Source organism: Muscardinus avellanarius (assembly GCF_963383645.1).
Source record: "Muscardinus avellanarius genome assembly, chromosome: 9".
Classification (NCBI taxonomy): domain Eukaryota; kingdom Metazoa; phylum Chordata; class Mammalia; order Rodentia; family Gliridae; genus Muscardinus; species Muscardinus avellanarius.
The window spans coordinates 89,273,835-89,554,101 of record NC_137795.1 but is presented as its reverse complement, the minus strand read 5'-3'; the positions used below and the strand labels follow the sequence as shown (position 1 = coordinate 89,554,101).

At 46.8% G+C, this 280,267-nt stretch overlaps 1 protein-coding gene across 1 annotated transcript; it reads right to left on the bottom strand.

Annotated features, from left to right (window-relative positions):
- Nucleotides 1-78,837: 78,837 nt before the first annotated feature.
- NRF1 (nuclear respiratory factor 1) lies at nt 78,838-182,272 on the bottom strand (the record flags this gene model as incomplete). The annotated part of the gene is given in 12 exon segments (XM_080702021.1): nt 78,838-79,001; nt 102,594-102,605; nt 102,608-102,649; nt 116,400-116,524; nt 130,091-130,248; nt 133,934-134,035; nt 135,452-135,649; nt 137,375-137,533; nt 152,204-152,344; nt 163,969-164,095; nt 170,047-170,161; nt 182,050-182,272. Coding segments are annotated over 12 exon segments (1,566 nt in total).
- Between the last annotated feature and the right edge of the window lie 97,995 nt (nt 182,273-280,267).

Here is a 280,267-nt window from a genome sequence, read left to right as displayed (position 1 = left end):
GTGGTTTCTGAACCTGAATTCTTTTTCGTGGGGTACAGCTTGTAATTCAGACCTTTTTGAGTGGACAGGACAGGAGGAGAAGAGAGACTGGAAGATGCTTCCTCTCATCCCACACAGCCCGAAGCCGCAACTTGGTGTGGGGCCAGCTGAGACCGCTGCCCTGGACTGAGCTTTAAACTGGAGGGGCTTTTTGTTTGGTTGGTTTTTTTGTTTTGTTTTGTTTTTTACATTTGTGTGGCTTTTGCTTAGACAGGTTACAAACTTAATCTTCACCTACCAAGAGACGGTCTTCTCCCTGGACAAGCCGCTCAGTGGACCCTTAGACGCGGGAAGAAGATGGGCCAGGGCCCGGGGCGCCCTTTTTGGGGTTTGGGTTGTTTTTTCTCCTGTGCTGCTCCGGGCAGCCTGGCATCCTCTGCTGTGGGAGTGGGAAATGGGTATTTCAGACCCAGCGCACATTCTAAACTTAAGATGAATAATAATTGGAACAAATAAAGTTTCTTGAACCCAGAGTGGCTCAACATGGGGAAAACAGCTTTCTTAGAGTGGCTGACTAGGAAGAAGGCCTCGGCAGCGTGACCTGGTAGGCGGGTGTGAAGGAAGGACTCTGGGCGCCTTAAGAGCAAGTGGCTGAGATGCCCGCTCGTCCAGGGTTTGCTCAGCAGCCTGGTGTCCAGTTGCCGTGGAGTTCTCAGATCTGAATGCTGCCTGCTGGATCTGGAGGGGAACTGGGAGGCGATTTAGACAGCAGCTCTGTATTCTTTTTTCTTTTTATTTTTTCTTTCACCAAATAGGACAATAGCAGAATTAGCCAATCTTAAAAGATTCTAAAGACAACTTCTGAATGTCCCCTGGGATAATTTTTCTTTTCGTGTGTCTTTAGTTTAGAAGTGCTGTACTCCACAAAGCTTAAGTCAATGAGGTTGGAAAGTACCCTATCTTTTTTTTTAATTCAAAAAGCACAATCAATCTTTTCTTTCGAAAAGCTATATAAAGTACAACTTGCTCTTAGCATGATTATTTTCCTAAATGAAAAGACAAAGAAATTACTTATTTTATGTTAATTACGGGCATGAAGCAAAAGGTTTTCTTTAAGAAGTGCAGTTCTGTGGGGCTGTGGTTAGTTAACTGTGCTATCTCTAGCATTTGTGGCTTGTCGGAAGGGTGGTATTAACTCTGAACACGTAATGGTGTACTTTACCTAGCACACCTGTCTCTGCTTGGGAGGAGGTCTCTGCGGGCGCTGGCCCCGGCTTCCCTGCCCATCAGCAGCCCGTGCTGTAACTTACTGTAGGTGCTACTTAGGGTAGGCTTGAAGTGCTGGCTGGTGATAAGAGTTCAAACAATAAAAAAATGTATTTTTTCAATATTGTATAAACAATAGTGTTCTAATTACCTTTCCAAAACAATGTCTAGATGATTGCTTTTGGTCTTGGTGGGGGGAGCTAGTGGAGCCGGCGGGGGCAGGCTTGTGAGCTGCTGCACGGCTCTGCCCCTCGCCGTAGTCGTCTGGGGGAAACACTGGCCTTCCTGTCTGAGCCGTGGCCACCGGGTGGAGCAGGTCCGAGTGTGGCTGCAGCGTGTGTGTGGCAAGGGTGTGACTGGAAGCACCTGGGATTGCTGCCCAGATCACACTCCCCAAGCCTCCCCTTTCTGGGTGCCAACCCTGACCCAGGGCATGCTTTGGCTTTCTGGGCTTTTTCTTCTCCACTGGGAAGTTGGCTTTCAGTACGTGGGACAGAATCTCTTGTGTTAATTTCTGTCCCTCCCCTGCTCCTGGGTAAGGTGGGAATAGAGACCACACGGGCAGAGAGGCAGTGGAAGAAGGCTTGGCTAGGACTTTGGGAACTCTAGGCCCCGTAATACGTGGGCGCAGCAGGGAGTTTTGCGACTCCAAGAGCCTGGGCTGCCCAAGGGTGTCTAGATCTCAGAACACCTGCAGGGGCCTGGGGAGGCTGAACATTTGGCTCGCGAGGTGCGGGCGATAGATCAGAGCTGCTGCTGGCAGTTGCCCTGCCCTCTGCTGATTTTTGAAATCCCACCTTGTGGTTTACGAGCACAAGCCTTTCTTTGCCCCTGTTCATACGACAGCTCAAACCCCCGCCAAGCAGGAAACAAGGTGGCTGCGGCCCAGAGCCCGGTGCCCTCCGGAACCCAGCACGCAGTGTAGCCAGCCTGCACGCTGTTTTTTGGATATTTAGTCTTCAGTCTCGTAACCTTCCTTGAGATCACCATGCAGTTTCAACCAGCATTTTATACGAGTGAGATAATTATCAGAAGTTGCCATATAATCTCTCCAGTACTAACATTTTTCATGCATTTCAAAAAATGTTCTGATTGCCAACCGGCTAATCTAGGCTGCTGAGAAGCATCTCCCCTCAAAGGAATTTTGCCCTCAAAAAGGCTCCCTGAAGCCCTGGCCGTCCTGGCCCTGACTGGCTCTCTCCTAGGCCCCGTGTTGGGTGGCTGGGGACCACCACAGCTCCTCTGTTAGGCTGGCCGCCATCAGGCAAGTTTATAGACCCCACTTCTGGGAACTAGTGTTGGATTTAAAGTGGCATGTGGCCCTTCTCAGAAAAGTGAGAACCATGCACAAACATTAGCAAGAGCCCTCACGTCCTCAGCTCCCTGGTCCGGTTCAGAGCCTTGAATGAAATCATTTCTGACTGGACACCAAGAACTGCTTCCCTTTGGACTTCTGAACCCACGTCCGTACTTCCTCCGGCCACTGAGCGCAGGTGCGGGCCTGCAGAGGAGGGGCCAGGGCAGTGGCTGTGGGCTTGGGAAGAAATGGCCATTATTTACTGATTGTATTTGGTACCTATTGTGTGATACTTGAAGAGATAAAAGGGACTTACCAGCCCTTAACTGAAATCTGAGCTTTTTATTGCTTTTTTTTCCTCGCCCTGTCTCCTCCCACCTCCCCCCTTGCATTGTGATGATCTAGTGGCTCTTCTGTCACCAAGACAAATGCCTCCTCTGACTATAACCTCTAATAGTTGTGTATAATGAAAACTGTAAACTTTTTTAAATAAAATGTGTATATACCTTGGCAACCGGCTGGACCTTGGTCAATAAGGTAATAGCTCTCATGATGACTCAGCCCGTTTTTAACACTCCCCGTTCCTCTGAACAGCTCTTAGAAAGCCGATGACCAGATAGGTTAGGGGTGTGTGGCCCGCAGGCTGTAATAACCAAGAAGCCCTGGCCACAGCCCTGCCCCTGGCAGCTGCTTCTCTGCAACCAAGAAAAGCCATCTCTCCCATGAAGTCCTATAATCTGAGGGTCGCTCCGCCCCATCCTGTACCTAAGTCTTTTGACCTGCTTGGCCTAGAGTCCAGAGACAGTGCAACCTCCTTCCGGGACTGATCTGCCCGTCTGTGCCAAGTGCCAACCTCCACCCTGCTTGGGGTGTGGCCGCCGGCTTGCCTCGGTCACCGTGAGCCTTAGGCCAGGCCGCAGTTCCTTCCTAGCGCACGTGCCCCCAGTGGCCACCAGATGGCGACACTGCCCGGGCAGTCTTTTAGCAGGATCTAAAACAAAGGGAAGTTTTCCTTTGGTCTGCTCTTTCCCCCAATGTTCTGCTGCTGTTTGTTTATACCTTCCCCCAAAACCTCTCCTCCTCCCTGCCTCCGTGTATTCTCCGGGAGGTCCAGCTTTATGTCTACCTTCCGAGGGAACAGAGGAGACCACCTGGGCACTGCCCCCTCCCAGGAGCAAGGACAGCCTCAAGCCACGCGGTTCAGAAGCAGAAGGCTCAGCAGGTTCAGGCGGGTGGTCCTTGCTGACCCTTCACCCGAGGGGACGATGCCAGGGCCTTGGGTTCCAGTCCCCTCCATTACCCTCCTGGGGCTTCTGTGGGCCTTGGGCACTGCCATCTAGTGAAGCCCTGGTCTAGTGGCTCCTGACTGACACCTGGGACTCAGAGCTCTGTGTCTCGGTCTCCGGAGAGGAGACTGTGCGACATCAAGCCTTCCAGACCGAGGCTGAGTTCCGCCCTGGAGCCTTGGGAGCTTGGAGCCGGCACTGTCCAGCCTAAGAGGAAGAGCAGCCGGTCCATGGGACCTGTAGATCTGTTTACCCCACACAAGGCGGCGGCTCTGAAAGTGCCCCTTCTAGAAGAGGTCTCCACCTTCAGTGGGACTCCAGCGCCCCTCGTCCCCCGCCTAGGGGGTCACTGTCAACCTCGGCTGCTCCTCAGGGGGCAGGTGACTTTCTTGGGAAGGAGGATTAAGAGTTTCTGAGGCAGTGGGCCCAGAGCCCCAGAAGTCACTCGAAGGCGCCTGTCCCCCTCCCCCCCCAAGGAGTTGCTGTGACCCTGGGATGACCTGCTTCTCAGCTAGAACCAGAGCAGGTGGGATTTTTAGGACTCCCAGAATCCCGGGACCTGCAGCTGCCTGAGAGCCACCAATCCCAGCTGCCTTATTTGCAAGAGGCCCAGGACAGCCCCCGGCCGGGGCCAAGTCCTTCTCTCCTGTGTCACAACCTCTTAGAAGGAAAAAGTAGCCCCCCCGGCACTGCCCCGGGATTTAATGTTTGAAGGTGAAAAACGGAAGCATTTCCCAGCTGGTGGTGTGTGGTGTGTGCACGTGTCCATCTATAATGAAGGATGTTAAGGGGGTTTTGTTTTCAGTGGTACTGGGAATCAAACTCCGGGGCATTCTACCCCCAAGCTACAGCCCTAACCCTGTTTAACTTTTTATTTGAAACAAGAGCTCATTAAGTTGCTGAGGCTGGTTGTGAACCTGCGGTCCTGTCTCAGCCTCCCGAGCACTGGGATTACAAACAAGCGTGCACCACAGTGCCGGGCGAGGATGTTAGTTTTTAAATGAGGCCAGGCCCTTCTGCAGCCCCGGCCTCTGCAAGCTGTCAGGACTCGGCTCCCCAGACCTAGTGTCCAGAGGTGGCAGGAATAGATTTGGACCTGACCCTCGGGGTGCCCTGTCACTGACAATAAACCAGAAGAGGGAATGTTGGCCTGCAGATGTGCTTCAGCCTCCCTGGGCCTTGTCACTCCAGCCAGACAGCAAATCGGGGGCCTGCTACAGGCCACTTGTGTAAAAGTACAGAATAAAGCTGGGCATGGCGGCACGTGCCTGTGTGGCCTCCTGGCTGCTCAGGATGCTGAGGCAGGAAGGTTGCAAGTTTAAGGCCAGCCTGGGTAACACAGCAAAACCCTATCTCAAAATAAAAACTAGAAAGTAGGGATGGAGCTCAGTGGTAGAACACCCCTGGGTTCAACTCCTAGTACCCCTGTCAAAAAAAGTAAAATTAGCCGGGCACAGTGGCACACCTGTAGTCCCAGTACTTGGGAGGCTGAGACAATAGGATCACAGATTTGAGGACAGCCTCAAATAGTGAGACTCATTAGCCCAGTGAGACCCTGCTTCAAAAAAACAGGGTTGGGGGTGTAGCTCAGAGGTAGACTATCCCTGGGATCAATTCCCAGTATCTCTCTCTCATACACACACACACACATACACTAAAATTAATGCCTTACTTAATATACCCAAAATACTATTTAAAAATTAATGAACTGTTTTGCATGCTTATTTTTGTACTAAGTCTGAAATCCAGTGTGTGTTTTACACAGTCCATCTCAATTTGGATACTGAATTCTCAATTTTTTTTTTGGGGGGGGGGCGGGTCTGGGGATAGAACTCAGAGGCATTTGACCTTTAAGCTACACCCCCTGCCCAATTTTTTATTCTTTATTTTGAACAGGGTCTTACTGGGTTGAAGAGGGCCTCACTAAGTAGCTGAGGCTGAGGCTGACCGAGAACCACGATCCTCCAGTCTCAGCCTCCCAAATGCTGGGATTACAAGCACGTGCCACCACGCTCAGCTAAATTCTCAGTGTTTGAAGTGACATAAACCTACCAAAACAAAGGTGTTTTTGTTTTTGTTTTTTGTGGTGCTGGGGATGGAACCCAGAGGCTTTCTACCTTTGGGGTACACTCCCAGACCTATTTTGTATTTTATTTGGAAACAGGGTCTCACTAAGTTGCTGAGAGCCTCACCAAATAGCTGAGGCTGGCTTCGAACCTGTGCGATCCTCCCGTCTCAGCCTCCCAAGCGCGGGGATTATAAATTTACGCCACCACACCCAGCTGCAAAGCAAAGTTGCTTTGCAGAAAAACTTGAGAGCTTTTTTTTTTTTTTTTTTTTTTTTTTTCGGGTCTGGGGATGGAACCTGGAACCCAGGGGCATTTGGCCTCTGAGCCACATCCCCTGCCCTATTTTTATTCTTTATTTTGAAACAGTCTCACTAAGTTGCCTCACTAAGTAGCTGAGGCTGTCTGCGCGCCCCGATCCTCTGGTTTCAGCCTCCCGGAATGCTAGGACTAAAAGGGTGTGCCTGCCGGGCGTGGTTCAGAGCCAGCCCTGCTGGTTTGAGAGACCCTGTTTACAAAAAAATATATAAAAAAAGTATAAAATTAAAAAAGTATAAAAGTATAAAATAAAAAGTATTTTTAAAAAGTATAAAATAGGTCTGGGAGTGTAGCCTAGAGGTAGAAGGGTGCGCCACCAGGCACCCTTAAGAGTGCTTTTCTTAAGATTTAAAAGGCCAGGTTTAGTGACGCATGTCTGTAATCCTAGTACTTGCGAGGCTGAGACAGAAGGACCACAAGTTCAACAGAAGCCCAGCAGCTTGAGGCTTATGAAAACTTGTTGTAAGGTTGGGGCAGGGCTGGGAGCTAGGAGGTGGAGCCCTGCGATTCCGGGGACCAGGCCTCCCGCCCCAGAAGAAGAGGAGCAGAGTTCAGAGAGGACCCGGAGAGGGAGGGAGGCATTCTCTCCCGCCCGCCACCGGCCCCCGCGGCCACGCGGGGGCTGGAGGCTGATCCCCCACGAATAAAGCCTCTCATAACTTATTATGGATCTCGGCGTGTCTCTATGCGACTGGGGACACACACGCTCATACAATCTTACACTTGTCTCAATATTTAAAAAAATAAAGCCAGGTGTGATGGTACATACCTGCAGTCCCAGTACTTGGGAAGCTGAGACAGGATCATAGATTCTAGGACAGTCTCAGCAAGTAGTGAGACTCTCATCAACCTAGAGAGACCTTGTTTCCAAATAAGATAGGCAGGTGGTCTAGCTTAGAGGTAGAAGGCCCCTGGGTTCAATCCCCAGCCTGAAAAAAAAATAATTAAAATAGGGCTGGGAGTGTGCTTCAGAAACAGAACGCCTTTGGGTTCAACCTTCAGTACAAAAAAAAAAAAAAAATTAGCCAGACATAATGGTACTCACCTGTAATCCCAGTACTTGGGAGACTGGGACAGGAGGATGGAGGCCAGCCTCAGCAATTTAGAGACCCTGTTTCAAAATAAAAAGGGCCGGGGGTAAAGGACAGAGACAGAACACCTCTCGGTTAAATCCCCAGTGCCAAATAATAAGAAAAAGACTTAATGTTACAGACCATGAAAAATTGGTTGCGCTGTGGCCACGCATGTCACGGCTGCCTGTTGGACAGCCCAGCCCCAGAAGAACCTAGCCACAGGGGGAATTTTAAGGGAAAACGTAACAGCAAACGTAGGAACAGCTTTTCTTGGGTGTTTGGAGCCCAATCCTGGACCTAACACTCTGCAGTGCTACTGGGGTCTGGAAGAGCGAGCGGGCGGTGCGTTGTCCTGCCCTGTGGACAGGCCCGAGGCGGGGACCCGGTGCCCCTGCCGCCTCCGCCCAGGCCCTGCTCCAGGTGGGAGGCTCCCCGCGGCGCCGGGCAGCGCCTCCGGCCCCTGCGGGGGAGGCGTCCAGGATCAGAAGGCCCCGCTGGCGAGCGCGTGGACGGTCCCAGCTGCAGGACTCTCCCCGACCCCGCACGCAGCTCGGGTGCTGGACCGCCCAGCCCTGCCTCCTGCGCCGCGGAGCTCGCGCGGCCACCAGGGGGCGCCCGAGCCTCGCGCTGCGCCCGCTCCAGGTGGGGAGGGTGCGGGCTCCACTTGATCGCGAGCCCTCCCCCCCCAGCCGAAAGGGAGCAGGCCTTCGCTACACTGCCCCCACGCCCCTCCTCGGGCCACCGCCCCATCTGATCTTTCCAGACAGAGGAAGCAGAGGTGGTGAAAGCGCCACACCGAGGGGCTCCCTGGAGGAGGGGGATCTTTGAGAGATGGGCTCCCTGGAGGAGGGGCTCCCTGAAGGGGGTCCCTGGAAGAGGGGTTCTTTGGGGCAGTTGGCTCCCTGCAGGTGGGGCTCCCTGGAAGGAGAATCCCGTGGGGAAGGGGCTCTTTGGGGAGGAGACTTCCCGGGGTAGGGGATCTTTGAAAGATGGGGCTCCCTGGAGGAGAGGCAAGGCGGTCAGGAGGCGGCCTGGGATCGCAGGGAGGTAGGAGTGGCCCCGGGTGAGGGCTGGTCAGGGTTCAGGTGGGCAGGGAGGTTAGGATGGTCAGGTGTCTGTCGCAGGAGGCCGGGGGGCTGAGGGACCTGAGTGGGAAAGGGCCCTGGGCTCGTGGGCCAAAGGGCAAGGCCTGAGGGAGGAAGCCCCAGGGCCAAAGCGGAAAGGGCTTGGGGAGACTGAGCGCAGGACGGCAGGGTCGCATCCCAGGCTCCCCTTTCTGTCTGTCTGACTCTGGGGCGGCAGCTGATCTCTTCTGAGCTGCCAGATCCATGGAGACACCCCACACGGCCAGGAGTTGAAGTCTTAAAGCTACAGCTGGCAGAGCCAGAGCAGGGCCAGCCACCTGGGGAGAGGGCTGGGAGTGGGACCCCAGGCCCAGTCAGGCCTCCTGAGGCCCTCCCCTGACTCCTGCCTGGCCCCGGGAAGCTGGGAGTTGGAGGGGAAAATATGTTTGTTGTTTAAAGCCTGGAGATTTGCGTGTCATTCATGTGGCAATAGGTACCTGCTACTCCATCTATGACTTTTGTGGAAGCATCGTTTTCCCCTAGCCTGCATATCTCCAGTTTTATTTTATTTTGGGTACTTTTTTTGTTCTTTATGGTACTGGGGAGAGAGCACAGGGACATTCTACTTCTGAGCTACTCTCCCAGCCTGATTTTATTTTTTACTTTGAAACAGGATCTAGACTTCTGAGGTAGTCTCCGAACCTGCAATCTTCCTGTTTCAGTCTCCCAAATACTGGGATTACAGCCGGGCGTGGTGGCGCACGCTTGTAATCCCCACGCTTGGGAGGCGGAGACAGGAGGATCGCGCAGGTTCGAAGCCAGCGGCGCTGGCGTAAGAGACCCTGTTTCAAAAATATAAAATAGGTCTGGGAGTGTAGCCCGGAGGAAGAAGGGCTTCCAGGAACCCCAGTACCACCAAAAAAAAAAAAAAAAAAAAAAAAAAATACTGGGATTACAGGCTTACACCACTATATCTGCCTTGGTACTAAGTAGGGTTTGAACCAGGGATGTTCTACCTCCAAGCTACACCCCCAACCCTTTTTATTTTTTGTTTTGAAACAGGGTTGTGCTAGTTTGCTGAGGCTGGCTTCAACCCTGTGAGCCTCCAATTACAGGGATTATAGGCATGTACTACTACTCCGGCTTACTTACTTACTTACTTAATTTATTTATTTATTTATTTATTTATTTATTTATATTTATGGGTCTGGGGATGGAACCCAGGGGCATTTGACCTCCGAGCTACACCCCCAGCCCTAATTTTTATTCTTTATTTTGAAACAGGGTCTCACTAAGTTGCAGAGGGCCTCACTAAATAGCTGAGGCTGTCCGTGAACCGTGATCCTCCGGTCTCAGCCTCCCAAATGCTGGGATTACAAGCGTGTGCCACCACGCCCAGCTCTACAGTTACTTTATAAGAGATACAACAATAATTTATATCATATTTAAGCACTACTTCATCTTTTTTATTTTTGGCGGTACTGGGGGTGGAGCCCAGGGGCTCTCTACCTCCAGGTTATACTTCCAGCCCTGTTTTTTATACTTTATTTGGAAACAGGGTCTCACTATGTTCCAAGAGCCTCACTAAGTAGCTGAGGCTGGCTTCGAACCTGTGCGATCCTCCTGTCTCAGCCTCCCAAGCACGGGGATTACAAGCGTGCGCCACCATGCCCGGCTTTCATCTTTTATTTTTTTATTTTTTTGTGGTACTGAGGGTGGAACCAGGGGCTTTTCTACCTCCGGGCTATATAAGCATGCACCTGTGCTCTAAGTGCTACTTTAAAATGTTTGTTTCCGCTGGGCGTGGTGGCGCACGTTTGTAATCCCAGCATTTGGGAGGCTGAGACCAGAGGATCACGGTTCGCGGACAGCCTCAGCTACTTAGTGAGGCCCTCTGCAACTCAGTGAGACTCTGTTTCAAAATAAAGGATAAAAATTTGGGCAGGGGTTGTAGCTCGGAGGTCAAATGCCTCCGGGTTTCATCCCAGACCCACACACACACACACACACAAAAAAAAATCATATGACCCCATGGAGACCACAGATCTAAGCTACTAAAAATAAATTTTAAATTTTAAATAAATAATCAAATGTTTCCATCAGGCGTGGTGGCGCACACTTGTAATCCCAGCATTTGCGAGGCTGAGACAGGAGGATAGCGGTTCACAGACAGCCACACCTGCTTAGTGAGGCCCTTTGCAACTCAGTGAGACCCTGTTTCAAAATAAAGAGTAAAAACTAGGACTGGGAGTGTACTCAGAGGTGGACTGCCCCTGGGTTTCATCCCCAATACCGAAAAAAAAAAAAAAAAATAGGAATGAGGATGCAGCTCGGAGGTAGAATGCCCCTGGGTTTCATCCCTAGTACCACAAAAAATAAAATAAAATAAAATGTTTGTTTCCTATTTCTTACAACTGAACCCAACCTTCAGTGATTCGATATGAGACTGGAAAGGAGCCGGGCGTGGTGGCGCACATCTGTAATCTCAGTGCTTGGGAGCCTGAGACAGGAGGATTGCAGGTTTGAGGCCAGCCTCAGCAGTTTAGCAAGGCTCTCAGCAACTTAGCGAGACCCTGTTACCAAAATACAAAATAAAATAAAATAGGGCTGGGGGTATAATTTAGAGGTAGAATGCCCTAGGTCCAATCCCCAGCAACACACACACACACACACACACACACACACACACACACACATGTGCTAAGGATGTAGCTCAGTGGTAGTGCTTACCTAGCATGCCTGAGTCCCTGGATTGGAACCCCAGTGTGGCAAAATACATGCATACATACATACATGCATATATACATACATATATACGTACATAAGGAAGCCGGATTGCAAGTAATCAGGAACGGGCCGTTCGGCTCCTCCTGTCTTTCTGTTCCCCACCCTGGCTCTTCTTCCACTGGCAAGGCTACTTCATTGTCCAGGATTGCCATTGGGGCTCCAGATATCGTGTCTCAAGTCCCAGGTGGCAGGAGAAGGGGAGGAACAGGAAGGTGCTCATCTCCCAGGTGACAGGCCGAGGCGCCTTCTTGGAAGCCTCCTCTGTACCACGCATACCTCTCCTGGGCCAAACCAAGCCACATGGTCACACCCTGCTCTGAGGAAGCCGGGGAATTTACCTCTTCAGCAGGGCATCTTGGTCCCTTAATAAAATTGGGGTCGCCCAATGCTATGTGTGGAACTTTTGTTTGAAACCTACTAGAACAAGTCAACTTTAAAAATATTACATATCACGCCGGGCGTGGTGGCGCACGCTTGTAATCCCAGTGCTTGGGAGGCTGAGACAGGAGGATCGCACAGGTTCACAGCCAGCCTCAGCTACTGAGTGAGGCTCTCAGCAGCTTAGACCCTGTTTCCAAATAAAGTATAAAATATGTCTGGGAGTATAGCCTGGAGGTAGAAAAGCCCCTGGGTTCCACCCCCAGTACCACCAAAAAAAATAATAATAATAAAAAAAATAAAATAAGGCAGGAGGTGTAGATCAGATGTCAAATGCCCCTGAGTTCCATCCCCAGACCCGCCAAAAAAAAAATTACATATCATATATATGTTTTGCATATATATTCAAAACTTACCTGTAAGCAAAACACTACACACTGCATTTATGGATGAAATGATATGATGTCTGGCTTTGTTTCAAAATAATCCAGGGAGCCGGGCATGGTGCAGGACACTCGTAATCCCAGTACTTGGGAGGCTGAGACAGGAGGATCAAAGGTTCATGGCCAGCCTCAGCAATTTAGTGAGGCCCTCTGCAACTTAGTGAGACTCTGTTTTTAAAAAAAAAAAAAGAGTAAAATCAGGTTATCTTGGTGTGTTGGCGCATTCTTATAATCCCAGCACTTGGGAGGCTGAGACAGGAGGATCACAGATTCGAGGACAGCCTCAGCAAGTAGTGAGACTTTCATCAACCTAGTGAGACCCTGTTTCAAAATAAAAAAAAATAAAATAGGGCTGGGGTGTAGCTCGGAGGTAGAATGCCCCTGGGTTCAATCTCTAGTGTTGCAGCACATACCTGTAATCCCAGTACTTGGAGGCTGAGACAGGAGGATTGCAGGTTCCACAACTCAGTGAGGCTCACATCAACTTAGCTAGACACTGTTTCCAAATAAAAAATAATAGGACTAGAGTGTTGCTCAGAGGTGAAATGCCCCTGGGTTCAATCCCTAGCACAAGAAAGAAAGGAAGGAAGGAAGGAAGGAAGGAAGGAAGAAAGAAAGAAAGAAAGAAAGAAAGAAAGAAAGAAAGAAAGGGGAAGGAGAAAGGGAGGGAGAGAAAGAAAGAAAAAGAAAGAAAGAAGAAAGGGAAGGAGAGAGAGAGAAAGAAAGAAAGAAAGAAAGAAAGAAAGAAGAGGGAAGGAGAAAGGGAGGGAGAGAAAGAAAGAAAAAGAAAGAAAGAAGAAAGGGAAGGAGAGAGAGAGAAAGAAAGAAAGAAAGAAAGAAAGAAAGACAGACAGACAGACAGACAGACATTGGGATTCTATTACTAAGAAAAAGGAAACTAAGGCCTTGGGGACACAGAGTCTCTGTCAGTTACTGGAAGCAGATAGGATCTCAATCCCTTCTATCCTCACTATCCTCATCTCAATCCCTTCGATCCTCGTCCTGGGGACTGAGCCTAAGGGCATTCATTCTACCTCGGAGCCACACCTTCAGCAGCTCTTTTTCTATTTTTATTTGTGAAACAGGGTCTTACTAACTCGCTGGGGCTGGCCTTGAACCCGTGATCCTCTTGTCAGGAACCTATGTACTAGGATCACAGGCGTGCTCCACTGCACCCAACTGATCGCAGCTTCCTTCTCTCTCTCTCTCTCTCTCTCTCTCTCTCTCTCTCTCTCTCTGTCTGTCTGTCTTGTGGTACTGGGGATTGAACCCAGGGGCATTTTACCTCCAAACTACATCCCAGCCCTATTTTATTTTTTTAATTTTGAAATAGGGCCTCACTAAATTGCTGAGGCTGGCTGCAAATCTGCAATCCTCCTATCTCAGCCTCCCAGGTACGGGGATTTCAGGTGTGCACACGCACGCCCGGCTCTGATCTCAGTTTCTAACCTGCAGCGATGGGCTGGATGTGTTAGGATCTGATCCCCCACGGTTTTTGTTTTGTGCAGTGCTGGGGAGTGAACCCAGGGCCTTGCATGTGCTAGGCAGGTGCTGTAGCACCAACTTACAGCCCCAGCCACAATGCCCCATCATCCACCGCGCCACCAGCTAGACGCCTGAACTCACTGCCTGTGCCCAGATTTGCAATGTGGGCCTGGGAGGAAGGGAGACAGTGGGTAGATCTGAAGGCGTAGGACACCCCAGCCTGGGCGCGAGCAGCTTAATATGAGCTATATTCAGCACGTTCCTCACTGGAGCAACACCTCCCAGATCCAGTAATCACTCTTAGGTAGGAGTTCAGTATGGCTGACTATACTGAGTGTGTGTGTGTGTGTGTGTGTGTGTGTGTGTGTGTGTGTGTGTGTGTTACTGGGGATTGAACCCAGAGATACACCCCCAGCCCTAATTTATTATCATTTATTTATTTATTTATTTATTCGTGGTACTGGGGTTCCTGGAAACCCTTCTACCTCCAGGCTACACTCCCAGACCTATATTATATTTTTATTTGGAAAAAGGGTCTCTAAAGCCAGCGCAGTTGGCTTCGAACCTGTACGATCCTCTTGTCTTTGCCTCCCAAGCGCGGGGATTACAAGCGTGCGCCACCGCGCCCGGCTTTATTTTTTTATTTTCAAACAAGGTCTTACTAAGTTGCGGGGGGGCCTCACTAAGTTACTGAGGCTGGCTTTGAACCTGCGATCCTCCTGTTTCAGTTTGGCCTGCTCTTGCTCTCTGAGCACAGGGGGAGGCCGAGGTGTGCTGTACTGTGGAGAGGTGAGGGTGCACCAGGTGCTGAGCTGACAAAGGACGCCCAGCAAGCGAAAGGCGCTTGAGACTGGAGGCTTTGCCCTGCCTCGCTGCCACCTGCGGCTCGGGGGCCCGCAGGGAACCGTGGCTCTCTGCCTGTCTCTAGCCCGGCACAGATGAGTATAAAAAGCTGGACCGCGAAGCCTCCACGCCAATGCTGACAATAACGACAGCAGCTCCCACGGTGCTGTTCCAGGAGCTGAGCTAAGGGCTTAACTTTGATCAGGCTTCGAGGCCGGGCGATCGGCCTGCAGAGGACACCTGTCATCCCGCCTGCCCAGCACCTGTTCCCTCCTCTGCTGGTATCGATCCAGCCATGCCGATACGCGCCACACTCATTCTCCACCATATGGTTCTGGAAGGTCCCTCTCCCTCCCTCGCAGGTAGGTGCCCCACTCGGAGTTCACAAAGGAGCTGGGGCTTTTGCTGGCACCATCTGGAGGGAGAAGAGCCTTTCCTCCAGGTGGCAGCGCTGATGAGGGATGAGCCTGCAGCCAGCCAGCCTGGGCTCTGGATGCTAAGACTCCTGCGTGCCTGTGTTACTGGGGACTGAACCCAAGCACTCTACCACCTAGCAACATACCAGCCCCCACCATTTATATATTTATTTATTTATTTTTGGTGGCACTGGGGGTGGAACCCAGAGGCTTTCTACCTCCGAGCTATACTCCCAGACCTATATTATATTTTATTTGGAAACAGGGTCTCACTAAGTTGCTGAGAGCCTCACTCAGTAGCTAGGGCTGGCTTCGAACCTGTGCGATCCTCCTGTCTCAGCCTCCCAAGCGCGGGGATTACAAGCGTGCGCCACCACGCCTGGCTCCCCCTTTATTTTTAAGCCAGGTTACATTGGCTTTCTGTCTTTGTGTGTGTGTGTGTGTGTGTGTGTGTGTGTGTGTGTGTGTGGTACTGGGGATGGAACCTAGGGTCCTTCTACCTCCGGGCTACACTCCCAGCCCTATTTTATACTTTATTTGGAAACAGGGTCTCACTAAGTTGCTGAGAGCCTCACTAAGCTGCTGAGGCTGGCTTCGAACCTGTGCGATCCTCCTGTCTCAGCCTCCCAAGTGCAGGTATTACAAGCGTGCGCCACCACGCCCAGCTCTGTAATTTGTTTTTATTTTTGTGTTACTGGGGATTGAACCCAGGGACATTCTACCTCTGAGCTACACCCCAAATCTATTTTATTTATTTATTTATTTATTTATTTATTTATTTATTTATTTGCAGGTCTGGAGATGGAACCCAGAGGCATTTGACCTCCAAGCTATACCCCTTGCCCTATTTTTAATTCTTTATTTTGAAACAGGGTCTCACTAAGTTGCGGAGGGCCTCACTAAGCAGCTGAGCCTGTCCGCGAAGCGCGATCCTCTGGTCTCAGGCTCCCGAGTGCTGGGATGACAAGCGTGCGCCACCGCGCCCGGCTTCTATTTTATTTTTAATTTTTGAAACAGGATTTTGCTAGGTTGCTGAGTCTCACTACTTGCGGAGGCTGTCCTCAAACCTGTGACCCTCCTGTCTCAACCCCCGAGCACTGAGATTACAAGCATGCGCCACCATGCCTACCTTTCTTTCATTTAATTTTATTTGTTTGTTTTTGAAACAGGACTTCACTAAGCTGCTGAAGCCCTCACTGAATTTCTGAGGCTGACCTTACACATGTAGTCCTCCTGTCTTAGCCTCCTACTCAAGCACTGGGCTCACTGGTGCACCGCGGCGCGCGGCTGAGAGACCATTTTGCACTGTGATTTGCACACAATTTCCTGGAGAGGCAAACGGCTTCCCGGAGATGATCAGCGTCGCATCACACGGTGCTGTCAGCAGATATTGAAACCCTGAGCTCTCTGCAGGAGCAACAGGAGGTGGCTACAAAAGCTCCGTAGCACACAATGTAGTAGAGCCAGCCAATTTCATTTGTTGATTTATTCATTCATTTATTTATTTATTTTGGTGGTACTGAGGGTGGAACCCAGGGGCTTTCTGCCTCCAGGCTACACTCCCAGACCTATTTTATATTTTATTTGGAAACAGGGTCTCACTAAGTTGCTGAGAGCCTCACTAAGTAGCCGAGGCTGGCTGCGAACCTGTGAACTTGTGCGATCCTCCTGTCTCAACCTCCGAAGTCCTGGGATTACAAGCGTGCGCCACCACCCCCGGCCAGTACTGCGTCTTTACATTGGTTTACACTTCTCTTTACAGCCAACAGTGTCAGGCATAGTCTGTGAGGTAAGATAGGAGAATAAAATGTTAGGTAGATGGGAGATAAGCTGGGAAGAAAAAAGAAAATATATTCTTTTTTTTTTTTTTTTTTTGGCGGGTCTAGGGATGGAACCCAGGGGCATTCAACCTCCAAGCTACACCCCCTGCCCTATTTTTTATTCTTTATTTTTTTATTTTTTTATTTTTTGGTGGTACTAGGGGTGGAACCCAGAGGCTTTCTACCTCCAGGCTATACTCCCAGACCTATTTTATATTTTATTTGGAAACAGGGTCTTGCTAAGTTGCTGAGAGCCTCACTAAGTAGCTGAGGCTGGCTTCGAACCTGCGCAATCCTCCTGTCTCAGCCTCCCAAACGCGGGGATTACAAGCGTGCGCCACCATGTCCGGCTTATTCTTTATTTTGAAACAGGGTCTCACTAAGTTGTGGAGGGCCTCACTAAGTAGCTGAGGCTGTCCACGAACCACAATCTTCCCGTCTCAGCCTCCCGAATGCTGGGATTACAAGCGTGCGCCACCACGCCCAGCTGAAAATATATTCTGAAAATCTAGAAACCTAGCCGGGCGTGATGATGCACCCCTGTAATCCCAGTACTTGGGAGGCTGAGTCAGGAGGACAGGAGGATCACAAGTTTGAGGATAGCCTCATCAAGTAATGAGGTTCTCATCAACCTAGGAAGACCCTGTCTCAAAATAAAAATGAAAAAGCATTTGGGAGGCTGAGATAGGAGGATCACAGGTTTGCAGCCAGCCTCAGCTACTTAGTGAGGCCCTTTGCAATTTAGCGAAATCCTGTTTCAAAATAAAGAATTAAAAGCCCGGTGTGGTGGCTCACGCTTGTAATTCCCGCATTTGGGAGGCTGAGACAGGAGGATCGCAGTTCGTGGACAGCCTCAGCTACTTACTGGGGCCCTTTGCAACTCAGTGAGACCCTGTTGCAAAATAAAGAAAAAAAATAGGGCTGTGGAGGTGTAGCTCAGAGGTAGAATGCCCCTGGGTTCCATCCCCAGTACCACAAAAAATATAAAATAAATAAATGAAAGCTGGTGTGGTGGCTCATGCTTATAATCCCAGTACTTGGGAGGCTGTGATAAGAGAATCCCAGGTTCAGCAAGGCGTGGCGGCACACGCTTGTAATCCCCGTGCTTAGGAGGCTGAGACAGGAGGATCTCACAGGTTTGAAGCCAGCCTCGGCTACTGAGTGAGGCTCTCAGCAGCTTAGTGAGACCCTGTTTCCAAATAAAATATAAAATAGGTCTGGGACTATAGCCCGGAGGTAGAAAAGCCCCTGAATTCCACCTTCAGTACCACACACAAAAAAAAAAGTGTATTGTCTACTTGTGAATCTACACCAAGATTCACAGAACTATTATTCACAACAGTCAAAGGGTGGAAACAAGCCGGACAGCCTCAGCTACTTGGCAAGGCCTTTTGCAACTCAGTGAGACCCTGTTTCAAAAATAAAAAAAGACTAAATCATAGGGCTGGGTTGTAGCTCAGAGGTACAGTGCCCCTGGGTTCCATCCTCAGTACAGAAAAAAAAAAAAAAAAAAAAAAAAGGTGGAAACTGTGTGTGGTGGCGCAGGCTGGTAATCCCAGTACTTGGGAGGCTGAAACCGGAGGATCGCAGATTCAACGCCGCTCACCTCTGAAACTTAGTGAGACAGTTTCAAAATAAAATAGTAAAGTAGGGCTGGGAGTGCACCTTGAAGGTAGAATACCTCTGGGTTCAATCCCCAGTGCCCCCCCCCAAAAAAAAAGGAAGGAAAGAAATTCTGATAACACTACAACACAGATGAACCCTGAAATCATTATTATTTTGATACCGGGAATTGAAGCCAGCGGCATTCTACTTCCAAGCTACACTACCCTAGCCTGAGATTCACTGGGTTGCCGCGTCTCACTAAGTTACCGAAGTTGGCTTTGAACCTGCGATCCTCCGGTCTCAGCCTCTAAATACTGGGATTACAAGCGTGCTCCACCACGGCTGGCTGAGGCTGGATAACTTGTAAGTAATAGAGGCTGTCTCGACTCACTGTCCTGGAACTTGGCAGTCCAAGCTTGGGCAGCGGAGGCTGGCCAGGGACTCTCGCTGAGATAACAAAGAAGAAAGTGGGAAAGAAAGCTCAAGCAGAAGCAAGATTCACTCTGCGCAAGCTGGGCTGCAGGCTGGGAATTCAGCGTCCGCCCTTCATCACCATCTTATCACTCTCAAAGCTGCACCTCCCAACACCAGCACAGTAACAATCAAATTTCAACTAGTAGAACTGGACTTGGTGGCGCACACTTGTAATCCCAGTACTCGGGAGGCTGAGACAGGAGGATCGCAGGTTCAAAGCCAGCCTCAGCTACTTAGTGAGGCCCTCCTTAACTCAGTGAGACCCTGTTTCAAAACAAAGAATAGAGCCAGGTGTGGTGGCGCACGCTTGTAATCCCAGTTTTGGGGAGGCTGAGACAGGAGGATTGTGGTGCGCGGACAGCTTCAGCTACGTAGTGAGGCCCTCTGCAACTCAGTGAGACCCTGTTTCAAAATAAAGAATAAAAGCCAGGCATGGTGGCGCATGTTTGTAATCCCAGCATTTGGGAGACTGAGACAGGAGGATCCAGGTTCGCAGCCAGCCTCAGCTACTTAGTGAGGCCCTTTGCAACTCAGTGAAACCCTATTTCAAAAATAAAGACTAAAAAATAGGGCTAGGGTATGTAGCTCAGAGGTAGAATGCCCCTAAGTTCCATCCCCACTACCACACACACAAAAAAAAAGAATAAAATATAGGGCTGGGGCCAGATGTGATGGCGCACACCTGTAATATCTCTGTACTTGAGAGGCTGAGACAGGAGTATCCCAGGTTCAAGGATAGCCTCAGCAAATACTGAGACATCAACCTAGCGAGAACCTGTTTTCAAATATGAAATAAAATTGGGTCAAGGATGTAGCTCAGAGGTAGAATCCCCCTGGGTTCCATCCCCAGTACTGTTAAAAAAAAAAAAAAAAAGTCTAAATAAATAAATAGGCTGGAGGTATAGGTTCAATGTTCAATTCCCAGTCTCCCCCCCACTCACGCGCGCACAGACACACACACACACACACTCACACACACACATTTTCAGCCGTGAGGTTCAGAGGCCACAAACCCCAGGGCTAGAACCCTCCACAGAGGGTGCACCCAGGGCCCACGGGTGGGCAGGCGGGCGGGAAGCAGGCTGAGCCCTGCTGGGTCCTGGGTTCTCTGAGGCCTCACACACACACACACAGCCGGTCATCTGCAGAGCTGTGGCTGGTCACCCTCCAGAGGAGCTGGCTCTTCCCCACCTCCCCGTTAGGCCCCCTCCCTCAGTGCCCTGAGGCTGCCCCAGCCCCTCGCTCCCCTGGGATGAGCCCCTCCCCAAGCTGCCCGCCCTCCTGGACGTCGCCAGCCCCTCCAGGTGTCAGCAACAGCCTGGTCCCTGGAGATGCTTTTCTCCAGGGTGACATGTGGTCCTGTAACCGTGCCTCATCTCTCTGGGGAGAATTGCGGGCTCCTGGGAGAAACAGACAGGGATCTTCTCAGCCGAGGGAGCTGCTGGAGACAGGCCCGCGCTGGGTTCGCAGCCTGGGCCGAGGAGGGCCGCTCTGCAGCCCAGGCTGTGGAGGAGGGAGGGAGAGAGCCCGGTGGGCACTGCTTTCCCGAGCCTCCCACCCTGCAGGAGCCCCACCCCTACAGCCCATTGGGCAAGATGAGGCCTCAGCGCTGTACTTTGGAGAGGGCCCGGATCAGGTGGGACCCCAAGAGTAAACTGAGACCTGGCTCAGCGAGGCCTTGCACCCAACAAGGTGTCCTCAGGCCTCCCGGATGTTTCCTTGAAACTTCCGATCCGGGAAATGTGTGAAGTGACCCTGACCACGGTGCACACGCCTGGGATCCCAGAGCTTGGGAGGCTGAGACGGGAGGACCACAGGCTGGAGGCCCGCCTAGGCAACTTAGTGAGACCTTGTTCTCAAATAAAGAAGTAAATAGTCTAGGGGTGTAGCGTGGAGGTTCAGGTTCCTGGGCTTAGTCCCCAGCATCGCGGGGGGGGGGGGGGGGGGGCGCGCACGCGCGCACATACACACACACGTGACCATGTCCCTCACGTTGGGGAGACGTGTTGTGTTTTTCAGCATTTTAGTGCTGAGGCCAAGGGCAAGGAGAGGTGTCCAGTGGGCCTCCCAATGTAGGGTGGAGTCGGGGCAGGGGCGCCTGGGCTCGGGTTACTACCCCACTCTGGAAACAGGGCTCTGGGCCAGCGGATCAGTGGCCATTACTAATGCATGTGCTGGTGTGGCTGACCAGCCCTCGCAGTCCCTGGGGGCCTGGAGGGACTTGGCGCTGAGGCCCACACCACCTCTGGCCCCAGCGACAGCACTGGGGAATACCAACACTGACCTGGGGCCACCATTAGCCAAGCTCAGCAGACAGGCTCCAGGCAGCATCCCAGCCCCGCATTCTTGTGTGACACGATCCCTGCCCCCAGCCTCCCAGCGCACATCTGTCCCCAGCTGCCCCAGATTTGAATTTCATTTTTGCAAGGGAAATGGCCTGGCCGGGCCTCCACCCTGGAGCCTCCTTGCTCATCCCAAGGCGCCCAGCCTCTAGAACTGCTCCCCTCTGGGTGGCCCCGGGCTGGCGGCCCGCTGCTCCCTTGAGAGGATCGAGGTGCTCAGTACCTCGCTGGGCACAGGACGTGCCTGAGCTGAGCCCAGGTTTCCCTGAAGCCTTTGGGATTATGGGTCGATTGGACTCTCGGTTGGTCGGCCTGTCTGTCTATCCCACCTGTGGCCAAGGGAACTGAGATCTGCCCGGTGATCTTGTCGTCCTGTGAGGTGCAGAGGTGCAGTCACTGCTCTGTGTCCCTCCTGCAGTCACCTGTACTCAGGGAGAGTTCTAGGGACTCGCTCAAGGCCAAAGAGAACTCACCCAAGGTCGCGCGCCATCTCATCACCAGCCCGGAGTTCTTGGGTTCTTTCCGTGGGCTCGGATGCCACCCCATGAATAATTTGCGCCCAGCTGGCAGGGCGATCATCGACCACATCCCTCTTCTCACCTTTCTGGAACATCGATAGCAGCCTCTCTGCTCTCCGGCCTGCCGTGGCCCTCGCTCTGCGAGCGGGAGGACCGTGGTGCAGAGTGCCTAGCCAAGGCTCCCCTCCTGCAGGAGCCCAGCAAATAAAGGTTCTTGGGTTTTTTTTGTTTTGTTTTTTGTTTTTTGTTTTTGGTGGTACTGGGGTTCCTGGAAGCCCTTCTACCTCCGGCTACACTCCCAAACCTATTTTATATTTTTTTAATTTGGAAACAGGGTCTCTTAAGCCAGCGAGGCTGGCTCCGAACCAGCGCGATCCTCCTGTCTCAGCCTCCCAAGCGCGGGGATTACAAGCGGGCGCCACCACGCCCGGCCAAATAAAGGTTCTGTCCTCAGAAGGAGGGCCTCCTCCCCTCGTGCTGCCTGGCACCCTGAGCAGTCTCATTCTCAAAGTCGTTAGTTGGGTCTGGCCCAAATGCAAATATAAGGCTTTTACAGCACCATGCACACACACACCCACACACATTCCTTACAGAATTGTGTATGTGTGTGTGTGTGCGCACGTGCGCATGTGTGTGGTACTGGGGATCGAATCAAGGGGCATTCTACTCTGAGCTACACCCCTGGCCCTAATTTATTCTTTTTTATTCTTTCTTTCTTTCTTTATCATTTATTTATTTATTTAGCAGTACTGGGATAGAACCCAGGGACATTCTACCTTTGAGTTACATCCCCAGCCCTAATTTTTATTCTTTTTTATTTTGAAACAACTATTTTATCCCAACTACTGGGCTTAAAGGCAGGTGCCACCATGCCCAGCTACTTCAACTATTTTTTTTTTTTTTTTTTGCGGGTCTGGCAATGGAACCCAGGGGCATTTGACCTCCTACCTAACCCGCTGTCCTATTTTTTTATTCTTTATTTTGAAACAGAATCTCACTGAGTTGCAGAGGGCCTCACTAGTAGCTGAGGCTGTCTGCGAACTGCGATCCTCTGGTCTCAGCCTCCCAAATGCTGGGATTGCGAGTGTGTGCCACCACGCCTGGCATTACTTCAACTATTTTGGAAAAAAAAATTTTTGTGTGTGTGTGGTACCTGGGATGGAATCCAGGGTCATTGTACCTCCAAGCTACACCCACAGTCCTATTTATTATTCTTTATTTGGAAACAGGGTCTCACTGAATTGCAGAGGGCCTCACTAAGTAGCTGAGGCTGGCCTTGAACCGAGATTCTCCTGTCTCAGCCTCCCAAATGCTGGGATTACAAGTGTGCACCACCATGCCCAGTTCTTAAGACATCTTTAATTCATAACCGGACATTTCCAATGACAAGAGAAGAAGAAAGAAGAAAGTGTATCTTTGTTTTCTTTGTTTTTTTTTTTTTTTTTTTTTTTGGTGGTACTGGGGTTCCTGGAAGCCCTTCTATCTCTGGGCTACACTCCCAGACCTATTTTTACATTTTTATTTGGAAACAGGGTCTCCTAAGCCAGCGCGCGCGGCTGGCTTCGAACCTGCGCCATCCTCCTGTCTCTGCCTCCCAAGCGCCGGGATTACAAGCGTGCGCCACCACGCCCGGCCACCTTTGTTTTCTATATGAAAAAAAAAAAAAAAAAAAAGCAGCCAGTTAGGATGGAGTTCTCCTATAATCCTATAATCCCAGTATTTGGGTGGCTAAACCTGGGAGATTGCAGGTTCAAGGCCAGCCTTACAATGCAAAATACAAATCAGGTGTGGTGGCGCAGGTTTGTAATCCCAGCATTTGGGATGATGACACAGGAGGATCGCGGTTCGCGGACAGCCTCAGCTACTTAGTGAGGCCCTCTGCAACTCAGTGACACTCTGTTTCAAAGTAAAGAATAAAAAATAGGGCAGGGGGTGTAGCTCCGAGGTCGAATGCCCCTAGGTTCCATCCTAGACCCTCAAAAAAAATAAAAAAATACGGCTGGAGGGGTAGCTCCAAGATAGAATGCCCCTGGGTTCAATCTCCAGCACCACAAAAATAAATAAATAAAATAAAATAGGGCTGGTAGTATAGCTCAGAGATAGAGTGTCCATGGGTTCAGTCCGCAGTATCACAAAAAAAACCAAAAAAACAAATTACTGCACTGTATAATTCAAAATAGCCAGGCGTGGTGGTCCACACTTGTTATCCCAGCATTTGGGAGGCTGAGACAGAAGGATCAGGGTTCATAGCCAGCCTCAGCTACTACTTAGTGAGGTCCTTTGCAACTCAGTGAGACCCTGTTTCCAAATAATGAATAATAAATAGGACTGGGGCTGTGGCTTGGAGGTAGAATGCCCCTGGGTTCCATCCCCAGTACTTCAAAAAAAAAAATTTTTTTTTTCAAAATAGTTAAAGTAGCCAGACATGGTGACACCTGCCTTTAATCCCAGTACTTGGGAGGCCAAGACAGGAAGATTGTAGGTTTGCAGCCAGCCTCAACAACTTAGTGAGTCCCTGTTTCAAAATAAAATATGGCAGCCGGGCGTGGTGGCGCACACTTGTGATCCCCGCGATTGGGAGGCTGAGACAGGAGGATCGCACAGGTTCGAAGCCAGCCTCAGCTACTTAGTGAGGCTCTCAGCAACTTAGTGAGACCCTGTTTCCAAATAAAATATAAAATAGGTCTGAGAGTATAGCCCAGAGGTAGAAACCCTCTGGGTTCCACCAAAAATTAAATAAATAAATAAATAAATAAATAAATAAATAAAATATGGCTAGGGGTGTAGCTCAGAACTAGAACACCCCTGGGTTCAATCCTCAGCACCATAAATAAATAAAAAAGGCTTTTGGCTGCCATGGGAGCTCTGCACACGTGCATGCCCTCTGGCCGGCCGCCTTCTGCAGCAAGGCCCTCAGCATGTGTGGGTCCCTCTGGGCCGTGGGCTTCTGGGCCTCCAGAACTGGAAGCAATAGCCCCCGTTCTTGATCAATTATCCACTCTCAAGTGTTCTATTACCACAGCACAGAACAAAGTCATCTCCCAAGAGCCAACCCGGGGTCCTGGGGAGCCACGTCTTACTACCAGGTATCTTCTGCTGGAACCCTTGCAGAAATGTAAACACACGCGGGAAACACTTGCACACACAGGAAGTGTGCGCTGGTTCTCACCGGTCCTTTACTGCGGGCAAATTCAAGGGGGAGTGTAAAGGGAGAGGTCAGTCCAGGTCGCCGCCCCCTACCCAGGGTGCAGTGCTGGGGGTGCAGAGGAAGGACTGGGGTTCAGGCCCCTGGATGGGGGCAGGAGCTGGGTGGGGGCTTCTTTCCACGCGTGGCATTGAGGTTCCTCTGGGAGAGAGTGAGTTACTCTTACCCCACCCTAACCACTGCCTACCTCATCTTATCTTTGAGAACTGGATGCCTGTCGGCCAGAAGCTCCTCTTCAGGTGGGCTAGCCAAAACCAGCTGGATGTAAGATGCTGGCCAGAGTGACCACCACCCAGCTCTCCCTCCACGATAATGCTGCTGCACGCTGCAAGAGCCACCAAGGAGCAGAAAAGAGGTGCCCAAACTCCCTAGGAAATCTCTGGCCATCCCCAGGGAAGACTCCTCTTTACTAGGCCATCCTTCCCCTTTTTTTTTTTTTTTTTTTTTTGTGGTACTGGGGTGATTGAACCCACGGGTGTTCTACTTCTGAACTACCCCTCCGGTCCTATTTTATTTTATTATTTATTTATTTATTTTGTTGTTGTTTTGTTTTGCAGCACTGGAGATGGAACCCAGGGGGCATTCTACCTCAGAGCTACACTCCAGCCCTATTTTAATTTTTTAAATTAATCTATTATTATTATTATTATTATTATTATTATTATTACAGTACTAGGGATGGAACCCGGTAGCATTCTACCTCAGAGCTACACTCCAAGACCTATTTTTATTCTTTTTGTTATTTTATTATTTATTAATTCATTTATTTATTAATTTATTTATTTTTTGGTGGTACTGGGGATGGAACCCAGGGGCATTCTACCTCTGAGATACACCACCAGCCCTATTTTTTTTTTCTTTTATTCCTTATTTTGAAACAGAGTTTCACTGAGTTGTAAAGGGCCTCACTAAGTAGCTGAGTCTGCCTTTGAACAATGATCCTCCTGTCTCAGCCTCCCAAATGCTGGGATTATAAGTGTGGGTCACCATGCCTGTCTGCCTGTCCTTTCTTTCTTTCTTTCTTTCTTTCTTTCTTTCTTTCTTTCTTTCTTTCTTTCTTTCGTTCGTTTGTTCGTTCTCCTTTTGTGGTACTGGGGGTGGAACCCAGGGGCTTTTCTACCTCAGGCTACACTCCCAGACCTAGTTTATACTTTATTTGGAAACAGGGTCTCACTAAGTTGCTGAGACCACTCACTCAGTAGCTGAGGCTGGCTGTGAACCTGTGCAATGCTCTGTCTCAGCCTCCCAGGCTCTGGTATTAGAAGCATGTGCCACCACAACCTGCTCTTATTCTTTATTTTAAAACATGGTTTTACTAAATTGCAGAGGTCCTCACTAAGTAGCTGAGGCTGTCCGCCAGCTGCGATCCTCCTGTGTCAGCCTTGTGAACGCTGGGATCACAAGTGTGCGCCACCACATACGGCTTCCCCTTCACTTCTTCTCCCTCTCTTTGGGACCTCCCTGCTCCCACGGGTGAAGTAATGTGTGAGTCGGCCTCCTGCTTCTTGTACACGTACTCCTGCCCAAGGATGATGGTCTCCTTTGCTGCTCAAGCAGTGCTTGGTCTTACTCTGAGTTACGTGACTTCAAAAGGGAAAAAAGGACCCAGTCTGAGCTAAAAAAATTGGTGCCAGTAGCCAGGCATGGTGGCGCACGCCTGCAATCCTAGTATTTGGGAGGCTGACACAGGAAGATCACAAGTTTGAAGCCAGAGTAGTAATTTTGTGAAACCCTGTTTTTATTATTTATTTATTTATTTATTTATTTAGCAGTACTGTGGATAGAACTTGGGGGCATTCTACCTCCAAGCTACATCCCCAGCCCCATTTTTAACTATTTTGAAACAGGGTCTCACAGGTCCTCACCAAGTAGTTGAGACTGTCCGCCAACTGCGATCCTCCTGTCTCAGCCTCCCGAATGCTGGGATTACAAGTGTGCACCACCATGCCAGCCTTGAACCCAGAGGCATTCTACCTTTGAACTACACCCTCAGCCCTATTTTATTTTTTATTTTGAAACAGGGCCTCTCTAAATTGCAAAGACTGGCCTCAAACCTTTTGTGTGTGTGTGTGTGGAGGGGGGTCAGGGGCATTTGACCTCCAAACTACACCCCCTGCCCTATTTTTTTTTTATTCTTATTTTGAAACTGGGTCTCACTGAGTTGCAAAGGGCCTCACTAAGTAGGTGAGGCTGTCCTTGAACTAGGATCCTCCAGTTTCAGCCTCCTGAATGCTGGGATTACAAGCATGCGCCACCACGCCTGGCTGAGGCTAAGAGTTTTTATATAGTTTCATTGCATTTAATCTTTAGCACCTCTTCTGGTCCTGCCAGTGTGGGCTGCACCCTCTAATCACTGGGTCTTTCTGGTGACCAGCCTAATCCTCAGGCTACCTCGGGGTCCCAACCGGTCATTAGCAGAAACTCAGGTGCCAGGAAAAGGGGCTTATGAATGACAAAAGTCACTTCAGTCACTCTGGTAGGGACACAGACCAAATATGGCAAAGACCAAGATATCCCTGCAGCCTGGGGATAGAAATCAGACATTTAGCAGGGACCACTGCCTAGAGAGAGCCTTGGCCATGGATGGCCAGCGGTAGTTGGCAGCTGGGGGTAGGGGTGACACCCCAGACCACCAGCTGTTCCCGGAAGCTGCGGTAAGAAATGACCAGAATTGGGGGACTTAGAGCGGGGTGTGGTGGTGCACGTTTGTAATTCCGGTACCAGGGAGGCTGAGACAGGAGGATCACCCCAACCTAGGCTACTTAGTGAGGCCCTCCACAATTTAGTGAGAACTTGTTTCAAAATAAAGAATAAGCCAGGCGTGGTGGTACACGCTTGTAATAGGCCCTCTGCAACTTAGTGAGACCCTGTTTCAAAATAAAGAATAAAAGCCGGGCTTGGTGGCCCACGCTTGTAATCCCCGCGCTTGGGAGGCGGAGACAGGAGGATCGCGCAGGTTCGAAGCCAGCAGCGCTGGCTTAAGAGACCCTGTTTCCAAATAAAAAGTATAAAATAGGTCTGGGAGTGTAGCCTGGAGGTAGAAAGGCTTCCAGGAACCCCAGTACCACAAAAAAAAAAAAAAAAGAAAGAAAGAAAGTGATAAGTAAAATAAAAAATTAAATGCGAGTAAAATAAAAATAATGTGCATACGGCGGAGTGTGAAAAACACGAGAGAGGTCCGGTACACATGGCATGTAAAGTTTTAATGGCACGGCTCTCCCGGGGATCAGGGCGAGGCACTGTGGGGCCCGCGCGCCTGTCCGAAGCTAGAGGACGCGGGCTCTCCTTTTAAAGGCATGCATCTCGCGAGATGGGGGTTTACTCGCGGGAACGCCCAATTCTCGCGGGGGTTTCAGCCCCTCCCTTGCCCTGCAGAGGTCATGTGACACAAAGTCACATGAGTGCAGGACCCAACTTAACATTCCGGCCTTTTGATGGTAGGGATAATGGATGACGATTGGACCCTCTAGCTTCTTCCTGCTGTCAAGGGGCGTCGTCAGGGGCCCCAGGCCGGGAGGAGTCGGGAGTCCAGTCCCCCAGAAGGGGGTGCAGGTGGGTGCATAGCTGCAGTGCGAATTGGAGGTTACCCTGGACAGCTTAGTGATGTGCGCTTGAGGAGGCTTGAACAGGCAAGGGAAAGAGCACGTCCTGAGACGGGTGTCCAGCAAGAATGGCAACGCGGACTCCGCACGGGCAGACAGAATGTCGCCCCAGCCCCGGCCTGTCGTTTCCCGCAGCACCTAGGGCGCGCCCGAGCGGGTCACCCAGCAAAATTGCAGTCTGGCGCAGGCCAAGATGGTGACTGTGACATCATCAGGCAGTGACTATGCGCCATCACAAAATGGCAGCTGGCGGGAAAATAAATGGAAGCTGATGGGGGAGAGCATTTGGAAGGATACCAGACCGCTTATAAAAGTTCCTAACTATTCCTGGGCCACCGCAACCTATTTCCCAACTCGTATCAAGGCAGACAGGCTCTCAGGGCATCTGCTAGTATAAAGGTTCGACTCCCCATAATTGGTTCGCGGGCGGAAACGAAGAACAGGAAATGGGCGTCCCCGATTTCCCTGCTCAATCGTTCGGAAACAGAGGTTAAGAGATAGGGAAGAACGTCTTCATTCCTTCTCAAAACCGGAGGATGACCTGGTCATCCGCAGCGTGGTCCCAGTGGACCGGGGGACAATGGGTCACCAAGCGCTTGGATTTTTAGGTCCCAGTGGACCGGAAGACCCAAGTCCGGAACCCGCTAACCAAGGGAAGGAGGCAGTTTACCGGAGTGAAGTGTTGCCAGCCAGCGCTGGCTGCGACAGAAGCGCTGAGAAGCTGCTGGGAGCGTGGTGGAGCTGGGGCGCGTGGATGCCGGTGGCTGGTGTGGACGGCACTGGCGGCTGGCGCAGGTGGGATCAGTGGGGGTGCGCAGGCAGCATGGCTTGCCGGGCCCGCGGCGTGGAGACAAAATGGCTTCCAGGCACACGCCAGACGTTGAGGCTGGGCCCCGAGGAGCACCGCCAGTGAGCCTGGCTCGGGGCGGGTGGGGCAAACCGGCCAGAGGTCCCGGCGGTGACCGGAGAACCAAGCTGGAACGGTGCTTTAGGAGGTACAAGCAGCAGGCAGAGGTCCTGGCCCGCGCAGGCAGTTGGCAGGCAGAGCAAGTGCCAAGCTGCCTGGCTCGGGCCAGAAAGATGGCCGCCGACTCCTAGGATTGGTTAGGAGTGGAAAGTGGGAGGGATTAAAGATTGTGAGGCCTCCAGTGAGGCCATGAGGTGGGAGGGGTTAAAGATGGCGAGGCCTCCAGTGAGGCCATGAGGTGGGAGGGGTTAAAGATGGCGAGGCCTCCAGTGAGGCCATGAGGTGGGAGGGGTTAAAGATGGCGAGGCCTCCAGTGAGGCCATGAGGTGGGAGGGGTTAAGGATGGCGAGGCCTCCAGTGAGGCCATGAGGTGGGAGGGGTTAAGGATGGCGAGGCCTCCAGTGAGGCCATGAGGTGGGAGGGGTTAAGGATGGGGGCCTCCAGTGAGGCCATGAGGTGGGAGGGGTTAAGGATGGCGAGGCCTCCAGTGAGGCCATGAGGTGGGAGGGGTTAAGGATGGGGGCCTCCAGTGAGGCCATGAGGTGGGAGGGGTTAAGGATGGCGAGGCCTCCAGTGAGGCCATGAGGTGGGAGGGGTTAAAGATGGTGGGGCCAAGATGGCGGCCCCCCAGTGATTCCACGTGTCCAAGATGGCGGGCCAAAGCTGGCGACCCCCCCCCCCAGTAATTCCATGTGGCTGCTTACCGGAATGGCCAGGCCCAGGCAGCAGGGGTGGGCAGGCACAGGGTGAAGGGCGCCAGGGCGCGAGTCCGAGTGGAGGAACCAGCTGGAGTGCGGGCTGGACTTGGCGGGCTGGGGGCTGTTTAGCAGAGTGGCGGCCGCCTAGATGGAGGAGGCAGGCGGCCCCGGCAGGCGGGTCTAAGCAACGCCAGGCGTGGAGAAGACATAGGTGCACGGCGTGGCGCAGTCCGCGGGCGGCGCGTTCCCATTCCAGCGGCGGCGGCGTGGGCAGGCGGGAACGGCGGTTTTAGGAGGTCCAAGCGGCAGGCAGAGGTCCTGGCCCGTGCAGGAGGTAGTCCACGCAGGCACGGGGCGGCAGCGGCGGCAGTGGTGGGAGCAACGCCTGCAAGCGGAGCGCTGGTGTGGGACCTCGCAGTCAGCTGCTGGCGGGTCGGAGAGTCCGGGGCTCAAAAAGAGAGTAAAAATAAAAAGAGAAAACAGAAAAAAAAAAAAAAAAAAAAAAAAGGAAAAAAAAATGCGGAGGGACCCAAGAGTTCTCCCGGTTCGGCACCAAATGATAAGTAAAATAAAAAATTAAATGCGAGTAAAATAAAAATAAGTGAGTACGGCGGAGTGTGAAAAACACGAGAGAGGTCCGGTACACGTGGCATGTAAAGTTTTAATGGCACGGCTCTCCCGGGGATCAGGGCGAGGCACCGTGGGGCCCGCGCGCCTGTCCGAAGCTAGAGGACGCGGGCTCTCCTTTTAAAGGCATGCATCTCGCGAGATGGGGGTTTACTCGCGGGAATGCCCAATTCTCGCGGGGGTTTCAGCCCCTCCCTTGCCCTGCAGAGGTCATGTGACACAAAGTCACATGAGTGCAGGACCCAACTTAACAGAAAGAAAGAAAGAAAAAATAAAGAATAAAAAATTGGGCAGGGGTTGTTGCTCGGAGATAGAATGCCCCTGGGTTCCATCCCCAGACCCGCAAAAAAGAAGGAAGGAAGGGAGGGAGAGAGGGAGGGAGGGAGGAAGGAAGAAGGGAAGAGAAAGGAAGGGAGGAAGGAAGGGAGGGAGGGAGGAAGGAAGGAAGGGAGGGAGGAAGGAAGAATAATGGTGGCGCAGGCTTGTAATCTCAGTACCCTGTTTCCAAATAAAATATAAAATAGGTCTTTGAGTGTAGCCAGGAGGTAAAAAGTCCCTGGGTTCCATCCTGAGTACCACACACACACACAAATAAATGTAAAGAATTGAATGCTTAGAGTGAGAAAACATTTTCCAAAAACGAAACAAACAAACAAACAAACAAAAAAACCAGGGCTGGGGTTGTAGCTCGGAGGTAGAATGCCCCTGGGTTCAATCCCCAGTATTGAAAAAAAAAGAAAGAAAAAAAAAAAGAATTGGGGGATTAAAACATCAGCAAAGTAAACTCTCACAGTTCTGAGGGCCGGAAGTGCACAGGAGCTGGCAGGTCTCTGACTCTGGAGACTCTGGGGGAAATTTGCTGTCGGTAACTCTCTCCCTTTGGTCCCTGGGGCAATCCTCAGCCTCCCTGGGCTTGTGGGTGCGGCCCCTCAGCCTCTGCCTCCCTCCTTGCACGGGCCCCTCCTCTGCTGCATCTGTCCCCTCTATATGACGCTCAAGAGGACACTTGTCCCTGGACTTAGGGCTCACCTAAAAAATCCAGGAAGATCTCATTGTCTCAAGAGCCTCTTTTTCGGGGCTTGGTGGCACACACCTGTAATTCCAGTACTTGGGAGGCTGAGCTAGGAGGATGGCAGGTTTGAGGACAGCCTCAGCAAGCAGTGAGCCTCTCATCAACCTGGAAAAAACCCTGTTTCAAAATAGAAATAAAGCCGGGCGTGGTGGCGCACGCTTGTAATCCCCGCGCTTGGGAGGCAGAGACAGGAGGATCGCGCAGGTTCGAAGCCAGCCTCAGCTATTTAGTGAGGCTCTCAGCAACTTAGTGAGACCTTGTTTCCAAATAAAGTATAAAAAAATAGATCTGGAAGTATAGCCTGGCCGTAGAAAAGACCCTGGGTTCCACCCCCAGTGCCACAAAATAAGTAAATAAATAAAAATAAAAAATAAGGGCTAGGGTTGTAGCTGGGAAGTAGAATGCCCCTAGGTTCAATCCTCAGTACCAAATAAATAAATAAAAACAGCTGGGGAGCCAGGTGTGATGGCACATGCTTGTAATCCCAGCATTTGGGAGGCTGAAACAGGAGGATCGCGGTTCGCAGACAGCCTCAGCTACTTAGTGAGGCCCTCTGCAACTCAGTGAGACCCTGTTTCCAAATAAAGAATAAAAAATAGGGCTGGGGTTGTCGCTTGGAGATAGAATGTTCCTGGGTTTCATCCCTACTCTCCCCCACCCCAAAGAAAAAAACGGGTGGGGGGTAGCTCAGAGGAATGTCTTCGGGTTCAATCCCCAGGAAAACACACACACACACACACACACACACACACACACACACACACGATCCCACATCTTGCCTGGTGTACATGAACCTGTCACCCGGGAGCCCTGACCACATCACTCCTTGCCCTGCCTTGGTCCAGGAGACCCAGGCCAAGGGCCTTGGGGGGAAGCGCACGCCCAGAGGCCCGGGCGCCCATTGGCCCGGGCGGAAGCCGCTCCCCGCACAGGTGGCTGGGGAGGGACCCGGCCACCACCTGGAGAACCCGGCAGGTCTCGGAGCTGCGCTTCCAGCCTGGGTAGCTTCAAGAGCGGCGGCCTCTCTGGCTGGCACCCCCGGCGGCGAGTCTGATGAGCGCGGGGGCAGGTGGCCGGGACTGCGGTCTCTGCCCTCGGGTGAACAGACAGCCTGCGGCCGCCCAGCCCTCCCCCGGTGACGGTGACTGGGGGGGCTCCCGGCCGCCCCGGCGCCCTCCCCGCCGCCCCAGGGCCGTGAGGACCCGAGCCGGCTCGCGGGCTGCGGAGGGAGACCCGGGTCCACTCCCGCCCGCGCTCCCTGGGGCCGCGGGGCAGAGGTCCCTGCCGTCTGTCTTTTAGGGCTCCTGTCCAATGGATGTCTAGCGAAGGGTATAGAAATATGAAATTAAGTCAGGGAAGCCAGGCGTGGTGGCGCACGCTTGTAATGCCCGCGCTTGGGAGGCTGACACAGGAGGATCGCGCAGGTTCGAAGCCAGCCTCAGCTACTTAGTGAGGCTCTCAGCAACTTAGTGAGACCCTGTTTCCAAATAAAATATAAAATAAGTCTAGGAGTGTAGCCCGGAGGTAGAAGGTCCCTGGGTTCCATCCCCAGTACCACCAAAATAAATAAGTCAGGGAAAGAGAGAAGAGGAATCAGCTCCCCACACACAAGGGAGGGTGGGTCCGGGAAAAGTGACCCAGAAGTTCTTGGGAAGTGGGCTTTTAAACCTTATTCCTGCCAGGCATAATTGGGAGGCTGAGACAGGAGGATCGCGGTTTATGGCCAGCCTCAGCTACTTAGGGAGGCTCTCAGCAACTTAGTGAGACTGATTCAAAATAAAGAATAAAAGATAGGGCTGGGGATGTAGTTCAGAGGTAGAATGTTCTGGGCTCAATGCCTAGTACCAAAAATAAAATAAAGCCCCTCCCTCAGCCATACTAAAATAAATGAAGCTGGGCATGGTGGCACAGGCTTGTAATACCAGTACTTGGGAGGCTGAGACAGGAGGATGGCTCAAGTTCGAAGCAAGCACCTTAGTGAGACCCTGTTTCCAAGTAAAAATATAAAATTGGTGTGGGAGTGTAGCCCGGAGGTAGAAGGCCCCTGGGTTCTATCCCCAGTACCACCAATAAATAAATTAATTAAATAAAGCCCCTCCCTCACTTGTGGCTCCAAGGGCAGGACCCCATCATAACCCGGCAACCCCAAGGCCCTACTGCATCCCAGAGAGCCCAGGCTGACCACATGGGGTCCCAGGGCAGCTTCTACTTGTGTTGGGAGTAAAAGTATTAGTTACTTGTTACTACTACTAGTTATGGCTTTTGGAGGTTGAGGACACTGGGGATTGAACCCAGGGGCATTTTACCTCTGAGCTACACCCCCAGCCTTTTTAAATTTAATTTAATTTAATTTTTATTTATTTTTTCTTTTTGTTGGTCTGGGGATGGAACCCAGAGGTATTTGACCTCCGAGCTACACCCCCTGCCCTATTTTTTTATTCTTTATTTTGAAACCGGGTCTCACTAAGTTGCAGAGGGCCTCACTAAGCAGCGGCCTCACTAAGCAGCTGAGGCTGTCCATGAACCGCGATCCTACTCCAGTCTCAGCCTCCGGAATGCTGGGATTACAAGCATGCGCCACCATGTCTGGCTTTTTTTTTGTGTGTGTGTGTGTGTGTGTGTGTGTGTGTGTGTGTGTGGTACTGGGGTTGGAACCCAGAGGCTTTCTACCTCCGGGCTACACTCCCAGACCTATTTTATACTTTATTTGAAAACAGGGTCTCACTAAGTTGCTGAGAGCCTCACTAAGTAGCTGAGGCTGGCTTCGAACCTGCGCAATCCTCCTGTCTCAGCCTCCTAAGCGCGGGGATTACAAGCATGTGCTACCACGCCCGGTTTTATTTTTTATTTTATTACTACTATTATTATTATTATTATTGGTACTGGGGTTCCTGGAAGCCCTTCTATCTCCGGGCTACACTCCCAGACCTTTTTTTTTTTTTTTTTTTTTTTTGAAACAGGGTCTCTTAAGCCAGAGAGGCTGGCTTTGAACCTGCGCGATCCTCCTGTCTCTGCCTCCCAAGCTCGGGGATTACAAGCGTGCGCCACCACACCCGGCTTATTTTTTGTTTTGAAACAGACTGTTCCTAGATTGCTGAGTCTGGATGCACCGCTCAGACTGCCCTGCCATTCTCCTGTCTCACTAGGTTGCTGAGAATTTCCCTAAGTTGCTGAAGCTGTCCTCGAACCTCTGATCCTCTTATCTAAGCCTCCCGGGTACTGGGGTTAAGGGTGTGCACCACCAAGGCTTTTGAACACTGACTACAAACGTGCTAGACAGTGCACATACCCGGGCTCGTTGTACCTTCTCGACGGCAGCCCTGGAAGGCGACCACTTCCTTTATTGGGATAAGGAAAGGAGCCTCGGGGTCCGGTGGTGTGAGTTAACGCCGTTCACCCACGGCCATTGTGGACCCTCAAGGCCTCCAGGTGAGGCAGGCCCCCATATGCAGGCGTGCAAAGGTTGGGAATGGGGTGCCTTGCAGAGGTCACCATCCAGGCCTGTGCAGGTCCTCTTGTCTGGTCAGTCTTGCCACCATGTGAGCTAACTCTCAGACACAAAAAAGGCCCCATCAAGCTTTTTTTTTTTTTTTTTTTTTTTTTTGCAGTGCTGGGGATGGAACCCAGGGTATTATGGGTGTCCCCACCCAGGAGGCAGCCTCTTTGGCTGAGGGATGGGGAAGAGTAGGCGTGGGCGAAGCGGGACACAGACACAGGAGCAGGCACTCTCATCACTGAGACCGAGCGAGTCAGCCATAGCTCAAGCCCAGTGTCCTTGTCTGTAAATGGGGGCTGGGGGAGAAGGTAAAACAGTCTTTTTTTTTTTTTTTTTTTTTTTTTGCAGTACTAGGGATGGAACCCAGGAGCATTCTACCTCCAAGCTACACTCCCAGCCCTATTTTTATTCTTTATTTTAAAACAGGGTCTCACTGAGTTGCAAAGGGCCTCACTAAGTAGCTGAGGCTGTCCGCGAACCGGGATCCTCCTGTCTCAGCCTCCCAAATGCTGGGATTACAAGCGTGCGCCACCACGCCCGGCTCATCTAACAATCATTTTCCAAAATGATTTTAGCCTTAGTATCTGACAGCTTTTCTTTTTTTCTTCTCTTTCTGTTTTAGTGTGCTGGGGATTGAAGCCAGGACCTTAACCAGGCTAAGTAGGCGCTGTTCATGGAGCGGCACCCTGGGCTCCGGGGGCTTTCTCTCAAAGCAGGTCTTTTCCGTAAGAACGGTGGCCAACAATGGAGCAACACAAAACATGACGGAGGCTCCCCGGGGCCTCAGCGTCCCTCCTCCTGTGTCTGCCTGGGGAGCAGCACTCAACAATCACCAGGCGTGGGGATCCCTAGTCCTCCCTCCACCCCAAGATGGAGCCTGGACTTCCCCACTCCATCCCCAGCTCGGGCCAGGCCTGTGTCCCCCTTTCCCACTGGCCCCTCAGGGGCTGTGCTGGCCTGGCAGGGTTACAAAGAGCCCCCCGCCCTGGAGGAGGAGAGGCCCTGTGTCCCCAAGTCTCCCAGCTATCAATACCGAACTTGGGATTTCTGTGGGTGCTGGGTCCCCGCAGCCTGAGAGGGGGGACTGCCTACCAGGAACTCGGGAGCAGTTAGCTGAACCGTCTCTCGGCCCCTTAGTCAGCCCCAGGTCCAGGTCAGCCCGGCCATGTTGGGGACCGCAGGAATTTGGAACCCAGCACCAGCCCTCCCAGAAGCAGGGAGACTACTGTGCACATGCCCCGCGGGCAGGAATTTAAGAGGGCGAGTGGTGCGCAGCTCTGTACCGTGAACCGACAGCGCCTTGGTTTGCACCCTCTGACAGATAGTGCTCGCTGGAATGCATCCTGAAGACATCTGCTCTTTCTGATAGCAGGAAACTGGAAACTGCCCGCCTGTCCTTCCGATGGGCTGGCTAGATAAGCAGCAGCCACACCCTGCCCCTGTTCACTGTCATGGGATTGAATCTTCCCAAATGGGAAAAGGTTGATGAGTGAGAAAGGACACTGTATAAAAGAGTATATACAAAATGGCCTGGTTTTTAAAATTAAAAATCATAGTTGGAAGCCGGGCGTGGTGGCGCACGCTTGTAATACCAGCATTCAGGAGGCTGAGACCTGGAGGATCGCGGTTCGCGGGCAGCCACAGCTACTTAGTGAGGCCCTCTGCAACTCAGTGAGACCCGGTTTCAAAATAAATAAATAAATAAATAGGGCAGGGGGTGTAGCTCAGAGGTCAAATGCCCCTGAGTTCCATCCCCAGACCTGCAAAAAAAAAAAAAAAAAAAAAAAAAAAACCATAGTTGGGCATGGTGGCGCGCACTTGTAATCCCGGGATTTGGAAGGCTGAGACAGGAGGTTTGTAGGTTCAAGGACAGACTCCGCAAGTAGTGAGACTCTCATCAATGTAGTGAGATCCTGTTTCAAAATAAAAATAAAATAGGGCTGGTAGTGTGGCTCAAAAGTAAAAGCTCAGAGGTTCAACCCCTGGTGTCACAAATAAAAAAAAGAACTCCATGAACTCCCAAGGGCAGAGGCTCCCGCTCTCTGGAGACGGCCTGCATTCTCCCTTGAATGTATATTTCTTCCTTTTTTTTTTTTTTTTTTTTTTGCGGTACTAGGGATGGAACCCAGGGGCATTCTGCCTCCAAGCTACACCCCAGCCCTATTTTTTATTGCTTATTTTGAAACAGGGTCTCCTTGAGCTGCAAAGGGCCTCACTAAGTAGCTGAGGCTGTTTGCAAACTGCGATCCTCCTGTCTCCTCCTGCCTCCTGAATGCTGGGATTACATGATCACCACGCCCGGCTTCTTACTTTCCTTAATTACTTTTTTTTTTTTTTTCCAGTACTGGGGATTGAACCCAGAGGCATTCTACCTCAGAGTTACACTCCCAGCCCCATTTTTTATTTATTTTGAAACAGGATCTCACTAAGTAGAGAAGGGCCTCATTAGGTAGCTGAGGCTGTCTGCAAACCTGGGATCTTCCTGTCTCATCCTCCCAAGTATTGGGATTACAAGCATGTGCCACCATACCTGGTTTTCCTTAATAATAAATCTCTATAGCTGTACTCTTTATCTTAAAGATTCCTTCCTTCCTTCCTTCCTTCCTTCCTTCCTTCCTTCCTTCCTTCCTGCGGTACTGGGAATTGAACCTAGGGGTATTCTACCTACGAGCTACACCCCTCGCCTTATTTTTTATTTTTTTATTTTTTGGTGGTGGTACTGGGGGTGGAACCCAGGGGCTTTTCTGCCTCTGGGCTATACTCCCAGACCTATTTTATACCTTATTTGGAAACAGAGTATCACTGAGTTGCTGAGAGCCTCCTAAGTAGCTAAGTAAGTAGCTAAGGCTGGCTTCAAAACTGTGCCATCCTCCTGTCTAAGCCTCTCAAGCACTGGGATTACAAACCTGCACCACCATGCCTGGCTTTATTCTTTATTTATTTTTTATTTTTTCATTTTTTGGTGGTACTGGAGTTTTTGGAAACCCTTCTACTTTCGGGCTACACTCCCAGACCTAATTTTATACTTTTTTATTTGGAAACAGGGTCTCAAATCAGCCCTGCAGGCTTCGAACCTGCGTGATCCTCTTGTCTCCGCCTCCCAAGCGCAGGGATTACAAATGTGCGCCACAACGCCCGGTGTTATTCTTTATATTTTGAAAGAGGGTCACACTGAGTTGCAAAGGTCCTCACTAAGTAGCTGAGGCTGTCTGCGCACGGCGATCCTCCTGTCTCAGCCTCCTAAATGCTGGGATTACAAGCGTGCACCACCACGCCCGACTAGTACAGTGCCTCTTTAGGTCCAGCGTCCATCTTCCCTCTGAACAGGCCCCAACCTATCCCGGTGAAGCGGGTTCCTGAGGGGCTGAGGGTGGAGCAGGCATGGAGCCCTGGGGTTTTGCTCACTTTGAGGGGAGCCAGACCGAATCCCGCATTGCCCCTCACTCTCTCCTTCCTGGCTGCAGGCTGGCCCCTCAGGGAATCTGCATCCTCGGCAGGTGTTCTTGGTGGCACTGACCTGGCCACCTCGGAGGGAAGCAGGGTGTGTCGGGGGAGGGGGGTGCAGGAGAGTGAAGAGGGGCCGCCTAAGGCAGGAGGGCAGGGGCCGGGCAGAAATGAGGGAGAAGGGCTGAGACTGGAGGATCGAGGTTCGGGGATGGCCTCAGGTACTTAGTGAGGCCCTCTGCAACTCAGTGAGACCCTGTTTCAAAATAATAAAATTTGAAAAATAGGGCTAGAAGTGTAGCTCGGAGGTAGAATGCCCCTGGTTTCCATCCCCAGTACTGCAAAAAAAGAAAAAAGAAAGAAAGAAGAAAGAAAGAAGAAAGAAAGAAAGAAAGAAAGAAAGAGAAAGAAAAGAAAGGAAAGGGGAAAAAAGCAGGGTCTTGCTAGATTGCTTAGGCTAGTTACCTGCAGTCCTGTCTCAGCCTTCAGCTTGCTGGGAGCACAGGTGTGTGCCACTGTGCCGGGCGGGAGTGCATGGCTCCTGACCCTCTGGCTCACCTCAGCTTCCCTGCCTGTGCAGTGGGTGAACTGCTCGGTCATCTCAGGCTTGGCAGGGCCCCAGCGATGCCCTGCTTGATTGCAGAGTGGATTAAAAGCTCCATGTCCTCGATACAAGTAACTCTATCACGTACAGAGATAGTTTCGTGAAAAGCAGCCTTAGGTGGCCTCTTACCAGCCTCCCTGCCCCCCAAGCCCCACAGAATGGACTGTGAAGGAGACAGCAGAGAAATAGGCTCCTCCTGTCCTCCTGGCACCCCAGGAGGAGTCTCTTCTACCCACGGAGGGCTCTTTTTTATTTTGGGGTCTCTCATCAGACATCTTTATTTTATTTATTTATTTATTTATTTATTTATTTTTGTGGTACTGGGGGTGGAACCCAGGGGCTTTTCTACCTCTAGGCTACCCTCCCAGACCTATTTTATATTTTATTTGGAAACAGGGTCTCATTAAGTTGCTGAGAGCCTCACTAAGTAGCTGAGGCTGGCTTAGAACTGCGATCCTCCTGTCTCAGCCTCCCAAGCGGTGGGATTACAAGCATGCGCCACCATGCCCAGCTATTTTCTATTTTTCAAACAGGGTCTCACTAAGTTGCAGAGGGCCTCACTAATTAGCTGAGGCTGGCCACGAACCTGCTATCCTCCGGTCTCAGCCTCCCAAGTACTAGGATTACAAACCTGCACCACCATACCCACCCAGCTTTGAGATATAATTTGTATACATTAAAACCAGCTAATTTTACTACTCAGGAGGCTGAGGCAGGGTGGGTTCTTAATTTTGAAAGAGGGTCTCACTGAGTTGCAGGGGTCCTCACTAAGTAGCTGAAGCTTTCTGTAAACCGCCATCTCCTGTCTCAGCCTCCCAAATGCTGGGATTACAAGCGTGCGCCACCACACCTGGCTCCTGAAACCTCTTCTTTAGATTAAAGGCTCCAGGAAATGACAGTGGGGCAGTGGCTCCAAGATGGATCACTCACACCCTGTTCCCCCTAGGCTGCGAGCTCCTGGCGGAAGAGGGCACCATGGCTCAGCTCCGGGGCTGCAGCCAGAGGGGCAGCGCACACACAGGGCACACGGAGAAGCTCGGTGGCAGAACACCCGGCCACGGCATCCTGGCTGAGCCCGCCACATGGCGCCCTGCTGGGGCCTGTGTCTCCATCGCAAGAGAATCTCCTTTGACACCAACTTGGATCTGGTCCCCTCCCCTCCCTGGACTGTAGGGGAAGTGTGAGCCGACTCAGGGAGCAGCTGCCGAGGTGTAGGTCTGTTCAGCACCACCTGTGTTGTGGGGGGCAGTGGGACTCCTGAGGCCAGCACATAGAAGAGGCTTCCGTCCCCAGGCGTGGTGGCGCACGCCTGTAACCCCAGGACCTGAGGGCTCAAAGTAAGCCTCAGCCACTCAGAGGCTCTCAGCAACTTAGCAAGATCCCGTTTTGAAATAAAACATAAAAAATAAGGCTGGGGGTATAGATTAGAGGTAGAACGCCCCTGGGTTCCACCCCTAGTAACACACACACACACACACACACACACACACACACACACACACACCAAAAGCTGGCAAACCTAACGCTGGTGAGGCTGTAGAAAGACTGGACTCTCGTTTCTGTACTTAGCCAAGGGAAAGGAGGACCAGTGGCAGGACACTGATGCTTTGAAATTGGCAGGATGGGAGGATGGATGCTGCAGATTAGAGCATCCCGCACTGCAGAGAACTAGTTGCTAACATATAGAGCATAATCTCTAACAGAGCCAAGCATGGAGAAGTCTGCCTGTAATCCTAGTACTTGGGAGGCTGAGAAAGAAGAATTGCAGGTTCGTGGCCAGCCTCAGCGACTTAGTGAGGCTCTGAGCAATTTAGTGAGACCCTGTTTCCAAATAAAATATAAAGTAGGTCTGGGGAGCCAGGCGTGGTGGCCCACGCTTGTAATCCCGGCATCTGGAAGGCTTAGACCGGATTATCGCAGTTCAAGGACAGCCTCAGCTACTACTTAGTGAGGCCCTTTGAAACTGAGTGAGATCCTGTTTCACAATAAAGAATAAGAAATAGGGCTGGGGGTGTAACTCACTCAAAGGTAGAATGCTCCTGGGTTTCATCCCCCGTACCATAAAAAAAAAAAAAGCATTATTCTAAGTAAAAGGAGCTGGACTCAGCTGGGGAAGAGGCGCACACCTGAAATCCCAGTGTTTGGGAGGCTGAGGCAGAAGGGTCACAGGTTCAGGATAGACCTCAATAACTTGGCAACACTCTCAGCAATCTAGCAAAACCCTATTTCAATACAAAAATAAATAAATAGGACTGGGGATATAGCTTGGAGATAGAATACCTTAGGTTCAACCCTCAGTGCCACAAAAAGGGGTTGTGGGGTATAGTTCAAAGACAGAATGCCCCTGGGTTCAACTCCCATTACCACACACACAAAATTGATATTTATTTATTTATTTATTTATTTATTACTTATTTATTTTGCAGTACTGGGGAATGCAACCCAGGAGCATTCTACCTCCAAGCTATACCCTCAGCCCTATCTTTTATTTTTATTTATTTATTTATTTGGTGGTACTGGGGTTCCTGGTGTGTGTGTGTGTGTGTGTGTGTGTGTGTGTGTGTGTGTGTTACTAGGGGTTGAACCCAGGGTTGTTCTACCTCTGAGCTACAACCCAAGCCTTTTTTATTTTTTTTATTTTGAAACAGGGTCTCAAGAGATTGCTGGGACTCTCCAGTATGCTGCTGAGACTAACCTGGAACCTGCGACCTTCCTTTCTCAGTCTCCCAAACCCTGGGGTAACAGGTGTGTGTACCCAGTCGTTTTTATTTTTTTCCTTCTGAACAAGGTCTTGCTAAGTTGCTAAGAGTCTCGCTACATTGCTGAGACTGGCTTCAAGCCTGTGATCCCTCTGTACCAGCCTCCCCACTGCTGGGATTGCAGGTGCATGCCACCACGCCTGGCTACTTTCCCTGAGCCAGGCGTCTCCCGGGCTACTTCCACCTGCTCCCAGGTAGGCGGGGCCTGTGGGGTCAGGGCAAGGAGCAGCGGTTGCACTCCTCGGCCCGGCCACCCCCTCTGCTTTCCCCTCCCATGGAGGGTTGGCCACCTTTCCATGCGACTGGCAAATCCTTGTCGTTTCTCCCAAAGAGGTGAGATTGAGACAACTGCGGTCACTGCGGCTGAGAGGGAGGATGATGGGTGGGGGAGGCTGCAAGGGCCAGGAGGGACCAAGATCACCCGTCACCGCCATGTATGCATGCTTGGAGGGCTAGCATATGGCCGGGAACCACCAGCTGTTCTCTGTCAGTTCCAGATGGATTCTGAGAAAAAATGGACCTCCTGGGCAGCAGGAAAGATTTAGGTGGGGCATACTGATGAACTTTCAGAGAAGGTTCTTGACAAAAGGGAACAGAGCTGGGCGTGGTGGCGCACGCTTGTAATTCCAGCATTCTAGAGGCTAAAATGGGAAGATTTTAGATGGCAGACAGCCTCAGCTACCTAGTGAGGCCCTTTGCAACTCAGTGAGACCCTGTTCAAAATAAAGAAAAAAAAAATAGGACCGGGATGTAGCTTGGAGGTAGAATGCCCCTGGGTTCCATCCCCAGTACTGCAAAGGGCGGGGGCGGGCGTGGCCGCGCTTGTCATCCCAGCATTTGGGAGGCTGAGACCAGAGGATCGCAGTTCATAAACAGCCTCAGCTACTTAGTGAGGCCCTCTGCAACTCAGAGAGACCCGGTTTCAAAATAAAGAATAAAAAATAGGGCTAGAGGTGCAGCTTGGAGTTAGACTGCCTCTGGGTTCCATCTCCAGTACTGAAAAAAAAAAAAAGGTGGGGGGACGTGTGTACGCACATCCATGAGGTGTGTGTGTGTGTGTGTGTGTGTGTGTGTGTGTGTGTGTGTTGTAACCCCTGAACAAGGGAAGAGGGCACTTGGAATAGTTCCTTTCTCTGAAGCACTTGAGGAATTGGAAAGCCGAGCCTTGCTGTGAGATGAGCCTGGTCCCTCTGGGCTGGGGACAGGGAGATGGACTCGGGCCTCTTTCTAGGTATCTCTGAGGGCAATTAGCTGGCTGGCCCATCAGCGAGACCCTCCACCCAGAGCCGGCCAGATGGGGACTCGCGTCCAGGGCCCTCCCAGACGCCGTGCACACTCTTCTCCCCATTAGAGCAGAAGAGCCCATCCATCACGATGGCGGGCGCTGCCGATGCCACAGCCTTGGGCGGCCAGCGCGGGAAGATGGCTCCGACCCCTCCCAGGTGCTAAATCATTCATGGGGTGAGTGCTGGGCGGCAGGAGGTTTACTGCCGAGGAAACACTTCAGGGACTTGTGGAAATCAATTCCTTCAAGAGACCCCATCCGCTGGCAGGTGGCCCAGGGCTGAAGCTCGGCTGGGTGATGGGGCCACAGTGAATCGGGCACTGGGGGTGGGCAGCTCCCCAACTCCAAAACAGTGTGGGAGGGAGCCCAAGAGCCAGCCAGGGGGAAGCAGGAAAGGGTGCGCACCCCTCCTGATATCTGTATGGGGCTCCTGTGTCTGCAGGTGATCAAGACATGACAGCCCAGGCGAGCAGGCCTTGGTGGCGCACGCTTGTCATCCCAGCGTTTGGGAGGCTGAGACAGAAGGATCGTGGTTCGCGGACAGCCTCAGCCACTTAGTGAGGCCCTCTGCAACTCAGTGAGACTCTGTTTCAAAATAAAGAATAAAGCCAGGCGTGGTGGCACACGCTTGTAATCCCTGAGCTTGGGAGGCTGAGACAGGAGGATTGCGCAGGTTCGAAGCCAGCCTCAGCTATTTAGTGAGGTTCTCAGCAACCTCGTGAGACCCTGTTTCCAAATAAAATATAAAAAATAGGTCTGGGTGTATAGCCCAGCGGTAGAAAGCCTCTGGGTTCCACCCCCAGTACCACCAAAAACAAACAAACAAACAAAAAAAAAACAAAATAAAGAATAAAAAAAATAGGGCTGAGGGTGTAGCTCGGAGGTAGAATGCCCGTGGGTTCCATCCCCAGTACTGAAAAAAAAAAAAAAAAAAGACATGAGACAGGCCAGGCATGGCCGTGCCCAGGTGTGCACAGAGCCTGTGATCTGGCTTCTCTGGAGGCTGAAGATGACAAGTTTGAGGCCAGCCCAGGTTACTTAGCAAGACCCCAAAAATGAAGAAGGCTGGGATGCAGCTCAGTGGTAGAGCACCGTAGATTCTGTCCCTAGCAACACACACACACACACACACACACACACACACACACACACACACCCCAATGAGGAAAACTATTACACGTGTTAGTTGGATCTGGTGGCCTTTCAGTCGCACACCACCACATCTAGTCTCTGCAGGAAGGAGCCTGCCTGCCTTTCTTTCTTTCTTTCTTTCTTTCTTTCTTTTCTCTCTCTCTCTCTCTCTCTCTCTCTCTCTCTCTCTCTCTCTCTCTCTTCTTTCTTCTCCCAGCCCTATTTTTTATTCTTTATTTTAAAACAAGGCCTCACTAAGTAGCTGAGGCTGGCTTTGAACCTGCAATTCTCCTGTCTCAGCCTCCCAAGTACTGGGATGACAGGTGTGTGCCACCATGAGGATTGAACTCCAGGACATTGTGCCCCTGAGCTATACTTCCAGCCCTTTGTATTTTCTATTTTATTTATTTATTCATTAATAGTGGTACTAGGGGTAAAACCCAGGGGCATTCTACTTCTTTGCTATATCCCCAACCCTATTTTATTTTTATTTATTTGTTTGTTTACTTATTTGTTTTTGGTAGTGAGTATTGAACCCAGAAACATTCTACCTCCAAATTATACCCCTAGGCCAATTTTTATTTTCCTTTTTTTTTAGTTTTGCTGGTCTAGGGATGGAACCCAGGGGCATTTGACCTCCGAGCTTTACACCCTGCCCTATTTTTTCTCCTTTATTTTGAAACAGGGTCTCACTGAGTTATGGAGGGCCTCACTAAGTAGCTGAGGCTGTCCGTGAACCATGATCTTCTAGTCTTAACCTCTGGAATGCTGGGATTACAAACATGCATCACCACACCTGGCTTAATTTCTTATTTAGAAACAGGATCTCAATAAGTTGTAGAGGGCTTCACTAAGTTGCTGAGGCTGGCTTTGAATCTGAAACCCTCTTGTTTCAGCCTCCTAAGTACTGGGATTACAAGTGTGTGTCACCACCCCCAGCTTATTTTTTATTTTTTTATAGTACTGAAAATGGAACCCAGGGCCTTCTACCTTTGGGCCACCCCCCCCAGACCTATTATTTTTAATATTTTATTTGGAAACAGGGTCTCACTAAGTTGCTGAGAGCCTTATTGAGCTGCTGAGGCTGGCTTTGAACCTGCAATCCTCCTGTCTCAGCCTCCCAAGCGCGGGGATTACAAGTGTGCACCACCATGCCTGATAATATTTTTTATTTTTGAAACAGGGTCTCACTAAATTGCTGAGGATAGTCTCAAACCTGTGATTGGCCTGTCTCAGCCTCCTAAATACTGGGATTACAGGCCTGGGGCAGGCACCACTTCCAGCTAAGGAAAGGGAGTTTCTGGTCAGCTGAGCCACACTCCCAGACCTTTTCGGTTTTTTTTGTTTTGTTTTGTTTTGTTTTTTGGGGGGACAGGGTCTTGCTAAATTGCCCAAACTGGCCTTAAAATTGTAATCCTCCTGCCTCAGCCTCCTGGGTCACTGGGAGTACAGGTGTGCACCACCACGCCCGGCCCAGCTTTGGTTTCTCTTAAGTACGGCTGCAGCATTCCTGGGCTTGTGTTCTCTTGTCTCAAGGAGAATGTGAGCTCCTTGAAGGTCCACAGTCTGTCTCGTGATCCAGATTTCTAGGACTGGATGACTGGGACCCTGCAGCACCATGTGTGTGCTAATTTTTCTTTCCTTTTTTTTTTTTCTTTCTTTCTTTTTCGGTATTGAGAAATAAAACCAGGGTATTCTACCTCTTGAGCTATATCCCCAACCCTTACCCTTTTTATTATTTATTTATTTATTTATTTATTGGCAGCACTGGGGATGGAACCCAGAGGCATTCTGCCTCTGAGCTGCACCCCCCAGCCTTTTTTTTTTAATTCTTTATTTTGAAACGTTCTCACTAAGTTGCTGAGGCTGGCCTCATAAAATTGCCATCCTCTGGTTTCAGCTTCCCAAATACTGGGATTACAGGCTCTGCCTCCATTTCTGTGGCTATACATACGTCCTCAATGTGCTTTGAAAAGGTGAAATTAAGGGATGAAAGAAGACAGGAAAGGTTTTGTTTTGTTTTTCTTCTGGTACTGAGGATTGACCCCAGGAGCATTCAACTTTAGAGATATACCCCCCCAGCCCTTTTAATTAATTAATTAATTAATTTATTTATTTTGCAGTACTGGGGATGGAACCCAGGGGCATTCTACTTCCAAGCTATACCCCAGCCCTATTTTTTATTCTTTATTTTGAAACAGGGTCTCACTGAGTTGCAAAGGGATTCATTAAGTAGTAGCTGAGGCTGTCCTCGAACCACAATCCTCCAGTCTCAGCCTCCCGAATGCTGGGATTACAAGTGTGTGCCGCCACACCCGGCTGGCCCTTTCAATTTTTATTTTATGTATTTATTTGTGGTAGTGGGGATTGAACTCAGAGGTGTTCTACCTCTGAGCTACACCACCAGCCCTTTTTATTTTGTTTATTCATTATTTATTTATTTTGTGGTACTGGGGATGGAACCCAGGGGTATTCTACCTCCAAGCTAAACCCCCAGCCCTATTTTTTATTCCTTATTTTAAAACAGGTCCTCACTGAGTTGCAAAGGGCCTCACTAAGTAGCTGAGGCTGTCTGCGAACCCCGATCCTCCTGTCTCAGCCTCCTGAATGCTGGGATTACAAACCTGAGTCAGCATGCCTGGCTTCATTATTTATTTATTTTGTGGCACTGGAGATTAAAACTAGAGGCATTCTACCGCCAAGCTATACCCCCAGCTCTTTTTTATTTTTATTTTGAAATTGGATCTTGCTAGGTTGATGAGAATTTTACTATTTGCAGAGGTTGTCTTCAAACCTTTGATCTTCCTGTCTCAGCCTCCCATGTACTGGGATTACAGGCGTGCCTGGTTTATTTTTACTTTGAAACAGTGTCTTGCTGGGTTGCTGAGGCTGGTTTTCAACCTGTGATCCTTCTGTTTCAGCCTCCTGAGTACTGGGACTACAGGTGAGTGCCACCACACCTGGCTTACTTTTTATTTTGAAACAGGATCTCACTAAACTGCTGAGGTTGGCCTCAAATCTGCATTCCTCTTGTCTCAGCCTTTCAAGTACTAGGATTACAGGCACGCACCACTGTGCCTAGTGGGAAAGACTTTCTTTTGTTATGGTACTGAGATTGAGTTCCAGCGTCAGCCCTAATTTTTATTTTTGTTTTTATTTAGAAACAGAGTCTCACGAGCTGGATGAGATTCTCACTACTTGCTAGGGCTGTTCTTGGATCTGCCACCATCCAGTCTCAGCCTCCCAAGTGCTGGGATCACAGGAGTACACACCACCCCCAGCTCCTGGATTAGTCTAGATCACCGCCCCAACCTTCCTAAAGACTCGCCCGCCTCAGGGCCACCCCTGCTTCTCTCCTGCCACTCTCTTCTCCTCCGCCATATTCTATTTCCACCTCCTTCTCCAGCATCATCCCAGCTTAGAGGAGCTGTCAGCCTGCACACACAAGAACCGTGTGTGTGTGTGTGTGTGTGTGTGTGTGTGTGTGTGTGTGTGACTGAGGATTAAACCCAAGTGCGTTTTACCTCCAAGCTACCTCCCCCAACTCCCTCTTTTTTTTGGTACTGGGCATGGAACCCAGGGACACCCCACCTCCGAGCTACACTCTCAGCCCCATTTTTTATTCTTTATTTTGAAACTAGGTCTCACTGATTTGCAAAGGACCTGACTAAGTAGCTGAGACTGTCGGAGAACCGTGATCCTCCAGTCTCGGCCTCCCGAATGCTATGCCACCATGCCCAGCTTTAAAAAAAAAATATTTTTTTAAACAGGGTCTCTTTGGGTTGCTGAGAGGCTCACTGTGTTGCTAAGGCTGGTCATGAACCTACAATCCTCCGGTCTCAGCCTCCCCAATTGCTGGGTTTACAAGCGTGTGCCACAACGCCCCGGCTTCAGTGTTTCTTAATCTCTGGCTCTCTGGACCTGCCCACCCTGGAAATAGCCCGGGGTTGGCGTCCAGAGAACCGGGCTCTGTTGCCCGTTCTGTCCGGAATCTGGGGCCTAGCTGGGCTTCAGATCTCTCACCTGAAAAAATGAGGGGTTAGACTGCTTGACCCCCGGCCAGCGCCCAACAGGAACGCGGGGCTCTGCCTCTCCACCCTCAGGCTCTTGTGGGGTCTGCGGGGCTCGGGCAACCCAGAAGGATGCCAAGGGGGCGGCCAGAACCCACACCCGGAGGCGCCAGGACTGAAAACAAAGACAGAGGAAGCACCGAGGGGCGCGCACCCCAAAGTCCCAGCGGTTACGAGCCGGGGACGGGGCACCCAGGGCCCTGGACAGGACACTTCAGCTTGTCCGCAGAACCTCACGCAGGAGCGCGGTCTCATTCAAGCAAGGCGGGCGACTGTAGGACTAAAGAGAGCCGTCCTCTGAAGAAGCCAAGCGCCTCGCTGTTGCCAGGTGCTTACAAAAATCGTTTCCTTAATCCGTTCCCCACAGATCTAGCTTCTCGAGCTCCCAATTGACAGGAGAAGAAACTGAGGTTCGGGAAGGTCAGGCAGGCGCCGAACAAATACTTGCTAAATGATTAATAAAGCAGGATCATTCTAATTTGAGACATCTAATACCCAAGTCTCCAACACATCCCCAAACGGAAAAAGAGCGCTCGCCCACTTCGAAGGCAGAGTTATTCAGCTCAATTCTGCTTGTAGACAGAGGGAGTGGAAACCGGCCCGTGGCCAAAACCATATCTGGGTCACCGACCTTTGGATAATCTGCTCAAGGCTGCAAGGGCCAATCCCCCAATAACTGCAGACACAATCTGGTGGGAACGTCAGGGATTCTGAGCCCTAGAGCCATTGCTGGCTTTGGGGCTGGAAGGCCGGCTGGCGGGAGGCTGGGCACGCCTCGTCCATCCCTGCTGGGTGGGGTGGGGAGCTCGGTCTTCAGCCCTGGAGGGGCCCCAGCCCAGGGGAGCAGGCGGTGGGTCCCCTGGGCTTCCTGGCAGGGGACACGTGCACCTCCTTTCAAGCACCCCCCAGCCTTCTCCAGCAAAAGGCGCAGCGGAGTGTTGTTTTGGGCATATTTTACAGAAGAGGCAACCCAAGTTGGACGCAGTCCTGGGTGGCCGAGAGCAGCTGCCTGACCCAGGACCCCTCGGGGCGGACGCTCAAGCCCAGGCTCAAACTCAGCCCGGGTGCAGCCAGATAGGGCAAGGCAGAAGAGCGAACGCAGCGATCCTCACCTTTTTTGTGGGCTCCGGGTCCCTAATGGCTCCTGTCTGGAGCGGGAGGGCCGGGGAGCCCTCCTCCTGCCCCCGGGGCCCAGACTCAGCCACTCGCGCTCCCACTCCGTTCTTTAAAGATTCAGTGTCCACGAACAGGTTGGTTTTTAAAATATTTTTAAAAATTCCTGCAGTTTCGTATTAAATTTGAAATTCAGTACAAGCATAGGATGAACACTCGTTAGCTTCCAACGGTAGGAAGGACATAAAATCGTCTCCAGCCCTCTAAGGCGGGGCCCTTTTGTGCAGAACAAACCCGAGGCCCCACCCCGGCCCCATTTATATTTTTGCACTAACAGAAGCCCGATGTGTCCTGTGCGTTCTTCACTGAACACCCAGCATCCTTCCCACGGTGTATAACGATCACATCTATTTTTCTCATTCAAGAGCCGGGTCTGTTCCCAGGTCAGGGCGCCTTTCATTTGCCGTCCCTGCGGCTCCTCTCCTTCCCCAACTCGCACTGCAGGCGTTCGCAGCCAGAGCGGCACCTCCCGAGCTCGGGAGAACAGACTGGACAGGGTCGTTGGCCCCCAGGAGAAACCGGCCTGGCGCCCAAACACCCCATCTTTCGGGAAAAAGTGTCAGGGAGTGTTGGGTTTGGGGCATCCTTTTGAGTGCTGCCTTTAAGCGCATCTAGGTCCTAGCACAAAACCCCGAGGGCTAGAGCTGGGCCGCGGCAGTAAAAGGCCAGCGTCCTCAGCAGGACTGGTGCCCGGGGGCCTGGACTGCGCCGTCGTGAGGGCTACAGCTAGGGCGGCGGGGATCTGGGATCTTCAGGTTCCGCGTGTGCACACGCGACCCACACCGAGGTCCCAGTCCTTCTACATGTCGCACATGGGGAAACCGAGGCTCAGAGAGGTCAAATGAATCGCTCAAAATCCTGGGTAAGCCCGGCTTGTAATTCCAGCATTTGGGAGGCTGAGACAGAAGGACCACAGGTTGGTTCACTGCAAGCCTCAGCAATTTAGTGAGGTTCTCTGCAACTTAGACTCTTTTCAAAATAAAGAATAAAAAAATAAGGCTGGGGATGTAGCTCGGAGGTAGACTGTTCCTGGGTTCCATCCCCAGCACCGCAAATTAATAATAATAATAATAATAATAATAATAATAATAATATAATGTTGGGTGTGTAACTTGGAGGTAGAATGCTCCTGGGCTCAATGCCAGCACCACAAAGTATATATAGTAAACAACATATTTACTTCGACTAGTCCAGAAAGACATAAAAATGTGACGAGCAGGGGAACGTGGGCCAGGCTAGCACGAGGACCTCAGCGTCACCTCAGCCCCCAGCCCTGGTGCACACTTAGGGTAGAGGGCGAGCACTGGGGGTGAGAAAGCTGTGTGGGGCAGGGCCAGAGGGACCGGTCAAGACGCCGGAGCAAGAGGAGGACCGCGTCCGAGCGGCCGAGGTCCGAGGGAAGGCGCTGAGTATCCTGGGTGGGGGCGGGAAATATAGATATCTGGTCGTTCTTAAAATTGGCCCGAGGGTCAGGGAACCCCAAAGGACGAGTGTCGGGGCTCTGGACCCAGGCAGTGTGGGGAGGGGAAGGGATCTCTCCAGGGGGAGGGGCTGACCAGGCTGCAGCCGGCAGGCGTGGGGCCTGCAGGAGGCGGCAGGCTGCGCGCGGCGTGCGGTGCACTCGACCGGCCAGGAAAGTGCGGGCCGGGTGGGCCGAGCCGCCTCTTCCCCCGCGGGAGCCTGGGCCGTAAGGGATCCGGAGGATCGGGTCCCCGGGGGCCGCCCCTTCTTGTCCGGCCCGGCTCTGGTTACCCGCGGAGCCTGCTCCCTAAAATATGTATGAGACCCTTGCGGGTGCAGTTTCCCGGCCCCTCCCAGAGTGAGGCTGGGGGACTCGGGGTGCCCGGGGGTAAAGACGCTGGCTCCCGGGCCGGCTCGACTTTCAGCGGCGCATTTAAGAAAAGGTGGAAATCGGATCCGCGTCGCTGCGCCCCCGCCCGCAGCTCGGACGGCGGGACCCAGCCACCCAGTGGCTAGCTTTCCGCCGTGCGGTATCTGGTTCTCGACAGCAGGTGAATGGGCCGGGAGGGGCGCGGGGGCGGGGCGCACGCTATAAAGGGGCGCAGCAGGCCCCCGAGGCCACTCGCAGCCGGCGCGGCCCGCGCTCCCCACACGCTGCGCCCAAGCCGCCCGGCGACCGCGGCCCGGGGGCCAGGATGGCGGGGGCCGGGGCCAGGTAGGAGCGGGGCAGAGGACCAGGTAAGGCGGGGGTAGGGGCCAGGTATGGCGGGGGCAGGGGCCAAGTAGGGAGCGGGGCAGGGGACCAGGATGGCTGGGGCAGGGGCCTGTTAGGGAGCGGGGCAGGGGACCAGGATGGCGGGGGCAGAGGACCAGGTATGGCGGGGGCAGGGGCCAAGTAGGGAGCGGGGCAAGGGACCAGGATGGCGGGGGCAGGGGCCTGGTAGGGAGCGGGGCAGGGGACCAGGATGGCGGGGGCAGGGGACCAGGATGGCGGGGGCAGGGGCCAAGTAGGGAGCGGGGCAAGGGACCAGGATGGCGGGGGCAGGGGCCTGGTGGGGAGCGGGGCAGGGGACCAAGTAGGGAGCGGGGCAGGGGCCAGGGAGGGCGCGGGGCAGGGGACCAGGTATGGCGGGGGCGATGGACAGGTAGGGCGCGGGCGATGGACACGTAGGGCGCGGGGCAGGACGCGGCTGGGAGGCGCTGGGCTCCCGGGCTGGGAGGCGGGGTGCCAGTGGGCAGGAGGGGGCCCTCTCCCTCTGGCCTGCGGGCCGCGCCCGGCTCACCGCCTCTGCCCCCTCCCGCGCAGTGCGTCCCTCCGGGCGGTGCGGGGAGGGACTCCGAGGCCCTGGACTCGCCGGCCTCGCGACTCGGGCGTGTCTCGCTTCTGCAGCCCTCCGTCCGCAGCATCCCCGGCTGGGCAGGCCTGGCCCCGGAGTCGGGCGCAGAGAAGGGTCAGTATCTGCACGGTCACCCTCGGCGCCCGAGCTCGGCGGGGGCGGGGGAAACTAGACTCCCCTCCTTTTAACCCCTTCAAGGCTGTGTGCGGTCTCAGAGCAAGGGGCAACAGATTTGGTGGGGGCATCGGTCAGCCCCCCCCCCCTCCTTTAAAGGTTTCTAGGCCGCCAGACCTGCTGGGGTCCATTGGCAGAACCAGAAGCTAAAAGGGAGAAAGGCGGATTAACGTTTTATTTTAATCTGGTTTTGAACTGTCGTCGGGGGCGGTCGGGAGCGGCGCGGACAGGGAAGGGCGCCCAAAGCGGCGGCGTGGGGGGGGGCGCCGGATACCGGGGAAGAAGGAGGAGGCCCCCTCCCCACGCTGACAGTCTGGGGGTACCCTAGCCCCTGTCCCTCCCCAATTGCTCCGGGTGCTGTCCGAGCCGAGGACGTCAAGACCTAATCCGCGGCCGCGCCCCGTCCGGGTCGCCCCGCCCCCTCCCGGGGGAGCCGCGGCGCGCCGGGGGGAGGAAGGGCGCGGGCGGCGGGTCTGGGGGCGGCGCCCCTTCTCCTCCCCCTTCCGGGACAGGCAGCCTTTGTTCCCGGCGACCGCGGTGGCCAGACACCTGCGCGGCCTCGGGGCTGGGCGGAGGTGGGTGAGGACGCAGTGGGGGGCTCCCGGTCCCTCCCCGGCCCGGCGCCCCCGATCGACAGCGCCGCGGGCGGGAGCCGGAGCCCCGCGCGGGCGGCGGGCTGGGGGCGTCGGGGCGGCGGGCCCCCGGCCTCCCCTCCCCCAGCCGGGTCGGGTTTCTAGCCCGCCCGGCCGCCCGCACCTGGCTCGGCGCGCGGGGCGTCGGGGCGCACGTCGGCCGGCGGAGGCGGGGTGCGGGCGGGCGGGCGGGGACCCCGGCCGCGGGGTGGGCGCAGGCGGGGCCGCGCGTCTGCACCGGCCGGGCGTGCCCGCGCGCAGCGCCACCCCGGCGCTCAAGGTGAATCACGCCGGCCCGCCCCCCGCACCTGAGCCAATGGGCGGCGCGGCGGGCGGGGCGCGCTAAAACCCGCCGGGCCGCCGCGGCCCCGCACTCCGCCGGGCCCCGCGGCGCAGCCTGTGTCCTCCCGGCGCGCCCGGCCCTCGGGCCCCGAGCGGGGTGCGGCCCGGCCCCGGGGGCTCCTCCGCGGGCGCGGCCCGGCCTCCCGCCGCCGCGGCCGACCTGTCACCCGACACCCAGGAAGCGCGGCCCCGGCCCGGCTCTTTGTTCCCTCCCGGGCCCGGGCTGGGCGCCGCCTCCGCCCGCCGGCCCGGGGCTGGGCGCGGGTTCAGGCCCCGCTCCGCCCGCGGCCCGAGGCGGCGGCGCAGGTGAGTGCGGGCGGGCGGGGGCCGGGGCCGGCTGCTCCCGGGCGGGGGGCGCCGCCGCCCCGCACCGATCGCGTCCGGCTACGGGGCAGGGCGCGGGCCGGGCCCCCAGGACTCCGGCGGGGGTCGCGCCGGCCTCGGGCCGCGGGGCGGCCGGGCGGGGGGGGGGCGCCCGGGCCCGACGGCCGGCTCCTCGCGGCCCTGCTGGGGCTCGGCGGCCGGTCCCCGCGCTTCCGCGGCCCCGCCCAGCCCCTGGGGAGAGCTGGCCTCCTGCGCGCCTGGCTCGCGGCCACCTGCCCCCGGCCCCGGCCCCGGCCCGGCCACCCCGCCGCCCCCGCCGGCCCGGCCCGTCCGCTCGGCCGGCGCGCACCTGGCGCCCGGGGGTCCGAGCATCCAGGGAGGCCCGGGCTGCCCGACCCCGCGAGCCGCCCCGTCGAGCCGGCCGCGGCCCTCTCCGTGGTGACCTGCACTGCCCAGGCCGAAGGCGAGAGCGGGTCAGACTAGGGCCGAGGGCGGGAGGAGCCCCTCGGCCTCCCCACGCCCACCCGCCGGGCTGGTGCCGGCCGCCTCCCGGCCTCCCCTCCCCCAAACGCCGGCGAACTGAGCACCTCGGCTCCCCCTGCGGGCCCGGGGCCTCGGCCTCGCCCGCCCCGCAGTAAGCCCGAGGCTCGGATCCCAGGCCGAGCTTTCCAGCAAGTGGCCCGGTGGCCCCCCCGCCCCCGGCCGCCGCCCAGCCTCCACCCGCGGCGGGGCCCGCGAGGCTCGGTTTGCACGGGGTGTGGGGTTGCAGCCCCTGCTACTTCTCCTTTCTCATGGCCGCCCCTTCCAGCTCCCCGGGGTGGCGGAGAGAAACTTCTGGAGCCTGCCTTATGCAAAGAAGAAAAAATTCCCGTGTGCCAGTCTCATTCGTGAGAATTTCGTTTACTTCTCTTTCCACAAGATGTATGATAACGGGGCCCAGGACAAACCCGGGTTTATCGGTCGGTGCGCTGGCAGCCTGGGCTGCTCGGAAGCACCGCGGAGCCCCGCCCCTGCGGCCCCGCGGAGACAGGTTGGCGGGACCGGCCCCGGGCAGGTCTAAGGGCCCGACGGCCTGCCGTGCTTTCGGCCGGGGCATTCGATGGAGACTCGAGAGACCAGGCCCAGGCCGGTTGTGGATGGCGAGGCCCCTAGGCAGGACTCTAGATTCGTTGTGTAGAGAGGTTCAGAGATCTGCATGATGGCGGAGACTTCCCGAGTCCCGACGGCCCTGAGACTTTTGCCTCTGGAGAGCGGCTAGAACAGAGAGAGCTATTCCTTTGCACATGGGTGTCGGCGCCTCAGGAGAGAAACCCCGAGGGAAAGGGCGACCCTGAGAAGTGTTTTAAGAAGTTCCAAGTAAGCCAGACGACATGGTGCATGCTTGTTATCTCAATACTTAGAAGGCTGAGACCAGAGATCGCATGTTTGAGGCTAGCTTCAGTAATTTAGTGATGCCCTTCACAACTTAGTGAGACTCTGCTTCAGAGTAAAAATAACATAAAATAGGGGTTGATCGGAAGTAGAACGCCCTGGTTTCAATCCTCAGTACCACAAAAAAAAAAAAAAAAAAAGAAAAAGAAAAAAGAAAAGAAAGAGGACCAAGCCATCTGAGTTTGTGTGTGGTGCTGGAGATTGCACCCAGGGGCATTCTACCTCAGAGTTATACCCCCAGCCCTTTTTGAAACACAGGATCTTGCTAAATTGTTGAGAGCCTTGTTTCTGGGGCAGTCTTTGGACCTGTGATCCTCCTGTCTCAGCCTCCCAAGTAAAGGAATTACAGACATGTTCTGCCACACCTGGCTGAGAAGTGTTTTTTTTTTTTTATGGAACCCAGGGCATTCTACCTCTGAGCTACACCCCTTGCCCTATTTTTATTTTAATTATTTATTTTGAAACAGGGTCTCATTGAGTTGCAAAGAGCCTAAGCTGAGGCTGTCTGCGAACTGCGATCCTTCTGTCTCAGCCTCCCGAATGCGTGCGCCACCGCCACCATGTCTGGCTTTTGAGAAGTGTTTTAAGAAGGCCCAAGGAAGCCAAGTACTTGGGATAAACTCAAATATTGAAGGCCAGCTTCAGCAATTGAGTGAGACCCTGTTTCTTTTTTTTTTTTTTTTTTAGGGTCTGGGAATGGAACCCGGGGGCATTCAAACCTCCGAGCTTACAGCCCCTGCCCTATTTTTTTATTCTTTATTTTGAAACAGGGTCTCATTGAGTTGCAGAGGGCCTCACTAAGTAGCTGAGGCTGTCTGCGAGCTGTGATCCTCTGGTCTCAGCCTCCCAAATGCTGGGATTACAAGCGTGCACCGCCACGCCCGGCATCCTGTTTCAATTTTTTTTTTTAAAAAAGGTCTGGGATAGTAGTTCCGAGGTAAAATGCTCCAGGGCTCCAATCCCAGGTAACAACAACAAAAACAGCAACTAAAGAAGGTCCAAGTAGAGTTCAGGGGCCTGGGGTGGAGCTCGAGCCGAGCGTGGTGGTGTGCGGGAGTGGAATACACCACCTTCAGCACCTAGGCTGCAGATCAGTCTGCACCGCAGTCTGGAAGCTCTTCACAGCCTGCAGCCCCGCCCTGCCGGGCTGGGGGCCTGCCTTCTTCCCACCAGCAAAGGTGGATTTCTGTGTCTTTGAGTTCAAGGTCAGGGTTGTGGCGAGCAGGAAGGGTGAAGGAGGCTGCCCAGTGGGCTCGCCCCAAACCAGAGGCCTGTTTTGCTTTGGAGATCTCCAGTAAGGCTTCTGCTGGTTGTGGCCCCGGGCTCCCTATTCCTGCAGAGCTAGGAGACCCTGCTGGCCCAGGTCCACCGCAAACGGGGCCCTCTGGGGTCCCCCGGCCTGTGGAGGCGGAGGTGGCGCTGCCCGGGCACTGCGGTACTAAGTTCTGCGGCATTTGCCTCTAGGGGGGTGAGGCTGCATGGGGAGGAGCTTCGCCAGCAGATTGGCCAGGGGCGGACGGGGATCTGCTTTCCCCTGCTCTTTAATGGACGAAGAGGAAGAGACCCCCCACCGACTTGCCGCGGTCCTCCGCTTTCTGTTACTGGGCCCTTCTCTTCCCAGGGGCCTTCTTTTCTTCCCCAGATCCAGTCATCTGTACTTTGAGGGTCGATTGCAAAGCGCCTCAGTTCTCCCTTCTCCACCCCACCCCCCACAACCTTGACTTCCCCCCAGAACGAAAAGAAAGGAAAAGAAAGGAATTTGAGATTCGGTTTCTTTAGGTGGGGTGGGGGTGGGTCTTCCTGGGAAGAGTTCCCAGACATTTCTCTAAGAGGACCCCACCTTGGCTGCGGCTTTGTCTGGGCTGCTATTGAAATGTAGATTTCCGGGTGGGCCCAGGGATCTACCTTGGCCAGGGCTTCCTGGAGTGATTCTGCCGGTTACTGTAAGCGTGGTTAACTATCCATCTCCACTTGACCCACACCACTCCTCCTCCCCAGGCTGGGAGGTCCTTTCTCTTCTGCAAAATTTAGAGAATTGTAGTGGGTGAAACCAGGGCAGGAGACCTAGAAGTGACTCTCTGGGACACCACCTCGTCAGGCTAGGTCTGCGGGGGGCGGGTGGATGGACTGGCGGATCAGCCCAGTGGTGGGCTTGTGTTGGAAGTTCTTAGGTGCCTAAGGTCACCGGGAGAGTGTCCCTGGGGAGAACATCACCGAGAAGTTTATGTAATGTGTGGACCAGGGAACTTGCTCTCTGACTCTTCCAGGGTGTTTTTTCTACGCCATCCTGCGTCCTCGGGCAGGCTAAGGCTGTAGCGGCTGCTCTGCCAGAGTCCCCAGCTCTCCTGCCCTGGGCTCCGGCTCCCCGGAGACCCACCCTCCCTCTCTCCCCCTTCCCCAGGGCGCTCTGCACCAGAGGCAGCAACCTCCGCAGCGACTCCTCAAGGCAGCTGCTCTGGTAACCACTGATGCAATCCTTCCTGCCCCTCCCCTGGCTCTGGCCTCTGTCTCCCTGCGGTGCCCCCTGAGCCAGCCAGAGCACAGCGGGCCGCCAGCGCCCTTCCAGCTAGTTGCCTTTTGGCCAAAGGGACCTTCCGCCGCCTTCCTGCCCTGGCCATCTACTGTCTTGCTCCTGGCAGAGATGTCTATCCATCCACGCAGTTCGCAGGGTGCTGCAGGATGGGGGTGGGAGTGAGCAGCCGGTTTGGTTTACCTTGGGGATCTGTGCTACAGGAAGGCCGGGGAAGGGGACTAGCGAAGACCAAGGGGGTTTGGTGCTGGGGCTGCGGGTGTCTGGCCTCAGGCCGGGAGAGGCCATCTTAGATGTCCCTTCTGGCCACTGCTCCTGGGGCCTCGCTGCATGAGTAGAGATCAGCATCGGCTGCTTCGTACTCAAGGCCGGACTGATGGCCAAAAGATGGCTGTCCTGTTCCACCTCTGTCCCCAGCCTGGGTGGGGCAGAGGGATGCTGGCCTTTGGGTTGACAGAAATACCTTGATACAGCTCTATCTCTCGCCCTCAGCAAAGCCAGATCAGCTCTTCTCCCACACTCCCTGTGTCCTTGAAGGTCACCTTGGGCTGTTGGCGCGGCAAGCTGGTGAGAAAAGGGATGCTGAGCCTGCGTGGCAGCGGGTGGGTGCTGGGAGGTGCAGCTGCACCTTCTGCCTTGGGCTACCCGGAGACAGGCCTGGAGCTGGGGCAGCCCAGGGCCTCCCGCAGGCTCTCGGGCCGGAGAGTGACTCCTGTTCTGTGTATGGCACTGGTAGAATTCACTGTGAACAGTCTGGGTCAGTGAATTACCGAAGGGCCATAAACAGAGCAGAGACAGATCCACGAGCACCTCGGAGCCTCACCGCTTCTGCCCCCGACAGGGCCTGGATGTCGCCGTTTGTTTTCCAGGGCCGCAGAGACACCAAGACCCCTCCATGTGTCCCCGGAGGCCCCTGCCGGTCCGTCTGCTTGGCCGATTTTGGCACTAGCACATTTTTGCTTGTGTCTCTCCGCTCTGAGCAATCATGTGCAGTGCCAATATGGGACAAGCGGGAAGCTGCCCGGCATCCGCCTCCCGGGCCCGCCCGGCCACGCCTCACTGGTCCATCTGGCCCAGCTGTTAGGTGAGGGCAGCCCCAGCCCGGTGGGCAGCCAGATCGCCTTACACGGCCTGGGGCCACAGCCTGGTGGGAGCCAGGCAATCTGAGCTGGGCCAGCAGATGGAGCCACCCTGGCCGGTGGGGGTGGGGTCGCCATCTGTAGGGTTGGTGCAGGAGGCGCTCCCAGCACACTCTTGGGGTGAGACCTTGGCCGGTGGCCTGGTGCCTGGCCTTCTGCTGCGAGTGCTGAGGGGCTGAGGGGCGCAGCTCGGGGCAGTGGGGTCAGCCTGGGTGTTTTGTGACGTCTCTAAGCAGCTGAGAGAAGGGGGGCTCTTGGCGGGGCTGGAGGTAGAGGATTCTGGGGCAGGGCCAGTATTTCTTCACATCCAAACACTAGTAGTGGTTTCCAGAGTCCTTGCTATGACGTAATGACTTTGTATGGTCCATCCAGGTAAGTAATCTCACAGATCCCTACTACAATCCCATGGTATGCATTTTTTTGCATCTAAATATCTTTTAGATGGAGAGACAGGGCTCCAAGAGGATGGCCTGGCCAAAAGTCAGTGAGTAGAGGGAGCCCGTGTGGCCCTCTGGTCAATACAACACAGCCTGGGGGTTGGCCCTGTGGGTGCACCCCATGCCTGGCCTGGCATCTCACTTCTGGTCCTCCAGTCCTGGGCTGTGAAGGATGGCCCAGATGGCAGAGGTTGAGGCTCAGGAGCCTGGTGGTCCATCGAGAGAGAACCTGCCAGCCAGGCTGTCCCCAAGAGGCCCTAGTGACTGGTGGTCAGCAAGAGGTCAGTGGGCTGACCTGGAACACCAGAGTCACTGGGCCAATGACATCAGACAGGGGCTGATGATTTAGTCTCATCACTCAGGCCATAGAGTGCTGAGCTAGAGAGCTGGAGGTGGGGACAGTGTGGTTGAGGTGGCCAGTCAGAGCATGGCAGGGCCTGATTGGCTGCTCAGAAGGAACATGGCTGAGCCACCGCTGCTGTCTGCCCTGGTGCTCTGGTGCTGGCCTTGGATGGCTCAGGGTGTTTATTTCTGCTGCTGCTGCCAAGCAGGAAGGAGCCCCTCACTTTCTGGGGTTTGTGATGGTTACTTGGTGCAGAGCCCTTCTGGGCCCCCAGAGGACAGGATAGAGATAGACTTGTCCTAGAGCCATGCCTCTGCAGCTGTGCCTCCCACTAGCCCAGGACTGCAGCCCCCTCAGCCCCCAGGGGTCTTCACAGCCCCCAGTTCTTCCTGGGCCTTGTGTCTGCTTCTCACACCTGCTCAGGTGGGCGCCTTTGCTGAGTGAGCACTGGCTGGCAGATGAGGGCTCCGCGGTCAGTTCTGCACCCTACTGCCCCAGGCCTGCTCCTGCGCTCCCAGGTGGCACTCAGGCCCTGAAGACTTTTTTTTTTTTTTTTTTTTTTTTGTAGTAGTACTGGGGATGGAACCCAGGGGTATTCTACCTCCAAATGACACTCCTCACCCCTATTTTTTAGTCTTTATTTTGAAATGGCCTCAGTGAGTTGCAGGCAGGAGGGCCTCATTAAGTAGTAGCTGAGGCTGTCCCGGAACCACAATCCTCCTGTCTTAGCCTCCCAAATGCTGGCATTCCAAGCCTGCGCCATCATGCCCGGCTTCCCTGTGAAGTCATTCTGGTTCTTTTCACTAAGCTGATTCGGGCCGGTGCTGGGTGAAAGTTCACCCATAGCGGCGACTGCCCGGGGGTGAGTGGGGCCACAGCAGCTGCTTTCTCCCCCGAGGCAACTTCCTGTCCACGGGGTGGGGTGGGGGTGGCCTCTCCCAGGCAGTCTGTGATAATGCACCGGGTGACAGGCCTTGTGCTGGTTGGAGAGGTTTAATCTATCTGGGAAATACTTTGCCTGGTTCCTCCATGTTTTTCAAGAGCTGCCGCTCCCAGGCGCCTGAGTTAGGGCCTCCCCCAGGGCCCCCGGCTTTGCTGTTGGGTGTTGGAGCTGCCGGGGCTGGCTGCTCCCCAGGGCCCCTGCAGAGTGGATTTTCCAGACTCCCGCCCCTCCCCCACCACCCATTTGCTTATTCAATCCAGGTCATTATCCCAGTCCCTGCCCCAGCTCTGCCCGCCTCAGGCTCAGGGAAATGCGATCCGGCTCCATTGATCGCCAGCGGGCGGGGCTGCCTGCCTGCCAGAGGCCCGCGGATGCAGCCCAAGATGGTGTGGCCTTGTAGGGGCCTGGGTGGGGGCGAGGAGCGGGACCAACTACCCACACTCTTGGGTGGGGGGAGCAGCTTCCGGATCCAGGTTCCAGGCTTTGCATATCATGGGACCAAGAAGGCCCTTCTCTGCTGCTGTCCCTAAGCAGGCCTGCCCGCCCTAGGGAGCAGCCTCAGGGGCTTGCCCTTGCTCAGACAAGTGATCTTCTCCACTGAGCAGACATCCTGGGCAGAAGAGTCACCCCAGCACCCAAGCTTAGGCTGGTGCTGTCCAGCCCAAAGACAGCCAGGATCTGTTTACACTCCACCCAGCCTGCTATCTTCCAGGATGGAGGACAAAGGGTTGGGGGCATGGCGGACTCCAGGCCTCCCTCCCAGGCCGGCTGCTCCCCCAGCTTGGGCTTCAGTATTGGAAATGAGTCCACCTACACACAAGTCGAGACTCTGGGGTAGGTTTCTGGAGGCTTGGGGAGGTCCCTTCCTGGAATCGGATTCCAGCCGACCCTCCAGGGGCGCAGGGCTAGGTGAATGGGCTGCGTGCTAGCTTGGCCCGGCCCTGCTGTGAGGCTGTGGGCTGAGGTATGGGGGCTGTCCCTGCCCCTGCCCCCGGGGTTCAGGTCTTCCTCCAGGGAGGAGATCACAAAGGCCTAGGAGACACAGAAGAGGGGTGTGATGTGCAGACACTCGCCTCCCTCTTCATGGGGTGCAGCCGCAGGGAAGCTTGGGGATTGACCTGGGAGGATCTCCCTGGATTAAATGCGAGCCAGCCATGGAGTGCCAGCCATGGAGTGCGGTCGATGGCAAAGCCCAGCCCACCATGCCTGTCTTCCCTAGTGCCCAGACAAAGGGCTGTGGGCTGGATCCTGGTAGCAGCTGCCTGGGTGTGTCCTCTATCCTTGCAGGTGAAGGCTCTGGGCCCTTTGCAGGCGTGAGTGGGAGGAGGGAAGAGAGGCGCTGGGGATGGGCCTCCATACGGGTGGCTGAGCAGGAAGACCATAGCTGTCTTCGTCCTGTGTAGGCCTGCATCTCTCCTTCCTGCACTGCCCTGACTCCATTTTTGGGGTGCGGGGTACTGGGGATTGAATCTAGGGGCATTCTACCCCTGAGCTACACCTTAGTCTTGCTAAGCTTCTGAGGCTGGTCTCTAACCTGAGATCCTCCTGGCCGGGTCTCCTCCCAAGTACTGGGTTTACATGCCTGCACCACCCAGCAAGGACTAACTCCATCTCTCTTCAGCGTAGGCTGCGGCTGCGCCAGCTGCAGGTTGCCACGCACCATTTTTGGCAATGGTAGAACTCACACTGGTGAGGTAATGGGATCCGGTGGTTCTAGACTTGCCAACTATGATGTGAGGGCTCAGCCACCGAGGGACAGATGCTCATGCCGCGCTGGGACCTGCTGCTCACAGGAGGGATGCTGCGATGTGGGTCCCCACAGCACTGGGCAGTGGCAGAGGGCGGGTGCAGCCGGAAGTGGCACTCGGTGTTTCCCTGCACCTCCCTGAGGTCACAGGTCTGCAAGTCTGCTGGGAAGCCATCCTCCTGCTCTGCAGGGGACTCTACCAAGAGGGGCTGGGGTCCGGCCCTGCTCCTGGCCAGCCTCCAGATCTAAAGGAATTGAAACCCGGGGGCTGGGGTAGCTGGAGTAGCCGAGGAGGCCTGGGCTGGAGGCCATGTGGGGGTCACCGGAATCCATTCTCCTCGCTGAGGGTCCCTCCTTTGCTCTGCTGGTTGGGAGGATGAGGGCGAACCTCCCCCGGGTAACCTTACAGAACTGGAGAGACAGGGACCAAGAAGGCTCCAGGGATGAGATAGGGAGGGGTGTGTCACTTGGTAAAGGCAGGGCCGGCCCCCCCAGGGGACCTCTGCCATCCACTCCAGCTCTCTGCTGCAGGGAGAGGCTGCTGATGCCTCCTCCACCTTCACAGTGCTCTGTCTGGGGGAGGGGGAACCTCTGTCAGGTCAGAGGCCCCTGGGATCCAGCCTGGGGTGGAGGTGAGCGACAGTTCCCAACAGTCAAGTTGGGCAGACCTGTTGTGGAAGCCTGGGCCCCGTCTCTTTCCTGTGCCTGTGAAGAGCCCTGTGGCAGCTAGGCTGAAGGTGTATGTGTGTATACACCACAGTGAACAGTACAGACACAAGTGTAAAGGTCTTTTCCTGCTCCTCAGGCCTGACCAGCCTTTCTCTGGGGAGACCCGTCCGCCCAAGTCCAGCTACCGGCACCCCTCTTCCTCTGCCTTCAGAGTGGTGAGGGGTTCCATGGCTGGGGCTGGGGGTGGGCGGGTCAGGCAGACCTCCCTCCCCGCTCAGGCCTGCTCAGCTGCTACCTCTCAGGAAGAGATGGACAGAGTAAGGAGGAGGGGGGCAGAGGAGCACCACCAGGAGAGAAGGGCTGCATTGTGTGCAGGAGGATGCAGCCAGGGCGTGCAGGACTCTGCAGGAAGAGCTGTGTGTCCGGCATGATGGGCACCTGCTGGGACTCCGGGAGGACTGGGGATGAGGGAGGCTGAGGAAGAGGAGAGGAGCCTGCTGGGCACAGGTGTCCCCAGGCCCACACCAGCTGAAATGCAGGCCAATTTCTAGGCCTATTTGCTCTTGAACCCAAAGGCGCAGCGTGGGGGATATGTCCAGATGGGTGCTTTGGCGAGAATGCGCTTGTGGTCGGGTGGAAAATGAAAAGGGGTCACAGGGTGATGTGTTCCGTGGGTGCGCAGTGGAGGTGCTGTGTGTTAGTCCAGGAGGGGAGGGTGTATGGGTGGGGCAAAGGTGGTAGGGACGGTAGTTGGGGTGGATTGGAGAAAACCCTTGGAAATACTCCCAGCAAGGTTAGGTTGAGTTGGGGCCCAGAGACTAGAGCCTTAGAAGTCTCTCTCCTTACACTTGGAAGGGACAGATCCAGGAGGCCTGGGCAGCGCAGTGTAGTAGTGATGGGCCGCAGCAGGCTCGATGGGGAGCGGTTAATGAGGTGGTGGTCACAGTGCCCCGTACTTGAGCCACGTGGTCAGCATTCAGGTGAGGGATGGGGATTAGATGCATTTTATAGTCAAAGCACTCAGACCGCCGGCCCCTCCTCCACCCTCCTGGCTCGCCTCTTGCTAGTATAGCTGCTGGGGCTCCAGGCTGGCTGGTCTGGGCCTCGGAGGAGCAGGCCCAGCAGGATGAGATGATTCTGGAGCCTTGCCAGGCTGCACTGAAGAGGAAATCAGGGGACTGAGTTGGGTAAAAGCTATCGATCTCTGGGCACTGCCTATGTGCTGTGTTTTCATGATCTCAATTAATCCTGGTAACTATGGGTGAGGCACAGAGGAGCAGACAGGACCAGTACGGAGGCCAGGGGGGGTGGTGGGGCAGCTGCCCCTGAGGCCGCAGCTCCTGTCACACATTCGGGAGGGCTGGGTGGGGCGCTAGGCCAATGGATACTGGCCTTGGTGGTCCCTTGAGCCCCTGAAGGAAGCCTGCCCTTCCATGGGAGCTATGGTTTCCGGAGGGTGGCGGGTGCATAACCAGAACGTGGTGGTGGGAAGGCAGGTGTGATAATGGGTGGCCCACAGGGCCGGGGGTGCCCCATGCTCATCTCCGCTGCTGACTCCCTGTCCTGCCCCTCTGGCCGCCTGCAGGCTAATCCAGTCCTGGCTGCCCCCGCTTCCCTGGATAAACCCAAGCTCCTTACTGGGGTCATGAAAGTGACCTGCCATGCAGCCTACCACCCCCACCCCAAAGAAAACTCCATGGGGGTAATCCCCCTGCAGCCCTACCTCAGTCCTCCTAGGTCTCCCTCACCCTGACTGCCCTGGGAGGGGTCTGCCACACCCCCACCAAAGCCTCTTGGGCGTCTCCCCCAACCCCCCAGTGAGGCCCTCAGTCCCACAGACCTGGCTGCTCCTTCTGGCTTCTCATATTCTGTGATCTCAGCCCAAAGGCACCTCCAGGGTCCTGGCCATACCCAGAGTCCTGGTTGCCGCAAATGCAAGGGACCCTCTGGCACAGGGAGTCCATGGGCCCCTAAGGTAGTAAGGCTTGTCAGGCTTTGGTCTTAAAAAGAAAGGTGCTAGCCAGACGCGGTGGTGCATGCTTGTAATCCCAGCATTCTGGAGGCTGAGATTGGAGGATCACAGTTCATGGACAGCCTCAGCTACTTAGGCCCTCTGCAACTCAGTGAGACCCTGTTTCAAAATAAAGAATAAAAAATAGGACAGGGGGTGTAGCTCGGAGGTAGAATGCCCCTGAATTCCATCCCCAATACAACAAAAAAAAACCCAAACAAACAAAAAATTAAAAAAAGAAAGAAAGAAAAAGTTGCTGAGCCGGGTGTGGTAGCACAGGGTACTGTAATCCCAGCTTTCGGGAAACTGAGACATGAGGATTGCGGTTCTCTGACAACCTCAGCTACTTAGTGAGGCCCTGTTTCAAAATAAAGAATAAAAAATAGGTCTGGGGGTGTAGCTTGGAGGTAAAATGCCCCTGGCTTCCATCCCTAGTACTGCAAAAAAAAAAAAAAAAAAAGGTGCTGTCCTGGGTGGGGGAACAGGGGAGGTAGCTGGCTGTAGCCTGAGAGCTGAGGACACCGGACTCTACACAGCAGCCTCTGGGGCGGGCAGCCGGGGCCAGGGCACCTTTTGGAGCACAAAGCAAGCCCTTGGGCACAGCCCTCCTGCAGCTGCAGTGGGTCCCCTCTAACCGCGGTCAGGTCTGCCAGCACAGGTGGGCCTTGCTGCATCCCATCGGGCTGCGGAGGTGGGGGATGCGGGTGGGCAGTGAGGCAATACTCCTGGCCGGGCGGCTCCCGCGGGCCTTGAGCACAGGTAGCAACCTAAATCGAGCCTCAGCAGAGAAGAGTGAGAGGCAGGCTGCAGTTAGGAAAGAGTGGCTGTATGCAGGCAGAAACCCGGGGCTGGAGGGGTGAGAGATGGAGTATAGGATGCCCGGATGTTCCGTGGTCGGTCCGCAGGCTCGGTCTGGTGCTGCAGTGCATCCACCAGGCTAGCAGAGCATGCGGTCGATACAGCCAGGACAGCACAGAACAGTGGGTCTCAATGGGAGGCCATTTTGCCTCTTTTAGCGACATGTGGCTGTCTGGAGATATTTTTTTTTTCGGGTCTGGGGATGGAACCCAGGGGCATTCTACCTCCGAGCTACGCCCCCAGCCCTATTTTTTATTCTTTATTTTGAAGCAGGGTCTCACTGAGTTGCAAAGGGCCTCCCCAAGTAGCTGAGGCTGTCCGCAAACCATCATCCTCCAGACTCACACTCCCAAATGCCGGGATTACAAGCGTTCGCCACCACGCCTGGCTGGAGACAATTTTGATTGTCAAGCAGGAGGGGTTGTGCCAATGGCATCTGTGGGTGGAGGAGGGCACACCGCGTCCTGCAGTGCATAGGATGGCCCTTCGCAAAGAATGAGCTGCTCAGAGTGTCAGCAGAGAGGGAGAGAACCCGGGCACAGAAGGGTGGGTTAGAACCAGCAAGGCGACATCTGAGAGCAGGCGAAACAGCCTCTGTTTAGAAGGAAATCAATTCTACAAGGGCAAGAACAGGATGAACTGAATGAAGGTGGCTGGGAGACGCACAGAGTCGCCTGCACCGCCTGGACAGAGTCGGTGGTCAGAGTGTCCGCGGGCTCCTCAGAGGGTCTGCCTCCCGGTGGACCAGGCCAGAGGCAGCACAGGCCCTGGGCCCTTGAGGGGTGACTGAATTTCTGCAAACTTTTTTTCCCCCCCGACACTGGGAATAAAACCCAGGGGCATTCTACCTCTCAGTTATACCTCCATCCTGTTTTTCTTTATTTTGAAACAGGGTCTCACTGAGTTACAAAGGGCTGCACTACCTAGCTGAGGCTGTCTGTGTTCTCCTGTCTCAGCCTCCCAAATGCTGAGATCACAAGCGTGCACCACCACACCCAGCTCCACACTTGTATGTATGTATGTATGTATGTATGTATGTGGTACTGGTACTGGTACTGGGAGTGGAACCCAGTGGCATTCTACTTCTGAGCTACACCTGAAGCCCTTTTTATATAATTTTTAAAATTTTTTTCTGTGGTGCTAGGGATCGAATGAACCTAGGGTCATTCTACCTCGGAGCGACACCCCCAGTCTTTTTTTTTTTTTTTTTTGTGGTACTGGGGTTCCTGGAAGCCCTTCTACCTCCGGGCTACACTCCCAGACCTATTTTATATTTTTGAAACAGGGTCTCTTAAACCAGCACGATCCTCCTGTCTCCGCCTCCCAAGCGTGGGGACCTATTTTTTATTCTTTATTTTGAAACAGGGTCTCACTGAGTTGCAAAGGGCCTCACTACCTAGCTGAGGCTGAGCAGGAGTGGTGGTACAGGCTTCTGTTCCCAGCATTTGGGAGGCTGAGATAGGAGGATGCAGTTCAGACAGCCCAACTACTTAGTGAGGTCCTTTGCAACTTAGTGAAACTCTTGTTTCAAAATAAAGAATAAAAAATAGGGCTGGGGGTGCAGCTCAGAGGTAGAATGCCCCTGGATTCCATCCCCAGTACTGCAAAAAAAAAAAAAAAAAAAAAAAGGAGCTGAGGCTGTCTGCAAACCAAGATCCTCCTGATTTAGCCTCCCAAGTACGTGTGCTTTCATATGCCTGCCTCTTATGAATTGGGATTACACGTGTGTTCCACCATGCCTGGTTTATCTTTTTTTTTTTTTTTTTTTTGCAGGTTTGGGGATGGAACCCAGGGGCATTCGACCTCTGAGCTACACCCCCTGCCCTATTTTTTATTCCTTATTTTGAAACCGGGTCTCACTGAGTTGCAGAGGGCCTCACTAAGTAGCTGAGGCTGTCCATGAACCACGATCCTCCGGTCTCAGCCTCCTGAATGCTGGGATTATAAGCGTGTGCCACCACGCCCAGCTCCTGGCTTATCTTAAATATTTTTAAAAAATACATTTTTTTGGTACTGGAGTCTAAGCCCAGGGGCATTCTCATTCTCTCTCTCTCTCTCTCTCTTTTTTGCAGGTCTGGGGATGGAACCCAGAGGCATTTGACCTCTGAGCTATACCCCCTGCCCTATTTTTTATTCTTTATTTTGAAACCGGGTCCTACTGAGTTGCAGAGGGCCTCACTAAGTAGCTGAGGCTGTCCATGAACTGCGATCCTCAGGTCTCAGCCTCCCGAATGCTGGGATTACAAGCCTGCGCCACCACGCCCGGCTTCTATCTCTTAATGACACTCCCAGTCCTATATCCTACCTCCAAGCTATACCCCTGGGCCCCATTTTCCGTCTTTGGAATACAAAGTCTCACTAGGTTGCTCAGGGCCTAAGTTGCCCAGGCTGGCTTTGAAACTGAGATCCTCCTGTCTCAGCCTCCCAAGTACAGGGATTACAAGTGTGTGTCCATATGCCTGGCCATTATTTTTTTAAATTTGAGACAGGGTCTTGTTAAATTGCAGAGGGTTTTGCTAAGTTGCTGAGGCTGGCCTTGAACCTGAGCTCCTCCTGTCTTGACGTCCTAGTACTAGGATTACAGTTGTGTGCCACCATGTTGGGCCAGGAGTTGAGCCTTCACAGTCCTCTGTACTCAACATAGTAAGAACAAATGCAAAAGGCAGGGGGTGCGGAGGGTTCTAGGCTGGTTTCTTACCTAAGGATCTTGAGACTTTAACTACTTCGGTTGTTACTGGACATGGTGATACATGCTTGCAATCCAGTATTTGAGATGCTGAGACAGGAGAACTGCAGGTTTGGAGTCAGCCTGCTCAACATAGAGAGGTCTCCGTACTTAGCGAGACCTTGTTTCCAAATAAGGAATAAAATAGGAAGCCGGGCAAGGTGGCACACATTTGTAATCCCAGTACTTGGGAGGCCGAGACAGGCTCATAGCCAGCCTCAGCTACTTAGTGAGGCCCTCTACAGCTTAGTGAGACCCTGCTTCCAAATAAAGAATGAAGCCGGGCGTGGTGGCGCACACTTGTAATTCCAGAATTTGGGAGGCTGAGACCTGAGGATCGCGGTTCACGGACAGCCTCAGCTACTTAGTGAGGCCCTCTGCAAATCAATTGAGACCCTGTTTCAAAATAAAGAATAAAAAATTGGGCAGGGGGTGTAGCTTGGAGGTCAAATGCCTCTGGGTTCCATCCCCAGACAAGAAAGCAAGCAAGCAAGCAAGCAAGCACACACTTGTAATCATCCCAGCATTTGGGAGGCTGAGACGGGAGGAATGAGGTTCATGGACAGCTTTGGCTACGTTTTAGTGAGGCCCTTTGCAACTCAGTGAGACCCTGTTTCAAAATAAAGAATAAAAAATAGGGCTGGGGGTGTGTGGCTTGGAGGTAGGATGCCCCTGGGTTCCATCCTCAGTACCAAAAAAAAAAAAAAGAATGAAAAAAACGGCTGGAGGTGCAGCTTGGAGGTAGAAGGCCCCCCGGGTTCAATCATTAGTTCCGCAAAAAAAAAAGAAAAAAAGAAAAAATCTGGCGTGCGGGGGGGGGGGGAGGTGTAGCATGGAGGTAGAATGCTTCTGGGTTCAATCCCCAGTACCAAAAATGGACAGTGGCAAGAGACAGTTTTGTGTGCGCACGAATCTGTTCTCAGATAGACAAATGCTTCAATTGCAAAGTTATTCTGGGAGGGGCTATATTAACATGGCACGTGTTTGTGTACAGGTGATTCAACCCAGTTCCCGCCTGCGACACAGTTCTTCAATTGCGTGTGATCAAGCTGCACAGAGCCTGCATTCAGGAAGGTTCTGTCTTTTCTCAGACTGTAGCTGCTGCTGGTCCAGGCCTATAGCAGGAGGTGGGCGAGTCCCAGATGCAGGTTCCAGAAGCTCAGCCGCAGGCAGGGGTGGGCCCAGAAGGCTCCCCCTGCGTCCTCGGCTCCACTGTGGCTCACCGGGGTGAGCGAGGGGCTGGGAGAGCGGGCACAGGCCTCGGCAGTGAGGTGGCAGAAGGGCCTCCTCTTCCCAGCCAGGTCGCTGCCCAGCTGCACTAACTGCTGCTGCTGGAAGGCCGCCTGTGTCCCCCTCGGCCCCAGCGTGGTCCTCCTGGGTCTTTCCTGGAGGAACCTGCCATCCGGAAACCTGCTTTCAGCCTCTGCAGCTCCTGTGGGAAGGTGCCATGGGGCAGGACACCCTGAGGACCAGAAGGGAAAGGACAGCTTGGGCTGACTGAGGCCATGAGACAGAGCCGCTGTGACCACTTTGCCACGTCCCGCTGACTCTCCACTCTGGACCCTTGCGAGCCTTTAGGATGAATTTCATAATTCTAAATACATCCCATCATTAAGTCTGTTTGTTTGGAGACTTCAAGCAAAGTTAAGTTCAACTACATTTGTTTTCCTGCTCCAGGGAAGGCAAGTCCCAGGGCACTGGGGGCGGGCTCCTGGACACTCCCCTCTTCCTGGTCCAAATCCTCCAGGTCTGAGGATGGAGTGGTGAACAGTGGGGAGGATGGAGGGAAGACCGAAAGGGCTTTCCTCTAAGCCCTTGCCCAAAGCCAAGGGCCCTAACAGCCCTCCTGCTTCCCACAGACTTCTTCGACGCTGGGAAAGTTCCCCAGCCGCGAGCCTGCTTTGCAGCTCAGCTCCCAGGCCTGATGGCTCTCTTGAGAATGAAGGGCTCCAGTGTTGAGGACTTTTTGTCATCAGCTGGGGCTCTGGTCACCAAACCTAGGGAACAGGAAAGTCTGTGCAGTTTCTTTCCTTTTTTTTTTTTGTTTGTTTGGTGGTATTGGGGGTGGAACCCAGAGGTTTTCTACCTCTGGACTATACTCCCAGACCTATTTTATATTTTATTTGGAAACAGGGTCTCACTAAGTTGCTGAGACCTCACTAAGTAGCTGAGGCTGGCTGTGAACCTGCACGATCCTCCTGTCTCAGCCTCCCAAGTCCTGGGATGGATTACAAGCGTGCGCCGCCACGCCCGGCTTCATGCAGTTTCTTTCTACACCAGGTGACTTGCTCACCGCCTGTCTCTCCACCCTTAGGTGAATGATTTGTATGCAAACACTTAATGCCATATTAACTTAGCCTCTCCCAGAATAATTTTGCAATTAAAGTATGTAATGTTCAAGGCTTTCAAAGCTGAAATAATCAAAACTTTATCTTTAGCTATAAAATGTGGAAGATGAATATAAAATCACTGAAGTTCTCTTAAATACTAAGAAAGGACTTAGTGCTTTGTTGAGTAACTGGTGTCTTCTTGTCCCTTCCTAGTGCGCAGCCATCCTGCCTAGCCCGAGCTCAGGGGGAGCCCTCATCTTTCCACCAGGGTTGGCCTCCGCGGTGGATGTGTGGTTTCCTTTATCACTGACTTCTCATTCCTGTTGTTTTCTTTGAACATCACTGTACACCTCTTTCATGTAACCAGCTTCAAGTTACTTTTGGAAAATATAAAAAAGAATAACTTTTTGGGATAATAAAATTTTTTAAAAAGATTATAGTGATGGTTGTACAATTTTGTAAATGTACTAAAACCCACTGAATGGTACACTTTAAATGGATGAACGTAATAATATGTAAATTATTCCAGTAAGACTTAAAAAAATATCCTCCACGTTACTGAAGATGGTGGGCCCCCCGGGTGGGCACTGTTATCTCATTCACGGGTTCAGGCAGGCTGCTGGCCACTATCCATAGGCAAGGCGAGCCGTGTGGAAGCCCTGGGGATCCCTGCCCCATGGCTGAGGGTGGGCGCTCACGTCCCAACCACTCCAACAGCTTCTGGGGCCTGGGGTTTGTTAGCGCCTACCCCGGCCACCACTGATTGGACTGCGGGCAGACACATGACCTGGGTTGGCCAATCAGCTCCGGCCGCTGTGCCCCTCATTTGCCCAGGCCACCTGCGGGGTTCTGCTTTCCCCCCCAACTTTGAGACTTAGCAGGTCCTGACAGTTTAGTCTCAGCAGGTGGGCGTTAGGACTGGGGTGGACAAGGGGAAACCGAGGCCAGGAACTCACTGCAGATGCCCTAACCTAGGCCACCACACTGATAGCGTCCCACGCCCGTCCGCGTAGCTTACCTGCGGCTCTGTACAGGTAAGCACCTGAGGCCCAGGGCAGAGAACCCTATAATGGGATAGGTTTCCTTAACTTTGGTGAATTTAGAAACTATTTTGTATGCCGGGCGTGGTGGCGCACGCTTGTAATCCCCATGCTTGGGAGGCTGAGACAGGAGGCTTAAGAGACCCGGTTTAAAAAAAAAAAAAAAATGTGTGTGTGTGTGTGTGTGTGTGTGTGTGTGTATGTGTATGTATGTATATGTATATATGTATATATGTAATAGGTATAGCCCGGAGGTAGAAGGATTCCATCCCCAGTACTACCAAAAATATAAATAAATAAATAAATAAATAAAGCTATTTTGTAGCCGGGCGTGGTGGTGCACGCTTGTAATCCCTGAGTTTGGGAGGTTGAGACAGGAGGATCGCGCCCTGTTTCCAAATAAAGTTTAAAAAAATAGGTCCATAACTCAGAAGTCAAATGCCCCTGGGTTCCATCCCCAGACCTGCAAAAAATAATAAAATTAAAAAATATATATAGCCGGGCGTGGTGGCGCACGCTTGTAATCCCCGGGCTTGGGAGGCAGAGACAGGAGAATCGCGCTGGTTCGAAGCCAGCCGCGCGCGCTGGCTTAGGAGACCCTGTTTCCAAATAAAAATGTAAAAATAGGTCTGGGAGTGTAGCCCGGAGGTAGAAGGGCTTCCAGGAACCCCAGTACCACCAAAAAAAAAAAAAAAAAAAAATATATATATATATATATATATATATATATATATATATATATATATATATGTAGTCTGTCTGGGAGTATAGCCCAGAGGTAGAAAAGCTCCTGGGTTCCACCCTCAGTACCACACACTAAATAAAATAAATAAATAAATAATTTTGTAAAAAGGGAGCTCAGTGTGTAGTCAGTCCTAGAGCACTTGCCTAGCATGTGCGAGGTCCTGTGTTCCATCCCCGGCACAGTCAAAAAAGAAAGAAAAGACATATTTATTGGTACTGATGATTGAACCCAGGGGCATTCAACTCTGAGCTACACCTCCCCCCCACCTTTTTTTCTAAGTACTGAGGATTGAACTCTGAGGCATTCTTCCTTCAAACTACACCCCATGCACACAAACACACACAGGGTGTAGCTCAGAGGTAGAACTCTGGATTCAATCCCCAGTACCAGAGCATACACACACACTGTATATCTCTATCCATATTTCTGAATGCTCTCATACCATGCTTTTATCTATTTCAGGTTACAAGTAAAGCATACCAGCCAAGCAAGGTGATGCACGCCTGTAATCCCAGTACTTGAGAGGCTGAGCTAGGAGGATCACAGGTTCAAGGACAGCCTCAGCAAGTAGTGAGACTCTCACCAACCTAGCAAAACCCTGTTTCAAAATAAAAATAAAATAGGGCTGGGGGTATAGTTCAGAGGTACAATGCCTCTGGGCTCAATTCCCAGTACCACACACAAATAAATAAATAAATAAATAAGTAAATAAATAATATAGGGTTGAGGATATAGCTCAGAGGTAGACTGCCCCTAGGAGCTGGAGGCGGACCCCTCCCACTCCCACCACCAAAATAAAAAGAAAAGCTTACCAAGCGCCAGTGCTGGGACCAGCCTGCCCAAGCTTGTCTCCTGCCTCTGCCCTTTACTAGCAGAGTGAACTTGGCCAAGTGATGTAACTTACCAACTCTTTGTACCTCACTGCCCGTCTGTAAAGGGGGATATATTAATTTGTAAAGATGGAATTAGTTAATACTGTGCATAAGGAAATTTCTCAGTGCAGCAGGCGTAAGGCCTACCATAAATTCAGGCTGTTAACCATTACTGCCACCAGCACCCTCTCGTCACCTCCCGGTGCTCCTCTAATTGTGGACAAGCCGCCTTTCTCCTAAGCAAGTGGTGGGAGCGCTGTGGACGGGCTGGGGCCAGGCCTGACCGCCTCCCAGGCAGCTCCACGTCAGCCCAGGTTCCCGGGGCCTCTGGCTCCCCTCCGCCAATGGCTGTTACCGTACTCCAGGCCACCAGGCTCACCTAGCACCTAGCAACAGCCAGGCAGCCTTTGGGAAGGAGATGCTCGCACTCAGCGCGCCGGCTGGTGGCGAGAAGCCCCTGCTCCGCAGCTACAGATTCAGTCCAGCTGCTCCCAAAGCCCTGTCTCCCTCCAACCTCCTCCACCCCAGCGGCCTTCTCCACAAGCTTCCTCCTGTAGTAGCCAGCAGAGGCCAGGTGAGGATACACGGACAGTGACCTTGAACTTTGGCATCTGAGCACTGGCGTCCTGAGCTGGTGACCTGGTGAAGGGTACAAGGAACCAGGCGTGGTGACGCACGCTTGTAATCCCAGCATTCAGGAGGCTGAGATTGCGGTTCGTGGCCAGCCTCAGCTACTTAGTAAGCCCTTTTGCAACTCAGTGAGACCCTGTTTCAAAATCAAGAATTAAGCCGGGCTTGGTGGTGCACGCTTGTAATCCCCGCGCTTGGGAGGCTGAGACAGGAGGATCCCGCAGGTTCGAAGCCAGCCTCAGCTACTTAGTGAGGCTCTCAGCAACTTAGTGAGACCCTGTTTCCAAAAAAAAAAAAAAAAATAGAAAATGGGTCTAGGAGTATAGCCCAGAGGTAGAAAGCCTCTGGGTTTCACCCCCGGTACCACCAAAATAAATAAATAAATAAATAAATAAATAAACAAACAAACAAAATCAAGAATTAAAAAATAGGGCTGGGGGTATAGCTCGGAGGTAGAATGCCCCTGGGTTCCATCCCCAATATTTCAAAAAAAAAAAGTGACATGGATTTATGGATTCTGCTCCAAATAAGTTTTTGTTCTTGTTTTGTGACACTGGGGATTGAACTCAGGGCCTCATGAATGCTAGGTTAGTGCCCTGCCACTGAGCTCCACCCCCAGCCCCTTTGATTTTGAGACAGGGTCTTACTAAGTTGCCCAGGCTGGCCTCGAACTTGTCATCCTTCTGCCTCAGCCTCCCCAGTAGCGGGAGCCACTGCATGTGGCTCAAGGAAGTTTGGAGGAGTGTTGGTGCTGACACCACCGGGCCCACCACAGACGTGGTCCTCGCCATGGCCACGGCGAGGCTCCAGGCTGCAGCGGTTCTTCCCCCGGCGCCTGCGCCTCCTCAGCTCAGCCCTTCTTTGGCTGACTCCGGTGGTCACAAGCATGGCCGGTGGGTCCTCTCAGTTGTACAGTCAGGCATTCTTAGACTGGCCTCATGGTTTCTGTGAGCAGCAGATGAGTCTGCAGCCTGGATGACGAGCTGCTTAACCAGGAGGACCCTTTGGGAGATCTGGTGAGAGCTTTCTGCCCTCGCCTCTGCCCGGTGGCCCCTCAGCACAGGAGGCTGCAGCGACCTGTTCATGTGAAATTCTTCTCCTGCTTCCCCCGGGCAACTGCCACGCTTCACTTGCCTGGCACATGCTAGGCCTTCATGACCTCAAGCAAATGGACCTTCGGGCCAGATCTGATTTATGGATGGGTTCTATTTTGCCTGCACAGCATATAAAGAATTTCTAATTTTTTGGTGAAATCAGGAGATTTCACATAAAAGTCCGGGTTCCCCAGGTTCTCTGGAAAATTGTGAAGACGTCAGGGTGTACCTGTGCAGTAACAATCGATTCGCTGTGCCGCTAGGCGGTGTAGGCAGTAGGGGAAGGCAAGGTCTCCAGCATACTGCCAAGACAGTGTCCCCAGCGCTCACGGCGAAGGCAGCGCCGGCGGGGGTCCACGGCGACTGGGAGAACTCAACCTGCCTTGCCCGGGCGGTCTCCAGATCCCCTCGCTGTCCTCTGGGGGTGAAAATGGGAGGCCCCAAGCCACTTGCATGGCTGTGGGGAGGCCAGCACTTGGCTCAGTGAACTGCTATCGGGCGTGGAGGAGGACACTTCTTGGCTTCCCATCAATTAGCTAATCCCGGTCACCAGGAGGCCTAGGTCCCCGACACCCAACACACGAGGACAGGGCGGTGCAGCGCACGGGGACGGGGGCCAGGAGGCACAGCTGGGAAGGTTGCTGCACTGACCGGGAACCGCGTGAGAATCCAGGAGTGAGCAGGCAGGCCGCCCACGGGGCTCGGGGAAGAAGCCACGCAAGTATTACGTGGCACTTGTGGTAAGATGGAGGGCGCCATCATTCACTTTTGTTTTCCTTCTTGTGGTTCTGGGGCTTGAATCCAGGGGCCTTCTACCTCCGAGCTACGCCCCTGGCCCTATTTTATTTCTTAGTTGGAAACTGGCTCTTGCTAAGTTGCTGAGGGTGGGTTTTAACCAACAACCCTGTCTCAGCCTCCCAGCCTTGGTACTGAGATTACAGGTGTGTGCCATCTTGCTTACCTTTTTTTTTTTTTTCAGTATGGGTGATGGAACCCAGGGGCGTTCTACTTCCAAGCTAAGCTACACCCCCAGCTCGATTTTTTATTCCCTTTCTTTCTTCCTTTCTTATTTTGCGGGTCTGGGGATGCCCCTGCCCTATTTTTTATTCTTTGTTTTTTTGAAACTGGGTCTCACTAAGTTGCAGAGGGCCTCACTAATAGCTGAGGCTGTCCTCGAACCGTGATCCTCCGATCTCAGCCTCCCAAATGCTGGGATTACAATCGTGTGCCACCATGCCTGGCTTTTTATTCTTTATTTTTGAAACAGTGTCTCACTAAGTTGTAGAGAGCCTCACCAAGTAGCTGAGGCTGTCTTCAAACCGCGATCCTCCTGTCTCAGCCTCCAAAATGCTGGGATTATAAGCGTGCGCAACCACGCCCAGCCCTTGCCTACCTTTTTAATGTGGATGTAAAATTAATCCCTAAAAAAGGAACTCCAGAGTGGAGCTTTTAAACTAACTTTGGAATTTTTTAAACTAGACCCCCCCCCCCTTCATTCTATAGAAAAACAGACTAAAGGAAACGGGCTGGTCTTGGTCCGCATCCTCCTGAGTCAGTGCTCCCGGCCATGAGGACCGCTGACCTGCAGCGCGAGTGCCTTTGGAAAAGCAGGAACCACCCTCAAGAGAGTCCTTTTGCCCCAGAGGCCAAGGCTCCTCCAGAGATGAACAGGCCCACTCCCTTTGCCACATTTTTAACTATTTATTGAATGAGGCAGTATAGACAGAATGGAAAACAGCACAGATCCATGCTCTCCTACTGGGGTTCTGCTTTTTTTCTTCTTCTTGGCAATTTCTCAAACTATTAGGAGGTTATTTCACCAAAAGGAACATGGGCTTTAAAGCCCCTGGACAGCTTCACAATGATAAAAAATAATAATTAAAAAAATAACATTGTAGAACTAGGACTGTTCGTATTAAATTTCCCTTCCCTCCCCCCCATTACGTACAGAAAAGAACATACAAAGAACATTGGATAGTTTTATATAAAACAAGCAAATACAAGAATCTGAAACTTTTCTCAAAGGCTGGGCAAGACATGAAGAATCTTTTAATGTCACATTAAAAAAACACATTAAATACACTATCACACACGTGGGGGCACCTGGGAGGAGGAGGAAGCGTCCCTGTACTCAAGGAGCGGGGATTTGGCCTGTGGAAAAGTCAGGTGAGTTTGGCCACTGGGGACCCAGGGCCTCAGCTGGGCAAGCACAGAAGTTAACAGTTACCATCAGCACCCAGAGCAGTCCGCACGTGTGAGCAGGCCCGGGCCTGGGCCACCAGGGCGCTCCCAGGAGAATGGGCCTCGCAGTCTCTCCCGAGGGAGGCCAGATGCGGGAACGAGGCTCCTTCCTCTTCAGACACATCCCGCGGCGGCGGCCAGCCTTCCGGTGTCCCTCCACGGCAGCGTCTCCCGCTAAGCTACACTACCGACAGCTGGAGAAGGCTCCCGCCGGTGCGCCTGGTCCCTCGGCTTCCCCTTCGGGCTCCCCGGCCCTCCACTCTCCCCGCACACACCCGCAGGCACGCACAGCACTCACTCCCCAGACCCTTAATACTTCTGTTCCCTTCAGTTCACACGCGTGACCAATGCCGGACTGACCTTAAAACAAAAGCAACTCTTTACTAGCCATGAGGTGGAGGAGGCTCCTGGGAAGGGAGGAGGCTGGAGGCGAGGAGGAGACCCCCCTCCCTGCTCGGCGGCTTCAGGACATTCACCTGGATGGCGTGTCTCGCGCCGGCAGAGCACGCGGGCCCTGGACCTCACGAGCACTTTCTGGGCCCCGCGGCGTCCCGGAGCCTCCTTCCTCAGGCGAGCCCAGCAGGGAGAGTTCTGGGGGCCGCTGGAGGCAGCTTTGGCGAAGGGCTTGGTCACCTCTGCCTGAGTTTGTCAGTAGCTCAACGCATGACCCTGGTATGGACAAAATCCGGGTGACTGTGTCTGGCCACGTACCCTACCACCCACTAACCTGGGTGGATATTTGTTTCCACAGCTCACCTTGATTTCATACAGATAATTCCATGCGGTTCCATACATACACATATGTATGTATGTATGTATATATATACTTTATATATATATGTAAATGTGTATGTCCCTATGTACACATATACATATATTCACACTCACACAGACACACACGTAAGTATACACACGTTTCTGCGGAAAGAAGTCCTGCCACAATTTGGCATTTTTTTGGGGACAGTGAAATTGACAATGCAGTTTCTTCTCCACCAATCCCAGAAAATCAAGAGTGGTGCTTTAAAAAATGCAATTCCAAAATCCGCTGCCTTTTCTTCCTTTTAAAAAAAAAGGTTAACAAAACTTTTCTTCCAAAGTCGAGAGGCTTCACTCCTTTTGATTGCACCTCTGCAAACGTGTAAGAAATTTTGAAGTAGACTAGAAAACGATGCCATGATACGGCTGCGTGTCACTGTTCCAACGTCACCACCTCCACGGCCTGGCCGTCCATGGTGACTGCGCTGTCCGATATCCTGGTGGTCACAGGGGCCATGGCCACCTGCACCGGCCCGTTGCCTTGGGCGAGGCTGGTTACCACAGTCTGGTACATGCTCACCGGGATCTGGACCAGGCCTGGAGAGACAAAGGCAAGACCGTTGGTGGGGCTGTGCTCAGGCCTGGTGCTGGCTGGACCGTGGCACCCCGCTCTGGTCCTTCCCGGCATCACTGTCTGCCAGCTCCAGGTAACTCCATGCCCACCCCCGGCACAAAGAATCTCTTTTCTCACTTCATTTAATTTTTTTTTTTTCAGTACTGGGGATTGAACCCAGGGCAGTGGAACCGAGGGGGTCTTTTCTACCTCCAGGCCATACTCCCAGACCTTTATTTTATTTTATTTTTTTGTGGGTCTGGAACCCAGAGGCATTCTACCTCCGAGCTACACCCCTGCCCTATGTTTTTATTCTTTATTTTGAAACCAGGTCTCACTGAGTTGCAGAGGGCCTCACTAAGTAGCTGAGGCTGTCCACGAACCACGATCCTCCAGTCTCAGCCTCCCGAATGCTGGGATTACAAGTGTGCGCCACCACGCCTGGCTACTCCCAGACCTTTTTTATACTTTATTTGGAAACAGGGTCTCATTAAGTTGCTGAGAGCCTCACTAAGTAGCTGAGGCTGACTTCGAATCTGTACGATCCTCCTGTCTCAGCCTCCCAAGCACTGGGATTACAAGGGTGCACCACCACGCCCGGATCCCAGCCCTATTTTTAACTTTTTTTTGGGGGGGTCTGGAGATGGAACCCAGGGGCATTTGACTTCCAAGCTATACCTTCTGCACTATTTTGTATTTTTATTTTGAAACAGCCTCACTAAGTTGCAGAGGGCCTCACTAAGTAGCTGAGGTTGTCCGAGAACCGCGATCCTCTAGGCTCAGCCTCCGGAATGCTGGGATTACATACGTGCGCCACCACGCCTGGCTTTTTCTTTTCTTTTTTTGCGGTACTAGAGATGGAACCCAGAGGCATTCTGTCTCGGAGCTACACCTCTAGCCCCAATTTTTATTCTTTATTTTGAAATAGGGTCTCATTGAATTGCAAAGGGCCTCACTAAGTAGCTGAGGCTGACCGCAAACTGCGATCCTCTGGTCTCAAGCCTCCCAAGTACTGGGATTACAAGCATGCGCCACTACACTTGGCTACTCCATTTAATTTTTAAAAACAGATTCTGAGGAAAGAAGTCTGGAGAAACTTTGAAAACATGCCTCAGGACAGGGCCTCCACAACTTCCCACCAGAAGGCCCCAGCCTGCCTCCATTTTTGGACGCACAGGTCCATAGGGCTGAATCGCTGCACCTGGCCAGCCCTCCCCTCTGCTGGTCTTCCTCTGCGACAGGCCACACCGCCTGTCCTTTGCTGTGCTGCTATGTTGCCGGTCTACTTCAACCTTCTTTCTGCCTGTGCTCAAGTTTCTCTCAGCTTGAAAAGTAAAAACATCTCCCTCTCCTACCCTGTCCTCTGCTCCATCTAGTGGCCCTCCCTGCAGTAGTTAACTAAAATGAGAGAGAGAGAGAGAGACAGACAGACAGACTTCTACCATCCCCCGACATGCCTATTCCTTACAGTGGAAAGGACGGAAGCAGCAGGCGGTCTCAGAGAAGGGCGGTCCATGTGCAGTTAACCAGGCTGAGCAAACATACACACACACACCTGATCTCCTGTGCAACAGAATTATAGTGAGCAGAGGAAAGGATTTAAAAGGGGGAGGTGAAGCCGGGCGTGTGGAGCACATTTGTAATCCCAGCACTTGGGAAGCAGAGACACGAGTATCTCAGGTTCGAAGCCAGCCTCACCAAGTCCTGAGACTCATCAACCTAGTGAGACCCTGTTTCAAGATAAGGAGAGTGGACGAGTTTAAAAGTTGGAAAGTAAGCCTGGCGTGGTGGCACACGCTTGTAATCCCAGCATTTGGGAGGCTGAGACAGGAGGATCTGGGTTCACGGACAGCCTCAGCTACGTAGTGAGGCCCTCTGGAACTCAGTGAGACCCTGTTTCAAAATTAAGAATAAGCAGGGCGTGGTGGCGCACGCTTGTAATCCCCGCGCTTGGGAGGCTGAGACAGGAGGATCGCACGGGTTCAAAGCCAGCCTCAGCTATTTAGTGAGGCTCTCAGCAACTTGGTGAGACCCTGTTTCCAAATAAAATATACAAAAAGGTCTGGGAGTATAGCTCGGAGGTAGAAAGCCTCTGGGTTCCACCCCCAGTACCACCCCCAAAAAGCCAAAATAAACAAACAAAAAAACCCCAAAACAAAATTAAGAATAAAAAATAGGTCCAGGGGTGTAGCTTGGAGGTAGAATGCCCCTGGGTTCAATCCCCAATACTGCGGCGGTGGGGGGGGGGGGATAAAAGATGGAAGGTAGGAGAGAAAATATGAGATTTAAGAGGTCTAACTGCTGGAGCATGCTTGTAATCCTAGTACTGGGAGGCGGAGACAGGAGGATTGAAGGTTTAAGGTCAGCCTCAGCATTTTAGTGAGATTCTCAGCAACTGTTTCAAAGAAAAAATAAAACAGGGTTGGGGTGTGGCTTGGAGGTAGACCCTGGGTTCAATTCCCAGGTCCCCCAGCCAACACACAGTCTACCCTCTCATAAAAGAGAACAGAGAACTAGAAGACAGGGGTATAGGAAGACGCAAAGTGATATACAGCACCTGAAATGGGAAGTGTCGGACTTCTCAACAAAGCTAAAGGATGGCAGGGCGCTGTCTTTGTGTTTGAGGAAAAATGCTTCCAGCCTGGACTTCCAGACCAGCAGGCCAAGCGATTGCCACGTAGGCTTGGGGGCAGGCCCTCGTTAGCTGCCAGGCCTCTCAGGAAGGTGTGAAGGCGGCACCGCGGAAGCAAGAGGAAACTCAGAAGGCAGCCACTGCGCTGTCGGGTGCAGTGCGGGCAGCGAGCAGGCCCAGGGGCCAGGGCTCGCGGTCCAGGCGCACAGGGCTGGGGTGGGTTGTGCGCATGCGTGCCTGTGACCCGGCCATTCTGGGGGCACCAAGGGGCTTTCCAGAGCTGGACACAACTGGTGATTACTAGTTAAAAATGGAAACCCCTCCTCTACCTCCCTCACAAGCAAGTATTAACTAGAAGAGCAAATAAGCTATTCAAAAGGGAAAATGTAATCACAATAATTATAGTACACTTATCTTCACAGTGAATACTTTTTGCATGGTTATGATATAAATATAAATATCAAGTTATCCAAAAATTGTCATAATGTCTCAACTAAATGAGTTGGAGCTGGGCATGGTGGCGCACAATTGTAATCTCAGTACGTGGGAGGCTGAGGAGGAGGACCGCAGGTTCGCGGAGGTCTCTCTTAGTGAGACCCTCTGCAACGGAGACCCAGTTACAGAATAAAGAATAAAAAATAGGAGTGGAAGTGCAGCTCGGAGGTAGAATGCTCCTGTTCAATCCCTAGTGCCTGGGTGTCGGGTGAGTTGGGCATGTGGCTCACACCTATAATCCCAGTACTTGGGAGGGTGAGACAGGTGAGTCACAGGTTCACAGCCAGCCCTCAGAAATTTAGGCCCTAGACCTGCCACAACTTTTTTTTGTGTGTGTGGTGCTGGGGATCGAACCCATAGGCATTCTACCTCTGGGATATATTCCTAGACTTATTTTATTTTTATTTGGAAGCAGGGTCTTGCTAGATTACTGAGAGCCTCACTAGTTGCTGAGGCTGTCCTTGAACCTTTGGTCCTCCTGTCTCAGCCTCCCAAATACTGGGATTACTAGCATGAGCTACCACACCTGTATTGACCTTAGTTGAAACCTTGCTTTTTAAATTTTTTTTAAATTTAAATTTTTTTGGCAGTACTGGGGATGTAATCCAGGGACATTCTACCTCCGAGCTACACCCCCAGACCTATTTTTTAATTCCTTATTTTGAAACAGGGTCTCACTGAGTTGCAGAGGGCCTTACTTAGTAGCTGAGGCTGTCTGCGAATCTGGATCCTCCTGTCTCAGCCTCCCAAATGCTGGGATTACAAGCATGTGCCACCATGCTGGGCTTTTATTCTTTATTTTAAAACAAGGTCTCAAGCCGGGCGTGGTGGCACATGCTTGTAATCCCAGCATTTGGGAAGCTGAGACAGGAGGATTGCAGTTCGAGAACAGCCTCAGCTACTTAGTGAGGCCCTATTTCAAACAAATAAAGAATAAAAAATAGGCTTGGGGGTGTAGCTTGGAGGTAGAATGCCCCTGGGTTCCATCCCCAGTACAGAAAACAAAACAAAACAAAACAAAAATATAAAAGAAAATGGAGCAGGGGTGTGGCTCATAGGTAGACCACCCCTGGGTTCCATCCCTAGTACCACAAAAATAAACAGACAAACAAAAAACCCTCACCATTATTTAGAGTAGTAAGAATACGTATGGGAAAAAAGAGCATACATTGCTACCTCCAGGCTGCAGACATTTCTGCGTATTGGCGACTGAACGCAGGGGCATTCTACCTCTGAGCCCCAGCCACAGCCCCGTTTAATTTTTCCTGAAACAAGGTCTTGCTCAGTTGCTGAACGTCTTGCCATGTTTCAAACTTGTGATCTCCTGTTTCAGCCTCCCAAGTATTGGAATTACAGGCCTGCACCACTATGCCAGGCTTCTTTTATGGGGCGTGCGCCAATTTCAGGCACAGCTTGGTGACACGCCTCTTCCCCTCCCTGTCCGGTGATGTGAGGCGGCAGCACCCACGCGGGCCATCCAGGATGGCCTGCGGCCCCCTGGCTCCACACTGCCCCGGATCTGCTCCTCCAGCGCGGAACCCATCACACCCTGCTCGGCTCCATCGGCTTTTCAGTGGTGGCCCAGAGTGGCGAGCAGTATCACCAGGGAAGCCCGTTTCCAGGCCTTTTGGACATTTAAAAAAAATTTTTTTTTTTTTTTTTTTGGTGGTACTGGGGTTCCTGGAAGCCCTTCTACCTCCGGGCTACACTCCCAGACCTATTTTTACATTTTTTTTATTTGGAAACAGGGTTTCCTAAGCCAGTGCGCACGGCTGGCTTCGAACCTGCGCGATCCTCCTGTCTCTGCCTCCCAAGTGCGGGGATTACAAGCGTGCGCCACCACGCCCGGCCTTTTTTTTTTTTTTTTTTTTTTTGCGGGTCTGGGGATGGAAGCCAGGGGCATTCTACCTCCAAGCTACACCCCATACCCTATTTTCTATTCTTTCTTTTGAAACAGGATCTCACTGAATTGCAGAGGGCCTCACTAAGTAGACAAGGCTGTCCTCAAACCCCATCCTCCTGTCTCAGCCTCCCGAATGCTGGGATTTACAAGAGTGCACCACCACGCCTGGCTTATTTTGTGTTTTGAAACAGGGTCTTGTTGTTCTCAACAACAGAGTCTTGCTAAGTTGCACCTGTGACCATCCTGTCTTAGCCACCCAAATACTGGGATTACAGGATTGCACAACCATGCCTGGCTGTATGCTACTTTGACGAAAACAAAAATGAGTTTTATTTTACTTATTTATTTTCATTTTTCTTTTTCTTTTTTTTTTTTTGGTGGTACTGGGAGTGGAAGTCAGGGCCTTTTCTACCTCTAGGCTACACTCCCAGACCTATTTTATACTTTATTTGTAAACAGGGTCTCACTAAGTTACTGAGAGCCTCACTCAGTAGCTGAGGCTGGCTTCGAACCTGTGTGATCCTCCTGTCTCAGTCCCAAAGGCTGGGATTACAACTGTGAGCCATCATGCCTGGCCTAAAAATGAGTTTTAAACAGCTGGGCATGGTAGTGCATACCTGTAATCCTAATATTTGGGAGGCTGAGACAGGAAGAGTCTAGGTTCCAGGCCACCTTCATTCTACCTCCGAGCTACACCCCTAGCCCTACTTTTAATTCTTTGAAACAGGGTCTCTAAGTTGTGTAGGGCTGGTCGAGAACCTGCAATCCTCCTGTCTCAGCCTCCCAAGTACAGGGATTACAAGTGTGCACCACCATGCCCGGCTAACACACACAGCTTTAAAAAGGCATGTCAGAATATTTTCTTTAAACCGGGCGTGGTGGCGCATGCTTGTAATCCCCGCGCTTGGGAGGCTGAGACAGGAGGATCGCGCAGGCTCGAAGCCAGCCTCAGCTACTTAGTGAGGCTCTCAGCAACTTAGTGAGACCCTGTTTCCAAATAAAATATAAAAAAAGGTCTGTGAGTATAGCCTCGAGGTAGAAAGCCTCTGGGTTCTACCCCCAGTACCACATACACACACAAAAAGAATATTTTCTTTAAAAAAAAAAAGCATTAATTTACAATGTTAAACTGTGTGACTGCTGCCAGCTCGGGATGAGGATTTGAAAATGCACTAGGAGACAGGACTCGCTGCTTCATTTTGGCAAGTCATCTTTAGGAACCCTGCTCTTGCTGGCGTGTGGCCGGTGGCCTCCCCTGAAGGCCAGTAGAGGAGAGGGCAGCGCAACAGACAGTGCAGAGGCTGATGGCTTCAACTTTTTTTTTTTTTTTTTTTTCTGGTGGTACTGGGGGTGGAACCCAGGGGCTTTTCTACCTCTTGGGTATACTTCCAGACCTATTTTCATACTTTATTTGGAAACAGGGTCTCACTAAGTTGCTGAGAGCCTCACTAAGTAGCTGAGGCTGGCTTCGAACCTGTGCGATCCTCCTGTCTCAGCCTCCCAAGCGCAGGGATTACAGGCATGCGCCACCACGCCCGGCTCTTCAACTTCTTTTATGGAAACCTTTGCATGGGCTCTCAAATGTCTACTCACTATTCCTTTCCAGTCTACCCTCCTGGCCAGATTCTTTCCCGTAACATGTCCACCCCCCAGTCTCAAGCTTTCATGGTCTATGACATCAAAGATTCCCGTACAATATAAAGTTCATACGCTTCAGCTGGTGTCTGAGGCCGCTCCTGATTTGCTTTGGTCTCTTTTCATTGTTTGGGGCTGGGGCTCCCAGTGTCGCTCAGGTTGGCTTTGGACGTCTAAGCTCGGCTGATGCTCGGCACGGCCTCCCACGTTTTAGCAGGGCCACGCGAGAGGGCTTGCTTGGTCTATCTTTCCTGTCTCACTTCCATCCTGTCTCACAGGCTCAGGGCACCCACTGCTTCATTCTCAGTTCCAATACATTTAGCCCAGTATTTACTGTTTCTGTGGTGCTGGGATGGAACCAGGGTCTTGCACATGCTAGACAAACACTCTCCAACTGGGCTACCTCCCCAGCCCTCTCCCCTTTGAAATTTAGTCCGTGCTTGGCACGCTAGTGCACGTCTGCAATCCCTGTACTTGGGAGGCTGAGACAGGAGGATCACAGTTTGCGGCCAGGCTTAGCTACTTAGTGAGGTCCTCCTCAACTTAGTGAGACCCTGTTTCAAAATAAAGAATCCAAAAATAGGGCTATCCCTAAGACCACACAAACACACAAAAAGAATAAAGTAGGTTTTGGCATGTAGCTCAGAGGTAGAATCCCTGGGCTCACCCAATCCTCACCCCCCCACACCTCCTTCACCCTTCCTCCTGGAAGCCTGCCCACCTCAGCCTGTCAGCACTCAGAGCGGCCTCCTGGTCAGTGCAGTGTACAGTCTGGCAGGGGCGTGTACAAGGCCTTCCCACTCGTTGAGGGTCCCATCAAGCTCAGGCCTGGCTCTGGCTCATTTCATATTGCCACAGTATGAAGAACAAGGTGTGCCACCCATAGCATCAAGATAGCCTTGAGGGCAACTACCAAGGAGTCAACTGCTCGCTTCAACCAAACTGCAGCCAGGCCCTCGTGCCCAGCCTCCAGATAGGCATGGGCCTGAGGTGCCCCCACCCACCCCAGTGTATCATGACCTTCATCACTTGAAACTCTCCTCTGGTCCCTGCAGGCCCGGTTGGTGAGGTAGCCCCAAAGGCCACTGGCAAAGCTAGGCCACCTGTGTCCTCCTCCAAAGAACCCGAAAACTGGCAGACAGCAGTGGACACGAGATCAGTCTTATTTCATTTTCTTGCCTGTGGGCTTGATTCCGTTCCAAAGGCTCTAAGCGCGGGGAACAGTCCACACTTTACAAACTCGGTGAATCCTGTGAGCAGGGAGACCCTTTCTGGGAGCGCTACTTGGAGTTAGGGCCATGTGCCCAGAAACATAAAGAACTCAATGATAAATCTCTCACCGTGGCTTCTGATGTGCCTGTCTTTCCTATAACAGGGTTCATGCCCAATGCTGTTGTTAAAAGTATTTTTATTTTTGTGTTTGGTGGTACTGGGGATGAAACCCAGGGGCATTCTACCTCTGAGTTACACCCTCAGCCCTATTTTTTTATTCTTTACTTTGAAATAGGGTCTTACTGAGTTGCAAAGGGCCTCACGAAGTACCAAAGCCTGCCCACGAACCTGTGATCCTCCTGTCTCAGCCTTCCACGTACTGGGATTACAAGTATGTGTTACTATGCTCGTGGCTGCTAAAAGTTTTTAGTATCATGAAAAATTTGCCCCAGGAAAAGATGCTTCAAAAGAATCAAATCTAAACACATATAGGCCGGCACTGCTGTAACAGAATGATCTCTCAAGCGTGGCGTGCCGATTTCGTTGCTGTCCTTTGCAGTTGTTCAGTGGTTTCCAATGGCTCACTGGCTGTACGTCTGGGGTATTCAGTCTTTATACCAGCCCCCTGCTCAGTGAAGCCTGCTAATCTATTAATCACTTTCTGCGCGTGCCAGCCTGGCGTGCCGTTCAAAGTTTCCAAATGCGTCTCCACGCTTGCGCACACCGTGACGCCTGCTGTTCCCGGCGTGGTCCTTGATGTTGCCCTGGTTCTTCCTCCAGCAGTCAGCTCCAGTCTCTGCCCTCCTCTGGCTTGGGTCCTCTTCTCCTGTGATCCCATGGCACTTTGTACAGGATCTTTTTTATTTTTGTCCTGGGGGTCGAATCCAGGAACATCCTACCTCTGAGCTACACCCCCAGTCCTATTATTTTGTTCTTTTATTTTGAAATAGGGTCTCACTCAGTTTCAGAGGGCCTCACTAAGTAGCTGAGGTTGGTGGGAATCGAGATCCTCCAGTCTCAGCCTCCCAAGTACTGGGATTCCAAGCATGTGCCACTACACCCGGCTAGACTGTAAAGTCTTTAAGGAAGAGATTGCATCTCTACCTTGGAATTCCTAGCAGTTAGTAGGTGTTCAATAAATGTCTTCTACACTCACAGAGAAAATCTGCCTTCCAGGATTTAACATGTTCCCTTCTAGGGACTGGCTGATTAAGGTAGGAAAGGTTGATAAGGCTGCGATACATGGCAACCCCCAGCTCAGCGAAAAATGTGATATGTAAGTGTAAAAAATAATCCACGTAGGACTCATCCAAGTACAGTGTGTGCGCGTGCGCGTTACCAGTCAGGGAAGGAGCCAATCATGCCTTTGCAAGTGGTGACAAAACGATTCCCACACAAAGCTGCCTCTGGGTAAATAACTGGGGACAGCAACTACACATCTTAGCGCTTTAGAGGGAGGAATTCCATACACGGTCATTTCGTAGCCTTGGATGCCTTAAAACCCTCTTCCACTCTGTGTTCTACACGCAGTTTCAGGCTACTTCCACCTTAAGTAAACACACTACCCTACCATCCCACTGTGGGGATTTTAATATTATTTTCCCTTTCATGCACACACATACACACACACACACACACACACACACACACACACACACACACACTGACATGGATTAGATTAAATCGCCTCAGGGTCTCTGACCTAGCAGCCTTTATGGCGATGGCCAGGGAAAGGGGGCGGGACTGGAAGCTTTGCAACCCAGTGCACACTAAGTAGGGCGGCTGCCCTTGGAAGAGAGATGATTAAATGCTGAGGTAGAGTAATCAGGCTAGGATTGTCTCTGCATCTGCTCAGCCTGCCCCTGATTAGCCCTAATCTAGAGGCACATGTTAATCCATGCTGGGATTCTGGGTCATTTCAACTGATTAAGCAACAGGAAGCCCTTCATGTTCGACTTTAAGGGCTGGTAGTTCTCCTTTTCCCCTTTCAGAAAGAGCTTGTATAATGCGAGTTACAAGACTCCCCTGGCACTCCTCAGAGCCCCTGCCATGGCTACATACCCTCTGACTTCTGCTAGCACCCTAGTGCAGGACACAGGGTGGGTATCCTTCCCCCTTGCAGAACCCTGGGCTCATCATGAAGCATACACTTACAATGTCCTAAAGACGTTAGCATCCCATTACTTCAAAGCTACATAAAACCTTAGAGTTCATTTAGTTTAGTAAATTCAATCTTTTCCTTTAAACTCAAAAAGTAAGAGTAAACATAAAATGTTTATTTGAAAAATATGGCTGGAAGCCAGGCATGGTGGTGCATATTTGTAATCCCAGTACTTGGGAGGCTGAGACAGGAGGATTGCAGGTCTGCAGCCAGCCTCAGCTACTCGGACCCTTCACAACTTAGTGAGACCATGTTTCAAAATAAAAAATAAAGATTTAAGGCTAAAATAGGGTTGAAGAAGTATAGCTCAGAGGTAGTATGCCCTTGGGGTCCAATCACTAATACGCAATTAAAAAAGTGTGTGTGTGTGTGTGTGTGTGTGTGTGTGTGTGTGTGTGTCTGGATGCAGTGTTGTGCACCTGTAGTCCCAGCTACTTGGGATGCTGGAGCAGGAGGACCACCTGAGCCAGGAGTTTGAGACCAGCCTGGGAGACACAGGAAGACCCTACCTCAAAAAAAAAAAAGTAACACACACACACACACACACACACACACACTCACACAAAGTGAACACTGACTGAAAGAGACTCAATGACATTTCTTCCCCAAATGACTAAGTTTATGGTGAAGCCAAGTGTCTGGACTTTAGATCTGGGAGCTCTTCCACACCCCAGGGCACCAGAGCGCGAGGCCTCTCCTCTCTGGCTCCTGGTGAGGCATGCAGAATTGGCTAGAATGAAAAAAGAGGTAAAAGGCGACTTAAGAGACCACCTCAGGTCCCAGCACAAGGATTTTATCAATTAGCAGCCATTCCAAATTCCCTGGGCTCCAGGACCATATTTCCCAACAAATGGAAATGGTATCTGACTTAGATTTTTTATTTTATTTTTTATTTTTGCATTACTGGGGATAGAACCCAGGGGCATTCTACCTCTGAGCTATACCCCCAGTCTTATTTTTATTTGGAAACAGGTTCTCACTAAGTTGCTGAGGCTATCTTCAAATCTGTGATCCTCCTGTCTCAGCCTCCCAAGCACTGAAATCACAAGCACGCACCCCCATGCCCAGCTTGTTGGGCCTCATTCTTGAGCTCAGATGGCGAAACACCCTTCCAGTCCTCTTTCCTCAGCAAATGGCAATTATATCCTTCCCATTGCTTGGGCAACTCTAGGTTATCTTTGGCTTCACATTCTATACACTAGCAATTCCCTAAACTCTCTGAATGTAGATCCAGAATCCAACACTCTGCTGCAGCCTCTTGGACTCCATTCTCCTTCCTTTGAGGTTCCCCGACTCAGACCCCGCAGGGGGATCTTCAATAATGTCCACAAGAAGTGACAGATACGAGGATATGCTCTGAGAATTCAGATTCCCCTGGAGGGGCCAGCTCTGGACACACAGTGTGTGTGTGTGCCTGTGCACATGTGTGTATGTATAATTTTTTTTGTGTGTGTCGTACTGGGGGTGGAACCCAGAGGCTTTTCTACCTCCGGGCTATACTCCCAGACCTATTTTTATACTTTATTTGGAAACAGGGTCTCACTAAGTTGCTGAGAGCCTCACTAAGTAGCTGAGGCTGGCTTCGAACTTGTGCGATCCTCCTGTCTCAGCCTCCCAAGTGCTGGGATTACAGTGTGTACCACCACGCCCGGCTTGTGTGTGTGTATAATGCCTTTCCTCCTTCAAGTCCAGTGCCCTTCCAGGGAGGTCTACAGGGACACTGACAGTCAGGCACACAGGCTCCGGCTTCGCAGCTTGCTCCTCTCACTAAGGCAACCATTCCTTATAAGGCACTAATTAGTTTCTTTGAAGTTTAAATCCTTCTCCTACTTTTTTTTTTTTTTTTGGTGGTACTGGAGATCGAACCCAGGGGCATTCTACCTCTGAGCCACACCCCCAGTCCTTTTAAAATTTATTTTGAAACAGGGTCTTACTAATTTATTGAGGCTGGCCTTGAACCTATGATCCTCCTGGCTCAGCCTCCCAAGTACTAGTATTATAGGTGTGTGCCACCATGCCCTGCTCTTTTCTCCCTTTTTGGCAGTGCTGGGGACTGAACCCAGGCCTTGCACCTGCTAGGCAAGTGCTCCATCACTAAGCTGTGTCCCCAGCCTGGCACTGTGGAGATCTTAGGTGCACAAAGATGTCCTTATTTTATTATTAGCTTTGTGGATGCATACTTTTTTTCTTTATCTGGCACCAGGGACATTCTACCTCCAATCCACACCCCCCAGCCCTTTTTAAATTTTGAAACAGGGTCTTACTTTGTTGCTGAGGCTGGCCTTAAGCCTGTGATCCTCCTGTTTCAGCCTCCCAAGTACTGGAATTATAGGCCTAGTCCACCATGCCCGGCTTGTTTAGAATTTCACCGTGGGGAAGTTAAGCCTGATTACTCAGTGCTCTGATGACCTACACTTTGGGTTTCCACTCTTTTGCTATTATACCAAATGTACACAGAATGTCTTGCACATGCAAACACACTGTACATCTACATAAGTACTAGCTTGGTCAGAGAATACGTATATTTTAATATTTGATAGGTATAGTAATGGGGACCCTTAACTGCTCTCCTTCTCCGAATTCCTTTCTCTAGTAGAGGGACTTAAGACTTAAAGTGTTATAAGTAAAAGGAATATGCTTTTGGGCAAGGGGTCATCTTTCAGTCCCACACGTCACATCTCACGGTAGTGGATGAGCCTGGCTTGTCTCCTAATGTAAATGGTCATTTGTTTACCTTAACAGGTTTGAGCCTGTGTTCTGCAGAGCAGGGGACTAGGTTTTCCAGTGGTCTGTCTCTGGCAGTGGCACCAGGGGAGCGCTGTGGTAGACCATAGGCGCCGATGAGAGTAACTCCGAAGGTTGGGGTCACAGCCTTGCACACTGTGGATTTATCATTCGTGAGCTGGTCTACTCCATTCCTGACCTCCCCTGGGGTACTGCGTTTCATCACTTGCCTGGTAATGGAATTTACCTGTGTGTTGTGTATGTGTCTGTGTATGCATATGGAATTTGATTTAGTTTGGGGATACTGGGGATTGAACCCAGGGGCACTCTACCAGTGAGCCACACCCCTAGCAATATGTGTGTGTGTGTGTGTGTGTGTGTGTGTGTGTGTGTGTGTGTGTGTGCACGCGTGTATGTGTGTTACTGGGGAACGGAACCCAGGAGCCTTCTACCTCTGGTTACACCCCAGAGCTATTTTATTTCTTATTTGGAAACACGGTCTCACTAGAGCCTCACTAAGTTGCTGAGGCTGGCTTCACACCTGCTATCCTTCTGTCTCAGCCTCTCAAGTACTGGGATTATAGGCATGTGCCACTAAGACTGGCTGGAATTTATTTGTTGGAAATTATTTTTCCCAAGTCTAACTTCTTTTAGCATTCCAAGATAAAGAAGTCTACCTATCACAGCTGAATCTTTTTTTTTTTTTTTTTGGTGGTACTGGGGTTCCTGGAAGCCCTTCTACCTCCGGGCTACACTCCCAGACCTATTTTATATTTTTGAAACAAGGTCTCTTACGCCAGCGCGGCTGGCTATGAACCTGCGCGATCCTCCTGTCTCCGCCTCCCAAGCGCGGGGATTACAAGCGTGCGCCACCACGCCCGGCACAGCTGAATCTTGAAATGGTGTTTAGTTGAGAAAGTTTACATAAGCCTTTCCCACAAATACCCTATTCTGCTCCTTCACTAGACCCCTATTTGCCCCTCAACGTGCCTTGAACATCGCATGTATTTGGTCAGGTGAGTCCTTCTGCCTACAATTATTCCCTGGTCAAACTAAGTCCTACTCTTGCAACCGTTTCTACAAGTTAATGCAAACAGATGAGCCCACGGGCCAGTCTCCCTCCTGTGATTTTCCTGCTTCCACTGTTCACGTGGCCTCAGCTCTGTACTGACCTGCTTCCACGTAGTTACTGCTTTTCTAAAAATCTGCTTAAACTGTCGGCAGGACTATGTCCCTGATTACTGAACAATTTGAGAAAAGTAGGTGCTCTATAACTGCATGACAGAACTTACCTATTATTATGCTTATTTTGGTGGTACTGGAAATGAATCTAGGGTGTTCTACTTCTAAGCTACAGCCCCAGTCTTTTTTATTTTGAAACAGGGTCTCGCTAAGTTACCACACACTGGCACATGCTTGTAATCCCAGTACTTGGGAGTCTGAGACGGGAAGATCATAGATTTGAAGCCAGCCTCAACAATTTGTTGAGACTCTCAACAGCTTAGTGAGACCCTGTTTCCAAATAAAAAATACAAAAATAGAGCTGGGGGTGTGGCTTGTAAGTAGAATGCTCTTGGCACCAGAAAAAGAAAAAGAAAAAAGAAACTGTGGTCCTTCCGAGTGCTGGGATTACAGGAGCATACCACCATCCTCGGCATGATATAAAACCAGATTACACTCCCCATAGCTTCGCCTCTGTAAACTCAAGAGCCTCAAAGCCCACTGTCCAGGGCAGAGTCAGATTACTCCACAACTTTTTCAGTACTGGGGTTTGAACCCAGGTCCTTGCACATACGAGGCAAGTGCTCTACGACTTAGCTACATTCTCAATTTTTTTTTTCTTGCAGTACTGAAGATTGAACCCAGGGGAGTTCTACCTCTAAGCCACACTCCCAGCCCTATTTTATTAGTTTGAAACAGTTTGCTGAGTATTGCTATGTTGTTGAGGTTGTGCTCAAACTTGAGATCCTCCTGTCTTAGCCTCCCAAGTACTGGGATTATAAGTGTGTGCCACCACTTCCAGCTAGGGTTTGTTTGTTTGTTTATTTATTTATTTATTTATTTATTGTGGTACTTGGGGTGGAACTCAGGGCCATTCTACCTCTGAGCTACACCCCAACCTGATTTTTTATTCTTTATTTTGAAACAGGGTCTCACTGATTGCAAAGAGCCTCTTAAGTAGCTGTGGCTGTCCGCAAATTGCGATCCTACTGCTTCAGCCTCCCAAATACTGGGATTACAAGCATGTGCTTGTAACCAAGCCCGGGTTAGGGTTTATTTTTGCTTGTTTGTTTGTTTGTTTGTTTATTTGTTGTAGTACGGAGATGGAACCCAGAGGCATTCTACCTCTGAGCTATACCCCCAGACCTATCTTTTATTCTTTATTTTACTTTTTTTTGTGGTACTGGGATGGAACTCAGGGGCTTTATACCTCCAGGCTATACCCCAGAACTATTTTATATTTTATTTGGAAACAGAGTCTAAGTTGCTGAGAGCCTCACTAAGTAGCTGAGGCTGGCTTTGAACCTGCGCAATCCTCCTGTGTCAGCCTTCCAAGTGCTGTGATTATAATCACGTGCCACCACGCCTGGCCTTATTTTTTATTATTTATTTTGAAAAAGGGTCTGAGTTGCAAAGGGCCTAAGTAGCTGAGGCTATTCGCAAACCGTGATCCTCTGGTCTCAGCCTCCCAAATGCTGGGATTACAAGCGTGCGCCACTACGCTGGGTTTAGGGTTTATTTTGAAACAGAGTCTTGCTAAATTGTTGATAGTCTAGATAAATTGCTGAGGCTGGCCTCAAACCTGCAATCCTTCTGTCAAGTACTAGGATTACAGGCATGTTCCACCATGCCTGGCCCCAGCACTTTTTATTTTATTCATTTGTTTATTTACTTTGTGGTACTGGGGATTGAACCCAGGGACATTCTACCTCTGAGCTACACCCCCAGCCCTATTTTTTTATTGTTTATTTTGAAACTGGGTCTAAGTTGTGGAGGCCTAAGTAGCTGAGCAGCTGGCTGCAAACCTGCTGGCCTCTCAAGTACTGGGATTACAATCATGTACTACCATGCCTGGCAAACTCTATTTTATTTTTTATTTTTTAAATAGGGTCTTACTATGTTGCTGACAGCCTTGCTAAACTGTTGAGGCTGGCTTCAAACGTGAAATCCTTACAGGCATGCACCATCACACCTGGCTTTATTGATTTATTCGTGGTGCTGGGGATTGAACCCAGGGGTCATTCTACCTCTAAGCTATACACCAGACCTGTTATTTCTTCTTTCTTTCTTTCCTTCTTTCTTTCTTTTTTTGCGGTACTGGGGATGGAACCCAGGGGCATTCAACCTCTGAGCCACACCCCCAGCCCTATTTTTTATTCTTTATTTTGAAATAGGGTCTCACTGAGTTGCAGAGTGTCTCACTAAGTAGCTGAGGCTGTCCTTGAACCCTGATCCTTCTGTCTCAGCCTCTCGAATGCTGGGATTACAAGGGTGTGCCACCATGCCTGGCTCAGACCTGTTTTTTTTTTTTTTTTTTGGTACTGGGGTTCCTGGAAGCCCTTCTACCTCGGGGCTACACTCCCAGACCTATTTTTACATTTCATTTTGGAAACAGGGTCACCTAAGCCAGCGCACGGCTGGCTTCGAACCTGCGCGATCCTCCTGTCTCCGCCTCCCAAGTGCGGGGATTACAAGCGTGCGCCACCACGCCCGGCCTCAGACCTGTTTTTTAAATTTTCTATTTTTTGTGACACTAGGGATTGAACCCAGGAGCATTCTAACTCTGAGCTATACCCCCAGTCCTAATTTTATTTTTTAGTTTGAAACAGAGTCCCACTAAGTTGTGGAGAGCCTAGGCTGCTGATGCTGGCTGTGAACCTGCGGTCATCCTGTCTCAGCCTCCCAAGTACTGGGGTGAGGATGATGATCGTGTGGTATGGGGGACTGAACCCAGTACAATAAGCCCAGTACTCCAGGGCATTCTACCTCTGAGCTCCACCCCCAGCCCTATTTTTATTTTTTACTTTCACACAGGGTCTTGCTGACTTGCGGAGGGGTTCACTAAATTGCCGAGGCTGGCTGAGAACCTATGATCCTCCTCCTGTCTCAGCCTCTATCAGTACAAGCATGCGCCACTACACTCAGCTCCAAGTACTGGGATTATAAGTGTGTGCCACCAAGCCTGCCTTTTATTTATTTATTTATTTAATTTGGAAAGTTGCTGAGGCTGGCTTTGAACCAGCAACCCTCCTGTCTCAGCCTCCCAAGTACCGGGATTACAGGCATGCACTACCATGCCTGTCTTCCAGCTCTATTATATATATTGGTACTGGAGGTGGAACCCAGGGGCTTTTCTACCTCCGGGCTATACTCCCAGACCTATTTTTTACACTTTATTTGGAAACAGGGTCTCACTAAGTTGCTGAGAGCCTCACTAAGTAGCTGAGGCTGGCTTCGAACCTGTGTGATCCTCCTGTCTCAGCCTCCCAAGCGCTGGGATTACACGCGTGTGCAGCCATACCTGGCTTTTATTTTTTATTTTGAGACAAGGTCTTGCTAATTTGCCCAACTGGCCTCAAATTTGTGATCCTGCTGTCTCAGACTCAAACGAGTCTCTGGGATTATAGGCATGTGCCACCATGCCTACCTGTTCCTCACTCATCCTTGAGAACTTTAGTTTTCTTCACGTTTAAAATGATAACTACAAACGTCACAGGGACTTGGAACCAGATGTGCCAACACAGATAAAGCCTGGTATATTGCTGTGCACAGAGCAGTTCTTTACGGTCAGCTGTTTTTCAAAGATGACTTCTTTTTTTTTTTTGCCATACTGGCGATTGAACCCAGGAGGGCTCTAGCACTGCCACCCTTGTGTGTGTGTGTGTGTGTGTGTGTGTGTGTGTGTGTGTGTGTGTGTGACTAGGATTGACCCCAAGGACATTATACTCTTGATTTAAATCCCCAGCCTGATTTAATTTTTATTTTGAAACAGGGCCCAAGTTGTTGAGGCTGGCCTTGAACTTGTGATCCTCCTGTCTCAGTCTACCAAGTTCTAGGATTACAGGTATGTGTCACTGTGCCCAGCTTCCTTTCTTCCTTTTTTCGTGTGTGTGTGTGTGTGTGTGTGTGTGTGTGTGTGTGTGTGTGTGTGTGGTGCTGAGGATTAAACCCAAGGCCATTCTACCTCTGAACTATACCACCCCAGCCCTTTTTTATTTTTCCAAATAAAAAGTTGCTGAGGCTGGCTTTAAACCTGTGATCACCCTGTCTAGTCTCCCAAATTCTGTGATTATGAACTACACCACCAGCTTTTTTTTTTTTTTTTAATTTTATTTGGAAATAGGGTCCTCCTAGGTTGATGAAAGTCTCACTTCTTGCTGACACTGTCCTCAAATCTGTGATCCTTCAGTCTTAGCCTCCCGTGCACTGGGATTACAGGTACGCACCACCACATCCAGTTTATTTTTCATTTTGAGAGTCTTGCGTTACACTGCTATGGCTGGCCTCAAACCTGCAGTCCTCCCGTCTCAGCCTCCCGTGCACTGGGATTACAGGCGTGCGCCACACCATTCTGCCTGGCACTTTCTATTTTTTGAAACAGGGTCTCATTAAATTGCTGAGGGCTCTGCTAAATTGCTGAGGCTGGCCTCCAATCTGTAATCCTTCTGTCTCAGCCTCTCAAGTACTGGGATTATAGGCAAGTGCCACCACTCTTGGCTTTATTTATTTATTTATTTAAATAGCATCTGGCTAAATTGCCTAGATTGGCCTTCAGGTTCAGCCCCTGGGGTAGCTGGGATTACAAGAATGCCTCAAGCACCCAGCTCAAAGATGACCTTGAGTGAGAAGCATGAGCAAGTCTAGCTGAGGCCGCAGACATCTGGCTAACGGAGAAGCAGAGGCAGCAAGCGTCTCCTAGCAGCAGCGATTTGCTCCTGCAGGAAACACATCATTAAGGCCTTCAGAGCCGTACATTAGGGTGAAAACCAAGGACACAGGCAGATGAACAGCAAGCAGCTTCCCCTCTGAAACACCACGGTGGCCACCACTGGTGCTAGAATTGTACCATGGTGGAGACGTGGCATTTGCTAACCGGATGTATCAGTAAACAAACAATCCAGGCTACACCGTTCACCAATATGAAGAATGTTAAAAATACAACCGCGGGCTGGGTGTATGTAGCGCAGTGAAACTCCGGAAATGAACAGGACAGCAAAGCAAAGGGCCGCAGGTCTGGCTGGCTACCAGCACCACAGCCCCCCCCACGATAGGGCAGGACAGACGCCCGTCCAAGAGGGCCTCACCCACACCCCCAGCCGGCAGCCTTTGGGGACTGTTTGCTGTAACTGAGTCTTTCAGTCAGAAGGTCTTCCAAGTTGCCCATGGAAATATCTTTAGTTGGGAGAAAAACACTGATGGTGTTGAGAGAAAAAGACGAGAGTTAGACATATCATAAACACAACAGTGAGTAGAAATGACTCTTAAAGGCCGGGCGTGGTGGCACACGCTTGTGATCCCCCCGCTTGGGAGGAGGAGACGGGAGGATCGCACGGGTTCGAGGCCAGCTACTGAGTGAGGCTCTCAGCAACTTGGTGAGACCCTGTTTCCAAATAAAAGTATAAAACAGGTCTGGGAGTATAGCCCGGAGGTAGGAGGCCTCTGGGTTCCACCCCAGTACCACCACCAAAAAAAAAAAAAGCATAGCCTCTGAAGATCTCAGAGGCCATCAACAGGTGTCTCTAAGGGCGACAGGCAGGAGAGAAATCCTTTAAGAATCTTTCATTTGCAGACCTGGGAAATAGATCAATGCTGATGTCCAAGAAATGCCACATTATATAAAGACAAACAGGCATAATGATGTTGGGACAGAAGTGGACTCACTTAGTGAGAACTTCAGCAACTTAATCTGTCTCAAAATAAAGAACAAAATAGAGATGGATGTGGTGGCGCACACCTGTAACCCCAGTACTTGGGAGGCTGAGGCAGGAGGATCGCAGGTTGGAGGACAGCTTCAGCAAATAGTGAGACTCTTAGCAACCTAGCGAGACCCTGTTTCCAAATAAGAACTAAAAAATCAGGCTGGGGCTGTAGCTCAAAAGAAGAATGCCTCTGAGTTCAACTCCTAGCACCCCCCCCCTCCAAGGCATAATATAGGGTTGGAGGTATATCTTAGAGGTGAAATGCTCCTGGGTTTAATTTCAAGGAAAGAAAGAAAGAAAGAAAGAAAGAAAGAAAGAAAGAAAGAAAGAAAGAAAGGAAGGAAGGAAGGAAGGGAGAAGAGCAAAGGGAATCAGGTAGAGAGCTAGTCAGGAGCAGGTGGCAGGCAGGCTAGAGTGACAACATGGCCCAGCTGGAAGAGGACAGCTGCAGGGAAGAGAAGGAAGGTCAAGAAAAGAGGGGCAACAGCAAACCCAAAGGAGAGCCAGGTGACCCTGCGAGAGTCAGAGAGGGGAGAGGAAGCCTCTGCACCCCGTGCTTCTGCTTCTGTAAGACCAGCCACTTCCGGGACATTGAAGCGTCCCTTCCCATGCCAAGTCCAAGGCTTTTAGGTGCATGTGGGAATTTCAGATTAAAACTGCCTTACATCTGGCAAAAACTGAGTATTCCCATGAAGCCAAGCGCAGCCTCACAGGTGCGCTGGTATCAGGGCGCTCCTCAGCACCCCGTTTTATCCTGAGGCGCGTCTAGAACTACCTCTGGGGAAAGCTGCTCACGGCAGTACCTCTCTTTGGCTGGGACAGTGTTATTTGCTCTTTGTTGGATTTTGTAGACCACCAGGCAACTCCTCATTCTCCACATTTTGAAGATACAATTTTATGACTTCCTCTTGAAATTACTAGAGATGTCCAGGAACATGACAATCAGGGCTTTAAAAAAGTTTGTTTTATGGTACTGGGGATTAAACTCAGAGGCATTCTAGCTCTGAGATATACCTCCAGCCTATTTATTTATTTATTTATTTATTTACTTACTTACTTACTTAGTGGTACTGAGGTTGGAACCCAGCGGCTTTTCTACCTCTGGGCTATACTCCCAGACCTATTTTATACTTTATTTGGAAACAGGGTCTCATTAAGTTGCTGAGAACCTCATTCAGTAGCTGAGGCTGGCTGTGAACCTGTGTGATCCTCCTGTCTCAGTCTCCCAAGTACTGGGGTTACAAGCGTGCACCACACCCAGCTCAGCCCTTTGTTTTTTTTTTTTTTTGTTTTGTTTTGTTTTTTTGGTGGTACTAGGGGTGGAACCCAGAGGCTTTCTACCTCCAGGCTATATTCCTAGACCTATTTTATATTTTGTTTGGAAACAGGGTCTCACTAAGTTACTGAGAGCCTCACTCAGTAGCTGAGGCTGGCTTCAAACCCGTGCGATCCTCCTGTCTCAGTCTCCCAAGCGCTGGGGTTACAAGCGTGCGCAACCACGCCCGGCTCAGTCCTTTGTTTTAAAACAAGGTCTTGCTAAGTTGATGAGAGTCTCACGACTTGCTGAGGCTGTCCCTGACCTGTGATCCTCTTGTCTCAGCCTACCAAATACTGGTGCTACAGGTGTGTGATACTCTGCCCGCCTGCCACAATGATCAGAGTTTTGTGCTTTAGGATTCAGAGCCACTTCAGTTTATTACCCTTAGACTGAGCTCCCACTGTGGAGTTGAACTAATAATGTCTAGGCCTGGTGATCTGACCAGGAAGACGTTCAAGTGAACAGGCAGGAGAGAAAAACCTCCCGCTAAGGCTTCTGGAACATGCAGGTGTTCGGGTCATCTGGTCCGACTGCACAGAGAAGGGCAAGGGATGTCCAGCAAATCCCAAGAAGCAACCACTGGGAAGAGAAGCAGGAACAGCTCTCCAGGTCTCCAAAGCCCACGTACCAGTGATCATATATGGGTGATTTGTAAAGCGAACCAATACTCTTTAATTAATTTACATATATTTTTGGTACTAGGGATTGAACTCAGGGGCATTCTATTTCTGAGCTATAGCCCCAGCTTTTACTTTTTGTTTTGCTGAAGCTTGTCTTGAACCTACAATCCTCTTGTCTCAGTCCCCCAAGTACTGGGATTATAGACATGTACCACCATGCCTGGTGAACTAATGCTCTGTGTGTCGCTGGGGACTGAATTCGAGGGCATTCTATCTCTGAGCTCTAGTGTCAGCCCTTTATTTGGAAAGAGTCTCACTAAGTTGCAGAGAGCCTCTCTAACTTGCTGAGGCCTTGCTAAGTTGCCATGGCCAGCTGTGAACCTGCTATCCTCCTGTCTCAGCCTCCCAAGTACTGAGATGACAAACGTGCGCCACCACGCCCGGCCCAAGATTTATTTTTATGTTATTGTTATTTCAAACTTTTTTTTTTTGGTACTGGGGGTGGAACCCAGGGGCTTTTCTACCTCCGGGCTATACGCCCAGACCTATTTTATACTTTATTTGGAAACAGGGTCTCACTAAGTTGCTGAGAGCCTCACTAAGTAGCTGAGGCTGGCTTTGAACCTGTGTGATCCTCCTGTCTCATCCTCCCAAGGGCTGGGATTACAAGCGCGTGCCACCACGCCCGGCTTTATTTTTCAAACTTTTTTGTGTGTGTGTGGTACTGGGGTTCCTGGAAACCCTTCTACCTCTGGGCTATACTCCCAGACCCATTTTATACTTTTTATTTGGAAATAGGATCTCTTAAGCCAGCGCGGCTGGCTTCGAACCTGCGCGATCCTCCTGTCTCCGCCTCCCAAGCGTGGGGATTACAAGCGTGCGCCACCACGCCCAGCCTTATTTTTCAAACTTTTTATTATGGAAAATTTTAAAGAGGCACGAACAAGAACAGTACAAAGAACTTGCCTATGACTCTCATAACAGCCCGTCTCCTCTGATCAAGGAAGCTTCTAGAAATGTGCTCTTGACTTTTCAACTGTTCATGCACAATACTCTGTAGGGCACTGTTTATGAAAAAACTCAAACCCCTAAACCTAAAGTTTTCTAAGCACATATCAAGGGCAGAATACCAGGGCGGTAAGACACTTAAAGACAGCAGATTGTGAAGTGGGCGTAAGTTGACTGTTATGGACTTTGATAGTCAAACAAAAAGCAATCTTTCCAGTAAACTTTATCTTTTTTTAAACAGTCACCTTTTATTGGGTGTTAATTCTCAGGGTATGAAAGGACTCTGCCATGAGCTCCCTGAAGCAGGGAGCTAGAGCAGGGTGATTGGGATAGGAGCGCAGAGTGCGTGCGCATGCCCTCTCCAGAGTACCTGAGTCTCCGCTCAAGGCTGAGCTTCTTGGAGGGAAGGCAGAGGCTGAGGCACAGATAAGCTGCTGCACCACACTGACTCCAGCGCTCCGTCTTCATGTTGACGCACTTGCTGTGATACTGGGAGTATCCTTTCTGAGCTTCAGTCATGCCTTTAGGGGTGGAGTCCCACATCAATGTCCAGTCTGGCCGCTCCCCTAGTTTGACATCCATGAGTTTCTTCCCCTTCATTATTATGTCTGATGCTGTCTTGGAGTCTTGGTGTTCGCTGAGCATGGTAAGTTTCATCTTGATGAAGTATTTATTCTCCCTTTCCTGGCTGAAATATACTTGGCATAGCCAAATTGTTACTGGGAGCAAGTTCTTTAGAAAAGAATCCCAGCTAATCAACGAAAACGGAATGATAACACTAGAAATACTCAGTATCAGTGGTGACTACAGTTATTATTAGGTGATGGGATGATGGGAACTGTATCGTGGGGGAGTCACATTGTTCATGCAGGAAGCAGAGCCTGGAATGACAGCCTCCAAGTTACTCCACCCTCAGCTGCTTCCTCCTTATCCCAAAGACGAACCCACCTGCGGCCTTCTTGTCAGGATCCACTTGCAACCTCCACAGTCTGCCATAAAGAGGCCTGACAAGAACACAGAACTGTTACAATGTACCAGACAAGCTGGGCTACCAGAACTTGCCACAGCTCCCCACACACCCCAGCAGCCAGGGCGCTGGGCACATGTGATGCCCACCCTGGAGTGCTGAACAAATCCTGCGGTAAAGGGGAAAGAGGTCAGCTCACTGAGGGCTGATGGTGCACGTTTATAAAAACACAGTTCACGGCGCTTAGCTGAGCGGATGAGGGAGGGGAGGTCAGCTCACCCTCCCCTCCCCTCTAAACTGGGATTTATGATGTGGTTTTCTTGTAGCAGACTTACCTTCCTAATTATGTCTTCCTTAAGCTAATATGAAAACTAATTTGTATTCCCTAAGTACCCAGCAGCTGGGCGGGATGGAAGAGACAGTCCTGGCTTATACTGGCTTGTTCAGAGAAACTGTCCAAGGATTTAAGTGTGTCATGAGTAATCTGCATGACAGATAACCTGAATGTGACAACAAATATTTGGCTATATCTACATTTATAAAGCCCACAGGCTATTAGGAGCTACTAAGAGACTCTTAAGGCTACTATGAATCAAAGTAATGTTATGTTCACATGATTTAAATTATTTAAGTTACTGAGAAAAAAAATCCAGTCTAAATCTGAGGCAGTATTGTTGTTTCCTATGGGCTTTCAGAAGTCACAGCAGCCGTGTGGCTACTGGAGGCAGACTGATGGAAAAGGAAGAATAAAGGCACACCAAGGCCACAGGGGTGTGGGGAAGGGAAGGTGCGGGCGGCCCTATGCTCCACTCCCAGGAGCACCGCGCAACGAACAATTCATGTACACACACGCTTACTCCGCACTGCTCATACTCCCTCTTGGCTGATGCTGTTGAATGAGAACAGAGACCAAAAGCATGGTCACGAAAACTTAAGGAAGAGATGAAGAGGAGGGTTAGCTGAGAGTTCACCTTCCTTAGTAAATCCCTGCCTTACCTGCTATAATTCACTATTAGTGTGTGTGTGAGACCCAGGACCTGGCACATGATAGGTGAGCACTCTACCTCTGAGCTCCATCCCCAGCTCCTATCACCAGCTTTTTATAATTTTATTTTGAGACAGAGTCTTACTAAGTTGCTGAAGATGGCCTGGAGCTTGATCCTCCTACCTCAGCCTCTTGAGTAGACAGGATTAAAGGAATGAGCCACCATCCCTGGCTAAAAAAATAAGATTCTTAGAGAAAAAAAATTTTTTGGTAGTACTAGGGATTGAGTCCAGAGGCATTCTACCTCCAAGCTACACCCTTGCCTTTATTTATTTATTTATTTATTTATTTATTTATTTAGCAGTACTGGGGGTGGAACCCAGGGGCATTCTACCTCTGAGGGATATCCCAGCCCTATTTTTTATTTTTTAGAGAAAGCATGTACCACCACGCCTGGCTTGTTTGATTTTTAATTAAATTCAAGTAGATAAAATGCAGTTCTAAAACCTTCCTAGAGCTGTCGGAGTGCCAACTCCACATCATACACGTGTACCAGCCATACACACTGTGTAAGAATTGCCTTTGTTTAGAGGGAAACTCAATCTGAAACTGAGTGCTTTGTATTAGCCTAAAATATATTTCTCTTTTTCTTTTTTACTTTTTTTTTTGTGGGTCTGGAGGTGGAACCCAGGGGCATTTGACCTCTGAGCTACAACCCCTGCCCTATTTTTTATTCTTTATTTTGAAACCGGGTCTCACTGAGTTGCAGAGGGCTTCACCTCTTAGCTGAGGCTGTCCGTGAACTGCGATCCTCCGGTCTCAGCCTCCCGAATGCTGGGATTACAAGCGTGCGCCACCACGCCCGGCTTTTCCTAAAATATATTTCATGGGTATTTCCCCTGTTTATATTGCAGGGTTCTTTCCTTTCCTGCCCTACTCTATTAACTTATTTTAACACTCTCCAGCCATTTAGGCTCCTGCATGAGAAACTCCATGAGCATTTCAGAACAGCGCAGTATAGATGTCCATTACAGAGCTGTGCGCATTAAGGAGAGGGTGGGCCGGGCAGTCAGAGGAATTGCTGGATGCCTCTTTAGGGAGCCAATCTGATAGCATGGTATTTGTAGCCCTGCTCAGAGGAGTGTCTCGGTTTCCATATTTATACCCCTTAAATGATTCTTAGATCTAATGCTGGCCTTATTAAAGCAAAGTTTTTTTTTCTTTCAATTTTACTTTGAAAACCCCATTTAGGCTCTGAAATCTCTAAATTGAGGCCTTTCTAATAATGAGAATTTGGTGTAATTATATGTCACGGGCAATTGTGCTGACAAGCAAAACCGACAGGTCTCCTGGTAGGGCCTTTGCTCAGTCTGACCGGCAGGAGAAGAGAGGCTTTGTCAGGAGCAGATGTGCAGTGGGAGCCCGAGAGAGCAGGTCTGTTGAACAGGCAGGTGCCACTTAGACATTCACTCTACTGACTCCAACCACAGACTTCCCTTCATTTGATACCCCGCTCTTGGCAGGACGATGAAGAGAAAGCATGACACAGAAAGAAGCATGTTTATCCTGCTCGGATCACCGCCTAGGCAAGGCTGCGGCTCCTGGGTTCTGCACACTTGCTCTTTATTAAGCAAATGGCAGAGCTGAGTGCTGGGAAGTGAATCCCTGTATTTACACAGGTAACTGGAGAGCCAGAGGGCCCCAAACCATTCTGGCTGCAATATGCAAACTAGCTGAGTTAATAACAGCGCACTGACATTCCTTCAAAATCCTAATGGAAATGAAAATAAAGAGGAAAGTCCCTTATATCCAAGAACCTTAAAAACTTTGTGTACGAATGTGTCCTGTTAGAACACTCTGCTTCCAGTCTGAACAGTAACTAATGCCCTTTTTACATGCACAGTTTAAACCTACTTTTTCATCATGTATCATATAGAAATTACTTCAATTAAACTAGTCCAATTATGGCTTTGGATTTGGCACACACACAAAAAATCCCTTTGCAAAATATTGCCTTAATAATATGCACTATGGATTCTGTCTTGGTTACAATAAGCCTGAATCATCTAAGACCAGATCTATCTGTCTGTAGGTCTGTCTGTCTATCTATCTTTTTTTTCCTTTGTGGTATTAGGGATTGAACCCAGAGCATTCTAATTCCAAGCTACATCCTTAGCTCTCTTTGTATTTTGAAATAGGGTCTTGCTAGTTTGATGAAAGTCTTACTACTTGCTAAGGCTGTCCTCAGACCTACAATCATCCTGTCTCAGTCTCCTAAGTACTAGATTACATGTGTGTGACATCACACCTGGTTCAGAATCTGCCTTTCAAATAAAGTCTGAGAAAGATTTGGAGACCTAGGGGAAACTGGGTGAGATACAGAAGCATGCTGCCTGGTCTTGAAGACACTGGGGTGGAGAGGAAATCATGGTCAGTGGTGTCCAGGTGCCACATGGTAGGGACTTTCTGGGAATCTCTGCTCAGCAGCCCTGAACCAAGTCCTCTGCTTAGAATGTCCCTGGCTTAGATTGTCCTATTCACAGAAAGTTTCCCCAAGATGAGAATCCCTGACAGACTAAAGAGCAGATGAAGGCATCCCAAGCTGCCTTGACCACATGCACAAATCCCCTTTCGGGCCCCGAGAAGCTAATTTAGAGGCACCTAGCTTCTATTTAACACAAATAGTATGTAAAAGCTACATCCAGAAGCCATGGCCAGGCTCAGATGAGTACTCAGAATAAAGACCAAGACCCACCGGGCGTGATGGCGCACACTTATAATCCCCGCACTTGGGAGGCGGAGACAGAAGGATCGCGCAGGTTCGAAGCCATCCGCGCTGGCTTAAAAGACCCTGTTTCCAAATTTAAAAAAAGTATAAAATAGGTCTGGGAGTGTAGCCCGGAGGTAGAAGGGCTTCCAGGAACCCCAGTAACACACACACACACACACACACAAAAAAAAAAAAAAATCTGGTGTACAAATGAAAAATGCTAGAGGCCAATGGTTTATTGAAACAAACGAAGAGCCTGGCATGGTGGCACCTGCTTGTAATCCCAGTACTTGGGAGGCTGAGATGGGAGGATCACAGGTTTATGGCCAGCCTCAGCTACTTAGTGAGGTCCTCTACAACTTAGAGAGAGCCTGCTTTAAAATAAAGGATAAAAAATAGGGCTAGGGTATAGCTCTGAGGTAGAATGCATCTGGGTTTAATCCCTTGTACTGCAGAGAAAGAAAAAGAATCCAGAGGGAAGGTGACATTTCCTTGGGGCTTGCAGACTCTGAAAGGAGAAAGATGGACTAAGCTCACACTGAAGGACAGGATACCTCTCACAAAGCAGTGCTGCTCCTTCTGAAGGTGTCTACGGTGCATCACTTTACAGGAAGCAAAGCAAAGAACCAAAGAACCTCCAATAGGAAACCCTTTCAAGTGCAATGCTATGTGTAAAGAGTACCAGAAAGGCCCCGGCATTCCAAATAGCAAAATCTTAGTTGCCTGAGGGGTATGTTACACTGTCAGCAGAGGTTTTCTGAAGCACTCTCAGTGAGATTCACTACCTCTTCCTCACAAATAAAGGCTTACTGGCCCAGGTCCCAAGAATGTCTCCCAGAATGCTAAGAGTGATCACCGTGCAGACTGATTCTTTTCTGATTCTTATCCCATTTGGTGTGAGGTTTTGTGTGTGTGTGTGTGTGTGTGTGTGTGGTAATCTGGGTGGAACCTAGGGGCTTTTTTACCTCCAGGCTATAATCCCAGACCTATTTTTATACTTTATTTGGAAACAGGGTTTCACTAAATTGCTGAGAGCCTCACTAAGTAGCTGAGGCTGGCTTTGAACCTGTGCGATCCTCCTGTCTCAGCCTCCCAAGTGCTGGGATTACAAGTGTGCGCCACCACGCCTGGCTTTTTTTTTTTTTTTTTTTTTTTTTTTTTTTGCGGTACTGGGATGGAACCCAGGGGTATCCCCAGCCCTATATTTTAGTCTTTATTTTGCAAAGGGCCTAAGTAGCTGAGGCTGTCTGCGAACTGCGACCCTCCTGTCTCAGCCTCCCAAATGCTGGGATTACAAGTGTGCACCACCACACCCGGCTTTGGTGTGAGTTTTTACAGTAGAAACAATAACAACACAACAGTAAGAATAGTAGAAATAGCAGCCAACAGTTAGTGCATCTCAGGATGCCCCAGGCACTCAAGAGAGGAGGACCAGAGAGTCTCTGCTGATGCCAAATTAGTGTCTCCCTGGATGAGACAGAGTGGGAAGTCAGGAAAACTGCCACTTCCTCTCAAGAACTGTTCTAGAAGGCGTTGCAGGTATGATGAAGGGAGGACAAGCTTAGGGAGTAGGACTCGCCACCGAACCGCCCTTTCCCTCCCTCAGTGCTGTGAAAGCCCTTCGGTAAAGCCCTTCGGTTGTTCTAGAACCAGGAGCCTTACTATGTATCTCTGCTCCTATTTGTCAGCAGTGGCTGTGTTCCCTGTGAAATCTGGGATTTATCCAATAATAATAGTTCTTTCAGCCTAGTGACCCATCAGGCTTTGGGTATTTCTTTTGGGGGCCTCTAGAAGTCCATTAGAGCATCTGACCAAAGGCACTGATAACCATGGAGAGACACCTGCCTTTGTGAGAAAGCTAACTGGAAACACGCAAGTGGACTGTGTCTCAAATAAACAGCCTGGGAGTCAGTCCAGGTGTTGCTGCTGCCTCCTGTCTCAGGTTTTCCTGCTCAGGATTTTGCAGGGCATAAAAATAGGCCAGTTCTCGCAACCCTCCTTCCCTGCTGTTTACTGGCTGGGGATTACTGAAGTCACGTGGTTAGCTTTTTTTTTTTTTTTTTAAGTAAAGCCATGCTGTCTATGAGCTAAGAAGGTCACCAAGAGACAAGGCTTGGGCAGGATGTGTGGTCCTGCCCTGTGCTGAGGGGGCACACTTACCACAAGAAGACTATAGTATTTGGGCTTGAAGTCACTAGATCAGAACTAGCCAGGAAAGCTATGATGGAATTGTTCTGTGTCTGCATAGCTGCCCGGTACACGAGTCCATTTCAATTTATTTATTTATTTTGGTACTGGGGATTGAACACAGGGGGATTCTACCTCCAAGCTACACCACAGGGTCGCGCTAAGTTGTGGAGGGCCTCATTACGTTGCAGAGTCTGACCGAGAACCTGTGATCCTCCTGTCTCAGCCTCTCGAGTACTGGGATTACAAATTGCACCACCATGCCAGGCTTATTTAAATTTAAATGTAAATAACTTATAATTACGTAGAAAATCAGTACTTTTGGCTATATGTGGCTGTTTACCACTTAAAATGATTAATATGACTGAATAACTACCTTTTAAATTTAATTTTATTTTACTTGCATTTAAATTCAAATAGCCACATGTAGCCAATAGCTACTATATTTGACAGTGCAATTTTGTTTTGTTGCATTTTCTTTTATTTTTCCTTCTTCCCTGCCTGTGTGCCTTCTTTTAGGGTGCTAGGGATTAAACCCAGGGGCATTCTACCTCTGAGCTACACCTCTAGTCTTTGAAAAAAAATTATTTGTTTTGAAACAGAGTCTTGCTAGGTTGCTGAGAGTCTAACTACATTGCTGAAGCTGCCCTTGAACTTGTGATTTTCCGTCTCAGCTTCTCACATACTGAGATTACATGCATCTGCCACCATGCCTGGCTTATTTATTTTTTGTAGTACTGAGGATTGAACCCAGGGGCCTCCTAACTCTGAGATATACCCTAGCCCTTTTTATTTTTTATTAATTTACTGAGAATTTCTCCATATTGCTGAGGCTGTTCTTAAACAGCTGAAGCTGTTCCTAATCCTCTTGTTTCAGCCTCCCAAGAACTGAGACTACAGGTGCGTACTTTCATACCTGGCTTCTTTATTTTATTTATCTATTTTTGGTGGTGCTGAGGATTAAACCCAGAGGCATTTTACCTCCGAGTTATACCCCCAACCTTATTTTTAAATTTTTATTTAGAAACAGGGTCTTGCTAGGTTGATGAGAGCCTCACTACAAGCTGAGGTGTCCTCAAACCTGTGATCCTCCTAAATAGTGGGATTACAAGAGTGTACCACCACACCTGGTTTGGTTTCTTTTTTTAATTTTTGAATTTTTTAATTTTTTTGGTGGTACTGGGGTTCCTGGAAGCCCTTCTACCTCCGGGCTACATTCCCAGACCTATTTTTACATTTTTATTTGGAAACAGGGTCTCCTAAGCCAGTGCACGCGGCTGGCTTCGAACCTGCGCGATCCTCCTGTCTCTGCCTCCCAAGTGCGGGGATTACAAGCATGCGCCACTACGCCCGGCCTTTTTTTTTAATTTTTAACTTTAATTTTCCCTTGCCCTCATAGACTTACTTCCTTCCTTCCTTCCTTCCTTCCTTCCTTCCTTCCTTCCTTCCTTCCTTCCTTTTTTTTTCTTCTTGGTACTGAGGATTGAACCCAGGGCACATTCTACCCTTGAGCTACACACCCAGCCCTATTCTCCCCTCCTCCCCCCGGCCCCTGTACTGGAGATTGAACCCAGAGGCATTCTACCTCCGAACTATACCCCCAGCCCTATTATTTTTTATTGGGAAACAGGGTCTCAGTCAGTTGTGGAAGGAGGGCCTTTATATCTACCCTAAAATAGACAAAAATATTACAATTATTATAGTACAAAAAATAGACCAAATAGATAAAACACATATGTGGGAGGGTGCCTTGGCATATGCCTGTAATCCCAATACCTGGAGGCTGAGACAAGAAGATTGCAGGTTCAAGGCCACCCTCAACACACCATGAGACTCTGTTTTAATTAAAAAAAAAAAAAAAAAAAAAAGCCAGGTGTGGTAGCACACACCTGTAATCCCAGTACTTGGGAGGCTGAGACAGGAGGATTGTAAGTTTGAGTCCAACTTCAGCAACTTAGCAACTTAGTGAGAACTGTTTCAAAATAAAAGAATAAAATGGAGTTGGTTGGTATATCTTGGAGATAGGATGTCTCTAGTTTCACCCCCAGTACCTCAAAAAATAAAATAAAAAATAAATAGGGCTAGGGGTATAGTTAGTGACTCGGAGAGAAAAGGTTCAATCCCCAGTACCAAAAACAAACAAACAAACAAACAAACAAACAAACAACTCCCCGCAAATAAAACAAAGTATGGGAGTAGTAGAGATCAAATAATCAAAGGTAGCAAGACTTTGTATAAAAATAAATAGTATTGCTTTTATTGCAAAAAATTGTTAATAACTTCGATTATTTGCAATAGGCTTAGCTAATTATGGACAATATAATGAAATGCTACCAAGCATTTTTTTTTTTTTGGGTGGTACTGGGGTGGAACCCAGAGGCTTTCTACCTCCAGGCTATACTCCCAGACCTATTTTATATTTTATTTGGAAACAGGGTCTCACTAAGTTGCTGAGAGCCTCACTCAGTAGCTGAGGCTGGCTTCGAACCTGTGTGATCCTCCTGTCTCAGCCTCCCAAGTGCGGGGATTACAAGCGTGTGTCACCACGCCCGGCTTTTACCAAGCATTATAATGATCTTTAAAAATATTTAATGAGCCGGGCGCGTGGTGGCGCACGCTTGTAATCCCTGCGCTTGGAGGTGGAGATAGGAGGATTCCACAGGTTCGAAGCCTGATGTGCTGGCTTAAGAGACCCTGTTTCCAAATAAAAATATTTAAAAAACAATAGGTCTGGGAGTGTAGTCCGGAGGTAGAATGGTTTCCAGGAACCCCAGTACCACCAAAAAACAAAACAAAACAAAAAAACCCTTAATTACATAAAAATGGTGAAGATACTTCAAAACAAATTATAAAGTAGTATGAATGACACAATCCCATTAAAGTTAAAAAATTATATATAGGAGAAAAAAGGACATATTAAAAAAAAAAAACCCTCAGAGCTGGGCATGGTGGTGCATACTTGTAATCCTATTACCTGGGAGGCTAAGACAGGAGGATTGAAGGTTCAAAGCCAGCCTCAGCAACTTAGGCCCTCTGCAACTCAGTGAGACCCTGTTTCCAAATAAGAAATAAAATAGGGCTGGGGGTGTAGCTCAGAGTTGTAGAATGCCTCTGGGTTCAATTCCCAGTGCCATAAAAAATCCTCAAAAATTAATATTCCATTAGGTAGAATTATGAAAGATTTATATAATTGGGACCCCCCAAAAGCCTTCAAAGCAAATGCTATGTATACGCCCCCTCTTTTCTTATGCACCATCAGAAGAATATCAGTTTCATCAGAAAATGCTAAGGCTTTCTTCGCAGCTCTGGTAAGAGGCTTGATTACTTAGGAACTTCAGGCATCTGTTTTGTTTGACCCCATCTAATTTTTAGAAAGCAAAGATAGCCAGATGAATCTGCAGTAAGATCTCAGACACACAGCAGAGGCTTTTCTGAGAAGGCTAATTGCAAATATAATTCTTATCTTCATTTTTGCTGCAGTAGAAAGAGGAGAAAGGCCTGTAGGCCTGTTCTCTGCGGCTTCCTCCTACAGGGGTGGTACAGCCTGGGTGAGAAGTGAAAGGCCCCCTGTGTGAGCACGTGTTTGTTGGTTCTGGAGGCCATTAGTCCTGGGAGCACGTAAGACCAGGGCCCAGCAGTGAATGGTAGAGTGAAGGGAAATGAACAGAGAATTTAAAAAAAAATTTTTTTTGTTGTGTGTGGTACCGGGGGTGGAACCCAGAGGCTTTCTACCTCCGGGCTATACTCCCAGACCCATTTTATATTTTATTTGGAAACAGGGTCTCACTAAGTTGCTGAGAGCCTCACTAAGTAGCTGAGGCTGGCTTCGAACCTGCGTGATCCTCCTGTCTCAGCCTCCCAAGCACTGGGATTACAAGCATGCACAACCACGCCCGGCTTGATAATTAAATATTATATGTTATATTTATATGTTAATATTATAATTAAGTATTAAATGAACATAAAATTAAATATGAATAATTAAAGACAATTTTTTTGTGGTACTGGGGATTGAACCTAGGGACATTCTACCTCCAAACTATACCCCCAGCTCTATTTCTTTTGCTTTATTTATTTATGTTCGTTGTCATTGTCTTTTTCTTTCCTTTTTAAAAAATTTTTTAAATTGAACCCAGGGGCATTCTACCTTGAAGCTACAACACCCAGCCCATTTTTTATTTTGAAACAGGATCTCACTAAGTTGTGGAGGGCCTCACCAAGTAGCTGAGGCTGGCTGCAAACCTGTGATCCTCTTGTCTCAGTCTCTCAAGTTCTGAGATTACACCGGGCTTAGATAATTATATTTTCATGAATTAGCTGGACATGGCGGTGCTTGGGAGGCCGGGCAGGAGGATTACAGGTTCAAGGCCAGCTTCAGCATCTTAGTGAGACTCTGTTTCAAAATAAAAAATGGGCTGGGTGTTGTAGCTTCGAGGTAGAATGCCCCTGGGTTCAATTTAAAAAATAAAAAAAGGAAAGAAAAAGACAATGACAAAGAACATAAACCAGTGTGCATTAGTAGATCCTTTAGGACTTTGGGGGTGAGATTGGTATCCAGAAAAAAGAAGCGTGTCATCAGGGATAGAATGCAATGCTTTTGTCAAGTCTACCTCGATGACTAGGAATTTGAACCTCTGTCATCCATGAGTCACTGTCTTTTTTTTCCTTCTTGGTACTAGGGATTGAACCCAGGGGCATTCTACCTCTGAGTTTCACCCCAGCCCTATTTTATTTTTTATTTTGAAACAGAAGCTGGGTGTGGTAGCATATAGCTGTAATCCCAGTACTTAGGAGTCTGAGACAGGAGGATCACAGGTTTGAGGACAGCCTCAGCAATGCAGCAAGACCTTCTTTTCTTTTCTTTTTTTTGGGTGGTACTGGGGTTCCTGGAAGCCCTTCTACCTCCGGAAAACACTCCCAGGCCTATTTTACACTTTTTTATTTGGAAACAGGGTCTCTTAAGCCAGCACAGCTGGCTTCGAACCTGTGCGATCCTCCTGTTTCCACCTCCCAAGCGCGGGGATTACAAGTGTGCGCCACCACACCCGGCAAGACCTTATTTTCAAATAAGAGATAAAATCAGGCTGGAGGTATAGCTTGGAGCTGGAATGCCTCGGGGTTCAATCTTCAGTACAAAAAAAAAAAAAAAAGGACTAAAAATCTGGATTGTTAATTGGATTGTTATTTAGCCATACTCTGGAATATGTGATGAATTTTTTCTAGGAATGCCCATTTCTAAGTTAGATAGAGGTCTACATTAGGACCTTCTGCCATCATCTGATTCTTCCCAGTAATAAACCTTTACTTTCAAGAAAAATCTCATCTACCTACAGATACCATAAGCTTATCAATCACAGAAATGACAGAGGGACAATAGGACACAGTCTGAAACAAGGATGAATAGGGAACCCTAGCTGTCTAGCCAGACACCAGATTAGCTGGCTAGGTGGGAAAACCTGGTTTTAGTCCTGAGCAAATCCCATAGCCGTCTGGGTTAAAATGTTAAAAGACAGACAGGAAAAAAAGAAGAAGAAGAAAAAGAAAAAGACCGAGTATCAGAATTAGCTGGCTCATATCTGATATTACATTCACTCTGTGTATTCCCACAGGTGTATAAAATTCCCACAGGCCTCTGCCTCTGCTTAAGACTGCTGGCATAAGGCACAAGGCAACAGGCAACAATGACTTGATACAGAGAATCTGCACTGAGAAAGGGGTGGGTCTGACTCCAAAGGCCTGAGCACAGCAACTGCTGGCAGTCATCAACAGGATGGCCTGCTTTGGGCGGGGAACTACCAGAGAAGGGTCTCACTATGTTTACCGGGCTGGTCTCAAAGGTGTAGGCTTGACTGAACCTCTAGCATCAGTCTCCTGACTAGCTGGAACTACAGGTATGCACCATCTGGCTGGCTAGAACTACTTCTGGCTTTTAGGATGCAGCCTGTATGTACCCAACAACATGAAATCAAAACTAACAGGTTTTTTTTGGTGGTACTGGGGGTGGAACCCAGAGGCTTTCTACCTCCAGGCTATACTCCCAGACCTATTTTATATTTTATTTGGAAACAGGGTCTCACTAAGTTGCTGAGAGCCTCGCTAAGTAGCTGAGGCTGGCTTTGAACCTGTGCGATCCTCCTGTCTCAGCCTCCCAAGCGCGGGGATTATAAGCGTGCGCCACCACGCCCGGCCTAAAACTAACAGGTTCTTGCAACTCAAGGCTACTAAAAAGAGGTAGCTTCTAGCAATCCAAAGAAATGGGTATAGTTTAACTATTGTGTGGCTGAGCAGGTCTACTTGGCCAGTGACCCAGAGGGTCCTTAAACTTACCTACCATTTCATCCATCAGAAAAGGTGAGGCTGAGGAGGAGTCAGAACTGTAAAGAAGTCTATTCTCTCCCAGACAGGTCAAGTCGAATGGAACAGTTAACCAAGTCCCCCACCAAACCCGCACAGATAAGTAAGTATTCTTAGCAGTTCCATCTTGAATAGCATCAATTGTATTTCGGAAGAGTCGCACATAACCAGATATCCTTCCTTTGTTCAGGGCAGATTAGAACTCAGATGAAGAACAGAAAAGATAAGGAAATAAGAGTAGGGTGCTAGCTGCAGAAGGAGATATTCTTGATTCACTCTATTTCATCCTGAACACGCATGCCTGTAAGATGTCCTTAATCCTTTAGCAGACTGGCTATCCCATCTTCATTTAGATTAGTTTAAGAAAGCCCCCCAGCCCTAAAGAAACAGCACGATGCAGTTGCTACATTGGTCTTTTTTTGGGGTGGGGGGCTTTTCTTGGAAAACAGTTTTCAGAAGCCACAATGGCTCTGCATTTCTTGTTATTCTTCTCTAGGGGGACAAAAGTACTTTCTTCCTACTTCCGAAGGAGAACACAGCTGTGTCTTTAAAAAAAATTTCCAACTAGCAGAGCACTCAGTTAAGTGCTAAGAACTTCTCTTTCAACTACCAATGGCATTAAGAAAAATCTGCTCTTTATAGGACTTTAAAGCAATGATTTCCCCAAACCACACAGTACTTAATTTGTCCTGCTAGATCATCTGTTTTTAAAGTTTAAGAAATGAGCGCAGAGTCTCACAGATCAGGTTTGGTCCTCCTCTTTGACCCAGACTTCTGGAGGTGCTTCCCCGGGCAGCCCCAGGCTTGGCCACTGACTCCCAGAGCCTGCTCAAGTGGATCCAAAGAGCCTTGTTGGAGTTACAAGTTTTTGCCACCATATTTCTATGAACTTTATCCCTTTTGTTTATTCGAGATATTCACCAATGTCTAGGAAGCCAAAGAGCTGGGAAAGAAGGGCAGGGTGGTGGCATGCTACTGGCTGAATCCAGGTGTCTGTGATGAGGCCCATGACAGGAAGTAGAACCCAGAGCACCCACTGGAAAAGTGCCTTCGCCACAGCGTGCTGCCTGACCCCTGGGGCATGAAACGGTAGAGCCTTTCTGGAGGGAGTCAGAACAGTCCATCTGCCCCCGGAGTCTTTGTGATAGTAAAGGACACCACCCCACCCCACAGGACAGGAAAGGAGAAAATGTGTCCACAGCAAATTCTAAACTACCTCCCAGCAAGTCTTGTCATGGAAAAATTGTTGCTTTTGAAATAAGTAGTATAAAGAGATAGCCATTATCATGGCATTTTCCTTCAGGAAACTGCCAGTCTCCTACTAGTGAAAGGAATCAGAGGTTCCTAGAATTGTCTTAGGCACCAATGCCTACCCAGGAAGAAGAAATCAAACCACGCTCAACCTCTTCCTGAGGGTTTGTTGCCAGCCATGTCAGGAAGGTTTAAGTGGAAAGAGGGAAGAAATTCAATAAAATATTTATGCTCTCTTACCATTAGCATCTTGGACTCCAGTAAGTGCTCCAACGGCTGCTGCGGTTTCCCCAGACAGGACGATCTGCCCCCCGCCTTGTAAGGTGGCTTCGGCCAGGGTGGCGACAGCATGGGCGGCAGCTTCGCTGCAGGTACAGGGACAGGAGAGGGGAGACGCACGATGAGTAAAGGCACAGCGCAGCAGCAAGGCAGGCCATCTTCCCTGGGCTCTGCTGACTCCACGGTTGCAAGCCTACCAGCAAACGCGCAGCAGCGCTAGCGACAGAGCCAGGAACAATTTCAAAATGGTAATAATAAGCAGCAAGAGAAACCTCAAGTCTCACATGTTTATAAAGCTAATGTGATATTTTCTTTAAACCTAGGCAATTAGTGCTTGAGGACTGAAGGCATTTGTTGTCAGCCTCGCTCTATCAATATCCACTGAGTGCCTGCATCTGTTGTGGAAACTCTGCCCGCACTGACAATGCAAAAGCTATTTTGGCTGTCAATCACAAGGTCTTCGCTTTCTCTTTTTTCTTTATAGTAACATGCAGCGGCCCATCTGAGACCATCCTTTAAACCAAGGATGTATGATAATGAGGAGTCAGCAAATTGGACTTGCTCTTCAATTAAATAACAACAATTTAGTTCATTTCTGTGCTTTGTGTGTGTGTATGGTACTGGGGATGGGACTCAGGGGCATTCTACCTCTGAGCTACACCCCAGACCTATTTTATTTCTTATTTGGAAACAGGGTCTTGCTAAGTTACTGAAACTATCCTCAAACCTATGATCCTCCTGTCTCAGCATTCCAAGTGCTGGGATTACAAGTGTGTACCACCAAGCCAAGCTAGTCTTTTTTTGCGGTACTGGGGATGGAACCCAGGGGCATTCTACCTCTGAGCTGCACCCCCAGCCTGGCTCCAGCTCGTCTTTTTATTATTTATTTTTGTGTGTGTGGTACTGCGGATTGAACACAGGGGTGTTCTACCTCTGAGCTACATTCCCAGTCCTATTTAATTTTTTGTTTTGAAACAGGGTCTTGCTAAATTGCTGAGATTCTCCCTTAAACTGCTGAAACTATCCTCAGATTTGCAATCCTTCTGTCTCAGCCTCCCAAGTAATGACGTTACAAGCATATATCACCATGCTTGGCTAGTTCTTTATTTTTTATTTATTTTTTGTGGTACTGGGGGTGGAACCCAGGGTCTTTTCTACCTCCGGGCTATATTCCCAGACCTATTTTATATTTTATTTGGAAACAGGGTCTCACTAAGTTGCTGAGAGAGTCAACTCAGTAGCTGAGGCTGGCTTTGAACCTGTGTGATCCTCCTGTCTCAGCTTCCCAAGTGCTGAGATTACCAGTGTGTGCCACCACGCCTGGCTAGTTCTTTATGTTTAAGTGTGTGTGTGTGTGTGTGTGTGTGTGTGTGTGTGTGTGTGTGTGTGTGTACTGAGGATTGAATTCAGGAGCATTCTACCTCTGAGATATATGCCCATCCCTATTTTTATGTTTTATTTTGAAACAGGGTCTCACTAAATTGTGAGGGCCTCACGAGGTTGCTAAGACTGGTCACGAACCTGCAATCCTCCTGTCACCCTCCCAAGTACTGGGATTACAAGTCTGTGCCACCACACTTGGCTTTTGAGTTCTGAGACAGGTTCTTGCTAAGTTGACCAGGTTGACTTCGAACTTGTCATCCTGCTACTTCAAGCCTCCTGGATAGCTGAATTATAGTTGGCTATACCCATGATTTTTAAATACAAAGTAATGGTTGACTAGTATCCTAAAAAGCTCTTCTTTTTGCCTCATTGAGGCTATAAACAAAGATTTAATACTTACAAAACTATCACTATATGCCTAAACTACTTAATACAAAGAAACAATTGATTCCCACCCCCCACTGTGTAGAATAAAGTCATGAACCATCTGTTTATAGGGACCCCAGCATTGGGGTCCCCCCTTTTTTTGTGGTACTGGGGTTCCTGAAAACCCTTCTACCTCCGGGCTACACTCCCAGACACCTATTTTTTAAAATATATTTATTTGGAAACAGGGTCTCCTAAACCAATGAGGCTGGCTTCGAACCTGCGTAATCCTCCTGTCTCTGCCTCCCAGCACGGGGATTACAAGCATGTGCCACCACACCTGGCCTGTGTCCCATTTTTGACACTTAAAAATGGAAATATTAGCCGGGCATGATGGCGCACGCTTGTAATCCCCATGCTTGGGAGGCTGAAACAGGAGGATCGCACGGGTTCGAAGCCAGCCTCAGCCACTTAGTAAGGCTTTCAGCAACTTAGTGAGACCCTGTTTCCAAATAAATTTTAAAAAATGGAAATATTGCCAGGTGTGGTGGTGCACGCTTGTAATCCCAGAACTTGGAGGCTGAAACAGGAGGATTGCAGGTTTGCATCCAGCCTCAACTACTTAGTGAGATCCTCTGCAGCTTAGTGAGAACTTGTTTCAAAATAAAAAATAAAATATAGGCCTGGGGGTGTAACTCAGGGGTAGAACACCTATTGATTAATGGCTTATAGAAAAAACACACTATTACAGAATAGAATTAAGACAATCCACAGACAACAAAATGCAGATCTGCTGCAGAAAGGTTACTATCCTTCACCTCATTTCCTCCCTCAGTGCTGTATCCTTAAAGAGTCCATGGAGGCAGCCAGGTCCTCCATCTCCTCACCCACATACCAGTGAACAAAGGCACGTTTGGCATACCTCAGGCCAAACTTGTGGTCCAGGTGAGCCCAGGCCTCAGCAATAGCTGTGGTGGTGCTCAGCATGCACACAGCTTGCTGCACCTTGGCCAAGTCTCTACCGGGTACCACAGTGGGAGGCTGGCAGTTAATGCCAACCCTGAAACCAGTGGGGCACCAATCCACAAACTGGAAGCTGCACTTGGCTTTGATGGTGCTAAAGGCAGCAATGGCATCTTTGGGATTCACATCACCATGGTACAACAGGCAGCAAGCCATGTATTCACCATGGTGAGGGTCACGTTTCACCATCTGGTTGGTTGGTTCAAAGCATGCACTGCTGATCTCTGCTGTGTGTGAACGGTGAGGACAGAGTTGTAGGGCTCCACTCCAGCCGGGGAAACTAGGGGTCTGGATAAGTGGAGAAGTCCAGCTTGGACACTCCATCAGCAGGGAGGGGAACCAGAACCGGTCCCCCACCAAAGCTGTGGAGAGCCAGGAGGCCCTGAAGACCTGTGCACTGATCAGCCAGCTTGCGAAGTCAATCCAAGATGAGGTCAAGAATCTATCTCCTTGCCAACGGTACGGTGGCCCAGGCACAGTTACTGGCAGCATCTTCCTGGCCTGTGATGAGCTGCTCAGGGTGGAAGTGCGGGTAGGAGGCACCAGTGCGAACTCCATCAATGATGGTGGATTCCAGGCATGTGCTTGCAGCACTGTCTCACTGAGGAAGACGTTGAGGGAGCCATCTCCCCCCAGGAGGGGTCTCGTCACTTGGCATCTGGCCATTACGCCGGTTGCCATGTTCCAGCAGGCATTACCAACCTGGACACCAACCTGGCCAACGTGGATGGAGACACACTCATACGTGACAGGCTGTGCACTGGTGCTGAAGGGGGACGGTGTTACTATTTGCATGACTCATTCTTCTTGATTCTATGATGCTACAAACTATAACGAAGACTCTTTCCTCGTGTCAGTAAAGAAGACAAACCACTGATAATAATAAGATTAAACCTGTCATCCAGAGGTGTTCAAACGCGAAACAAAACAAAAACAGATAACTTCAGGCTCCTTCCTAAGAAAGCACCAGTACTAATTTGCAAGTCCAGAGAGAATGTTAAAAGTGGGTATGCTGTAGTGAAGAAAGTGTCGTGTGTGTGTGTGTGTGTGTGTGTAGTACTGGGGATGGAACCCAGGGGCATTTTACCTCCAAGTTATACCACCAGCCCTATTTCTTTTTTTTCTTTTGAAACAGTGTCTCACTGAGTTACAAAGGGCCTCACTAAATAGCTAAGGCTGTCCAGGAATTGTGATCCTCCTGTCTCAGCCTCCCCAATGCTGTAATTACAAGTATGCACCACCACGCCTAACAGCTCCACACCCAGCAGCTCTTTTTATTTTGAAAGAGTCTCATTAGGTTGCTGAGCGTCTGCTAAATGGCTGAAGCTGTTCTTGAACCTGTGGTCCTCTTGTCTCAGCTTTTCGGGTGCCAGGATTATAGGCATGCACTACTGCGCCCAGCTATGAAGTCCCATTCAGTTTAGCAGAGGGGGATTACAAGCATGGGCCACCACACCCAGTTCTTTTTAAAATTTTAAATGATCTCTCTAAATTGCTGAGGCTGGCCTCAAACCAGTCATTCTCCTGTCTCAGCCTCGCAAGTCAGGATTACAGGCATGCACGAACGCACCCAGCTATGAAGTACCATTCACAGATTAGTAGAGGGGCAAAGGCTTAGGTCTGATCCCAATATGCTGGTAAATTCAGCTTTTCTCTGAAGCTGTGGACTTTGCCGCTACAAAGGCGGTTGGTTATCTTGCAATCACAGACTCTAAGCAGGGATGGGAAGGTGACAGGGACTCGTTAGGGTGAACATGTCATGACTGTGGGCAAAGCAATGTGTTCTAAATTCAATAGGACTCTTTCACCTGAAGAACTCAGCAGGCAAGTAAGGCGACATAGTAATTCTCCCAGGAAAGATTTCTTAGTCTCTACAAGGATTCTAGGAAGCAGTAAAAGTTTCATTAAATAGAAATTTCTCTCCTTCTTACTAACTTGCCTTGCTTTTTAATCTTTATGTCTCTCTTTTTTTTTTTTTTGGTGGTGCTGGGGGTGGAACCCAGAGGCTTTCTACCTTGGGCTACACCCCCTGACCTATTTTGTATTTTATTTGGAAACAGGGTCTCACTAAGTAGCTGAGGCTGGCTTTGAACCTGCGTGATCCTCCTTTCTCAGCCTCCCAAGTGCTGGGATTACAAGTGTGCGTCACCATGCCCGACAAGCTTTTTCTCTATTTAAGAGGTTTTCTGATAACACTAACTGCAAAAAAAAAAAAAAAAAAAAAAAAAAAATTAAAGTGTGGTGGTGCATTCCTATAGTCTCAGTGCTTGGGAGGCTGAGACAGAGGACTGTACATTCAAAGCCAGCCTCAGCAGCTGAGTGAGACCCTGTTTCCAAATTAAAAAAAAAAAAAAAAAGGGCTTGGGGGGTGTAGCTCCGAGGTAGAAGGCTCCTGGGTTCAATCCTCAGGACCACAAATACACACAAAAAAATAGGTAAATAAATAAATAAAAAGCAAAGTCTCAATAGAGGTAATTTATTTTCTTCTAATCTTAATCAAACAATCAGGATCGTATTGTACATAGTGTTTTTGTTTTGTTTTTCTGCAGAAGTAGGGACAAAACCCAGAGCCTTATACATGCTAGACAAATACAATACCACTGAGTTACACCCTTAAGCCCCATAGAGTTAAAAAAAACAAATTTTCTTCGAGGTGTTAGGAATTGAACCCAGAACTCACATATGCTAAGCAAGTGTCCTACCACTAAGGCTACATCCCCAGTCCTTTAAAAACTATTATTTTGGACCAGGCGTGGTGGCGCACGCTTGTAATTCCGGCATTCGGGAGGCTGAGGCTGGAGGATCGTGGTTTGCGGACAGCCTCAACTATCTTAGTGAGGCCCTCTGCAACTTAGTGAGACCCAGTTTCAAATTAAAGAATAAAAAAACTAGGGCAGGGGGTGTAGCTTGGAGGTCAAATGCTCCTGGGTTCCATCCCCAGACCTGCAAAAACAAACAAACAAACAAACAGTATTATTTGGGACAGGCTGGCCTTCAACTTTGGATCCTTCTGCCTCAGCCTCCCAAGAAGCTGGGATTACAAATGTACACACCCACCTCCAGCTAAATTACTATTATTCTGATCAGGTGGGAGAGCGGGACAAAATTTAGTTTACAGGTTTCCTCTTAGTTCAAAGTTATAATTATATATTTTAAAAACATTCACTTCCTTAATAAAAAATTTGAGTTATAGCTAGGCGTGGTGGTGCACGCTTGTAATCCCAATATATGGGAGGCTGAGACAGGAGGATCACATTTTGAAGCCAGCCTCAGTTACTCGGTGAGACCTTGTTTCAAACTAAAGAATAAAAAATAGGGCTGGAGGTGTAGCTCCGAGGTACTCTTGATCTGGAATTACTACTGAGGCTTCTCCCTTATTTTCAGTTTAATTTTTTTTTTTTTTTTTTTTTTTTTTGGCGAGTCTGGGGATGGAACCCAGGGGCATTCGGCCTCTGAGCTACAGCCCCTACCCTATTTTTTATTCTTTATTTTGAAACCGGGTCTCTCTGTGTTGCAGAGGGCCTCACTATGTAGCTGAGGCTGTCCGTGAACCGCGATCCTCCGGTCTCAGCCTCCCGAATGCCGGGATGACAAGCGTGCGCCACCAGGCCCGGCTGACAGGGTTAAATTTTAAAGTGCTTCCTAAGTATTTACTAGAGACAGTATTAACAAATGATTATTTAGTGCCTCAGCCCCCTGTCCCTTTGTAGTGCTGGGGATCGAACCCAGGGGCATTCTATCTCTAAGCTATACCCCCAGCCCTATTTTATTTTTAATTTGAAACAGGGTCTCACTAGGTTGACGAGAGTAGTCTCCTGTCCTCGAACCTGTGATTCTCCTGTCTCAGCCTTCCGAGTACTAGGATTACAAGTGTGCACCACCACACCTGGCTCTCAGTCCTTAATTTTAAGTATTTCTCTGAGACACTTATGCCAATAAATAATATAACAGTCAATTTTTAAATTTTTATAGTATTCAGCTATCATAGATTTTTTTTTTTTTTTTTTTTGCAGAACTGGAACTGGAGATGAAACCCAGGGCATTCTACCTCCAAGCTACATCCCCAGCCAGAGTTTTTAATTTTTATTTTGAAACAGGGTCTCATGAAGTTGCAGAGGCTTCACTAAGTAGCGGAGGCTGGCTGCAAACCTGTGATCCTCCTGTCTCAGCCCCCCAAGTACAGGAATTACAAGCTTGCCCTACCACACCTGGCTGCTATCGTGATAAAAATATTTACACTCTGGGCCAGGCATTATTATGTCACAGGCCTGTAATCCCAACTACTACCAAGGAGGCTGAGCAGGAGGATTCCAAATCCGAGCCATCTTTCTTGGGCAACTTAGCGTTCGCCTAACTTGTAGCAGGCTTTGGGTTCACTTTCCAGTACTCAAGGAAAAGAATTGATACTCTGACGTAGACTTTATGGAAAGCAGAGTATGCACGAGCTGCAGGTGAGCCCGCTGGGCAGCCAGGGGGCAGCTCTCAGGCCTGACGCGGTGTGCTAAACAGAGCACGATCCTGCTCTCTGAAACTAAGTATTTGAAATTAATTTCTTTAAATCTTTTCTAAACCAAGATGTAGGAGAAGAAAAGATATGAGCCAGTAACAACCTAAAATAATCTGGAATGCCCAGGGATGAGGGTCCAATGGGGGCGACAGGCTGACAGGTGGGCGGGGTTGTTCCACCCTGTCAGAGCCATCCGCAAAGCAAGATGCATAGGCCTTCTACAGGGGCACAGAGACGACGACTCTCGGGGGTCGGCAGGCCTATCATTTCCAAAGAATTCTGATCATTTACACTAGGGTTCATGGTAAATGATCATATGTAACTGCTGGAACATGAACGATTTACTACCGATTAGTTAATCCCTAGTCACTAATTGATCCCTTAGAGGAGTCTAGCCAGGACCTCTCATACGCCAATGTGAACATTCTACAGAGTTATGTTCCCAGTCCTTTTTATTTTTTATTTTCTTTTTGGTATTACTAGGGCATTCAATCTCCAAGCTACAACACCAGTCCTTTAAAAAAACTTTATTGTGAAACAGGGTCTTGCTAGATTTCTGAGAGTCTCACTATGTTGCCGAGTCTGTCCTTGAACCTGTGATCATCCTGTCTCAGCCTCCCAAGTACTCAGATTACAGGTATGCCATGACACCCAGCTCTCCCGGTCCCTTTAAAATTTTCACCTATATGTTTTTGGTATTGGGAATTGAGCCAGGGGTGGGGGGCTATACCACTGAGCTACATCCCTAGCTGTTTTTATTTTTTCATTTATTTATTTCTTCTTGTTGTTGTTTTTGGTACTGGTGATAGAATCCAGGGCATTCTACCTCCAAGCTATAACCCCACCCTTATTTTATTTATTTAAAATTTTTTTTGTGTGGCACTGGGGATAGAACCCAGGGACATTCTACCTTCAAACTATGTTCCTAGCCCTATTTTATTTTTATTTTGAACAGAATCTCGCTGGTCGATGAGCGTCTCACTAGTTGCTGAGGCTGTCCTCGAACCTGTGATCCTCCTGTCAGTCTCCCAAGTACTGGTATTATAGTGTGTACCACCACTGCCGGCTGTGATTCATTTTTTATGCCAAGTCTTCATCGCTAAAGGGCAACTCTAAATTCCTTGAGAAGTGATGAAAGCGTTTGTGTCCTGACAGCACTGCCCGCAGTAGACACACACGTACTATTAGAATCAGAAACAGTATGACGTTTCTCGCTGGGTAAATGTAAGCTCGGTCTATATATTCATATCGTGTATCTCTATATGTAAAGGATGTGCTGGACATAATCAAAAACTGATTTTGCAGAAGGCTCTGTTTAAGAGGGATTATCTTTTTTTTGTGGTGCTGGGGATTGAATCTGTGACATTCTACTTCTAAGCTACACTTCCAACTCTATTTAAATAATTTTTATTCTGAAACAAGGTTTTGCTATGTTGATGAGAGTCTCACTACTTGCTGAGGCTGTCCTCAAATCCACAATCCTCCTGTCTCAGTCTCCCAAGTACTGGGATTATGGGCCTGTGCCACCATGTCCAGCTTAACTGCACACATGTATAATCCTAGCACTTAGGTTGGCAACTTCAAGGCCAGCCTGGGCAACTTAACGAGACCCTGTTGCAAAAATAAAAGAACAAGCTGGGTGTGGTAGCGAATGCTTGTAATGCCAGCATTCCGGAGGCTGAGACTGTAGGATCGCGGTTCGCAGACAGCCTTAGCTACTTAGTGAAGCCCTCCACAACTTAGTAAGATCCTGTTTCAAAATAAAGAATAAAATATAGGGCAGGGGGTATAGCTTGGAGGTTGAATGCCCAGACCTGCAAATAAAAAAATAATAATAATTAAAAAAAAAGAATGAAGCCAGGTTCAGTGGCACACTGGAATACCAGCACTTGAAAGGCTGAGACAGGAGAATCCTAGGTTCTAGGCCAGCCTCAGCAATTTGTCAAGACTCGTAGCAGCGTAGTAAGACCTTGTTTCAAAATAAAAAAGAAGGGCTGGGTGTGTACCTCAGAGGTAATGCCCCTGGGTTCACTCCTTAGTACTACAAAAGAATAAAACAAACAAACAAATAAATAAAAAGGCTGGGTTTGTAGCTCAAAGGTAGAATGCTTCTGAGTTCAATTTCCAGTACAGTGGTGGTCAAGATTATACACCTAGAACGTCTTAACCAAAAAACTGAAACTTTGCCAGGTGTGATGGCATATGTTTGCAATCCCAGCATTTGGAGGCTGAAATTAGAGGACCTCAGGATTGAGGACAGCCTCAGCAACTTGGTAAGGCCCTGTTTCTTTTTTTTTTTTTTTTTTTTTTTGCGGGTCTGGGGATGGAACCCAGGGGCATTTGACCTCTGAGCTACACCCCCTGCCCTATTTTTTATTCTGTATTTTGAAACCGGGTCTCACTGAGTTGCAGAGGGCCTCACTAAGTAGCTGAGGCTGTCCACGAACCGCGGTCCTCCAGGTCTCAGCCTCCCGAATGCTGGGATTACAAGCGTGCGCCACCACGCCCGGCCGGCCCTGTTTCAATATAAAAAATAAGATAGCATTTGGGAGGCTGAGACAGGAGAATCGCAGGTTCACAGACAGCCTCAGTTACTCAGCTGCTTAGTGAGGCCCTCTGCAACTCAGTGAGACCCTGTTTCAAAATACAGAATAAAAAAATAGGGCTGGAGCTGGAGCTCGGAGGTAGAATGCCCCTGGGTTCCATCGCCAGCACTACAAAAATAAAATAAAATAGGGCTGGAGGTGTAGCTCAGAGACAGAACACCTTTGGATCAATTTCCAGTACAAAAACAAACAAACATAAAACCTCAATTCATCTCCTTATGGCAACAATAAGTAATACCGCTCCCTTCCTTTTGGTTATTCATGGACACTCTGCTTTTCATCTGTTCACCAAGATTCACCCTCAGTCAGCATTTTTAGTGCTGATTAACTCTTTGTTTTAAATATTAAAATTGACATAGATTTGACATAGATTTTAGTTTTTTGTTGTTGTTGTTCTTTTTTTGGTGGTACTGGGGTTCCTGGAAACCCTTCTACCTCCGGACTACACTCCCAGACCTATTTTTATACTTTATTTGGAAACAGGGTCTCTTATGCCAGCATGGCTGGCTTCGAACCTGCGCAGTCCTCCTGTCTCTGCCTCCCAAGCGTGGGGATTACAAGCGTGCACTACTATGCCCGGCTTAGATTTTAGTTTTTATAATGACAATTTTCCCACAGTGCCTTTGGGTTGTTATGAAGCCAGGGTGGGCTACGATTGTGGGGCCTGGCACCCTATTCTAACTTGTTACACAAAACTCTTTCAACAGCATGGCGAGAAGACAGCCCTGCCCTGCATCTGTCTGGGTCCCCATACCCTCTGGCGGGTGAAGGAGCCCTCTGCCTCTGAGTCTGCCACCTGCCCTCCAGCACGCCAGGCTCTCCCGCCTCTTGCTGAGCCCACAGCTGCTGTTTATAGTGCGGCAGAGGTGCAGGTGGTTATTAGAGAACCATGCTTGTTCCATCTGCATCCGAAACTGAGACAGGCTGGAAGGGGGCAGATTATGAGATCACTTTGTAACCATAGGAACAGAGACCAGATTTCTCTGTGTATTTTTCACTAAGGTGACTTCCAACAGCAAACTATGGAGAGGCTGCAAGTGCAGGGATAAAGAACTCCATTGTGTCTCCTCCACAGAGAAGCAATCACCAGGGGCTTGTCTTACATCAAACCCTCCTAAGACATTAGACGTGGGCCATAGCTTGCTGTAGTCTAGTCTGCACTGCCGACTCGGTTTCTTCATCCCTGGCAGAAGCTGCCGTACCCCACCCACCCCCGCCTGCCGAGACTCACTGGGGCATTGGACTGATTGCAAACATATTTCAACATCTTTTTACTCCTCCTTCATGCCACAGTGAACCACATTCTCTTTCCTTTGGAGTAAACACGGTTGCCACCTCAGCTGCACCCGTTTGTTAACAAGCCCTCAGGGGATACCATTACCCTCGCTGCCTTTAGCAATGAGTCCTGGACCTCACAGCAAAGGGAGTCGGAATGTGCCTCAGATTTTCCACTCTGTATAGGGTCCCACTCACTCACACTTCACTGGAATATCCAGGTGGGCAGAAAGGCTCAAGGTTTGCTGGTCTTTACTAGTAAGGTAGCCTGTTAGACCTGAAGTCACAATGAAGGGTTACTGGACCAAAGGAAGAAAGGCTCTCGTTCCAACATGCTTTTCAGGAAGTTTATTTGGGTGACGTCTCGCAAAGGAAGGAGAGAAACTGAGCCAATGTGTAAGGAACCTGCTCGTGTTACTGAAAAGTGACATGCTTCAATGGACTGAGTAAAGTTTCACTTTGAGGTCACGCAGACACTCACTGGGCAACTGAGAGAACAGCGTGTTTGTTTCAGTCTTCTACTCCTGATTAACTACCAAGTCCTCGCCGTCACTCCCTTCAAAATCAGTCCCCTAATCTCCATTCATACTACTGTAGTTTTCAGGCCTTCAACAAGGCACACTTATTAATTTATTTATTTTGTGGTACTAGGGATTAAACCCAGGGGCATTTTGTAGTTTACTTTGAAACAGAGCCTCCTTAGGTTGATGAATCTTACTGCTTGCTGAGACTGTCCTTGAACTTGTGATCCTCTGGTCTTAACCTCCCAAGTACTGGGATTATAGGCATGCGCCACCAATTCTGAACCAGGAAATCTTGAAATAAAATTAAAGAACAGGTATAATTCCTGAAGCGTTAACTATGAGTTGGACATCTGAATGAGAGTTTCATAATATGTCATCTGATTGGATCCTTGAGTAAGAGGAGTAGAAAATGGTTAGCAAGCAGTGGAGTTGGGATTCAAGTTGTAATCTATGTGACCTTGGAACCTTCTCAACCACCACAGTGTGTATAGCCTCAGACACCACACTACTTATATACAAACCCATCCAAACTCTCCATCTGTCCCAATCTAAACTAGCTGATTTTTACATCTGGGGGAGGTGATCCTCACCTCTGTAAACTGCAGAAGGTATGGTAGCATATGGCTGTGATCCTAGTACTTGGGAAGCTGAGACAAGAGGATCCCAGGTTCAAGAGTCTCAGCAACTTACGACTCTTTCAAAATGAAAAATAAATAGGGCTGGGGGTCTAGCTCAATGGTAGAACGGCTTTGGGCTCAATCACCATTAACACACACACACACTACTCTATTATTGTTTGCTAGTGTTTTACTGAAATTAGTTTCCCCAATAAGAGCACAGTTCCTTCAAGCATATATCACGTGTTGCAGCACTCTGCTCTGTTCCCAAAGCTACCTGTCAGAGTGCTGGCACATCAGAGATTTCTTTTCTTTTTGTTGTAGTGGTGGGGATTGAATTCAGAGGCATTCCACCTTTGAGCTATGCCCCCAACCCGATTTTCTTTCTTATTTGGAAACAAGGTCTTGTTAGGTTGCTGAAAGCCTCACTACTTGCCGAGGCTGTACTTGAACTTCCATTCTCCTGTCTCAGCCTCCCAAGTACTGGGATTACAATTGTGCACCATCACGCCTGCCACATCGGAGATTTCAACTACGTGGGACCAAGAGCCGAGGCGCATGATACCAGCAGTCCTTGGTCTATGCCCGGCAGTGACCTGAGACTCACACGTGCAGTACTTTCTTGGGTTCTCGTAACACCCTTCCCAAGGCAAGTTCCCCCACTTCATAGAAGAGAAATGCCAGGGCACTAAGAGTTCAAATACACTGCCCAAGGTCAACTATCTGGTAAGTGATTGAGCTGGGTTTCAAACCCAGGTAGTTTGGTTCTAAGACCATGTGCTTAACTATTAATTAAAATGCCAGGGTCTATTGAAAATAAAAATGTGTCAGGAATGAATGATCTTTCCTGTCAACAAGCAGTAGAACGAACCAATCAGGGAACAATAAAATTCAGCTTTGGAAAGTACCTCTTGCTGAAGAATTTCATTCCACAGCACCCTTCCTAAACATTTCTTTTCTTGCTTTCTGGTGGTATTGGGGATGAAACCCAGGGGCGTTCTACCTCCAAGCTACACCCCACCCCTACTTTCTATTCTTTACTTTGAAACAGGGTCTCACTGAGTTGCAAAGGGCCTCACTAAGTAGCTGAGGCTGTCCGTGAACTGCGATCCTCCTGTCTCAGCCTCCCAAATGCTGGGATTACAAGCGTGCGCCACCATACCCAGCCTTCCTAAATATTTTTGAAGAGAAAAAGTTCAAATTTTCTCAGTCAGAGCTTGTTAGAAACCAATCTACAACATTTTATGGGCTGAGAGTGTGGGTTCCAACTGCCTAGCAAGACAAACTGAGGTAAGGCACTTCTCGTTAAGGACAGCCCGGGACCCTCATTTGTCCCCACCCCTGCCTCCACCTGTTGAGTGCCATGGTGACAGTAGCTCCCTGCTGCATCTCCTGGGAAGCTGCCACGGCGGCCTCGGCCAACGAGGCCACTGCCTGGGTGGCCTCTGACGCTTGCGTCGTCTGGATGGTCATCTCACCTCCCTGCAACGTGGCCCAATTTTGTTCCACCTGAGGCAGAAAGAACAAGACAGTAAAAAATCAAAGCCACAAAAGGGTTGTAATTTTTAAAAGTTATTTTTTATAACAAATTGCTATGATTTTGGCCAAAAAATATATACTTTATTTCTTATTTCTTTTTTGGTACTGGGGATTGAACCCAAGGTCATTCCACCCAAGAGCTATCCCCAGCCTTATTTTTTAAAGTGTACTTATATTGGTGCATCGTAATTATGTGTCATGATAAGGCTCAGTGACAGGAATGTACATGCACACAGCACTCGGGGCTTCTTTCTAGATCCCAAGCCACTCCCTCCCCTTCCCTGTACCTGCAATTGAGATTGATATTGGTAATTTCATATGTACGTGGCATTATTTGAACTATTACCTTAATCAAGTTCCCCCTCCTTTATTCCTCCATTGGAGTCTCTCCTTTATCTGGAGATCCCCCTTTAACTGTGTGTGTGTGTGTGTGTGTGTGTGTGTGTGTGTGTGTGTGTGAATGAGGATTGAATTGAACCTAGGGGCGTTCTATCTCTGAACTACACCCCTAGCCTTATTTTATTTTTATTTTGAAACAGGGTCTCACTAGATGGAGGAGAGTCTCACTATTTACTGAGGCTGTGCTCAAACCTGTGATCCTTCTGTCTTAGCCTCCCAAGTACTAGGATTACAAGCACGTACCACCACATCCAGCTCCCTCCCTGCCTCACCCCACACTTTTATTGAGAACTGGAGATTGAACCCAGGGGCATTTTACCTCCAAGGTATACCCCCAGCTCTTTTAACTAATTAGCCAATTAATTAATTTTTGATACTGGAGATGGATCCCAGGGGCATTCTACCTGTGAGCTACACTCGAAACCCTATTTTTTATTCTTTATTTTGAAACAGGGTCTCACTAAGTTGAGGAAGGCCTCACTAAGTAGCCGAGGCTGGCTGTGAACCTGTGATCCTTCTGTCTCAGCCTCCCAAGTATTGGGATTACAAGCACGAGCCACCACATCCAGCTTTATATTTATTCTGCTTATCTAAGGGCATGGGAGGTCCTTCCATCTTCTAAGATCTTCTTCAATTTCTTTCTTTAGTGTGTGTGTGTTATCAGGGATCGAACCCAGAGGCATTCTACCTCTGAGCTATACTCTCAGATCTATTTTTCACTAGGTTGTGAAAGGCCTAAGTTGCTGAGGCTGGCTGGGAACCTGAGATTTTCCTGTCTCAGCCTTCCAAATACTGGGATTATGAGTGCACCCCTGCATGTGGCATCTTTATTGTTTTATAATTGCCATTGTAGCGGTCTTTTACCTCCTTGATTATATTTATTCCTAAGTATGTTTTTAGGGTATTGTAAATGGAACTGTTTTTTGGATTTCTTTTTCAGTGGATTGGTGTATATAGACATGTTAATGATTTTTGTAAGTTGATTTTGTAGCCCCCTACTCTGATAAATCGGTTTTCAGCTCTAGAAGTCTTCTGGTTGATTTTTCTTTGGATTTTCTAAGTATATGATTATGTCATCCATGAACAGATAATTTCATTCTTCTTTCCTATTTGTATTCCTTTAATTTCCTTCTTCTGCCTTATTGTTCTGTCTCGAATTTCAAGTACTCTATTGAAAAAGAGTGGTGAGAGTGAGCTTTCTTGTCTTTTTATTTTGATATAGAGTCTTGCCAAGTTGCTGATTACCTCCTGTCTCAGCCTCCTAAATACTGGGATTACAGGTATGTGCCACTATACCTCGTTAATTAATTAACTAGTTAATTAATTTTAGTACTGCGGATTGAGCCCAGGGGCACTCAACCTCTGAATTATACCCCTAGCCCTTTTTAAATTTATTTTAAAACAGGGTCTTGCTAAGTTGCCAAGGCTGGTCTTAAACCTACAATCTTCCTGTCTTAGCCTCCCAAGTACTGTAATTACAGGCATGTACTATCACACCCACTAATAATATACTTTTAAAGCAGCATGGCCTAAGTCTGTTTATATTTGCATAAATTATAAAAAATGCAACAAAACCATTGAAAATGCTTCCTCGGGGTTGTATGGGAGACAGAAAGCAAGACTTTCTACAGCATCCATCCATACAAACAAATAACACACACATGTATATATCTGTACATATATATATATGTAGTATATGTATGTACTGGGAATTGTACCCAGGGACATTCTACCTCTGAGCTACACCCTCAGCCCTATTTTACTTTGTTTTTGTTTGTTTGTTGTTGTTGTTGTTATACCAGGGATTGAATCCAGAGGCATTCTATCTTTAAGCTATACCCCTAGCTCAGAAACAGAATTTCTCTGGATTTGACCCCTAGCAGCACACACACACACAAAACCCCAAATCAAAAAGCTGGGTGTGGTGGCACATGCCTATAATCCCAGTACTTGAGAGGCTGAGACAGGAGGATTGCAGGTTCTAGGACAGCCTCAGCCATGTAGCTAGACTGTCAGCAATATAGTAAGACCCTGTTTCAAAACAAAACAAAAAATTTAAAAAGGGCCAGGGTATAGTTCAGAGGTACAATGCCCCTGCATTCAATTCCAAGTACCACAAACATTCAAAAATAAAAATAACGAAGCCAGCATGGCGGCGCATACTTGTAACCCAGCATTTGGGAGGCTGAGACAAGAAAATCACAGTTTGTGGACAGCCTCAGCTACTTAATGAGGCCCTGTGCAATTCAGTGAGACCCTGTTTCAAAATAAAGAATAAAAAATAGGCTGGGGGTGTAGCCTGGAGGTAAAATGTCCCTGAGTTCCACATCCCCAGTATTGAAAATAAAAATAAAAAAATAATAAAAAATAAAACTATGTTGCCCAGGCTGGTCTTGATCTTATAAACTCAACTAACCTTCCCCCCTCAGCTTCCTATGTAGTTCAGAATATAGGCATATGCCACCATACCACTAGTGTATATTTTCAAATCAACATACATAGTTTATTCCATTTTTAAAAATTTCTTTCTTTATTCAACTCTAAATGTCTATGTAATTTGTATCTGTCCCTAATTAATTTTAAACTACTTCAAGTGAGATAGTTTCTTTGTAAGTACTTATTTTATTACACACTCTCAGCATACTAGGTGTCCAATTGGTCTTTCTCATAAAAGTATTTATTTATTTATTTTATTTTATTTTATTTTATTTTATTTTATTTTTTGGCGGTACCGGAGATGGAACCCAAGAGTATTTTACCTCTGAGCTACGCCCCCAGAAGGCCTCACTAAGTAGCTGAGGCTGGCCACAAACCTGTGATCCTCCTGTCTCACTTTCCCAAGTTCTGATATTATAAGTGTGCACTACTATGCCCAGCTCATAAAAGTATTAAAGAGATAATCTCTTTTGTTGTATATTCTACAAACTGCTATATTGCAAGTGCTAAATTATAAGTTTCTTATACTTGGGTGTGGGTATGGTGAGCCATGAACTTTCCTTTCTCTTTGTGGTGGTACTGGAGATTAAACCCAGGGCTTTGTACTTTACCACTGAGCCATATCCTCAGCCCCAAGAATTTTAATTGTTACAATGAACATATATAGTATAAGATACCTCTCCAAAGTGTCAGTGCATGACGTTAAAAATGTTTAAATAATACAATGCTACAAATGTGGAGGTTTTTCTTTTGAATCCTCAGTTCTCCCTAATCCATTCAACTTTGTCTAAGTAGATGCAGACAGAACCCTCTTTCTTACCTCTCCATCAGCCACGGCAGAATAATTCACTTGGGCAACAGTGACCGTGGTTGGCAATTCTGAAGCATCAGCCAATGTGGCCACCGTGGCACCTGTACCGACCTAAAGGAAAGCACAGGCAGCGGTGTCAGTGGATGGAACCTTTGGGCTTGCTATTACTTAAGAGTTGAGATGTGCTGGGCCCCAGATTTAGCAAATACCAATTAATATGCCTTATGGTGTGAAATGGGTCACTACACTCATTTATTTATTTATTTATTTATTTATTTATTTATTTATTTATTTATTTATTTTGGTCCTGGGGGTGGAACCCAGAGGGTTTCTACCTCCAGGTTACATTCCCAGACCTACTTTATATTTTATTTGGAAACAGGGTCTCACTAAGTTGCTGAGAGCCTCACTAAGTAGCTGAGGCTGGCTTCGAACCTGTGCGATTCTCCTGTCTCAGCCTTCCAAGCGCTGGAATTACAAGCGTGAGCCACCATGCCCAGCAGAGCCACTACACTCATTTCTCAGGGACTATTATGAGTTTCAGAATTTTCTTTTTCTTTTTTTCTCTTTTGTGGTACTGGGGATTGACCTCAGGGGCATTCTATTTCCAAGCTGCATCCTCCATCTCTATTTTATTTTTATATTAAAACAAGGTCTTGGGAGGCTAAGACAGGAGGATCACAGGTTTGCAGCTAGCCTCAGCAACTTCATGAGGCCCTCTGCAATTTAGCAAGACCCTGTTTCAAAATAAAAAATAAAGCCGGTCTGGGGTGTAGCTCAGAGGTAGAATGTCCCTGAGTTCATGCTAGGTTGATGAGTCTCACTACTTGCTGAGGCTGTCTTTGAACCTGCGATCTAGGCTACCCAAGTACTGAGACTGCAGATGTGCATCACCATGCCTGATTGAGAATTTTATTTCACTCAAATAAAACAGTATTAGAAGAGATATTGTGTTTCACTATCAGCGTTCAGTGCCACTAAACTGATTTCCTACTCTCACCCCTGAACTGTAGAAACTGGCTCCCTGTCAATAACGTGTAATTTTTTTTTTTTTTTTTTTTTTGGTGGTACTGGGGTTCCTGGAAGCCCTTCTACCTCTGGGCTACACTCCCAGACCTATTTTATATTTTTGAAACAGGGTCTCTTACGCCAGCGTGGCTGGCTTTGAACCTGCGCGATCCTCCTGTCTCCGCCTCCCAAGCGCGGGGATTACAAGCGTGCGCCACCACGCCTGGCTAATAACGTGTAATTTTTGACGGTAATTCAGAAGGAATATTCTAGCCACTGACAATGAAAGAAATCACTTCCAAGTGCTTTGTTTTGGAAATGTCCAGGAAAGCTACTCACAGCTCTGAATTAGGTAAGATGCAGTTTAAAATACTGTTCAGGGGTCCACTTCAGGGAGGGAGATCTAGGGGAGCCCAGGAAGCGGTGTGAAGCTCATCAAGATTTGCACAGAACAACCCTCTCCAGCGGGAGGAAGGCCGCCCACTGAGCCGCCCACTGACGGCCCTCAGGTTCACTCACCTGGATGAGGGAGACAGTGCCATCGGGGTTGCTAAAGGTCTGCACTACGGTCTGTGACGGTACGAGATGGGCTATACTGTGCGTGGTGGTGGCCTGTGTTTGTGTTTGCTGGTCTTCAAAGGCATACAAGAGATCCTCCCGCCCATGCTGCTTGTAACAGTTTTTCACTATGGTCCTTAGTGCTTGGGTCCATGAAACCTGTCACCAAAAGACCAGGAAAGCACATTAAGCCACAAAGAACCACTATAGAAAAACCAGCTGTTTATTTATCAGACAAAATCAAACCTCATACAGAATAAACTCTTAGGATTATTTCACAGACTGATTCTGGCACAAAGAATTGAGTACCAAGTGCCGAAGGTTTCCCATTGACCTCCTTCCTGAAGAACGCCCACCTTAGCTTTGGGATTCCAATCCAAGGCCAATGTCATAATGTCTTACAAAACAAAACAAAGCCGGGCGTGGTGGCAGAGACAGGAGGACTGCGCAGGTTTGAAGCCAGCCTCAGCTACTTAGTGAGGCTCTCAGTAACTTAGTGAGACCCTGTTTCCAAATAAAATACAAAATACGTCTAGGAGTGTAGCCCAAAGGTAGAAAGCCTCTGGGTTTCATCCCCGGCACCACAAAAAACAAAACAAAATATTACAATGGTCAAGAAATCAGTAAGTAGCTGAGGCTGTCAGCGAACCATAATCCTCCGGTCTCAGTCTCCTGAATGCTGGGATTACAAGCATGCGCCACCACGCCTGGTTTATTTAAGATTTTTGTAGACTTCTAGGCTAAATAAAAACTGACATGCAGAAAAGGCTAAAGGATGTTATCTGGTTTAATTTTTCTTCTCAAAAGTTTGTTATCAATTGGCAAACTTCCTATCGCTCTAATTCCATATTTATATTTTTCAACAGTGATTCTTGCTAATCAGAAATAAGTACATTTCTAAGTCTTCAAGTGATTAATTCTTTCATTTCAAGTTTGTTTTTCCTACGTACATCAGAATTAAAGTTGCTCCAAAAGATAAATATGGAGACAAAGCATAAATTCACAACCCGTCTTGGTCATTCCTTTAGTGATGGGGTAAGAAATAGGGAGGGCTGTAAGTCAAACAGCATCAAGCTTTTTGTGCAGGAATAAGTCTGAGCAATGCAAATGTTTTTAGATTTTGTGTGTGTGTGTGTTTGGTTCTGGGGATTAAATCTGTGGTATTCTACCTCTGAACTGTATCTCCAGCCCTCTTTTATTTTTGTAGTACTGGGGATAGAACCCAAGGGCATTCTACTTCTGAGCTACACCCTCAGCCCTATTTATTTATTTATTTATTTATTTATTTATTTATTTATTTATTTATTTATGTGGTACTGGGGTTTGAACCCAGGGGCTTTCTACCTCTAAGCTATACCTCCAGCCCTATTTTTTATTCTTTATTTTGAAACAGAGTCTCACAAAGTTGTGGAGTGCCTCATTAAGTAGCTGAAGTTGCCTTCAAACCTGTGATCCTCCTGTCTCAGCCTCCCAAGTACTGGATTACAAGCATACGCCACTATGGAGCATGTTTATGTTTTATTGTGAAACAGTGTCTGACTAAGTTTCTGAGGGCCTTGCTAAGTTGATGGGACTGGCCTCAAACCTGCTCCTGTCTCAGCCTCCCCAAGTCCTGGGATTACAGGCATGAACCACAACACCTAGCTTAGTTTTTTGTTATGAAACAGGGTCTCACCAAGTTGCTAAGGCCTTTGCTAAGCTGTTGAGGCTGGCCTTGAACCTATTATCTTCCAGGCTCAGTCTCCCAAATCCTGGGATTACAGGTGTATGCCACCATGCTAGCCGGGTTTCAGATTTCTTAGCATAAGAAGCAGAAATGACAAAGGTTGAGGTGATTGACCCAGAGTGAAAAAGTGGCAGCAGCTCAGGCCAGACGGTCCTCACCCTTTGCTTCTGCTCTTCTGTGCGGACGTCACTCCTGACGTTTGCCCAGGGGATGTCTTCAGGCCACCAGATTGGTTTGCAGCTTTCTTTCCCCCAGCCTGGCTTTCCCCGACCTGTGGAGTACTTGAGCATCTCTGGGATAAATGCTCGAAGCTGAGCCTGGAAGAGAAGAGCGAAGTCGTCAGGACTCATGAAAGACACCCAGGATGTGCTTATGTCCCTACCATATTTCAAGGTTATAAACACACACCTTCCTGCAGGGCCTCAGAGAACTCCCAGAGTGACTACTGAGCACCCATTGTTTTCTACAAGTTACGATTGCTCCAAGGCACCATAAGCTATAGTTTGTAGACTAGTTCCTAAAAGACAAGAGTATCTGCCTTCAAGTTTGATTTCTGCCTCTTATGAAGTCAATGGCACTTAAGTTCTTTCCCTTGTATAGTTTTCCTGCACTTAAGGTCCAAGTCAAGGTGTTTTCAATGTTGTTCTGGAGGCAGTGATCCTGCAATTAGCTAAGAGAGGAATAAGAGGTGAGGAGCAAGTCAAATCATTATTGTGGATTCTCATCTGTATCTGCAAAACCCCAGAGAATCAAATAAAAAAAAAAACCACTACAACAATAAGAGAATTCAGTAAGGTGGATGATTATAAAAACATAAAAATAAAGTCTTTCCACTTAATAAAAGGGAAAAAGAGCCCTAAAGCTTTTCTAGAAACTTCCTAGTAAATGAGGCTACTGTCTGTGAGTCTCATCTATAGATTTAGTGAAACTTCTGTGGTTTGGAATTGTAGAATTCATTCAGATTTTTTTCTGCTGCTGCGGATTGAACCCAGGACCTTGTACATTATAGGCAAGGGTTCTACCACTGAGCCACACTCCAGCCACACTTAGATTTATTTTATAAATCAAATCCACCAAACAAGTTTTGTTATCTTTTTGTAGTGATGATTGAACTCAAAGGCATTCTACCTCTGAGTTACACCTCCAGCCTATTTTAAAAACAGGTCCCCCTAGGTTGATGAGAGTCTCACTACTTGCTGAGACTGCCCTCAAAGCTGTGATCCTACTATCTCAGCCTTCTAAGTTCTGGGATTACAGGTATGGGCCACCACACTCTTGGTAAATTGTTGAGGCTGGCCTCAAACTTGTGATTCTCCCATCTCATCCTCCCAAGAACCAGTTTTACAGGCATGTGTCACTATGAATGGCTCCAAATAGGTTTTAAACTATTTGTCAATCGGGTGGGTATCATGGCACACACTTGTAATCCCAGTACTTGGGAGGCTGAGACAGGAAGATCATATGTTCCCGGCTAGCCTCAGCAATTTAGTGAGACTCTCAACAATTTAGTGAGACCCTGTTTCCAAATAAAAAATAAAATAGGTCTGGGGAGGGTTAGCCCAGAGGTAAAAGGTCCCTGAGTTCCACCCCCAGTACCACATACACACACAAACACAAAACATCCAAGAGTTAACTGCCATTCTTTATTTCTTGGCGGAGTAACTATACTTTGTATATGAATTGGGGAGGAAGGGATCTACTTTATGACTGTTGTTCATTGCTAATAATAATTTTTGGCAATAAAAGCAGTTCATCCAGTTACAATCTTAGAACTTCTCCCAACCCCGCCCCCTTTATTTTGCAGTATTAGGGATGGGACCTAGGGGCATTCTACCTCCGAGCTACACCCCCAGCCCTATTTTTTACTCTATATTTTGAAACAGGGTCTCACTGAGTTGCTAAGGGCCTCACTAAATAGCTGAGGCTGTCTGAGAACCCGGATCCTCCTGGCTCAGCCTCCCGAATGCTGGGATCACAACCGTGCGCCACCACGCCCAGCTCCAGACCTCCCTTCCTATGAGGTGGTCAGCAATGCAGAGACACAACTCCTGCATATGCCAAGATGCCTGCACCGCCTTTCAGAGCAAAACCAGAGAGGACATTCTGAAGGAGTCAGACTCAAGAACCTGACCACAGCCACATGGCAGAAAGACAAAAAAGGGAACACTTAAGTAGCAGTGAGAGAGGAGTAGGGCAACATTGTAGTTTTGAAGATCTTATACAATTATCAGGTATGTTTTTAAAATTCTTTTTATAATGAACAGGATGTATTATTTTGCCAAAAGATAATAGAAATTGTTACATAACAGGGAGCGGGCTACAAACCCAAGTCAGCGGTTACCTAATAAAGGCAGGTCTGGTGGCAGAACCCGCACTGTCAGTCCCTCTGCCCAGCCTGACACTTCCCCGCAGTCCCTTCCGGACAGTCTCCTGCCTCCAGGATATGATATAATACACTCCATATATATTTGGCCCTGCGGGATCAAGCATCAGGCTAATAGCCACATATCCATTTGCAAGCCCATGCTATCAGCTGCTCATGAGATCATTCCTCCAGTTATTTTAAGAAAGTACATCTCAAAGTCATTTTTCACTTTATCCTGATTTCTTGGAAGTATCTTTTTTAGCCTCAGATATACAGTACATAAAAAGGTTTAATCCTCACACACAATAATTTACATTTTTCCATGTAAAAGACAGGAGCTTCCTCAAATGTATAAATTAAATAAACTGATACCACAGATTTTTAATGTTCCTCTATATCTTAATCCCATTAATAGTCTTGATAAAGGTTGAGTTCTTTATATCCATACATAGCAGAGTCTGGAGAAAATGAACCGAGAAGGCTCTCTTTAAATTAACAAAATAGCTGGGCGTGGTGGCGCATGCTTGTAATCCCTGTGCTTGGGAGACAGAGACAGGAGGATCGCGCAGGTTTGAAGCCAGCCTTGCTGGCTTAAGAGACCCTGTTTCCAAATTAAAAAAAAAAAAAAAATATATATATATATATATATAATAATGATAAATAAAAATAAAAATAAAATAAAATAAATTAACAAAATACAGCTGGGCGTGGTGGCGCACACTTGTAATTCCAGCATTTGGGAGGCTGAGACCAGAGGATCGCAGTTCGCGGATAGTCTCAGCTACTTAGTGAGGCCCTCTGCAACTCAGTGAGACCCGGTTTCAAAAAATAAAGAATAAAAATAGGGCAGCGGGTGTAGCTCGAGGTCGAATGCCCCAGGGTTCCATCCCCAGACCCTCCCCCCCCCAAAAAAAAGCTGTAATGTATGCAAAAACATTCATCCTTACTTTTTCCAAGATGGGTAAAATAGAAAACTGCAGAAGCAGAAGAATGATTTATATAGATCTGTGTGAACAAGATTGCTAATGAAAAATAAAGAATGCTAGAACCAAGGGCTTGGGATGTGGCTCAGTGGCTGAGCACTTTCTCAGCATGTGGAGGCCCTTGGTTCAATCTCACTACCAGAAAGGAAGAGAAGGGAGGGGAGGGGAGGGGAAGGGAAGGAAGGGAGGGAAGGAAAGGAAGGGGAGTAGAGGGAAGGGAAAAAGAAGGGGAAGGAAGGGAAAAGAAGGAAGTAAGGGAAGGAAGAGAAGGAAGGGAGGAACTGGGGGGGAGGAAAAGGAAAAAGGGAAGGGAGGGGAAGGGTAAAGAAAGGGAAGGGAAGGGAAGGGAAGGGAGGGGAGGGAAGAGAAAAGGAAGGGAGTTAGGCGTGGTGGCGCATGCTTGTAATCCCCCGCGCTTGGGAGGCGGAGACAGGAGGATCGCGCAGGTTCGAAATAAAAAGTATAAAAATAGGTCTGGGAGTGTAGCCCAGAGGTAGAAGGGTTTCCAGGAACCCCAGTACCACAAAAAGAAGGAAGGAAGGGAAGGAAGGGAGGGAAGAGAGCATCCTCAGACAGAAACCTCAGCAACACAATGAACCTACAGTGAACTCAGCTGATGACACAGCTCAAATTCAGAGCTAGAGCCTCACTTTTAAAAGGTAACCTCCCAGTGTGAAAACCTTGTCTCCATATTTAGAGGTAAAAACATTTTTTAGTATAGAATCTCATTTTCAAGTCTACACATTTTGAGGATGAAGAGTTCTTTCTCTGGTAGTACTAGGGATTAAACTCAGGGGCATCTACTGCTGGCCACACTTCAGCTCCTTTGAGACTCAGCATCCCTAGTCATTAGGGTGACAGGCATGTGTCACCACACCTGGAGGATTCTTCTACCTCCCACCCATACTGGGGATCGAACCTGGGCACATTCTATCTCTGAGCTACACCCCCAGCCCCGTTTTTTATTCTGTATTTTGAAACAGGGTCTCACTGAGTTGCAGAGGGCCTCAATAAGTAGCTGAGGCTGGCCACGAACCTGTAATTTTCCTGTCTCAACCTCCCAGGTACTGGGATTACAAGTTTGGGCCACCACGCCTAGCTGGATTCTTTTACTTTTAAATGTATAGAGATAGCCAAGTTTGGTGGCCCATGCTGGTAACCCCAGTACTTGGGAGGCTGAGATAAAAGGATTGTAGGTTTGAGGACAGCCTCAGCAAATAGTGAGAGTCTCATTAACTTATAGAATATATTTTTATACAGCTTGTTTTTATTCATTCAACATGATGTCTATAAAATCCACACAATTTTACATTTAAGCAATTTATTTTAGTGCTATGTAGTTACATTAGTCCAGTTTCTGTTAGCAAGACTCTGTTTCAAAATTAAAATAAGGCTGGAGGTGTAAGCTCGGAGGTAGAAAGCCCTTAGGTCAATCTCCAGTGCCATAGATAAATGAATGAATGAATGAATAAATAAATGCAGAGATAATCTGACTTTATTGAAAAAGATAATTTTCTACCAGACTTGTGTGTGTGTGTGTGGTACTGGGGATGAAAAACAGGGGCATTCTACCTCTGAGCTACACCCCCAGCCCTATTTTATTCTTTTATTTTGAAGCAGGGTGTCACTAAGTAGCTGAGGCAGCCGAGAACCTGCTATTCTCCTGTCTCAGCCTTCCAAGTACTGGGATCACAGTGTGCGCCACCATGACTGGCTTAACAGACTTTTTTTTTCTTTTTTGCTATACTGGGATGGAACCCAGGGGTATTCTATCTCTAGGCTACACTCCCAGACCTATTTTATACTTTATTTGGAAACAGGGTATCGCTAAGTTGCTGAGAGCCTCACTAAGTAGCTGAGGCTGGCTTTGAACCTGTGCAACCCTCCTGTCTCAGCCTCCCAAGTGCTGGGATGACAAGTGTGCGTCACCACGCCCAGTTTACCAGGCTATTTTTATGGTGTCCCAAGTAAATACTGCTAAAGCTAAATAAACTTTTTTTTTTTTTTTTTTTGCGGTACTAGGGGTGGAACCCAGGAGCATTCTACCTCTGAGCAATACCCCCAGCCCTATATTTTATTCTTTTTTTTTTTTTTTTTTTTTGCAGGTCTGGGGATAGAACCCAGGGGCATTTGACCTCTGAGCTACACCCCCTGCCCTATTTTTTATTCTTTATTTTGAAACCAGGTCTCACTGAGTTGCAAAGGGCCTCACTAAGTAGCTGAGGCTGTCCATAAACTGTGATCCTCCAGTCTTAGCCTCCAAAATGCTGGGATTACAAGCCTGCGCCACCACGCCTGGCTTATTTTTTATTCTTTATTTTGAAACAGTTTCACTGAGTTGCAAAGGGCCTCACTATGTAGGAGCTGAGGCTGTCCTGGAACTGTGATCCTCCAGTCTCAGCCTCCCAAATGCAGGAATTACAAGTATGCACCACCACACCCAGTTTAAAGAAACCATTATAAGGTAAAAATTAACTGTCCAGTAGAGAAAGAGTTAAAATGACTCCTTTCTAGAATTCATCAGTGTGTCCTCATTGCTAGTTGGATTAATTACTGGTGTTACAGTTTTGGAAACCAAAGCTCCCAATGTGCTTGTTAAGGAAGGTTTGTCTCGAATCCACAGGGAGTCAATCAGCAAGACCAGTGTGAGCTGCCCTTTAATTGGGCGGGAATAAGCTTTCTTGGGTTCTGTGTAGGCCTAGGCCTACAGTACTCCCCCCCCACCCCCGTATGGTCTGTAAACCCAGCCTAAACCAGGAAGACTAGAAAATATTACTCCTATGAGAGAACAATCATAAAAGAAAAAATATTAAATCCATGTCTCTGGCAATCAAAAGTAAAGATTATGCAAAAACACATAGCTGGTTTTATTTTTGTTTACTTATTTTGGGTACTGGGAATTGTACCCAGGAACACTTTACCTCTGAGCTATACCCTCAGCCCTATTTATTTTTGTGGCACTGGGGATTGAACCCAGAGGCATTCTACCTCTGAGCTACAACCCTAGCCCTATCTTATTTTGAAATGAGGTCTGGCTAAGTTGTGAAGGGCCTTGCTAAATTGTTGAGGCTGGTCTTGATCCTGCCATCCTCCTGTCTCAGCCTCCCAAGTGTTAAGATTATAGGAATATGCCCCCACACCAGCTTATGTTTTATTTTAAAACAGGGTCTTTTAAGTTGTTGAGGGGCTGGTTCCTGAGGTTGTCCTTGAACCTGTGATCATTCTGTCTCAGCATCCCAAGTACTGGCATTAAAGGCATATACCACCATGCCTGGCTCAACTGGTTTTAAAAAAAATGATTTTTAGCCGTGCGTAGTGGCGCACGCTTGTAATCCCACATTCGGGAGGCTGAGACAGGAGGATCACGCAGGTTCGAAGCCAGCCCCAGCTGGTTTGAGAGACCCTGTTTCCAAATAAATTATAAAATACGTCTGGGAGTGTAGCCCGGAGGTAGAAGGGTTCCATCCCCAGTACCACCAAAAAATAAAAAATAAAAATAAATAAATAAATAATAAATGATTTTCTATCTCGGCATGGTTCCATACTCTTGTAATCCCAGGATTTGAGAGGCTGAGACAGGAGGATCACAGGTTCATAGCCAGCCTCAGCTACTGAGTGAGGCCCTCTGCAACTTAGTAAAACCATGTTTCACAATGAAGTATAAAAAATGGAGTTGTAGTTCAAAGGTAGAATGCCTCTGGGTTTAATCCCTAGTTCTGCAAAATCTATAAAATAAAATAATAAATAAATATTTTCTAAAGCTTGAAAAAGCCCAGTCAAGGGGCTGGAGGCACTGCTCAGTACTCACCCAGCATGTCCAAGGCCCTGGTTTCCACCCTTGGCACATACCCCAAAACCTTAATCCAATCAAAATGAAATGATAATCCTTGCTATGCTAGATTTTGGGGGGGGGAACATTCTACCTCTGAGCTACACCCCTAGCCCTATTTTTGATTCTTTGATTCTTTATTTTGAAACAGGGTCTCACTGAGCTGCAAAGCCCTTACTAAGTAGCTGAAGCTGGCTATGAACCGTGACCCTCCTGTCTCAGCCTCCCGAATGCGGGATGACAAGCCTGCGCCACCTCGCCTGGCATAACTGAATTTCTAAGTGAAAGATTTCAAGGCCGGGCGTGGTGGCGCACGCTTGTCACCCCAGCACTCGGGAGGCTGAGACAGGAGGGTCTCCGTTTGCGGACAGCCTCAGCTACTCAGTGAGGCCCTCTGCAACTCAGTGAGACCCTGTTTCCAAATAAAGAATAAAAAATAAGATTGGGGTATAGAATGCCCCTGGGTTCTATCCCCAGTATGTACGTACGTACATACATACAATTATATGGCTGATAGACCCTTAAAATGAACGATTAAAGGCATTAGGGAGCTAAAGCAAATGATTTCTTTGCTCACTCTCTGAACTTACTTGTATTACTGAGCTATACCCCCAGCCCTATTTTTTATTCTTTACTTTGAAACAGGGTCTCACTAAATTGTGGGGGGCCTGAATAAGTAGCTAGGCTGGCTGTGAACCTGTGATCCTCTGGTCTCAGCCTTCCAAGTATTGGGACTACAAGCATGCGCATGACACGCAGCTAAATCTCATTTCTTAAAAAAAAAAATTCCCATAGAAAACATGGGAAGAGCCAGTTTGGAAAGAAAGAGAGGTAAAACTTCAAATGAATGAATTCAGAGGTCAACTAATGGAAGCACTCATTTAAGACTTCTGATTCATTCCACGACAAAATGTGTCTAATCTTACACCCCATCTACCTTCAAACACTCTCGTAATCAAATGCTCTTTTGTCGTTGGTGGTGGTGCTGAGAATTGAACCCAGGGGGATTCTACCTCCAAGCTACACACTCAGCCCTATTTCCTTTTGTATTTTGAAACGGGGTCTAAGGTGAGGAGGGCCTTGCTAAGTTGCTGGGGCTGGTTTCAAACTTGGAATCTTTCTGTCTCAGCCCCTCGAGTACTGGAATTATAGGTGTGTACCACTCAAAATGCTCTTAAAGTCCTACGTTCTCTTTAAAGAATTTTCAGATGGGTTAGTTTCTGTTAGTATGCTGGCTGTACTATTTTATACAACAACACAAAATGGCAGTGATGAAGGCACAGGCCTTCTTCCATGCCATCATCCTCCCCCAGGCCAGCCTACTGTCCAGAGGCATCAGACTGATGAACATCCTTCCTGATAGGCCAGATTCTATGCATTTACATTAATATATTCTGGAAAAGGTAGTTTTATGTGATTAAAGTAAAACACGAATACCATATTGTACACATTTTATAACTTGTTTTTTTCCACTCAAAATTTTGTCATAGAGCCGGGCGTGGTGGCGCACACTTGTAATCCCCCCGCTTGGGAGGAAGAGACAGGAGGATCATGCAGGTTCGAAGCCAGTCTCAGCTGGCTTAAGAGACCGTTTCCAAATAAAAAATATAAAATACGTCTGGCAGTGTAGCCCGGAGGTAGAAGGCCCCTGGGTTCCATCCCCAGCACCAAAAAAAAAAAAAAAAAAAAAAGTCATAGAGCTCTTCTTCTTCTTTTTTTTTTGGGGGGGGGATGAAACCCAGGGGCATTCGACCTCCAAGCTATACGCCCTACCCTATTTTTTATACTTTATTTTGAAACAGGGTCTCATTAAGTTGCAGAGGGCCTCACTAAGTACCTGAGGCTGTCCACAAACTGCCATCCTCCCGTCTCAGCCTCCCGAGCACTGGGATTATAAGTGTGCGCCACCATTCCCGGCATAGAGCTCTTCTTCTAGAAGCATAACTATAATATTTTTTTTCCTAACAGTTACCTAGTGTCCATGGTATAGGCTTTCCATTTTATTTAACCGTTCCCCTCTTAATAAGCCTTTAGGCTGTTTATGGTTTTACTCTTACAGTGTGTGTACTGTTCTGTTGCATCATTACTCCAAGGGACAGTAAAGCGACACACTGCCCCAGAGAGAGCAGGAGGAGGGCAGCAAGTTCAGGAGGGCAGAGGGAAGGGAGAAGGGAAAGGGGAGTGGACTTTAGCCAGTGATACCCGACAGGCAGGTCTTTTCAGAGATGATGATTCTTCTTTTTTTTTGTGGTACTGGGGTTCCTGGAAACCCTTCTACCTCCGGGCTACACTCGCAGACCCATTTTTATATTTTTATTTGGAAACAGGGTCTCTAAAGCAGCAGCAAGGCTGGCTTCGAACCTGTGCAATCCTCCTGTCTCCGCCTCCCAAGCGCGGGGATTACAAACGTGCACCACAATGCCTGGCCAGAGATGATTCTTCTATAATACAATCTTTGCCTGAATCATTCATATATAGATATGAATATTCACACACACACACACACACACACACACACACACGCCATAGAAGCGATTCCTTCATTGATCCTTACTCTTCCTCTAGACTACTTCCCTGATGCCACTAAAGTTTCTCTCCCATTATCTAAAGTCCCTCTGGTATCCCGATTACTCCCTACCTTCTTCATATTAAAGAAAACATATGACCCTTCACTTCTGTGACTGGCTCATCTCACTTAATATATTGTTCTCCAGGTCCATCCATTTTCCTGCAATTTTGTCCTTTTTTATTGCTGAGTAGAATTCCATTTGTATATAACCCACAATTTGATAATCCATTTATCTGCTGATGGTCTTCTAGGCTGGTTCCATAATTTGGCCATTCTGAACTGTGCCACGAACATGAGTATGCATATATTGCTGTAGTTATCTGATTTCAGTCCCTTGGAAAGATACTCAGGAGTGGTACAGCTGGTCTGAATTTAGAACCGAATACAATTCCCAACAAGATTTGTGATCACCAAAGAACAAAAGATCCTTAGGACTCAAGTGTGGTAAAGAGCAGAACTGATTTCCATTAGCATTACCATACTATTGTCTCTTCAGGAAGCCATGCAATTCTCTAAACTGGAGGCACAGTCTAGGAATCAGCACTCCTGACGTCACCTGGGAGCTCACTGGAAATGCAGAATCCTAGGCCCACTGCACACCCACTGACCCACAGTCTGCACCTGACAAGACTCTTGGGCAATTTCTACACTGACATCGAGAAGCACTAATTCAGTCTATTCTCTAGTTCTAGAAAATCCTAGAAAAATTTGTTGACCTAACTTTCAAAATCTCTAAAAAAGGTGACTTTATTATTTCATTGTAGGTGAATTCTGGGGTTGCAGAACCTACCCCAAACTATTGGTTTCTTCTGCTCAGCTTTATCTCAACCTCATTCTCATCATGCAGAGTGACTAGAAAGATAGGGTATATGGGCTGAGTTCCAGCCACTATTCTTTTTTTTCTTCCCCCTTTCAGTACTAGGGACTAAACTCAGGGGCATTCTACCTCCAAGATATACCCCCAGCCCTATTTTTTATTCATTATTTTGAAACAGGGTCTTACATAAATTGCAGAGGGCTCCACTAAATAGCTGAGGCTGGCTCTGACCCTGTGATCCTCCTGTCTCAGCCTCCCAAGTCCTGAGATTACAAGAGTGCACCATCACGCCCGGCTTTATGTTTGTTATTTTGAAACAGGTCTTGCTTTGTTGCTAGGGCTTATCTTGAACCTGTGGTCTTCCTGTCTCAGCTTCCGAAGTACTTCGATTACAGGCAAATATTACCACACCTGGTTCCAGCCATGATTCTCTCTCTTTTTTTTTTTTTGGTGTGTGTGTGTGGTGGTACTGGGGTTCCTGGAAGCCTTTCTACCTCTGGGCTACGCTCCCAGACCTATTTTATACTTTTTTATTTGGAAACAGGGTCTCTTAAGCCAGCGTGCTGGCTTCGAACCTGCGTGATCCTCCTGTCTCCGCCTCCCAAGAGCGGGGATTACAAGCGTGCGCCACCATGCCGGCTCCATGATTCTTAAAGATGCCTGAAGTTTTCATTTTATCACAAAAATACTACAGCTGTGTGTGTGTGTGTGTGTGTGAGAGAGAGAGAGAGAGAGAGAGAGAGACAGACAGACAGACAGACAGACAGACAGACAGAGGAGAACATAAAAAAAAACTATCAGGATCAAGATATATTTATAACATAAAATAGTAAAAACAAAACAAAGCCAGGCACAGTGGTGCATGCCTGTAAACACAGTGCTGGAGAGGCTAAGACAGGAGGATAACAGGTTCACAGCCAGCCTTGGAAACTCAACACAAGTGCTCAGCAACAAAGCAATACCATTTCAAAAAACTAAAAAATAAAATAGAATACCCCTGGGCTCAATCGCCAGCACCACATATATCCACACACAACAATAAAATTAAAGGCTGGGACAAAAGGATTATATGTTCAGCAACAACCTCAGCAAGTAGTGAGACTCTCATGAGCCTAGACAGACCCTATTTCAAAATAAAAATAAAATTGGACAGGATGTGTAGTTCAGAGGTAGAATGTTTCCCAGTGCCAAAGGAAAAAAATAATTGCTGGGAGTGATTGCACACGCTTGTAATCGGAATACTTGAGAGGCTGAGACAGGAGGATCGCAGGTTCACAGCCAGCCTCAGCTACTTAGTGAGGCACTCCATAACTTAGTGAGACTCTGTTTCAAAGTTAAAAATAAAAAATAGGGCTGGAGGTATAGCTCAGAAGTAGAATGCCCCGGGTTCAACCCCTAGTTCCGCAAAAAAAAAAAAAAAAAGAATGAAAATAAGAAAATTGGGCTGAGGGTATAACTTGGATGTAGATGCCTCTGGGTATAATCCCCAGTTCCAAAACAAAACAAAACCCACAAAAAATAACCCCTCAAAAGATATAAAAAATAATGACCTAATCCCCTGAAATTGCAGTGCATAAATGCTATTTCTAGGGTTTTTTTGGTGTGTGTGCGTGTGTGTGTGTGTGTGTGTGTGTGTGTGTGTGTGTGTGTGTGATACCGGGATGGTACCCAGGGGCATTCTACCTCCGGGCGACACCCCCAGCTCTATTTTTTTTTTATTCTTTCTAATTTTGAAACAGGGTCTCACTCAGTTGCGAAGGGCCTTGCTTAGTAGCTGAGGCTGTCTGTGAACTGCGATCCTTAGTACTCAGCCTCCCAAATGCTGTGATTACAAGCGTGTACCAACACACCCAGCCCTATTTCTAGTTCTGTAACTTTATGTACCACAAGTATTATTCTACTGCAATAGAGAGTAAATCATTTGTGGTATCTGACAGTTCAGTGAGTATTAAACTCCTAGTCTTTTGTGGGGTCCTTCCATGTAATTACTAAATGCCACTCTTATAATTTAGCCAATTACATTGCTTCCTATTGTACACAATGCTGTGATAAACAGAGAACGTGCATATTTGCTTAATCAAAGGGCACTATGCTAGAAAGTGTACCAGATTACATTTCTATTGGCAGTGTACTGAAGTTCTTGTTCCCCTATATACTTGTCTATCTAGGGTTGGTTTGAAATAAAACGCTTGAGCCAGGCCTGGTGGCACACACTTGTAATCCCAGTACTTGGGAGGTTGAAATAGGTGGATCACGGGTTCAAAGCCAGACTCAGGAATATAGTGAGATCGTGTTTCCAAAGAAAAAACATAGGGCTGGGGGTGTAGCTCAGAGGTAGAATGTAAAGAACAAAAACAGAGTCATTGCTTTCAAATTCTAGCTGGAGAGACAGACCATAAACATGTATAAAGTTAGTAAATGAGTTCAGGTAGGGATAGTGCTTCCAGTGAGGATAGGAAGAGGGACCAGCAGGAGGCTGCTAAGTGGCAGCCAGTGAGGGAAGAACATGGCATCATGGAGACTGAGAGCAGCTTGGGCTGCCACCCAGGAAGAGCGAGCACTTTCCTTGCATGCACAGGCCCCGGGTCCAATCTCCAGCACTAAAAAGGAAGAAGTAGGCAGAGCGTGTAGCTCAGTGGTAGACACTTGCCTAACATGCACTGAGTTTAATTCCTGGTACTAAAAAAAATAAAACAAAATAAGTTTTTTGAAAAAAAAAAAACATTTTTAAAAAGGACAGTATTTGGGAGGCTGAGCCAGGAGGATTGCAGGTTTGTGGACAGCCTCAGAACTTAGTGAGGCTCTCAGCAACTTAGTAAGACCCTGTCTCCAAATAAAAAATAAGGGTACAGCCCAGAGTAGAAGGCCCCTAGATTCCATTCCCAGTACCACAGAAGGAAGGAAGGAAGGAAGGAAGGAAGGAAGGAAGGATGGATGGAAGGAAAAACCAGGCATGGTGGGGCATGCTTTTAATACTAGTACTTGGGAGGCTGAGACAGGAGGATCGCAGGTTCAAAGCCAACCTTGACAACTTAGCAAGGCTCTCAGCAACTGAATAAGACCTTATTTCCAAATAAGAAATAAAATCAGGATAGGGGTTTAGCCCAGAGGTAGAATGCCTGTGGATTCCATCTCCAGTCCCCCACATACAAAAAATAAAAAAGTACTCAACTGAGTTAAATACTGCTGAAAAGCCGGGCGTGGTGGCACACACTTGTAATCCCCGTGCTTGGGAGGCTGAGACAGGAGGATCGCACAGGTTCAAAGCCAACCTCAGCTACTTAGTGAGACCCTGTTTCCAAATAAAGTATAAAATAGGTCTGGGAGTGTAGCCCAGAGGTAGAAAAAGGCCCCGGGTTCTACCTCCGGTACGACCAAAAAAAAAAAAAAAAAATTACTGCTGAAGAATGAGTTAGATGAGAAAACCAACACCTACATCTATCACGATAAGAATACATTAATAAAGAAATAAGGAGAGGAAATGTTATAAAATGGTGATCTTAACTAAAAAAAAAAGAGAATTTCAGAAAAATTAATGAAATATGGTGATCTTCCACGCAAAGCCCGTTTTGACTTTCCTTCTCAGAGGAAGAAGGAATGAGTGGCTCAAGGGAGTCCTAAGTTTTTGGTTTGTTTGTCTGTTTGCAGTAGTGGAGACTGAATTCAGGGTTTCATGCTTCTGGGCTGGCCTGGAACTTGGGATCCTGCCTCAGTCTCCAGAGTGACTGGGATCATAGGCATGTGCCACTGTGTCAGGTAGTATGTATGTATGTATGTATGTATGTATGTATGTATGTACTGATACCAGGGATTAAACCCAGGGGCATTCTATCTCCAAGCTAAACCCCCAGCCCTATTTTTTATTCTTTATTTTGAAACAAGGTCTCACTACGTTATGTATGTCCCACTAAGTAGCTGAGGCCAGCCTCAAACCTGTGATCCTCCTGTCTCAGCCTGTCAAGTACTGGGATGCCAAGCATGAGCCATCGTGCCTGGCTTTGCGGGGGAGTTTTATGTTCTTATTCTTTGGAGAGGAGAACTTCACTTGCCATAACTTGGTGATATTCAGAGTTTACATGGAAAGAAGAGTAGCTCAGCCCAAGAGCCTAAACTTATCCTACTTGACTGTGACTCGGCAGTCCTAACATTCTCACATTCTCCTGTTCAAATCAGAAGCCAAAGGTTTCTTGATCCCCCTCCAGGCCCCAGTGAGAGGGAAGACGCCAACAGAAGGAGGCGACCGCGTGCTGCCCTCGGCTGGGCTCCCTCTGCGCTGTCAGCTCTTCCCCATGGCTGTGTCGCCAGCACACTCCAGGCTGCCTCGCTCCGGGTAGAGTACCGAGGGCAAATCTTGGAAAGCGATCAGGGCCGGCCCACACCTGTGCCTCTTGTCTCTGCATCTGCTCCTCACTCCCCGCCCTTACCTGGGTCATTTTGTCCACAGAGACTGGAATCCCGTCGATGGTAAGAGGTGGCAGTTCTGAGTTAACCTCCTGTGGCGCAGGGGCGTGTTCTGCCAGAGCAGACTCCAAGTCTTCCAGGATCATACTCTTGTACTTTCGCACCTGCGGGGAATTAAGGGCAGAAATAAACAAGATGCCCAACAACCAGGGAGGACTGGCGCCAAGCAACAAGAGCGGGGTGGGGCAGGCCTCCCTGAGCCGCTGCAGCAGCCTCAGAACAAACACTCCTGCAACCAGCAGGTAAAAATACCCGCTGGCCCCGAACACATCACACCGAATGGAATTAAGTGAAAAGATGATGCAATTACAGGCAACAACAGTAGAAAGGAGCCAGTGGGAAGAGTTTTATGGGAATACTGCTTCTCAGTTAAAGTCATGTTTTCTCAGACCATTAAGCCCATCACCTGCTCCAAATCCAACAGGAATGACATTCGCTCTGGGCATTTCCCAGGCTGCTTGACAAACGCATAGTCATTTTCAAGATCTTCCAGGACTTCTGTCTCTAAAACTCTAAGCAAGCTACTTGAAACTGCTGCTGTTTCCCTGCAAAGCCAGACTACCACACAGATAGGAAAATGGACTACACAAAAGATGAACTGGAGTCAGAGGACAAGAAGCTGGTGTGTATTACAGGAGAATGCCCCAAGTGCCACCACCAGAGAGGCTGAGGCCAGGGAGCCACTGCCGGCTGACAGAGGAACTTCACAGCCCCAGCCGACGCCTATGTAGCTTTAGCCCAGGTCTGATCCAGTGCTGACTCGACTCCATTCCTGTCGCCACCAGAGAAACCGCTCTCCAAGGACAGAGCCTGCAGCAACACGGTGCATGTGCCGATTCTCCTTGTGAGCAGGAAGGGGAGGCTCACACTGGGCTCTAGAGCCACCAATAACGGCTCATTCACCTAGGAGAGCACAGGGAGATGAAGTCGCCTCTGGGGATGACAAGGAGAAGCTGTGGAATTATGGAAATGTGACAAGATGGGACAGGAAATTAACTTGCTTTCAGGGCTCAAGGTATTATCTTAGGAAAAAAAGAGGAGAAAATGCAGGTCACCCAGAGTTTGCTTGTTTTGTGGTCCTGAAGACTGAAATTAGGGACATCCTCAGCTCTATTTTTAACTTTGAAACAGGGTCTCACTAAGTTGCTCAGGTTGTCCTCGAACTTGCAGTTCTTTCTTAGCCTCCAAAGTACTGGGATTACAGGCATGCACCAACACGTCTGGCTTGGGTTTGCGCAGAAATTCTGACAATGTTTTGAGTACTGGGCTTTTTGTTAGGTGGACTGGATTCCCAATCAGAACATACTTCGCTGGGCATGGTAACACATGCCTATAATCTCAATATTTGGAAGGCTGAGACTGGAGGATCATAGGTTTGAGGACAGCCTCAGCAAGTAGTGAGACTAACTTGGCAAGACTCTTTTTTTTTCCTTAAATGGGGCTAGAGGTGTAGCTTGAAGGTTAAAATGCCCCAGTACCACAAAAAATAAATAAAAGAACATACCTTCCTTATTTCATATCATTATGAAAATTAAGAAAAAAAGATTCCCATATTCTACCCCATCTATCTAGGAAAGTAAATACTGTTGGCTATATGGTCTAACTTCTGTAGTTAAAGAATCCTCTAAACAGGTGAATAACTAAGAGGATAAAACAAAAATAGCCCAAACTCAACTCATTATGGTTTTGCCTACTCAGTTTCTCTTTCTTTCTTTCTTTCTTTCTTTCTTTCTTTCTTTCTTTCTTTCTTTCTTTCTTTCCTTCTTTCTTTCTTTCTTTCTTTCTTTCTTTCTTTCTTTCTTTCTTTCTTTCTTTCTTTTTTTATGGTACTGGGGGTGGAACCCAGAGGCTTTCTACCTCCGGGCTATACTCCCAGCCCTATTTTATATTTTTATTTTGAAACAGGGTCTCACTAAGTTGCTGAGAGCCTCACTAAGTAGCTGAGGCTGGCTTCGAACCTTCACGATCCTCCTGTCTCAGCCTCCCAAGTGCGGGGATTACAAGCGTGCGCCACCACGCCTGGCTTTAACCCGGTTTCTAATATAAAAAAAAGTTTCAAAAATTATTACCATCATGTTTATTTTAACATAGTAGCTGGTATTGCCATAGCAACTACCTTTTTGCCTTTTCAGTCAGACTTTTTTTTTTTTTTTTTGTGGTACTGGGGTTCCTGGAAGCCCTTCTACCTCTGGGCTACACTCTCAGACCTATTTTTACATTTTTATATTTGGAAACAGGGTCTCCTAAGCCAGCGTGCACGGCTGGCTTCGAACCTGCGCGATCCTCCTGTCTCTGCCTCCCAAGCGCGGGGATTACAAGCGTGCGCCACCACGCCCGGCTTCAGTCAGACTTTATTTTCTGCTTTCTATGTTTCTGTATTTTATGTTGAGTTTTTATGCTATCAACCTACAGGAAAATAAACTGAATCTTACAAGCCTGTGCTCTGGTCTTTAAACTTTTAAGATCAGGTTAAATCCAAATACTAGGTATGCGCCTATAGTAAGAATGAATGGAAGTAGTATGAAAACACGTTTCATTGTGCTGGTAACACAGGACATTCAATAATGGTAAATCACTAGGCTATTACTAGTACCTTGGTCAGTTTCAAACAACTTCAGCTATTTTTATGGATCAGTAAAATCCTCAGAGTTCATATCCAAGTGATTTGCTAAAGTTATCAGTGTTATATAATTCTTTTAAGAATCTTATTCTTAAAAAATAATGCTAAGCTTTAGAGTGTGGTGGTGCACGCTTGCAATCCCAGTACTTGGGAGGCTGAGACAGGAGGATCCCAGGTTCAAAGTAAGCCTCAGCAACTTAGTGAGGCCCTCTACAACTTGGTGAGAACTTGTTTCCCAATAAGAAATAAAATCAGCCTCGGGGTATAACTTGGAGGTAGAATGCCTTTAGATTCAATCCCCAGTACCCAAAAAAAAAAAAAAAAAAAAGAAAGAAAGAAAGAAAGAAAGAAAGAAAGAAGAAGAAAAATGCTGACAGAGCATGTCTCAGAGTAATTTTTTTTTTTTTGGTGGTACTGGAGGTGGAACACAGAGGCTTTCTACCCCCAGGCTATACTCCCAGACCTTTTTTATATTTTATTTGGAAACAGGGTCTCACTAAGTAGCTGAGGCTGGCTTCGAACCCATGCGATCCTCCTGTCTCAGCCTCCCAAGCACGGGGATTACAAGCGTGTGCCACCACGCCCGGTTTTTTTTTGTTTTTTTTTTTTCGGGTCTGGAGATAGAACCCAGAGGCATTTGACCTCTGAGCTATGCCCCCTGCCCTATTTTTTATTCTTTATTTTGAAACAGGGTCTCGCTAAGTTGCGGAGGGCCTCTCTAAGTAGCTGAGGCTGTCCACGAACCGCGATCCTCTGGTCTCAGCCTCCCGAATGCTGGGATTACAAGTGTGCGCCACCACGCCTGGCCCACGCCCGGCTTTTATTGTTAAATTTTAAGTTCTTATTTTTTGTGTGTGGCCCTGGGGATTGAACCCAGGGGCATTCTACCTCTGAGCTACACCCCCAGTCCTATTCTTTATTCCTTTTTTTTTTTTCCCAGTACTGGGGTTGGAACCCAGGGGCATTTTAATTCTGAGCTACATCCCCAGCCCTATTTTTTATTCTTTATTTTGAAACAGGGTCTCATTGAGTTGCAGAGGTCCTCACTAACTAGCTGAGGCTGTTCGCAAATGGCGATCCTCCCGTCTCAGCCTCCCAAATGCTGGGATTACAAGTGTGCGCCACCACACCTGGCTCCTGAAGCCTCTTCTTTAGATTAAAAGTTCCAGGAAGATGCAGTGGGGCAGTGGTTTCAAGATGGGTCACTCACACCTTGTTCCTTCTAGGCTATAAGCTGCTCCCGGTAGAAAAGGGCCATGATGGCTATGACTCTAGGGCTGTGGCCCAGAGGGGCAGGGTGCACACAAGACACACAGAGAAGCTCAGCGTCAGAACACCTGGCCACAAACTGTGATCCTCCTGTCTCAGCCTCCCAGATGCTGGGATGACAAGTGTGCACCACCACACCTGGCTTTATTCTTTATTTTGAAACAGGGTCTCACTAAGTTAGTTGCAGGGGGCCTCACTAAGTAGCTGAGGCCTGTGATCCTCCTGTCTCAACCTCCTAAGTTCTAGGATTGTAAGCATATGCCACCACACTCAACTATTATTTCTTTTTTATTTTGAAACTGTCTAAGTTAAGGAGGGGCCTAGCAAGTTGCTGAGGCTGGCCAGGAATCTGCAATCCTCCTGTCTTATTCCCACCTTCCAAACACTGGGATTATAGGAAGCACCATTATGTCAAGCAGACTTTTAAATTCTTTATGGTGTGTGTGTGTGTGTGTGTGTGTGTGTGTGTGTGTGTGTGTGTGTGTGTGTGTGTGTGGAGATTAAACCTAGAGGCATTCTACTTCTGTCTGGGTCATATCCCCAGTTTTTTTTTTTGTTGTTTTTTGTTTTTGTTTTGAAATAGGGTCTCACTAGGTTGTTGAGACTCTAAATTGCTGAGGCTATCCTGGAACCTGAGATCCTCCCAAGTACTGAAATTACAGGTGTGTACCCCATGCCCAGCTATATATTCCTAATATAAGTTTTTTTGTGTGTGTGGTACTGAGGATTGAACCCAGGAATACTCTACCTCTGAGCTACATCCCCAGCCCTATTTTTTCCCTCCCTCCCTCTGTCCATCTATCTATCTTTCTTTCTTTTGTTTTTTTCTTCAGGGTCAGCTGGGTGTGGTAGCACACACTTTGTATTCCCAGTACTTGGGAGGCTGAGACAGGAGGACTGTAGATTCACAGCCAGCCTTAGCTACTTAGTGAGGCTCTCTAACTTTGTGAGATCTTGTTTCAAAAATAAAGAATAAAAAATAGGGTTGGGGGTGTAGCTTAGAGGTAGACTGCCCCTGGGTTAAATCTCCAGTACTAGAAAGAAAGAAAGCAAGAAAGCAAACAAGCAAGCAGGGAGGGAGGGAGGGAGGGAGGGAGAGAGAGAGAAGGAAGGAAGGAAGGAAGGAAGGAAGGAAGGAAGGAAGGAAGGAAGGAGTTGAGTGAGTCTCACTACTCAAACCTGCGATCCTCTTGCCTCAACTTCCCAAGTACTGGGATTACAGGCATGTGCCACCACGCCTGGCTTGAGAAAAGATTTCTGGCATATGTTTTGCAAGTATGTTCTCTCACTTTATGGGTAGTCTTTCATTTTCTTGATGAAGCTATTTTAACATTTTTGAGCAGCTGTAATTATGTCGTATGAATTGAATAGAGTTAAGTTTTTGTTTGGATTGTTATTCCAGTATGCAAGAAAGTCTTTAACAAAACAATTTAAACCATTCATATTATGGCTCAAAACAGAATTAATTAGCCTCATGGTTATTACCTTGTTCTATATTTTCTTTTTAAATTCCTTCCCTGTTTTCTCAGTATACTGACTTGCTTTTTTGGTTAGCTTGCTTTCTTGAGTGCTCTGAAAGACTAGATTTATAGATATACCACATTTTATTTATTCATGCATTCATTTTACTGAATTTGTATTATTAACATATTTATCCATTGTCAGCCAATGGTAAAATACATACTGCTTTTTCTTTCTGTCTATATCTTTTGTATCTATGGAGGAAATCAACAATTTCCCCAAATTTCTTTTGGATTTTTTGGTGAGTAATTTTCAGAGGTGTTTACCTGGGTCTTCCAATGAGTTTTCCCCTTATCAATCATATTACCACTCTTACTAGTAGTAGCACTGTTTTAGATTTTCCAAACTGAAGAAGAGCCGGGTGTGGCGGCACAGGCCTGTAATCCTAGTATTTGGGAGGCTGAGACAGGAGCATCGCAGGTTCCCAGTCAACCTCAGCTACTTAGTGAAGCTTTCCGCAACTCAGTGAGTGAACTAGAAGCCTTCTACCATATTCTTCTAAAGAAATATCTTAATATGTATCTTAATTCTAGGGACTCAGAAATTTTGGGGAAGATCCAAAGCAAGACTCAAAACCCTTTTTTTGTTTTTCTGTTGGTACTGGGTTCCTGGAAGCCCTTCTACCTCCGGGCTACACTCCCAGACACCTATTTTTTATATTTTTATTTGGAAACAGGGTCTCTTAAGCCAGAGAGGCTGGCTTTGAACCTGTGCGATCCTCCTGTCTCCGCCTCCCAAGAGCGGGGATTACAAATGTGCGCCACCACGGCCGGCCTCAAAAACCTTAAGAAATAAAAACAACATTTTAGGAACAAGACAGTGTGAAAAATATAACATAGTAAACAAAATTTCTTTCCTTTCTTTTCTTTCTTAGCAGTACTAGAGATTAAACCCAAGAGCATTCTGTTTCCAAGCTACACCCTAGCCCTATTTTTATTTTTATTTTTTGTGGTACTTGGGATGAAACCCAAAGGTCTTCTGCCTCCAGGCTATATTTCCAAACCTATTTTATATTTTATTTGGAAATAGGGTCTCACTAAGTTGCTGAGAGCCTCATTAAGTAGCTGAGGCTGGCTTCGAACCTGTGTAATCTTCTTGTCTCTGCCTCCCAAGTATTGGTGTTTACTCTTTACTTTGAAACAAGGTCTCACTAAGTTGGAGAGGGCTTAAGTTGCTGAGGCTGACCACAAACCTGCATTCCTCCTGTTTTAGCCTCCCACGTACTAGGATTACAATATGTACCATCATGCCTGGAGCAAGCAAAATTTCTAACAACTCGTTATTAATTCTGAGTTCTAGAAATGTCTACATTTCAAAACTGGAGAAATCTACTAAATGTCATTTTAAGCCAATAATTGTTATTCTAATAAAAACAAAATACACAGGGCATAGTGGAGCACACTTGTAATCCCAGCATTTGGAAGGCTAAGACAGGAGGAGGATCATGGGTTCGAGGCCAGCCTCAGCGACTTAGTAAGGCCCTTTGCAATTTAGTGAGACCGTGTTTCAAATACAGAATAAAAAATAGGGCCGGAGGTGTAGCTTGGGGGTAGAATGCCCCTGGGTTCCATCCCCAGCACTGCAAAAAAAAGTAATAATAAATAAAATATAAAAGCAAAAGATAATTAAAAACCTGACAGATCATTTTTCTACTTATGATTTAAAGTTATTTTGGCCAGGAAAAGAGTAGTTCATATTGTGTAAACATACATGGACAAAATACTATTTTTAAAAAGTTAACTATGAATAGTTATACAATCAAAACACTCAAGGATGGCTGAGGCAGGAGGATCACTTGAGCCCACAAGTTTGATATCAGTATGTATATTAATTCAATATATTTCTAAGTTGAAGCAGAGTATTAAATCAATTCTTTGAAGAAACAAAAAAGAGATTTTATTTTACTTATTCATTTATTTGCATTACTGGGGATGGAACCCAGGGGCATTCTATGTCCGAGCTACACCCCCAGCCCTATTTTTTATTCTTTATTTTTAAACAGGGTCTCACTAAATTGCAGAGGGCCTCACTAAGTAGCTGAGGCTAGCCATGAACCTGTGATCCTCCTGTCTCAGCCTCCTGAATGCTGGGATTAAAAGCGTGTGCCACCATGCCTGGCTCACAAAAGAGATTTTAAATAAATGCAACTCAAATCTGATCAATAAAATACTCTCAGTTCTGCCTCAAAAAGTTGACATAAATTAGTAATTTTCTTACAAAAACTTGCATTGGCTTCTTTTTGTGTGTGTGGTACTGGGATTACAAGCATGCACCACCATGCCTGGCTACACTGGCTTCTTAACAAACAAAACATTGTCTCTTTCCCACTGTATCTAGCAACTTTGTGTGTGTGTGTGTGTGTGTGTGTGTGTGTGTGTGTGGTACTGAGGATGAAATCCAGGGGCTTTCTACCTCCAGGCTACACTCCCAGACCTATTTTATATTTTATTTGGAAACAGGGTCTCATTAAGTTACTGATAACCTCACTAAGCTGCTGAGGCTGGCTTCGAATCTGCATGATGCTTCTGTCTCAGCCTCCCAAGTACTGGGATTACAAACGTGCACCACCATGCCCGGCAAACCAGTAAAATTTTTTAGAAATATTTTTAAAAAGTATAAATGTGGATTTCCGGGAAGATGGCGACGGAGGAAAGCGGGGCTTACGAGCCCCGCTAACAACCAATCTCTATTACCACAAAATCAGCGCCTTTCATAGCCAGAAAACACCATCAGCAGAGAAACAAAAAATGTAATTACAAGGGACAGAGAAAAAGAGGGCTGGAAAAATGAGACACCAGAAACCAGACCGCAGTGCTGCAGCCAGAGCCGTGGCGTGGAGCAGCGGGCGCCATCTTCTTTTGCACCACCAGGCTCCAGAGAGGAAGGAAACTTAGAACGGAGCTCAGAGCCACAGAGGAGATACGCCGGCCTCACGCCCGAGGACGCGGCAGCAGCGCCTTACTGCCGGTGGCAGCGGGACCTCACCGGACAGCTCTAGACCAACGGACTCAACAGCCCACCAGGCTCCAGAGAGGAGTGGCGAACAGCAAGCCGAGGTGAGCCGCTGTGGAACAGCCGGGTGGGGTTCGGCAGATATCTCGGCGCAGGGAGCATCTAAAGCTCCCAGGGGCTGGGCTCAGCACACCTTGCAGGGACTCAGAGCGGAGCTCAAAACCAGAGAAGAAATACGCCAGCCTCACGGCCAAGGGCGTGGCAGCAGCACCATATTGCCACCGGCGGCAGCAGCAGTGAATTCACCGAGTCCACTACAGTTACATCTGTGCACTCAACAACAGTGAGTCAAATTGCGGGCCCTGGAGGAGAAATCCCAGTACTGACTCCCAGGGACTTGACCCAGTGGGGGAGTGGCGGTGGCAGAGATATCACACCATAGGAGAACGCCCAACCTGGCACCCTCCATGGTCTAAAGCAGCCTCGATTGACTCCCTGGGTCTGAGACTCTGCCATACAACCCAGTAAAGGAGTAGTGGGGACCGAGATACCACAGACTCGAGATCCAGAGCACCTTAAGTGAAGTCGTAGTGACCCAAGGGAAGAACCCAGAGAAGGCACAAACTTCCGAAATCATGGGAAAGAGGAACAACAATGGAGCAATGAATGCCCACAACCCCACAACATTAGAACCTGATAAAACAGAAATTCAGAGATTTCTAGAAGATCAAATCAGAAAAATAACTGTAAAAATAATAGAGGTGTTTCGAAAAGAATTCAGAGAGAGTCAAAAAGAGATAAAGGATGCAATTAATGAAGTAAAGGCCTCAATTCAAAGTACAAACAACCAACTAGACCACGTGGAGAATAGAATCTTGATCTTAGAAGAAGATCATTCAAAAAATGAACGCATAGTTTCTAATTTAGAAAAAAAATCCGACAGCAGGAATCTGGCATTGAAGAAATATGGGCCCATTTTAAGAGAGTTAACCTAAGAATAATTGGAATAGAGGAGGGAAAAGAAGGTGAAACCAAAGGGATAAGTAATATCTTCAAAGAAATAATAGCAGAAAATTTTCCAAACATAGAGCAAGAGGTCGATACACAGGTCCAGGAAACTTATAGAACTCCCTTTAGACAGGATCGGAGAAGAGGATCCCCGCGCCACATAATTATCAAAATGACCAATGTGGAAGCCAAGCAGAGAATCTTAATGGCAACAAAAACAAAGGGCCAAGTGACATTCAGAGGCAAACCAATTAGAATCACTCCAGACTTCCCAAACCAAGTCATGAGAGCCAGAAGGGCTTGCAGTAACATATTCCAAACTCTGAAAGAAAACAACTTCCAGCCAAAAATTTCCTACCCAGCAAAACTTTCTATCAAATTAGATGGGGAAATAAGAAACTTCCATGACAAACAGAAACTGAAGGAATTCATGTCTTCAAAACCAGCGCTAGAGAAAATACTCAAAGAGATTAACTACAAAGAAGAAATAGGTAACACACACCAGAACCAGAGAAACAAGATTTTCCATCCAACAGACAACTAAGATTGGTTATCTGTGGAGATTCATTATTTATGTTAGTCTTTTACCTATCTCTAAATTGTATTGTTTGCTTTTATTGTTGCTAATTTTTAGGATTTCTAGTTGGAATACTAATATACCTTCAGATATAGCATTTGGAAATATTTTATCCCATTCTATCAGTAACTTTTAACTCGATTTACACTGTCTTTGGATATACAATATGCTTTTATTTTTTAGGGAGTTTGTTTACCCTTTTGTTGCCCGTGCCATTGAAATCATATCCAAGAAATCACTGCCAATTTCAATGTTGTGAGGTTTTATGACCCAGATTTTCTTCTAAAAGTTTATAGTCTTAAGATTTATATTTAGGTCTTCTATATATTTTGAGTTAATATTTGTATATGGTGTTAGGTAAGGGTCCGATTTTAATCGTTTCCATGTAATTATTATTTTTCAACAATATTTAGTTAAAAGATAATTATTTCTACCACCAAATGTCCGTGGAAACCTTGTCAAAAATAACTCGACAATATATGGAAGAATTTATCTCTAGGCTTTTATTTAACTCCAATGGTTTATATATCTGCCTTTAGAACAGTACTACACTGTTTCAATTATTGTAGCTTTATATGGTTTGAAATCAGAAAATATACATCTTCTAGCTTTGTTCTTTTTCAAGATCATTTTGGGTATCTAGAGTCCATATTCCATATTAGGATAGATTTTTTGTGAAAAATAAATAAATATATGATAGTTTCACCTTAAAAAAGAAAAAGATAGAAATATTATCTGGTAAGAAAGAAAGCAAAAAGAAATATTGAAATGTTATCCTTAAGTCATCAAAAGCTTGGTATCAGCCGGGTGTGGTGGCGCACGCTTGTAATCCCCGCGCTTGGGAGGAAGAGACAGGAGGATCGCGCAGGTTCGAAGCCAGCCACGCGCGCGCTGGCTTAGGAGACCCTGTTTCCAAATAAAAATGTAAAAATAGGTCTGGGAGTGGAGCCCAGAGGTAGAAGGGCTTCCAGGAACCCCAGTACCACCAAAAAAAAAAAAAAAAAACTTGGTATCAGACAAATGAAACAGTTATGTGAGATTATCAACGTTAATATTGGATAAATTGCTATAATACTAGATGTCAACCACTAAGCCAAGCATGGGAAGGAGGGATGGTGAGGGAACGGGGTGGGGATCGGGTAGGGGCTAACTGGGCGATGTGTGCATGTATGTCTACAAAAGTATTATTTTTATCCCATTATGATGTATGAATACAGTGCACCAATAAAATAAATAATAAAAAAAGTATAAATGCACCATGTTTAATCTGGACACTTATTGTTGGGAGGGGGAAGGGGGCTGGAAGAGGGCACCAAGCACAGTCTGAATGTATGCCATTTTTAAGTATGATCCACATAAAAATAAAAAAGGAAAAAAAATTTTTTTTTTTGTTTTGGTGGTACTGGGGTTCCTGGAAGCCCTTCTACCTCAGGGCTACACTCCCAGACCTATTTTATATTTTTTTATTTGGAAACAGGGTCTCTTAAGCCAGCGAGGCTGGCTCCGAACCAGCACGATCCTCCTGTCTCAGCCTCCCAAGCGCGGGGAGTACAAGCGTGCGCCACCACGCCCGGCAAAAAAAAGGAAATATTTTTAAAATATTTTATTATTGGAAGTTGGAACAGTAATGATCCTTTTTGTTTTGACCTGCATGATGTGGTTTGGAAATCAGTCCCTATCTTGTACTCCTAGATGAGCAGAGAATGGAAGTGCTAAGGACTGTACTGGCAGAGGATCAAAAGACAAGAACCCACACAAAGCAGGCGGTGGTTCTGACTTACCACATTCTCCAAAGGTGCTGCGCCAAACACTTTAAAAACGGGGTTGGGTTTGGAGGGCGAGATGCAGAGGACGATAGCTTGCTGCCCCACTCGAGTAGTATATTCATCTAAGGTGGCTCGGAGTTTCCTGAATCCGAATGAAGAGTAAAACAGTTAAGAAGACAGAAGCTGGAATGGCAGGAGCAGATCAGAAGCAGACTGTGTGCTGACTGAGACAAGAGACTCTAGTCAGAGGTGTGTGCAAAAACGGGAGAGCGAGGTGGCTGTACACACCCTTCCAGACGTACAACTAGCCCACCAACATGAGCGGCTCTTGAGGGTTCTGCTTTGGGACACAACTATGATGATTTTGAATACACAAGTATCCTTCCTGATATTATTATTATTGTTATTTTTTTCTTGGTGGTACTGGGGATGGAAACCTTCTACCTCCGGTTACACTCCCAGACCTATTTATATTTTTATTTGGAAAAAGGGTCCCTTAAGCCAGCGAGGCTGGCTTCGAACCTGCGCAATCTGCCTGTCTCTGCCTCCCAAGCGCGGGGATTACAAGCATGCACCACCACGCCCAGCCTCCTTCCTGATCTTACTGACACCAACTGCTGCTACTGAAAAGGATATTGCTGAGACATCCTCTCAAACTTTATCATATCATCTCCATGTTTAATGAACTTCAAAGACTTATTTCTAATTTCTTTTATTTGTATAGTTGTTTTTTATTTCTCACTGACATAGTTTTATTCAAAAATATTACTTTAAAAATGTAGTTTCGAAGCCAAGCATGGTGGCACATGCTTGTAATCCCAGCATTTGGGAGGCTGAGATGGGAGGATTGTGGTTCGAGGACAGCCTCAGCTACTACTTAGTGAGGCCCTTTGCAACTCAATGAGACACTGTTTCAAAATACAGAATAAAAAATAGGGCTAGGGGTGTAGCTTGGAGATAGAATGCTCCTGGGTTCCATTTCCAGTACCACACACACACAAAAAAAATTTAAATATGTAGTTTCGATTTTATAAATCAGGGGGATAAGAACTTTTACAAACATAGTAGTCCCTCCTTATTTATGGAGATATGTTTCAGGTGCCTAAAACATTCAGTATTACCAAACCCTATATATATTACCAAAACTCTTTTTTTCCTATACATACATGCCTATGATAGTTTAATTTATAAATTAGGCACAGTAAGAGCTTAGCAGCAATAACTAAATCATAAAATAGAACAAACATAACCATATAACAATAATATAACAATAAAAAGTTATTTAAAAATTATGAATTATTGAGGAATGTCCCGTTTATTATTTTTGGACTGTAATTGACCATAAGTAAAGGAAAGACTACTGTATAGTAACAATAGATAAAATAAAAACATTGTCTTTTTCTCTAAAGTCTTAGGGAGATTATCCTAAAGTTCTACTTTTTAGGATTCTTCTAGAAATACAGTCTATCTTTTAAAGGAAGTGGTGCACCTTCAAGGACCACATACCAAACAAGAAACATTCCTTGAGGAAGTGGCTTATTATATTCACTGTCTCTAGTAACCTCTCTCTTCTTTCTTGAAGACACTCCATTCCTCTCGCCCTTGTCACTCCTTTGAAAACATTCTCGTCAAGTTTAATCATGACATCCAGGTTGCTAAATCTAATGATCAACTTGCATCTCACTCAACCTATAAGCAGCATTTGATGGGGTGATCATATGCCCCCCTCTGAACCAATCCTCAGGTTTTCCTCCTGACTTGCATGTTGCTTCTTAGACTCCTACGCTGGCTCTTTCATCTCTCCAGTCTTGAAAGGGTGGACTCCTTCAGGCCTCAATACACACTACCCCTAAAACCTCACCCAGCTGCAGTTTTAAGTACTACCTATATGCTTAAAATGTCCTCATCTAAGAGCTCTCTTGAATTCCAGACTCGTATATCCATCTGCTTATTCTGTTTCACCACTTAATGGTTAGGAAGCATTACATGTCTCAAACCAAAGTACCCAATCTGCCTTGCTCTCACTCTCATGCCTGCTCCTCCTCCCGCAAATGACATCTCTATTAATCAGTAATCAGCCCCAAATCCTGAGGTCACTCCCACTCTCCACATCCAGCCCACCAAGGAGTCATGTTGAGTTACTTCTGAAATAACGTGTAGAATCTGACCGCTTCTTACTACCTTTGCTGCTGCTCCATGGTTTCTGGCCTGTGTTACAATAATAACCTCTTCACTGTACTCCCAGAGTCTGTTCTCAGCCTATGGAATGTAGTTGGGGTAATCTTTTTTTTTCTTTTTGTGAAACTGGGGATTGAATTCAGGGGCAATTCTATCTCCAAGCCATACCCCAGCCATATATATATATATATATTTTTTTTTTTGGCAGTACTGGGGATGGAACTCAGAGACATTCAACCTCTGAGCTACACCCCCAGCCCTATTTTTTTTAATTCTTTCTTTAGAAACAGGGTCTTAACTGAGTTGCAAAGAGCCCCAGGAGCTGAGGTTGGCCGCGAGTTGCCAACCTCCTGTCTCAGTCTCCCAAATGCTGAGATTACAAACATGCACCACCACACTCAGCTTCCAGCCCTATTTTTTTTTACTTTTTATTTATTTATTTTTTTGGTGCATTGTAATCATATATCACATTGGAATACAAGACTTGAGAGGCTATACAAGCACACATCCATCCCATTCCCTCCCCCTCCCTCGATCCCATGCTTGTTTGGTGATTAACTTTGATACATTTATGTACCTCCTGTGGTTTAAAGAGGCTCCATCCTCCTCTATTCCATACCCTCTGATTGGTCACCTTAGCTGCTTCACTATATAGGGCCCTTTCTATAGCTCGACCTCTTCCTGTTGCCCCTTTCCTCCTGGTTTTTGCTGATTAGGGGAAGCATCTAATTTTTATTTTCTGCGATATTTCTCTGTGCATGCCGCGTTGCAAGTACCGATCCCGCTCTTGATGGCCCCAGTAGTGGCCTGGCTACCCGGTGGGCTCAAGCAGCAGCCTTGCCTCATGGGAGGCCCCGATTCTGGTCTCGCTAGCTCCGACACCAGCCTAACCCCTCAGCTGGCTCCGATCCCGGCCTCGGAGGCCCCAGTAGCAGCCTTGCCTCACGGCAGGCTCCGATGCCAGCCATTGGCCCCGGCACCGCCTAACCCCTCGGTAGGCTCCGATCCCAGCCTTGGAGGCTCCAGCACCGGCCTAGCCTCATGGCAGGCTCCGGATCCTGGCCTTACTGGCCCCAACACAGGCCTAACCCCTCGGCAGGCTCCAATGATGGCCTCGCTGGCCCCAGCACCGGTCTAACCCCTCGGCAGGCTCCGATCTGGCCTCAGAGGCCTCAGTAGTGGCCTTGCTCACGGAAGGCTCCGATGCCGGCTGCTGGCCCCAGCACCGGCCTTGCCTCATGGTAGGCTCCGATGCTGGCCGCTGGCCCCGGCATTGGCCTAACCCCTCGGCAGGCTCCAATCCCAGCCTCAGAGGCCCCAGTAGCGGCCTTGCCTCATGGCAGGCTCCGATGCCAGCCATTGGCCCCGGCACCGGCCTAACCCCTCGGCAGGCTCTTATCCTGGCCTCAGAGGCCCCAGCACCAGCCTTGCCTCACGGCAGGCTCCAATGTCAACCTCGCTGTCTCCAGCACCGGCCTAACCCCTCGGCAGGCTCTGATCCCGGCCTCGGAGGCTCCAGTACCGGCCTTGCCTCACAGCAGGCTCTAATCTCAGCTTTGCTGTGTCCGTCACCGGCCTCACCCCTCGGCAGGCTCCAATCCGAGCACCCTCTTTGCCCAACCAATTGTCCCACGTTCTCGAGGGTGTGTGGTGGTAGCATTCTGCCTCTGGGGTTATTATTCCAAAGGTTCCAGGTGTAATGTATCAGATCTCTGCCTCCCCTGAGTACTGGCCACTGCCATTGCCACTGCCTCCACCATTTCAAATCTTTCCCAAGCTCTTTTTCCACTCTGAATGTTGTCCAGTGTTCCTTAGCATGCGTGATGGTAGCATTAGACATTTGGTATAATTTCTCCAAAAAAAATAAAGTTGGTAGGATCCGATTTCTGCTTCTTCTGAATACAAGTCTCCACCGCCACTGCGGAGACCGCTTTCAACACGGCCTTTCTCTTTGGTTTCCGCTAAACTCTCTCCTTACAGGTGATGTCCAAGATTCTTAACAATATAGAGAAACAGCAGTCCTCCTTCACAGGGAATTTTTCCATAAGTTCCAGTGCATTCGGATAAGTTTTGTCTGCATCTCCAGTATCCTGGCATCCGCCACGGCCTTCTTAACCCCTCTCCAATATTTTTCTTTTTTCTTTTTCCTTTCCTTTTTTTATTTTCAATAAGAGAAGACAGTATGTGTGGTTTGAGGAGGTAGTGGGATCAGGCACTCAGTAGTACTGTGACCCGGCCCGGTTTCCCCATGGGTCCAGCGTGCTCCATACTACTCCGCTTGGGGTCCAGAGTCCTGCGACCCGGGCCCAGCTGTTCCGGGGTTTTGGAGTGCCCCACGTGACCCCTGCCCGGGACCCAGGGTCTTACTGGGTCTGGTTTCTCCAGAGGTCAGGCGTGCTACACGCGGTCTGGCCCGGTGCCCAGAGTGCTGCGACCCGGGCCCCGGCTGGAGTGCCCCATGCAACCCCTGCCCAGGACCCAGGGTCTTACTAGGCCCGATTTCTCCAGAGGTCAGGCGTGCTACACGCGGTCTGGCCCGGTGCCCAGAGTGCTGCGACCTGGGCCCCGGCTGGAGTGCCCCATGCAACCCCTGCCCAGGACCCAGGGTCTTACTAGGCCCGATTTCTCCAGGGGTCTGGCGTGCTACGCGCGGTCCATCTCGGGGCCTTCCAGCTAGTGATGAAGCAGACTCCTTCTAACATTAATGGCAACTTCCTGATAACTTGTTTTTTTCCTGTATCCTGTATTTCCTCTTACTAAAAGTAAAGCCCAAAGTGCTGCCCCCAACCTTCCAGCCCTATTCTTAATTATTTATTTAAAAACAGGGTCTCATTAAGATGTGGAGGCCTCACAAAGTAGCTAAAGCTGGCCACAAACCTGCGATACTCCTTTTTCAGCTTCCCAAGTATCAGGATTACAAGCATGTGCCATCATTCCCAGCTCTGAGTAATCTTTAAGCACCAAAGTCAGATTCTATCACTGCTCTGGTCAAAGTCCCTCACTGGCTTCCTGCCTCCCTCAGAGTTAGAAGCCAAAGTCCTGATATTGAACAATAAGCTCTGTTGCTAGGGCTCTCCTCCACTTCTCTACCTTCCATGTCCTCCCTGGCTGTCCCTCTAGCATGACGGCCGTGCTCGCCACTCAGAGCCTTGGCGCTTGACATTCCCTCTGCCTGAAATGCTCTTTCCCTAGACATCAACACAGTTGCCCTTCCAGATCCTTCAGGTCTCTGTTCAAAGGTGGCCTTATTAAAAAGGATTTGTCAGCCGGGAGTGGTGGCACACGTTTGTAATCCCAGCATTTGGTAGGCTGAGAGAAGAGGACCCGGTTTGCAGACAGCCTCATGAGGCCCTTTGCAACTCAGTGAGACCCTGTTTCAAAATAAAGAATAGCCGGGCATGGTGGCGCACACTTGTAATCCCCACGCTTGGGAGGCAGAGACAGGAGGATCGCGCAGGTTCGAAGCCAGCCTCACTGGCTTAAGAGGACCTGTTTCCAAATTTTAAAAAAATACAAACATAGGCCTGAGAGTGTAGCCCGGAGGTAGTAGAATGCCCCTGGGTTTCATTCCTAGTACCACAAAAAAAAAAAAAAAAAAAAAAAAAAGATTTGTGAGACCGTCTCTATTAAATTTGTGTTGCCCCCCCCCAACAGAATTTGCTATTCACTATAGAATGCCTAGAATAATACCTGGTACCTAATAACAGGCAACAAGTTTTCACCAAGTTAATTAATGCATCTGTTAAATCATATTTCCAGATTTTCATGTATTTTCTAAAAGTATTTCAGCAACTACATCTGCCATCAGGGACTCCAGCCTGGTGTCGTTGAGGAGCCTAATACCATATATTCTAGCTCTGCCCTCCACACAGGAAGCATCTGAGGAACAGTAATGATAGGGTAAGGAGCCCTCACCGAAGCAAGCGTGTTTGCTGTCTCTTCCGGATAGATGGATTAGACTCAAACACATGAGGCCGTTTCCGTTTCTTCCCTGTTGCCACAGCAGCAGCGGCAGCCATTCCCACAGGACCTGAAATAATAAGCGTGTGCTGAGATTAAGCAGAATCCTGCAACTGTACAAGGTGGAAAATAATTAAATGCACAAAAAAGGTGGTATTTCTTTCCCAGCACATTGCCAGTGAAGATAGAATATTTCTAATGTTATCAATATACCTTACTATTGTTTCACATGATTTATACTGTCATTTACCATGAACCTCTTCCTTCCTTCCTTCCTTCCTTCCTTTCTTCCTTCCTTCCTTCCTTCCTTCCTTCCTTCCTTACTTTTGGTAGTACTGGGAGCTGAACCCAAGGGCATTCTTTCTCTAAGCTATACCATTTCTTGTTTTGAAGCAGAGTCTTGAATCATTGCTGAAAGTCGTGCTATCTTGCGAAGGCTGTCCTCAAAGCTGCAATACTCCTGATATTCCTGTCTCAGATTACAAGTGTGCACCACCATGCCCAGCTAAAACGAACATGGTGTGTGTGTGTGTGTGTGTGTGTGTGTGTGTGTGCGCGCGCGCGCGCGCACGCGCATGTGTGTATGTGGTCCTGGGAGTGAAATCCAGGGGCCTTTTACCTCCAGGGTACAATCCCAGCCCTATTTTATTTGGAAACAGGGTTTCGCCAAGTTGCTGAGAGCCTCACTAAGCTGAGGCTAACTTCAAACCTGTGATACTTCTGTTCCAACTTCCCAAGTACTGGGATTATAAGCATATGTCACCATGCCCAGCTCTTACAGTGAATCTTTTTGTTTTTTCTTTTTCTTTTTCTTTTTTTAAGTAGTACTAGGGATTGAACCCTGGTGCATTCTACCTCCAACCTACATCCCCAGCCCTATTTTATATTTTTAAACAGGGTCTTCCTAGGTTAATGAGAGTCTCACTACTTGCTGAGGTCGCCCTCAAACCTGCAAGTCTCCTGTCTCAGCCTCCCAAGTACTAGGATTACCAGGGTGCTCCACCATGCCCAGCCAATGAACATTTTTTTTTTTTTCCTGTACTGGGGGTGGAACCCAGGGGCATTCTACTTTTTAGCTACACCTGCAGCCCTATTTTTTATTATCTTGAAACAGGGTCTCACTGAGTTGCAAAGGGCCTCACTAAGTAGCTGAGGCTGGCTGTGAACCACAATCCTCCTGTCTCAGCCTCCCAAATGCTGGGATTATAAGCATATAAAACCATACCTGGCTCCAATGAGCTTTCATTAAAAAAAAAGCAAATGACTTTCACCTCACAATAGTAGCTTGAATTCTGTATAATGCTGCTGTCTTGCTTTGCCAGCATGCCCCTACTATTGTGACAATATTCTCAGAGGTGCTAGGACAAGCTGTAGTACTGAGAAGGCTTGCCAAGACTGAGACAAGGTATGCCCCTCTTCCCATTACCCTAAGACACTGCCAAACCAAGTTCAGGAATAACTATTTACACATAGAATTCCAACAATAACACCGATTAGAAGAGTACCTATAGAGCTGGGCGTGGTGGCGCACACTTGTAATCCCCGTGCTTGGGAGGTGGAGACAGGAGGATCGCGCAGGATCGAAGCCAGCCTTGCTGGCTTAAGAGACCTTGTTTCCAAATAAAAAAATATAAAAAAATGGGTCTGGGAGTGTAGCCTGGAGGTAGAAGGGCTTCCAGGAACCCCAGTACCACCAAAAAAAAAAAAAAAAAAGAGCACCTAGAAGAAAAGCATATAATTCAGAAACTTCTCTTGTATATCTAGGATTTGTGTCCAAAATGGGAAGTACTGACCATAAGGTCAAGTAATAAAACTTTCCCACTATGAGAAAATGTTAAAAGACAACACATTTTTTTTCTTTTTAATAGGTGTTCTGCCTTTATTGTTATTAATGAACCCTATAAAAACTTAAATGATGAGTGGAACATGGTGGCTCATGCTTGTAATCCCAGCATTTGGGAGGCTAAGACAAGAGGATTGTGGTTTGCGAACAGTCTCAGATAATACTTATAGTTCGCGGACAGCTTCAGCCCCTTTGCAACTCAGCTAAACCCTATTTCAAAATAAAAACTAAAAAATTGGGCCGGGGATATAGCTCGGAGGTAAAATGCCCCTGGGTCCAACCCCAGTTCCAAAAAAAAAAAAAAAACCTTAAATGAAAATTAAATTTCTCACATTTATACCAGCATGTATATTCTTTTTGTGTGTGTGTGGTCCTGGGGGTGGAACCCAGGGGCTTTTCTTCCTCCGGGCTATACTCCCAGACCTATTTTATACTTTATTTGGAAACAGGGTCTCACTGAGTTGCTGAGAGCCTCACTCAGTAGCTGAGGCTGGCTTTGAACCTGTGCGATCCTCCTGTCTCAGCCTCCCAAGCGCGGGGATTACAAGCATGCGCCACCACACCTGGCTCGAGAATACTTAATATTATTGAGATCTATCCATTTAACAAAAAATTAAGTGTGCAAAAGTACTAACTAAACAGATTTTTAAAATTTATTCATCTTGCTTAACTGAAACTATTTGTGTATGTCTCTCTCTCGATTCAACCCAGGGCCTCACACATTAGGCCAAGCGCTTTACTGCTTAGCTACATCCCAGCACCAAAACTCTATTGAACTGCAATTCTCTGTATCTCCCTCCCCTAAGTCCCTGGCAGCCACCACTCTACTCTGTGTATGAGTTCAGATGCTTCATAAAAGTGGAGTGACATAGTATTTGTCTTTTGTGACTGACTGACTAACACTTCTTACCTTCCTACCAGGCTGGGGATTTAACCCAAGGACATTTTAAGCTACACTCCCAGCCCTATTTTATTTTTTATTTTAAAAGAGCATCTCACCAACTTGCAGAGGGCCTCTATGCCTCAGTAAATTGCTGAGCTTGGCTTCAAACCCTTGGTCCTCCTGGCTCAGCCTCCCACGTATTGGGATTACAAATGTGCCTCAACATGCCCAGCCATGATGGGTTTAGTTCAATTAGCACAGTGCCTGTGTCCTCAAGGTTCATCCACGTTGTTACACATGGCAGGATTTCCTTTTTTTTTGTACTGGACCCAGGGGCATTCTATCCCTGAGCTACACCTTAACTTTTTTAAATTTTTATAAATTTTGAAAAAAGTCTCGCTAAGTCACTGAGGCTAGCCTCAAACATCTATCCTACTGTCTGAACCTCCCAAGTACTGTGATTATAAGCATGTGCCACCATGCCAGACATTTTATGTGCATTTATTTATTCTGGATCACAATATAAAACCTATTACTGTGGGACATTGTCATAAGAGTCTGAAAAACCACTGTCCAGAGAAGCTATCACATACTTGCATAATAAACTACAAAATAATTTTTATTTGCAGCTACTGTGATAACAAATAATAAATAATCTAGTACCTATCAAAAAGGAGATATTCAGATAATAAATTAAATCCTAAATAACAATTAAAATGAAAATATATTGTCACATTATCAACATGAATGAATTTCAGAAAAATAATGCTAGATGAAATAGTGTTACACAACTATAGGATCAGAGTGATGACATTAATATAAAATTTAAAATAGCCAGGCATTGTTGTGCATGCCTGTAATCTCAGTATTTGGCAGGCTGAGTGAGATAGGAAGATTGCAGGTTCAAGAGAAGCCTAAGTAACTTGGTGAGATTCTCAGCAACCTAAAGAAATCCTGTTTCAAAACAAAAAATAAAAAAGGCTGAGGGTGTAGCTTAGAATACCCCTGGGTTCAATCCCCAGTACAAAAAAAAAAAAAAAACAAGACAAAAAAACCCCAAAAAACTGCCAGCCATAGTGGTACATGCCTGTAAGCCCAGTACTTGGGAGGCGGAGATAGGAGGATCACAGGTTTACAGCCAGCCTCAGCAACTTAATAAGGCCCCGTTCAAAAATAAATAAATAAATAAAAGGGCTGGGATGAGAGGTAGCTCAGTGGCAAAGTGTCAACTCCCTTTCTCTTAAAAAACAAAAAAAAATCCAGTATTTAGAGTATTTATGCTTAGTGTAAACACTGTGTGAATGAAGTAGGTTCTTCTGTGGATATATTACTATATATCCACATTTTCGTGGAATGGTGCTGTGGGAAACTGAGCAAACGCTTTTCTGGCAACATAGTGAACAGCTTCTCAAAGGTTTTGCAAGCTTGCTGCTTTAAGCTGTTTTTCTTCCCTTTAGTGATTACAATAGTTTATTGGGGGGAAAAACAACTACATATGCCCTTACAAATACCAAGTGCACTATAAGGATATTTGTCTTGACATGTCAATTGATTTGAAGTCATTTTAGAAAATATTTAGACAGTGAAAATTATCAAGAGATAATTAACCTTTCAGTTATGATATATAGATTTGACTCCTTTCCATTTGTGTTTTTTTGCAGAACTCTGATAAGAAAAATGTTCAATTTGTATTTGAGCAAACAATGACTGACATTTGCAATCAACTAAAGATTTATCTTTCAAATTGACCCCCTGCCCTGTATTTTATTCTTTATTTTGAAACAGGGTCTCATTAAGTTGCAGAGGGCCTAAATAGCTGAGGCTGTCCACCGATCCTCCGGTCTCAGCCTCCCGACTGCTGGTATTAGAAGTGTGCGTCATAGCTGGGCGTGGTGGCACACGCTTGTAATCCCCGCGCTTGGGAGGCAGAGACAGGAGGATCGCGCAGGTTCGAAGCCAGCCGTGCGCGCTGGCTTAGGAGACCCTGTTTCCAAATAAAAGAGTATAAAAAAATAGGTCTGGGAGTGTGGCTCGGAGGTAGAAGGGCTTTCAGGAACCCCAGTACCACCAAAAAATAAAAAATAAAAAAATAAAAGAAGTGTGCGTCATCACACCCAGCTTAAGCCTCAGCTACTTAATGAGGTCCTTTGCAACTCAGCGAGACCCTGTTTCAAAAAAAAAAAAAAATAGAAAATAGGGCTGAGGGTGTAGCTCAGAGGTAGAATGCCCTTGAGTTCCACCCCCAGTACCAATAATAATAATAATAATAATAATAATAATAATAATAAGAAGAAGAAGAAGAAGAAGAAGAAAGAAAAGGAAAAGAAAGAAATGGAAATATGTGTAACTTATTAGTGATATATCAAACAAACGCTGCATACAGATAATAAAACAGTGCCTGAAATAACTCAGCAGATTTGTAATATATTTCTGTATTATGAAATGTACTGTAGATGTTTTTCTAAAAGCACGAAAGTATTGTAAAGTATGTGGTCATTTGCAGTCAAACTGCAGAAAATACTCCTGACTGTAGAGTTTTCAATTTACTACTGTGATATAAATATCAAGAGTTTTTACACTAAATTTAAAAGACAGAGCAGACAAAAATATAGAAATGACTTGTGTCCCAAATTACAAAAGGTTCCATAATGCATAAATCATTTCTCATTTGCTTTAAAATACAGAAATAGTAAATATTATGGGAGACTTTATTCCTTAACAATGGGGTAAAGAGCTATATACATAAAAATGTACATGAAATGAGTTATATAAAATAAATGAAGTGAGCCAGGTGTGGTGGTGCATTCGGGAGGCTGAGACCAGAGGATCACAGCTCACAGCCAGCCTCAGCTACTTATGTCTGAGAAGTAATCTGCAATCTTCTTTGTTCTTTTAGAATTTTGATTTATTGTAAAATTGCCAAATAGAAATGTTTCAGATAGTTTGTACCTATATTTTTATTATATTGCCTTATGTTCTTGTAAGTCATTCTTAAATGACTAATGATTGTAGACCCTGCTTAAGTAATATTCTTTTCTTTTTTTTTTTTTTTTTTTTTTTTTTTTGGTGGTACTGGGGTTCCTGGAAACCCTTCTACGTCTGGGCTACACTCCCAGACCTATTTTTATATTTTTTATTTGGAAATAGAGTCTCTTAAGCCAGCAAGGCTGGCTTCGAACCTACATGATCCTCCTGTCTGCGCCTCCCAAGCGCAGGTATTACAAGCATGAGCCACCATGCCCGGCAAGTATTTTTTTTTTTCTAACAAAACAAAGCAAATCACAAAAACAAAACAAACGAACAAAAAATAGAGATGGGGAGTAGCTCAGTAGCAAAGAACTTGCCTTCCAGGTGTACTGCCCTGGGTTCCATCTCCATCCCCAGTCCAAAAAACCAAACACACACACACACCCTAAAATAGGGCTAGGGGATACATTAGAGGTAGAATGTCTCTGGATTCTATCCCCAGCAAAACACACACACACACACACACACACGCACACCTTAAGAAAACATGTCAATAATAATATTAGTGGTAATAGTAGTGATACTTTTTTTTTCCAGTAGTAGAGATGGAACCCAGGGTCATTCTACCTCCAAGGTGCATCCCCCAGCCCTATTTTTTATTCTTTATTTTGAAACAGGTCTCACTAAATTGTGGAGGGCCTCACCAAGTAGCAGAGGCGGTCTGCGAACCATGATCCTCCTGTCTCAACCTCCCAAGTACTGGGTTTACAAGCCTGTGTCACCACGCCCGGCTAGTAGTAATGCTTTTTATACAAATGTTCAAGTATTTCATAGTTAGTTGTTAGACAACTTATCAAACATCTGCCTCATACCACGTGAATTTTTCCCTACCTCTTTGCTGATCTACACTTTGTCTTTTTTTTTAAACTGGTACAGGAATTTAACTCAGAGGCATTCTACTTCTGAGCTACACCTCCAGCCCTATTTTATTTTTTACTTTGAAACAGGGTCTCTCTAAGTTGCTGAGGCTGGCCTAGAACCTGTGGTCCCGCTGGCTCAACCTCCCAAGTACTGGGATTATTTGTGGGTACCATTCCTGACATGCTCTATCACTTCTAAGAAAATAAAGGAATACATTCAATTTTTCTTAAAAAGCAAATTCTCCTTAAATTCTGTGTTGGTGATTCATACCAAAGGTTCACTGTTTATTAGCTATTGACTTCATTTTGTTTTTCTACTTCTAGAATTTGCTTTGAAAATCAATACTGATCAGGGGCTGTCTGGGCTGCAGAGAATTAGAAGCATTTTTTAGAACAACAGGTATGGTGAGCCGTCATTTGCCTTTTCTGGGTTACCTTTCAGTTATGATGTAAGCTACAGACTGCTCCCTGGACAAATCCCCTGGCTAGTAGCAGCGGCAGAATTCAAGCACAGAGCCCAGGCGGACGGCCCTGCTCTCTGTTGCCCCTGCTGGTTCCAGCGTGCACAGCCTGAGCCTGCGTGGCCTCCTCGCCCTGCCCTCTTGGACCACGTTCTCTGCTGGCTCATGACGATTCCACCACACTCACCGCCTTCCCACTTCCCATCTGCAAGGCCTTGCTCTGGACATTTCCTCAGACTGAAATGCACTTTCCTATGCTGACAACGAACTACTTATGATCCACAACTCTCCTCAGAGAAGCCTTCCCAAACCACTCACTCTCTACCCTTCTCTCCTCATTACTTTACCTTGCTGTTTTCTTCTGAGCATTCAATGCTTTCTAAATTATTTTACTTTACTGCTTGTACTCTTTCTCCACTACTGGACTAGAAGCAAACTCCTCTTGTCATGTTCATAGAATCTATATCCAGAGGTATATAAAATATATTACAATTCTTCAAAAACTAAAGTCCTTTCCTGGCCTCCCCCCCTTTATTGTGGTGGTGGAAGAAAGCAGTGCTGGGGATTAAACCCAGGCCTATGTATGCCAGACAAGGTCTCCACCACTGGGCTACAGCCCCAGCCACCTTTCCTGATCTTAACACTATAACAACATAGCAAAGTCATGTCTTAAAAGCATCTTCCTTCAGGAAGACTCTGGCTTGGATTCATTATGTTAGCATGCCCTCTTCTGGCAAGAATAAGAATTTCATAGAATTTCATAAAATATATTACAAACATTCCATAGGTCTTTTACCACTAGGTCATTTTTTTTGGGGGGGGGGCAGTGCTGGGGATCAAACCCAGGGTCTCATGCATACTAAGGCAAGCACTTTACCATAAAGCCATATCTCCAGTTGTAAGCTTTCCTCTCTCCCTTCCTTCCTCCTCTGAGCTATATATACCCAGCCCCATTTTTTATTCTTTATTTTGAAACAGGGCCTCACTGAGTTGCTAAGGCTAGCCACGAACCTGCAATTCTCCTGTCATAGCCTCCCAAGTACTGGAAATACAAGAGTGAGCCACCATGCCCAGCTAAGCCTTACTTTAAAATTCACCATTCAGGCCGGGCGTGGTGGTGCACGCTTGTAATCCCTGGGCTTGGGAGGCAGACAGGAAGATCGTGCTGGTTTTAAGCCAGTCTTGCTGGTTTAAGAGACCCAGTTTACAAATAAAAATATAAAATAGGTCTGGGAGTGCAGCCCAGAGGTAGAAGGGTTTCCAGGAACCCCAGTACCACCAAAAAATAAAATAAATAAAAACAAGGGGTTAAATCAGTGATGTGTACATGTATGTACACACAAGTTCTTTACCCCAATATGATGTATGAATATAAAAAATTAAAAAGAAAAAAAAAATAAATAAAAACAAAAAAAATTTCACCATTCAGTTGGGCGTGGTGGCGCACAATTTGTAATCTCAGCATTTGGGAGGCTGAGACAGGAGGATCGCAGTTCAAGGACAGCCTCAGCTACTTAGTCTTCACTTTGCAACTCAGTGAGACCCTGCTTAAAAATAAAGAATTAAAAAAAAAATAGGGCTGGGGATGTAGCTCAGAGGAAGAATACCCCTGGGTTCCATCCTCAGTACTGGAAAAAAAAAACCTCACCATTCAGAAATGATACATTGAGCCGGGCGTGGTGACGCACACTTGTAATCCCAGCATTCGGGAGGCTGGGAGGCTGAGACTAGAGGATCCCGGTTTGATGACAGCCTTAGCTACTTAGTGAGGCCCTCTGCAACTCAGTGAGATCCGGTTTCAAAATAAAGAATAAAAAATAGGGTAGGGGGTGTAGCTCAGAGGTCAAATGCCCCTGGGTTCCATCCCCAGACTCGCAAAACAAAAACAAAAACAAACAAACAAAAAAACAAAAAAACCCGAAATGATACAGTGGATAATGACAGTAAAAGATTATTTATTCTGCCGGGCGTGGTGGCGCACGCTTGTAATCCCCGCACTTGGGAGGCAGAAACAGGAGGATCGCGCAGGTTCGAAGCCAGCCACGCGCACTGGTTTAGGAGACCCTGTTTCCAAATAATAATGTAAAAAAAGTAGGTCTGGGAGTGTAGCCCAGAGGTAGAAGGGCTTCCAGGAACCCCAGTACCACCAAAAAAAAAAAAAAAAAAAGATTATTTATTCTACATGACATGTTTTTCTCTCCTTAAATATGGACGCACCTTATTATATATATATATATATATATATATATATATATATATATATATATATTGTGTGTGTGTGTGTGTGTGTGTGTGTGTGTTACTGGGGAATGAACCTAGGGACCTTCTACCTTTGAGCTACATCCCCAGCTCTAGTTTTTATTCTTTATTTGGAAAAAGGGTTTCATTAACTTGCAAAGGACATCAGTGATTACCTGAGGCTGTCCTCAAACCTATGATCCTCTTGTCTCAGCCTCCTAAGTACTGGAATTACAAGCATGTGCCACCACACCTGGCAAGATGCACTTTTTAAAATGTAATATTCACGCCAGGTGTGGTGGCGCACGCTTGTAATCCTCATGCTTGGGAGGCAGAGACAGGAGGATCGCGCTGGTTCAGAGCCAGCCTCACTGGCTTAAGAGACTCTGTTTCCACATAAAAATGTTAAAAAATAAGTCTGGGAGTGTAGCCCGTGGGAGTGTATACTGGTGGTAGAAGGGCTTCCAGGAACCCCAATACCACCAAAAAAAAAAAAAAAAAAAAAAAAATATATATATATATATATATATATATATATATATATATATAATAAATAAAATGTAATATTCAATGCCGGGCATGGTGTTGCATAATAAATAAAATGTAATATTCAATGCCGGGCATGGTGTTGCATGCTTGTAATCCCCATGCTTGGGAGGCTGAGACAGGAGGATCGCACAGGTTCAAAACCAGCCTCAGTTACTTAGTGAGGCTCTCAGCAACTTAGTGAGATCGTTTCCAAATAAGAGAAAATAGGTCTGGGAGTATAGCCCGGAAGTAGAAAGCCCCTGAGTTCCACCCCCAGTACCACCAAAAAAAAAAAGAAGAAGAAGAAGGAGGAGGAGGAGGAGGAGGAGGAGGAGGAGGAATATTCAGGCCATTTCTGATTATTGATTTCCTGTCCAGCTTTTTTAAAGTATCTTCTAAGAGCACTATTTCTTATATAATACTAAACCCATCAGACATGGTTTACATGAAGTCTTCTTATCATGGTTCTAAATATACCCTAGTTCTAAAAAGAAAAATACAGCTGAGCGTGGTGGCACACACTCATAATCTCAGCATTTGGGAAGCTGAGACAGGAGAATCAAGGTTCGTGAACAGCCTCAACTATTTAGTGAGGCCTTTTGCAACTCAATAAAATATAAGGATATGGGTACAACTTGAAGGTAGAATGCCCTGGGTTTCATTCCTTTTTTTTTAATTTTTAACTTTGAAACAGGGTCTAAGTTGCCGAGGCATGCCATTGTGCCCACCCAGCTAGACCTCCGAATTTTGGGGAGGGAACTAAAAATTAAATCAAGGGTCTCCAAGATATACCCCCACCTCTATTTTATTTTGAAACAGTATCTCACTAAGTTGCAGAAGGCATCACTAAATTGCTGAGGCTGGTTGTAAAGTACTGGGATTAAAATCATGTGCCAGAGCCAGGCATGGTGGCACACACTTGTAATTCCAGCATTTGGGAGGCTGAGACCTGAAGATGGCGGTTCGCAGACAGCCTCAGCTACTTAGTGAGGCTCTTTGCAACTCAAAGCCTGTTTCAAAATAAAGAATAAAAAATAGGGCAGGGGGTATAGCTCGGAGGTTGATTACCCCTGGGTTCCATCCCCAGACCAAAAAAAAAAAAAAAAAAAACCATGTGCCACCATCCAGCTTCCAAATTATTTTTAAAATTAATTTTCTAAATACATCATCTAGCATTCATTCAAATATGATCAGTATGTGCCCAGCCTGTTGATGCATCTGTAATCCCAGTACTTAGAAGGCTAAAAGACATAAATAATTCAGTAAGAAAGACTAATGAATCTAATTGGAGTCATAGAGGGAAAAGGGATGGAACAGCATAAGGAAAAAGGAGAGGCTAAGATATAACAATCCATGGATTTAAGATATGCAAAAAAATTTAAGAGAATAAATAAGAAAGCAGAGAGCTGGGCATGGTGATGCATACCTGTAATCCAGTACTTGGGAGGCAAAGACAGGAGGATCAGGTCAGAGGACAACCTCAGCAACTTAGCAAGATTCTCAGCAACCTAGTGAGACCCTGTTTCAAAACAAAAAATAAGCCGGGCATGGTGGCGTACGCTTGTAATCTCAGTACTTGGGAGCCTGAAGGAGGATCTCAGTTCGGGGACAGCCTTAGCTACTTAGTGAGGTGATCTGCAACTTAGTGAGAACTTGTTTCAAAATAAAGAATAAAAACATAGGGCTGGGGGTGTGGATCAGAGGTAAAATGCCCTTCGGTTCCACCTCCAGTAGAGTAAAATGAATGAATGAATGAATGAATGAATGGGACTGGGGGTGTAGCTCAGAGGTAGAATGCCCCTGGGTTCAACCCGCCCCCCCCCTCAAATCAAAAGCCAAAAGATTGTTAGAATGGATAAAAAAAGAAAACCAACACCATAACATTCGTAGTGAATGCCTAGAGTCTTAATAAAGGATCAAGATGGAAATGCAAAACTGAAAATCCTGTGACAAAGGGCTGTGTTTAGAGCACTTGCTTTGATTCCCAGCACTCCTGAAAACAAACTTGTGATGAAGATAAATGGGAGAGTGCCTGCCTGAATCTTCTGCTCTTTCAGATTGGCATAGTATCAAAAGTTAAGCTAAAAAACCCAGAAGAACTGCCAGTCCAGATATTACCTGCAGCAGCCAGATGGGCTGTGACCTCATCAGCCGCCGTGGAGTTGAGAATATCTGAGTCATCGTAAGAGGTGTCCTCGGGGGACGAAGGGGAGTCTTCATCAGCACTCAGCATGCTGTGCTCGGTGTACGTGGCCACGTGGACCTGCTGTACTTGCTGGGCCACTGCATGGGCTTCTATGGTAGCCATGTGTTCAGTTTGGGTCACTCCGTGCTCCTCCATGAAGATTTACTGCCAGAAAAAAAGGGAAAGGAACAGGATTCAGTGTGTAATGTAAGACAATGTTTACTAAGATATTCTTCCTCAAGAACAGAAGAACTTTGACAAGCCTCCGCTATCACTTCATACCTCACCACATCAAGGCAGAGGAAGTAGGAAACACTATTCAAGCATTAAATGAAAACGTAAGCCAGGCGTGGTGGCACACACTTGTCATCCCAGTACTTGGGAGGCTGAGACAGGAGGATTGCAGATTTGTAGCCAGCCTTAACTACTTAGTGAGACCCTCTGCAACTCAGTGAGACCTTGTTTCAAAATAAAGAATAAAAGCCGGGTGTGGTGGCACACGCTTGTAATCCCCGCGCTTGGGAAGCGGAGACAGGAGGATCACGCAGGTTCGAAGGCAGCCTCACTGGCTTAAGAGACCCTGTTTCCAAGTAAAAAAAAAGTATAAAAATAGGTCTGGGAGTGTAGCCCGGAAGTAGAAGGGTTTCCAGGAACCCCAGTACTACCAAAAATAAAAATAAAAATAATAAAATAAAATAAAGAATAAAAAATAGGGCTGGGAGTATATATCAGAGATAGAATGCCCCTGGGTCCAATCCCCAGTACTGAGGAAGAAAAGCAATTAGTGAGACCCTCTTTCAAAATAGAGAATAAAGCCAGGCGTGGTGGCGCACGCTTGTAATCCCCGCGCTTGGGAGGCAGAGACAGGAGGATCGCACAGGTTCGAAGCCAGCCGCGTGCGCTGGCTTAGGAGACCCTGTTTCCAAATATAAAATGTAAAAAGAGGTCTGGGAGTGTAGCCCGGAGGTAGAAGGGCTTCCAGGAACCCCAGTACCACCAAAAAATAAAAAATAAATAAAAATAAAAATAAAAAAAATAAAAAATAAAAATAAAAAATAAAATCAGGATGGGGTATAGCTCAAAGGTAGAATGATGATGCCCCTGAATTCAATCCCCAGTACCACAACAAATAAAGTAAATAAATAGCATTTTTCTATGTAAAGCCATTTTGATGAAAATTCAGTGTAATAATTATATATCTCAGGGCACAAAACAACAACCCTTGATATGTATAACAATAAAAAAGACTTCTGGGTGTGGTGGTGCCTATCTATATTCCTAGCTACTCAGAAGACTGGGCAACAGGATCACAAGTTCAAGCACAGCCTTGGCAACTGAGTGAGAGCCTGTCTCAAACAAAAATAAAAAGGGCTATTTTATATTCTTTATTTTGAAACAGAGTCTCCCCTGGGTTCCATTCCCAGCACTGAAGAAAGAAAAAAAAAAAGGGCTAGAGATACAGCTCAGTGTCAGAGCACTTACCCAGCATGCATGAGATTCTAAGTTTGAACCCCAGCACCACAAAAAAAAAAAAAAAAAGAAAGGAAAGGAAAGGAAAGGAAAGGAGGAAGGAAGGAAGGAAGGAAGGAAGGAAGGAAGGAAGGAAGGAAGGAAGGAAGGACTAAAATATCCTAGAGACTAGCATTGGAATTTGACATTGTGGACATAAAAACATTCAGTAGCTGGGCATGGTGGCGTACACCATAATCCCAGCACTTGACAGGCTAAGACAGGAAGATCACAGAATTGAGACCAGCCTTAGAATTTATGGAGACCTTGTTACAACATAAAAAAAAGGGGGGGGCGGGGGCTGGAGGGAGTATCTAGGAGGTTGAAACCCCCTGGGTTCAATCCCCAGTACAAAAAACAAAATAACATTAATAAGTAAAATACTTAACATTTTCTTTGTATTTCAAAGACAAAAGTTAAACATTTCCCCCATCCCCCATACAGTTAACCAAATTGTTTTTTCTGCTTATAAAACTATACTTCTTATAAATACTAAAATGAAGCAATAATTTGTAAAGTTTAAAGGTTTGCCTTCCTGTTGCCTTTAACAACCTCTTTCCTTTCTCCAAAAGTTCATTATTCTTGAAAAATATTTTGAAGCATGCGTGCATTTAGACTTAACATAAAAGCAGGTTCTTATTATTCATACTGCTTGTCCTCAGATCAAAATACATCTGGACATTGTGACATATTAAAACTATAGTTGTAACATATTAAAACCATATTCTTTTAAAATAGCTACAGAATACTTCATTGTATGGATATGCCACAATTTATGTAACCAGTCACCTACTGATGAAGCAAGGATGCTTCCAAATTTTTGCTGTTATAAACTTCAGTCCAGTGAACATTCTTGTATATAAAATTTTGTATATTGGCTCCTTAAAATTTTTCAACTAGAACTACCATATGATCCAGCAATTCTACTTCTGGTACTTACCCAGAAGAATTGAAAGCAGGGTCTCAAAGAGATATTTGTATACCCATGTTCATAGCAGCATTATTCACAATAGCCAAAAGGTGGAAGCTACCCAAGTGTCCATCAATGGGTGAATGGGAACAAAATGTGGTTCATACACACCACATATTTTTCAGCCTTAAAAAGGAAAAAAAAATGCAAATTAGGAATAAAGGGGAACTTTCTTAACTTTATAAAGAACATCTGCAAAAAATCTATAGCAAACACTAATCTAGAAGCTTTTCACTAAAACCAGGAAGCTTCTTTTCTCACCACTTCTTTTCAACGTTGTTGTGGAAGCGCTAGCTAAGGCAGAAAGACAAAAAAAAAAAAAAAGAAAGAAAGAAATAAAGGGTACCCTGATTCGGAAGGAAGAAACAGAACTGTCTTTGTTAACAGATGGCATGATTGTCTATGTAGAAAATGTAAAACAATCAACAAAAAAATCTCCTGGAACTAATTACAATTATAGCAAGGTTACAGTATACAAAGTGATTATACAAAAGTCAATGTTTTCCTATATACCAGCAAAAAAAAAAAGTGGAATTTGAAGTTAAAACACAATACTACTTTACTTATCATATTAGCACCCCCAAAAAGTAAAATACTAAGGTATAAATCAAACAAAATATATACAAGTCTATGTGAAGTTATGAAACTCTAATGAAAGAAATCAAAGAATAGATATTCCATGTAATGAGTAGGAGGACTAACTTCAGTCCTTCCAATTTGATTTCTACATTCAATATAAGCTCAATAAAAATCTCAGCAAGGTATTTTGTGACCATGAACAAACTTATGCTCAAATTTGTATGGGGAAGCAAGAGACCCAGAATAGCCAACAGAATATTGAAGAACAAGAAAGTAATAGGATTGACACTAGCTGATTTCAAGACTTATTATAAGCCTACCATAATCAGGACAATGTGGTATTGGCAAAACAACAACTAGGTCAATGGAACAGAATCAAGAGCCCAGAAATAGACTCATGTAAATACAGCAAACTGACTTTTAACAGAAGAGCAAAGTCAACATGAAGGTTTAGCAAAGACAGACTTTTCAATGAATGGGTGCTGGAATGTGTGTACATCCACATCTTAAAATAAAATACACAGACTTTGCTTTTTATTGATGGAGTCTCATCCTGTTTCCCAGGCTGCCTTGATCACTTGAACTCAGGAGTTCAATCTTGCTTGAACTCCTGAGATCAAGCAATCTTCCTGCCACAGCCTCCAAAATAGCTGAGACTCCAGACACATACCACTGTACCCAGCCAGACCTTACATTCTTCACAAAAATAAACTCAAAATAAATCACAGACCTAAATGTAAAGTGCCAAAAATAAAACTCCTAGAAGATACAGCATGGGAGAAAATGTAGATACGCTTGGGTATGGCAGTGACTTCTTAAATATAGTGCCAAAGTCAGGATACATAAAGGAAATAACTGGTAAGTTGAACCTGAAACCCTCCATTCTCAACCAGAAAAAATTTAAAGAGAAATCTCACTAAGCTACCTGAAGATTCCTTCCATACCTTATGTTTGGTGTCAGTTTCAGAATACCCAAGGGGATGTATCCCAGCTCCCAGATTTGTACTTATTTAAAATTTAAGCCAGGAATGGTGGCATACACTTGTAATCCCAGTACTTGGGAGGCTGAGACAAGAAGATGCCAGGTTCATGGCCAACCTGAGCAATTTAGGTCTTCTACAACCTAGTGAGACCCTGTTTCAAAATAAAAGAGTAAAATAGGGCTGGGAATATAGCTCAGAGGTAGAATGCCTAGGTTCAATCCCTAGCACTACATACATACATACATACATACATACATACATACATACATACTACAATTTAACACATACATATATATATACAATATAACACACTAAGTCACAATAAACATAATATAGGAGATGATATCAATAAAATGTTGTTTTTCCATCCATTTCTGTTTTTCGAATCTAAGAAACAAATTGCTTAGGGCATTTTAGAATTCTAGGTTCTTAAAAATTGTTTTTCAATGATTTGGGATTAGATGGCATCTAACTGCTTTTCAAAGGGATTTGTATGCTATGTGCCTGACATAATGGATTTAAATTCTCTGCTCCAGAATACAGTTCACAGCATAAATCAATAGGGCTGTCTGCTTCACAGGCTTGTCACTTCTGCCTGTCTCACCTCTTTCCGCCTCCCTCCCCCTTCTTATACTCCAATCTTTCTAACCATTTGCTTTCCGCGCACTCTGAAAAGCAAAGGCAAAGGTGTTTCTGGCTTCTGTGAACCACAGTGGGACAGTTATAAATGATTCTTTCAATGTTTTCATTAAATTGGAAATTAAGCAGGTTGTCTCAAGGCAGCTACGACTGATATACAACATAGCTGGAGATTATCAGACTCCATCCACTTAGGTCGATTTTAGTAAAGCAATCTAACTTTCATCTATGAAGAGTGAGAGTCTTTGGCCACCAAAACTGATGGAAATTGCTAATAGGTACAAACATATTAGATAATGTACAGTAAAAAGAAAAAGAAAACAGTACAGACTATTACCCAGACATCTAGGTCCCCTGGACAAGTTACTTAATAACCTCTAAGCTTCTATTCTGTTATTTTTAAAAGTGGGAGAAACAACAACTACACCTATCCTCCAAAAGGATGATGTGAGGATTAAATGAGACATTCCAGCTACAGTCAGGAAAATAGCTCTTGGCTCATAAGTCTCACCATTAACTATGATGATTTCGGAATCTATGTGACCGCAGGAGTCTAGCCTCCTGGCTCATTACCTGGCTGGTCTCACAAGCAGCCTCAACTTCTGCATCTTTACATTAGACATCCATGTCTGAGGTATGATTTTCTTAATTGTGTGCAAGAGATCTGCACTGAAAAGCATTATACTAACTCAAAGAACTGAAATACTGCTCTCCTAGACATAAAATAAGTTAACTTCAGGAAACATACACCCCTACCATAATTTTGTGACAGTGCCGAAAGTGGAGAGGTCCATGTCTGGGGTACAGGTCAATAGAGAATGCTTGCCTAGCATGCATGAAGAACTGGGTTAGAGCCATGCACTGCCTCTTTCCCACCAGCAGAAGAGAGGCGAAGGTGGACCTGATCGAAAATACCTGCAATAGAAAATGACCCCAAGGATATATCTGTCTGACCCACTAGAGCCTGTGGTGCTCAGTATATGAGTTAACATTTCTTTCTTTTTTTTTTTTTTTTTTTTTTTTGCAGGTCTGGGGATGGAACCCAGAGGCATTTGACCTCCAAGCTACACACCCTGCCCAATTTTTTATTCTTTATTTTGAAACAGGGTCTCACTGAGTTGCAGAGGGCCTCACTAAGTAACTGAGGCTGTCTGCGAACCGCGATCCTCAGGACTCAGCCTCCCAAATGCTGGGATTACAAGTGTGCGCCGCCGCGCCCGGCTTAACATTTCTTTTTTTTTTTTTTTTTTAAGAAAAATTAGCCAGGTGATGGTGCACACCAGTAATTTTAATATTTCAGAAGCTGAGGTAGGAGGATCACAGATTTAAAACCAGCCTTAGCAAGTTAACAAAGCCCTCTACAACTCTGTTTCAAAATAAAAATTAAAAGAGGGCTGGGGTGCAACTAAGAGGTAGAATGCCTCTGGGTTCAATACCCATTATGAAAATAAATAAGAACTGGGTGTAATGGCACGTGCTTGTAATCCCAGGATTCGGGAGGCTGAGACCAGAGAATTGTGGTTCTCGGACAGCCTTAGCTACTTAGTGAGGCCCTCTGCAACTCAGTGAGACCCGGTTTCAAAATAAAGAATAAAAAATAGGGCAGTGGGTGTAGCTCGGAGGTAGAATGCCCCTGCATTCTATCCCTAGTACCGCAATAAATAAGTAAATAAATAAATAAATAAGGAGGGAGGGAGGGGGAGGGAAGAAGGAGGAAGCATGCCAGGCATGGTGTGGATTACAGGTTAGAGGACAGCCTCAGCAATTTAGCAAGACCCTGTTAAAAAGGGTGGAAGGGACATATGGAGGTGTGACTCAGAGGTCCCTGGGTTTAACTCCCAGTACAAAAACAGGAGAGGGAGGGAGGGAGGGAGGGAGGGAGGGAGGGAGGGAGGAATCAAGCTTGGTGCAATGGTGCAAGCCTGTAACCCCAGGAACTTGGGAGGCTAAGACAAGAGAATTCCAAGTATGAGAACAGCCTGATCAATTTAGCAAGACCCCATCTCAAAATAAAAAAGACTGGGGATGTAGTTCAGTGGTGAGTACCCCGGGTCCTTTGCTTTATGGTGCTCGTAACCACAAATGGGGAAAAGACAAAACAGTCCCCCAAATGACAACAAGGCATCAAGTATACTAAACCTCTTTCTTAGCCTGAGTTGCAGTCACCTGGCCTGCAGTACGTGCTTTTCTGAAGGTCCTTCTTTATCAGAGATTACAGGGGTGGGGCTGAGGGTACAGGAGTTTCCACTTCTGTCCTTCCAGGCCAGTTAAGGTGGGACTGAAGAAAATGAGAGACAGAAAAGGGCTGTTGGGTTAGAGCATCCTGGTACTTGTGATCAATAATACCTAGGGAGTTACCGGAATTTGAAGAAATGTCCAAGGGAGTTAAATTTAAGTCTAATCCACATATAATGGATGAGATTAAGCACAGAGTGTTTTAAAAATCAAAGTAGGAAGAACAGGCCAGTAAATCTAATCAAAGCATAACTAAATGTAAAAGAAATCATTAGTCTAATCAATAGTATTATCATATCAAAAGAAAAACCATAAGAACTGCCTAAGGGGGAAAAAATCTCGGGCCAAGCCTGTGCCTACAGGAAAACCTAGATGAGCTCAATTTACATTTTTGGACACATCTAGAATCCAAATTGTATTACAAGGATAGAATTATACTCAAGAGAACAAAAAGCCCAAAATCCAGGACAGAATTTGCCTCTTGGTATACCCAGAATAATGAATCAAATCACACCACAGCAAGAAAAGTAAACTGCATAAGGAAAGTCAGTGAAACAGAAGCAAGGTAGCAAGGTAAAATGCGGCTTAATTCTGAGTAAAATTGAAGCTTAAGACTAGAATATAGCCGGGCGTGGTGGCGCACGCCTGTAATCCCCACGCTTGGGAGGCAGAGACAGGAGGATCGCGCAGGTTCGAAGCCAGCCGCGCGTGCTGGCTTGGGAGACCCTGTTTCCAAATAAAAATGTAAAAATAGTTCTGGGAGTGTAGCCTGGAGGTAGAAGGGCTTCCAGGAACCCCAGTACCACACACACACACAAAAAGACTAGAATATAGAATAGAATTTATTTGGTTTTTTATCATATTAATTACCACTATGACTTTAAATAAAATAAGCCCTACAAACAAATAACTATAGCCAGGTGTAACGGCAATCCCAGTACTTGGTAGGTTGAGACAGGAGGATCTCGGGGAGGCTGAGACAGGGGGATTGCAGGTTCTTAGCCAGCCTCAGCTCCTCAGTGAGGTCCTTCCTCTCCAACTTAAAGAGAAGACCCTGTTTCAAAATAAAGAATAAAAAATAGCACAGTGAGTGTAGTCATCCCCAGCACTGGAAAAAAAATAACTATAATATCGCTTTCCAAACTGATTCGTTTAAAAATTAAATGATGTGCGAGGACAAACGCACTAGAAAAATCAAGCCCCTTTCTTATGCTAAGAACCAAGAGAACAGCCAAATTCAAGTTTAGAAATAATCTTGCCGTGAGTACGACTACTAAATGGGGATCATCTGAGACTGACAGATGTTTATGACTGTAGTCATAGATTACTTTTCATTTGTAAATAGTCATTAACATTAAAAATGACCTAAGAGTTCGCCTTTAGGATGTGTAACGAGCTTTGCCACATAACTCCATGACCACTTACGGATGAGCGGACGGTTTTATGAAAATAATCTAAAGGCAATGTTTGGATGCATAAAGTCTCTATGAATAGCATTTGTCATAACTGCCCTTAGTAAATGCTTGGGGGCCGGGCGTGGAGGCGCACGCTTGTGATCCCAGCATTCGGGAGGCTGAGACAGGAGGATTGCAGGTTGAGGACAGCCTCTGCTACTTAGTGAGGCCCTCTATAACTTAGTGAAATCCTGTTTCAAAATAAAGAATAAAAATAGGGCTGGGGGTTTCGCTCAGAGGCAGAATGTCCCTGGGTTCCATTTCCAGTACAGGGAAAAAAAAAAAAAAAAAAAAAAAAGCTTGGGAATAAAGAGAGCACCTGTAATCTTAGTGCTTGGGAGATCGAGACGGGAGGCCACAGGTTTGAGGCCAGCCTCAGCAATTTAGTGAGACCCTGTTTCCAAAATATAAAATAAAAAGGGCTGGGGGTCTAGCTCTGAGGTAGAATGCCCTTGAGTTCAACCTCCCCACTCAAGCCCTCAAAAACAATTGTTTAGCCGGGCATGGTGGCGCACGCTTGTAATCCCCGCGCTTGGGAGGCCGAGACAGGAGGATCGCGCTGGTTCGGAGCCAGCCGCGCTGGCTTAAGAGACCCTGTTTCCAAATAAAAAATATAAAATAGGTCTGGGAGTGTAGCCCGTGGGAGTGTATCCCGGAGGTAGAAGGGCTTCCAGGAACCCCAGTACCACCAAAAAAAAAAACAAAAAAAAAAACAAAAAAAAACCCCAATTGTTTATAACACCTAATAAAATGTAAATGATATGCAAATAATTGTTAGACTATACTGTTTAGGGAACAATGACAAGAAAAAAATGTGCAAGCTCAGTACAGACAATCTTTTCCTATTTTCAATACACAGCTGGTGGAACCCACGAAGGCAGAACCCATGGGAGCAGAGGAGCGGTATAACATCTACGACAAATCAGAGGTGATACTAATTTCTAGCATGGCTAGCGGCAATGTAAGAGACTCTTTTCTTCTTATTGTGCATGGGACCCAGTGTCAAGTCTCCTCTTTATTCCACCTCCTACCTGCTTCAGCACTGACCCTGGGTTAAGAATATAGACTAAGCCAGGTGTGGTGGCACACACTATAATCCCAGTACTTGGGAGGCTGAGACAGGAGGATCACAGGGTGGAGGACAGCCTCACCAAGTAGTCAGACCTCTCAGCAACCTAGAGAGACCCTATTTCAAAAAGAAAAGAATAGACTCGCAAAACTGAATTTGAACCTGTATCTGCTATTTGCAGGTACCTTAAAAAAGTTTCATATGGCTTCTATGTCGTGTGTGTGTGTGTGTGTGTGTGTGTGTGTGTGTGTGTGTGTGTTACTGGGGGTGGAACCCAGGGGCTTTTCTACCTTCAGGCTATACTCCCAGACCTACTTTATAATTTATTCATATTTTACAATTTATTTGGAAACAGTGTCTCACTAAGTTGCTGAGAGCCTCACTAAATAGCTGAGGCTGGCTTTTCTACCTTCAGGCTATACTCCCAGACCTACTTTATAATTTATTCATATTTTATAATTTATTTGGAAACAGTGTCTCACTAAGTTGCTGAGAGCCTCATTAAGTAGCTGAGGCTGGCTTCGAACCTGGGTGATCCTCCTGTCTCAGCCTCCCAAACACGGGGATTATAAGCGTGCGGCACCACACCTGGCCTTGGCTTCTGTCTTAGTTTTGTCATTTGTCAAACGGGAGAGAATAAAAGCATCACTTCATAATAATATCGCGAGGAACAAATAAGCTGCTCTTTGTAAAAGGGCCTAAAATTGGACATGGTATATACAGTGAGTACTGTATCCATGTTACTTATATTATTTCATATCCAAAGACAGAAAAACTCTAGGAATGACAAAACTTACATGACCTTATACTGGAAGAAATAATGCTTATAGATCATACTAGTTTTTTGTTTTGTTTTGTTTGGGGTTTTTTGGTGGTACTGGGGTTCCTGGAAGCCCTTCTACCTCTGGGCTACACTCCTAGATCTATTCTGTATTTTTATTTGGAAACAGGGTCTCTTAAACCAGCGTGGCTGGCTTCGAACCTGCGCGATCCTCCTGTCTCCGCCTCCCAAGCGCGGGGATTACAAGCATGTGCTACCACGCTCCACCATAGATCATACTAATTTTGAACATAAAAGAACCTCTACCAAAGAGCAGTGTCTGCATATGGTACTGGGGGTGGAACCAGGTGTATTCTACCTGTGAGCCATACCCCCAGCCTATTTTATTTCTTTTTTTTCTCTTCTTTTTTTTTTTTTTGGCAGTACTGGGGTTGGAGTCCAGGGACATACTACCTCTAAGCTGCATCCTCACATCCTCAGTCCTATTTTTTTTCTTTATTTTAAAATAGGGTCTCACTGAGTTGTAAAGGGCTCCAGTAAGTAGTAGCTGAGGCTGTCCTCGAACCGTGATCTTCCTGTCAAGTGTGAGCCACCAAGCGGTGACACATGCTTGTAATCCCAGCATTTGGGAGGCTGCGACGGGAGGATCGTGGTTCACGAGGACATTAGCGAGGACATTTGCAACTCAGTGAGACCCTGTTTCAAAATAAAGAAAAAAAAATAGGGCTGGGAGTGCAGCTCAGAGGCAGAATGCCCCTGGGTTCCATCCCCAGTACTGGAGAAAAAAAAGAAAGAAAAATACATATACATACAGCATTTTCCAAAATATCTCAAATCAAATGACAAACCATTTCATGATGTACTGCCATAACAAAGTTAAGCACTAGAGGGTGCCATAACCAAGTGAAAAATGTAAAGAAAGCAAAAGGAGAACTAACACCCTTCCACAAAAAAGAAAAAGGAAAAAAAAAAAAAAAACAGTTGGGTGAATATACTTCACCAAATGCTTAAATAATATCAACTCTTGCCGGGCGTGGTGGCGCACGCTTGTAATCCCCGCGCTTGGGAGGCGGAGACAGGAGGATCGCGCAGGTTCGAAGCCAGTCGCACTGGCCTAAGAGACCCTGTTTCCAAAACTAAGATAGGTCTGGAAGTGTAATCTGGAGGTAGAAGGGCTTCCAGGAACCCCAGTACCACCAAAGAAAAGAAAAAAAAAATCAACTCTTTTATGTGTTCTAGATTAGCACCACCTAACTACTTTCTGCAATGATGGAAATGTTCTAAATTTGTACTGTCCACAACAGTAACCACTAACTGACTACACTGAGATGTGACTGTGACTAAGGAATTAAATTTTTAATTCTACTTCATTTTAATTTAGATGTGGTTTGTGGCTACCATACTGAACAGTGCAGTTCTACATTCTATTTTTATATTCTGAATTGACTTGCTTCTAATAATAGACCATTAATATATCATTGTTAAAGAAATTTCTAATAGAGGGAATTCATATAATAATTCAGGCTAATCTGTAATGATAACTCAAGATTTCAAAGAGAGCTAAAAGATTGCCCATGCCTCCACCCCCTCCCATAGGCCCACAGCATCAAAAGTAAAGCTTTCTTCTACTCTTTAGAGAAGACTCTACCCAATTCCCTGACAGTTACTTTATTCAAATATACTCTTAAGCCTCTGGGTTTGAAGGTGTTTTTTTTTTTCAAGACTAAAAAAAAATATTAAAAGACTAAAATATTAAAGTTAGATAAGTAGGCTTTGCCATCTAAAAGAGAACAAATTCTCCAGTGAGAATTGCCAAGGCCTAAGGAAGCACTGTGAAGAAAAGGCCTCCAGGAAAAGCCAGTCCTGAGGCTCTGGAATGAAGGGCACTGCAGGCAGAGGCCTCAGGCTGTGAAGCAGGGGGCATGGCCAGGAGGCGTGTGAACACCCAGACCACAGATCTAGAGGGAGTCTGGGACACGCTCTCAGCTGCCTCTGCATGACTTACTTTCTTTCTTTCTTTCTTTCTTTCTTTCTTTCTTTCTTTCCTTTCCTTTCCTTTCCTTTTTTATTTCTTTCTTGTACTGGGGATGGATGGAACCCAGGGGCATTCTACCTCTGAGCTACACCCCCAGCCCTGTTTTTTATTCTTTATTTTGAAGCAGAGTCTCATTGAGTTGCAGAGGGCCTAAGTAGCTGAGGCTGGCCACAAACCCACGATCCTTCCTATCTCAGCTTCCCAAGTACTGGGATTATGAACATGGACCACCAAGCCCAGGTGAGACTCTTTCTTTACAGTGCAACTCAGTCTGTGAAAAACAAACCTATCCTGGCCCACCTGTCAGAGGAAAGCAGGTAATCTGCCTTGAGCAGCACTGATGGCTTACAGTCACTGTCTGGTACAGTGCCTTGAATAGAGTAGGTACCTAATAAATGTTGGTCACAATAAAAAGGCTTAGAAACGGCATTCTCAGATGTTTAGGTGCTTATCAGCACTACAAATATCAATAAAAGGCTGAGTGGCTGAAGCTATACCTGGTCTAGAAACATGGAGGATGGGAAGTTTGATCTGCCCATCCCCTTGCGACTGGGTCAGAATGCAGCTGGCCTGGCTCTTTCTACAGAATAATCGTTTGTTCACAGCTGCTCCCAAATTACCAAAATCAAATAAGTAGTTGTCATGTGATAGCAGGATTAGAGGCTGCCTCAATTTCCATTAAGGAGAAATAACATAAATTGCCACAAGTCCCGCCCCTCAGTCTGAGACCAGCACAAAGGACACTTTGTGAAACAGGGCATCGTGGCGTGGCTGCTTCTGTGGCGGGCCTCAATTGTGCAGGGTCTGTCACCACACAACCGACATTCAGTGCAAGCCGTTTCCTAGCTCCTGTGAGACAGTTCAATGCATGGGTTTTCTTTTGAGATAACTGAACTAAGGACTTGCTCCTGCACAAAATTATGAATGTGTAATATAATGCCACAGGTCTAGGAAACTGCATTTCAATCTTTCATTCATTCAACAAATATTTACTGGATTCTTACCAGATATGCCTATATTATTTGAGCATAACTATTAAAAGAACTATGGCAACTCTCCATATCTTTAGTTTAAAACATTTTCTTTGTAGAACATTTCTTTTTGGGTAACTGAGAAAATACAGGTGTGAAAAAACAGAAACTCAAATCACCACCACCTGAGATAGCTGTTATCAAGTTAAGAATTTGGTGCATACGCTTCTAAGCACCCCCTACACCCCAGTTTCTTATGTGTTTTGTTTGATTTGGTTGTTTTTAAACTAAAGTCAGCCAAGGGTGGTGGCACACACTTGTAATCCCAGTACTTGGGAGACTGAGACAGGAGGATTGCAGATTCACACCAGCCTCAGCTACTTAATGAGACCCTCCTGAGCTTAGTGAGACCCTGTTTCAAAATAAAGAATAAAAATAGGGTTAGGAGTGTAGCTTGGAGGTAGAATGACCCTGGGTTCAACCCCCCCCCCCCCCCAGTTCTGCAAAAAATCTAGATACAAAATAGAAAAGGCTGGGCATATAGCTCAAAGGTAAAATGCCCCTAGGTTCAATCCCCAGTACCCTCCTCCCCCCAACACACATGCAAGCACATGCACACGCATACATCCTGGGGGGGGGGGGAAGGCCTATGATCCCAGTACTTGGGAAGCTGAAGAAGGATCATCACAGGTTTGAGACCACCTTCAGCAGTTTGGCAAGACCCTTGGCAGCTTAGCAAGACCCTGTCTCAAAAAATAAAAAGGGTAGGAGTGTATACCAAAGATAGAATGCCCCTGAGTTCAATCCCCAGTATTCTCCCCCCCAAAAAAAGTAAAGTATAGCAGGTATTGGAAGGTGAAACAGAGATGGAAGCGTAGTGGCATAAAATTTCAAAATGGCAAGCTAAGAAACCCTACTGAAGGTTGATTGATAAAAAAGTAAGTTCATGGCCGGGCGTGGTGGCGCACGCTTGTAAATCCCCGCGCTTGGGAGGCAGAGGCAGGAGGATCGCGCAGGTTCGAAGACAGCTGCGCGTGCTGGCTTAGGAGACCCTATTTCCAAATAAAAATGTAAAAATAGGTCTGGGAGTGTAGCCCGGAGGTAGAAGGGCTTCCAGGAACCCCAGGACCACCAAAAAAAAAAAAAAAAAAAAGTTCATGATTTTAAAATTATAACTTTTTGTGTGCGTGTGGTACTGGGGATGGAACCCTTCTACCTCTGGGATACATACACTCCCAGACCTATTTTATATTTTATTTGGAGACAGGGTCTCTTAAACCATCTGATGCTGGCTTCGAACCTGTGTGATCCTCCTGTCTCAGCCTCCCAAGCGCGGGGATTACAAGCATGCACCACCACGCCCAGCTTTTAAAATTATAAAGATAATTAGTGGCTTTCAAAGCAATATAATCATGAAATAATGAGAAACGAAGAAAGGACAATTCTTCTCATATTAAAAAAAAAATCCAGATATGCCGGGCGTGGTGGCACACACTTGTAATCCCCGCGCTTGGGAGGCAGAGACAGGAGGATCGAGCAGGTTCAAAGCCAGCTGCGCTGGCATAAGAGACCCTGTTTCCAAAAATAAAATAGGTCTGGGAGTGTAGCCCGGAGGTAGAAGGGCTTCCAGGAACCCCAGTACCACCAAAAAAAAAAAAAAATCCAGATATTATCTAAAGTTAATGAATGAACAGTTTAAACATTATTTAGCTAAAAACAGAAATAGTAAAATAATTTTAAAGGTTGTCTCTAATATGTAAAATGAATCCTACTATCATATATAATTATAATGCACCAAATTTTTTTTTTGGTATTAAGGATTAATCCCAGAAGCACTCTAACTGCAAGCTATACCACTAGCCCTATTCGTGTGTGTGTGTGTGTGTGTGTGTGTGTGTGTGTGTGTGTTTGCTTGTTACTGGGAGTGGTACCCAGGGGCTTTTCTACCTTTGGGCTGTACTCCCAGACTTATTTTATATTTTATTGGGAAACAGGGTCTCACTAAGTTGCTGAGAGCCTAAGAGCTGAGGCTGGCTTTGAACCTGTGTGATCCTCCGGCCTCAGCCTCCCAAAGCACTGGGATTACAAGTGTGAGCCACCATGCCTGGCTTGCCCAATTTTATTTTTAAAACAGGGTTTCTCTACATTGCTGAAGCTGACCTCAAACCCATGATTCTCCTATCTCAGCCTCCCAAGTACTAGGATAACAGGTGTGCACCACACCTGGCTACCAATAATGTGTGTGTGTGTGTGTGTGTGTGTGTGTGTGTGTGTGTGTGTCTGTCTGTCTGTCTGTCTGTCACTGGGGATTGAACCCAGGGGCATTCTACCTTTGAGGTACACACAGCCCAGCCCTATTTTATCTTTTATTTTGAAACAGGGTCTCACAAAGTTGCAGAGGGCTGAGGCTGTCCTTGAACCTGTGATTCTCCCTTTTCAGCCTCCTGAGTACTGGGATTACAAGCATGCACCACTACACCCAGCTAAAAAAATAAGGTTATTTCTAAACAGTGGGGCATCTAAGCTTTTTAAAATTTGTCAGGATATATAAATAATAGCCTGATAAAGGCCGGAAAATCTGGCCAGGCTGGGCGTGGTGGCGCATGCTTGTAATCCCTGCACTTGGGAGGCTGAGACAGGAGGATCACACGGGTTCGAAGCCAGCCTCAGCTACTTAGTTAAGGCTTTCAGCAACTTAGTGAGACCCTGTTTCCAAATAAAATATAAAATAGGTCTGGGAGTATAGTCTAAAGGTAGAAAGCCTCTGGGTTCCACCTCCAGTACCACCACCAAAAAAAAAAGAAAATCTGGCCAGGTGTGGTGGTACACACTTTTAATTTCAGCATTCAGGAGGCAAAGACCGGGGGATTGCGGTTTGCAGACAGCCTCAGCTACTTAGTGAGACTCTTCGTGTGAGACCCCGTTTCAAAAAATAAAGAGACTAGCCGGGCGTGGTGGCATACATTTGTAATCCCTGTGCTTGGGAGGCGGAGACAGGAGGATCGCCCAGGTTCAAAGCCTCACTGGCTTATTAAGAGACCCTCTTTCCAAATAAAAATATAAAATAGGTCTGGGAGCGTAGCCTGGAGAAGGGTTCCATCCCCAGTTCCACCAAAAAAATTAAATTAAATTAAAAAAAAAAAAAGTGCCGGGCGGCGCATGCTTGTAATCCCAGATTTCGGGAGGCTGAGACTAGAGGATTGAGGTTCGCAGACAGCCTCAGCTACTTAGTGAGGCCCTCTGCAACTCAGCGAGTCCTTGGAAGTCAAATAACCATCCCCAGACCCGCAAAAAAATACAAATTAAAAAATAAAAATAAAAAGACTGAAAACTAGGACTGGGGATATAGCTCAGTGGTACAATGCCTCTGGGCTCCATCCGCAGTACTGGGGGGGAAAAAAAGATTGGAAAATCCGCAACTACTCACCTTGTGAGAAGTAACCCTAAAATACCTAAATCTTTAGAGAGCACCTACTGACAGTCTCACACTATGGATTAAACTAAGTCCCAGAAAGGCAAAGTTGAGTTGCCCCAAGTCATACTTGTAGCTGGTGGTGAACCTCAACCCACGCCTCCTGCCTCCCAGTCAAGTGATCCTCAGTTCCATCAGAGGCCCACCATGTACTAGAGTACAGTGTCTAACCTTTATTTGCGTGGGCTCCTTAAGTGCTCCCCTACACAGTCATGTGTGCCTCTATGTGTGTGTGTATTTTTTCAAACCAAAATCTGGGTTTTATGGGGGCATGGTGAGTTTGTAGCATTAAGATGCCATGCACATTGAACTGAAATGATTGCTGAAATGCACCTTCAGTCACCCCTCCTGGTACCTGTAGCCTAACTCCTCTGCTTCCCACCCTCAACCCCTCCATCAGTGCCTTACAGGATACAGGTACTCTGAGGACCAGACATGCTTCTAAGCCACAGGAATAAACGCGCTTCACTTCACGAAGGCTCCAAAGCCGTCGTCTTTAGCTAGAGACTTCTGTGAGCTCCAGGGCACCGAGCACGTTCTTCACGCCTATTAAAGGCTTCGCTATGTGCCCACTGCCATCTTCAGTAGATGGAAAGAAGACAGAATTGTTTCAACAAAAAAAGATGGGGGACACACAGGGCTGACTTTTTAAGAAAAATAAAAATCTGGCATATGACTTTTCTGTCTGTAATCATAACATAAATTTATAAAAATTACCTTTTTTTTGTTGGTACTGGGGTTCCTGGAAGCCCTTCTATCTCCGGGCTACACTCCCAGACTTATTTTTACATTTTTATTTGGAAACAGGGTCTCCTAAGCCAGCACGCACAGCTGGCTTCGAACCTGCACGATCCTCCTGTCTCTGCCTCCCAAAAGCGGGGATTACAAGCGTGCGCCACCACGCCCAGCTAAAAATTACCTTTAAATTGAAGTGTGTGTGTGTGTGTGTGTGTGTGTGTGTGTGTGTGGTACTGGGGATTGAAGCCGAAGGCATTCTACCTCCGAACTACACCCCCAGCCCTGTTTTTTTATTCTTTATTTTGAAACAGGGTCCCAGTACATTGCAGAAGGCCTTACAAAGTAGCTGGGGGTGCCGTGAACCTCTTATCCTCCTGTCTCAGTCTCCCAAGTACTGGGATTACAAGCATGCACCACCCCGCCTGGCATAAATTGAATATTTATTTATTTATTTATTTATTTATTGCAGTACTGGGGATGAAACTCATCAGGGTCATTCTACCTCCAAGCTACACCCCCAGCTCTATTTTTTATTCTTTATTTTGAAGTAGGGTCTCACTGAGTTGCAAAGGGCTCCACTAAGTAGTAGCTGAGGTTGGTCGCGAACCGCGATCCTCCTGTCTGAGCCTCCCGAATGCTGGTTATTACAAGTGTGAGCCACCATGCCCGGATTATAAATTAAATTTTTTAAAGTATGGAAGTTCCTATAGCTGAGTGTGGTGGTTCAAGTCTATATTCCCAGGCCTTGGGAGTCTGATTCAGAAGGATCACAAGTTCAAGGCCAGCCTTGGCAATTTAGTGAGATCCTGCCTCAAAACAACAACAAAATAATAAAAATGGCTGGCAGTGTAGCTCAGAAACACAATGCCCCTGGGGTTCAATCCCTAGTACCTAAAAGAAAGGAGAGAGGGAGGGAGGGGAAGAAAGGTGTAGACCCCTAAAGGTTGTTATGTATGTAAGTTTAGGAACAAATAAACAAAATTAAGGTGTAAAAATGGGGGCCAGGCCAATCACTGAAAATCAAGTATACGTAAACAAGTGAAGGTCACACCAGTAATGCCAGTATTTGGGAAGGTGAGACAGGAGAATCACAGGGTTGAGGACAGTCTCAGTAACATAGCAAGACTCTCAGCAACCTAGAAAGAACATGTTCTAAAATAAAAAACATAAAAAGGGCTGGGCCAGGCATGGTGGGGCACACTTGTAATCCCCGCACTTGGGAGGCTAAGACAGGAGGATCACACAGGTTCGAAGCCAGCCTCGGCTACTTAGTGAGGCTCTCAGCAACTTAGTGAGACCCTGTTTCCAAATAAAATATAAAATAGGTCTGGGAGTATAGCTTGGAGGTAGAAAAGCCCCTGGGTTCTAACCCCAGTACCACAATACATACATACATACATACATACATACATACATAAAAGGGCTGGGGGTGGTATAGCTTTAGCTTGGAGGGCATATGCCCCTAGGTTCAATCCAGTACCATAAAAAAAAATTGAAGATCTAATAACGAAATCCCCAGTATCTACTATATTTTCCACAAATTATATACAATTCATGTACAGTGTCTCACCAATCTAAATAAGTGAACTGACTGTGTTAAGCATGCTTTCTTGCACATGAGCTGGGCATAAGACGAGACCAGAGTGCAGAGGCAGAGTATAGGGGCACAAGCAGCGTGAACTGATCAGGGGCAGCCCGAGCAGGAAGCCTATCACTCACGTTTCTTAGTTTATTTCTCGTGTGAAACTGAGGGTTTAGAACATGTCTATGGTGGCACACGCTTGTAATCCCAGTACTTGGGAGGCTGAGACAGGAGGATGATGCAGTTTCAAAGCCAGCCTCAGCAACTTAGTGAGGCTCTCAGCAACTTAGTGAGACCCTGTTTCCAAATAAAATATAAAATAGGTCTGGGAGTGTAGCCCCGAGGTAGAAAACACCTGGGTTCCATTCCCAGGAAAACACACACGCGCGCGCGCGCGCGCGCACACACACACACACACACACACACACACACACACACATATACAAAAACACATCTAGTTTGGTGGTGGAAGTATCTATCGAGGCTTTTTGAAAAGTCAAATAATTTTTAAAATTATTTTATTGGTGCTTTGCAATTACGCGTCACAGTGGAGTTCCATGTGTTAACCAGACATCACACAGCACACAGGTCTTTGCGTATTTGCCTCCACACCCCACCAGCTCCCCCCCCATCATGTTCACATAATATATTGCACTGTATTATTTGGCTGCTTCCTTCTTCAGTCTTCCCTCTTCCCCTCCCCAAGTCTCACCCCAACCCCAACTACTCTATACTTTTCTTCACATTATTTAAAGTCCCTTATGTTTCCTAGCTTCTCTCTAGAGAGCTTCCACGAGAGAAAGCATGCCACTCTTGACTTAAAAAGTCAAATATGGTTCATGAAAGCACTTCATAATGGAAACATGCTACAGAAATATAAGGCATCGTTTTGTCTCATAGCAGAGCACGCAGGACAGGCAGAGGAGCTAAGGACCTGTACCCACGTACGCAGCCAGCCACCCAGCGTCCAGTGCCCCAATCTCAAGCCCTGGTCTGCTCAGAAAAGACCCTGTGAACCAACAGCAAACGGGCAGTCTTCACTCTGTACAGGACCCACACACGTTTTGCAAAACTTGGCAGTCAATGGGGTGCGTGGGGGAGGCAAGTAAAGAAGATACATGTCCAAGGAAAAACGGGAATTCACGAGAAACCAAAAGGGAGAGGTCAACAATATCAAATGCGCTGAAAGAAAAAAAGGTGAAATAATGACTTGCCAGTAGGCTTAATACACATACGTAAGTCAGGTCTACACACACGAGTCATGTATGCCCACATATGTATGCTGTGAACAAAAACCATCCCTGACTTCTTGGATCTTATTCTTCCAGGAGGGAGACAGACAACAAACATGTAAACACATGCTATTCTAGGAGTAATAAGTGTCAAGAAGAAAAAATGAAACAGGATTAGGGAGATGGGGGGATGCCTCTGTGAGCAGCCATCCCAGCTCAGCTCTGTGCCGTGAGGGAGACTGCACGAAGGACTAGAGAAGAGCGTCCCCGGCACCGAGCAGCACACGCCAAGCAGCTGAGGCAGGAGTGTGCCAGGTGACAACCAAGTGGCCCTTGGGCCTGAAGCCACTGGTTACCTGGGGTCAGGTTTGCAGAACCTTGAAGGCCTTGGCTTTTTACTCAGGATGAGATGGAAAGTCTTTGGAAGGTTGTGAGCAGGGAAAAGATATGATCTGATTTGCATTTATAAAGGGCCACCTGGTTGGTGAGAGTGGGCTGAGGAGGGTGGGGAGTAGAAACAAATTACAAGGCTACTGAAAGAGGAGCAAGGCTCCACCAGGGAGCAGCAGTGGAGGGATGCTGAGGAGTAGCTGGACTTTTCATTTGATTTGAGGAGAGCAATACCAAGGCTTCCTGATGATTTGGATGCTGGGCAGTGCGAAAAAGGAGTCAAGGATGGCTCCGAGCTGGATATGGTGGCCCACATCTCCAACCCCAGGGCTTGGGAGGCGGGGACAGGAGGATGGCATGTTCAGGCCAGCACACAGTAATTTAGAGACCCTGTTTCAAATAAAAAATAAAATAGGGCCAAGCGTGGTGGTGCATGCTTGTAATCCCAGCATTTGGGAGGCTAAAGACAGGAGAATCATGGTTCACAGACAGCCTCAGCTACTTAGTGAGGCCCTTTGCAACTCAATGAGAGCCTGTTTCAAAACAAAGAATTAAAAAAAAATAGGGCTTAGCTCAAAGGTACAATGCCCCCAGGTTCCATTCCTAGTACTACCAAAAAAAAAAAAAAAATCTAGATAAGGAAGCTGGAGGAAAGTAAAAAGGTACTCGGTTTCAAGACCAAAAGGAATGCAGTTTTTAAAAAGTGGTTAATTATAAACCTAAAACAGCTGGGTGTGGTGTCCCACGCTTGTAATTCCAGCAATTGGGAGGCAGAGACAGGAGGATCACAGGTTTGTGGCCAGCCTCAGCTACTTAAGTGAGGCCCTCCACAACTCAGAAGGACCCTGTTTTAAAATAACGAATAAAATAAGACAGAGAATGTAGCTCAAAGGTAGAATGCCCCTGGGTTCAATCCCCAGTATCGCAAAAATAAAAAAATAAATTAAAAGGAATTGTGAAATTAATAATTTTTTTTTGCGGGTCTGGGGGTGGAACCCAGAGGCATTCGACCTCCAAGTTACACCTCCTGCCCTATTTTTTATTCTTTATTTTACGGGTCTCACTAAGTTGCAGAGGGCCTCACCAAGTAGCTGAGGCTGTCTGCGAACCGTGATCCTCTGCTCTCAGCCTCCCGAATGCTGGGATTACAAGTATGCGCCACCACGCCCGCCCGGCTCATAAAATATTTGCTTAAGAGCGTTTAAGTTTCTAATAAGTTACCCTGGGGAGTGAGTTTGTTTGTTTGTTTGTGACCTTGAGGACTGAACCCAGGAACATTAACTCTAAGCCACATCCTCAGCCCTTTTTACTTTGAAACAAGGTTTACTTTAAACTTGGCTTTACCCTAGGTTTCTAAAGAAAACTGCTGAGCCAGGAGTGGTGGCACATATTTGGGAAGCTGAGGTGGACAGCCTCTGCTACTTAGTGAGGTCCTTTGCAACTCAGTGAAACTCTGTTTCAAAATAAAGAAAATAGAGCTGGGGGTGTAACTTAGAGGTAGAATGCCCTGGGTTCCACCCCCCAGTACCACAAACACATAAAAGCCTAGACAGGTATGGTGGTGCATGTCTGTAATCCCAGTTATTTGGGAGGCTGAGACAGGAGGATCACAGGTTCAAGGACAGCCTCAGCAACTTAGACCCTATTTCAAAATAAAAAATAAAATAAAATAGGATTGGGTGTGTAGTTCAGAGGTAGAATGTGTCAGCTCAGTTTTCAGTACATTGGGGGGGGGTTGCCTAAATAATATTACACAATATTTCCTGTCCAAAAAAATTTTTTCCATTATTAAAGTTGCATCTACTTAGAGTATTTTTTAAAAGTGTAGAGCACTATACTAGAAATGATAATTATCTTATAATAAAAATATTTTTCTATCATTTTCTCAATGTGATCTTTGATGAAATTCTCAAAAAAAAGGGGGGGGGAGAGGCCATCAAATGTAATTTACCATATACATTTGTCAGCCGCCACTTGGCCCTGGCCACAATGGGCATCCTGCAGCTGGCTGTCAAAAAACCAAAAGCTGTTTGTCACCCACCTTCCCATCTCTCAGAACTAAGCTCACTTGGGTCAAAACAAGTCAACTGCCTTTCTTACCAGCAGTCGTATGCTAGAATAAAAGTGTCATGTATAATTCTGGCTGCCAAGATTTTGTTCTTCAGAAAAGACTTGTAACTACTGAAGGGGACATTAAATTAGAGCCTAAAAGAGCTATCTGCATCTGTGACTTGCCTGTAGCATTTGCTGGGGTCTGGTGTGCAGTAAAACCAAAGGGAAGCAACTGAGAAACACATGTATCACAGCCCCAGAGAGTAAACTACTGTAACATCAGGAGTGTATCAGAGCGATGCATAAATAAAATTAGGGTTGTGCTTTAGAACTGATTCCATGTTTTGTGCATGACAGAATATTGGCTCTGTCTTAATACAGGTACAAGTCATTAGAAGATAGATAAAGTGGAGTTATGCAAAGTCGACCATGGTGGCACACACCTGCAATCCCAGTACTTGGAGGCTGAGACAGGAAGACCTAAGATTTGAGGACAGACTTACCAATGCAGACTCTCAGCAACCTAGGGAAACCATTTTAAAACAAAATTTAAAAAGAAGTGGGGGGCATAGCTCAGAGGCAGAACACCCCTAGGGTTCAATTCTCAGTACCCCCCACAAATTATTGTCTTGAGCCCCAATGTGACTCAAGCATTCTACATTTCTGGGTGGTTTTGCAAATATATGTTATGTCTAAAGTTCATGTTTAGCCAAACATACTCTGGAATGGCTGAGAAGACAGATGGAAAAAAAGCATCAGCGAGGGGGCTACTGCAAAGGCGTACTGGTTAAGTAGATAATGGGGAGGCCTGGGGTAAGCAGGTCAGTCACTGGAGGGTAAAATCAAATCCCAAGAGCCCAAGAGCCTAGTAAGCAACACCTACACAGACAAATTCTAAGACATATCATTCTAAAGTTTAATCTTTAAGCTGGGCGTGGTGGCGCACGCTTGTGATCCCAGCATTTGGGAGGCTGAGACAGGAGGATCTGGGTTTGCAACCAGCCTTTTCTTCTTAGTGAAGCCCTTTGCAACTCAGTGAGGCCTTGTTTCAAAATAAAGAATAAAAAAATAGGGCTTGGGGTATAGCTCAGAGGTAGAATGCCCCTGGGTCCCATCCCCAATACTGCAATAAATAAATAAATAAATAAATAAATAAATAAATAAATAAATAAATAAATTTATCTATTTATTTATAAAAATAGAACTGGGGGTGTGGCTCAGGGGTAGAACCTCCTGGGTTCAATCTCCAATGTCCTCCCAAAGATGTAGAAAAACCCAATTATTATCTCACTTGGACTATGAAAAGGTCTAGTATTATTAGGAATGGTCAGGAGAATAGAGAAGTTTAAATCTAGGAAAAACTTCAGAAAAAGACTGCCTTCATTAAAGTACAAGCCAGGCATTTGGTACACGGATTCTAGTACTTGAGAGGCTGAGGCAAGAGTGCAGGTTCAAGGCCAGCTTCAGCTACTTAGCGAGACCCTGTTTTAAACTAAAAAATAAAAAGGGCTGGGGGTTTACCTTGGAGATAGAATGCCCCTAGGTTCAATCCTTAACACCCCCACCCCCAAATTAATGTACTACCACAAGAGGAGTTATAAGACGCTAAGGTAGAGCAGAATTCTGGTCGACAGATCATTTTTCCAATACACTCCGTGTGGAGACGGCAAGTTTCCAGGAAGCAGCGAGCTCTCCCTTTGCTGGATGTCTTCATGCAAAGCCGAGACAACCACTGGAGGGCACTGGAGATGTGGGTCTGGTTTTTCATCCTAGCTCCAATGAACATGCACAAAGTAAGGAAGAAAACAAGGCATCCTACCCCAGGAGGTTCTGGACAGTGGGGTCCACCAGTGTGTGAGAGGAAACCGGGCTCGAGTGATCTGGATACTTACACTAGACAGGATTTGATCCATCCTTGCCTTTCATTTATTAGAGCATATAAGCTATTGGTACATAATGCTACTGCAGTTAAGGTTATGCACAAAAGTATACAAACAGAATTACACTAGTACAAAACTAGCCTTCAGAAAAGGGTTAGTATGCTTTGAAAACTGTAGCAGTAGAAGCTGAAGGACTTCATTAGAAAAATGTGGGGGGAAAAACTATCAGTCTTAAAACATTTTATAGTTTCCCTATTATTTACAAATTACAAAGAAAAGCAGATTTTACTAACATACTACTCCCCTATTTCTATCTTTGAAGATTATGTGAAATAATCCTACAATGTGTTACCTGATGCTGTAACCTCACAGCCACAACACAGTCAAAAAAACCTTGGGAAGGACTTTCGTTTTGTCTTATTTTGCCCTTTAAATTTGTATAGTTCTAACAAATTTAGGTCTATCTCCTGACTTTCTAACCCAAAGCAGAACAGTACAGTAAGGAGAGTATGAGCAATATTAAACAAGGAAAAGATAGACAAATACAAGGCAAAGCAAAGTAAAACAACTGGTATTATTATTATATTATTTGTTGTTGGTACTGAGGATGGAACCCTTCTACCTCTGGGCTACACTCCCAGACCTATTTTATATTTTTATTTGGAAACAGGGTCTCTTAAGCCAGAGAGGCTGGCTTCGAACCTGCGCGATCCTCCTGTCTCGGCCTCCCAAGCGCGGGGATTACAAGCGTGCGCCACCACGCCCGGCTAAAACAACTGTTATTATTTACAGAGAACACCAACCCTAAAAAATTCAATTGCTTGTAAGAACATTATCCTATCATAGGCAGTCTGGCAGATTATTATAAAATTAAATATACACTTATGATTGAGCAAATACACTACTTGGTATTTATCCAAATGAGTTGAAAACTTATGTTCATACAAAGACCAGTACACAAATATTCATAACAGCTTTATTCATAATTGAAAAAAAGCAACCTGGACATAAGCAAGATGGCTTTCAGTAGACAAAGGATAAACCATGGTATATCCATACAATGGAATATAATTCAGCACTAAGAAAAATAAGCTACTAAACCGTGAAAAGATACGGAGGACACTTAAATGCATACTACTAAGTGAAAGAAGCCAATCTTAAAAGGCTACATATGTATGATTCCAAACATAGGGCATTCTAGAGAAGACAAAACTATGAAGACAGTAATGGCTGCCAGGGGTTTGGGAGAATGGAGGGAGGGTGTGCACGGGACATTTTTAGTGTAGTGAAGCCATTCTGTATGACACAGTATAAGAGAGGATACATCATTATACATTTGTCAAGACCCAAGACAACAAAGAACTGTAAATTATGAACTCTAGTTAATACTGGCTCATCAACTAACAAATGTACCTCCCTAAAGCAAGATGTTAATAAGGGAAACTAGGAATGAAGGAATGTATGGAAACCTCCAAACTTTCTACTCTCATTTTTCTATAAACCTGAAACTGCTTTATAATATACAGTGTACTGCTGGGCACGGCAGTACACACCTGTAATCCCAGCACTTGGGAGTCTCAGCCCCCCAAGAAGGGTAGCAGGTTCGAGGCCAGCCTCAGCAACATAGCAAGACCTGGTTTTGCTAAAAATAAGACTGGGGTATAGCTCAGTGGCAGAATGCCCCTGGGTTCAATTTGCAGTACCACATAAATAAAGACTAAAAAAGTTACAAGAACAATGTTCCCATTAAACGTGAGATACAGGAATTTTCAACCTCAGTTGGGAAAGCTTCCTGTCTAAATCACCACAGCCTGTAGTTACTTAATGCTGAATACTTTTATAGTTATATAGTGTCATTGTTTATGCACAATAGTGTGTTTTTAAGTATTCTCACAATACAGCTTACATATAATATGTACATCCTTTACAGTTAATATTTGTACAATGCCGAATACATTTGCATGTACAGGGTGGGAAGAGGCTGAGGACATCCGGGGGTGGGTCAGCTTCATCCAGTGAAGAGGCAAGGTTGCTGGTGGCACTTTCCCACTGTGCCACTGGTGAGGAAACTGCCTGGACTTGGTGTTGTGCTCCTCCTGCTCCCTCTCGCAGTGGCACGGTGTGCAGATAAAGACCTCACTAAGAAGGCACAGAGTTCAAAGGCACGGAGGATAAAGGACGTCCCATCACAGGTAAGCATGCCCCCCATGGTGACACCCAGTTACCAAGAAAGGTGAAATTCTAAGCAGCACACCGTATTAGCATTTTAAAAACACAGTGATACTCCTTGTGGGCTTTTGTTTCAAAGTTTTTTGACAAAAAATGGTTTTTAATGTTTAAAGAGAAAAGTATCATCTATCTGGCAGGAAAATCTCCCATAGAGTTTTCTTAACCATGCTAAACAATATGACTAAACTCTTCCCAGATGCCTCTTATACTGCGTTTCATACTAAGAAATACACCATTAAGCCAGACGTGATGGTGCACACTTGTAACCCCAGTACCTGGGAGGCTGAGACAGGAGGATCGCAGGTTCACAGCCAGCCTCAGCAATTTGTGAAGCCCTCCACAATTTAGTGAGAGCCTGTCCCTGTTTCAAAATAAAGAATAAAATAGGGCTGGGGTGTAGCTTGGAGGTAGAATGTACCTGGGTTCAATCCCCAGTACCACAAACAAATACACCATCATTATTTGGTACAGAAGCCAGGCGTGGTGGCGCACGCTTGTAATCCCCGTGCTTGGGAGGCTGAGACAGGAGGATCACCCAGGTTCAAAGCCAGCCTCAGCTACTTAGTAAGGCTCTCAGCAACTTAGTGAGACCCTGTTTCCAAATAAAATATAAAATAGGTCTGGGAGTATAACTCAGAGGTAGAAAGCCTCTGGGTTTCACCCCCAGTACCACCAAAAAAAAAAAAAAAAAAATTGGTACAGACAGCAAAGTTACACGGTGTGTCTGATTGTAATACTCGTTTGTTTTCTCTCCTTTTTTCAACTAGGAATCTACTAAAATGAATTACAACATTTATATTGGGTATGTTGTAACTTTATGTGATCCATAAAATGGGATCCCTTTTAATATGAAAGGTACAAAAAATGCATACATGGGAAGTGGGGAAGCAAAGGGAAATTTTTTTCTTAATATTGGGCATTGAACCCACAGGCATTCTACCTCCAAGCTACACCCCCAGCCCGATTTTTATTTCTTACTTGAAAAGAGGGTCTCACTAGGTTGCTGAGAACCTTGCTAAGTCACCAAGGCTGGCTTCGAACCTGTGATTTTCCTGTCTCCACCTCCCAAGTACTGGGATTACAAGCACACACCACCATGCCTAGCTAAAAATATTAACTGTGGTACTTCTGAATGTTAGGTTTACAAATTTTTATAATTTTTCTACTTAAGATTTCCTACTAAAAACATATATTACCTTCATACTCTGTGTTATTGCACAACATTTAAAATGAATATACTACATGAACATGTATGTGAAATTTAACCTCTTTTAAAAAATGTAAAGATACACAACACCATACCTTTCCTATGGATACATACTCATATAGAAAGGTTTGTATAAATGCAGGGGAATAATAAATACAGGCTGAGCATTCCTTGCCTAAAATACTTGGAACCGTAAGTATCTGGGGTTTGAATTCTATAACATTTGCATATCTTGAGGCTAGGACCCAATTCTAAACATGAAACCACATAGCCTAAAACTAATTCTATACTCTACTTTGGGTGGGGGGGTGCATGTTTTCACAATGCCCTATCACATAAGATCAGATGTGGAATTTTCCACCATCATGTTGGTACTTTAAAAGTTTCAAATTTTGGAATGTTTCTCATTTCAGAATAACAGTCACAGGTGAAAAAGGAGAGAATAAGAAAAGGAGAGGAGTGTCCAGCAGACTCCAATGATAATATCTGTGATATTTTCTAAGCTGGGAGAGTAGGTATGTGGTATTTATATTATTCTATATCTTCTTTTATGCCAGAACAATTTCAAAAAATTTTTAAAGGTATGACTACTGGAAAGCAGTAGGACTCAACCATAAGCTCTTCAAAGTACTTAAATGGGATATGGTACTGGGAGAATCAGATACACATACTTTTTTTAAATGAGAAAATTATTTGGAAAATTTAAAGCAGGAATTCTAAAGTAGGTGTTCATGTATATATTTATAACCAAATAACAACCTAAAACCTATATTCAAGAAAATATTTATAACAAACATTCCAATGTGTGGCCTACACATAGCTCAAAATTAATCTGTCCAGGCTAGGTGTGGTGGTGCATGTTTATAATCCCAGAATTGGGGAGGTAGAGGCTAGAGGATTGCGGTTCGCAGGCAGCCTCTGCCACTTAGTGAGGCCCTGTGCAACTCAGTAAGACCCTGTTTCAAAAAATAAAAAAGACTAAGCCTGGGGTGGTGGCGCATGCTTATAATCCCAGCACTTGGGAGGCTGAGACAGGAGGATCGCACAGGTTCGAAGCCAGCCTCAGCTACTTAGTGAGGCTCTCAGCAACTTAGTGAGACCCTGTTTCCAAATAAAATATAAGTCTGGGAGTAAAGCCCAGAGGCAGAAAAGCCCCTGTGTTCCACCCCCAGTACCACCAAAAAAAAGAAAGAAAGAAAAGAAAAAAAGACTAAAAAATAGGGCTGGAGGTGTACCTCAGAGGTACAATGCCCTTGGGTTTCATCCCCAGTACCGCAAAAATAATAGTAATAATCTGTCCAATAAATTTAATACATAATTTTGACTATGACTTTATTTTACATTTCCACAGACTTTTTACTTTGGTCAGTTTTAAATAGCCATTCTTTTAGGGATGTTAAAAAATAATTTCTGCCGGGCGTGGTGGCGCACGCTTGTAATCCCTGCACTTGGGAGGCAGAGACAGGAGGATCACGCAGGTTCGAAGCCAGCCTCGGTGCTGGCTTAGGAGACCCTGTTTCCAAATAAAAATGTAAAAATAGGTCTGGGAGTGGAGCCCGGAGGTAGAAGGGCTTCCAGGAACCCCAGTACCACCAAAAATAAATAATAATAATAATTAATTATTATTATTATTATTATTATTATTATTATTATTAATTTCTGACTAGTTGTTCCCAGCTCGGTAATTTTTTTTTTTTTTTTTTTTTTTTGGTGGTACTGGGGTTCTTGGAAGCCCTCCTTCCTCCGGGCTACACTCCCAGACCTATTTTATATTTTTGAAACAGGGTCTCTTACACCAGCACGGCTGGCTTCGAACCTGCGTGATCCTCCTGTCTCCGCCTCCCAAGCGCGGGGATTACAAGCGTGCGCCACCACGCCCGGCCCAGCTCGGTAATTTAAAGTGGGTTCTAACTATGACAGAAGGTCATGGTTCTTGTCACATAGAAAACACAATCGCAGTACTAGCTGCACCTCTTCAGTGTTGTGTAGGTCTGGTAAGGACAAAAGTCCAGGTGATGCCTATTTCATAAAACTTTACCCATTGTGCTCCAGAAGCAATGAGTTCCAAGGACAAAAGGTAAATTCACAAGAAGTTTTTTTTTTTTTTTTTTCTGGTGGTACTGGGGTTCCTGGATGCCCTTCTACCTCCAGGCTACACTCCCAGACCTATTTTATATTTTTGAAACAGGGTCTCTTACACCAGCACGGCTGGCTTCGAACCTGCGCGATCCTTCTGTCTCCGCCTCCCAAACGCGGGGATTACAAGCGTGCGCCACCACGCCCGGCTACAAGAACTTTTTTTTTGTTTGGTGAATGAAGCCCTTCTACCTCCGGGCTACACTCCCAGACCTATTTTATATTTTATTTGGAAACAGGGTCTTTTTTTTTTTTTTTTTTGGTGGTACTGGGGGTGGAACCCAGAGGCTTTCTACCTCCAGGCTATACTCCCAGACCTTTTTTATATTTTATTTGGAACAGGGTCTAAGTTGCTGAAAGCCTAAGTAGCTGAGGCTGGCTTCAAACCTGTGCAATCCTCCTGTCTCAGCCTCCCAAGTGCGGGGATTACAAGCGTGCGCCACCACGCCCAGCCTATTTTTTCTTTTGAAACAGGGTCTAAGTTGCTGAGAGTCCCACTAAGTAGCTGAGGCTGACTTTGAACCTGTGCAATCCTCCTGTTTCAGCCTCCCAAGTGCAGGGATTACAAGTGTGCGCCACCACGCCAGGCCTATTTTTTCTTTTGAAACAGAGTCTCACTAAGTTGGCTAAGGCTGGTCTCAAACCTGTAGGTCTCAACCTCCCAAGTACTGAGATTATAGGTGTGAGCTACCACACTCAGTATCCAGCATAGTAAGCCTCTTTCTTATTCAAGAAATTGCTTCTTCAAGTTAAAATTTTTCAAATAGTAAACTTTTAGCTGGGCATGGTGGCACTCACTTATAATCCCAGCACTTGGGAGGCTGAGACAGGAGGATCGCACAGGTTCGAAGCCAGCCTCGGCTACTTAGTGAGGCTCTCAGCAACTTAGTAAGACCCTGTTTCCAAGTAAAGTATAAAAAAGGTCTGGGAGTAGAAAAGCCCCTGGGTTCCACCCTCAGTACCACAATAAATAAATAACTTTTCAAATAGAAAAGTTTCCTTGAACCAACCCCTCCAACAAGAAGAAAAAAAAAAGGAAGAAAAGAAGCCCAACATATTGCTTAGAAATCCGAAGTGGAACAACAAAAGATATTCTTTTTTCACCCTCGGTACTGGGGATGTATCCCAGGGACATTCTACCTCTGAGCTACATCCCCAGCCGTATTTTTTCTTTATTTTGAAACAGTCTCACTAAGAACAAAAGGTATTAACTCACTACGGAAAATGGAAATGCGTTCCCATTTCGCTTAACGTGGCCCCTTTAGAAATGGCTTCACTAGATAAGCACTACAGGAACCTATTAAAATCTAAATCGATGTTTGCTTTTCAGATCTATCCTCCTTGAGGATCTGGTCTCTTACACCCTGACAAATTTAAAGGCAAAAAGCAAAGGGCTCACAGACACCTACAAGGCTCTGCAGGTATTACCACCTTATATTTAGTTGTTTCATCATCTGCATTAGCAAGTCTATCATCTATATTCCATTTGGTCAAACTATTCCTGTCTGTGGAAAAGCAGTCTAATCAAGACTGCCTGGTTGGATGAGACTGCCTACATAATTTTACTCACCAAGTTTTGACCTGTTTAAATGTCAGCATATCACATTTATTAAATATCTTTTACAGCCAAGTATGGCGCAAAATGCCTGTAATACCAGGACTTGAGAGGCTGAGACAGGAAGGATATAGGTTCGAGGCCAGCCTCAGCTGTTTCCAAATTGGCCGGGCATGGTGGTGCATGCTTGTAATTCCTGCACTTGGGAGGCTGAGACAGGAGGATCACACAAGTTCGAAGCCAGCCTCAGCTACTTAGTGAGGCTCTCAGCAATTTAGTGAGACCCTGTTTCCAAATAAAGTATAAAATAGGTCTGGGAGTATAGCCTGGGGGTAGAAAGCCCCTGGGTTCCACCCCCAGTACCACAAAACAAAACAAAAAAAATAGGTTGAAGGTATGGATCAGGGGAATAATGCCCTTGGGTTCAATCTCCAGTACACACACACACACACACACACACACACACACACACACTCATACACACACAGCTTTTTAAGCACCTTTCCCATGTAAAGTTGAACCAAACTGAAGAACATCAGCTGCAGTTCTCAAACTGAACCATTGGAACCTGGGGTTCCTCAGACTCTAAGGATCAGTGAGGTCAAAACTACTTTCATAATCACTAAGAAGCTAGCCCTTCACCTAGTTCCCAGCCAGCCTCAGTTACTCAGTGAGGCCCTCAGCAACTTCTTGAGACCCTGTTTCAAAATAATGAATAAAAATAGCCAGGCGTGGTGGCACACACTTTTAATCCCAGTACTTGGGAGGCTGAGGCTGAGACAGGAGGATCGTGGTTTGCGGACAGCCTCAACTACTTAGTGAGGCCCTTTGCAACTCAGTGAGACCCGGTTTCAAAATGAAGAATAAAAAACAGGGCAGGAGGTATAGCTGCTCGGAGGTCGAATGCCACTGGGTTCCATCCCCAGACCCACCAAAAAAAAAAAAAAAAAAAAAAAGCTAGAAAATCTGGTTCCCTGTATCTTGACAATAGAGCAAAATTTGAAGTTTTACATTGGTCTTAAGGGTTAGGATTCAGTATGTGTTTTTTTTTTTTTCTTCTTCTTTTTCTTTTGATGTTACTGGGGACCAACTCAGGGAACAAACCCTCAACCCTATTTTTTATTCTTTTTTCTGCGGTACTGGGAATGGAGTCCAGGGGCATTGTACCTCCGAGCTACACCCCAGCCCTATTTTTTAGTCTTTTTTATTTTTGAAACAGGGTCTCACGGAGCAGCGAAGGGCCTCTGCTAAGTAGCTGAGGCTGTCCGCAAACCGCCATCCTCTGGTCTCAGCCTCCCAAATGCTGGGATTACAAGCGTGCCACCAAGCCCGGCTATTCTTTGATACAGGGTCTTAATAAATTGCACAGGGCCTCACTAAAGTAGCTCAGGCTGGCCAGAAACCTGTGATCTTCCTGTCTCCGCCTCCCAAGTACTAGGATCACAAGCATGCACCGCCGCGCCTGGCTCTAGTATGTCTTTTTTAAAGCATTTTTATGCATATATGGTATCATTGTGTATATTTTTATTTGTTTTGTGCAGTATTGGGGATTGAACCCAGGGGTGCTTTACTACTAAGCTAAATTCTTAGGCATTGCCCCCTCTTTTTTAATTGTGGTACTAGGAACGGAACCCAGGGGCATTCTACCTCCGAGCTATATCTGCAACCCTATTTTTTATTCTTTATTTTGAAATAGGGTCTCACTGAGTTGCAAAGGGCCTCAGTAAGTAGCTGAGGCTGTACTCGAACCATGATCCTCCTGTCTCAGCCTCTCAAATGCTGAGATTACAAGTGTGTGCCACCAGGCCCGGCAAAAGTAGATATTTTTAAAATACCACTTCTGTATCCCTTAGTCCTATAGTCTTATCTCAAATCCAAATTCCAAAAATTACGAGTAGGTATAAAATTAGATGCATATTTGTCACACTAGCAATGGACACACAGCTCACACCTGACAGGCATTAAGAACAAGCTGTCCATCAACCTGGAAGTGACCAACCATTGATTACAAAGGAGGCACAGCCAATGATTACTTACCTAAAGGATCACAGGAGAACCTAGCAATGCCATCCATCTGCCTGTCCAACATAACTGATACAGCTGCTACTCGGATGGTAACTAATTTCCCTTTTATAGTCAGCATGCCCCCCACCCCAACTGGGGACAGAACATAGAGTGCATTTTACCTCCAAGCTACACCTCCAGCCAAATTTTGCAGAAGGCCTCACTAAGTAGCTGAGGCTGGCCGCCAACCTGTGATCCTCCAGTCTCAGCCTCCCAAGTACTGGGATTACAAGCATGCGCCACCACACCCAGCTTCAGCACAGCATTTGTCTTAAGAAATAAATATTCTCTCACCCAGAGTGATAGTGCACATTTGTAATCCCAGTACTTCGGAGGCCGAGACAGGAGGACTGCAGGTTCACCACCAGCCTCAGCAACTTAGTGAGACCATTTCTAAATAAAAAATAGGTCTAGCCGGGCGTGGTGGTGCACGCTTGTAATCCCCGCGCTTGGGAGGCAGAGACAGGAGGATCGCGCAGGTTCGAAGCCAGCCGGCTGGCTTAGGAGACCCTGTTTCCAAATAAAAATGTAAAAATAGGTCTGGGAGTGTAGCCCGGAGGTAGAAGGGCTTCCAGGAACCCCAGTACCACAAAAAAAAAAAAAAAAAATAGGTCTAGGGGATCCAGAGGTATAAGGCCCCTGGGTTCCATCCCCAGCACCACAAACAAACAAATAAATAAATAAACAAGCAAATATTCGCTAAATAGCACCAAAGTAGTTAAATTTAAATATTCCTTAAACATTAAATTCAGCATTCATTTAACTCCAAGGATGCACTAGTACTATGACTTGATAATGTAACATTTGTAATACACAATGTAACCTGTGACCTGTTCACTAAAACCCTAATCATCTAACTATACAGTACAGGTTTTTTTTTTTTTTTTTCTTTTTGTTGGTGGTACTGAAGGTGGAACCCAGAGGCTTTCTACCTCCAGGCTATACTCCCAGACCATTTTTATATTTTATTTGGAAACAGGGTCTCGCTAAGTTGCTGAAAGCCTCACTAAGTAGCTGAGGCTGGCTTTGAACCCGTGCGATCCTCCTGTCTCAGCCTCCCAAGCGCAGGAATTACAAGTGTGCAACACCACGCCCGGCAACAGTACAGGTTTAACCATCAATGAAAAACACTTAAGGATTTTGACCAATTCTAAGTTTGATGAACCAATCTTATGACACAACTATTGATACATCTAAATTTAAATTTGGAGCTGGGTGTGGTGGTGCACTCTTGTAATCCCAGCATTTGGGAGGCTGAGACCAGAGAATCGTGGTTTGCGGATGGCCTCAGCTACTTAGGCCCTTTGCAATTCAGTGAGACCCTATTTCAAAATAAAGAATAAAAAATTGGGCAGGGGGTGTAGCTCGGAGGTCAAATACCTCTGAGTTCCATTCCCAGACCCGCAAATAAATAAATAAATAAATAAATAAATAAATAAATAAATAAATTTATTTATTTAAATTTGGGCTACATCATAGCTGGCTAACTTATGTCCAGAGCCACTGTAGTCTGCATTTATCAGACCCAGCTACAATTCATGCTGGGTTCTAGGCCACACAGGATGTTCAGAGATGCTCACAAAGCACAGTAGGGTAAGAGTAGTTTATATACAGCTACCATGTGCCAAGTGCTTCACATGAATTTAATTCATATCTTCACAAATCAATGATAAATGCATTATTATCCCTGTCTGAAAATTAAGGAGCTTCAGATTCAAAGATTTAGCAACATGCTCAAGGTTGCAAAGCTAGTAGGTAGAATTCACAAAAACTAAAGCTGGAGCTCTGTGATGGTTGAATGGTGGCTCCCAAAAAGATATGTCCAGTCCTAATCATTGGAATTTGTGAAAGTTACCTTATTTGGAAAAAGGATCTTTACAGATATAACTGGATTAGTGGACTACAAGATGACATTATCTAATGACAAGTGTCACTGTTAAGAGTGATGGGAGGTGGAGACAGGAGGATCGCGCAGGTTCAAAGCCAGCCACGCTGGTTTAAGAGACCCTGTTTCCAAATAAAATATAAAACAGGTCTGGGAGTGTAGCCCAGAGGTAGAAGGGCTTCCAAGAACCCCAGGACCACCAAAAAAAAAAAAAAAAAAGAATGATCCAAGCCAGGTATAATGGCCCACACCTATAATCCCAGTGCCTGGGAAGTTGAGACATGAAAATCCCAAGGTAAAAGCCAGCCTGGGCACCTTGTCAAGACTCTGTCTCATGCTCGTAATCCCAGCATTTGGGAGGCTGAGACAGGAGGATCACAGTTCTCTATTTAGTGAGCCTTTTTGCTACTCAGTGAGACCCTGTTTCAAAATGAAGAATAAAAAAATAGAGCTGGGAGTGTAGCTTGGAGGTAGAATGCCCCTGGGTTCCATCCCCAGTACTGCAAAATAAATAAATAAATAAGTTCAAAATAATGCTAGCCTAAAATATAAAAATCACTACCACACCCCAAGGCCTACGTTAATTCTAACAAAGACTACTTATCTAAAATACAAAGAGTCTATTCCATTCATTTAGCTACAATCCATCACAGTGGATCCATGAGTAAAAATTAACCACTGCTTTCACCCTTTTAGATACAAAATCTGAAAACAAAAGTTTAAAAAGCAGCCAGGCCTGGTAGCTCATGCATTTAATCCCAGTTTAATTGGGAAGCTGAGACAGGAGGATCACAGGTTGAAGACCAGCACACGGTTCCTTAACAAAATAAAGATAGTTTCAAAAATAAATAGGGTAGGGCATGGTGGCACATGCTTGTAATCCAAGTATTTGGGAGGAGACAGGTCGATGGCAGTTTCAAAGCCAACCCCCCCCCCCCCAATATAGTGAAGCTCTCAGCAACCTAGTGAGAGCCTATTTCCAAATAAGAAATAGCTGGGGATGTAGCCTGGAGGTGGAGTACCTCTGGGTTAAATTCTAGTACCCCTAAGAAATAATAAGGTTGGGGATGTGGCTCAGTGGCAGAATGTCTCTGGGTTCAACCCTCAGTACCACAAAAAAAATTTTTTTTAAGTTTAAGAGATAAAACAAAGTTGGGTGTGGTGGCACACGCTTATAATCCCAGTACTTGGGAGGCTAAAACAGGAGGATCACAGGTTCACGGCCAGCCTCAGGTTTGTGGGCAGCCTTGGCTACTTGGTGAGGCCTTCTGCAAGTTAGTGAGACCCTGCTTCAAAACTTAAAAAAAATAATAATAAAATAGGACTGAGGGCATAGCTCAGAGGCAGAATGCCCCCAGATTCAATTCCCAGTACTACAAAAAAAGAAGAGATAAAACATGTACTTTTTATTCCCAGAAACTCTACCTCCCACTGTGTCTAGAAAATATTGAGTTAATGTCTTGTCAAGCATAAATCATAAAGGAACCAGAAGAGGAATGCATTACTGAGGCGGCAAAAAGAAACTGCAGAACTTCCACAAAAGTTCAATCAAAGGTTTCTTTTTTTTTCTTTCTTTTTCTTTTTCTTTTTTTCTTTTTTTTTTTTCCAGTACGGAGGATTGAACCCAGGGGCATTCAATCTCCGAGTGATACCCCTAGTCCAATTTTATTCTTTATTTTGAAACAAGGTCTCACTAAGTTGCAAAGAGCCTCAGTAAGTAGCTGAGGCTGACTATGAACTTGAAATCCTACTGTCTCAGCCTCCATAGTACTGGGATTGTAAGCATGTGCCACCACAGCTGGCTTATAGCCAAAGGTTTAAAGCTTTTGCAACAAGCTCTCTAAAGTTTGAAAGCATGAATCCCCAAACCAAAAGGTTTGGGTTTTCATTAATAGAAAGAAAATGTCAAGCCGGGCGTAGTAGCACACACTTGTAATCCCAGCATTTGGAAGGCTGAGACAGGAGGATTGCGATTCGCAGACAACCTCCGATACTACTTAGTGAGGCCCTTTGCAACTCATTGAGATCCCGTTTCAAAACAAAGAATAAAAATAGGGCTAGGAGTATAGCTCAAAGGTAGAATGCCCCTGGGTTCCATCCCCAGTACCACAATAAAAAAAAAAAGAAATGTCCATGTGCATTATCTGCTTACAAGCCAATCTATGATGAATAAGAGAACAAACCAAGCAAGCTACTTTGGGTATTCAGAAGAGCAGCAACTCCTTAAGAAGAGCTTTGGCCAACGTCTCTGAAGAGGCATTCCAGAACTTGTAATCCCCGCACTTGGGAGGCTGAGACAGGAGGATCGCACAGGTTTGCAGACAGCCTCAGCTGGCTGAAGAGACCCATTTCCAAATAAAATATAAAAAATAGGTCTGGGAGTGTAACCCGGAGGTAGAAGGCCCCTGGGTTCCATCCCCAGTACCACCAAAAAAAAAAAAAAGTAAGTTTTTTGTGTGTATTTATGGTATTTTCAGTGTAACCTAATGCACAGTATTTATAATACAGCCTACAGTAACCAGTAATAACAGTCATGTCCTAGGCCTCCACATTCGATGCCTCACCCATAGGAACCCCATAGTCACAACTCAGAGTCGGCGCCTTATATAGATACAGCATTCTTATCTTTTATAATGATATTTTTACTGTACCTTTGTTTACATATGTTTAGACACACAAATATTTACTGTGTTACAGCTGCCTACAGTATTCCATCTAATAACTGCTGTACACATACCCGCATGCAGCCTACAAGCAATAGACTATACTCTATAGAACAGGTATGTATAGGCTATACCAGGTTTCTCTAAATACATACACTCTGTGATGCTCAAAAAGAACAAAATTACCTAATGGTACATTGCTCAAAATGTCTTCCCACTATTAAGCAACGCATAATTATACTTTGATGAAAAATGCTATCCTAGATTTGCTTACCGTTTTCTTTCTTTTTTTTCTTGGAAACTGGGAATAAATCCCAGGGTCATTCTACCTCCAAGCTACACCGCCACCCCTATTTTTATATTTTGAAACAAGGTCTCTCTAAATTGTGTAGATTGGCCTTGAACCTGCAACCATCCTGTCTTTGTCTCCCAAGTGCTGGGATTACAGATGTGTGCCAACCATTTTCCAAAAAAAAAAAAACAAAAACTAACCAACAACCAAAGAGACAGAAGACAGAAACAGGTTCCAGGCCACACTCTGAAATTTAGTGAGACCCTCAGCAACTTAACAAGGCCCTGCTTCAAAATAAAAAAGGACTAGGGGTCCTGGGGCCAATCACCAATACAAAAATAAGAGTAGGAAAATTGGGTTACATTACTACTACTAAAAAGAATGCCACTGTGTAAAATCTTTAAGGAAGCTAACTTTGAGAAAGACCAGTTATTCTTTTTACAAATTTTGAAATATGCACACACATACATATATAAAAGATATTTTACTGAAGAATATGAATTAAGATTACATAGCACTTTAAGTACAAATGCTTACATCTTATGCATTTAAAATCTTTTAAACTTCCAAGACTGGTGTGATGGTGCACACTTGTAATCTCAGCATTTGGGAGACTGAGACAGGAGGATTACGGTTCATGGACAGCCTCAGTTACTTAGTGAGGCCCTTTGCAATTCAGCGAGACCCTGTTTCAAAATAAAGAATAAAAAATAGGGCTGGGGGTGTGTCTCGGAGGTAGAATCCCCCTGGGTTCTATTCTTAGTACCACAAAAAATAAAAAATAAAATAAAAATTAAAGAGGGGCTAAGCTTGGAGGTAGAATGTCCCTAGATTTAATCCCTAATACCCCCCACCAAATACATACATACATACATACATACATACATACATACATACATATCTATATCTATATATATATAAAATGCTCTTCAAAAACAGGTGTGTATGTTATACTGGGGATTGCACCCCAGCTACACCCCCACCCTATTTTATTTTGAAACAAGTTCTGACTAAGCTGCTGAGGGCCTCACTAAATTGCTGAGTCTAGTCTGGAATCTGCCATCCTTAGTCTCAGCCTCTCAAGTGCTGGGATTACAGGTGTGTGCCACACTCAGCACCAAAAAAGGGGGGCATTTTTTAACACTACTGTATTTTCCACTGCTGCTACTAATACTGAATTTGTTATCGATAAAAAGACAATGACATTCTGAGATAAGATTACTTACTTCAGAATACCCTACAAATAGTAGTCTTTGTTCGAGAAGTATGATGCAGAGTAGAGAAAATGCAAGTTAATATGTGAATGAAACGGAAGGTGCCCAGGATTTGCTTTCACTCTTCACTACGTACACTGTCAGGGGCAGGCCTTACACCTTTACTCCAGGTTACCTTACCTCAGCAAAATCACACAGGCATGGGACAGACAGACAGCAAGCATTTCTGGAGTAAATATGTATTTGGAGAGGGAACTTCTAGGTATTTCATTAGAGCAGATATGTAAGTCTTGCACAGATCCAAAGCTAGCCTCAACCACTTCCCTGCTGCAAAATAAAAAATAAAAGGGGCTAGGGTATAGCTTGGAGGTAGTATGTACCTGGGTCCAATATCCTGTACAAAAAAAAAAAAATTTATCTGAATGGTTCAAGGCAAAAAATAAATTGGTACTATCAAATGTGTAGACATTTTGGTCTAAGTATACGAAATATTATCCTAGGTGCTTATGTATACATATATATATATGCATATATTATATATAAGTACATGAATGCTTAGGAAAATATCTATATAAATTAAGCCAGGCACAGTGGCATGTACCTGTAACCCCTGTACTAGGAAGACTGAAACAGACGTTCACAGGTTCTCAGCAACTTAGCAAGATCCTGTTTCAAAATAAAAAGTAAAATGGGCCTGGCAGCACACATCTATAACCCCTAAATATGGAAGGCTAATACCAGAGGATCGCAGGTCCCAAGACAGCCTTAGCAATAATGATTTTCATCAACTTAGCAAAACCCTGTTTCAAAAATAAAAATAAAATGGGACTGGGGATGTATCTCAGAAATTGAATGCCCCTGGGTTCAATCCCCAGCCCTACGAAAATAAAAATGGGCTGGCAATATAACTCGGTGGTACAGCACCCCTGGGTTCAATCCTCAGTATAAATAAATTAATTTTGTTTGGTAAAATTATTTTGAACTAAGCCGGGCATGGTGGCGCATGTTTGTAATCCCAGCATTTGGAAGGCTGAGACAGTCAGATTGCAGTTCATGGACAGCCTCAGCTACTACTAGTGAGGCCCTATGCAACTCAGTGAGACCCTGTTTCGAAATAAAGAGAGAAAAAAAAGAGCAGGGGATGTAGCTCAGAGGTAGAATGTCCCTGGGTTCCACCCCTAGTATTGAAAAAAAAAAAATTGTTTTGAACTTTCTTTTACTTCTCTACAATGGACATATACTACATGCCTTTTTACATTTAAGAAAATTTATTGTTTAACAGGTTACACACAGACTCAAAATTAATTGTAGAAAGATTTGGAAGAAAGTTTACAGCAAAAAAAAAAAAAAAACTAAAAAAAGGAAAAATATTGGCATGCAATCCCACAATAGGTAATACATGAGGACTATTTCTATTTTAAACTTAGTACCTAACACAACTTTGAGTCAAGATGCTCGTTTTAGGACAGCATTTTACTTAGCAAAATGGCTACTTCTTTGACTTGTGGGCTATTTACATAAAAAGTTACTAAGAATTCTGCCATAATTGTTAAATGAAAAACAAAACAAAAAACCAAAGTGCCCAAAGGAAAAGGCAAAATACCCTCTTTGTAGGTGTAGTGACTGTAAAGCCAGCCCACTTTACAGCAATACAGATGAACATGGAAGACGCTGTGTTAAGCCAAGTGAGCCGAGCACAGAAGACAAACAGCTCGGGTTCCCTGACATGTGGAATCTAAAAAGCTGCCTCACAGAAGCAGAGAGCAGAGCAGTGGCTACTGGGGGGGGAAGGGCAGAGGGGCAGTGGGGAGAAAGACGGAGACGAGGGCAGGTTACTGGGTACAGAAGTACAGTTAGATAAAAGAACTGTGTTTTTATATTCCATAGCATAGTATGGTAATTATAGTTAAAATTATTTATTTCAAAATAGCTAGAAGAAAGGATTTTGAATGTTTACAGCACAAAGAAATGGTAAGTATCTGAGGTGACAGGCTAATTACTGATTTGGTCACTGTACCTTATATGTACGTATGTCAAAATATTGCCGAGCATGTAACCGAGCATGGCCGTGCACTTCTGAAATCCTAGTACTTGGGAGGCTGAGACAGGAGGATTGAAGGTTTGAGGTAAGTCTCAGCAACTTGGTGAGATCCTGTTTCAGTATAAAAAATAAAATAGAGCCAAGGATAAGGCTCAGTACAAATAGTATATATAATAATCTATATATACAGTACAAACTGTGTATTACACAGTATAAACTATACATACACAAATATACATATATATATCCCACAAATATGTACAATTATTATGTGTCAGGGTTTTTTTTTGGTGGTACTGGGGTGGAACCCAGAGGCTTTCTACCTCTGGGCTATACTCCCAGACTCATTTTTATATTTTGTTTGGAAACAGGGTCTCACTAAGTTGCTGAAAGCCTCACTAAGTAGCTGAGACCAGCTTCGAACCTGCACGATCCTCCTGTCTCAGCCTCCCAAGCGCGGGGATTACAAGCGTGTGCCACCACGCCTGGCCTATGTGTCAGTTTAAACACAGCTACTCCATAGCTGGGCGTGTGGCACAAGTTTGTAACTCCAGCAGTTGGGAGGCTGAGACAGGAGGACTGCTGTTTTCAAATAGTCTCAGTTGCTCAGTGAGGCCCTCTGCAAATTAGTGAGACCTTGTTTCAAAATAAATAAAATATAGGGCTGGGGGTGTAGCTTAGAGGTAGAATGCCCATGGGTTCCATCCCCAGTTCTGGAAAAAAAAAAAACAACAGGCAATCCAGCTGTGTGTGGTGGCACACACCTGTAATCTCAGTACTTGGGAGGCTAAAACAAGAGGATAACAAACTCAAGGCCAGCCTCAGAAAGTAATGAGACTCTCAGTAACCTAGTGAGCCAGTTAAAAAAAAAACTAAAGCCGGGCGCGGTGCCACACACTTGTAATCCCAGTACTTGGGAGAATGAGATAGGAGGGTAGCAGCAGGTTCACAGCCAGCTTCATCAACTTAGTGAGATCCTCCGCAACTAACACCTTGTTTCAAAAATAAAGAATAAAAAACAGGGTTAGGGATGTAGTTCAGAGGTAGAATGCCCCTGGGTACCGCAAAAAAAAAAAAAAAAAAAGAAAGAAAGAAAGAAAAAGAAAAAAGGTAAAATAGAGACTGAGATGTAGCTCAGAGATAGAAAACCCCTGGGTTCAATCCCTGGTACCAAAAAATAAATAAAAACTTAAATTCTAGTATGGAACTTAATTATTTAGATATTTAAACTAAGTGTTTATCTAAACTGTAAGTGGAATGGGAACTGGGGGAGTGCTCAAAAAGTACTGTGTGCATGTATCTCTACTACCCTGAACTTCAACAAGATGTATGATTACAATGCACCAATAAAAATAGATAATATTCATGAATTTAGAAACAGGAACACTAATTAATGTTAGCATTAAATCAGCTTAAATCTCAAAGTATTATTAAATGTTGCATTTCAGAAACTCTACAAAATAAGTCAATAGTATTTTCACTTCATGATCAAAAAATAGTAAGAGCCGGGCGTGGTGGCGCACGCTTGTAATCCCCGCGCTTGGGAGGCAGAGACAGGAGGATGGCGCAGGTTCGAAGCCAGCCGTGCACGCTGGCTTAGGAGACCCTGTTTCCAAATAAAAATGTAAAAATAGGTCTGGGAGTGTAGCCCAGAGGTAGAAGGGCTTCCAGGAACCCCAGGACCACCAAAAAAAAAAAAAAAAATTAATAAGAGAGCCAGGCATGGTGGCGCACGCTTGTAATCCCAGCATTTGGGAGGCTGAGACCAGAGGATCGGAGTTCGCGGACAGCCTCAGCTAATTGGCGAGGTCCTCTGCAACTTAGTGAGACCCTGTTTGAAAATAAATAAAAAACAGGGCAGGGGGTGTAGCTTGGAAGTCAAATGCCCCTGGATTCCATCCCCACAAAAAACAAAATTAATAAGAGGATAAATGCCTTGATTCACATCACTCTATTGAAACATTTGTACATCTCAGAAAATTTTCCAAAGTATAAGTAACTCCTAACTTACAAAGGAATTTTTTTCTACAAGCCAACTTATTGTTTCAAAACACTTTAATAGTAATCCGATGCCTCCCAAAAGCCTAATGCACCTATATGCACCAAAAGCCATATACTAGTGTGAGACCTAGAGAATAAATGAACAAGGTGCCAAGCACATGGGTACACACCTGTAATCCCAGAACCTGAGAGGCTGAGATACAAGACCTGCAAACACTGAGGCTAGCTGGCCAACTTAGTGAGACTCATCTCAAAACAAAAAGTAAAAAGGGCTGGGGTGTGTCTTAGTAGTAGAGCACCCCTGGGTTCAATCCCCTGGTAACATATATATATATATATGAAAACAGAAATAGATGATTTAAATAAAAGAACAAGAAATCCAGAAGACTTAGCAAGATCCTGAAACAGGTCAGGCTTCACTTTGGTTTTCCTCCTGTCTTCCTTCTGTTGGTCCTACTCAAAGTGATTCCTATCTCTCCCAAAGTTCCTCACCTGAGACATTCAAAATTTCTTTACCTTGATCTATCGCAAGAGTCAAGATAACTAACTTCTGCCAACTAATACAACCAACACTTGATTTAATCATTAACATTACTCAAAAGGCTCTTGACTTTTCTGTGTCAAAAGCCCCTTGAGAATCTCATAAAAGTCAGACTGAACCCTTATCCCAGAAAAATCACACAAGACTTGCACAAAACTTTTCATGCAATTTCAAGAGACATAGGGTCTTAGTCAAAATATATCTCTGAACTCCAGAACTATAAACTCCAGCCATATACTAAAATTCCTACATTTAACATTATTATTAAAAAACCTCAAAACCCTTCAAGAGGAATATGCATTTTAAGAAACTAGCAACTCAGGCCAGGTATGACGGCCTAATCCTGTAATCCCAGTACTTGGGAGGCTGAGACAGGAGGATTGCACAGGTTTGAAGCCAGCCTTAGCTACTTAATGAGGCTCTCAGCAACTTAGTAAGACTGTTTCTAAATAAAATATAAAATAGGTCTGGGAGTGTAACTGGGAGGTAGAATGTCCCTGGATACCATCCCCAGTACCACACACAAAAAAAAACTTAAACAATAAAAAATAGGGCATGGGGTGTAGCTCAGTGGTCAAATGTCTCTGGATTCTATCCCCAGACCAGCAAAAAAAAAAAAAAAAAAAAAAAAAAAAAAGAAAGAAAGAAAGAAAGAAAGAAAGAAAGAAAGAAAGAAAGAAAAGAAAAAGAAAAAAAAGGTCTGGGAGCATAGGTCAGAGGTACAATGCTTTTGGGGTTCATCCCAGGTACCACACACACATACACACACACACACACACACACAAAGATTAAAAAAAAAAGACTGACAACTCAAGTGAATTCTCTGAGTCTTAGAATTAAAGACAATATAAAATGATGCAAAAAAGCTCAACAAGCTGGGCATGATGGTGCACGCTTGTAATCCCAGTACTTGGGAGGCTGAGACAGGAGGATCGCAGGTTCACAGCCAGCCCCAACTACTTAGTGAGGCCCTCAGCAACTTAGTGAGACCCTGTTTCAAAATAAAGAATAAAAAACTGGGCTGTGGGTGTAGTGTAGCTCAGAGGTAGAATGCCCCTGGGTTCAATCCCCAGCAACACACACACACACACACACACACACACACACACCTGCCAAATCCAGTTTGTACTCCCATGAACTCAATGGTATTTCACATGGCTAATTTCCTTGTTGAGAGTCTCTTAATCTCTCTCCTTAGCTTCATGGACCCTACACCATTATCTGAGCTCTTCAGCCATTCTTTTTCAACTTTCCTCACAGGCCATCTTCTTCCACTTGACCCTCAGGTGAAGATGCTCCCCAAGGTTGCCCTTGGTTTCTTCCTCACTGCTGCTATTAAACTATTTTCAGTTTCGGTGTGACATTAAGATGATGAATGCAAAGCTCTTGATTCATCTCCACATCCCCTTAAGCTCGGGTCCATTCGTACAGACAACATACCTGGAACACGGTCCATTCGTACAGACAACATACCTGGAACCCTCCTACCTTCCTCCTCACGTTCTGGTTCTTCCTATACATTCCCTGGCCCAAAGACATCGTCATCCATTCACTACACTATAACCTTTAGCTCCCTGTACTTGTCACCCAAATTTAACAAATGTATAGTAAAAGCCTCTTAAATCATAATTCAGGAATTTCAAAGGTATTCGTCCCATCTTCAGATGACATCTTTTTAAAAACCTGCATGAGCCGGGCGTGGTGGCGCACGCTTGTAATCCCTGCTCTTGGGAGGCGGAGACAGGAGAATCAAGCAGGTTAAGAGACCCTGTTTTCAAATAAAAAAGTATAAAAGATGCCGGGCGTGGTGGCGCATAGCATTTGAGAGGCTGAGACCGGGAGGATCGCGGTTCGCGGATAGCCTCAGCTACTTAGTGTGGCCCTCTGCAACTCAGTGAGACCCGGTTTCACAATAAAGAATAAAAAGTAGGGCAGGGGGTGTACCTCGGAGGTCGAATGACCCTGGGTTCCATCCCCAGACCCGAAAAAAAAAAAAAAAAAGTATAAAATAGGTCTGGGAGCGTAGCCCGGAGGTAGAAGGGCTTCCAGGAACCCCAGTACCACCAAAAAAAAAAAAAAAAAAAAAAAAAAACACCCCGGCATGAGTTGTTTAAATATTTAAATACCATGAATAAGAAGCAGTAACAACAGGCACATCAATGAAGCTGGGCATGGTTCATGGCCAGCCTCAGTTACTACTTAGTGAGGCCCTCTGAAACTCAGTGAGACCCCGTTTCAAAATAAAAAATAAGAAATAGGGCTGGAGGTATAGCTCAGAGGTAGAATGCCCCTGGGGAGTTCCATCCCCAGTACAGCAAAAAAATAAAAAATAAATAAAAAATTAAAAAAAAACCAAGTAAGTGGTTAGGATGTAGTTCAGTGGTAGAACACTTGTCTACTATGTGCGAGGCCTTGGATTGGATCCCCAGCACACACACAAGAAAAGGGTAATTTTTAAAAATTAAAAACCAGAAGCCGGGCATGGTGGCGCACGCTTGTAATCCCCGCGCTTGGGAGGCTGAGACAGGAGGATCGCGCAGGTTCGAAGCCAGCCTCAGCTGGCTTAAGAGACCCTGTTTCCAAATAAAATATAAAATAGGTCTGAGAGTGTCGCCCGGAGGTAGAAAGCCCCTGGGTTCCATCCCCAGTACCACCAAAAAACAAAACAAAAACCAGAGTAGATTTCCAACTCAAACCTCTTACAGCCCCAAATGCCAATTGTGACATGGGACTACAAACTCTTCTTAAACCACAACTTCCTGAGCTCCATTTTCAGCTACTCTACAGTAAATCCACCTGCTGTTTCTCATCACACTACTGATGCCCTCTGTCCAGCTCCTCCATCAGTACAATGGCTTCTCCCTTCAGGGTCCTTCTCAAACCTCCCCTAACCGCATCAATCCTCTCTGCATCACTCTCCTTCCTTCCTCTACTGCACACCACTCTTTCTTTACTCTATTTTGGTTCAGTTGTTGGTGTAGTTGGGGGAGGGGTGCTCAGGATTGAAGTCAGGGGTGTTAAACCTCCATACTACACCTCCAGCCCTTTTTATTTTGAAACCCCGTCTTGAGGCTGGCCTCAAACCTAGGGTTCTCTGGTATCAGCCTCCCAAGTACTGGGATTACAGGCATGCAAGACCCACCCAGCCCACTGTACCATAGCTAAAAGAGCCCTTATCTTTCTCCTCCACTAGACAGCCCCAGGGGTTATTTTGTATCTCTAGCACTTAGCACATGCCTGGAATGTGGAATATCTTTAATCAATGCCTGGGGAATAAATGGGAAAACTCCAAAGTGAGCACACATTTAAGGAGGCTATTTGTCAATGGAGGGTATGCCTCCCTCTCTTTGAAACATAAAACAAGAGTTAGGTCCTCTGGCCCCAGCTCCCCATTTCTAGTCCACTGCTTTAATAGCTTTAAGCAATGTTTCGGGGACATTTCCTCACTTCCTCTTGTTCTTTGTAGGTTTAGCTGCCAGCCTAACCAAATTAGCATTCAGTAGCAGGGACAAAGCAGACTCTCCAAGGTCTAAGAAGCAAAGATTTTACAACTCCAAGAGTAAAATACAAGCTTTAAAAAATGGTCTTAATATATATGCGTACAAAGCTCGTTCCTTACAAAGATGCCGAAAAAGGCTTCACATAGTTAATTCAACAGGCATTTAAAAAAAAATCTTAAGAAAACGTCCACTTAAGCCAGGCGTAATAGTGCACACTTGTAATCCCAGCATTCTGGAGGGTGAGACAGGAGGATCATGGTTCGCAGACAGCCTCAGCTACTACTTAGGCTCTTTGCAACTCAGTGAGACCTTGTTTCAAAATAAAGAAATAGGCCTGGGGGTGTAGCTTGGGGGTAGAATGCACCTGGGTTCCATCCCCAGTACCACAAAAAAAAAAAAAAAAAAAAACTGTCCACTTACAAAAGTTATCAGCCAAACTTTTCACATTTGTAATCAGAGAAATCAGCATTAAATTAACCTGAATTAATGAATTCAGCAATAAATTAATCTGAATTAAATACTATGCTAATATACCAAAAATGCAATTACGATAGTCGTCTAAATCACCAAACTGATGAACTATACAGAAGTAGCTATTTTTTAAAGTGCCCCTCCCCAAATTCACTAAAATTAGATTCTTTTACCCAAATCATTTTTTCCTTTTTACTCTCTTCTCCCCCCCAAGACACTTTCCTTAAGAAATTATCTGACTGTTTGGTAGCAGGTGGAGTTTTAGACAATCTGTGATTAGGCAGGGAAGACTACTCAGTCTGGGATTCAAGAAAAGATCCCTTATGGACAGATTATTTTTTTAGTGACTGCTGTTTGTGACAGAGTACAGGTCTGTCTCAAGGGATCACAAGTATATAGGCCTGCCACAACTGCAACTTGTTTGATCTTTAATATACTCAGCCATCTCAATTTCTGGCATTTCTTCATTTCATAGGTTAATTTTATAGTGTGTGTATGTGTGTGTGTGTTACCATGGATTAAACCCAGGGGTATTCTACCTCCAAGCTACATTCCCCAGCCCTAATTTTTATTCTTTATTTTCAAACAGGGCCTCACTTGGTAGCTGAGGCTGACTGAGAACCTTTGATCCTCCTGTCTCAGCCTCCCAAGTAGTGGGATTACAAGCATGTGCCATCATGCCCAGCTTCAATTTTGTATTATAAATGCTCACATTTTAGGACATTGTAGGCATAAATACCACATGATGAAAGCCTTTCTGATGTCTCAGTAACAAAGCTTCACCTAGTGAGGTTAAAAACGCATTAGCCGCCAGACATAGTGGGGTGTGCTTGTAATCCCAGCATTTGGGAGGCTGAGACAGGAGGATAACGGTTGGAGAACAGCCTCAGCTACTTAGGCCCTTTGCAACTCAATGAGACCCTGTTTCAAAATAAAGAATAAACTGGGCATGGTGGCGCATGCTTGTAATCCCAGCGTTTGGGAGGCTGAGACAGGAGGAACGCACAGGTTCGACGCCAGCCTCAGCTACTTAGTGAGGCTCTCGGAACATAGTGAGACCCTGTTTCCAAATAAAATATAAAATAGGTCTGGGAGTATAGCCCAGAGGTAGAAAAGCCCCTGGGTTCCACCCCCAGTACCACAACAAAAATAAAATAAAATAGAGTAATTAATAATAATAATAATAATAATAATAATAATAAAAAATAGGCCTGGGAGTATAGCGTGTTCCATCCCTAGTACCGCAAAAAAAAAGCAGTAGCCTAATTCTGAACTTCACTTTAGAAAAAATATATATTTTAAGGTGTATATAATCCAGTTATTTTCCTTGAGCAGTTAAAATTTCATTTTCCAAGTTCTGTCAGTATTAAAATAACTCCAAAGATTTCTTATTGCTCTGATTTTAAAAGTTCCCAGTAGCTGAAACACCTGAAATTAATTGCACTTCTACTACTTCTCTTCCAGCCTGTTCATCTTAAAATGCTGATGACAAAGGTCTAACTGCAAACCCAAGAAAGTGCATAATCCACCCAGTAGTTAATAAGGAAGTAAGCATATGATACATAGCACATAAAAATTAACATGTATCCAAAGACTCAAAAAACACTGGACTTGGTCTAAATAAAATGTTTCTAAAAGAAACTTAACAAGTGGGTTTCTTTTTCATAGCTGGTTCACTAAGCATTCATGGAAAGCTATATTTGGGTAAGTTCAGGCTAAAAACACTAGCTTTAGCTCCCAAGAAAAAACATGAAAGAACAGAAAGAAAAATGTCCTTTAGGACAGAAAATTTTCTGAAGTGTCCCTTACAACACCAAAGATTAATATGTATTTGTAAGACTTATTTTTCAAATACTATTTCTATGTATGTTAATAAGCATTACATATAGTCACATACAAACATCTAAATCAAATATCTCATTTCCTGGCCTGAACTACAGGCCTAGAAAGGATGCCTCTAAACTCTTGGCGTTAGACAAAGTCCCTTCACCCTCCAAGCCGAGTAGATGACTAAGCCTGCCTCAGCAAGGAGCACTGCACTGTCTAAAGACATCTGACAGAGGCTGACCTACACTAACTTCCTGGAGCCTGTACTTCCACAGACTGACAGCTCACAGCGCCCCCACAACCCACACACACACCCCCCCCAAAAAATCAGCACGCCTTTCCAACTATTCATGAAAAATGTTAGTTTTATTAACTGCCATTCATCATCCCCCAATAAACATTACTGAATGCCTTCTTGCATATAAGAAAAGGTATAAAAATTTAATCCTAGACAAAAAGTTTAAATTTTCTTTAAAACAGTCACCCACGTGTGGTTATTTCACATAAAATGCTTCTTGAAGACAACCCAGAGACCTGGTTGAATCTACCAATGCAAAGCTCCTATTTAAATGTAAACACAAATTTAAATCATGAAAGTTAGCCTTCAGCCACCTAAGTTAGCAATGGATGAACAATAATTATGCTTTAATAAAACAAAATCTCTATGATTTGGGGGTTCCATTTAAATATATATGAATTAGGAGGAAAGGCCTGAAATCTTTGCCCCTTTAATCCCTTCTATATTTGGACAAGGGCCCTCACTATCTCCTGTTCATATAGTCCCTTCTCAAAATTCAGGAGCTAATTTCCTTAAAACATCCCCCCAAAAAAGTATTTGAATCAAAATTCTTGGATTGTGGATAATAATTGCAGGATGCGGGGTCGGCTAAACGAGAATCTGGACCACTCACCGTTAAGCAACTCATTTTCCCTCCAATATATAGTTTGGAGATCATGATGAAATCAAAGGATTATAAACATGGTGAACCAAAAGATTAAGTAAACGGTTATTCTTAGTCTTATTATTTTGTCTTTGTTTGGATCAGGGGTCAGGTAGAAAGCAACAGTCTAACTCCTATAAGAAAAATAAAAAAGCCTGGAGGTGTAGCTCAGAAGTAGAGCACTTGCATGTACCAAGGCCCTACCAGATTTGATCTCAGGCGTGGGGGGGGGGGAGGCCTCTTGAAACAAAAAGTTCTGCACTCAATATAGGACCCGAGTTAAGATTATATACGCAACATGGATAAGTATATGTTTTCTTTTGCACTCATAGTTACACTGAGATGCACAGATAAAACTAGTAATATTTTCACTACCTTATAGGAGAACTCATTAAAAACTTTCAAACAATTCTAGGGAGTAAGGATACTATTAAATCTAAAAACTAAAACACACACACACACCATTATCGCCAAATCTTCCCCTGAGTGAAGAAAAATCCAGTAACTTACTGTTCAAGGCCAAAAGAAAAAGGAATTTAAGAGACAGGGCTGAGAGGGAAGGGGAAAGGACCACTGTAAACACAGATGTCCCGCTACGAGAGCTGTCCCCAGTCTACGGAGCACTCTCCAGGCTGGCGGGCTCGCTCACACTACCTTCCTCCCGATACGCGGTATACTTTAAACACTTTTCTCTAAAAATGTAAAAGACGCTCTGATCACAGAACAATTCAGCACCACTGACACCAGCTCTAACGCGAACAATTAAGTCCATACAACATTCTAACTTCAGGACTGGGAAGAAGGGATGGAGAACAGGCAACAGCTCCTCCAACTGGTTGGAGCAGATAGCATCTGAACCCCTAAAACACTGAAGATTTTTAAAAACAAACGTCAAGTTCTGGTGGGCACGCTCAGAGGCACCGTGGAAACTTTGGGTCCAGAGCGACCACACAACAGGTGACGGGCGGCGGCACCGCGGCTCCGGGCAGACCCCCGCGCCGCCCGAGCGGGGACCCGGCCCCCGGCCGCCCGACCCCGAGGGCGCCCGCGCCCGCCCGCGCCCGCGGAGCCCGCCCGGAGGGGAAGCGCCGCGGCCCGCCGCGGGCACACCTCCGCCGGGGATGAGACACAATGTCGCTCCTCATTCCGGCGTACAAAAGGACTTTGCGCCCTCCTCTCCGAACTGCCGCCCGGGCCGCCTCCGAACAACTTGCGAGAAGGTGGGCGACGCGCCATGTTCCGGCGTGCCCGGGTCCGCCGGGGTCGCCGCCCCGGCGCGAGGGGCGCTCCGGCGGCCGCGGCACGGCGGCTCCTCTCCCGCCCGAGCCCGCGGGCCGGGGCCGGGAAGGGCCGCGCCGCCGCCCGCCCGCCCGCCCGCCCGCCCGCGCCGGGCGCGCTCCCCGGCCGCCCGCCCCGAGCCCGCCGCCCGGCCCGGCCCGGGTTCCACGGCGCGGAGGAGGCCGCGGCCCCGGGGCGGCGGCGCCGGGCGTCCCGGGCTCCCGCGGCCGCGCCGCCGCCGCCCCCGAGCCCGCCAGGACGCCCGGGGCCTAGTGCGGCCTGCGCATCCTCGGGGTGGCGGTTTGGCGGGGCCGGCCCGGGCCCCCGCCCCGGGCGGGCGGATGCGCGGCCCGGGCCGCGGCCGGGGGCGGCAGGGTGCCGGCTGCGGGGCGGGCCGGCCGGCCGGCGGGCGGGCGGCGTGTTGCGGCTGCGCCGGGGCTGAAATAGCTGGAGATTGCGCGGTAGGGCACTCACCTCAGAGCGGCTGCGCTACCATGGGCCTGCGCCGTGGAGACTGCGACCGCGCCGGCTCCTCGCAGCCTCCTGCCACCAGCGGCAATGGCGAGCGCTGCCGCCTCTGCCGCCGCGGCCGCCGCCGAGGAGGGGGAGGGGAGGCAGCACGCACGCGACGCACGCCGGCTCCCGCCCGGCCGCCGCCATGATGGGGAGGTCGCGCCGCGCCGGGCCGGGCCGGGTGGGCTCCGCGGACCCGCCGGCGCCCTCCGCGCGCCCGCCCGCCCGCCCGAGCGGACTCCCGGGCCGGCCGCCGACGCCGCGGGGCCGGCGCGCGGCCCGACATGGCTGCGGGTCCGAGAGTGCTTCTCCCGAGCCGGGGAGCGGGGACCCCGGGGCGCCGGGCTGGGAAGGGGCGCCCGCTCTCCTCCCCGCGCCGCCGCCTCGCCCTCTCTCGGGAATGACCGCGCTGCCCTACTTCAGCGCCTGCCCAGATACTTTCAAAGTTTTTGTGCCGAAGGCATTCGGTCGTTTGTTCTTCCGGCCGTCATTTCTTGGGGGCCCCTTCTGTGCCCATGTTGTGGGTGCGCTGGAGATGCACCTGTTGGCCACGCAGAATCCACCAGGCAGCGGTCATTTCTGTTGCTCGCAAGGAGCTTTACACAAAGCGCTCCCGCTTCCCCAGCGGGTGTCTTGACACGTAGGGAAGAGTGGACGGTGGGAACGCCACCTGATCGTGGAGACCAGAGAGGGGTGCTGATGACTGCTTTTAAAGTGTGGTCAGGAGAGTACCTGCATCCGAATCACGCAGACTTACGGTTTAAACAGGGGCCCCCATTGGTATCTCTAGAATCTTGACCTCAGCCCAGGAACCTACTTTTTTTTAACTTTTTTTTTCTAATGCTCCACTACCCCCATCCACCTCTGGTGATTTTTTTTTTTTTTAATGCACGCCATAGGATTAGTAAATATCCCACAGGTGTCAGGAAACAGCTTAAAATAAGCTTACGTTATCAAGAAGATTGCATTTCCTCTAAATTTGACGTATCCAAAAGCTGAATATTGCCGGGCGTGGTGGCGCACGCTTGTGATCCCCGCGCTTGGGAGGCTGAGACAGGAGGATCCCGCGGGTTCGAAGCCAGCCTCAGCTACTTAGTGAGGCTTTCAGCAACTTAGTGAGACCCTGTTTCCAAATAAAATATTTTTTAAAAAGGTCTGGGAGTATAGCCCGGACGTAGAAAGCCTCTAGGTTCCACCCCCAGTACCACCAATAAATAAATAAATAAATAATTTAAAAAGCTGAATATTTGGGGGTGTAGGTCAGTGGTAGAATGCTTGCCTAGTATGTGAAAGCCCTGGGTTCAGCACCGCCCAAAAAAAATAATAAGTGACTTTTTTCTCCCATATTTACCTGGAAGTGACCTACTACTCCTTCCTCTTTTCCCTGAAGGCCTCCCATCTAATCAGATCTCCAAAACTGTTGTTCCTGTTGTTTCTTTTCTTTTCTTTTCTTTTTTGGAACTGGGAATGGAACCCAGAGCACCACACCTGTAAAGCAGGTGCTTTACCACGGAGCTACATCCCACCCGTTCCTGATGTTTCTTAAACAAGTGGTTCAGTGGGTCAGGCTGCTGTGCCTCTCATGGAGATACTGCAGTGGACTCTTCAAGCTCTCCCTGCCTCTGGGATTGCCCTACAGTCCATTCTCCGTTTTTGTTTTGTTTTGTTTTGTTTTTTAATTTTTTTCAGCACCAAGGATTGAACCCAGGGGCATTCTACCTCTGAGCTACACCCCCAGTCCTATTTTTTTTATTATTATTATTCTTTATTTTGAAACAGGGTCTCACTGAGTTGCGAAGGGCCTAAGTAGCTGAGGCTGTCCGTGAACCTCAATCCTCCTGTCTCAGCCTCCCAAATGCACACCCATGGTGTGCCACCACGCCTGGCTACCATTCTCCATATTTCAACTTGAATGATTTTTAAAAAAAGTAAAGCATGTTATTTCCCTGTTTAAGGTGCTAAGAGCTCATTATGCTTAGGTTAAAGCCTAGGATTCTTTTGAGGTGTTTTTGCAGGCCTTGGTAACCTCATCCTGCGGCCAGCTCTGCCCTCATCTGGCATATACTGCTCTCTACTCAAACTGGGAAGTGCTTGGGTCACAGAATTCTGCCACTTCACAGCTTTTGCAAGGGCTGTACCCTCTGCCCACAACTTTCTTCACTTCTCTCTCGCACCTGCTGCAACCTTCATCTGAATAACTAATCCCAACTAGTCTTCCAGGTCTCACCATTAATACCTTTTCCTCCAGAGAGCATTCCCTCATCCCCTAAGATTGAGTGCTTGGGCCTTTTCCTCAACACACCCAGTACTTACCACCAACATGTGTATTACCTCCCTTCTCCTTTAATTCTCAAGTGGAGCCCAGGAAGTAAGGACTCCATGTGACAGGACTTGTAGAGGTTACTCACCTGGCCTCTGTAAGAGATGGAGCCACATCTGAAACCATCATCCTGACCTCAGAGTAGCATTCTTTGTAAGGGGAGGGGTACTGGGTGAGCCCAGGGGCGTTCTACCTCTGAACGCAATCCCTAGCCTTTTGAATTCTTTTTTTCTTTTTTCGGTACTGGGGATGGAACCAGGGGGATTCTACCTCCAAGCTACACCCCTAGCCCTATTTTTTAAATTATTTTAGTTTAGTTTTGTTTTGTTTTGGGGGTTTGCTTTGGGGTTTTTTTGTTTGTTTGTTTGTTTTTTGTTGGGTTTTTTTGGTGGTACTGGGGATGGAACCCTTCTATCTCCGTGCTACACTCCCAGACCTATTTTATATTTTATTTGGAAACAGGGTCTTTTAAGCCAGTAAGGCTGGCTTCAAACCAAGCGTGGGGATTACAAGCATGTGCCACCATGCCCGGCACTATTCTTTATTTTAAAACGGTCTCACTGAGTTGCAGAGGGTCTCACTAAGTAGCTGAGGCTGTCTGCGAACCACGATCCTCAGGTCTCAGCCTCCCAAATGCTGGGATTACACGCATGTGTCACCACGCCCGGCCTCTTTAATACTTGGCACTGGGATTGGAACTCAGGGGCGGTCTACCCCAAGGTTGTTTCAGTCAGCATTCTCACTTTTGTGACCCCAGATACCTGATGACCAAAGCTTAGAAGAAGGGAAACTTATTCGTTCACAGGTCTGGACGCCTCAGAGGTTTCAGTCCATGTTAGGCCCGGTCATGTCTGGGGAGGTCAAGCCATGGCGTGGGAAGCAGAGAGGGCATACGTATGGAGTGGACAAAGGACAAAGTGGACAAAGTGGACAAAGGACAAAGCCCCCAAGTGTCCCTCCTCCTACACGATACTACCTACCTTATCACCTCATAAACCCACTAATCATCAGTGGATTTATGCACTCTCGTGATTAAACTCTCGTGATTCAATTAGTTCACCTCTGAATATATTTGCATTGCCCATATATGAACACTTCAGGGATATTCTATACATTATTTTTTAAATGGCACTGAGGATTACTTGAACCTGTGATCCTCCTGTATCAGCCTCCCAAGTACTGGTATTACAAGTACGCATCACCATGTCCAACTTAAAGGTTCTTTAATATGATAAATTCTCTAAATCATACAAACATTAAAATATAAGATTACACAAAATATTACCAAGGTTAACACAAAAGTATGAATGCTGTGGATTTATTTCATCATCCATTTACTTATTGATTTATTTATTTTTGTGTTGCTGGGGATTGGATTTAGGGGCATTCTACCTTTGAGCTACAACCCCAGCCCTTTTTTTTTTTTTTTTTTTTTTTTTTAGAAACAGGGTCTCACTAGTCTTACTACTTGCAGAATCTGTTCTCAAACCTATGATCCTCCTCTCCACTTCCCAAGTACTGGGATTATAACCATGCGCCACTACGCCTGGCCTTATTCTTTTTTTGTTTGTGTGGTACTGGGGGTGGAACCCAAGGGCTTTCTACCTCCGGGCTATACTCCCAGACCTATTTTTTATACTTTATTTGGAAACAGCACCACCATGCTTTTTTATATTTTTTATACTTTATTTTCTATACTATTTTTATACTATTTTATACATTTTTATACTTTATTTGGGCACCACCATGCCCAGCTATTATCTTTATATTTAATCCTGAACCTTCTTAGTGTTGAATGGCAATTATCCTCCTAAGCAAATTTCAGGTACAACCCCCAAGCCTAACAACTTACCTTTGGAAGAAAATGGAGATTTTTGTCCAAGCAGATGTAAGCAGCCTTTTGCCCAGAGATTTTTAGCTAAATTGCATCAAGGAGACTCTTCTGCCAGTGCAGTGAAGCCTTCGAGCCTCTTGTATGTAGATGCTGTGTCAACAGGATTCTCCCAGCCCTGCCCTAGGATTAGATTCCTGTGTTTTCTTACCTCTTTCTTTATGGACCTGCTGATTAGGTTATGAGGTTGATGACAACCTGATAACCTGAGCCCAGGTTCCTTCCCCTCCCCGTTAGATACAACTGATCTCTTCACTGGACGGTTAAAATTGGCATTCTTTTCCTATATCTTGCTGTTTGCCACAACTCTAAAGTCATACTAGTGACAAAAAAAAAGGTAGTTGGGTCCTAATACCCTTCTCGAGAACTGGTGCTTACCCAGTCCAATAGTTAGCTTTTGACAATCTCAAGCAAAGCTGAAGGGCATCGTGATGGAGACTGAGCGGGGAATCCAAACGTGAGTGGAGGCCCTGGTACCTAGAGGGCACTCAAGACACTCCTGTGTCTCCTTATCCCCCTAACGTGGAAGCAAGATGACAAATAAGAAATCTGTCCCCCACACATACACACGCACGCCTATGCACACACACACCCGCCATGCACCCAGGAAGAAAACTGGAGAATACTGAGTATGTGCCATTTTCCTGGAGCCTTTATTTGGGAGGGTGACCCAGAGCCTCCGGTATGGTAGGGAAGCGCTCTGCCACTGAGGACACTCCAGTGCCCATACAGATGGGTGCGGGCCCGCTCACTCTTCACCACATCCTCAGTGGAAGGAGGGCTGCCCTTGCCCTTCCCAGCCAGCCCCCTCTTTGTCCCATCCACAAGGTAGTCAGGCCCTGGGCTACAGCCCTACCAGAAGGCCTGGACAACCCAGGCCTGGGGCCAAGGTTGGGTTTGTCTTTCTCTCCAGTTTCTCTGGTTAGTGCGGCTCTTTGTCCTATGAGGAAGCCAAGTTTAAGAGTCCTGTTTGAACCAGGCATGGTGGCACAGGACTGTAATCCCAGTACTTGTGAGGCTGAGACAGGAGGATCCTGGTTCACAGACAGCCTCAGCTACTACTTAGTAAGGCCCTTTGCAACTCAGTGAGACCCTGTTTCCAAATAAAGAATAAGCCGGGCGTGGTGGCGCACGCTTGTAATCCCAGCATTCGGGAGGCTGAGACTGGAGGATGGTGGTTCGCGGACAGCCTCAGCTACTTAGTGAGGCCCTCTGCAACTCAGTGAGACCCGGTTTCAAAATAAAGAATAAAAAATAGCGCAGGGGGTGTAGCTCAGAGGTAAAATGCCCCTGGGTTTCATCTCCAGACCCGCAAAAAAATAAATAAAGAAAGAAAGAAAGAATAAAAAAAAAAAAAAGGCTGAGGGTATAGCTTGGAGGTAGAATGCCCCTGGGTTCAATTCCCAGTACAGCAAAAAATAAGAAATGAAAAAATAAAAATAAGGAAAGAAAGAATAAAAAATAGAAGGCTGGGGGTATAGTTTGGAGGTAGAATGACCCTGGGTTCCATCCCCAGAACTGCAAGAAGTAAATGAATAAATAAATAAATAAATAAATAAATAAATAAATAAATAGAAAGAATAAAAAATAGGGCTGGGGGCTTGGAGGTAGAATGACCCTGGGTTCCATCCCCAGAACTGCAAGAAGTAAATGAATAAATAAATAAATAAATAAATAAATAAATAAATAAATAGAAAGAATAAAAAATAGGGCTGGGGGCTTGGAGGTAGAATGCCCCTGGGTTCAATCCCCAGTACCATGAAACAATAACAATAACAAAAAGAGTCCTGTTTGGGCATTGAAGGGGCTGTGGGGGATGGGGATAGACAGAGATGACCGGAGTCCACCCTGGCTTTTCTGACCTCTGCGTTGTGGTTTAGGATGAAATGCCCGCTTAATCATAGAGTAGCTCCCAGGGACCTTCCGGGAAATAGACACCCAACAATATATTGTCTCTGTGCCATCTTCAAATCAGTCCTTGAAGGATACTCTGAACTTCGACAGACCAGAATTAGGATGGAGATGGCTCACAGAAATGGAAAGGACCAGCGGGCACACTTGTAATCACAGGATTTGAGAGGCTGAGACAGAAAGATTGCAGGTTCAAGGCCAGCCTCAGCAACCTAGCAAGACCCTTGGCAACTTAGTGAGACCCTGTTTTTCAAAATAAAATAGGGCTGAGGGTGTAGCTCAGAGAGAGAATGCCCCTAAGTTCAACAGGAAGGAAGGAAAGAAGGAAGGAAGGAAGGAAGGAAGGAAGAAAGGAAGGAAGGAAGGAAGGAAAGAAAGAAAAGGGAAAGGGGAGAGAAGGGGAAGGGAGGAGAGGGAAAGAAGGAAGGAAGACTTGCCAAATAAAGGAGGTAAACAGAGGGAAATACAGCAGTGCTTGGTAACTGAAGAGAACATTGAGGGACTAGGAGGGCAAAGGTCAGAGGTAATTCTGAGGTTTGTAGGACTAAATGACAGAGAGATGGACGTGTCATGGACAGTCCTCTAAAGGGAAGTCAGTTAAATAGAAAGAGGATAGCTTGACATAGTGGCGCACACTTGTAATCCCAGTACTTGTGAGGCTGAGACGGGAGGATCACAGATTCTCAAATCTGTGATCTGGAACTTAGTGAGAACCTGTTTCAAAATAAAGGAGAAAAGACAGGGCTGGGAGTGTGCCTCGGAGGTAGAATGCCCCTGGGTTCCATCCCCAGTACCATAAAAAAAAATAAATAAAAAGAGGATGTGTTAGTTTTAGACAGATCGGATGATGGCTAGCAACAGGAGCCCTGTGTTTGGGGAGGTGGGTCCTGGCTCCCAGCCCTGGGCAGGGGTGGGGAAGCAGCAGAGCATCTAGGCCTGGGCACTCCTGCGTGGAGTCAGTGGACCAGAGTGGAGGGAAGGTTTTTTTTGGGGGGGGAGTACTGGGGGTGGAACCCAGGGGCTTTTCTACCTCTGGGCTATACTCCCAGACCTATTTTCTATTTTATTTGGAAACAGGGTTTCACCAAGTTGCTGAGAGCCTCACTAAGTAGCTGAGGCTGGCTTCGAACTCGTGCGATCTTCCTGTCTCAGCCTCCCAAGTGCAGGGATTACAGTGTGTACCACCACGCCCAGCTCGGAGGAAAGGTTTTGAGCGACTCAGGGAAGAAAGCTTCATCAGGGCTCAAGACTGAGTGCGATTGGGGAGTGATAGAGTGAGTTTCCAATAAGTCCTTAATTTTTAGCTAATAACCTTGGACAGTGTGTGTGTGTTTGTGTGTGTTGCTAGGATCCAGCAGAGGACGCCGTACATCCTAAGCAAGTGCTGTAGCGCTGAGCTGTACCTGAAGCCCAATTGCTCCTTTGGGTGTTTGTCTATTTATTTGTGGTACTGAGGATTGAACCCAGGGGCCTTGTACCTCCAAGCTATACCCCAGCCATGTTTTCTTTTATTTTTTATTATTTATTTTTGGTGTGTATGTGGTACTGGCATTTCCAAGTACTGGAATGATCTCTTTTTTTTTTTTTTTTTTTTTTTTGGTGGTACTGGGGTTCCTGGAAACCCTTCTACCTCCGGGCTACATTCCCAGACCTATTTTTTATATTTTCATTTGGAAACGGTCTCTTAAGCCAGCGAGGCTGGCTTTGAACCTGTGCGATCCTCCTGTCTCAGCCTCCCAAGCGCTGGGTTTACAACATTACTAGCGTTCACCACCACGCCCGGCTTGGAATGATCTCATTTTAAAAGGAGTGACTGAAACCGGGCATGGTGGTGCACCCTTAATCCCAGTATTTAGGAGGCTGAGATAGGAGAATCACAAGTTTTTGGTCTGCCTCAGCCATAGGTTGAGGCCCTCTGCAACTTAGTGAGACCCTGCTTAAAAATAAAAAATATAAAAAATAGGGCTGGAGGTGTGGCTTGGAGGGAGAATCCCCTGGGTTCCATTCCCAGTTTAAAAAAAAAAAAAAGCTAGGCATGGTGGTCTACATGTGTAAATCCAGGACAGGAGAATCACAGATTCAAAAACAGTTCCAGCAATTTAGCAAGATACTCAGCAACTTGGTGAGATTTTGTTTCAAAATAAAAAATAAAATATGAGCCAGGCGTGGTGGCGCACACTTGTAATCCCAGAATTTCGGAGCCTGAGACAGGAGGATCGCGGTTCGTGGACAGCCTCAGCTACTTATGAGGCCCTTTGCAACTCAGTGAGACCCTGTTTCAAAATAAAAAAATAAAAAAATAAATAGGGCTAGGGGTGTAGCTCAGAAGTAGAATGCTTCTGGGTCAATCCCTAGTACCATAAAAAAAAAAGAAAGGAAAAAGAAATGAGATCATTTTGTCATTACATTTATTTATTCAGCAAATACCTTGTAACAGTCACCCTTAGGTGTGACTCACAGCTCAACAGTCTCCCTTCTCTGAAAACCACCCCCATCCACAGAGGTGGCCCCACCATTGATGCCTATACTTTGAGAGCCGCTCCTCCTGCCCAGCCCGCATCGCTGGTGGCCACCTGTCTGGAGATGGCCAAGTATGTCCTCTGTTTTATTTAGACTGCTGGGCTGACAGACTTGGGGCCTGGCCGCTGAGAGCTGAGTCACATGAATGATGGCACTTTGGAGATAAGGTCGTGAACACAGCAAGGTCCCCAAGATTGCCATAGTCCTTCAGTGCCTTCTGGCCACAAATGATTGGTCTAAAAGCAGGTTCCTGGCTCAAGATGGGCCAATCAGATCCCTTCCTGGATATTTTGAAACTGAAATTGAAAGCCCGCACAGACACACACATTCACTCACTTGAGGGACAACTTAGGTGGCTTTGGGAGCTGGAGGCAGATAAGGCAGAGGCCATTTCCCACCAACTGAACTGGGCAACGGAGAAAGTCTATCTGCAGTGAGAGAGGAGCCGGTGGGTGCACAGAGGAGCACATGGGGGCTTCTCCAGGGTCCCCAGCACTCCAGTTTCTGGTTCACTTCTGAGACCCACAGGACTTCTGCCTTTGGGTTTCATGATTTACAAGTAGTCCTTGTTGCCTTTTTTTTTTTTTTTTTTTTTTTTTTTTAGTAGGCCTGGGGATGGAACCCAGGGGCATTCGACCTCTGAGATACTCCCCCTGCCCTATTTTTTATTCTTTATTTTGAAACACGGTCTCATTAAGTTGCAGAGGGCCTCACTAAGTAGCTGAGGCTGTCCGCGAACCTCAGTCTTCCTGTCTCAGCCCCCCCAAATGCTGGGATTACAAACATGTGCCACCACGCCCAGCTATAAGTTGGCTTTTTTGCTAGAAGCACTTTGTGTAGGATTTCTGATGGGCAGGCACTTCCATTCTGAAGAGTTTGAATGACTCTGTACCTGCTGGTGTGAGGCTCTGGGTCAGGCACCAGGAAGCCAACAAGAGTCAGCGGAGAAGCCGGCCTCGAGGAGCTCAGAGCTGTAGAGAGAAGACCAACCCTGCACTTCAACAGCTACCACAGAGGAGGGACAGGAGAGCCACCAGCGATGTGCCAGTCAAGCTCCCGAGGTTTAGAGGAGGCCTGGGACTGCAGCGGCATGGCTGAGCCCAGGGAGCTACGAGGACCAGAGGGCTAGAATGTAAGGAGCCACCTGCTCCCAGAGGTTGGAAGTGCAGGGGTGGCCTCGCCGGAGCCTGAGCCAGAGCATAGGTGCCTTGCCAGCTCACGCTTGGCTTGCCTGGCTAACAGTGGGGCTCACAGAAGAGTTACTAATCACCAGGCACAGTAGCACACACCTGCAATCCCAGCACTTGGGAGGCTGAGATAGGAGGATCACGGGTCTGAGGCTACCCTCAGCAACTTGACAAGACCCTGTTTCAAAACAAAAAATAAGCCTGGCATGGTGGTGCACGCTTGTAATCCCCATGCTTGGGAGGCTGAGACAGGGGATCACAGGTACAAAGCCAGCCTTAGAAACTTAGTGAAACTCTAAGCAACTTAGCGAGACCCTGTTTCCATGTAAGAAATAAAATAAATCTGGGGTGTAGCCTGGAGTTAGAGGGGTTTCCTGGGTTCCATCCCCAGTACTACACACACACACACACACACACACACAATTAATTGATTATATATATATATATATATATATATATATATATATTTTTTTTTTTTTTGGCAGTACTGGGGATGGAACCCAGAGGCATTCTACCTCCAAGTGACACCCCCAGCCCTATTTTTTATTCTTTATTTTGAAACAGGGTCTCACTGAGTTGTGAAGGGCCTCACTAAGTAGCTGAGGCTGTCCGCCAACCACGATCCTCCTGTCTCAGCCTCCCAAATGCTGGGATTACAAGCCCGGCTGATTATATATATATATATATATATATATATATATATATATATATATTTTTTTTTATATATATATATATATTTTTTTTTTGGTGGTACTGGGGTTCCTGGAAGCCCTTCTACCTCCAGGCTACACTCCCAGACCTATTTTTTATACTTTTTTATTTGGAAACAGGGTCTCCTAAGCCAGCGCGCGCGGCTGGCTTCGAACCTGCGCGATCCTCCTGTCTCTGCCTCCCAAGCGCGGGGATTACAAGCGTGCGCCACCATGCCCGGCTATATTTTTAAAAAATAAATAAACCAGGTGTGGTGGCGCACACTTGTGATCCCAGTACTTGGGAGACTGAGACAAGAGGATTGCAGATTTGCAGCCAGCCTCAGCAACTTGTGAGGCCCTCTGCAACTTCATGAGACTCTGTTTCAAAATAAAGAATAAAAAATAAGTTGGAGTTGGAGCTTGGAGAGAGAATGCCCCGAGTTTGATCCCCAGTTCAACAAAAAAAATAATAATAAATAAAATTAATAATTAATTTTTAAAAACAGAGCTATGGGTATAGCTTGGAGGTAGAATGCCTCTGAGTTCAATCCCCAGTATCAAAGAAAGAAAAAAAAGTTAGCAATTGGAGCTGAGCCAAGGAAGGAGGAGGAGGAGGAGGAGGTGGAGGAGGAGGAGGAGGAGGAGGACTTGGCCTCGGTGGCAGCACACCTCTAGGTAAAGCAGCGCAGTAGATGACTCAAGTGAGGACTCATAGAGTCTGTCCTGGGACCGTCAGACTTGACTTCAGTGACAGGGCATGAGGGAGGAAGGGCAGTAAGAAGAAAGAATATAGAGCCAGGTTCCACCCGCAATGGGAAAATCGTGACGATTGTGAAGCTGGAAGTGACTTGGTCACAGTGGTACTTCAGCTGAGACAACAGACAGCATGAAGCCAGGGAGGGGCAGCAGGAGGTTGCCCAAGCGATGCTGGCATGCGGGCGAAGCTTAACTAGCACTGGGAATGGAGACACCGTAGGAAAAATAATAGTTAGTAAAAGTCGACAGTCAATTGGTTGTGGGAGAAAAGGAAGTAGAGAAACTGGAGCTGCACCGTGCATCTTTAGCAAAGGATGAGAAATCATTCAATGAAATCATATCTAAGATATATATATATATATATATATATATATATATATATATATATGAAAAACACCAGGGAAGAACTGGTGTTTTTCACATATATCTCTATCTCAGGGAAATATTCTTAACATATGCAAAAATACACACAGGCATATACTGAATCTTGTTTCAGTCAATGTCAAACCACATCTGCACCAGTGGCCCCTAACATTATGTCACCTAGTGATGATGTAGCCTCTTAATTTGTGTTAGGCACACGCTATGATGTTTGCACACCATGAAATCACCCAGGGATGCATTTCTCAGAAGATATTTCTGTCATTAAGGGACGCATGACTGTATACATAGAGGCACGGACACAGAACTGATGACATTGGCGGCCTGTTGAGAAGGGACTGGGTGGCTGGAGGTCATCAGTGGGAGAGAGCCTTTTTAGTACCTGTAATTGTGTGTGTGTGTGGGGGGGGTCTGGGGATGGAACCCAGGGGCATTCGACTTCCAAGCTATACCCCCTGCCCTATTTTTTATTCTTTATTTTGAAACAGGGTCTCACTAAGTTACAGAGGGCCTCACTGAGTAGCTGAGGCTGTCACCGAACTGCGATCCTCCTGTCTCAGCCTCCCAAATGCTGCGATTACAAGCGTGCGCCACCACACCCGGCTGTACCTATAATTTTTAAACATATGCTTTTATTGGTGTTTTATAGTCTCATTCATGAGTGTCTATAATTTGAATGTTTTGAATCTTAAATCAGGTAGGTGTATTACCTAATGGAAACAATTACTTAAAATTGCTAAACAAAAACAACCCCTTACCCCAAAATAATACTGAAGCATGGAGTTGGGTGACAGTAGATTTATTTTGTTATTTATTATTTGTTTATTTATTTGGTACTGGTTGTTCTACCTCCGAGCTACACCCTCGTCCTTTTAATTTTATTTTGAAACAGGGTCTCACTAAGTTGCTAAGGGTCATGCTGAGGCTAGCCTCAAACCCCATCCCCCCAGTACTATGATCATAGGTGTGTGCTACCACACACTGCTGATAATTGCTCTATTAATGATAATAAAGACCTCAGGTGAGAAAAAGAAAAATGTACTTAGGTGGAGCCTGAAATGCCAGTTGTCCATGCATACAAGTGGAAAAGGCCTGATAACCAATAGATTTCATGGTATGCGAACACCATAGAGTATATTTCACATAAATTAGGTGTGTGTGTGTGTGTGTGTTGTTTGTTTGTTTGTTTGTTTGTTTGTTTGTTGTGGAACTGGGGCATTTTACCTCTAAGCTACACCCTCAGCCTTATTCTGCTTTTCTCATTAAGTTGCAGAGGCTGCCCGTGAACCTGTGATCCTCCTGTCTCAGCCTCACAAGCACTGGGATGACAAGTGTTTTTTCACCTGCCTTGAAAAAGGATTTGAGCCGGGCGTGGTGGCGCATGCTTGTAATCCCAGCATTCAGGAGGCTGAGACTGGAGGATTGTGGTAGTTCGTGGACAGCCTCAGCTACTTAGTGAGGCCCTCTGCAACTTAGTGAGACCCTGTTTCAAAATAAAGAATAAAAATTAGGGCAGGGGGTGTAGCTTGGAGGTCAAATGCCTCTGGGTTCCATCCCCAGACCTGCAAAAAAAAAAAAAGTTTTGAAGGACATTTGCTGGACAGTTTTTGGGACGGGGAGAGCAGAATCCTGGACTCAGGGGTAGCAGGGAAGTAGAGGGGAGGTAACCAGAGCACATGCTTTGTTTAGGAGTGGTGGATTAGAAGGAAATGATGGAGAGGTTGTGGCCTGAGAAATCTCAGGGCCAAGGTAGAATAAATTAGGCCCGAGGCAGATTTGAACCTTTTTTAGACTTCTGGAAAGGAGCTAGTAGAGGAAACAGGTTGAAATAATGGCAAAAAAGAAAAAGAAGGGGAACTCAATGGAGGAAGCATCCTAAGGAGGTTCGAAGCCACAGGAAGTGGGGCTGAAGGCAGGCAGTGCCTCCGCAGTTGGGGAAGCCAGCGTGGCTGGGTGTGGCGCTTCCCAGCATGTGCAAGGCCCTGGGTTCCATCCCCACCACCGCAAAGCAGGAAAAAAAGTGTGTGGGGGTTTGGGGGAGACTGTAGAGAAGAAGAAGGAAGGTTGAGAGAGGGTGTGGGAATGAATGTGGAGGGCTGAGAAGGGAGCAAGAATTCAGATTGGCTGGTGTCCATTTTATGAAAGGGAGCCCGGGAGTCCACAGAGAACACAGGAGCCCCGGGAAGGCAGGAACAGCCCTGCACGGGGAGAGAGCCCGAACAGGAGGACAAGTGGCGGCCCCAAGTGGCGGCCCCACCTGACGTCGTCGGGGAGCCACCTACGCCCCCAGGCTCTCTGTCCTCCCCACACAGCCCTGTCTGTTTCCTTGTGTGGGGCTTTCTCAAGAGTCTGCGTAGAGATTTCTGGTTTGTTGTTTGATTTTTAAATCGCGGTAAAATGCACTGTGTTGGTTTGCCAGGACTGCCAGGACAAGGGCCACAGACTGGCTGGTAGACACGACAGAAAGGTACTGACTCCCGCTCTGCGGGTTGGAAGTCTAGAGCTAGGTGGCCAAGGGGGCAGTAGGTTTGAATGGCCCTGGCTTCAATCCCCAGGATAAAACAAACAAATAAATAGATAAATAAATAATTCCACTAGCTGAGTGTGGTGGGATATGCCTGTCATTTCAGTACTCAGGAGGCTGAGACAGGAGGATCACAGGTTCAAAGCCAGCCTCAGAAACTTACTTATTTATTTACTTATTTATTTATTGTGGTACTGGGGATGGAACCCAGGAGCCTTCTATATCTGGGCTATACCTCCAGCCCTTTTTTTTATTCTTTATTTTGAAATAGGGTTTCACTGAGTTGCAAAGGGCCTCACTAAGTAGCTAAGGCATTCTACCTATGAACCACATTCCAGCCCTATTTATTTATTTATTCATTTATTTGTGGTACTGGGGATGGAACCCAGGAGCATTCTACCTCCAAGCTACACCCCCCAGCCCTATTTTTTAAATTTTTATTTATTTATTTATTTTTGCAGTACTGGGGCTGCAACTCAAAGGCATTCTACCTCTGAGCTACACCCCCAGCCCTATTTTTATTTTTTGTTTTGAAACAGGGTCTCACTGAGTTGCAAAGGGCCTCACTAAATAGCTGAGGCTGGCTGAGAACTGCAATCCTCCTGTCTCAACCTACCACATTCTGAGATTACAGGTGTGCTCCAACACACCCAGTTTATTTTTATTTTTATTTTTATTTATTTGTTTAATTTATTTTGTGGTACTGGGGGTGGAACCAAGGGACTTTTCTACCTCCGGGCTATACCCCCAGACCTATTTTATACTTTATTTGGAAACAGGGTCTCACTTAGTTACTGAAAGCCTCACTAAGTAACGGAGGCTGGCTTCGAACCTGTGTGATCCTCCTGTCTCAGCCTCCAGCCTCCCAAGCACTAGGATTACAAGCGTGCACCACCACACCTGGCCTTATTCTTTTTTTTTTTTTTTTTTTTTTTGGTGGTGGTACTGGGGTTCCTGGAAACCCTTCTACCTCCGGGCTACACTCCCATTTATTATATTATATATTATATATTATATATTATATATTATATATTATATATAAAATATTTTATATTTTTTACTTTTTTAAAATTTGGAAACAGGGTCTCTTAAACCAGCAAGGCTGGCTTCGAACCTGCACAATCCTCCTGTCTCTGCCTCCCAAGTGCGGGGATTACAAGCGTGTGCCACCACGCCTGGCACTAATATACACTTTTAATTTATCATGGTCTACTTTCATTTGATATTCTATTACTTTGTATTTAATAGATGAGCTTAGCTGTGATGTAATCAGTTTCAGCCTACCTGTGTGCTTGTTATTTATTTATTTATTTATTTATTTATTTATTTGGTGGTACTGGGGGTGGAACCTAGAGGCTTTCTACCTCCAGGCTATACTCCCAGACCTTTTTTATGTTTTATTTGGAAACAGGGTCTCGCTAAGTTGCTGAGAGCCTCACTAAGTAGCTGAGGCTGGCTTCGAACCCGTGCGATCCTCCTGTCTCAGCCTCCCAAGCACGGGGATTACAAGCGTGCGCCACCACGCCTGGCCATCTCAATGTTTTAAATATATATAATAAATACAGGGTTTTTGTTTTTTGTTTTTTGTTTTTGGTGGCACTTGGAGTGGAACCCAGAGGCTTTCTACCTCCGGGCTATACTCCCAGACCATTTTTATATTTTATTTGGAAACAGGGTCTCACTAAGTTGCTGAGAGCCTCACTCAGTAGCTGAGGCTGGCTTCGAACCTGCGCAATCCTCCTGTCTCAGCCTCCCAAGCGCGGGGATTACAAGTGTGCGCCACCACGCCCGGCTTTGTGCTTATTATTTTTATCATAGGTTTTATTTTCCTATATATGTCATAACCATCACAATACATGACCCTGTTTTCTTTAACGGTGATCCTATTTACAGTAAATTTACAAAATGAGGTGAAGCATATGAAAAGATGTTCCACATCCTTTGCGATTAGGGAATTGCAAAGTCACACAACAGTGAGCCGGCCGCGGCGCACGCTTGTAATCCCTGCGCTCCGAAGGCTGAGACGGGAGGATCGCGCAGGTTCCAAGCCAGCCTCAGCTACTGAGTAATAACTGATAGAATAAACTGATCCGGTCATACAGTGAAGTGTGATTTAGCAACAAAAATAAATGAGATATTAAGTCCCCAAAGGCACAGTTGAATCTTAACTGTATATTGCTAAGTGAACGGAGCCAGTCAGAAAAAGCTACCTACTGAATAATTTCAATTATACATATAATGTCATTTTGGAAAGAGCAAAACTATAGCAACGCTAAAAGGATGAGTGGTTTATGAGGAAGGGTAGAAAGTTAAAGAAAAGGGCATTAAGCTGGGCGTGGTGGCGCACGCTTTTAATCCCAGTATTTGGGAACCTGAGGCAGGAAGATCGCAATTCACGGACAGCCTCAGCTACTTAGTGAGGCCCTTTGCAACTCAGTGAGACCCTGTTTAGAAATAAAAAATAAAAAAAATAGTGGAGGGGGGGTTGTTGCTCGGAGGTAGAATGTTCCTGGGTTCAATCCCCAGTGCCGAAAAAAAAAAAAAAAAAAAAAAAAAGAAGGCAGTGAAATTGTAACGTACAATACTGTAATGGTGGATGTACGATACTATGCATTTATCAACACCCATAAAAATTTTTCAGTATGAAGAGTGAAACTGTCCGGGGTGGTGGCACATACTTGTAATCTCAGTAGTTGGCAGCTGAGACAGGAGGATCGCAGTTTGTGGACAGCCTCAGCTACTTAGTGAGGCCCTCCGCAACTTAATGAGACCCTGTTTCAAAATAATCAAACATAGGGCGGAGAGTGTAGCTCAGAGGTAGAATGCCCCTGGGTTCAATCCTGAGTACTTAAAAAAAAAAAGGTGAAACTTAATTTATGCATATAAAAATTTTCTAGGACTTCTTGAAAGATGGCTAATTCTAGTGTCAGAGAGGAAATATACCAGATGACCCTGGAACGTGGAATAGTGCTAGAAATAAGGAAGTACTTAACATACACACGCGCATGCGCGCACACATAGGCAAAGTGGAGGTATGAAAAAGGGACGCAGGCATCAACGGACAGTGCTCTCAACTTGGGCAGCAAATAGATGAAGTAATAGCAGGTTATAACCAAAGCATAAAGCGGTCAAATACCCACGAGCACAGTGACAGACGTAAATGGTGAGTGAGAAGCAGGGATGAGGCTCCTCCTCAGAACCCAAGACACCCAGCCCCTCTCCTCAAGTGCGGGCAGAGTTCAGTGCCTGCCTTCTGAGCGCACGGAAAAGGTGGGGGCACAAGGGCAACCAGCCGGCGTGCTGGCGCGCTTGGAATCCCAAACTCAGGAGGCTGCGACAGGAGGATCGCAGGTTCCGGCCAGGCTCGGCTACCTAGTGAGGCCTTGTTTTTTTTGTTTTTGTTTTTGTTTTGGTGGTACTGGGGTTCCTGGAAGCCCTTCTACCTCCGGGCTACACTCCCAGACCTATTTTTACATTTTTATTTGGAAACAGGGTCTCCTAAGCCAGCGTGCGGCTGGCTTCGAACCTGCGCCATCCTCCTGTCTCCGCCTCCCAAGTGCGGAGATTACAAGCGTGCGCCACCACGTCCGGCGTGAGGCCTTGTTTTAAAATAAAAAATAAAATAGGGCTGGGGTGCAGCTCAGAGGTAGAATGTCCCTGGGTTCAGTCCCCAGTACTGCAAATAAATGAATAAATAAATGTAATTTCACAATGATCTTGACAAGGTTATTTATATCCATAGTATGTACTCCTGTTATGTGAATGGTACTTCTGACTTCAGTGACCTTCCTCTCAAAAACCCATAATCCCAGCCCAGCATGGTGGCACACACTTGTAATCCATTACTTGGGAGTCTGAGAAAGGAGGATTGCAGGTTTAAGGACTTAGTGAGACTCTCTGCAACCCAGTGAGACCCTGTTTCAAAATAATAAAACAGCCGGGCGTGGTGGAGCACGCTTGTAATCCTGCGCTTGGGAGGCGGAGACAGGGGGATCGCACAGGTTTGAAGCCAGCCTCGCTGGCTTAAGAGACTCTGTTTCCAAATAAAAATATAAAAATAGGTCTGGGAGTGTAGCCTGGAAGTAGAAGGGCTTTCAGGAACCCCAGTACCACCAAATAAATAAATAAATAAATAAATAAATAAATAAATAAATAAATAAATAAATAAAAATAGGGCTTAGGGTGTATCTTTTTGTGTGTGTGTGGTCCTGGGGATGGAACCCAGGGGATTTTCTACCTCCGGGCTACACTCCCAAACCTATTTTATACTTTATTTGGAAACAGGGTCTCACTAAGTTGCTGATAGCCTCATTAAGTAGCTGAGGCTGGCTTCAAACCTGTGTGATCCTCCTGTCTCCCAAACAGCTGGGATTACAAGGGTGTGCCACCACGCCCAGTTTAGGGTGTATTTTGAAGGCAGAGCACACCTGGGTTCAATCCCCAGTGCCAAATAGAAAAAAAAGAAGAAAAGGAGGCAAGGAGGGAGGGAGGAAAGCAGGAAGGGAGGGAGGGAGGGAAGGAGGGAGGGATGGGACTGGGGGTATGGCTCAGAGGTAGAAAGCCCCTGGGTTCAAACTCCAGTACCACACATACACAAAAAAATCCATAATCCAAGTCTAATTAATTTTCTCATGCAACAAATCCCTACTGAAAAGCCATCTACAAGAACACCTTACCAGTACCCTTCAAAACTCTCAAGGTAGCAGGACATGGTGGTGCATGACGGGAATCTCAGTACTAGGGAGGCTGAGAGGAGAACTGCAGACTCAAGGCCAGCCCCATTATTAGTGAAGCCCTCAGTAACTTAGTGAGACCCTATTTCAAGATTAAAAAAACAAAAACAAAAAACAAGGTTGGGGGTGTAGCTCAGAAGTAGAATTCCCCTGGGTTCAAAACCCACAGTCACAAAGCTACAAAGAACAAACAAACAAAACTGTCAAGGTCATGAAAAGTAAGGAGAGTCTGAGAAACTCAGAGCCGAAGAAACCTAAGGAGGTATGATAACTAAATACAACATGGTCTTCTGGAACTGAAGAAAGACAGTGGGTAAAAACTAAGGTATTCTGAATAAGGTGTCAACTTTAATTAATTAATGATAATGTATTAGGGGCTGGGGAGAGAGCGCTTGCCTGGCCTGTGCAAAGCCCTGGTTTTGCTCCCCAGTGCCAAAGAATATAGTAATAGTAATAGTAAAAATAATGTATGAAGACTTCAGGGGCTTCAAGGAGTTTGGAAGTCATTTCTCCCATCCACAAAATAAGAAATAAGTTGCCCAGGCATGGTGGTGCAGGCCTGGAATCTCAGTACTTGGGAGGCTGAGACAGTGGACAACAGGTTTGGTGACAGCCTCAGCAACAGGGCCAGACTCTCAGCCACCTAGCAAGACTCTGTTTCAAAATTTAAAAAAAGTAAAAAATGCTGGGGGTGTAGCTTAGAGGTAGAACACACACACACACACACACACACACACACACACACACACACACGTGGGAATAGAAAAGAAAGGAGTTAAATAAATGGAAAATTAACAATTCATTTTCAATCTTTCGGAAAAGCGCCAGGGCAAAGCACTGGCCCATCAGCTGGAGAGGGGCCTGAGAAGCAGAGCTTTTCAGAGCAGAGAGGAGGAGCAGAAAACTGGGTGGAAGCTCATCTGCATCAGGAGAAACCAAACCTAACTGGGGGTTTCAGGAGGCTCAGTTAAAAACTCCCAAGGGAGCCGGGCGTGGTGGCGCACACTTGTAATCTCGGTACTTGGGAGGCTGAGACCGGAGGATTGCGGTTCACAGCCAGCCTCAGCTACTTAGGGAGGTCCTCTGCAACTTAGTGAGACCCTGTTTCAAAATTAACAATAAAAAATTGGGCTAGGGGTGTAGCTCAGAGGTAGAATGTCCCTGGGTTCAAGTCCCAGCACCACACACAAAACAAAAAACTTCCAAGGGGGCTTCCTCTCAGGAGGCTCCCACACTATTATGGGTTGTATCTCTACCATGTTCTCCCAGTGAAGCAGGAGGAAAATCCTCTCCTCCCTCTAGTAGGAGGAACAGAAAAAGTATCCATTCTGAAGTTTGCCCTGATCATTCTGTTCTTCCTGAGGAGGCCTGCCGTCTAGAGAAACCGCTTCAGCACAGGCAGCCATGGGCTTGTCCCACCTGCTGATGTGGGAGGAAGAAGCACCTCCTGGCCTCCAGCTCCTGCCTCCCAGGAAGAGGGACGCAGAGATGCTTGGGAAGGCCACGGCCCAGGGCAAGCTCCTGAAGAGACTGAGGCAGAATCTTGGGCCTTAGCACACTTGCACTCTGCCTCCTCCACACCCAGGATCGAAACTGGACTCAGGGGTGCTGGAATGATCAGACTACAGGGTTTTTTGGTTTTTTTTATTATTATTATTATTACTTTTTTTTTTTTTTTTGGTGTGTGTGGTACTGGGGATGGAACCCAGGGTCATTCTACCTCCAAGTGACACCCCTAGCCCTATTTTTTATTCTTTTGTGTGTGTGTGTGTGGTACTGGGGATGGAACCCAGAGGCCATTCTACCTCTGAGCTACACCACCAGCCCTATTTTATTCTTTATTCTTTATTTATTTATTTTTGTGGTACTAAGGATGGAACCCAGGGTCATTCTACCTCCAAGTGACACCACTAGCCTTATTTTTTATTCTGTGTGTGTGTGTGTGTGTGTGTGTGTGTGTGTGTGTTACTGGGGGTGGAACCCAGGGGCTTTTCTACCTCCAGGCTATACTCCCAGACCTATTTTCTACTTTATTTGGAAACAGGGTCTCACTAAGTTGCTGAGAGCCTCACTAAGTAGCTGAGGCTGGCTTCGAACCTGCGTGATCCTCCTGTCTCAGCCTCCCAAGCACGGGGATTACAAGCGTGCGCCACCATGCCGGCTTTATTCTTTATTTTAAAACAGGGTCAAGGACAGCCTCAACAACACAGTGAGACTCAGCAACCTAGAGAGACTCTCTCAAAACAAAAACTTGAAAAGGGCTAGGGGTGCAGCTCAGAGATAGAATGTCCCAGGTTCAATTCCTAGAACTATGAAGGAAGGAGGAAGGAAGGAAGGAGAAAGGAAGGAAGGAAGGCAGGAAGGAAGGAAGGAAGGAAGGATGTAAATAGTAGAAATGAGGGGCTGGGGCTGTAACTCAGTGGTAGAGCCCTTGCTTAGCATGTGAGAGGCCCTGGGTTCAATCCCAATACAACAACAACAAAAAAATAAAATGGTAGAAATAAAAAATTACTATACAAAAAGTAAAATGCCCTTTTTTAAAAAAAAAAATGTTTCTGGTGATGTTAGAAACTGAATCCAGCATTACCTCTGAGTTTCACCCCAGCCATATTTTATTTTTTAGTTTGAAACAGAATCTCAATAAGTTACAGAGCTTCTCACTAAGTCGCTGCTGCTGGCCTGAACCTGTGATCCTCTTGTCTCAGCCTCCCAAGTACTGAGACTTTAGGCATATGCCGTACACCCAGCTAAGTGTCATTGATTGATTGATTGATTGATTGATTTATGGTACTGGGGGTAGAACCCAGGGGCTTTTCTACCTCTGGGCTACACCCTCAGACCTGTTTTATACTTTATTTGGAAACAGGGTCTCACTAAGTTGCTGAGAGCCTCACCCAGTAGTTGAGGCTGGCTTCGAACCTGTGCGATCCTCCTGTCTCAGCCTCCCAAGCGCGGGGATTACAAACATGCGCCACCATTCCCAGCAGTATCTTATTTTTATATATGTATTTTTTTCCTTGTTGTACTGGAGATTGAACCCTGTGGCATTCTACCTCTGACCTATGCCCTCAGCCCTTTTATAGTTCTTATCTGGAAACAGGGTCTCAGTTGCTGAGGCTGGCCTGTAAACAGCAGTCCTCCTGTCCCAGCCTCCCAAGTACTAGAATCACAGGCATGCACCACCATGCCCTGCTTGTAGAGAGTGCCTTTGATGGGCTCCTTGGTAGAGCAGACAGAGCTAAGAAATGGATCTCTGATCTTGAATATATGTTAACAGATACTTCCAAAACTGAAATGCAAAGAGATAAAAGACTGGAGAGAGAGAAAGAGAGAGAGAGAGAGAGAGAGAGAGAGAGAGAGAGAGAGAGAGAGAGAGAGAGAGAGAGAGAATATATTATCCAAGAGTTGGGAGACTCTTACAAAAGGTATCAATATGCATAAGGGAATTGAGAAGAAAAAGAGAAAGGAACAGGAGAAATATTTAAGACAAATAATGACTGAGAATTTCCCAAGATAACTAATAATGTATCAATATTGGCTTCCTGCCGGGCGTGGTGGCACACACTTGTAATCCCTGCGCTTGGGAGGCTGAGACAGGATCACACAGGTTCGAAGCCAGCCGCAGCTACTTAGTGAGGCTCTCAGCAACTTAGTGAGACTCTGTTTCCAAATAAAATATAAATAGGTCTAGGAGTATAGCTTGGAGGTAGAAAAGCCCCTGGGTTCCACACTCAGTACCACCAAAATAAATAAATAAATAAATAAATAAATAAATAAATAAATAAATATTGGCTTCCTCTCAGTGGAGCTTCTGCTAGAGGAAAGACAAACATCTTGGGAATGGGGTCCCAAAGAATAGCCCTCAGCCCTCAGTCAGCGACTAGGAAGAGAGCTGGAGAGTTGGGGCCCAGCTTCCTGGCTCCCTGCCGGGGACTGCGCGCACTGGCTGCCCAGAGTCCTTCAAGGAGCTCCAGCCTCAGTGCCCCGGACAGAAGCCTGCTCTGTCTCACCCTTTATTAATTTCTTTTCCCTCTGTCTCACTTCTCCTTTTCCAATAGGGCACCCCAGGATCACTTTCCAAATAAAATATTGCACTCAAATCCTTGCCTGCAACCGGGCATGGTGGCACATGCCTGTAATCCCAGGACTTGGGAGGCTGAGCCAGGAGGATTGCAGGTTCAGCCAGCCTCAGCTACTTAGGCCAGCAGCAACTCAGTGAGACCCTGTTTCAAAATAAAAGAATAAGAGCCAGGCATAGCGGTAGGCGCCTATAATGCTCGTAGTTGGGAGGATATTCAGGAGGAGTGCAGACGTGAGGGCAGCCTCAGCAAGCGTGAAAATGCATCAACCTAGCAGCACCCTGTTTCCGAATAAGTAGCTCGGGGAGTGTAGCTCAAAGGTAGAATGCCTCGGGGTTCAATCCCCAGCACACACACACACACACACACACACACACACACACACACACACACACAAAATAGGGCTGGAGATGAAGTTTGGAGGTAGAATACCCCTGGGTTCCATCCCCAGTGCTGCAATAAATAAATTAATTAATACTAAGGCTGTGGGTATAGGTGCAAAGGTAAAATGTCCCTGAATTCAATCCTCAGTACAAAAAGAAAAAAGAAGAAGAAAAAAGGAAAAGAAAAATCCTTGTCCACGGGATCACTTGTAGGGAAACTCAACCCAGTCTAACAAGGTATGTTTATTAAGATTTCTTGCCGGATGTGGTGGCCACGCTTGTAATCCCCGCGCTTGGGAGGCGGAGACAGGAGGATCGCACAGGTTCGAAGCCAGCCGCGCTGGCTTAAGAGACCCTGTTTCCAAATAAAAAAATATAAAAATAGGCCTAGGAGTGTAGCCCGGAGGTAGAAGGGCTTCCAGGAACCCCAGTACCACGCACGCGCACACACACACACACACACACACACACAAGATTCCTTATTATAATAGAGGCAAATAGAAAAGATCCATCAAATCTAAAAGGTGGGGGGGGTACTGGGGATTGAACTCAGGGGCATTTTGCCTTCAAGCCATACCCCATACTTACCTATATTCTTTATTTTGAAACAGCATCTCACTGAGTTGCAGAGGGCCTCACTAGGTAGCTGAGGCTGGCCATGAGCCACGGTCCTCCTGTCTCGGCCTCCCGAGTGCTGAGATTACAAGGCGCACGGCCCACCTGGTCTACAAGGTGCTTCCAGTCGTGAACCTGCAGACAACATGTTATATTGTGTAGACAGCTAGTGGCTGATGGATCTGGAGAGTGAGAATTGGAAGAGAGGCGTCGTGAAGTGTTTCGTAGTGAGGTGGAGCGAAGCTGTTCAAGTTGGACGTCTGGGTTGTAATGACCAGGCTAACAGTGATGCCCGAGCTGGAGAGGAAAGCCTTCCACCCAGTTGTCGTCCTGATATCCACCGTGACGGGCCATGTTCGTCTCACCCAGAGAGCAGAGAAAACACTGCTCCCTCTAGGTAGGTAAGACTATCAAGAGCCGGGCGTGGCGGTACACTCCTGTAATCCCAGCATTTGGGAGGCTGAGCTAGGAAGATAGTGGTTCGAGGACAACCTCAGTTACTTAGTGAGGCCCTTGGCAATTAACTAACAAAGAAAATAAAATAGGGCTGGGGGGTATAGCTCAGAGGTAGAATTCCCCTGGGTTCCATCTCCAGTACCAGGGGGGGGGGGAATACTATCAAAGAGTGTAAAGTGCCTGAAGATATTTGGAATTCAAGATATATATTAATATGCTATTTTTGAACAGGTAAGTGAGTTTACTTTGTATCTTTATGTGCCATAAATTCACAGGACTAAGTGTTTTAGGAATGACCTTAAATTCAAGGAAAATATTAAATTTAAATATATTATTAGCTGGGCGTGGTGGCGCACGCTTGTCATCCCAGCATTCGGGAGGCTGAGACCTGAGGATCGCGGTTCGCGGACAGCCTCAGCTACTTAGTGAGGCCCTCTGCAACTCAGTGAGACCCGGTTTCAAAATAAAGAAGAAAAAATAGGGCAGGGGGTGTAGCTCGGAGGTCAAATGCCCCTGGGTTCTATTCCCAGACCCGAAAAAAAAATTTAAATATATTATTAAATTACAGAGAAAGTAACTAAAACTTTGAACAAGGAAAAAAGCATTTTACTAAATTTAAGATCATGTAAATGTGAAGAAAGGAAGATAGAAAAACATACAAAACTTATCATTTGTGCTCAAGTTGCTGAGAGAGTTTAGTAGTTTTATTTGCGTCTGTTTCCAAAGTTTTGTTCCTATGATACATTATTTTCATAAGGAATCCACTGTTTGAGGAGAGTGGGTTATAGGACCAAGCGGTGCTAGGTTTAATAAAAGACTCTGCTAATATTTTCTTTTTCTTTCTTTCTTTTTTTTTTTCCCCGTGAGGCTGGGAATGGGACCCAGGGGCATTTGACCTCCGAGCTACGCCCCCCCGCCCTATTTTTTATTCTCTATTTTGAAACCGGGTCTCACTGAGTTGCAGAGGGCCTCACTGAGTAGCTGAGGCTATCCGCGCACCGCGATCCCCCGGTCTCAGCCTCCCGAGTGCTGGGATGACAAGCGTGCGCCACCACGCCCGGCTCCCATCTTCTCACTTATGATTGAACTTTTAAATAGGAAAAAAAAACCTAGGGAATTACTGTGCATGATTTTGTCAGCCACTAAATTGCTGAGACTGGCTTTGAACCTGTGACCCTCCTGTCTCAGCCTCCCAGGACTGCACCACCATACCCTGATCACCACACTCAGCTAAAATATATATATAAGTGTATATATATATATATATTATTTATTTATTTTTTCCCCTGGTACCGGGGATGGAACCCAAGGGCATTCTACCTCCAAGCTCCACCCCCAGCCCTATTTTTAATTCTTTCTAATTTTGAAACAGGGTCTCACGCAGTTAAGAAGGGCCTTGCTTAGTAGCTGAGGCTATCCACAAACCGCGATCCTCCGGTCTTAGCCTCCTGAATGCTGGGATTATAAACGTGTGTAGGCACACTCAGCTTAAAATATATTTAGTACCGCACATGCGCACGTGCACACACACATACATACACACACAATCAGAATCGATTCAAAAACCTGTGTGATCATTACCCAGATGTACAATTAGAATGCTCCCAGCACACAGTCCCCCAGCCCTTTCCAGAGGATGCTGCTCAGTCCTCCCAGAGATTAGCTCTGCTTCACCATAGATTAGTTCTGCTTGGTGTTGAAGCCTAGGTAAATGGAAATTTATAGTATGACTTTTGTGGGTGAGTATTGAACCCAGGAGCATTCTACTAGGAGCTACACTCAGCCAAGAAAGGTTAGTTTTATATTTTATCCTCCAATGGAAGCTATTAATTTGGGGGCGCACTTTAATAACCACAGTCGTGTATGGAAGCACAGCTGTGACTAGGAAGTGCTTCACAGTGGCTGGGCTGTGGGCAGTTGCTGTTGTTTCTTAGGTAATGATAACATGGCCAGGCATGAACACAGCTGTCCTTGTGTCCACAGGGATTGGTTCCAGAATCCCCCAGGTCTCCCAGTGTGCAGATGCTCAAGTCTCTCATATAAAACAGTGCAGTATTTGTATAAAACTTTGCACAATTCCTGTACACTTTGAATCATCTCCAGATTACTTATAATCACTAATGCGATGCAAATGCTATGCAAATAGTTGTATTCTTTGGGGAATAATGAAAAGAAAGAATTCTGTACATGTTCAGTTTTTAAACATTTAACTTTTTTTTTTTTTTTAAACTATTTCCATCTGGAGCTGAGCGTAGTGACACATGCTTATAATCCCAGTACTTGGGAGGCTGAGACTGGAGGATCACATGTTCAAGGCCAGCCTCAGCTACTTAGTGAGGCCCTTATACCTTAGTGAGACCCTGCTTCAAAATAAAGGATAAGCTGGGCGTGGTGGCGCACGCTTGTAATCCCAGCAATCAGGAGGCTGAGACAGGAGGATCGTGGTTCGCGGACAGCCTCAGCTACTTTGTGAGGCCCTCTGCAACTCAGTGAGACCCTGTTCCAAAGTAAAGAATAAAAAATAGGGCTGGGGAACGCGGTGTGGTGGCGCACGCTTGTAATCCCCGCGTTTGGGAGGCGGAGACAGGAGGATCTCAGTTCACGGACAGCCTCAGTTACTCAGCTACTTAGTGAGGCCCTTTACAACTCAGTGAGACCCTGTTTCAAAATAAAGAATAAAAATAGGGCTGGAGGTGGAGCTTGGAGGTAGAATGCCCCGGGTTCCATCCCCAGTACCATAATAAGTAAATACATACATACATACATACACACATACATACAAAATAAAACTAACCTTTCTGAAAATATCTAAAGCTGCAGAAAGGTAGGAATTAGCCTGCATGGTGAGTGGAGGAGGCTTTATTTGTACACAAGGTCTCTGCCACATAGCCAGGTACTTGTAATCCTGGTACTGGGAGACTGAGACAGGAGGAAACCAGGTTTGAGGCCAGCCTCAGCGACTTGTGAGACCCTGTTTCAATTTTTTTTTTTAAAAAGGGAGGGGGCTAGGAGTGTAGTTCAGAGGTAGAATGCCTCTGGGGTCTATCCACAGAACTTAAATAAATAAAGTCATGATGAAAAAAAATGGAATTCGGGCCAGGTGTGGTGGCATACACATGTAGTCCCAGTACTGGGAGGCTGAGACAGAAGAATCGCAGGTTCACAGCCAGCCTCAGCTACTTAGTGAGGCCCTCCGAAACTTAGTGAGACCCTGTTTCAAAATAAAAAATAAAAAATAGGGCTGGGGGTGTAGCTCGGAAGTAGAGTGGCCCTGGGTTCGATCCCCAGTATCACACATGCAGAAAAGGAAGAAAATGAAATTGAGGAAATATTTGCCAAGCGCCTAGTAGGTATCAGGCATTTTTCCAACTGCTGTGGATGATGAATTGAACAAGAAATGAAAATGCAAGGTCCCATGCTGGGCGTGGGGGCGCACGCTTGTAATCCCAGCATTCGGGAGGCTGAGACTGGAGGATTGTGGTTCGCGGACAGCCTCAGCTACTTAGTGAGGCCTCTGCAACTCAGTGAGACCCAGTTTTAAAATAAAGAATAAAAAATAGGGCAGGGGGTGTAGCTCGGAACCCTGGGTTCTATCTCTAGACCAGCAAGCAAGCAAGCAATCAAGCAAGAAAGAAGGTAGGTAGGAAGGAAGGGCACAAGTTCTGCCTCTCTCCTAATACCCCATGACTGTACTTTCCAGCATCTCTCCCCGCTCTGGCAGCCCCTCCTCACAGGGCAACCGTAACTTCCACCTCCTGCCCACTCCAGTCTACTTGCCAGCTGTGGGCACAGTAGTCTCACCTCCCTCAGCCCAGCCCCGTTTGCTGAGGCGTCTGTTGACCTCTCCAGCTGTGTCTCAGATTCCCACTCTAAATTCTATTTTATTTTTATCGTACTGAACATTGAACCCAGCGACATTCTACCACTGACCTATATCCCCATTTATGTTTTAGTTTGAAACAGGGTTTTGCTCATTGCTGAGGCTGGCCTTGAACCTGCGATCCTCCTGTCTCAGCCTCCCAAGTATTGGGATTACAGGTATGCGCCACCATTCCCAGCCCATTCTAAATTCTAGAAGAATTTTGAATCACCCAAAACATGTTCCTTTCTCCAGCTGCAGAGAGCACTGCCCGGAATTCCATCTCCCATGTTTTTTCCTATCCCCCGCCTTCCTTAACTTGATAGACCAAACTGTCATTGCCATGTTCCTTGTCTTCTGAGCCAGGCATGGTGGCGCACGCCGATAATCCTAGTGCTTGAGGGGCTGAGACAGGAGGATCCCAGGTTTGTGGCAGCCTCAGCAATTTAGCAAGGCCCTCGGCAACTTAGTGAGAACTTATTTCAAAATAAAAAATAAAGTAGGGCCAGGGATGTAACTTGGATGTAGAATGCCCTCGAGTTCAATCCCCAGTACCAAATGAATGAATGAATTAATTAATTAATTAATAAGCTAGGCGTGGTGGCATGTGTTTATAGTCTCAGCACTTGGGAGGCTGAGACAGGAGGGTCACGATTCTCAGCCAGCCTCAGCTACTTAGTGAGGCCTTTTGCAACTCAGTGAAGCCCTGTTTCAAAATAAAGAATAAGCTGGGCGTGGTGGCCACGCTTGTAATCCCCTCTCTTGGGAGGCGGAGACAGGAGGATCGCGCAGGTTCGAAGCCAGCCGCGCTGGCTTAAGAGACCTTCTGTGAGATGACATGCTCTGCCCTTTCTGAGGTTTTAGCAAAAGTTTGTCAGCCACACCTTAGGGCTTTTCGCTAAAGCAGCTTTTTCTTTTTTCTTTTTTTTTCTTTTTCTTTTTTTCTTTTGGTACTGGGGATGGAACCCAGGGCATTCTACCTCTGAGCTATAACTCTAGTCCTATTTTTTTTTTTTTTTTTTTTTTTTTTGGTGGTACTGGGGTTCCTGGAAGCCCTTCTACCTCCGGGCTACACTCCCAGACCTATTTTTATATTTTTGAAACAGGGTCTCTTACGCCAGCGCAGCTGGCTATGAACCTGCGCGATCCTCCTGTCTCCGCCTCCCAAGCGTGGGGATTACAAGCGTGCGCCACCACGCCTGGCTTCTAGTCCTATTTTTTATCCTTTATTTGGAAACAGGGTCTCACTAAGTTGCAGAGGGCCTCACTAAGTAGCTGAGGCTGGCTGGGAACCAGTGATCCTCCTGTCTCAGCCTCCCAAGTACTGGGATTACAAGCATGCACTGCCACACCTGGCTTTTTTATTATGTGTGTGTGTGTGTGTGTGTGTGTGTGTGTGTGTGTGTGTGTTACTGGGTATGGAGGACCCAGGGCCTTCTACCTCTGGGTTACACTCCCAGATCTATTTTTACACCCTTTCCGGACTGTGGAGCTCTTAGTTTTCACATCTTCTGCAGCCTGGATAGACTGAGAAATTCCAAATGCCCATTCTTCTGTGTTTTTAAATTTTTAAACTTTTTCCTTTTTTTTTTATATTTTTTTTGCTACTAGGGATTGAGCCCAGGGACATTCTACCTCCAAGCTATACCCCCAGCCCGATTTTATTTTTATTTTGAAAGTCTCACTGCTTGCTGAAGCCGTCCCTGAACCTGCGCCCTCCAGGCTCCGCCTCCCCAGTGCTGGGGTCACAGGCCGCATGGCTGGGCTCTGCGCACTCCTCGGTGTTTAACAGCTCCCCCTCAACTGATTTCTTCTTTGTATTGTTGTTGATCAGTTTATTTACAAAATCCAACTATGTATAATCAAACACGCCACCTCAATTGATTTCTTTCCTCCTGCATTTTTCCTACAAACAGCGAGAAGAAGCGAGCCTGCATGTTCAGGGTATTGACTGGGAATCTCAGCTGCAGGGCCGAGCTCCTCGTGTACAAAATCTTCCTCCCAGCGACTTCCAAGCAGATTCCGCTCAGCGGTCTGCCGCCAAGTAACAGGACGCCTTTGCTTCCCGATTCTGCTAACACGCTCCTCGTTCCCTCCTCAGCCCTCGTCAGTAATGGCTGTAACATCCGCGTTTCTACCAGCAGCTTGTCTGTGATGACGTCATGGTTCTCTGAGGTGATGTGTCTTCTCTGTTCTCACTTCCCAGTGGGCCCTCGTCAGCAGAAGCATTCACATTATTTTCTAGCTGGGCTCTGTGGCTCCTGTCTTTCATCCCAGTACTTGGGAGGCTGAGACGGGAGGATCATGCATTTGAGGATAGCCTTAACAACATAGGGAGGCGCAGCCTCGTGATGCCCTGTTGTGAAATAAAAAAGAAAATAGGGCTGGGGGTGTAGCTCAGAGGTAGAACACGCCTGGGTTCAACCCCCAGTACCAAAAAGAAGAGACACCATATAATCAGGGTTTTGCACTTTAATACCAGCCCCCTGCCAGAGCAGGTTTAGGGGATGATGGACTGGACGAACCACTGAGAGGAGTCTGGTAACCGTGAGAGGAGGCCAGCTCGACGCCAGGCAGTGGCAGCAGGACAGAGCAGGGAGAGTCAAGACAGGGAAGCTGATTGCTCAGACTAAACCTGCATGCTTACCCCCATTCCTCCCGCAAACCCCATTCGAGGAGTAACAAACTCACAGAGACCAGCTAACTCCACTGTCACTTCACAAACTGCGGGACTACGGGACGCAGCTGCCTGTTATCAGGCTGAGTTTCCTTCTCTGCCTAGTTTGGTGAAGGTTTTTATGAATGGGGTTTTAATTTTAGCAAGTGCTCTTTCTGCATGCATTATCATGGTTTTTTTCTCTGTTAGTATGATAAGTTACATTGTGTGTGTGTGTGTGTGTGTGTGTGTGTGTGTGTGTGTGTGTGTGTGTGTGTGTTACGAGGAATTGAGTCCAGGGACATTCTACCTCCGAGCTATACCCCTACCCTATTTTATTTATTTATTTTTATTTTTTATTTTTTGCAGTACTAGGGATGGAACCAAGGGCATTCTGCCTTCAAGCTACACCCCCAGCCCTATTTTTTATTCTTTTATTTTTTCGGTGGTACTGGGGGTGGAACCCAGGGGCTTTCTACAGCCAGGCTATACTCCCAGACCTATTTTTTATATTTTATTTGGAAACAGGGTCTCACTAAGTTGCCGAGAGCCTCATTAAGTAGCTGAGGCTGGCTTCGAACCTGTGTGATCCTCCTGTCTCAGCCTCCCAAGCGCGGGGATTACAAGTGTGCACCACCACGCCTGGCTTATTCTTTATTTTGAAACAGAGTCTCACTGAGTTGCAAAGGGCCTAAGTAGCTGAGGCTGGCTGTGAACCACAATCCTGTCTCAGCCTCCCAAGTGCGGGGATTACAAGCGTGCACTACCACTTCTGGCTTATTTTTGTTTTTAAATAGGGTTTTTCTAGGTTGCTGAAAGTCTCACTAGTTGCTGAGGCTGTGCTCCGACCTGCGATCCCCCTGTCTCAGTCTCCCAAGTTACTGGGATCACAGGCCTGCGCCACCACGCCCAGCTTCTAATTTCTTTAATGTATATATAGCTTCCCAGGTCATTAATATCTTCTTGAGGAAGCTTTGTCTTTCAAGAAATTGGTCTGTTTTTCATCAAAGTTGTACAATTTATTGAAGAAAGCGACTCGTAATATTTTATGTTTTTCTTTTTCGGTGCTGAGGATGGAGCCCCGGGGCCTCAGGCCCGCTAGGCACGCACCCTGCCTGCGTCACATCGCTGCCCTGTTCTTATCTTTGCAGTGTCCGTCATATCTCTAATGACATGCCCTTCTTCATAAGTGACACTCGCTTTTTTCCTTAACATTATTGCTCTTGTACTCAGAGGGGAATTCCAGCCACTGCAGATTATCGGATACATTTATGTGGAAATATTAGCCTACAAGCTTATTGGAGGATGTGCTACGCAGAAGATGAAGTAAATTAAAAACCAAGATAAACATTAACCTGGGAGTTCACTCGCGTAGGGAATTAGATAAACAATGAGGCTGAAGCGCAGGGACTAGGGTGTCGTTCAGGGGTAGAGCTTGTCTAGCATATGAGACTCTAGATTCCGTCCTCAGCACTGCAAAAGGAATTCAAGATTCAAATGAAAGCTCAGTAAGGCAGTAGCTGAGCATGTGTTGACTTCCTGATGTCCCCGCCTTCTCTAGGCCCCAGAGAGGAACCTGGTCCGGTGAGAAAGGAAGAGACAGAGAGTGCCTTTTATTGTTCTAAGCCTTTTAGTATAGTTTACATTTTAGCCTGGCACAGTGGTGCACGCCCGTAACCCCAATGGTTGGGAGGCTGAAATAGGAGGATCTCGGATTGGAGGACAGCCTCAGCAAGTAGTGAGACTCATCAACCTAACAAGACCTTGTTTCCAAATAAAAATAAAATAAGTCTGGGGACATAGCTCAGAGGTAGAATACCCCTGGGTTCAATCCCCAGTACCACGCACAAAACATAGTTTTAGATTATGTGTCATATTAAACCAAACACTAAGACAGGAAACAAAAACTATTTAAAAAACCAGCCAAACATGGTGGTGCACGCTTGCAATCCCAGTACTTGGGAGGCTGAGACAGGAGAATCACAGGTTCAAGGCCAACCTCAGCTACTTAGTGAGGCCCTACTCTACTTAGTGAGACACTGTTTCAAAATAAAGAATAAAATATAGGGCTGGGGGTGTAGCTTGGAAGTAGAATGTCTGTGGTTCAATCCCTGGAACTGCAAAAAAATAAGCAAAAAACAAAACAGCCAGGCATGGTGACGCACACTTGTAATCCCTGCACTTGGGAGACAGAGACAGGAGGATCACGCAGGTTCGAAGCCAGCCACTCTGGCTTAAGAGACCCTGTTTCCAAATAAAATATAAAAAGTAGGTCTGGGAGTGTAGCCCGGAGGTAGATGGGTTCCATCTCCAGTACCACCAAAAAACCAAAAACCAAAACCAAGACAAAACAAAAAAACAGAGCCGGGCGTGATGGCGCATGGTTGGAATCCCAGCATTTGGGAGGCTGATACAGGAGGATCCCGGTTCATGAACAGCCTCAGCTACTACTGAGTGAGACTCAGTGAGACCCTGTTTCAAAAAATAAAGAATATAAAATAGGGCCGGAGTGTAGATGGGAGGTAGAATGCCCCTGGGTTTCACCATCAGTACCACAAAAAAAAAAAAAAAAAAAGTAACAACGACAAAAACCCCAACGACCTCGCATGTCCTGGGTTCACCAGCAATGGCAGAGGTGACCTCCTCCTATTAAGCTGAACCCTGTCTGGCTCGCTGTAATTTTCAGCCCTGTTCTCCTCCAGCTGTTTGGAAAGCCCCAATATGGCAGCTCCCTCCTCCCCAGGGAGGCAGACCTCTCAGGAAACAGGCCTCTTCCTCTTGGGCTCACCTAGAGCCAACTCTGAGGTCAGCAGCCACAGATGGGCCGAGGCTGTGAATAAGGCTGGGGAAACCTCTGTACTTAAAGTCGAGCAAGGTCCCTGCTCGTCCACGCAACCCGTGGGCGAGCTCAGTGGGAAAACCGCGAGAGGAGAGGTGCGCACTCCCCGAGTGCACCGTGCGCTGGCTTCCAGAGGCTCCCACGGTGCTCCGCGCTCCGCAAACGAGCCGAGCCGTGTGTTCAGTGCCACTGAGGACTCACCGTGGTGAAGGCAGAGCCTGTGAGCGTAGCCCTCGGGAGGCCAAGGTGGCAAGATCGGCAGTTTAGCAAGATCCTTAACACCTTAGTGGAGCTCTGCTTCAAAATAAAAACAAAAAGAGTGGGGATCTCGCTCAGAGGGAGAATGTCCTGCACTTCAAACCCCAGTACCAATTAAAAAAAAAAGGTTGTGTATTTTACGTCTTATATATTTTACCACAAATGCACAGGCTATGTGATAAGAACTGTCTCCACTTTTTCAGAAAAGAAAATAAAGCCTCATCTAAGTCAAAAGATACTTGCCTGGGCCAAGCGCAGTGGCAGACACCTATAATTCCAGTACTTGAAAGGCTAAAATAGGAGGATCAAGGGTTAGAGACCAGCCTCCTCAACCTAGCGAGACCCTGTTTCAAAACAGGTGGCGCACATTCATAAACCCAGCGCTTGGGAGGCTGAGACAGGAGGACCGCAGGTTCCCGGCCAGCCTCAGCAACGTGTGAGGCTCTCTGCAACTTAGACCGTTTCAAAATAAAGAATAAAATAGGGCTGGGGGTGTAGTTCAGAGGTAGAATGCCCCTGGGTTTGATTCCCAGTACCACAAAACAAAATTAAAAACAAACAAACATAAAAACACAATATAGTCAGGTGTGATTGTGCACGCTTGTAATCCCATTACCTGGGAGGCTGAGATAAGAAGATCGCAGGTTCGAGGACAGCCTCAGCAAGCAGTGAGACTCTCCTCAACCTAGTGAAACCTTATTTCAAAATAAAAATAAAATAGGGCTGGGGGTGTGACCTGGGGCCAGTCAGTAGGCATCCTTGGCGCCAGGTGTGAGCTCAGGTTTGTCTGGCTTCTGCCTTGATGAGATGCCCCAGGTGGGAAAGTAGATACTAAATAAAACTGAAGGACCCAGCTATAGAAGAGGCTGTGGGTTTGGGTCAGCCTGGCCCTCCTCCCTGGAGCAGCGAGCAGGCCCCCTGGGGAAGCTGCCTGAGCCCTGGGAGGGCCGCACCAACCCGAGGGGAGAGGAGCCCGGCTGAGCGCGCACAGCTCCCAGACTCCTCACACCCTGCGGGAGGTTGAGAATTAACTGAAATGTTAAATGATGCAAATTGAATCCTTCCCCTGAAGGAGCTGGGGGCTGCGACTCAAGAGTCGGGAGAGCAGGACCGGGAGGTGTGAAGAGCAATCACTAAGTGACATCGCCAACACTGGCAAAGCTGCCGCGTGGTGGGCACTCTGTGTGTTCATCCAAGTCTCATAACCACACTATATGTCACTGTTATCAACTACCTAAATTGTATAAAGTTTTAAAAGATAATTGAGAGTCCTGAATTATCCTTATAATGCCAATTTCTATCTAACAAAGTGAATATTATTTATAATGGTCAAAAACTAGAAACTAAATGCCCAACGCAAGGGAATATTAAAGCTATGGGATTTATTCAGGGGGAAAAAAAAGAGCCAGTGTAGTGGCACACCTGTAATCCTAGGACCTGGGAGGATGAGACAGGAAGATCACAGGTTCAAGGCCAGCCTGGGCAATTGAGCAAGGGCCTCAGCAACTTAGGGAGACCCTGTTTTAAAATTAAAAAAAAAAAAAAACATGGTGGGGGGAGTAGCTGAGAGGTAGAATGTCTCTGGGTTCAATTGTCAGCATCACATGCACAAAAAAGAATAAAAATGCTGGATGTGGTGGCGCACACTTGTAATCCCAGCACTTGGGAGGCCGAGACAGGAGGATCGCACAGGTTCGAAGCCAGCCTCAGCTACTTAGTGAGGCTCTCGGCAACTTAGTGAGACCCTGTTTCCAAATAAAGTATAAAATAGGTCTGGGAGTATAGCTCAGAGGTAGAAAAGTCCCTGGGTTCCACCTCCAGTACCACCAAAAATAAATAAATAAATAAATAAATAAATAAATAAATAAAACAACCATCACTTAATAAGTATTAATATGTCTGTATATGTTTTACACATGTCCCGTCATTTAATCTCTAGGGAAAGTCCTATTAGGTGTCTGTGTTAGTCCGCTTTCTATTACTGTAATAAAATGCCCGAGATAATCAACTGAAAGGAGTAAAGGTTTGTTTCGGCTCACGGTTTCAGAAGTTTCAGTCTATGGTCGCTTGGCCATGCCGCTTTGGGCCCGTGGCGGCGCAGTACTCCCCAGAGGTCACAGGGCCGAGGAGCTGAGACGCGAGGAGAGCAGGAAGGCGCAGGGATCCCAGTATCTCCCGCAAGGGCACGCTCCCCACGACCAACTTCCTCAACAAGGCTGCACCTCTTAAAGGTTCCAGCACCACTGCAGACCCAACTAAAATAGAGCCCATTTCATAGGGCTGGAGACTGAGGCTTAGAAGGTTAGCTACAGTAGATTTGAAGCCCAATACCATCCAACTTCAGGGCCCAAGTTCTTACCTGCCGTGCTAGATGTCCTGGCACATATCTGTAATCCTAGTACTTAGAAAGCTGAGACAGGTGGATCGCAGGTTTCAGGACAGCCTCAGCAATCTAGTGAGACCCTGTTTCACCACAAAAACATAAAAAAGGGCCAGAGGTGTGTCTCAGAGATAGAATGCCCTGGGTTCAATTACCCAGTACTACAAAGAGAAGAAAAGAAAAGAAAAGAAAGAAAGAAAGAAAAAGAAGCTACACCCCCAGCCCTGTTTTTAATTCTTTATTTTGAAACAGGGACTCACTGAGTTGCACAGGGCCTCACTAAGTAGTAGCCGAGGCTGTCCACAAACCACGGCCCTCCTGTCTCAGCCTCCTGAATGCTAGGATTGCAAGCGTGCGCCACCACCCCCGGCTTAATTTTCTCATTCTTACCAGCTGCAGCCTCTCCAGCCTGCTGGCTCTGCCCCATCCCCAGCTCCTCCTGCCCCTCCTCTTTTTCTAGTGTCTGCCCTAGCAAAACCAGTGCAGGGCCGCCTCCCCTCGCCCACTCGCTAAGGCCATCCTAGGAATCACACATTTTACCCTGGGAGACCTGCCGAAATGTTTTTTCTCAAAGATACATCCTTTCTTAAAAGAAATTCAGTAAAAATGGTTAACAAAAAGAGATTTTTGTTTATTTTTTATTTTTTATTGGTGCATTATATTCATACATCATATTAAAAAGAGATATTAAAAAAACAACTTTAGGTCAGTTTATTCAGAAAATATAGCTAGAGGCTTGTGCGCAGAGGTTCACTGGGAAATGCGGCAAGGTTGGGGTGACGAGACCGAGCGCAGGGAGGTGTGAGCGGGAGTCTCTACCCAATCTCACGGCAAGTTCTAGAGCTGAAACGGCCTTTCAGAGTTACGCCATCAAGGCGAGAGGCTGGGCACTCGTGCTCCCCAACCCACGAACACATTACCCAGGGTCAGTCATGGATGCCAGACAGGCCCCTGGCTGTGGACAGTTCCAGATGGGGACGTCACAAACTCCTGGATCCGGGGGATGAGCAGCTCCGTCCTAAAGAGGGATGTGGATGGCGCCCACGGCGTCTGCTACAGTCACAATATTTTTTAAAGAGTAGGAAATAATAAGCCGGGCGTGGTGGCGCACGCTTGCAATCCCCGCGCTTGGGAGGCGGAGACAGGAGGATCGCAGGTTCGAAGCCAGCCTCACTGGCCTAGAAGACCCTGTTTCCAAATAAAAATATAAAAAAGGTCTGGGAGTGTAGCCTGGAGGTAGAAGGGCTTCCAGGAACCCCAGTGCCACCAAAAAAAAAAAAAAAAAAAAAAGAATAAAAAGAAAAATAGGGCAGGGGGTGTAGCTTGGAGGTCAAATGCCCCTGGGTTCCCTCCCCAGACACCCCCTCCCCCCAGCACACACACAAAAAGTAGGAAATAAGCCAGGCGTGGTGGCACAAGCTTGTAATCCCAGTACTTGGGAGGCTGAGACAGGAGGATCACAGGTTCAAGGCCAGCCTCAGATACTCAGCGAGGCCCTCACAACTTAGTGAGATCCCGTTTCACAATAAAGAATAAAAAATAGGTTTGGGGTGTAGCTTGGCGGTAGAATTGTTTCTGTGTTCAATCCGCAGTACCAAACGCACACAGAAAATATTAAATAATCTAAATGTCTATCTATTGAGGCCAGCTGGGGCAATGTAGCAAAACTTTCTCTCTCTCTCTTCTCTCTTCTCCCTCTGTTTCTCTCTGTTTCTCTCTCTCCTCTCTTTATCTCTCTTCTCCCTCTCTTCTGTCTTTCATTCTCTTCTCTTCCTTCTCTTCTCTCCCTTTCTCTCTCCTCCCTTCTCTCTTCTCTCCCTTTCTCTCTCCTCCCTTCTCTCTTCTCTCCCCTTCTCTCTCTCCTCTCTCTTCTCTCTTCTCTCTCTGTCTTTCTCTCTCTTCTCTTTCCTTCTCTTCTCTCTTCTCTTTTCTCTCTTTCTCTCTCCTCTCTTTCACCCCCTCCCCATGGTGGCACAGACCTCTAATCTCAGTACTTGGGAGGCTGAGACAGGAAGATTACAGGTTTGAGGACAGCCTCAGCAATGTAGTGAGGATTTCAGAAACTTAGTGACATCCTGTTTCCAAATAAAACATAAAATACATCTGGAGGTAGTAGGAGGTAGGTGGTTTCTGGGTTTTACCCCCAGTACCACACACACACACACAAATCAGGGCAAAAATAAATCACCACAAACATTTAGGATATATTTGTGGCAAAACATCCAAAATCTCTTCTGTGCGCGTGTGTGTGTGCACGCGTGTGTGCGCGCGTGTGTGCGTGCGTGTGCGTGTGTGTGTGTGTGGCACTGGAGATGGAACCCAGGGACCTTCTACCTCCGAGCTATACCCTCAGCCCTATTTTATATTTTATTTGGAAACAGGGTCTCTTACGCCAGCGTGGCTTGCTCCGGACCTGCATGATCCTCCTGTCTCCGCCTCCCTAGCGCGGGGATTACAAGCGTGCACCACCACACCCATCTCTCTTAACTACCTCTGGAGAAAGTTATACTAAAACACTAATAATAATTCTTTTTGTTGGGTAGTGTGTGTGTGTGTGTGTGTGTGTGTGTGTGTGTGTGTGTGGTACGGAGGATTAAACCCAGAGTCTTTTTACCTCTAGGCTACCAGCCCTGTTTTATGAGACAGGGTCTCACTAAATTGCAGAAGGCCTAAGTTCCTGAGGGAGGCCTCGAGCCTGCGCTCCTCCTGTCTCAGCCTCCCAAGTACTGGGATTAGAGGTGTGTGACACGATGCCCAGATAACGGATCCAATTGGAGTGTAGGAAATGACTTGCTTACTCCCAACTTGAGTTTCCATCCCCACAAATTTTCTGTAAGAAATGGCATTTTTCTCCACTTCCTGCCTTCTATTGTGCCAAAGCTCATGTAGCTATCGAGCAGCCGTTCCGTCCCTGAGACCCAGGGCGGCCATGAGCTCCTCCTGGGCAGGCCATGGGCTTGGCACATGCAGGAGGAGCTGGAAGAGTCGGGTGGTTCCCACTCCACAAGACCCATAGCAGACCCCGGCAGTGCCCCTGCAGCAGGAACCCCCGGGAGCTCCTCCCCCACCAGCCTTCCATCCAAAAATAAAGAGTACCTGCCCACGCCGGCCGTCCCAGTACTTGGGAAGCTGAGACAGGAGGATCACAGGCTTGAGACCACTGTGCACTAACTTAGTGAGACCCTGTTTCAGAATAAAAAGTAAAAAGGACCGGGGGTGCAGCTGCATGGCAGAACCCTCTTGGGTTCAATCCCTAGTGCCACAGAAATAAATAAGTAAATATAAAAAATACCCTTTATTAAGTTTACCATATGCCAGCCAACATACCAAGCACTTTTTCTTTATTATCTCATTTCTCTCTTAAAACAATTCTAAGCTGGGCGTGGTGGCGCAAGTTTGTAATCCCAGTACATGGGAGTCTGAGACGGGAGAGCCAGCCTTGGCTACATAGTGAGGCCTCCACAACTTATTGAGACCCTGTTTCAAAATAAAGAATAAAAAATGGGGATGGGGTGTAGCTCCGAGGTAGAATGCCCCTGAGTTCAATCTGCAAACAAACAAACAAGCAAACAAAACAATTCTGTGAGGTTATATATAACTATCTCCATTTACCTAACAAGGAAGTGAAGTCTTTGCACAACTTTGTGAAAATATTAAAGACCACTGAACTGTACGCCTTAAATGGGTGAATTTCATGGAGTGTGAATACTACCGCAAACTGTCGGAAGAGAGGAGACAGCGAGGACCTAAAGTTCGTAAACAGTGCAGGGTTGGCCACCATCAGGGAGTTCCAGCGAGCCAGGACTTGTTAGGAGGAGCGCAGGGGAAGGGGCCGGATGCAGAGCCCCTGGCGCGGGCAGCCCTGGTGCTCAGTCACTGCAGACCGAGCCTTGGGGGCCCGGCCCTTCTGGAGGTGGCTTGCTGCTTGGTGTCCAGCCTCTGAGCTCCTCAGAGAGAGTGGCCCCATCAGGGTGTGGATGGAGAGGGATTGGAATCAGAGTAAAAAAACAAGGGAAATCACTGGAAGCCCCACGCCAAACAGCTCTGCCACCTGAGCGCCCACCTCGGAGCTGCTGCAAGCTGGCTGTGGGTGAGGGGGAACCAAGGGGCTCCAGGGGTGCTGGGTGCCTGCTCCAAACACCCTGGGAGCTGGCACCCAGCTAAGGCGGTGGACAGTCCCGGCCTAGGCTGGGGGTGGGGGTGACCTCCCCATGCTGGAATCTGTCCTGTGTCCCCCAGCGTGTCCTTTGAGTGCTATCCAAGCCAGCAGCATGCTGACCGCTCCAAGTGCTGCCCGTGCTGCTGTCCAGACAAGTAATATCCCCAAAGAGTAGGTATGAAAAGGTTTAATGGGCCGGGCATGGTGGCGCACGCTTGTAATCCCAGCATCTGGGAGGCTGAAACAGGAGGATCACGGTTCAAGGTTAGCCTCAGCTACTTAGTAAGGTTCTTTGCAACTCAGTGAGACCTGTTTTAAAATAAAATAAAGAACAAAAAAAAAAAAATAGGGATGGGGTGTAGCTCGGAGGTAAAATGTCCTTGGGTTCCCATCCCCAGTACCAAAAAAAAAAAAAAAAAAGTTTAATGGGCCTGAACACACAAGGAATCCCAGTAAGGGCTAAAAACACTCTTTAAAGATCATTTCAGAGCACTTCCGGGAAGATGGCGACCGAGAAAAGCGGGGCTTAAGAGTCCCGCTAACAACCAATCTCCATTACCACAAAAAGAGCGCCTTTCATAGCCAGAAAACACCATCACCAGAAAAACAAAAAAACCACCAGGCTCCAGAGAGAAAGCGGACTGAGAACAGAGCTCAGGGCCACAGAGGAGACACACGCGCCCGAGGACGCGGCAGCAGCGCCATACTGCCGGCGGCAGCGGCGAACTCAGCGGACAGCTACAGCAAGCCGAGGTGAGCCGATGCGGAACAGCCAGGCGGGATCTTTCGGCGCAGACAGCATTTAAAGCTCCCAGTGGCTGAGCTCAGCACACGCTGCAGGGATTCAGAGTGGAAATCAAAACCAGAGAAGAAAAAATACGCCAGCCTCATGGCCGAGGGCGTGGCAGAGGCGCCATATTGCCACCGGCGGCGGCAGCAGCAGTGAATTCACCGAGTCCAGTACAGCTACATCTACGTACTCAAGAACAGTGAGTCAAATTGTGGGCCACAGAGGAGAAATCCCAGTATTGTGCCTCCTGGGACTTGACCCAGTGAGGGAGTGGTGGTGGCAGAGATATCACACCATAGGAGAGCGTGCAAACTGGCACCCCCCATAGTTTAAAGCAGCCTCTATTGACTCCCTAGGTCGGAGACTCTGTGATACAACCCAGTAAAGGAGTAGTAGGGTCTGAGATAATACAGACTCGAGATCCAGAGCACCTTAAGTGAAGCCATAGTGACCCAAGGGAAGAACCCAGAGAAGGCACAAACCTCCGAAATCATGGGAAAGAGGAATAACACTGAAGTAATGAATGTGCACAACCCCACAACATCAGAACCTGATAAAACAGAAAATCAGAGATTTCTAGAAGATCAAATCAGGAAAATAACTGTAGAAATAATAGAGGTGCTTCGAAAAGAACTCAGAGAGAGCCAAAAAGAGATAAAGGATGCAATTAATGAAGTAAAGGCCTCAATTCAAAGCACAAACAACCGATTAGACCACATGGAGAACAGAATCTCGCTCTTAGAAGATGAGCAATCCAAAAATGAATGCATAGTTTCTAATCTAGAAAAAGATATCCAACAGCAGGAATCTGACATTGAAGAAATATGGGCCCATCTTAAGAGAGCTAACCTAAGAATAATTGGAATAGAGGAGGGAAAAGAAAGTGATACCAAAGGGATCAACAATCTCTTCAAGGAAGTAATAGCAGAAAATTTTCCAAATATAGAGCAAGAGGTTGATACACAGATCCAGGAAACTTATAGAACTCCCTTTAGACAGGATCCGAGAAGAGGATCCCCACGCCATATAATTGTCAAAATGACCAATGTGGAAGCCAAGCAGAGAATCTTAAAGGCAACAAAAACAAAGGGCCAAGTGACATTCAGAGGCAAACCAATTAGAATCACTCCAGACTTCCCAAACCAAGTCATGAGAGCCAGAAGGGCTTGGAGTAACATATTCCAAACTCTGAAAGAAAACAACTTCCAGCCAAAAATTTCCTATCCAGCAAAACTTTCTATCAAATTAGATGGAGAAATAAGAAGCTTCCATGACAAACAGAAACTGAAGGAATTTATGTCTTCAAAACCAGCGCTAGAGAAAATACTCAAAGAGATTAACTACAAAGAAGAAATAGGTAACACTCACCAGAACCAGAGAAACAAGAGTTTCCATCCAACAGACAACTAAGATTGGTTATCTGTGGAGATTCATTATTTATGTTAGTCTTTTACCTATCTCTAAATTGTATTGTTTGCCTTTATTGTTGTTAATTTTTAGGATTTCTAGTTGGAATATTAATATACCTTCAGATATAGCATTTGGAAATATTTTATCCAATTCTATTAGTAACTTTTAACTCTGTTTACATTGTCTTTGGATATACAATATTTTCTTTTATTTTTTAGGGAGTTTGTATATTCTTCTGTTGCCTGTGCCATTGAAATCATATCCAAGAAATCACTGCCAATTTCAATGTTGTGAGGTTTTATGACCCAGATTTTCTCCTAAAAGTTTATAGTCTTAAGATTTATATTTAGGTCTTTTATCTAGTTTGAGTTAATACTTGTATGTGGGATTAGGTAAGGGTCCAATTTTATTCTTTTCCATGTAATTATTATTTTTCAACAATATTTAGTTAAAAGATTATTATTTCCACCACCAAATCTTCGTGGAAACCTTGTCAAAAATAACTTGACAATATAGGGAAGAAGTTAGCTCTAGGCTTGTATTTAACTCCAATGGTCTATATATCTGCCTTTAGAACAATACTACACTGTTTCAATTATTGTAGCTTTATATGGTTTGAAATCAGAAAATATACAGCTTCTAGCTTTGTTTTTGCTTCGAGATTGTTATGGGTATCTAGAGTCCATATTCCATATCAGGATAGATTTTTTTTCTGAAAAATAAATATATGATAGTTTCACCTAAAAAAAAGAAAAAAATATTCTCTGGTAAGAAAGAAAGCAAAAAGAAATATTGAAATGTTATCTTTAAGTCATCAAAAGCTTGGTATCAGACAAATGAAACTGTTATGTGAGATTATCATTTTTAATTTTGGATAAATTGCTATAATACTAGATGTCAACCACTAAGCCAAGCATGGGAGGGAGGGATGGGGAGAGAATGGGGTGGGGATCGGGTGGGGGCTGACTGGGCGATGTGTGCATGTATGTCTACAAAAGTTTGTATCCCACTATGATGTATGAATACAGTGCACCAATAAAATAAAATTAAAAAAAAAAGATCATTTCAACTGATATACAAATTTGAAGGGTGATAAAAATGCTTTATTTATTTACTTTTTTTTTGTAGTACTGAGGATTGAACCCCATGGTGCTCTACCCACTGACCTACCCCACCAGCCTTTCTAATTTTTTATTTTGAGACAAGGTTGCTAAGTTGCCCAGAAAAGAACCTGAGTGGATCATCATTCAAAACTCTTACTGGTAGGGGAGGCTGAGACAGGAGGATCGTGGTTTGAGGACAGCCTCAGCTACTTAGGGAAGCCCTTTTCAACTCAGTGAGACCCAGTTTCATTTATTTATTTATTTATTTATTTATTTATTTATTTATTTATTTATTTACAGGTCTGGGCATGGAACCCAGGGGCATTCGACCTCCGAGCTATAGCCCCTGCCCTATTTTTTTTTTAATTCTTTATTTTGAAACCGGGTCTCACTGAGTTGCAGAGGGCCTCACTAAGTAGCTGAGGCTGTCCGTGACCCGTGATCCTCCAGTCTCAGCCTCCCGAATGCTGGGATGACAAGCGTGCACCACCACACCCAGCGTGAGACCCAGTTTCAAAAGAAAGAATAAAAAAATAGGGCCGGGGGTGTAGCTCAGAGGTAGAATGACCCTGGTTTCCATCTTCAGTACCACAAAAAAAAAAAAGAAAGAAGAAAGAAAAAGAAAAAAAAACCTTCACTGGTAATTTTTTATAGCCACGTCAATCATACAAAAAGAATGCTTAAAAAAGTATGGTCATAGCTGGGCATGGTGGCACATGCTTCTAATCCTAACATCTGCGAGGCTGAGATAGAAGGATTGCAGTTCACAGACAGCCTAGGTACTTAGTGACGCCGTTGCAATTCAGTGAGACCCTATTTCAAAACAAAGAATTTTTGCCAGGCATGGTGGCGCACGCTTGTAATCTCCGCACTTGGGAGGCAGAGACTGGAGGATCGCGCAGGTTCGAAGCCAGCCACGCTGGCTTCAGAGACCCTGTGTCCAAATTTTTAAAAAGTATAAAAATAGGTCTGGGAGTGTAGCCCGGAGGTAGGATTTCCAGGAACCCCAGTACCACCAAAAAAAAAAAAAAAAAAAAAAAAAAAAAATATATATATATATATATATATATATATAACACACACACACACACACACACACACACACACACACACTTTCTAAAAAGGGGGGCTTGGGGGTGTAACTTGGAGGTAAAATGCCCTGGTTTCCATCCACACACAAAAAAAATGCATGGTCACAGTTGGGCACAGTGGTGCACGCCTGTAATTCCAGTACTTGGAAGATTGAGCCAGGAGGATCGCAATTTCACAGCCAGCCTCAGCAACTTAGTGAGGCCCTCCGCAACTTAGTGAGACCCTGTT